This window comes from Copadichromis virginalis, linkage group LG19 (genome assembly GCF_057382275.1).
Source record: "Copadichromis virginalis isolate Kocher_CV1m ecotype Utaka linkage group LG19, C_Virginalis_male_GT1.1, whole genome shotgun sequence".
Taxonomy (NCBI): domain Eukaryota; kingdom Metazoa; phylum Chordata; class Actinopteri; order Cichliformes; family Cichlidae; genus Copadichromis; species Copadichromis virginalis.
In genome coordinates, this window is record NC_140636.1 from 32,630,855 (window position 1) to 32,887,076 (window position 256,222).

Consider the following 256,222-nt stretch of genomic DNA (forward strand, 5'->3'; position numbering starts at 1 on the left):
AAATACAAAACACATGCAAAATACAAAACACGTGCAAAATACAAAACACGTACAAAATACAAAACACGTGCAAAATACAAAACACGTGCAAAATCCAAAACACGTGCAAACCCCAAAACACGCGCAAACTCCAAAACACATGCAAAATCCAAAACACAACGGAAGTGCTCCAGGACGCTAGGGGCAGTGTTGAGCTTTTGTTACCTAGTAACTACACAAGCCAGGAAGTACCAATGACCGGATTTGGGGTCTGCAGCCTTAAAGGCCGCATTTTAAGGCCGATTATGTCACAGCGACACGACAAAGACTGTCCCAATTCAAAGGCTGCTCGAAATGCGGCCCTCAAATGCGTCCTTAATTTCCCTGAATTTTAAGGATGGGTCTGTGTAGCCTTCATGGCCCAACATATCCCAGACTTCATAGCGCGGCGGTGGTTTGGATAATTTTGCCGAAAAAAAACGGCGGAAGCGGAGCGGACGAAGAGTAAACTTCCAGAAGTAAGTACTGAATATTATGTCACTTATTTATGCGCAAATGTTTTTATAATGAAGAACATTAAAACATTACTGTTGGCAACATGTCGGGAAAGTTATGTGACATTAGCGACGTTTGTACTAACTTGGTTTTAAAGCCTTCACTTCAAAATATTCGCCGTTCAATAGCTGACTTTAATCTTACAGAGAATGTGATGATTTTATGCGTAATTAAAGTCAGTCATGTCAGTCAGCTGACGGTTCACTCCTTAAGCTGAAAGAAAGATGCTTTAATCACAGGAGTCACACATGTGTCCACTGTACCATCTGGGAACTCTTCTTGTTTAGCACTCGTAATGACACAAACACTAAATCCTCCTTCTCTGGTGCTGTTTTGTAGCAGTGTGTACACCTGAGACTGTCACCTGTCTGTCTGTCCTGCACTCTCTCTCTGTTTCTTTCTCTCTGATTGTGGAATAAAAGTATGAACATGTGTTTATAAGTCACACTTGTGTTTGAATCCTGCAGCTTATCACACATTTGATTTCTATGTGTGACACCTGCAAGTGTCCAGAGTGAGGACAGACTGAGGGACCCACTGCATTACATCATCTGTGAGGCTTTGCACCCCTGATGATCCACCAGGACAATCTCAGCAGTATGTGAGGAAGAGGAGGAGGAAGAGCCAGCAGCAGCTGACAGATGGAGAGAATAGACAGACTGTTCCCTGTTTGTGAAGGACTGCTAGAAAAGTTTAAAATAACTAATTGTCTGTCCTGAATCAGTCTTATTAGGTAATGTTCAAATAATTTTATCATTCCAGTGTTTCCAGTGTGGGAGAAAGTACTCAGGGCCTTCAAGTTACGCACTATGAAAGGCAGCAACAAGTTTAATGTTCAGAAACCTAAAGTCTGTATCAGCAGCAGAATGGAGCTAAAAACAAATGTTTGATTCAGTTCTATGAAGCTTTGAGTATTTTGGATCAGTAGCACTGCTGTGTTTGTTGCATCATATTGCTGTAATTGTTTATATGCTTTATATATTCTGAGGTAAGTTGATCTATAGTGTTACATCATATTCTATAAGGATGTTATGTGTTTGTATACTTTCTGCCCAGTTTGACCCATTTAGCAGACGTCAGCCTGTTTAAAGCTCTGATATCTATTCTGTATGACTTAAAGCAGTTATGACATGGTCTGATTTTCTCACCCAATAAAGGAATATTTAATACATCAGTCTACTCTTCATTTTATCAGAAACATATATATACTATTATATATTGTACATATATTTATTAGTTTCAGATGTAGCCATTCTTGTATTTTGCTTGTTTACATTATTGTATTTTGCACAACTCTGTTGCTTGTGAAGCTCGCACACAAGAATTTCACTCACATGTGCTGTACCAATGTACCTGCACATGTGATGTGACAATAAAAGTGATTTGATTTGAAACAGCTCACAGCTTGTACATTTTCTTTTTACACATGTATGCAAGCATTTGAGCCAAATTTAGTAATGCCAACATACTGAAGGAACAACATTTGTCTCTTATATATGATACACCTATATATGCACTGTCAATATACATTTTGAACCAGCTGCAGATGTCAGAGTAACAACTGACTGACCCCCACATAAAGTGCGTTACAGTAGTCCACAGGGGAAGAAATAAAAGCATGGATCACGGTTTCAAAGTGCTGCCTAGAAAGAAACGATTTCACTCTTGCCAGTCGCCTTAAATGATAAAAATGGACTGGTCCAACTTAAAACCAAGGGCAGTAACAACAGGTTTAAAATAAACCTCCAGGGGTTCCAAATGAAAAGAAGAGGACTCACAGGGGCCACTGGGTCCAAACACCAACAAATCTGTTTTCTTTTCATTCAAATTTAAAAAGTTTAGAGCCAACCAAGCTTTAATGTCATCTAGGCATGTCAAGAGAGGTTTTATTCAGATGCCATCCTTCGGCTTCAGTGGCAAATAAATTTGGCAGTCATTCCTATATACTTGTCTTTGAGTGAAGATTTAAGGTGGTAAGACATGTAAATAACTGCAACTTGAATCTGTACTGAAGCTCAGTATTTGACAAAGAGTTCATGTTCACTGCTGTAATACCTAATAATGACTAATATAATAACCATAATATTGTCCATATTATATTTACATTACCAAAGTGATATGACTTTAGTCTCATGAACAACATTAGCTAATTGTTATTTACTAGCTAATCTTAAATGACTGTTCAGTACAGAAATGAAGCCCAAAAATCATGTTTTACTGTCCTGTGGTCTCAGCCTCAGATACTTATCAAATCACACAAAGCTCTTGTAGAAACAAACAAACAAATGAAAAAAAATATGTTCTCCTTCATTTCTGTCAAAAAAAGTTGTATGACACGTTTCCAGCTGTTAGTATCATAGTTGCTAGGCAACCTGGGAAGCGCAACGGAGACTAGAGCCCATGTGTTTGCAACAAACTTGCCGTTTATTTTACAAATCGAGCTCAACACTGCCCCTAGCGTCCTGGAGCACTTCCGTTGTGATTTGGAGTTTGCATGTGTTTTGGATTTTGTACGTGTTTTGGATTTTGCATGTGTTTTGGATTTTGTATGTGTTTTGGATTTTGTACGTGTTTTGGATTTTGTACGTGTTTTGTATTTTGTACGTGTTTTGTATTTTGCATGTGTTTTGAATTTTGTACGTGTTTTGGATTTTGCACGTGTTTTGGATTTTGTACGTGTTTTGGATTTTGTATGTGTTTTGGAGTTTGCATGTGTTTTGGATTTTGCATGTGTTTTGAATTTTGTACGTGTTTTGAATTTTGTACGTGTTTTGGATTTTGTACGTGTTTTGGATTTTGTACGTGTTTTGAATTTTGTACGTGTTTTGAATTTTGTACGTGTTTTGGAGTTTGCACGTGTTTTGGATTTTGCACGTGTTTTGGATTTTGCACGTGTTTTGTATTTTGTACGTGTTTTGGAGCTTGTACGTGTCTTGGATTTTGTACGTGTTTTGGATTTTGCATGTGTTTTGGAGTTTGCATGTGTTTTGGATTTTGTATGTGTTGAGGAGTTTGTGCGTGCTATTTGGAATTTGTAAGTGTTTTGGAGTTTATACATGCTTTGTCTCTAGGGGCCACCGTACTGAGGTATCTCCTTAAAATGCCAAGATTTTATTGCCTCGAGCACAAAGCCAGCTACCAAAAGCCTCCCCCCTCCTTTTTTCAGAGCAGGCTGATTCTGTGTATATGGCTTAATTTCAGCCACCTGTAGAGTTTCCACATTTGCTTCACAGTCTACACTCTCAATTTATGTCTGTGTAACCCAGGACAGCTCAATCCCCTGGCTCTCTGCCCAGGTACACCCTATAGCTGCAGCTAATGAACCATAGCATTGGTGCCAAACTGTGGGGCGGGAACTAACAAGAGTATGGTCCAGATATGGTGAAGCCCATTCCCAGCGCTTGTGACCTCGGTGAGAGAAATCCTACGGGGCCAGTCTACACCCCTAACACGCTTGCTGCACTACCACAAACTCAATTACCCTCATCAGTCATCGGGTCCAAGCAGCAGGACTAACCCCCGTGCTACAGTCCAGTCACAAGACCCCAGCTTCTCCTCAGGTAAGGCTGTGCACACACACACACACACACGGCCTCAAACAAGAGACTCTGACATTACGTAGTGCTCTCTGCTCTCTTAAGCCCTTCGGCCACAAACATACCCTGTTATTCTTCTTTATCAGCTTATTAGAGGGGGGGATTCTGAGTGTAGAGGAGGTTATGGTTTTCAAATTAAAAAAAAGAAAGAGGAAAAGGACTGACAAATAAAGCATGATGTTGTGAAAAGAAGAATGCAACTGTGAGAGTGGTGTGAGCTGCTTTGGACAGAGGAGCAGAGAGTAGAGGATGGTGGGGGCCCTGTCACAGCCCCTCCAGGGTAATTGGCTCCAGATGTGAGGCAGCGTGGCCCCTGCGCCAGAAAGGCGTCAGGGCTGCATTAAAGGCTCAGCGCAGGGCTGATGGGATTGCAGTGACACAAACTAACCCCTGCTCCCAACCAAAAAAAACAGAATCCCACACTGCGCTGCTGACCACTGGGCCTCCATCGGCGCTCTTCCTTACTCCTCAACCTCTGGTCGTTACATGCCAAATTGACAAACCACTACAAAGCTTTTCCTTGTAAAACTTCCCTTGTTTATTTATAAAACCTCCTCTTTCACTCTTGACCTTGATTCCAGTCCTGAAAACATACGGCTCTGCTACAGAGGTGTATTGTGTCTCGAGGACTATATAGGGACTGCAATCTTGGAGTCAAGTTTATTTTTTTAGTCATTGTGTTGGCCCTTATTGTGAACTGGCAGGTGATGCGTGTGTCAGTCAGTTCTTCCCCTTTATTCGAGAAAGTGACGAGTTTGCTGCACACAGTGGTTTTCAGTTAATACACAGCTTTGGGGACTCCCCTGGTGAAAGGGCTGAAGGACATCGCTCATCTACAAATGCAGCACGGGCTTGTCTGAAGCACGCTAGCTGAAAAGCAGGAGCAGATGATGTTGTCAAACTGCACCATGTCACATATAAAGATCTCTAATCGTGTTTTTCTCCTGCTTTGAGGCCTTATTTAAGCAATATGATATTTAAAAAAATCATAAAGAAATAAGGAGTATAAATGGGTCACATTCTCCTATGACCAAAGCGTGTGCTCTTTCAGAAAGAGTGCTCAGAGTGAGGAATGCTCTTACTGTGACACAAAGAACATGTTTACTGATAGAGCATGGAAATTGATTAAAAGCAGAAAAGCGGCATGGAGTGAATGTAGATGGAGGGAACAGAGAGAATGGGAGGAAAGAGGAAAAAAATAAATAAATGGAGAGCACTTCATCAGTGATGACACTTGCGTATTGATGGCATCTCTTCTGAGTTGCAGGCCCCACCGTGACTAACAAGGACAGCCACTCATCATGCCAACCGGCATTTAAAAAGCTCATGTGAAGCACCTTTCAGCCAGGAATGCCTGTTGAACAAGATTATGCAGGCAAACAGAAAGCAGATGTTGTCCGCACTGAGATTTTCAGTTTCTGATGTCCACCACAACAGAAAATTCAATTTAATTTAATTTATAAAGACACGAAATCACAACAACAGTCACCTCAAGTTGCTTTGTGTTGTAAGGTAAAGACCCTACAATAACGCAGGGAAAACTCCAACAATGAGACGACTCCCTGTGACCGAGCACTTGGCAACAGCGGGAAGGAAAAACTCCTTCCTAACAGGAAATAAAGACGGAAACGGGTTCAGGAGGGGCAGCTGTCTGCCGTGACTGGGTGGGGTGAGGGGAGGGAGAGAGAAGACACACTGATAACAGTCTCCAGCCACCTGTAGAAACGTAGATAATACTTTCTGCATATCTAATCCAGTGGTTCCCAGCCTGTTTTCACACACAGGATGGGCAAAGTAGGCTGAAGGTCAAAGTGAGGACACCAGGTTCACCCTTCTCCTGATTTCCAACAACAGAAAATGATTTTCAAAGAACACAGCCGACGCCTCTTGAAACAATACAAAAGTGGCGGCTGCCAGCAGGAGCTTAATTCCGGCCCACCATCGCTCCTCTGCTGGCTCATTCCATCCTTTAACCCTGGGAGATGGTGCTGTCATACTGCTGGACATGGGCCCAGGGTGTGAGTGAGTTTAACTAAACAAAAACACTCCCACCTCTGGGCCCGAGGACTCGGGACCCAGTCAGATCTCCATTTAAAAAAAAACAAAAAAACCCAGCTCTGGTTTGAGTTAACATGCATTTTTCCAGCTCATTATAAACCTGGAAAAATATCTGAGCATGTGGTTATCTTCACCTAGTTAGGTTTTGATAAAACATAGGACGCCTGAGTTTCTGTGGAATGGTGCCGACCTGGACTGCTGTGGACACAGTCTGACACCAGGTGGCAATCTTGCTCTGCTTTTGCGTTCAGCATAGAGGTTTGTAAATGATCCCGTGCAGGAGAAGGTCAGGATTCTTAATTTGTTCCTATTTGTCAGAAACACTGTTGTTTTCCCACTTCATTTATAGCTCCTTTATCTGAGGACTTTCTCACTGGCATTTCTTTAAATTATTCCTTCAAGCCCAAAATTATTACAATTATTTGGAAAAAATGTACTTCAGTATTTTTTTCTGCTGTCATACTTCATTGCTTCTACCCCTCATGACAACCAAATATATATGTTCAGCTGTGGTGCCCTTTATTTCTGGGAGTGTCCTTAAGAGGGGTGGATTGAAGCACGGGGATATTCCCTGCATTACCGAACCTTGTTTTAAAAAAAGGAAAAAAGGGTGGCGTGAAAATCCTGCAGCCGCTGCTTTCTCGCAGGGATGGCGGGGGCCAGCCTGCCTAATTCCTCAGATTAAAAGCAGCAGTCGGGTGGCCGTAGGTTCCAGAGGCAGCATGAAGACAATCTAAACAGCATCATGATTAGAAACGTACAGAGCATGTGGCTTTCATTAGCTACAGGCTGAAAACCACAGTACAACTGAGGAGCGGGGCCTCAGCGTCAGCAGTGTGCCTGCCAATCAAACAAGCAGACATGTTTTGACTGATGAGCTTTCTAGAAAACCGATAAAGACATTTTAGTGGTTAAATAGAGCAAAACTGACATGTCATTACATAAACAATGTCTCTTTTATCAAGTGCTGGCAATTTGATACAATCTAACACATTTTAAATTAGGCCCACATGGCGTGCGCTATAATGAACCAACAAACTGATCACCGGTTTTATCACATTCACTGCAGTAGACGATGTAGCAGAAATAGTTTTACCTGATTTTAGAGTGCTCAAAGCTCAAAGACACTCAAAACAAATGCCCCAAAAAATAAATGTGATTCATAAAACCCACTGTGTTTACAAATACATATAGTGTCACATACAAAATTTAGGAAAGCAGTAAACTTCGATGTAGTCTTCATCAGGTGGTCAATAATTTACATAAAGTGCAAAAATCGCAAACACAGAACAAGTAGAAATGAAAAAACAAGCACATTAAAGTAAATTTACAGCTTTGTATCACAAACCCACACATCAGATTTGAAAAAAAAAGACAAGACTTGCCCTGAATTTGGTACAGTACAAAGGTCAGTGCGGTACAGGAGATGTAAACATTGAGCTGAGATTGGAAAGAACGTAAAAAAAAAAAACCAAATGTAGAATAATTTTATCATAAATAAATGCCTGGGGGCGATGCTGTTCCCTTTATTTATTCAACTTTCAGTTTGTTTGGTGCGCGCTTCATTTTCTTTGGTTTTGTTGTTGGTCTGGGGGAGGAGACCAGAAGGGGGCTAGGAGCTCTTTGCCCATGTGATGACGATAACACAGAAACTGATGACTCCCATAATCACGCCAAAGACCACGAGTAGTGCAGCCTGAAGGGGAGAGAGGAGAAAGAAAAGAAAAGAAAAAAATCGAAATAATTACCAGATTACCTCAAAATATAATGTATGCAACTTCATCGCCAGATCTTCTATTTACGGAAGAGCTCATTTACCCCAACAGAGTCGAAGGACCTGAGGGGCTGCCTGCTGATTTTGAGGTAGAAGATGCCCGGAAAGACAAATAAGAGGCAGCTGGATGTTGTTGATCCTGAGGAACAAACAGGAAAGGCTCATGATAGGAGATTTATAAACTGTTTGAGCAGGACTCCAGCCATCAATTATGTATAAGCAGATACTGCAGTTCTAGCCAGTACAATCAATAACTGTGGGCTACTGGGATATTGGCAGCTTATAATGCCTGTTCATATTTAAAAGGTTACAGGTAAGGAAATAAAAATATATCTATAATTTATGAACAATATAATATCTATTGATATACACCCCCCCCCCCCCCACTCCCATATGTTAAAAGTATTTTCAAAGTACCACATACCTACTACTCCAAACACATTTCTGATATCAGGCACAAAGATGGCGAGTATCAGCACCACACACAGGATGGTTAGAGTTGCAGCGATGTGGATCAGCCAAGAAAAGGCACGCCCCCCGAAAAGCATCAAAATTGCAGCTTTACGGGCCTGCAGCAAGCACACAGACACAGACAGTACCCATTCAAGCTGAAAGCACTCGAGTGTTATTGCAACTAAATGTCTTAAAGCAGAAAGAAGGAAAGTGAAGTAATCTGCTTTTCTGGCAGCTGTAACACAGTAACAGAGCCAGATGAATTTTCTAGGCGACAATAAATTTAAATTGATAAAGTGAAAGAGTAAAAAGGTGGAACTGAAAAATAAAACCATCTTGATCACAATAACAACATAAAAATGATCAACAAAGCCTTCAAGTATTTTCAGTTCAGTTCTTCAGTTTCACAGTTTGAGTAAAAAAAGAAAAAAGAAGAAGCACTAAACAAACCTGTGTGGAAAAAGCATCGTTATTATTATTATTATTATTATTATTATTATTATTATTATTATTATTATTATTATTATCATTATCATTATCATTATCATCATCATGATGATGATGATGATGATGAAGCAGGTCTACTCACAGGGAAGTGTATAAGTGGCACAGTCAGCAGCACAGACAGGAGGATGGCCAGTCGAACCGCTATCACCATGGTGTCCCGGGGCAAGTATGCATCATAACTGAGGAGCAGCTCGGATTCCACGTGAGCTAAAAGTTAGAAGATGAAAACAGAGATGGGACAATGCTTTCCTTTGAATGAAAGTGTCCCTGATGACTTACCGTAGAAGGTGAGGTAGCCAAACAGCGCAGAAATAAAGTACAGCAAGAAGCTGAGGCTGATGCCGATATTCGTGACCTTCTGCATCCTGGCTTTGGTAGGTCTGAAAGACAAAGCGATAATAATGCATTCACGTGACAAGCACCTATTATGGTCATTTCCAGCTCCATATTTTATTCATAGACTTAGAATATCTTTAAATGATACATAACAATTATAATTTATCTTATTATCCTATCCTGGGCCTTGGTGTAGCCCCTAAGTCAGGTCATTTAACCTCCTCTCCACATAGAAAGCAAACTGTAGGAAATGCATGTAGAGGAGCCTAAAGCCTGAGCTTCTGACTCACGCATCCTCTAACTACTTGAAACTTTGCCGTGTTTAATATAAGCAGCTGTTTTCTGTCATAACTGGATACATATGACAGAAAACAGGCAAAAATAGTAGAAATAAACGCGAAGCTGACCGATCCAGTTCGCAGTAGATCGGCAGGACAGCCGTGTGGCACAGAAAGGAGAAGGCCATGGTGGGGATGGCATAGGCACTCTGCAACACAAACACACACACACACACACACACACACACACACATCAGTCAGAGCACAGCCGTCATTAACAAATTAACAACCTACTCAGTTACACTGGAGGGAGGAGGTAGGTGGGTCAAGGTATGGTCCTCATAGTAGTAATTACTGCTTGGGCTGCTAAGAGTGAGGATGCAAATCGAAATGTGAGAACTTTCTGAACTTTTCTTCCACTAAATGCATCTTATACTACGTGCAAGTATACATCTATAGTGCCGTGTGAGCACATTATAGGAAACGGTCGAGAAAGTGTAAATCGGTGTCACGTGTCAGCTGCGTAGTGTGCTTGAGTTCCACATGTACAGGTTACACTTCACAGGTGAGAGTGTGACCTGTCAACACAGTGGAGCAGCTGCAGCAGATCTACGTTTAACAGCTTCTCACTGCCACCTCAAAGCCTCCGCGTGTTCAGTGCCGAGGAAAAACGCTGGTTTCCTATACGTACCTTACTAGAGATGACGAAGAGTTTTGGAGAACACTCTGAGTCAGAGGAATTTGATATCTGGAGAAACAAGGTGAAAAAGTGAGCCGGTTATTTCTAGAAAGAGATGAGTTCAGCAGTGCTGCTGCAAATAGTAAAGCTTAATTTCAAGCTTAAGGGAAACAAGTATTCTAATATAGCTCATAGCAGGTTTTTTGTATGGTCTGTTTAATTCCTAAAGGTCAGAGTTGATTTCCAGGATCAGGCAAGGTTATCTGGACTTCCTGTCCTTCAGGAACAGCATCAGTTACCATACACAGATCTGTGCAGCCTTCTCTGGTCCTCATCAGCCTGTGCAGACACAATCAGTAAGCTCAATCTCCTGGGCTTTCCTCTTAATCCCGTGCCCGTGACCTTCTGGACCATACTGCACCAGATCTGTGTTGTTTTCAAAAGAGTATTTATGTGCTGAAAGAAATGCTGTTCTTACCTTGAAGGCACCTGAAAGGGATGTTATATTGTGGGGCAGTGGGCAGGGGATGGACCATTTCTTGACCACGACCTACACGAGATAATAAATAAAGTCAAAAATGAAAACAAACAAACAGATGGACGTATGGAGGTTCGTGTCAGAGCTTACCACAACTGCAAAGTACAGCATGAATAAGAAGGCGAGACTACTAGTGTATCCCAGGAAGCCTGTAAGGACGGGAGAAAGATCTATCAAGAAGCAACCAAACAAGAAAAAAATAAATAACACGCTTGAGGATCGCTTAACGTACCAATTTTAGGCAACAATGACAGAGGTAGAACGACACAAAGTGTGATTATGATCAGAAGCAGCCTGCCATCCTCATACCAGGCATTTCTGGAAAATAAATAAATGAATGAATGAATAAAAACAGCAAGGGAGTGAACTATTACAGGTTAACACTGAATTAAGCCACGTTTTATTATCAGGTCAGGGATAGGAGAGAGTATTCTTCCATGCCTTAAGATGGGCCGGCTCTGGAAATTTGTCTCCATTTCGTGCTCAAATACAGAGCGACAGATTCATCATGTGGTATGAATTAAAGGCTTTAGCTCTTGCAAACCATAACAATTATGTAATTCACATGCAAACGTTGTGTCGCTCCATCAGATGAGACCACATTTCACTTGCTGGGTTTTTGGAGAGGGGGAATAATATTTTCCTTTGCCGAGGGCTAGCCTTGGCAGTTCATTCGAGATCGGGGAGTAAAATGAGGAGGGGGAGGGGGGTGGGGGCTTGGCGTTCGAGGTGACACATGTGGAAGGCATGCCGGCTCCACCGGGGTCGGTCGAGGTGGGTGCTGCCCGGCTCTCTGCTGCGGGTTGTATGCGGGGGTCGTGAGGGACTGGCTCCACCGCTCTTTATGGGGGCTTCCAGAGTCAAGCAGCACCTGCTCTGACAACATCAACACCCACTGACCCCTGTTTGGCAGTTTCACAGCTGTGGCGTTACCATAGGCGCTGATGGATTTGTCTCCGCATCTACACCGTTTCTACCCTGTAACTGGATGTCACCGAGACCTCTGCTCTGACCTGGACTCTCTCTGGTCCAATCAGGTCTGCTCCAAGCCAAGTTTACACAAAGTATTCGACCCAATCTTAATTAAGGCGAGGCCGGTTTATTTGCACATTACTTTTCAACAAGAAGCACTTTAAATTAAAGAAAAAAAAAAGCTCTCATTCCTGCAGACATTTTTGTAAAAAAAAAGAAAAAGGGATCTCTGGAGGCTGCAGGCTTACTGTAAAGTCACAGGATACCTAGAAGAACCATGAAATGTGGAACATTTCACGCTATAACGAGATGCAGGATAGCTCTCGGTTAAAGCCGGAGCACGACTGCCGATGAGTCAATCTCGAACATCAGCATAAATCTGGCCGCGCACAATCCCAGATCCACAGCTGTCCATGTCTTTGGCCTTGAATTTAAACGCGATGAGAGAAGCGGGACACACGCAGTCTGTTAGCAGCAGCGCAGAAAAGATTGAGCGTGACTTTGTTTTCGCTCTGCCGTATTATGATAAATGAGCCAGATAAAAGAAACGCGTTTTAATATAAAACAACTCATTTATTTGGGCTTTGATGGAATCGAATGTGCGCGTCTGTTAACATCTCAAAGCCGCTCATTAACAGAAATGTTTTGTTTCCCTCAGCAGTGAGCTGTAATTAGAATGGCAAAACTGATATCCCCTTGTATCAGTCTGATTCCGGGGAACATGTGTGAGAGATTTTGGGGGGTGGGGGTGAAAGGAGAGCGCTAATACAAAGCAGCTGTGTGTGGAAGATTCAGATGTTGACGGATAGGGCTGAGAGCAGCTACAACTCTTGCTTAAACCAGTGTGGCCAATAATAAAGTGATAGAAGTTACATTCTTTGCCAAGGACTTCTCTGCAGGCATGTCCACGCAGACCAATGAAAGGCACTGGCTGCTGCTGATAGGTGATGAATGGCTCTCGTATCGGGAATACATTTCCTGTGGGCATGCCTCACGCTACACGACAGACAGAGAAAACATTAGCAGTGTATTTTGGTTTAGCGAGGGAGCTTCCCCGACATTATTCATGCGCTTCTTATTGCCCGACTAATTCCAGTTTGTGTAGCTTTGTGGCGCACAAGTGTCAAATTTGACTTATTTAAAAAAGGCCAAAAGGTATAATCTACAACATCATGGGAACAGGAATGACTCATTCTTTATCTCAGTGCAGCTAATTCAAAAGAATGACTTTGTTCAACCCGCAGCTGTGACAGATTTTGAGCTGAATTTCTTTTTTGGCAAACGAGGGAGCTCACAGCGCTGGATATACCCACCCTGGGCTGTCTGCACTCAGGAGGCTGTTGATGGCTGCAGGAAGCTCCGACTTCAAGATGAACAAATAGGATGACATGGCTGAGAAGCGAGAGAACAGAAAGGGTTCAGAAATTGAGTGTTTATTAAAAAAAAGAAAGAAAAAAAAGCCCATAATCACACCAAGCTACTAAATCATAAAAACAGCAGATGAATGTGTGCTGTCACAAGTATTCATAAGCTGCTGTGTGAGGATGATGAGCGTTTTTCCAGTGTGAGGAAATAGCAGGGTGGAGGAGGAGGGGGGGGGGGGGGTTACTACGGCTCCAATGCAAACGGGTGGGGCAGGCAGCTCAAGGGGATCACCGGCAAAGCCCTTGGCATAGAGGAGCGGACATTATGCAGGACTTCCAACTGCTGGAGACCGCGAGTAGCAGCCATGACGAAGAAGTGCGAAGGGGGGAGGAATGCTAACAATAATGATCTCTGACGCTAATCCAGGTACTTCTCCCCCTTTCTCCACCTCACTAGGAAACAGGATACTTCCCTGTATGCACAGGCAACCAATCAGAGAGAGAGAGAGAGAGGGGGGGGGGGGGGGTGTCACTTTTTGTGAGTATTAGAAGCCCCAAAAACAAGAAAGCAAGCAAGAAAGGGGGAAGAGAGCATCATCAGAAGTGAGCACGTTTGGTATTCAGATGCAGTGTGTGGCCAGTTATAAAGGGAGATAATGTTAAGGGATTTAGATTTGTGAAGCCACGCTAGCCAGAGTTAGTTGGGCCCTTATTGCCTCGGAGGGCAGATCTTGCGCTTGCCGTTAAATAAGCCTGGCCTTAATCCCCCAGATCCTGTATTTGTTTATGAAAGAAAATTCCCCCAGCAACACTTCGGCCCACACAGACGCACGGACATTCCCTCTCTGAGAATAACTGCAGACATTTTATGTAAGCGCTCAAATCTGTCAATAAGATGTTACTCTGAGGCTGCGGGGTTTTTTTTAGCGGATTAATCAAAAACGTACCCTGGGAGAGTTCATCCGTCAACTTAAAGAAAGCATGAAAGTTTTTTTATATTATATGTATCGTTTTAAGCCACAGACAAATAAAGACATGCTGACAGAGATCACACACAGCAGACATGATGCAATGGTTTCGTTCGATGCAGCTGGTTACTGTAAGTATAACACCACATCTGTGGAAACTGCTGGTGGGACAGTATTTGCATCTTTAAAAAAAAAAGCAGGGAGGGGGAAAAAAAACCCTGAGTGAAGAGAAAGCGTTGCCAAGTGGTAAGAAAACGTATTAGAATAATAAGTACTTATGTAAACTTCAAGAAAAGTTGACCTAAACCTTCTGTGTGTGGTCAGCAAATAGCGGCAGAGTGTGCTCAACAAAGGCCAGAGCCACTTTCATTTCATTAAGGACAAGGGCCGAAGCCGGCTGTGAGAGCCCTGGGCTGGTCAGTAATTAAGGTCAATTGGCCCATCAGCCTTTGGCAGTGCAGATGAATGTTTACCCAGAGTGAGGCTAATTGCACTCTTATAAAAGGAGCCCGGGGTATAGACAGATGCATGCTGGAGTGCTGGCTCTCACACTCTCACACATATTGCCCCCATGCTGGGAAAACCGCACACATACCAGAGGGCACGGCAATAATCCACTCAGCCGTGCCACTAATGACTGCAGAGGAGCTATCACCTCAGCTCTCGACTGTCTGGGAAGCACGGTTTGTGGCTGAGGAATGACAGTAAGAGAAAGAGAGAGAGAGAAGTGAGGGGGTGGGGGAAATAAAGGGAGGGGTCCCATTAGGCTACTCCACACACAGACGGTGGGAGTGGGTTTACCATCAGCGATCAATTAGAGGAGAAGTCATGTTTCAGGCTCAGGGGAGGAGACAGCGGCTGCAGGGTCAGAGGTTATCAGGGAATCGAGATAATAGCCACACAGGAGGGTGGCTGTAAAACACCAGCCATTTGGGCACCAGCAGGAGGCGCTATCTACCTCCAAAATAAACTGACCATAGTCTGACCCTGCAGCACTCCTCACCCTCTTCACCACCCTTCTCCTATAAAAACCCACAAAAATCAGTTCCTGTCCAGCATGTCAGAAATGATGTATGTAACTGCACATTGAACCGGGGGCTCACTTACCACCGATATTTTGGATAAGAATAGCGATTCCAACCAGAACCTAAAAAGACAGTCAGTGTGAGCAAGTTCTCTGGTCACGGTGGAAAAACTTGTAAAAACTTTTTGGCAGGGCAAATGTGCAGCAATCCAAAAATCAACACTTACTTTTCCTGGTTTTTGTAAGGCTTTCCCTCCGAGGTCTTCATATGAATTGATACCTAAAGCCAAGAAGAAGAGGGAAAAAAAGAAGAATCAGACATGAAAACGATGTCAGGATGACTATCACATCACAAAATTCTTCATGGAAAAATGGGATTATCTGGTTTTTATCTCCTCTCTTTGCTCCTGTAAAATATTATTTAAACATCATCTGAAGTTTCTCACAATGAGGATGCAAATAATAAGTAAATGGAACGGGAAAAAAAATCAAGTGAGGGTGTTTAAATGTAACAACTCTGGATGAAGCCCCCTGGATACACCCACAGAGACGTGTTACCCTGCATCCCACCCACCTGTTTGGTCACAGAGCTTCAGCAGGAGGTGTATAGAGTACGCAGCCAGGCTGGACACCAGCACCAACAGGATACTGGAAAAAAACGTTTCTCATCATATCTTTACAAGCACGTATCAAATTGTAAAGCAAAAATAAACACTGGGAGACACAGTTTTAGATGCTCTATAGGAATTATAACAAACTAATCCAGATATCGTCTGGGATACCAGGGGTCAAGTCATGCATTTTTCTGCCTTACGCACCGAGAAGATTCTTACCAAAACCCAACTATTCCAGTGCTAGCCATGGCATAAGCTAGACCCAGTATGCCGCTGCCCATGATTGCATTCATCAGGTTAAACACAGAGGAGGCGAAGGAGGCACCTTTGGCTCTGGATAGCACAGCTCCCTGCACATATAACACACAATATAAATAGCATGAAGAAAAAGATGCAGCAGAAGAAATCTGATTATTTTTGTAAGAGCCTCAGGAAGATTACTCATGACAGTATTAAGAACAACTGGCTTGCCCTGATGATGGATGTCATGAAAAGAGCACAGCAGTGGCATGGAGGATCAGGGAATGGAAATGGGAATGGGTGGAGAGGGATTTGAGCTGCTGGCTGTGGGACAGCTGCCTGAGCTCAGGATAAGGGGAGCTGCCCAAACTGCTTGACCTCTCTAATGGGGGATATCCTGGACAGAACGAGTGGCAACTCTTGTGTCAGTGTCACAACAAGCTTAGATTGACCTTCAGGCTGTTGCAGTCCCCCCTGTTACAGTACTGAGAGACAGGAAGTGAACTAAGACCCCAAATGAATAAAAATACAAAGTAGCTGGAGTTTATTGTAAAGCATGGCACACTGAGGTAAAGCTTATCCCAGCTTGCACAGGGTACAATTCAACACAGTTGGAAGCAAAACAAGAAGAAATCAAACCACTGTGATGGATGTTTGGAGACAAAGTTAGAGAGCCAAAGCTGAGTTGGTTTGGACGTGCAGAGGAGGGAGAGTGGATATATTGGACAAGGAATGTTGAAGATGGAGCTGTCAGGCAGGAGAAAAGAGAAAGACCACACAGATTGTTGATGGATCTATTCAAGGAGATCATGCAGAGGGTTGGTGTGACAGAGGAAGATGCTAAGGATAGGCTGAGACCGAGGCAAATGATCTGCTGTGGTGACCCCTAAACAGAGTAGCCAAAGGAGGGAGAACATGTTGTTTTCAGTACTTTGCAAACATGTGTACGTCCAGATTGAGCCGCATGTTCACACCATGATGACAAAATTTATGGTAACCCTCACATACTCTCACTGAATCAACAACACACACCACACACTATGTCTTGCTTAGATTTGAACTGTAACTCTATATTGCTCACTGAAATCAGCCACATAAACTAACAAAATCAAGCTAGAAAGAGTCTCTCATTACCTTTAGACAGACAAGCTAAAACTTCTAAACTCTCTAAACATACATTACTGATGTTTTAAAAATGACTGTAACAGTCATTTTTAATATAATGCTGTAATACGGGTGAGGTCAAAAAGTTTTTGTCTGAAGTTAAAATTCTAAACACTTAAGTGGGCACTGAAATAGTCTCTGTGTCACAATAAAGTCTTTATCTGCATTATCAGTGCACTGTTTTAGCTTCAAGTAGCTTCAGCAAACAACATTAAATTAATCTAGTCTGACATCAAATCAAAGAATAAGTGGTTCAAAGGCTGAAATATGAATTTGGTTTGTTGTTGTTTTTCTCCCATTTCCCCCTGCACACTATTAAAATGGCACATTCTGAAGAGGTGCAGATGGAGACACTTTGGTTTCTGCAGAGTTTTTGCAGAATTCATCAGCAGCTTTGAGCAGTCTGTCAGCGTGTATGTGGACAACTGATTTAATATAACCACAACAACATCCTCAAATGAGGGACTGACAGTAGAATTGTCCATTTAACTGTGAAACCATGGTATGTAATTAAATCACGCTTCTCTTTCACACCAACCCTCTTCCTGTCCTTGACTACATCCATAGTCTCCTCTGAGGTCTTCCTCTTTCCCTTTTGCCTGGCAGCTCCATCTTCAATATCCTTGGTCTAATATAGCCACTATCCCTCCCTCCAAACAGTCCCGACTTTGTCCCTGTGATGTACTCCTTTCTAATCCTGTCCATCCTGGTCACTTGTCTCCAAGCACTCTCTTGTTCACCTCTCTTGTGCCCTGTCTGGTCCTTTGGATTTTTAACCAGTGAAATACTGAAATAATGCCAGTATATTAAAAAAAAAAATCATATATTTGTCTACTTCAATTTTGGACATAATTTACTAGCAAAAAAAAGACAAAGCCCAAAGGAAACAAAGTTAGAGATTAGCATGAGAGGGGGGAAAAAGAAGAAGAAAGAGAGGTTCTGGTGTTGGGTGTACTTTCACTGCAAGTGCTGACACAGGCAGAAAACAGATGAACAAGCAGTTCAAAACAAGCACGTGATATTTTTCCTGGACATTTTGACAGCCTGATTTACTGACAACACTACAAAAACCAGCCATTTTAACTGCTGTAATTCACAGTGTATTATTAAATTAAACAAAAAAAGTCACTGTTGATGTTTGACTTTTATTTTTTTAAATTTGGACCATTTAAAATATGTTTATTGAACTGTGATTTTAGATTTGTTGCAATTATTGCTACCCCTTCGCCAGATTTGAAGAAAAAAAAATCATTTGTCAAATGTCTCTTGGATAAATAAAGTTATATAAAACACATAAATTCTTCCTTGTGACAGAAACACATTTGTTTTCTGTCTCAGACTGTAGATTTTAGGTCAGCAAGTCATTCAGCGCAGTTTCACTTTTGGGTCTTCGCCTGTTGTTTTACCTGTAACAGAGGTGCAGTCTCTTCGGTGTCCTGGGCGGTGCGTTCACGGACCACGTCCACATCGTTGTTGATGCTCATTGTGGGTGGGGAACCGAAGCGGGAAACAAATTTATTAGTGTAAAAAAAAAAACCCTCGCAGATTGAGAGGAGACGGGGAGCCGCAGAGTTACGATACCATCTCAAACTCTCCTCCTCTAAACTTGTCAGCTGATCACTGTTGATGTTGAGTCACGTGCCTCTTATTTCCGTCGCGTTCTACACGTCAGAAATTACACCGTGCAATCAAAATGCGAGTCGCTGCTCGCTTGACCAATCACCGCTCGACGGTGGTCGACGTCTTATGACGTAGTTCAAGCATGCCTGTGATCGGAGGATGTTGAGGTGAGCTGTCTGGATCTGGTTTATCGTTAGTGGTTAATTGTATACTTTTGTTTTAAGCTTTGTTCTGATAATTTGAATGTTTTTTCTTTTCTGCCTGATTATTACGGCGTTATTATGTTCGTAGGTTTCTCGGCAGGATCTTTGTATCTGCACAAACTCAAAGGAGCCTGAATCCTGCCACTGTGCACCGCTGCTTTTGCTCTGCAGCGTATCCTTGCTTGGCTGTGAAGCCCATAATGGAGCCTAAACTGTACCGACCCCCTCCAGAGGTCCGGGGTATGACCTCTCTGGACAAAGACGCCTTCACACAGACTATTACAGTCCCTGCTCTACGGGTGCCCATTGGGGTCTTAAACAAAGTAGTGAAAAGCCTAAAAAAGTCGAGCATCCAGCGCCCTGGTGTGCCCAGGGTAGTTCAGGACAAAGAGCAGAGTAGCGACTTTCGCTTGGTCCTGTTGGACCCTCGCAGAGTCTCCTCGCCGAGCTCCTTCAGTGAGACTGAAGCTGAGGCTCTGAGGTCGTTCAGTGTCAGTGAGGAGCTCCACTACTATGAGCTGAAGCTGACCTATGACAACCTGAAGAGCGAAGAAGTGCTGGAGGCTGTGCTTCCCCAAGGTCAGGATGTGACCTCTGCGTTCAGTCGGGTGGGCCACATCGCACACATGAACCTGAGGGACCACCAGCTCACATACAAGAACCTCATAGGTGAGAGGCTGCTGCCTGGACAGCGGGAGGTTTTATTACAAACTGAAGTATCTACACGTCTTTCTGCTTATTTATTCACTTTATTTTTTTTAATGTGTCACCCAAACTTACCTGTGTCTTAAAATGTCAAAATGACAAGTACATCTGACTAAATACAGCTAACAGAAACAGTGGATCAGCTGGGATCACCCATCATTTCCAAATTTACAGTAAGGCTTCTTTTCTGTGCCTTCTCTTGCAGGTCAGGTGATCATGGACAAAAATCCTGGTGTCACCTGTGTGGTCAATAAGACGAACATAATCGATTCCACTTACCGCAACTTTAAGATGGAAGTGCTGGCTGGAGAGGAGAACATGGTCGCCAAAGTATGTGTAGTTCCACAGAGCCCTCTGTTTCACACTTGTTATTACATATGTTCAGTGCACAGGCTAATCGCTGTCCCGATCCCGATCCAGGTGAAAGAAAACGGGGTGACGTACGAGTTTGATTTCTCTCGCGTGTACTGGAACCCTCGGCTGAGCACAGAACACCAGCGGGTGGTGCAGCTCGTCAAGCGCGGCGACACTGTGTTTGACATCTTCGCTGGCGTCGGACCCTTCGCCATCCCAGCTGCTCGCTTAGGTGCCAGCATCTTAGCCAACGACCTCAACCCAGAGTCCTACCGATGGCTGCAGCATAACTGCAAACTCAACAAGGTGGAGAGCAAAGTCAGAGCCTTCAATCTGGACGGCAGGGCGTTCATCCGGGGACCTTTAAAGCAGGAGCTGCCTGTACTGATGAGGGGAACATCTGCCATTCATGTGGTGATGAACCTGCCTGCCTTAGCTCTGGACTTCCTGGATGCGTTCAGGGGCCTCCTGCACCACCAGGAGCCTCCTTGTGATGAGAACCTACCTACAGTGCACTGCTACGGCTTCTCCAAAGATGATGACCCTGACACAGATGTGGTGGAGAGAGCTTCCCGCAGCCTCGGATTCCCTCTGAAGAACCGATGCTCTGTGCATTTTGTGCGCAACGTGGCTCCTAACAAAGATATGATGTGTGTAAGGTTCACACTCCCTAAAGATATCCTCTTTGGAAGTGATGCTGAAGAGTCAGGTAAGGAATCACTCCTTCTTATGAGGTCTTTTCCAAAAGAAAAGGCTCAAACATCCCATAAATGTAGGAAGAAGAGGAATTGAAAATAAACAAGAGAAAAGCATGTTTCCTCAGTTTTCTGTCATAACATTTTAAGTTCCCACTTTACTTAGACATTACTTAGCCCATAGTGTGAATTTTGCATGCATGGGGATGATTTCTGTGACCATAATTTAGACACAATTAAAAGTAAAGCATGAATACCTGAACACTCTGCCCCCCTCTCACGGACAATAACCATATCCAACTTCTTAATAGCAATGAACTGGTCTGCATTGGTGCATCATATCTTTATTCTCTTCCCCCTCCTGCCCCCCCCCCCCCCCTCTTTCTTAAATAGATAACTATCATATCTGATATCATATCTCACAGTACAATAATACTGAATGGGTTGCATTGTTGTATTTTGTCATGTTTCTCAGGTCTTTGTCTGAATTTCTACGAACATTATTGCTAAGGATTGTCTTATTGCATTGGAGTCACACTGGGTTAAATATGTACACTTGGGTTTTAAGGGGTATTTATTATTTTCTTCTTTTTTTTGGGTTGTATGGAAGCCCCAAACGCAATTTCATTGTTCTTGACAATGACAATAAATAAATAAATACCTGTGTTTGCGCTGTTATATGTGCTGAAATTCCAGAGCTAATTTTCAACGTTGGCACAGAGATGGTTTCCATGATGCTTTTTTCTGTTTGTCTACAGAACAAATTGAAGAGCCAGCCTCAAAGAGACAGAAGTGTGAAGAAACTACAAATGCAACGTAAGGATAAATATCGACTTGGCACAATGAGGACCATGAGGATCAGCGTAGGAGCCGACTTTATTTTTTGCACTTAAATATTGTTTATTTGAAGAAGTCACGGCTCAGCTTTGTGACTAAGTCATTTGCATTTTCTTTTTTTAAATTCTGGCCTGCGTTTAATTTTAAAATAAATCTGCAAAATGATAGACAAAACCTCAGTGTTCATTGCCATTTATTTAAAAAATAAAGTTTGCACAAAATTTAAAAAGTTACATACAACATACATATAAGTCAGAGCACTCCCCACCCACAGCAGCGTAGTGGTAGTAGTGCAATATTTAAGGTCTTTTCAGTCACATTTCTAACTGGAGCAGCTTCTTCAGCCTCTCAGAGGGAACAGCCCGCTGAACGCGTCCTGGATGGCGCGATAACACGCCAAACCTGAGGTGTATCCTCCAGCTGTGTCCTGAGTCACGGCAGCCCGCACGTGATTCAGATACCTGAGAACAAATAGAAAGCTCTGCTGAGTAACGCAGGTTGGATATGTTAGAAATAATCTGCCTGGCCGGCACCCCGAAGGCTGCTTTTAAAGACTCTTCCTGCGAATGTAGCCTGAGTTTAAGTTTATTTTTGAAGGTTTTTTCCCTTCCTTCTCTCTGGTACCCTTTGGCCCTTTGATGAGATCAGCGAAGACGGACGTAGACATACACCGACAGTGGAACACCTTGTGCCTAAAAGTCTCTCCGACATGGCTCTATTAAAGTATTATAGCCGTTTTTATTTTTTCTAAGTGCTTACAGATGTATCCTGCCAAACCTCCTTTGCGGGGATCTTAAGCAAACGCGAACGTCACTGTTTATTTTCACAATTGTGCACGGGCAGAAAAAACAGTCACAGTGATAGCTGCCTCTCTACTTAAGTGCTCCGTCCCTTCCCAGTCGAGTAATTTCTCAAGTGTGTATTGTGCGCTTAAAAAGTGAGCTGTACTGTTTTCTCTTTCGTGTTACTACAAAGCAAAAAAAAGCAAAGGCCGCCAGCGATCCAGACAACACGTAGCCTTGCCCATCAATACTGCCCAAACCTCTCACGCCCCCCCGTCCTGTCATAGTCCTGGCAGAGGCGTCTAAAGCCCTCACACGAGTCTGGCTTTGTGGCCCCTGTTCCTGTGAGCTCGGGAAACTTCAAAGTGAAAAGTGAATCAAGAGCACAGACAGCACTCTGATTTCCATGCTCATTCAGGCTGCTTTACAGAGAAACCTAACACCTGCAGGGAGGCTCAGAGAGACTGACAGAGCCGAGGTGTATGTGAATGAGAGATGGATGAGGGGGGAAAAGGTGTTGGCGATAACACTCGCTGCATAGATCGGATTTTGCTTTCTGTTGTTCCTAAGAACCCAATAAAAACATTGAAAATGAAGGTGAAACATGCTTGGTAGCATGTCTGTGACATTAAAAACACAAATACCTCACAACAGAGTGAAAATAACAAGGAGGACAGCACAAAATGTCAACCAGACGGTGCACACAAAGACCACTAGAGAAACGGCACACAAGTTCAAAACAGGAGGCCCAGTGATTAATAATAACTTCATTAGGCCCAAGCTGCTGTAGCCTGTCCTTCAGAGCACTTGAGGGAGGTCTTCTCATATGGCTTCCTGCATCAGATGAGTGCTATCTATTGATTATATTGTACTGGGCCTTTTTAATGGTGAAAAAAGTGGGCTATTTACAGCCTGGCTAAGTCTGCTCTTCCTGCTAATCTAATCCCCAAGCTACTCATGTGGTCATTCCTTCCAAGAAAGCTGAGAGCTCTGTGTAACTTTATACCTGCCTGCCCCTAAGGAGGGAGAGAGGGAGAGAGCGCAGAAAGAGAACATGAAGGAGAGGGAGGAAGAGTGTAGTTGAGGGGGTTGGGAAGAGGAAGGAGGGGAGGATATGGGGGGAAATCACCTTTGGGTATCATCATCACAAACCCTCTTCTCTTAAACTAACCCTGCCTGCCCTCCGCTCACCCCTAACACCCGAGGTTAGTTCAGTTCTGCTCCATTAACTCGGCGGATAATATCCGCATCTTCCCATAAAGGCTAGATGTAAGTGAAGCTGAAAGATAAACTTCACATGACTGTACTTGACAGGACAGACCAGCAACAGAAGACGTGCAACAACAAGAATGCTTTTTTTTTTTTAGCCAAACACCAACTTACGAAAAAAAAAAAATTACTTGTGAAATAGACGCTTTGCTCCCCTCTGAACACTACTGCTACACTGTGTGCACCAATGCTCCTTCACCCCATCAGCTCCCCCCCCTCTCTCTCCGAGGACTGGACTGCCTTTTGTTTCGCAGGGCGCTGAAACCCAAGCCGTTTCGGCCGGTAACATCTTTCACTCTCCGGGCCCCACTGGAGCATTAGCTGCAACTCGATATGGGTCTTTTCAAAGCTTCGTATTATTGGGTAAATATGGGTCACTTTGGGCTCGCCCATTATGTCGCTAAGGGGGAGGCGGGAAAGGACGGGTGCAGGTGATGAAGACGACTGAATGACACAGTATGACACAGTGTGAGTGTTAGGACTGCAGTTGTCACAAGGGAATATGTAAAGGGGGGTCGGGTCGAGGTTTGACTCCAAGGAGTGATGTGTGTTATTTTCTCCAACAAAAGTATCATGACTTTAAGTAAACAATACTGTAATATTCCCCATATGGAAAACTCCCTCATATACAAGTCTAAGAGTATAATTTACATAAAAAGGTGGAGCTTTTGCAGATTTCTCACACAGCAAGATTACTTGATTTCTTTTAGCATTCACAAAAGCATAACAGCTGATAAGTGCTTGCATTATTTTTCAACCTCTGACTCTCACCATCTGCTGCTACCCTTTGCTTTAAGAAGCCATGTGCGGTTGGATCAAAACAGTTCCGAGTTAACAGTGTTTTTTTTCCACTTGGGTCTGGAGCTCTGAATACCTGGGCAATGTCTCCTGCTAATGCTAATAACCATCAGAGGCTTTCCTGACGGGACCCCGAAAAAGTATTCTCCACTCCTGCTGCCTGGAAAACACTGCAGAGCCCCATCTCTAATTCAAAGTGAAAAGATAAGTGGTGAAATGTTCCGGCGGGTTTCCGCGCGATTTCCAACTGAGAATGTGTGGCTCCTCTTTGCGTTTGGATCAGGGACGCCGCTCCCGAGCGAAGGGTGTTGGGGTTCTTCAGGGAAATGGCTGCGAAGCTGGGACCCTGAAGGGGAAAAACTACAGATACTACAAGGAGGTGCAGGCTGCGCTGGGCCTCTTGTCTAGACTCCATGTGTTGGCTAGAATTAGATTAAGAGGAGATGTGTGGAAGCCTGAGCTTGATGGAAAAGAAAAGAGGCCTGCAATGCCACAGTGACTATTTTGCCAAGCAGACACTTAATCAACATACAAACCACAAGGCGGACATGACAGAAGAGCAATCTGAATCAGCCTTAAACAATGCTCAGTGCAGACCACTCTGTGTGGTTTGGCTGCTTTCATACATTCTTGTTTACCATGCGGCAAGTTTAAGGAGCGAAACAGGCTCCTACATACATGAAATTCTCAAGTCTTGACTTCTTCCTACACTACTGACCTGAGAGCAGAGCTCAGACTGACACCTGTCTGATTTTACAGACCTATCGCTGATCCGGGGTCACCACTTGTTTTTACAGCACCAAAGATCAGACGCTTTCTGGATTTAGCCTGTCATCAACGTGAATCACGGCCCAAACAGGGTACAATGACTTTCAGGCTGCCCGGGAGATAAACTCTGTATTCAGCTGAACCGACACTGGAAGGGGGGGAAGGGGGGGAAAAAAGAAATAACATCTACAGATAAATCAATAAACTACCCCGTCTTGCTCCAAGGACTGGAGCCTCATTAGCTATGTTTCTTAAAGAGATGGAGCTTAAACTTTGTGTGTTGAATACACAAAGAGGGCAGCGGACAGGCTACTGCGTACTTCTAAAAGACAAGTCATGAGTCTGCAGGGCGACGGTGTGAATGTCCGGAAGTCTTCCTTTAGCGCTTTGCTCCGGCAGCAGCAGTTGAGGATTCCTGGCCTGGGAATGATGGGAGTTTGGGTGGGTAAGGGGGGGGGGGGGGGGTGTTGTACAGAACCACACACCTGCCAGATGATTTGTCATTATAGAGGGGTCAGCACTCAGCTGTCACCCCCTAATCACCCATCCAACCCCTCGAGTCACCACCCCCCCACCTCCACCTTCACCCACTAAACTCCACTCTCCAGTCCTCCCAAAACACCCCCTGCATTCCTCAGGCAGCTCCGGTTTCACTCACAGCACTGCTGCTCAATCTGCCCCTCCTTCCCTACACTCTGCCCTGAGAGAAAATGTACCCCTGTGAGAGACACACAGCACACTGAGCGCATTGTGTGGATGTGTGATGCGTGCTCATGCCCCCCGTGTACGCGTCTACGTGATTCACATGTGCTTGAATACATGTTTATCCAACGGCAGAGCTGTTTGTATCGATACCGAAAGCGAACCGTTGGAGCCGAGTTTTTAAACCAGAGGAGAATGTGTGAATTGGTCCAGGCTGTGGTCTACGAAACAAAACCCCCGCAGACAAGCCAAACACAGAGAACTCTCACAGGTATACTATATCTGTCAACAGCAGTCTTTCATCACTGTGGGTCATAGGTCACACTCTTTTCCATTGAATGCAGCTTCCTCTGGGACATGCAAGTGTGTGTGAGTGAGATCCTCGGCCATTATTCTATCCACCGTCTACCAGATTATCTCAAGTTGTGCTCCGTGAGTGTGTCTGAGGGGGGCTCAGTGCGGTTACGTCATATCCTCAGACGCATACAAACCTCTTATCCATTATCATGCGTCTTATCATCACCACTGATAGTCTCTGCATCCCACAAGAGAGGAGGAGAGGGAGGAGAGTATTGCTAACACTTACCTTCTTAAGGAGAGACCATGTTTAGAGTGTTAACAGAAGCTTTGGGTGACACTTGACATTAACGCTTATAGAAATACATTCTCGTGTGGAGTGACTGACAGCCTGTCCTCGAGAAGGCAGCTTGTTGCTATCAGTGATAATTAAGAGGTGCGCTTGTTTTCATTATGAAGGGCAGCATTGCTGAGGTGGCCACCATAAAAGCAGATAGTGCAACTTCTGCCCAAATTCAGCCACACTTCCTGGACTAAGCCATCACCTGTCACGACTCATCTTGAGCTCTTAGATCTTGGCCCTGCACCTCCTATATCCAACCTGATGGGGGCAATAGAGGCTGGCTGACTGGCTAGGCCGCCACCTTCACAATTAATTGCAGCAGCCTTGAGAAGTGTATAAGCATCACACACACACACACACACACACACACACACACACACACACACACACACACACACACACACACACACACCATCTTTCTTTTGTCTCCCGAGCTGCCACTTGATAACTTTGCCCCCTGGAAAGCTTAGAAGAAGAAAGAGGGAGAGGGGAGGATAATGACATGACATCAGTGTCATCGTTAACCAAATGGGGCTGTACACAATGGAAGCACATATGCTGACCAGTGAATGGCTGCTAGCACAAGACACACCCATACACAGAGCAAAAGGAGCCTTGACAGTTGGATGTAACATTCAGTGGATAGATCACTGATACACAGAGGAAGAAAAGCCTTTTCCCATGGGGGGTGCGGTCTCGTATGCAGTTATCAGTTACAAAAGACCCCGAGGCACTGGTAAAAAGGCAAAGAGGATTTCAATTAGGAAGAAAAACAAGAAAATAATAAAGAGGGAGAGACAGAAGGAAAAAAAGGAAAAGGAAAGGTACCACAGGAGGAGGGTTTAATTCATACGTCACAGTGGAGAAGTACCTCCTCCCCTGAGGTGTGTGTGGCAAGTCCCCACAGCTAAGCCCCACATGACAGGAGTTTGTTTTGTTTCTCCAGCTCTTAAGAGGGAAAAATGAGCCAGTTAATCCCCCTGTACATTACTGGACCCTTTGCCCCAGGGATGAAGAGCAGAGGAGAGGCGCAGAATTCCAGTCAGTCTGTGTGTATGCATAGTTATGAGCCCCATCAGACTCAAAATCAAAGCGTGCAACTCTAGACAGTGCATGGATGCAAACCACTACAGAGATCAGTGTGTTAAAATAGGCAGGAGACATCACCTCACCCTCCACTGGGTGTTGACCCTGCCGCCGCTAGGCTGTGATACAAATAAATCTGAAAGCAAGAGAGGCTGTTATCCTTGGAGTTCCCTGCTTGTTGTTGTCTCCTTTGCTGGCAGCGAGTAGCCTGACTGGGCCTGGCCTGGCTTGATCTCACAAGGAGACTGCTGGTCTGCCTCCAGAGGGGAAACAATAACACTAAAAGCAGGCCTCTTTCGAATGACCAGAATACACACTAGACAAACGGACCTCCCCCTTCGGTCGTTCTGTTACGCTCCCTCCGTTTCCGCCCGCTCTTTGGGTCAGAAATGACTCACCCGCAACTAAAAAGCTTCTAGTCAACTACAGTGCATGCTTATTTTGCCTCATACTTCAAGAGAAAATCAATATTTGCACAGATCTATGGGAGGGAAAACAATAGTGATGTGGCCTCCTCCAGCTCTGTCTGTTAATGGTCTGTTTACTGAGGCAGACAGGATAATGGTCTGGGTGTTGGCTGGTGGTGAATCAGACGGTGGCCACACTCCACTCAGTTTCTGATATAGTTAGTAACAAGAAGTGTACGCATCTGTGTGTGCAAGGAACTTGGACCCTAAGTAAGGTGGTGGATATGTGCTCTAAATAAAGATGGGGCATTCTGTTGACACAGACAGGTTTGCAAGTCAAATAGCTGGCCTCAGGCTCCCACACTTTTATACTCTCTTTTGGTTATGCAAATTTTAAATCTGTGTCTCATGGCTGCAGTCAAGCTATCAGATCTAAGCTGTAGAGACACTTGAACGGTCGTTGAAGCACTTCATTGAACTATATCGTTACTAGCAATGCTGGATCTAGTAACAAGACAATGGCACGTGCATTGACTGTGTCGTATAGGAGATCTCTGGGAAACCAGGTCCACCTTTATGTTATGGTGACAACTCCAAGGTATTTGAGAAACAGTCCCACTGTTATGCAAGAGCAAAATAAACCGTTTCCCATAAACGGTATTGTTTGGCAGCGTCAGAGAATATTGTAATTGGCACAGTGAGAGCAAAATATGGGCCTTGAGACATTATCTAATAGTAGTAAAAGTAGATCAAAGCCCACTGCTCTCAAAAGAGTTCATCTGAGGTCACACTCACTGGTGCCTCACTCTCCGGCTCATAACTTAAAGCATCAAAGCTGTGTTTGTGTGGGAGAGAGTGTGAGGGTCTATGACTATTTGTGGCCCAGCATACGAGAGTCTCTCCAAGGTGCCATCATTCTCCTCCTGTCAGTCTCAGCACCCTGACATCCTGGTGCTGCACCTCAGTCCCCCACGGTCAGTGACCTCTGACCCCACCCCCTGGCCCTTCCTGACCCATCAGATGGATATATGCCTTGCAGGGCTCAGAGAATCTGGGTTACATGGTAAAGCTATTCATGGCTGTTTCTACAGATTCCTCTGGAGCGCCTCGCCTCTGCATATTGAGAGAAAAAGAAAAATATCATGGCTGACTTGCACTTTCATCGCAGAGTGAGAAAGGAAAGCAGGGAAAGGAAAAGAATGATTTGTATGCAATGTAAACCTCATATTCTCTAATTTAGCGATGGCAGAAATGGATTCAAAAGCACTCAATGGACCATGTTTAGTGGTCCCTGCTAACTTCCAGAGCCAAATCCAGGGTCACTGCTTGTGCTCTTGGCCAGTGAGGCCAGAGCTGGAAAGATTGAGAGTTCAGACCTGGAGTCAGGCCAACCAAGCAGGGAGAGGCTAGAGAAGCTGGCTGCCGGTAACTGAGAGCTGTGATGGCACCATTGACTATCCTGGATATCTCACTCCCACCAAAGCACTTAACATGCAGTATAAGTCAACACACAAACAAACAAACAGATGCACACACTATTCAAATAAACACGCAGACGCCAAGGGATGGGTGGAAAGCTAAAGAACACAGGCAGAAGGAGAGCATCACTCAGAGAGCCATTAACCCCTGGCTTCCAACCAGAACAGTGAGCAGGCATCCTTTAAGTACATGTTAAACATAGCTAGTCTCTGTGTGTGTGCACAAGTGATTTATGTATTACTGCTCTGTGTCCAAGTGTATCTATGCAGTTACAAGAAAAGGCTCATGAACCCTGTGTAATTACCAGGATTTCTGCATTGATTACTCATAAAATGTGATCTGAGCTTCAGCTAAGAGACAGTTATGTACAAACACATTCTCAGCAAACAGCTATACTATTCATTTCTTTATTCAAACGAGGAGTAATAATTCACAGTCCCGGCTAGACACTTTAAAACCCGCCAAAAATCTATGTTCACTGTGTTTTTATTTAACCCCCCCCCCCCCCCCCAAAAAAACTGCAAGTTTTTGTTTTGTTTGGGGTTTTTTTTTTAGAGCAGCACAGACCACCCAGATACTCCACAGTACTCATGGGACAATGTACTGGTGTGACAAACATTAATCTGCTTTGAAAAAATAAAAATGCACCAAACTATTTCCGCACGTTGGAAGGAGCATCGAGTTTTATCTCTTTGTTACCTTGGAGTCTAAACCTTTTGCAATCACTGAGGGAAAAATGAATTCAAAACTGAATCACAAAAGTTTTAGAGGAGAACGTCAGGGCAGCAGCCAGGTTGGTAAACGCAACACGACAACGATGAACTTTGGCACACAAGCCAAGAAAAAAGAAAACGTGGTTAAACCTGAAGGGGGGGGTGGTCTGAGGAAGAATTCCTAGAAATGTTGATGAACTGAAACAGTTTTAGAGGGAGGAACGGTGCAAAATACGCTTGTGCTACAGGAAATTCCTGACAGAGGCTCCTAAGTGAGGTGTTACATGCTATTATGTTCAAAAGGTTTACTTACTTTTTATAACCCACACACTAAGTGATTACTTAATGTTTTCAGTAAACATATGAAAAGTATAACTCAAGTGTGACTTACAAGCTACTATTATCCATACATTCATATAGCGCTTTTTAAAATGGACTTTTAAGCAATTTATCTGCCAGAGTCAATTTAGAATCATGCGTGCCTGATGGATACTTTAGAAGTCTTAATAGATCACATATAAAGTCTGATTAGTCAACAAGCATAAGATTTGGATGAACTAGTGCAGGACTGTATTATCTACAGTGGCTAGCACAACAGTGACCCTGTAAAAGCTGGGGTACATCTAGTGTGTGTAGTGAATACTGCTCATGTATCATGGCTCTCTCTGTGTTACTGACGCGGTCATGCATATTAACTTCAAAGTGTCTAAATGACAAAATGCTCGGAGAAGCCACCAAAGCTACGTATCGCATGTCTGAAAAAGGCTTTGAGTGTTATTAGTTTAATCAAATTGTCTGTAATTGTGACTTTGGTGGGGATCGGGATACATTTTATTAGCTGCTAATTTAGAAATCCTGGCAATTTCAAAAGAGGCTCGAACTTCTTCCTGCAACTGTATGTCCATGAGAACATTGATCTACTTCAAACTTGAGTGTTCAGGAGACAAAACTGACTGATTGTCTTCGTTAATGAATGAAGGTCACAGCAAACTACCTAAGCCTATTTAACCCTTCAGACAGAGTGGTCCTTGGACTGCTTCCTTGTGCAGAGAAGTGCATCCCCAGGAGAGGAGCGCTAGACTAAACACTCCGTCCATTCAGCTGCTCCCCTTCTCCCCACCGACAAGAGACGGACGCCTGACAAGCACTCTCAGAGAAAAACCTCACTTTTTCCACCAATTATAGAAAGCAATGCGGAGTGGGGGAGGAGGCAAAACTTCAAAATATTATACACACTGGCATTTGGCGGAGCGCATTGAGCAACCTCTGTCAGAGAAAGATGGGCTAATTTCAGGGCACCCTGTGCCAACACAAACAACTGTTCTGGATTGCTTTCATTGTCAGCACTTGAGGTTTGAGTCACATTTTTTCAGCGCTCCACAGCCAATTTCTCTTTCCCCTATTTTTCCCCCCATATGATTTGTCCTTGTCCAAGATCCCAGTCAGTCTTTCATCGCCTGCACAGTCAGCGCTTAAAAAGTATTCTGGTAGAGAACAAACTCAGATCCAGATGCTCATCTACATACGCAAAACAAAAATATAATATTTTTTATTTTGGAACCCCCAGCATTTGCCTCCAAGAGCTCATGCACAAAAACTTATTGTAAGTGTAATGTAAACGTGTCTTTGAGGTGCTGTGTATTGTGATGTATCCATTTGTTTGAAGGTTATGGCTGTCAGCTGGCGGCAGGAGTTTAACAGCTACTACTCGAGTCCCACAGTGCTGTGTGCTGGGATTCATATCGCAGCCCTGTCAATGTAAACATCATATGTTACTGTTTGTGTCTCCAAAGCGGTATTTACTTTTACTTTGATTTTGTTTATTAAAGGCTTTTACTGTTCAACATAAAAGCAAGGAGCCATGGCAGGACATTTGGAGTACAGGCTGTAGCGTTACATTCACAGTCTACTCATAACTCTGACAGCTCACGCAAAGCTCAGGGTATGTGCCAGTCAAAGAGATGGGCAGCTCTATGCTGCCATTATAGAAAACCTCACACAGTGGGGGTCACATCCTCCGTGGCAAATCAAACACACCTATGCACGTCAGGACAGGAGCGTTTGTAGAGCGCGATATGTATATGTGAGCGGAGAGGGTAGATGCTGAGGTGGAAGCTGAATGGGCACTTTTGGAGGCACCTGAACATGCATCCTATAACCAGGCAGCTGTCTTTAATATAAGAGTCCACTTCAACTCATATTTATTCAGGTACAGCTGACAGAGAAGGAGACACGGTGAAAGAGGTGTGGCTTTTCTTTTTCCTGGCAGGCGTGCTGCGCTCCTGCGGTTTTTTTGGGGGGCAAAGGGACAAGACGAAAAAGACAGACACTCAGAAGGGGGGTGGGGGGTATGTGGTGCAGAAGAAAAGAGCAAGTTGACATAAAAAAGGCATGGCTCCACTCAGTCCTGTGTTGACTGGACATCCTGTGCAAAAGACGAGCCCTGGAGGCCCCGGGGCCACCAGGGAGGGGGGTGTGTGTGTATGAGCTCGATCCTCCAGTTTTACTTGATGGCTGTGTCCAAGACAAATTACCAGTGGAGCTGCTGTCACAGTGAGCCTTGACCAAGACAAACAGCCGTGTTTTAAAATAAGTACCTGCCCCCTTCACAGGCCCTTCTACCTCATCCACACTCAGGCACATCCACATCTCGTCACACATTAAAGCAAATTCCCTTCACAGGTCATAGGACTGGAGCTGTAGTCCAACGCTCTACACAGGGGACTCACTTTCCACTCTCTCAACGCTGTCTGCATTCTCTCTCTTGTGCACGCACACTTGTGAATATTTACCACATCGCAAGAGTTCCACTGTGGCCAAAAGGCCGGGACTCCAATAACAAAAGGTGAGTGTGTGTGACATAAAGCCTACAGCACATTTACGGGGCACCCTGTGGGCGTGTGTGTATACAGGCTTGATCGTCTATGTACATCGCAAAATCTCCAACTTAGCTGAATCACAAACTGCCAGCAGCGCAGAAATGTCAGCACTATTCCCTTCTTTTACTTAACAGCACATTGCATCTTGGGAGTTGTGGTTTGTCTGTAGGGGGCTGTCTGTGTCGCTGCCTGCAGCCTGCACCAAAGGGACTTGTGTTCTTCACTGAACTGAACAGAGCCTCATTTATCTCTGTGGCAGAGTCCTTCCTCTCCAGCATCGGTCCTCCTGGACCCCTGAACTGCTGACACTAGGGGAGGTGGGGCTGCTTTTCCTCCTTCCACTGAGCTCCAGCATGCAGCAAAAATTGTGAGATGTGTTTCATCTGCATATTGATTAGCCTGGCCAAAAGAAGTAGAACCTCAGCACTTCACTGAATACATAATGTAAACAAGCAGCAGTTTTTCAGCTTAAACTTTCCTGAAACGTTTCACCTTCAGCTTGTGCTTTTCCAGGTGATTGTGCAACAAAAGTCAATGGCAACTTTTTCCTGAACAAAAAAGGAACAATAAAACTAGAAATCCTTTATCCTAAACACGCTGACATTATACTTTAATATGCACGTCTCAGCCAAATTAAAGTTACTGCTAGAGTGAAGCACTGAGCTTGCCCCTGAAATTAAAAAGCTATAACCCCACTTTGCTTCTATCACCCAATAAACACAGGCCACCCTCAACGTGTGGGCAGGCTATAGTGCCAGCCAGTTGCAGTGCAGACGGCTGGGCGCTGGGTTGGCGGATAGATAGCTTACATTCGGTGAGGAGTGGACCAATGGCGTCGTGGATTGATTGGCCTAAAGGGGCCGTCGGGGGAAAGCACTTCCTGTGTGTTAATGGACGCTCCTGCAGATGCACTGTGGCGGCTTGTGGCAGGGTGATGGCTGTTATTCCCTTTCCCTCCTCCCTTCCCCACCCTCACTTTGCTTTCACTCTCCCAGTTAATCAGAAGAGAGTCAAGATTTTCCAAGCAGACCTCTCATCTGGCAGCTACTCGCTACACCTACAACAAAACCTTTTCAAACATAATAATTTAAATGAATTGCAAATACTTTTTCCTTCCCAAGATTTCCTGTAATTTCCTGTAACTGACATGGAACTATAAATTGATGGGATCATTCCTGAAAACATTTTTAATTCATTACTTCTATTTTAGAAACAATAATCCAGCAGTATTCTGTGTATAAACTGGTAATAAAGTCCTCTTGTATATTTGAACAATTTTGACTATGACATAACTTTATCTTTATTCATACCATACGGCCATATTGCTTAATGCTTTCCAGGAAATTTCTCAAGAACTTAAAGAAAATCCACATTTTCAGAGTTCTTGAGACTAAATGAGACTGAGTAAATAACTGTACCCGAGTCTGCCCAGCTGCTCCAGTTCAGGCACCGGGGGTCCATAGGTTTCAACTTGGAGGGGTCTGTAGTGGTAAAGAACATCCTCTATCTTGGTAACAGGCTGGAGAGACACCGTCTGTCGCTGAAAGAAAAACACAAAAGAGGCACGTCATTCAAGACGGGAAATAATCGTCATTGTCTCGGCGCATCGTGCAACCCTGGAAACTTTATGGCTATGGCGCAAACACACAAAAATTGTTTGGAATACGGTTAAAGTCAATCAGTCCGCAGCATTAGCACCCACTGGTTCTTGACAGACTGGTTTGGAAATAGAAGTTCTGTCTGACAACATTTTCACTTTCCCCCGACAACGGCGGTTTGGAGGAGAAACTGAGGCAGGACAATGACTGAACATGTTTTTAGCAGTCAAATAGTTTTGGAAACTGAACAGGACACACACAAAAAAAAAAAAAAAAAAAAAAAAAGGGATGAGAACATCGTTCAGGAAAATTGTGGTCGGCCGAAATGCAATTCCTGATAACAAAGCAAGTGTACTTTGGTTCAAAAATGGCTATTGGCTTGCTCCATAAAACCACCAAAGAGAAATCGGCTGATAATGTATAAATGTAGTGTGGAGGAAATGCTTTGTTTGTGGGTTGAGTTGTGATTATTTTAGCGTGGTTTCACCTAAAACTATGTCCGTCAAAGCTGCCTCCGACTGAAATATGTTCAAATTACAAACGCTTGTAAATCTTATAAAAGCTGTTTAATTTTTTTTTTTTAATCCAATCAATAATTACTCTGAGCTGAAATTTCAGTCAGACTATTCCAGTTCCTAATGCTCTTGACCGTGCAGATCGAGTAAGAAATACGAGACTTCTTCGGGATACTGCAGCATTGTTCGATTTGGGGCTCTGCCATCAAAGGGGAATTTCCACACAGCATCCGACCGCTATGTTTTCTCCAGCATTAAAGTAATGAGACTCATAAGACAAGCCTGATTCATGAAACAAACCTGGAATTAAAAAGGATGATGTTTAAACAAACATGAACTATTTTAGAGTGCAGCGAAGGACCTCAGAGACAAAGGAGAGATAAAAAGATAAGAGAGAAAGCCAAGAAGAAAAAAAAAAAAAGTAGTGGGGGGAGTATAAACAACAGAACACAGAGGGGAGTCGATGAAAACCAAACTAAACGAGTAACATGTGCCCTGCGGCCTCACACTGCCTGCCTTCACACATGCTTTGACCCATATGAGCGCAGACACGGGGGAAATAGAGCAACCAAAACCTGAGCTGGAAGTTACAAAAGCACCAAAGACATTAGATGACAACACATGCAGAGTTTCCTTCCAGGTCCCAATAAAGGTGCTTTCATATGTGCACTTTTCCCCCCATTAATCTGACAGCATCTGAACTGGTCCGCTTCATGTCTGAATGACAAACCTATCAGATTCAACAGTGCAAGTCTGAACTGCATGCAGTCACATTAACAGACAGGCATGCACAAGATTATGTCTTTTAGCTTAAGAAAGACGCAACCAAAAGAATTTGAGAATCTGTACATGCTTTTGGAGATGCAGCAGCCTCAACACAACTTTTACACAGAAATTCTGAATAAAGAGGTTTTTGATATTTCACCACCTCATCATCTTGGCACAGATAAACAGGATGTTGTCGCGCGCCTAAATGCTGAAAACGGACAACTCAGAGCAGCGCAGAACGATAAATGCAACCCTACTGAAAGATGTTCACCAAAAAGAAAAGTAGGAGAGATAAGTAACAACAGTTATTGAAATACAGAAAGACAGCAGATGAGTACAACATTGCATGAGAGCATTAAAATAAACTTCAGCTTTATTTATCTATTTTTCAAGATTCAAGAAGTTTGTCGTTTTGCATATTATTATTATACTTCTTCTTTTCATTATTATCATCATCATAATCATTATCACTATTATTATGCTATATCTCATCAGCATCATGTTTTCTAGGACAAAAATACTTGGCCACATTCACATTACACCTAAAGGATTTGCTCGGCCATGAAGCTCACACTCCAGTTTCTGTGCTGATGTTAATGGCAGAGGAGGTTTAAGCTCTGCATATACAGTGGGGCAAAAAAGTAATTAGTCAGCCACCGATTGTGCAAGTTCCCCCACCTAAAATGATGACAGAGGTCAGTAATTTGCACCAGAGGTACACTTCAACTGTGAGAGACAGAATGTGAAAAAAAAAAATCCATGAATCCACATGGTAGGATTTGTAAAGAATTTATTCGTAAATCAGGGTGGAAAATAAGTATTTGGTCAATAACAAAAATACAACTCAATACTTTGTAACATAACCTTTGTTGGCAATAACAGAGGTCAAACGTTTACTATAGGTCTTTACCAGGTTTGCACACACAGTAGCTGGTATTTTGGCCCATTCCTCCATGCAGATCTTCTCGAGAGCAGTGATGTTTTGGGGCTGTCGCCGAGCAACACGGACTTTCAACTCCCGCCACAGATTTTCTATGGGGTTGAGGTCTGGAGACTGGCTAGGCCACTCCAGGACTTTCAAATGCTTCTTACGGAGCCACTCCTTTGTTGCCCGGGCGGTGTGTTTTGGATCATTGTCATGTTGGAAGAGCCAGCCTCGTTTCATCTTCAAAGTTCTCACTGATGGAAGGAGGTTTTGGCTCAAAATCTCACGATACATGGCCCCATTCATTCTGTCCTTAACACGGATCAGTCGTCCTGTCCCCTTGGCAGAAAAACAGCCCCATAGCATGATGTTTCCACCCCCATGCTTCACAGTAGGTATGGTGTTCTTGGGATGCAACTCAGTATTCTTCTTCCTCCAAACACGACGAGTTGAGTTTATACCAAAAAGTTCTACTTTGGTTTCATCTGACCACATGACATTCTCCCAATCCTCTGCTGTATCATCCATGTGCTCTCTGGCAAACTTCAGACGGGCCTGGACATGCACTGGCTTCAGCAGCGGAACACGTCTGGCACTGCGGGATTTGATTCCCTGCCGTTGTAGTGTGTTACTGATGGTGACCTTTGTTACTTTGGTCCCAGCTCTCTGCAGGTCATTCACCAGGTCCCCCCGTGTGGTTCTGGGATCTTTGCTCACCGTTCTCATGATCATTTTGACCCCACGGGATGAGATCTTGCGTGGAGCCCCAGATCGAGGGAGATTATCAGTGGTCTTGTATGTCTTCCATTTTCTGATGATTGCTCCCACAGTTGATTTTTTCACACCAAGCTGCTTGCCTATTGTAGATTCACTCTTCCCAGTCTGGTGCAGGTCTACAATACTTTTCCTGGTGTCCTTCGAAAGCTCTTTGGTCTTGGCCATGGCGGAGTTTGGAGTCTGACTGTTTGAGGCTGTGGACAGGTGTCTTTTATACAGATGATGAGTTCAAACAGGTGCCATTCATACAGGTAACGAGTGGGGGACAGAAAAGCTTCTTGCAGAAGACGTTACAGGTCTGTGAGAGCCAGAGATTTTCCTTGTTTGAGGTGACCAAATACTTATTTTCCACCCTGATTTATGAATAAATTCTTTACAAATCCTACCATGTGAATTCATGGATTTTTTTTCACATTCTGTCTCTCACAGTTGAAGTGTACCTCTGGTGCAAATTACTGACCTCTGTCATCATTTTAAGTGGGGGAACTTGCACAATCGGTGGCTGACTAAATACTTTTTTGCCCCACTGTAGTTGCATATAGTTAGCACAGCATTGGCTTCTTTTTACGTACTTTTACACACATGTGGCAATGGGACTGAAAAAGGAAGAGGTGTGGACCAAGGCTTTTGTCTACGTAGTGTATTTTGCATTTTATTTTTTAAATTCCCTGCAACTTATTATAAAATACACTTCAAAAATAAATATATCTATCCTGACAATTATTTAACCACCATTCATTCACCTCCGACCACATTAGGCCAGCATCATTTTTCCCTTACGATCCATAAAATAATCCAGATATTGAATTCATTATGGGCTAACTTAATAAAATAAAAACAACCCCACCCCCCACCCCATATTACATTTACCTATAGGAAGTTAAACAGATGGATCTCATCTGTTTCACAAAATCATGCTTCCCAGAATAACTTTCAATTATTTTAACAGAACGAGTCTAAACCTGTTGCATTCAGCTGTGGTTTACACATGAAGGTGTGGGTGGCAACAGGGATAACGGCAGTTGCAGCACATTAAAAGCAATAAAACAGCAATAAATTTTTTAAAAGTGGGTTTTTCCACAGAAGAAATTATGAAAACTAAATATCAAATCACACCAAAACATTTCCTTATGATGTCACTGTCAGTTAAACGATATTTTTCTCTTCTTTCATCAAGGGATGCCAAAAAACTGCTGGGTATCTGTTCTTGGCCAGATTGTCAACTGTAAATTCCTAATATATGCAAGTAAATTAGAAAAAACAATATAATATATTTGCATTGCTAGTGTATAAACGCTGTTTCCTTTAAAGCACTAGGCACACACTTCTCCATGGTTTTCATTCAACCTTGTACCCTGAGGTACCAGTGCTCTGTTATACCATCCTATCCATTCATCCAACGCAGAGGAGCCCCACCACAGGCTAATGAAATCCAGACCAATGAACACAATCCCAGTCACTCTCACTCTCTTTTGCACTCTTTCAGACTGTTCATCCATCTTCTTTCAAACTTTCAGCACTGCTTAACTCCCCTACTGCGCACTCAATGAGATGCACTGGGACAAAGGGAAGGTGGAAGGAGAAGCAGAAGAAGAAAACTTCTCAGTGGTGGTGTGGTAAAGAAAGAGCAGCAAATTGGCAGTTGCAGATGGCTGAAGAGCAGTAAATCAGACCACCTTTTTTTTTTTTTTTTTTTTTTTTTTAAGTGGCAGACACAACAGACCCAGCCCCCATTCTGGGGAAATTTCTTCTACATTCCTCTGCAAGGGCACCTTGAAAACTGGCACAGATGCATCAGCACCCACAAAAGCAGCCTTTAAAGATGTCCACGCAAACATAGCGACTTCTAATTATATTTACAGAAATGTGTAAATGAATGACTTGTAGTACATACAAAATGCTTTGAAAGAGAAAAAAAAAACTGAATGAATGCCCATAATGTAGAGCTGTGACCCCTCAGGACTGATTTCTCCTACAGCTAATACCACTGCTGAGGCTTTAATCATGTGCACATCAAGTCAATGTGACTTAGAGTATGAATGCTGTTTTCTAAGTCCTTCAGTTAAAGACAACGAGAGAGCGAGAGAGAGCGAGAGACCCCCAGCCAGACCCAGCGGAGCAGAAATGGCTGAGGGACTAAGGGGCTATTGAAACAACGCCCCAGCAAGAGCCAAAATAAACATCTGGTTTTATCATTATGGAGGCCCATCCTCCTACCTATACAACACAGTGTATTACAAGTTTGAGCATGTAACTGGTTTTAAGGCTCATATAATACCCCTGTGGCATTAAAGTGAAACTCTGGAGGCCATCAATCTTAATAAAACCGCAGGGGAGGATGATTTGAGGAAATCACCGTCATGCCAACGGGAGTACTTCAACTTACCCTGAATTTGTACCTCAACATTATCCGGTTGTACCACAACCAATTCCAAGTAAAACTGTTGCAGGTGTCTATCCGTTAACTGATGCAGGTAACAGGTGTGCAGGCTGATATTGTGCTTTAACATTACACATAAGTATTTATTTAGCGGGAATTGTTTTTAGGGGGTAGTTTCATTAATGGACTTTACTAAAGTAGCTGTGTATGTTACAGAGCCTTTTCTGCCCCGTCTTCATTGAGTACATGAAAGAACACATGGAATACTGATTTGACTTGCAGACTTTAAAAGATGTACAAATGAACTTGCAAAACCATCACTGGGAACTTGTTCCTGTTTTTGACTGTGTAAACATTTGTGCGTTGACTATTTTATTGTTGCAATTTTAATATGTTTGTCTGATGTAGGTGTCGCTTGTAAATGACACATTGAGTCTCAGTGGAACTACCTGTACAAATAAAGGTAAAAAAATAATCCTAATTACTGACATCATAGAGACCCAAAAGTAGAAAAATTGCGCCTGAAACCTAAAAATATAGGTAAACATTAAAGTAACTTTATAGGACTCTCATAAAAGTCACATAACTTTGAAAGTACTAGAATGTGTCATTAAAGGATTCACAAAAAAATATGTTTTAATGGCATATTAAGCTATAATATTACTTGGCACTGACCATCAATGCTAAAGTATGATTAGAATAGGATTTAAAATGTGAGAACTGCGGTCAAACAAGGCTAAAGAAGAAGATCTTATACAGCGTTAACGATGCCAAACTTTAATCCAAAAGGCTCATTGGTCAACGGCTCAGATTGTGGGTCACAAGACCCCTCCACACACACACACACACACACACGGAACAATCGTCAGCACTCCCCGCCCATTCCACTCTCTCCCTTGACTTTGCAGCTCAGCAGGACACATCAAGGTTGCTGAGACTAACCTCTCCATCAGCACCTTCCCACAACATCCACGCACTCGCACACACAACCACATACACTCATGTGGTCCCCGAGGATTTGGGAAGCCACAGCTCCAAAGCCATCGAGGCACTCGGCGCTAATGCAAATCCTGATAATGAGAACAATGGAAAAGGGGGAACAGTGGTTGGTTTTGCAGAGGGGATAAAAAATAATAACCACAGTTCAGGGCCAGGCTAGTCCCAGCCCAACTCCAGTCCTCACTTCCACCTTCCGCACTGGTGCTGCCAGTGCTTCTGTATGGATAAAGAGCTTTGGGCTACCCAGCAGCCCACTAAGCAGCAAGTAGCAAGTGTAAAACTGCTTCTCATACAGTGCCTCAACTTGCCTTACAAGTTTAAATATAACTGCCTGACCAGTGGCAGCTGCCCCAGCGCAAAGCCCCTAAAGCTGACAACTTCTTTTTCCGCTGGGCTGGGCTGAAGCAGCTTGCCCAAGGGCTGCTGAGGCCAACCTAAACAGGGCCAAGCCGGGGCCAGGGGCAGAGGTGTGAATGCCCACATGTGCTGGTGCCAATCAGGGCTGACGGTTCTCCCTGAGGTGACCCCCCCACGCCAGCGCTTTCAACCCTGCGTGCCAGCAGTCCAATATAAAGGAAAAGGCCAAAGGACAGAGTTTGTGCACTCTCCCACATAAAACATGTCACCTTTGGTTTTTGAATGCTGCAAGGTCAACAATCTCAGTATAAACAACATAATTTACCTGCATCTGTAAAAATTTGTGAATAAGGGATATAAAGATAACACTGAAGAAGAGCGAGTGGGGGTTGCATTAAGTATAAAGCGACAAACTTGCAGGCAAAACAGGTTGGGCCAGTCTGCCAGAGCGAAGTAAAGCAGAGCCGGCACAGCGCTGACAAGTGCGTCTACTGCGCAGAGGTCACCCTAGAGGACAACTTAACCAAGTGAAACAGGCCTGAGCAAACAAGCTCACAGCATGTCTGTGTGTGTTTGTGTTTGCTTGTGTTTTCTGTGGTATTCAAATTCCACAGCCTAAGAGTAGAATGGACTACAGCCAGAGAGGACCCGAGGTTATTTCAGCCAGCTACACGTCAATGTTTAGGTATAAACTTTCCACCCACATTTAGCCGATTGTGTGTGTGAGTTCCACTTTTGTTTATGTGTGTTCTTGCCTCCTGCTTTCATTAGGTGCCCATGCCGGCCCCGTCAGGTATGTCAGCTGCTCTCCTGCCTGTGAGGAGGGGATTGGGCCCCAGCAGCGCAGGAACCTGGGACCTTTCATTTAAGATGGCGCTGAAAGCTGCCCCCAAGGTGGAAAGATTCCCCATCAGTCAAAATGCTTTCAGGAATGGGACACTGTAGCAGCTGGGGAAAAAAATAAAATAAAATTCCCAACTGCAAACACACACACACACACACACACACACACACACACACACACACACACACTGTTTCACCGGAAAATATAAGAAAATGTACAGGTACAAATAAAGCAAGCACGCAAGAGTACAATAAAATCAAAGTAGATGTCATTTGTATGCTAATTATTACCCTCTGATTTTGTCAGAGCAGGTGCCGAGCATTGTGACTCTTGTCATTAAGCTTGGCACTGAGGCTCGTTTTATGTGTCAGACTACAACAAGCAACCTGTTTAAACAGCGAATAGTCACCTCCCGCCCACACAGAGTGTTTCTTTTGATATCAGCAGACATCTATTTTAAAAGACACTTTATTCTTCAAAGGATGTTTACTCAGGTTGGCTAAGGAGGGGGTGTATTTATATGTGTGTGCGCATCCACACACGGGTAATGTGTGTCTCATGCTTCAATAGAGTCCCTACAAAGTAAAGGATTAGTGAGTGATTTCAGACCATTCCTAAGGCAAGACCAGGCCCATCCCACTTCAAAATCACACCTGGAATAAGACTACTTTCCCTGAGGATTGGTGAACTTCCTCAAACGTCCGCTCAACAGCAATGGTAGTGCATAACCAGAAACATCAGGGCCAAGGTTGGAGTCCCCTTCACGAACTCCGAGAAAATCACTCTGGCAAAGAACAGAGCCAGCATGGCTGAGATGTCTCCATGCGTGTTTCCAGTTGACAACATATCACAACTAGGTGCAATATTAGATCACGCTTTAAATAAAGTCCGGAACGACTAGGAAGCTGAGGAATAACTGGCATCCCCAATTTCCAGCCCAAAGACAGGCAGATATGTCATTCCTCTGGTGACGGCTCACTTTGGCCACGGATGAAACAGCTGGCTGAAATACCGTTAAGGTGACAGTATAGAGAGGGGGGTTGTGGGTACAGAGAGTCAGGGGCGCCGCACATTTGTGCTCCTGTGACTGGTGAACGTCACCTCGGCAAAAACATCCAAATGAAAAAAATCAAGAGGTCAAAAATGTGCTCCAAGCCCATTCATCACTGTCACATGAAACTGTTTCGTATTTGTCAGTGTATTTCACAAGCGATAACAGGACTTGTACTAATGAATACTTCATTGATTGATATTTCTAAGCAGTTTGGGAAAACTGTTAAAGTTTTCCAGGCCTAAAGCAAATACCTTTAAAATTGCTTTTTTAAATATAAGACTTTCTTCTCGTGATAGAAAAAAAGGGTCCAAGGAAACCGGAGCCATTTATGCTTGAAAATTACAAAAATGACTAATCATTATAACAGTACATGATATCACAGTAAAGAGATTGGCACATATTAGTCGTGCTTCAAAGCAAAATCATAGAAATGTGGCCCAGCTTTAAAAAAAAAGTGTGTTTTTATATTTGTCTCTCCTAATTTCTGCTGAAGAAAAACTGAAACCCTGTTTGGAGCGAGGGACCAGAACCTAGCAGATAAATGAATTCCAGCAATCTCCAGGAATCTGCCGCTCTGTGCTGAAACCCCACCAAGTTAAACAGAAGTCATTCTTATGGACTGAGGTGAAGGGAAATCCAAACCCACACGTTCCCCTGACTCAAGTCTCTCAAGTCCAACAGCAGATGCATGGGAAGAACTCTACTCCACCAACAAGAGCACAGGGATGGGAAGATGAGGAGAAATGGGGAGAAAGAAGCAAGGAAAAACATGCACAGAACAAGCCAAGAGCAACATAATCATGCAGTTTCTCTCTCCATCAGCAACTTTTAACTTCACGCTGTATATTAAGGAGGTGAAAGTGAGAGTACTGAATCCCCCCGTATAGCTCAGTTCAATACTTTGAGTGTTGCTTTATGAGATAGTCCTTTCTTCAAAAATAGAGTTCGGTTCTACCCAAGTATGTCAAAACCTTGCTTCAGCTTGAGCTGAGGTGAGTGCTAAGCAGATATCTCTCCCACGCACCACTGAACTGTGGGAAGACAACCATGCCTCATGAGGGTTGCTGTGAAAGGGGTGGGGATGATGACACAGCCTATCTCATCGCAGTAAAATGAAAATAAACGACTGAAAACCTGAGCTACAGCCAAATGGAAGGTCCCTCCAGACACGGTGCGTACAAAGCTGCAAGCTCAGAGTGGCCGAAACCCTGAGCCCACATGCTTTATCTCGCTCTCTGTGGGACCTACTGCACACCCAGAGGAATGTGATGACATGAATGAAGAGGTGAGGGCCTCTTCCCACACTGAAGAAGCACCAAACATGGAGGAACATCCTCCTTTTCAAAGCGTGGCCATGTATGACACACTATTGTCAACAAGCAATCCGTGTAAAGTTTTGACACTAATGACCTCAACAGTTCAGATTCACCTTAATCGCACTGAGCAGAGGCATGTCACTATGTGTATTAACTGCCTCTTAAAACTTGATTGATGCTCATTTTGCTCTCACTGTTTTGCTGCTTGTCTTAGATCTTTGCAACATAAGTTCAGAGCAGCAAAGTTTAGTCTGTTGGACGTATGCTAACAAGCAAACTTAGTCCAGGGGTTTGTATGAAAAGCAGTCGTTTTTGTGTGTGTGATGTGTTGCCCAACCACAGTGGAAAGAAAAAAAAGAATTAAAGCTGTTCTAAACAACCACAATTGTAAGCGAGGGAAAAAACCTTCCCAGATTATCGAACTCTCAGGATTTAAATGGGACCTATTGTGCTCCATCTAGAGCTCCATATTTTTATTCTTGAACTTCGCTGGAAAACCAGTCCATGATTTATAGCACAGAAATTATCCTTACTTAGCTCATGATACAACCCCTCCATTCATTGTCAGGCTGAAACGAGCACTTTTGGCTCCATCCTCCTCAAAAGCTGCTTTTCTTTGAATTAGCAGCTCCTTGATGACCATATAAGTCATATCACTTCCTGTGTGTGTAAATAACACACATTCAGGATGGAAAGAGAAGTAGAAAACTACAATATGACTGTTGCACTTACCATATGGATTCCAGTTGAAAACAGACTGGTGGGCTTCACAGCCTGTTTCTGCTGCTCTATCTGGGTCTCAAGCTGGGCAGCGCGAACTTTGTGTTGAGCGAGTAAAAGGGTGGCAGGAAGCTGAGACTGCTCCTGGAGACAAAAAACGTATATAGACTTTGTAAGTATTAATCTTAGTGTGTGAAATGTAACGCAGTAGTTCATTGAACATATCCCACCCATTGCTGGGTCACCATTGTGTGAATGTGTGTGTGAATGGGTGGATGACTGGATATGTAAAGCGCTTTGGGGTCCTTAGGGACTAGTAAAGCGCTATATAAATACAGGCCATTTACCATTTACCATTACCATGAGCATGGGCTGCTTTCAGGCCAGCTGCCACAAAACTTTAGTAAGTCGTATTAGCAAAACTGTGCCGCTGTCAGGGGACGCCGCTTCAAGTGCACTGCGCCGTCTTCACCTCCATTAAATGCAAGGTCGGACGTTTCAATTTCTTCAGTGGAGTATTGCCAAGCGCATAGATCTAAGAACACAAGCCTGGACACATTGTTCACTGTAGAGGTAGGACATTTTTGATGGGGTGAACTATAAAGGTGGGACAGTCTAGAGCTTTTGGCGCTATTTATCAATATTGTCAGTAACAGTTAAATCAGTTTCCATACTATGGGTCCTCTTCTGACCATAAGAACTGACACATTTTACTCAAATGAGTGAAATAAAATGGCAGACAACAAATGTGAATCCAGCGTAGAGTACATGTTGTATTAGAGAAGAACAATAATCTAGTGTGTTTCAACTTCCTACTGATGTGTTTTATTGATTAGTTAGCCACTCCGGGAAACGGCAACATGCAGTCTAAATGTATTTGTTGATGTAATGTATGTGAGTGTTCCCACATAAGAATAGCAAGCCTAGTGGCCACAGGGCCGTACAGATGTCAGAGCTCAGGAGAGCTCCCCTGGGGGGGGGTGAGAGCTGATCTCATCTGCCTACAGTCAACAGGCCCTGTGCCTTAAACAAACAAACACACAGCTTAGCCAGCTATCTGTGATGGTCCTTCAGCAGCCCGCTCTGCCGGAACAATAACTTTCAAAGCCTGCAGCTCAACACAATGGAGCCGATAGGCTTTGGAATCACAGAATGAGAACAATGCAACCTGCAGCACAATGACTGGTAATAAGCTCTTAATGATCTCACATCCACGAACCCTAGAGCCGAGCGCATGCACATCCGACATGGAACATCTGTCATAATGTGACTCGCTAATTGCATCACTAGATTTGTCATTACACATGCACACGGCCATGCAACGTGTGCATCTCACCAGTTCGTCCAGCAGAGCCTGTTTGTTCTTCCTCTTGGCCTGTAGTTGCCTCTGCTCCTCCTGCAGCACCTCCAGTCGCCGCTGCTCATTGCTCTGCTGTTCCTGCAACAGAAGCTCCTCCAGCTCTTCCTGCTCCCGTGTCTGAGGAGGAGAGAGAGTCGGCAAGTTGGAAGAACCTGTCGCTTTATTGACCACGCGGCAGATTCTACACAAGCTGTAGCACCGCCCTGTTGCACTTGATTCTACACTTTGCCCTCTTAGACAAACAGAGCAGCTGGCTTTAAAATAAAAAAGGCCAGTGTTTATCTTAAATACAAGTGTCATTATTAGGTATTATCCTTTTATAAGGGGGGAAAACCTTCAAAAGTACATACAAGCTTGGCCTTATTTCTCTGGATGACATCTCTGTTCTCTCTCTGGTACTGCTCCATCCTCAGCTTGGTGTTCTCCACGTCAACGTTGTTTGTCAGGTTATACACTGTGTGCAAAAGAACAGCCACTGTTGAACATATCAATCCATCACAACTCACACTGTGGACAGAACCACTGTCTCCAAGTCCACAATACCGTTAATTAAACCCACTATCTAAATCCTCCAAATCATTTAAAACTGTACTCGAAATAACGACAAATTTATTCAACTGAAATGTTGAAATCAACATGCATGTGATATCTTAAACCCAGGGACGATGTAAAGACGAGCTGAGGAGAAATTATTCATCATGACATTTTTCCCCCCTCATTGGGCCGTCGAACCAGCAGATCGCACAAAAAACAAGCAAATTTGATTATTTTATGTTGCCAGATTAATCTATAACAATATATACAATTTATTAACACATATATATTTCATAATACAAATTAACATAATAAAGACCCACTTATATACATGCTGTAGGTGTTGCTGCTAGAAAGAGACAATTTACAAGAAATCTGCCAAATTTAATTATATAGAAGTTTATCTGCATACAGACAGCTTTCATTTTAGCTTCTGCTCAATTTAGCTCCACCCTCGCTGTGTAAAATAAACCAGCGGTGGATGGGAGAAGCATTTAAACTGTTTAAACCTGCAGTTTTCTAATGTGAAAATAAAAGTTGAGAAAAAAACCTCACAAGGTGACTGGACTGATGGAAACAGCATCACTGGCCCAAATGGTATATCTATTTATTTATTTTAAGAAATACTCCATCAGTTTTATTTGTCTGTTTTAGATGGATTTTTACACTGTTTTGCAGCTCTTCTAATACATCCAAGCTACAAGTTTACACTGACCTGCCAGTGAAGACGTGTGAACATTGCAAGTTCTGTTTCCTAATCTGTGGCCCCGGCTGACACTAATGCCTGTAAAACATCCTCTTGTGCAGCCAGAGTCAAGGAGAAATCATTAAACTAGTCTCAGCATGAAGCTCCAAGCTCCTACCTATGTCCTCCACTTGCTCCAGATAATCGTTATATTCTCTCAGGCTGGGGAAGTCAAAATCTCTCTTGTTGTAACTGCAGAGAAACAAGAGAAGTGGTGATGCAAAAAAGTAAAACCTGGTGAGAGCAAATATGCACCGACATTAATAGCTTCCATTAAATCAACCATTTTATAATACCATGTCTGTATCCTGGCTAATAGGCGCACATTAGATGTCAATTAGGGGCTATTAAAGAACAGATAACAGGGAAGAGAGAGGAGGCAGGGAGGGGCTGAGAAGTAAAAATCTGGCAGAGAAAGAGCCTTCCCGTTTGAGCACCCCCGGGGAGATGCATTGTCTACAAAACAAACAGTGTAATGAGAAAGACAAAAGGTAGCTTAAGAAGTGGGAGGAGGCATGGGATGACATATAAACACCAAGAACCACACCCCTCACCCTCACAGTCCCCCTCACTCACATCTTCAGCACTTTCTTACGAATCTCCACCTCCTTATCTACTGTCGGGTCCTCGAAGAGCTGCACGCGGAAGTTGCTCTTCCTCAAAGGCGTGTCGCACTGCACGCAGTTGCTCGAGCCGCGAACGAACAGCATCTCAACGCAGTTCTCGCATCTGCAACAAAAACAGGCATTAAACAGCAAGCTGAACTGCATTTTTTCCCCAGAGGTGACCCTCCTTGGGCACCTCTGAGAGTCAGTAGTAAGCACGCTTGTGTGAGCGTATGTGGCAATTTCCCTCAGAATAAAGCAGATTTGTGTTTGTGTGGTTTTTTTTTAATCTCTGTAAACCATCAGACACAATGGGTGATAATGGGGAACATGAATATTTCCTCTGAGTGCTCAAAGATGGCTGGGATTATGATTGGAATGTCGATTAGACTGCCTCCCGCTCTCAGAGAGGAGGAAATTAGCCCGACACCCCATCAGCGGAGCGTCTGTCTGCACTGGAAAAACATTTACTTTATTGTTATTTCAACAGGCCTCAGTCATTTAGCCACGTTGCATAATATGATAAAATCCAGCTTGGTAACTCATGGCATAGTCTATCATTACAGGAAAGGACCGAGTCTTATGTAATTTGGGAAATGCATAGAGATGAACAACAGCAGTATCTTACTTAAGCTGAACTGTCATTTAAACTAAAGCTTTTAATAAATCTGAAATATTTTATACCTTTTTAAAAACGGATCCAAAAGTCATTCCAACCTTCCCCCACTTTCTTATTATTCCTGACATGGTGCCTAAATGAAAGGAGGCTGCAATGGAATAAACCACAATCTTAAACACTGTGGAAATCTAGGCTGTTACTGATCAAAGTATTTGCTATAAATCTGTTAAACGGCTACGTCTTTCCAAGGCAAAAATATGTAGCAGTACAGCAAAGTCATGATGAGTTTTTCAGGTGGCCTTTAGTTCCCCATATAAGCAACAATGAATCAGAGCTCTCCTCGGTGAAGAGCGTGCCTTTACACAAAAGGAAGAAACTATTTCAGGTTTTAAAAAAAAGAAAAAAAGAAACACAGGCCAAAACAGGAACTTTGTGCACCCTCACTGGAAACGCCATGGTAACCAATCAGCAGACCTACCTGAGGGCACAATTCTGTGCTTAGCCATCAATCACACCTTTATGCAGGTAGGCGTTTACCCATCAGTCACACTCAAGTGAGTAGTGGACACCGAAGACAATGGGAATGTTCCTTTATCTCCCCTGATGGGGTGGAGAGCCTGGATAAACGTTTGCACAGTACACTCTTTTAATTAGGTCTCTGTGGAGCTTTATTTCAACAGGAATCCACCTTCCTGCTTGTGACCACCTCAAAAAAGACATCTGGTTTCCAAATAGCACTATCTGCTTTTGAGCATTTACAGTTTTCATAATAAAGTATAACAAAGCTAAAGGGGGGGGAAAAAACCCGACTTTTCACCACACGTCACTGATGGTATGGTTGAGTCATTTCTTCCCAAAAGTCAAACACTGGGCATGAGGCACTGGTGTCAAGTCAAAAGTTCTCCAGGGATGGAGCTTATTAGAACAATCATGACTGAGCCATCCTGCAAGACATTTCACTTCATCAGCAGGATTTAAAGCAGAAAAAAAAGCAGTTAAAGGAGAAACTGCAGAGCCGTGGAGTTTGGCTGTTTATACCTAGCGTCACACATAAGGGTCAAACAAGCCCAACCTGCAGAGTTGTGACACCAAAGCTTTCAAAGCAGCTATACAACAAACTGACGAAGCACCACGGAGGACTGTCTTACAAGCAGTTCAGCTTGGCTTACAAGAAACAGCAATGTAAAAATGAAAGCTGAACGGCAGACAAACATCTGCGCCATCCAGTTGGTGCTTCGGAGTCTGAAGTGCAGCCTGGAAGAGGCAGATGTTCGCTGTGGCCTCAGGCTACAGGAGATCTATAGGCCTGGCCATATGGAGGTAGATTGAAGGATTCAGCTTGTTTCCACAGGCCCACAAAGAGCCCATTCATCAAAATGGGGCAAGGAGTGGGGTGTAGCTTAGCCCCCCGCCCCATAAATGGACCACACAACAGAACTCTCCAAAGGGGAAATCCTGTGTAACTCTAGAGCAAAGAGATGACCGTCTAAAAGGGAGGGAGGAGACTCTTAGAATCAATTTGCCAGCTTTGAGATTGTGAGCTTCTTTCATTTTGCGATCAAAGGAGGATCAAGATTTTTTTTTTTTTTTTTTTTAGCCAATTCTACGCTCAATTGCAAACATTTAAATGGACAGATCTTTAGCTACTTGCCATCTCTGAGTCTCAAGGCTGTTGTCGCTGACTGAGCACTCCTGACTCCTCCCTCTCTCACCTGTCCTGCTCGGAGCTCCAGGCTCCTATCTCTCCCATCTGCAGCTGTCAGCAGGTCAGGGAAAGGGGGTGGTAAGGGGAAGGTAAACAGGGCCCTGGCTCAGCAAAGAGACTCCTCTACCACCACTACCCCCACCATCTCTCAGTGACATTGCCTGCGTCTTTGCTGTGTCACTTTTGAATTAAAGTGCAAAAACAGAAAAGCAGGAGACAGCATGAGACCGAGCTTGTTTGCTTGTTACAGTGATCTCTATATTTTTGTTTCCATCTTAGACCAAGGGTCGATTCAAGACCAAGTAGAGATGGATTTGTGTAATGGCATTGTATGAAATCTAAACAATCTGCAAAACCTGCAGCATCACAATCAGAAAATGCCAAAGACCAACACTATGACTGCTTAAACTAAAAGCTTGCCCCAACCGCACATTTATAGTACTTTAAAGAAAAGCCAAGAACATGTCTGAACCTCACACTGGACGCTTTTTAAAAAAATAAAATAAAATCTGAACGATCCCCAAAACGACTTCTTGCATTGCTGCTGTAGATTATCCTGCAGCATACGATTATAATTGTAATGTTAGCATCACTGTGTCCACTTTCTAAACAGCACTGTGTGCCTCAGCTACAACTGTTTTTGCCTGCCTGTGCCCAGTGTCAAATGCCAAAGGACACGGACCCAGTGTCATTGTGCAAAGGTAATAAATAACCCACATCAAATGCCCCTGGTGACAAGGATACAAAATGTGCTGCGGTGGAGTTTAAATTTAGATGCATGGAGAAGCTAATAATGCAACTGCTGAAGGCTAGTCAGCGCAGACTGGACAGGCCACTCAAAGAAGAGACATTCTTACATTTATCTAAATGGAGTCCAAGTATTCTCAGCTGTTTATGATTCATCTAGTATATGTATCTCAGTAAGTCAATTAATCCTTTAATGGACAGTCACTGAAGAAAATGGCTTCACAGAGGCCTGGGTGATATCTTCAAATGACTTGTTTTGCGAAGAATTGGTTGTGTTGTATTAGCATTATCGCTCTGAATAACTGAACTGCTTTGTGCTCTCACTAGTGCTACTTTCTCCTGGTAAACAGGCCGGTGTTTATATATATCCCTCCTATACTTCATGAACATTTAAAGTGCTTTATGCTACCACACACACATGGCACTAGATTTTACATCTTTAAAGCATTTTACCTATCACATACACTCTCTCTCTCATACCAAGGACATGCAGACTGGAGACGCTGGGAATCAAATTGTTCTCTTCTGCTTATCCTTATCAAGGCTTCGGGGAGGCTGGAGCCCATCCCAGCTACCATAGGGTGAAAGGCAGGGTACACACAGGACAGGTCGACAATTGTGGGTCTCTACCTTCGGTTTTGTCTTCAGTAACTGAAAAGCATGCTCTACTGGTTTGAGATCAGGTGACTGACTTGGCCATTGAAGTATATCCAGTTTCTATGGCTTGAGAAACTCTTGGGTTGGCTTTGCAATAAGCTTTGGGTCATTATCCATTTGTACTTTGAAGAGCTCTTTGATCAGTATTACAGCATTTGGCTGAATGAGAGCAGAGAGTTTAGCTCTGTATGCTTCATTATTCATTGTGCTGCTTCTATCAGCAGTCACGTTGTCAAACACTAGTGACCAGGTTCCACTGGCAGACATACGTGTTCATCCCATAACACTGCCTCCACCATGCTTGACAGATGATGTGATATGCTTTAGATCAGGAGCTGTTTCACTCTTTCTCCATACTTTTCTCTTTAAATAATTCTGGTATATATTCATTCATCTTAGTTTCATTTATCCAAAGGCTTTTGTTTGTTTGCTTTTGTTAAGCCCCTTGGATTAAAGATGTATGTTGGTGCACAGAGTCAAAAACTATATAACCATCTAAAAACTAACCATGTGCATTAACCTCTTAGATTTTCTTTTTCTTATATAGTTTTTCTGAAGAGCGTTGTTGATTAAAAATGAGAAAATGGATAACTCTGAAACAGAGTTACAGATCTTGTAGCATTTCTGTAAGACTTGCTTCAAAAAAAAAAAAAAAGGGGGGGGGGGAGAAAAGAAAAGCCAAAAAGCATCAGTGATGAAAATACTAATATGGTTAGGGAGTGCAGCAGTTTCCAAGTGATGCATAAATTCACTGTCGCACCGGCTCTGAGGAACAGATCCAAGGTGACCCGGGCTAGGACATCTTTCCAAATTGCTTCATTGCAGAATCATTTTAATTTTCTGTGTGTAGTCCTGCATCCAGACAGAGGCAGTGAGTTATGAGCCCGCTGACCTGATGACAAAGCACGACCACTTCCTGATGGCACGGTCAATAAACAGATAGGGTCGAAAAAGATGTGCTCATCAAGCTACCACCGTCGCTGCATAATGCTCATGGAGAACATGTCCCCTTCATTTAAACGTCCATGTTTTTAAAGGGCGGACAAGGTTAAATGCTGAAAAATGCACAGTGAAGTTCGAAAAAGTATCTACATGATGCTGCTGCACAGAAGTAGCAGAATACGAACAAATGGAAACATGCTAACTTTTCATCCATTTCTGTATGTTATGCAAATAATAATCATAATCTTCTACTTCTTTCATATGATCCCTTTAGGGGTAGCCACAGTGAATCATCTACCTCCATCTCACCCTATTCTGTCCCTTTCATCCTCTGTCAAACCAACCCTCTGCATTTCCTCCATCACTGTGGCTTCTCTCTTTTCCTCCAGCAAGGTAGCTCCATCTTCAATATCCTTTAACCAACATATCCTCCCTCCAAACCATCTCATCATTGCCTCTTATAATAATAAAATACATTACTTTAGGTTTTGCATTATATTTTCCGTTTAATGCAAAAATGACAAATTCCAAATTAAGCCAGACCTGTGGCAGAGGTGCAGCCATTCAAATAAAAATGTAGCTTTTAGTTAGGTTGGCAGATTAACATGGAAAAACTTGCGCAGTCAAACTCGAATTTGATTTGCACCTTTGAGCTGGCCCTTTTCAAAAACCTCTGAATAATCCATATTCATTATGTGGTTCAAAACTCAGCACAGGGTGTTTATGCTCCTCATCATTAGTCACTTTTCCCCCTGCCATCCTAAACTTGCTGTACTTTACACACACACACAAAGACACAACTGCAGGGTCTGCTTTTCTACAGAGGTCTCTAAGCTGAGCTGCTTACAGCCAGTGTAGGTCATATGTAAACAATGGCCGCTATACTGTGTTTACCAGCAGTATTAGCCTAGCTTTGCAATTGTGTAGCTCTATCAGGAAACATAACCCACCTCTAAAGCACACTTTCTGTCTACAATGACACAGCTATTTAACACCAAGACTATAAATATGAGCTAGCCCAACAAACCGTCAGCATTCGAGGCTTATCAGTTTTGTTTACGTCCAAGTCCCCCAATTAAGACTAGAGATGTATGTGCGGAAACAGTTTTAAACGCTATATTATAGCTGCTTTTGGGGGGTGCTTTGTGTTTGCGTGTCGTTTCGAGCAGCCTGGAGCAGAAACGCCGCGATGTTGTGGAGGATTTGTGCTCTTTCCTTGTAGCTGTCAGGTGTGAATACTCACAGCGTGTGGCCGCAGACGTTCACCATCAGCTTCAGCGACGGGTTTCTGTATTTGGTTGTTTTACATCTCGGACAGCCCTGTTCGTCCATTTCTGTCTGCACCACACTAAAAAAAATAATGGCAATAATAAAAAGCACTTCAGAAACAAAACAAAACACGTCAATAACCTGCAGCTCTCCTGTCAGATTCCAAGCTGCGAACCACTGCGTTACACAAAATCAGGTCCGACAGGAAACGGCATTAATAAGATGTGTTCCTATTTAATGATTGCTTTTAGAGGCGAGGTGCAAATAGCTGCTGGCGCACATACATGCAAGGGTTGCTAGGGAGTCCCAGTGGAAGCGAGGTAAAATAAATTAAGTAAATAAATAACTTTAGCTAGTAGTAATAGTAGTAGTAATGGTAGTAATCGAGTAAATATAACAAAACAAAAAAAACTTGCATATGATCTTGTAAGTCTGAGCAGAAACATAATTAAAAACAAAAATCAACCCAGACATTGTTTCCCTGGGTTTCTGACATCATATCGTTTCTGGATGATTGTGAATTTGGGAAAACAACTCGTAAGTTACATTAAGTTAGTTTTATGAAATCATTGCGAGAAAACGTGAACTTCGTAGGAATTAGTTTGATATTTAAATATTTTTAGTTTTCATTCCTCCCAGTCCTTGAGCTATAATAGTTTATTGACTATATGTGGATGCTAGTAATTGTTAAGACGATCTGAGACTCTTTTACTATAAAAGATTCAATGAAAACATAATTTAAAGTTCAAATATCAGTAATGATGTGGTGTTGGACACCTGTTACGTGATGCTAGACAGATCACCTGATTTGGGAATGAGCTACTCTTGAGAGAAATTTGAGGTCTAGTCCTCATATGATATCTTTGAAGGGACGGGCTACATTTTCATAGGGGTGTGCTGTTTTTTTCTGACATTGCTTTGGTCGCGTATAGTATTCCGATCCAGTCTTTGGTGGGAGGGGTAGGCTACAACCTCGCAATAGCCACTTAAAGCAGGATCTGTGCTGAAACTTTATTACCTTCATTCCTGAAATAACAATAAAAACAAATTTAAAGTGTGAGTAAATCTGATATCTATTTTTTGTTAACATTTGTTACTTTAAAATTGTCAAAATAAATGTAAACTGGCTAAATAAAGTGAGTGACAGTATTCCCAGCATTACTTCCGTTTGGATTTCCATACATCGAGATGGAAATAAAACATTCTTTTATGTGCATACCTACAGACAAATGATCTCCTGACAATACAGACAACAAAGATATCCCGTTCCCACGATCACAAAAGCACTCACCTTGCACAGGTGAGCTACGTTAATCTACTGGAAGTTATATGACTGACAGCTGGAAACCAAACATTCGCGTCTGAATCCATGCTCGCTCCTCCCTTACGGGCCCTCGACGGCCAATAGCGAGGCGCTCCTGTAGATAGACCCCACCGTGTCTCCCTCCAGCTCCAGTCCCCGCAGAGTAAAAGTCACGTTGGAAGGAAAAGGGGAGAGAGATATCTACTTACAGCTGCTGTCAGATATCCGATCGCATTCGCATGGCGAGGAGGTAACCTGATCGAGCGGGGAGGAGTGACTTTACCAGGGAAGGCTTGAACCAAAAAAAAAAAAATGTCTTCTTCTTCTGCCGGAGAAGTCACAACAGCAAATGACATCAAGAGGGAAAATGTGAAGGAGGTGGATACGCGGGAGTGCATCAAGCTTGTGGCGCTGGACGCGGCGGAGTTGCCCATGGAGCGCACGACTCCCAGCACTGACGCGGTGCGCACTGAGCTGTTGGTGAATGCCGCTTCCTCTCTTGCTTTCTCCCCGGAGCAAGTGGCGTGTGTCTGCGAGGCACTGCAGCAGGGAGGCAATGTGGACCGGCTGGCCAGGTTCCTGTGGTCCCTGCCACAGAGTGACCTGCTACGGGGCAACGAAAGCATCCTGAAAGCTCAAGCCCTCGTAGCTTTCCATCAGGCTCGGTATCAGGAGCTGTACAGTATTTTGGAGAACCACAGTTTTAGTCCGTCCAACCACACCTTTCTGCAAGATCTGTGGTACAAAGCGCGGTACACCGAGGCGGAGAAGGCGCGGGGTAGACCCCTGGGCGCAGTGGACAAGTACCGAATCCGGAGAAAGTATCCTCTCCCCAGGACTATCTGGGACGGCGAGGAGACTGTTTATTGTTTCAAGGAGAGGTCGCGGAACGCACTGAAGGATCTGTATAATCAAAATAGGTACCCGTCTCCAGCGGAGAAAAGAAATCTCGCCAAGATAACCGGACTCTCCTTGACCCAGGTCAGCAACTGGTTCAAAAACAGGAGACAGAGAGACAGAAACCCGTCGGAAGCACAATCAAAAAGGTGAGGCAACAAAAGGAGCACGCCACAGACCTTTTCCCGTCACAGATCGCTCATCAAACGGCAATAAATTTTACTTCTGAAGATTATGTGCGTAAAAGGCCCTTTAATTAAAATGAACGCCGATTAACTTTACCAAGTATTTAAAAGTTGTTGTTTTTTTAATGGAAAAGCGGCTATATTATGCAGTTGGACCAAGTTCGACTGCTGACAATACCGAGTGTATTTCATAATCGTCTTGCCGGCCTCACAAATAAGAACGAACAATTTAAATCAATAACTATTCATAGTTCAGAAACACAAAAATTTATTTGTAAAAGGGGTTAGGAGCACGCTTTTAATGTTTTGAAATATGAAGCTGTTGCCATTCAGATCAAGTTTCAAGTGCGTTGGTGCTAAGAGGCATGGAAACCATAAGCAACAAAATACACACTTCAGCGATTAAACTATCAGACGCGGGGAGTGGGCAACTTTAATGAGACGGTTCAAAAGATGACTTGAAAGGTTAAAATCTTCTTATCTATTCGTGGTGTGTGTGCGTGTGTTTGAGCGCGCGCACGCACACACTTGGTGGTGCGCGTGTACTCAGTAGCACATAAATCATTTTCATGATCATGACTTCTTTTTTTTGCCCTCCCCTTCTTCCTTTTGGATCAAGAAAGGATCTCAGAGCTTCCATCAACTCCTGCGCTTCATTTCATAATCCCGCAGACAAACAGACTGACATGTGCACGCTATTCTTTCATGTTTCCCTCTGAGTGAACAAAGATGACGCACACCTGGTGGAGGTGACCCCTCTGTCTCTCTAACCACACACGCGCACGAACGCGCGCACACACAGAGGCATATACACACCATTGTAAGCTGTCTTAAAATCGCCAGTAAAAAAAATAATAATTTCAAAGTTTTTAAATCTTTATAAACCTTTGATTTCGTTCTCTTTTTTCCCCTGTTTTTTTTTTTAAACTTGTGACACCCTTTTATATTTTCCTGGAAGTGGTGGGTTTAGATGCGTGTGTGTTTGTGTGTGTGTGTCCCTTAGGGGGGAGTGGGGGTGTGAAGTGGTGCAGCTGTTTTAATCAGTCTTTTAAAAGGGGGCTAGTAAACAAAATGAGGCTGCTAATATAGCTGCTCCTATTCTTTCACTTTGTTATTCTTGGAAAATTAAAAATAAGAATTTTCATTGGAACGTCCCAAATCAGAGGCAAAACAAATAAATAAATACTTGAAGCCATTTGGCCTGTCAGAGCTGGCATTTTGTCACTCCAGAATTTATTGCGCCAAATGGTTGCACGGTTGTTGACGCTGCCTGGTTGTTGTCCATGCAGCTCTCCATGAGGTAAGAGGGCTACACAGACACAGCCTGCCTTCAAAGCTTTGTAATAACCCAGCAATAAATGTGAGTCTGTGTGCTCTGGCTTAAAAGCAAAATGTGGGTGGAAATGAAATGAATTCCATTATACGAGTTTATGGTCTAATTGTGTCGGTGTTTATAGTGTTCTTCCTTCCCAGAAACATATACAAATGGTACACAAATTTTCCCTTTTTATTTTCCTCTGTTTTGTTACACACCATTTGCCATCTTTCTCCCTCCTCTTTTGTTTTTCTACAGTGAATCAGATGGAAACCACAGCACAGAGGATGAGTCCAGTAAAGGCCAGGAGGAGCTGTCTCCTCGTCCTCTCTCCAATTCTTCAGATGGGGTGATAACCCACGGGAACCTTCCTATTCAGACGGGACCTCTGGACAGTGGGGTGGTCATCCAACAGATCGGGGACATCAAGATGCCTCCTGGATCCAGCAGTGGCGGTCTCTACAATGGAAGTCTAGTGACCAGTAACACGCCCTCTACTGTATTTCACAATGGTGGATCATCTTACCTCCACTCACCTGGAAACATCCTCTTCAACGGGCTCAATTTGGGCATCCAGCCCCTGGCATTTAATCCTCTGAGACCCTCTGGAGGGGTGCTGCTGGGGGGCTCTGGAGTGGACATGCAGATGCAGACAGGACAGGACAAAGGACTAGGGAATGCTGAGGAGTCCACCCTGCCATATGCATCTTACGCTGGCTGTGTGAATGGGTCAGAGGTGAAGCTGGAAGGGGTTCACACCATGGCTGCCCAGAATGGCGGCTCCTCTGTTCTGACATTCAGCTCCCCATCAGGCGCTCTGCAGCTGGGTGGCTACAGCCTGGTCCAGGTACCAAGTGGAGTCTCTGACAGCGATGGCAGCTCATTACTCAACAGCGACGTAGGTCTTCCTCCCCTGCAGCTTTCTTCTGCCTCCTCTTCTTCAACAATTACACAACAAGGTGGGTTCATGAAGTGATTTGCTGTCTAAGATGATTCAATTTTAATACTTTGATCTTCTTTTTTACCTTTAGAGGTTACGTGGTCATGTGTAGCTGAAATGTTCATGGAAGAGACTGAGTCAGAATGGACATGGATACAAATATAACTATGCTAAGAATAATTGTACTTTAACTATTCTCACTAAGGAAGCAACAATGTCTCATAAGGGAGATAAAAGATTTTTAGATAAAAATTAGAGCCATCTGCTGTTGATTTTAATAACAGACAGTTATATATGAATCAAACTGTCTTTATATACTTTTAAAGTCAACAAAAGTACAAAAACAGAATCCAATGTTGTATCAGAATGAAGATCTGAATTAAATCTATAGCACAGAAATCACAGCCTTATACCACCTTGCATTATAATACGTGATTGTTGCTCTTTCCCCTCCTTAAATGTCCCCAGTGGTTTGTCAACAGGTCTCTACTACACCCACCCAATATATCTGACCTGCTTTATTGGCTTGTCTGTGTTTGGGCCATAGCCCTAGGGGCTGATGGTGCACATAACACAGACCAGAAGAAATATAGAAGGGACACACACACACACACACACACACACACACACACACACACACACACGTATATATAGAAGTGGTGGTCCTTTTAAAACCCCAGAGATGGATAAAAACAAGTTCTGAAGTCACCATCACTCATCATCATTACGCTCTTGATCTCCAGAGCAGGGGAGGGGAAATATGTTGCAGACAATCAGAGGCCATGAAATGCACTAACAGGGAATAAGCCATTACAGCACTTACTTTGACATGAAGCAGAGAATGTAAACCAGGATGAATAATTAGAAGAAGAAGAAAAAAAAAAGAAAATTGCAGCTTTCTCTTGAGTTCTGGCAGCGTTATTCATTTGTTCTCTGGTGCAACTGCAGGGTCGATCTTAACGTCCTCAAAGTGTGTAAGACACACAACAGCAATTTTGCGGCCAAGGCCTGCTGTAAATGGAACGCATAATACTGCAAGAACCGAAGAGGGGATCAGGCAGCGGGAAGGGGATCTACTGCAGCCAAACTGGAGAAAGATATATGTATTGATCTATTGTTGTATCACCACAGGTACCATGGCTCTGAATAATGTAGCAGTGAGTTCCTCCAGTGGCGACTCATTCGAGCAGCAGGACAAATTGACCATGGCATCTTTGCACCACAGTACGGTTCTCTACAGCATGAGCAATAGCGGCCAGCCATCCATCAAGAAGGAGCCTCTGGAGGGAGGTGTTTATTCCTCGTACCATCACGGGCTCCACTTGGACCCCAGTGGTCAAATCAACTACTCCGGTTCAGAAGAGATTTCCTCCAGCCGAGGTCCCGCCTCAACCGCCGAGGTCACTGCCGTCAGCTCATCCAGCCCGGACTCAGAGGTCTACACCACCCTCACTGTCAGTACACCCCTGATGGCTCAAACAGAACCGAGCAACCACCACCTCCAGCCCACAGAGTACCTTGGGGGCCACGAGGTCCGAGGGGCACCGTCCTCACACCTGATGGGCCCCGGCATGAACAACAACTACATGAACCTTTCAGAGAGCAAGGTGGATGGCTCGGGTTCAGGAAGCATGAACGAAATGGTGCGGGCAATGTGTGGGGAGATGGAGGCTACGGAGGGAAAGGAGCTGGCCAAACTACAGACAGTGCAGATGGATGAGGACATGGCTGACCTTTAACCTCAAACCTCTCCCTTTTGCAGAAGCACTCAAGTCCGCCCAAGCAGTGATATGATGAATCTTTTTACTCCTTTTTGTGTGCGTGTGTGTGGGTTGTTTTTTTGTTTTGTTTTTTTTTTAAAAAACATTCATTTCCTTTTCAATGTTAAATTATTTGCATTCATTTGACTTTTACAATGCACTCAAGTCAGAGAGGAGCCTAGTAGGTGGGCTTTATCAGTTTATCACGAAATAATAATAATAAAAAAAAGCCTGTGACATGTTTTAAAAGCCCAGCTTCCTAAGACGAAACATTACGATGGTGATGTGCTAACAGAAGATGTTGCTGTAAGCGTTTAAGCCGTGTCTAAATGTGCATTTTTATAGACTGCACCTGCTACTTCCTGTTGAGTGGATTTGATCTGCAGAAGCAGGTGCTGGAAAGCCTAGAGTCATGTGACAAGGATGTTCCTCCAAACTAAATGCGTCATCTGGGTCAAACCAAAAAGGTCATGCTGTAGGGGGAACAGCAAGTGAGCCTCTATGATAATGGTCAGTTAAACAGCAACAGCTTTACTGAAGGACTGCACACGCGTTTATAAAGAGAATAGGTCACTAAACACACAAAGCTGCTGATTTGGGGGTGGGGGAGTGTCCTTCAGTAAGCACTTTAGATTGTCTACAAAAGCCTCACAAATCAGTACTAAAAAGTGCAGCTTTTTGTGCTTTAACTCATACCAAATGGGCTGGGAGGGTTCAAAAATGGGACAACATTTAAGACAAAATGTGCCTTTCTGCTACTTAACATACACAATGGCATTGGCCTGTTTGGGCATTTGCACTACCATAGTGACAATACAACGGATGTGTTTCAAACAGCCTTTGTGTTGAGGGTTTTGTCATGTGTGACACACCTCAACAAACGCACAACCCTCTCGGCAATGGCTCCTATTTCAAGCCTCATCATCAACCTGTGAGACCAGCATATGAACGATGATCAAAAAGGTCAGCTCGCACGCTGGACGTCACATGTTTTTTCTAATGCTGCAGCTAATAGTATGTCAACTTGATGTGGTGACACCGTGCTGTATCATCTTCCATTATGACCCGTCTCCATGATGTCAGTGATCACGAATTATATTTTTTCTGTAAAAACCAGGTGCAAACATCACGTATGCTTTCGAAAAGTATAAGGAACAAAGGGACAGAAGTTATGGACGTGACTAAGTGGACAAATTGTGTTTTTGTTTTTTAAATCGTCCCACTTTAAAAACAGAGAGAGATTGTGGTCATTTCTCTTTGCGTGGCATCATCGTGTTTGGGACACTTGTGCCTTGTACTTTTTTAATCTTTGTCTTGTGACTAACATAAAATGAAGCTCTGTTGTGGCTCGTGCGCTGCCACGCAGCTTCAGAGATTTCCCACTGTCACCGTCGCCGGGACATTAGTCGGGTATCAACTGAGGGAAAGACACAGGAGTGCAGAGCCCATTTGCTTTTCACAGCAGGAGTTCTCGCTTTCATACGTGACCGTAAGCGGGACATTTCAACCTCATGGCCAACTCGCACCATGCATATTTATCAGTGGATCTACATGCTAGTGGCCTCGTAACACTTTTCTTGAGGATCTGTGACATGATCCTCTCATTTGAGTGGGCATTTCAGTGAAAGTATCCTCAGTGCTTTAATGTCATAAACCAAAAACGAGTTGTGGGCAAAAGATAGTCTTTTTTGTGTCTTTGTTGCTTTTTGTTTTTTAATCTTAGTTTGAATTATATGTTTGTTATCTGAAATTATGTGAATGTATTTTTCTAAATCTCCATACTGCAATAAAAGTTTATATTTATAAAAACGGAAAACAGGCATTTTTAATTCTTTCTAGAAGATGACTAATAGCGTTATTTAATTCTCTTTCGTCACAGCATGTCTGAGATAAATGGAAGTTTATGATGGACAAAAAGAACATCTCATCTCAGTGTTTTGGAGTCCTGTGCAGCCAGATTGTGAGGATACGGGGTTGGGGAGGGGTGAACTGGCACACTTTAATCCAGCGAGCCTGGTGCAGCTCTCTGCAAACCTGCAGTGATCGTTTGCACATGCCTGGCAACCTGGAGTTCATTAGGTCTCCTTTTCTCATCTCAGTCTCTGTAATTCAAATAAACAGCAATGAGATTTCCAGAGGTAAAGCTCCTTTTGGGTGGGGGGTCTGCAGCTCCCCACAGCTCAGTCCAATCCAATGGTCTTTTCCCTGAGTGAAGGCCAAGTCCCCCACTCCCTAACTTCAACATATGGAAGAATGAATCTGAGGTGCTGTCACTCACAGACACAGAGTTGATCCAGAAAAGAGCCGAGGCTCTTCTCAAGGCTTGAGGGGATTCGCTGTGAATTCATGAATCACAAGCCAATACTTGTTCGCGCAATGGGCACCTGACCAAACCAGCAGTGGAGAGATAAGATGGAGACAAAGTTTGACAAATGAATGAACAGCAGGGGATTTTTATTTTCTGCAGTGTGTGTCTGTGCTGGATTATAGGAGTCGTCCTTGCTCGGGGAATCCTGGCTACGGGAGTTATATATGATCTAGCTGATGACCTAAATAAACAGAGGCTGTTTGTCTGTGCTCACTGTTGAGTCACAGAGAGGGGGAGAAGAAAAATGGCAGGGACTATCGGGAAAGGGAGAGAGAAGCAGGCAACCTGGATAAAGTTACCTGTGCACAGGTGACCTCGTTGCCATGGGCAGTGGATTAGCTGATTGTTAGGTATCAGGTAGCTCCTCCTGTAATATTGAAGAGGGTGAAAACAGCTTTGTTGGAGCCCAGAACAATATCCCATTTCCAGCAGGATCCCATAGTCTGTGGATCTCACGGGGAGGGGAGAGGAGGGTGGAGAGGGGGAACAGAAAACTCCAAATTCCACCTTTGTGTATTGTGCCTATGAATTCAGCAGAAAAGGAAAATAAGCGCTGCCACAAAGACGGCGTGTTTGGATTTCTACAGCAGAATGTTTAAAGATTTCATAAATAAAATGCTTTTTTATGGGCAAAAACAAAGAAAAAAAACCCCAGGACATCCCCAACGCCAAACCAAACAGTGCAGTGGATCATTTTGTCCACAATTTCAAACACGCAACGTGAAACATACTCAGGCGAGCAGTTAAAAAGGAGGGAACTCCCCCAGAACTCTGGCCTTATTAAAAACACTGACCTCTGATCTTTCAGATGGTTTCAAAGCTGACATTTAATGCGGCGCAGCAGACTGCAAGCCATATGTAACATGACCTGGGGAGCACGGTACTCCGCTGCTCCACGTCCCACTAATGAGAGGGCAGGGGTCAGCGGGTACCAGCCTGCCCTGTACAGACCCACCATACAGGCCGAGCCCCGGTCCTGGCACAAACAGTCTGCTGGCTCCAGCCGGGCTGTGGAAAGTATGTGGCAGTGTTTGAACTATGGAGGGGAAATAATGACCTTGTAGAGTTTTCTTTTACCTCCTAAGTTGTTGTTTGGCAGAGTGTGAGGTATGCACACATGTCTGCTGCATCACCCAGTGTGGCAAGAGATGGGGTGGGGGGATGCAAACAGCATGATTCACTGCTTTGTTCTGGAGCACAAGGACAGAAAACATAACTCATGAGGACAGCTTTAAGTGTGCATGTGTGAGTCTGAGTGTTTGTGTGATGCACTCACATTCTCTCTCTCTCTCTCTCTCACAAACACACACACACACACGCACACACACACACACACACACACACACACGCACACACACACACACGCACACACACTCAGGGGCAGCAGCTGGGAGGCAGCATCAAGTGCACACCACAGTGGTCAAAGGTATTTCCCAAAGAGAAAAAAACACCACTTTGTAACAGGAGCTGCGCACATGAGGACTGAAGTGACCAATGCAGACCATAAGGCGCACCCGCACACCTGCCACACAACTGCGCGACTCCTAATACCCAAATACCAGCTCATCCTCCATCCTCTCAGGGTTTTACATTTGGACTCGGATGCGAAGTATTGTCATGGCGCCCCCTCCCTGCCAGAAGGCACACATGGCTCCCCGGCACATCACGTTGAAATTGTTCCCTTTTTAAATTTTTTGTTTTGTTTGTTTGTTTATGGATTGGTCTGCCGATCTCGTTTGTTTATCCATCCAAGAAAAGAGTTTCTCTAAAACATGGGCATGTGCTCCTCCACATGCCCGGAGCGTGTTTACCGAGCAGAGCGCAGTAAAAGCCAAGGCCGTAATTGCATATTTGTGGAGGTGGTCCTCTGAGGAAATGCGTAATGATTTTGATGAGGAGGGGCGGGTGGGTGAGTGGTGATGGTGGCAGTGGTGGAGGGGGTCTAACCCCAGTACACTTGTACCAGGTCTAATTTTCCAACATGACAGGAAACTCTGTTAAGCTGATAATTGCAGCTCCAATTTCATTTAACTCACTCATGTCAACAGTTGTGTTTTGTTTTGAGAGAAGGAGCTGCCTTTTTTTTAAACTGCCATCCACATAACCGGATAAACCTCTTTTACTCCTAATCGAAGAGACATTTAGAGCATCTTGAATGGGCAAATCTCCGAGGCAACGAAAGGGTTTACTTATATTTACTTATATTTATTAATCTGTTGCCCAATGTGGAGTCAGTCATATGTGAGCTGCCATATGAAACTAAGAAATACCAGGCGTCACTCATAACCGGAATCCACCTATGCGTTGTTGATTTGGGATTTTTTTCCCTTTAAATAAATAAATGATTCATGTTAAATACATGTTGTTGGAGTGACATTTTCCTTTAAGGGGAAAAAACCCCACAATGCTCAAACACCATGGAGACTAAATCTGACATTTTTCACTCAATTTAAACAGCATCGGCTTTGTTCCAGTCCATACAGCTGAAATAGCACTTTGGATTTAGACAGACTGAAAACCATCTGTTAAGTGAGCCAGTGCTCGTTTCAATTTTCCTCTATATTTGAGGGGAAAAAATTAACCCTACAATAGGAAACTTACCCCCCACCACCCCTCTCTTTTGTCTTTTTGACGATGACATTTTTATGAAGTGTTTTCACTGTTTTGAGTTGTCGCGCACTGAAATTGAGTAAAAGTGCGACATTTCACCTATTTTTTTAAAATCAATATTGCACAAAATGCTCTGGTGTATGCTGCTGTCAAAGGGCTAATTAGTCCAAATAAGGAGTTGGAAGAGCATAATTCAGAGAGCTCAGATCAATGGCCTCCTTTACGCATAAACCCCAGATTAATGAGAGAAGGGGGGAGAGGGGAAAAAAAGTTTATTTAATTTTTTTCTGTGAAATCGGTGCTGGATTTCAGCAGCACACAGGAAGGGAGTCGGGGTTTATAAGTTAATAAAGGACGAATGAGACAGCGTGGGGACAAAAAGAAAAAAAGTACAGAATGAGGAATCCCTGCTCCCTGGAACGAATAGGCCTAACGACTGATAGCCTATCCGAGTACTGCATTAACTCCTTGTCGGGGTATGAGCAGACCAGCACTGGCCGTGGCAGAGGGGGAGAGTCCACATCTTGAAATAATCTCGCCCCCCGGGCTGCTCGGGTTAAAGGAGGAGGCGCGGCGCAATGTGGTAGAAATATTAGAGAAACCCGAGAGCCGCTCATCAGACAGCTCATTTACTGAAGCACTGAGGGTTTTACACAGCCCGAGTGCTGCTTACACCCCAGCCTAGTCCCGTGTCCACCTACCTCAGAGGGTTTTTTTGTTTGTTTTTTGCATAGGGTATCCGCTTTTACTCTTGTTCCACATTATAAATCCCACAGCATTAGTTACATTTGAATCAAATTGAGGTTTTGGGCTTTTAACTGCGCATGTGTGAGAAAAGTGGACATTTGAATGTTTTCTGTTTTTTTAAAACAATAATATATACTTTTTTTTCCCAGTAGCTATAATTTGAGCTTGGTGAGACAGCGGTCCATCCAAGAGGAAAGTGCTTCAAATTAATGAACACACGCTAAACAATTCGTTTCAAATTTCATAAATTATTTGTTTTTCTGCAGTGTTTCCATTTAATATACTACACAAATTAAATTCTCGTCTTTATGACCTCGAAAATGAGATGCTGCATTTCAAGGGCCTGTCCTTTCAGCGAGTTCAAATAGCAGCATAGCACTGAAGCGATCACGTGGATGTTTAACCCGCAGTTTTGAATTCATTTTCTGTTTTTATTATTTAATAGCCTGGACATTCGCCCATATTCCCGAATATTGAGACGTTTTGTTTTTCACACGTTTGCCCGTAAAATCTTACAGCGTGATTTACAGCCTTGCTCCAGAGTCTTTAGAAGTGCATTTTACTGAGTTTGACAGCACTAAAACGAGTTCAAAGCATTAAATCTTTATCACAAAAATATGCCTTAGCGAGATCTAAGGTCTTCAAAAACAAAAACGTTTTCTGTGAAATTGTTTTTGGTTAAATTTTGTATATATTATAATTCAATCCCGCCCCATATAACATATTGAAAGGGGGGTTTAAGTTTCAGACTCTGGTGTAGATAAAGAAATGTGATCTATATGGCTCAAACCAACAACTGCACCACCGAGGACCAGTGTCGCAGTGAACTCATTTACTAATGGATTGGTTTAGAGTTTCACCCCGCAGAAAACACTGGAGCCAGTGCGGTGCCCGTCTAATCCTTGAAATATAAATGTATAGGCTGCAGACTGAATGGGGTCTCTCCAGAAACCCAGTGATAAAAAGGAGAATGAAGCAAAAGAGTGGCATCTTTTATTTGTCCGGATGGGCTATAATATTAATATTAAGACTCACGTGGATCAGCAAAATGTTTGTCACCAGCAGGATGGATTTTATTTTATTTCAGTTTTATAAAGTGTGTATTAAGTGTTTATGTGTTATTATTATTCGTGAGGATGTTTGGCAAATTGCAAAGGTCCACTATGATATTTTAACAACCTCTCTCTCTTTCCCTCTTACTCTCACACACACGCACACACACACACACACACACACACGCTTAAGTGGCTGTTTTCCTACTGGTGGTCTATGGGCCGTAACACGTTTGGCAGGTAGTGTTGGTTCCTCGCATAAAAGAAGTTCGTAATGGCGCATAATGGACCCAGCTATCTGAGGAACTTATTAAATTATATCACCTCATAAAATAAACGGCTTTTGTTAATTAATAGGCTATCAAAGGTGAGGGTGAAGCAAAAATGTCCAGCCTGCATGTAATTATGGTGTCCACAACACACAGTGATGGTAAATCGAAGAAAAAAAACAGAAAGCAAAAGAAAAACAAAGACTTGGGATTGGTTAAAACAACATAAATTTCAGCAAAAAATAAAAAAAATCTTCTGGGTTTCTACCTAAAACTATTTGTTTATAAAAGCAGACTACAATCTCTGTTTTAATCGAGCATAAATCTGTCTTCAAAAACCAAAAGCTCTGTGTTTTTGTGGGTTCACCCTCCACTGACTATGATTACTGATAACGTGTGGAGGGAGAGCATTCTGTGGTTTGGTTTTTTTGTCCCACGCGGGAAGGTCTGCCGTCCATAGTCACCGTTTAAAGAAGATGTAGCCTCCATTCAGAACACGTTAATGCGACTTTTAAGAGGTCTGTAATAATTGATTAGTGTTTAGGTGCTGCTCTGCTCCCTCGGATGAAGCGGGAGAGGGACTGTGGGGGCGGGAGGTGGGAGCGCTCCTATTTCAGCCCCTGACGCACTGCCTCTGGGGAGGAAACGGAGCTGCAAACTCAGTCCTGCTCTGCTGTACAGGGTCTGCAGAGGGAGAGCCAATCACCGAAACGCAGAGGCTCCCTTTAAGCCTGACATATCTCCAACAGGAACAAATTGTCCCAACAATCAACATCCCAATCTGCTGCGCGCATCAGGGGCTGGAGTGGAGTGGATAGCTTCTAGGCCCGTGCAGCGCGGTCGGATTGCGCTGGATTGCACCGCGAGGACTCACAATTAAACGAATATAAACAAAGTCAACGACAGCTACCGCTTCTTTTTGGATAACAGCGCAGAGGACTGAGCCCCGGACATCATGTCTATATTACCGTCCTTCGGGTTTACACAGGAGCAAGTGGCGTGCGTTTGCGAGGTGCTGCAGCAGGGTGGAAACCTGGAGAGGCTCGGCCGCTTCCTGTGGTCGCTGCCCGCTTGTGATCACCTCCACAAGAACGAGAGCGTCCTCAAAGCCAAGGCGGTGGTGGCCTTCCATCGGGGGAACTTCAGAGAGCTTTATAAGATCCTGGAGAGCCACCAGTTTTCTCCGCACAACCATCCGAAGCTGCAGCAGCTCTGGCTCAAGGCGCACTACGTGGAGGCGGAGAAACTGCGGGGCCGGCCGCTCGGAGCTGTAGGGAAGTACCGGGTACGGAGGAAATTCCCGCTGCCCCGCACGATATGGGACGGTGAGGAGACAAGCTACTGCTTTAAGGAGAAATCCAGGGGGGTGCTGAGAGAGTGGTACACGCACAACCCATACCCGTCCCCGCGGGAAAAGAGGGAGCTGGCCGAGGCCACAGGACTGACCACCACGCAGGTCAGCAACTGGTTCAAAAACAGACGGCAGAGAGACAGAGCCGCAGAGGCGAAGGAGAGGTACGTGAAACTGTCACAGCCTCGCTGCTGTCTCACTCCATGGCAGAAAGCGTTTAGTGTTTTTTTTAAAAACATGTTTCAAGAGCAAATAATTCTTTGGTAAAAATGCTTTTTGTAAGTGGCTTCAAGCAGCGAGAATATAAATGAATCAGTGACAGCGCTCTGACAGCGTGGCCCTGAAGTAATCCTGAAGTAAAGAGAAAAATATAAATCCTTCTCATGCGAAACACCTCATTCAAATCGTCCACGCACTGAGTATTTTAGGACGTGTTCACGTTTCCACATCAGATCTGTCCTGATAACAGTGAAGGTGTTAAACAGCAGCGAGATGTTGTCAAACGCTGAACTCACTTCAAAAACGCCTGACTTGTCTCGACTCGAATTGCAATCCAAAACAATTTGAAATCCATCAACGTGACTTCTTTTTTAAAATTTCTTTACAAAAAAAAATCATAATAAAATAATATGGACACTTTTTTGAGACCATGGAAATTTGAAATATGTTAGGCTGTGAGGTTAAATTAGGTTACATGGGGATATAAATGCGTCTAACACACGACTTTTACTTTAAACAGATCAGCAAATGTAGATAATATGCGGTGAAATTAAAAATCAGGAAAAGAATAAGAAGGCGAACAATAATAATGTTTTTTAATCATTTCTCTCTCACAAAGGACAAATTTCGTTGTTAGCAAAAACGCTGCGGTTTGTGCGCAATATCCATCCACGTTTACAAACTAATAAAGACGTTTCCTCAAGGCCCGCCTCGCTGATATAATGTCATCTACTAAACTGAGAGCATTTTTCTCTAAATTTCCCCGTTGTTGTCATTTCCAGGGAGAACAGCGAAAATAACAACGCAGGCGGCAACAAACAGAACCAGCTGTCCCCTCTAGACGGAGGAAAGTCTCTCATGTCCAGCTCGGAGGACGAGTTTTCTCCACCTCAGAGCCCCGACCAGAACTCAGCGCTTTTGCTTCAGGGCAACATGAGCCACCCCGGGGCCTCCGCTTACCCCATGTCCGGACTGGGGGCCCCACAGCCGGTGCACGGCATGCACGGACACCCACACCAACTGCAGGACTCTTTGTTGGGACCTCTAACCTCCAGTCTTGTGGATTTGGGCTCTTAAAGAGGCTGTCAGACGATCAGATTCGACAAAAGAAAACAGGAAAAAAAAGAAAAAGACTGATAAGTGTATCAGATTAAATACATGTATGAAATAACACTATAGTAGCCTATCTTATAATATAGACTGACTTGTCTGTCGTTAAATTTGGTTAGAACTAAATTCCTTAAGGCGCTTAACCCATATACCCCCTCCACGACAGGAGCTTTTCTGATCTCCTGCACATGGAAACACACAAACAGGACCTTTCTGAAACTCTTAACGAAACACTTAACTGGACTGCCCGTTTGCTTAATTTATGATATTTTGTTAAAGATAACAAACAAAAAAAAATATAGCGACCTCCTGCTATGGAAACTAAGAGGTAACGTTTTCATTAGAGTCATGGTAATTAGTTTCCAATAAAACAAAACTAATTAATTTGTCTCTGTGTTATTTGTGTATTTAGCGAGGGGCAAAAAAAAAAAAAGGGGGGGGGGGCTGGTACTGCCTTTTATAAATCCAAGCAAACCAAAGGAAGCACGCCATTAATAGGACAGATTTCTATTATCTTTCTTTTTTTCTTTTTGGGGGGACTTGAATGAGCCCGTCCTCTGACAACTGCACAACAACTAAACAAATCTCCAAATCTGCACGGGTGGGATTTGAATCGGAAATTATTATAAGTCGCCTTTTTTTCCTTCCAGCACGGATGAAATCCTGTTCTACTGGTTCTCAGCTTTTCAACAATAAACCGAGAGTCATGACGGGAAATTTAATTCAACACTAATATGAGTCAACATCAGCAGCTGTCTGTCATGAGGCTTGTGTATACGCAGGAACCAGCTTTGACTCTTTTGAAAATCGCTTCTGCTCCATCATACATGTTTTGGCTACAGGAGGAAGGGTTTTTTTCTTCCTTTTTTTTGCGTAATTTTTTTTATTTATTTATTTTTTTTAGCCCAGTTGCTGCGGATCATTGGCTTTTTGTTGCCGTGTTTTCTTTGCTCTCTCTGAGAGTTTGCTCTGTCGGTTCCGGGCCATGAGAAAGTGCCACCGTTCAACCTTTACCAGCCTCTTTTTTTTTCAGAAAAAATATGAGCAAACATCCCATATGCGAAAAAAATAGCTTAAAGTTTATAGTGACTTATGGCATCCAAAAGAAAACAAAACCAAATACATGGACTTTAGCATTAAGCAAACAGCTGTAACCACTGAAAACAATCAGAGCATTAACAGACACACCTACTCTCACAGAGGTCAACAGAAGTAATAATAATAATAATAATAATAATAATAATAATAATAATAATAAGGTGGTCTGAGAGCAGGAATCTGGTGAGGACAGCTCTCTTGCCCCCCACCCCCTCTGTGCTCTCTCTGGGCTCATGTCAGGGTAAATTGTTTTGAGCAGAGAGCACCGAGGATTTCCTGAGCATAATCTGAAACAGTCGCCGCTTGCATTACTGCCTGATTGCGAAGATTGCAGAGCTGCAGGGCTGCAGCTCCCACTCTCAGTGAAGGAAACCTTGAGGTATTCTCCATCCCAGAGGCCTCACTGGTACGACTCCTCTCAGCATTTCATTTCTGCTAAGACGTCACAGCTCGCCGTGGCTGTGTGTGAGAGATTTATCCCGCTGGGCCTTTACAGACCCGCAGCAAGGCTGGTTGTTAGGGGGGAGATTTTTTGTCATTATTCTTTTTGCATTTTGAACTAATTATGTGATATGAAAGTCAGTGGTGGAGAAAGTAATCTGTTGGCAGCGGTGTAAGAATCTAACAGTACTCACAAAAGTACCAAGAGTTCAACTACTAATGGGTAAATGTGTGGAGTTGTACTTTAATGTTGCTGGCTGCCTGAAATTCTTTTAATATTAACTAACATATACACTGGTTGTGTGATCCATGATGCTGTATGAGTATTTAATTTCTTTTTTCTAATCCTGAGCTGTTCGGTCATTAAAATGTAGAGTGATGGAGACATAATGCAGGGAAAAACTGGGCTTGATGCTTTTCTCTGTAACATTAAATATTTATGACTGAGCGGGAAAATATTAAGTCTTTATACAGAAATTTGTGTTAAAAGACATTAAATGTAGTTCACAAGAACAGTGAGAATGTAAGTAGTGATTTGTTTTCTTAATGCAGAGAAAACGATTCCTTATGTAAATATATAAGAAGCGTTTACAATGCAGAGTTTTAATTTGTAAAATCTGATTAAGAAAGACTTTTATTTTGGCATTGCAGCCTTCTGTAGCAAAGAGACGATTAGATTTATTGAAAACAAGTTCTGGCAGTAGTTTCAACTGTAGTAATAACGTAAAATCTGCATTTATTATTACAGTACACAACCAAGTCTCTCACAGGATTGCCTGTGTTTACCATGCAGCAGAGGTCAGCAGAGAGCAGAGGTCCTCCGCATCATGTATATTTCTGCCCGCAGCACGTGACCTTCACTCTTGGCACACAGAGTGGCTAAATATTCACAAATTAACAAACAGGTGATCACAAAGCCAGCAAAGAGACTACCTGTTAATCTAATGACAACATGTCCGGCAGAGGACAGACACAGCAAGGACTACACAGGCTCTGTGCCACATGACAGAGAGAGGCTATCAGAGTCACCTTCAGGATGTGCAAGAGACTAAAATCGATGCGGCACGGAAACTCTGACAGCGCTTTTAATCACGCTCGAATCCCTCGCTTCCGAATCAGGACGGACAAAGTCTGCGATCATAAATCAGCGTGCTGTATCAGCCCGGTGTTTGCTCTCATCGGCCGGTGTAACAAGTGCAAGTGGAGGGCGTGCTCCGGCCTATAGACTGGATGACAAAAGCTGGAGGTAACGTCAGCCTCGAGCAGCCCAGTGCCAGTAACAACAGCTGCTGATGGCAAACAGAGTCCGAGTCATCAAAGGGGTATTTCATTTGTCATAGGCATAAGTGGCAGTGGCTCTAAATCAACAGCAGGAAGGGCCCTGACGTGTGCAAATAAACACGGAGAGTGGCCCACATGAGCCCGCCTCAGCTGGGTTAATGTTTTCTCTGGCATCCGAGTCAGCGAGCTCCTTGTATAAGGAGAAAATCCGAAGCCGAGCCGCCTCTGCACGGTCTGGTGCCTGCAGGTACGGGAGAGAGCCGGGTGTGAGACCATCCCAGGTATCTATAACCACATAGGCTGTATGAGGGGTGTGTGTCAGAGGAGGGGAGAGGTGCGGGGACGGGAGGGAGAGAGGGGTGGTGGGGTTAGGCGGGTGATGAGGGACAAAAGGATCTTTTCAGGTCTGCCTCAGAGGGGCGGAGGTGGTGGTGTGGAAGGTGGGGGGAGGTAGGGAGATTTTCTTACCAATGATGCATGGATCTGACAATGTTCCTGCCCGGCCGAAGCCAGAGGCAGATACAGGCTCTGTGTGTGTGTGTGTGTGTGTGTGTGTGTGTGTGTGTGTGTGTGTGTGTGTGTGTGTGTGTGTGTGTGTGTGTGTGTGTGTGTGTGTGTTTTTCTGAGAAAATAAAACTGACTAAAGCAAAACTCATGCTGTATGCAGACAGCAAGGGGTCTGCTATATTTCCAGAACACTACCCTGCCAGAAAAAAATGTTAATTATCTTGATGTAGGGGGCTGCGAGCCAAAGACAGCTTCCACACACAAGAGTAGGAAGCTGCTCAGGAAGCTTCTATGTGACAGAGCTGAAAGAAATATTTATCTCTTTCTTCCCAGTCGTGTGAGTGATGCATGACCCAGGACTCAGACGCGAGGAGGAGGATCTGCAGATGATCCTGTACTATTAGGGTGTTAAATAGCATGTTGTGTGTCAAATGAAGGACAGCATCATATACATTACCCGATGAACAGAGGGGGGAAATTCTCTAATGTGTTAAAGGGAGAGAGAAAAAAGGAGAAGACAAGACAAGACGTGCATTTATGAAAAAAGGATTTGAATTTTTTTATAATTTGACCAGAAGGCAGAGGCTCGTATAACTTCTCCCCTTCCTGAGACAAAACCCAGCTCTGGTTGCTCAGAATCAGATATCTGTATTTTTGGAGCTCGGGGAGAAAGGTGATAGTCGCATTAGCCTCATACTTTTGATCAGAAAAGTGACTTCAGTCTGGAGTGTTTTTGGTCCACTCCTGTGAGCACTTACTGGCTTTGTTAATGTAATTTTCAGAGCTTAAAAAGGGCTGATGGAAGGTATGGATGTTTTGTGAAGGAAAGAGAAAGAATAAAAATGAGGGAAGAGCATGTTTCAGTAGGGGGAAGTTGTAAACAAATATCCTTCTTAAGTAACGTGTGATTGCTTTCTTGCTGGATGGTGAAAGTTCAGTTGAAATCTACAAATGTAAAGGTTGCTGTCTTTTTATACACTGTGTCCATTAAAACCACCTTATCCAATAATTTACATAAATCTGCCCTCTTCTCTGTTTTAAACCTTTTAAACCTGAAAAATCATTTTCCTAAAGAGCTGCATGCTGTTAATCACCAGCCAGCGCTATTCAAACAGGCACAAAAGGCCATACATGAACTTTTTGCGTGTGGAGGATGAGTCAAAACACACTATAATACAAAACCACAGTGACGCTCACTTGTTAGTAAGATCAGTTCACTGATGCTTCCATGGCTTCTTTATGTATAGACGAATGAAAATGTTAATTTACACATGTCTTCATTTTTACAGCAGAAGTTTCTAAGCAGTAGCAGCAGTATAAGTCTTGACCACGACCGCTTTATTCAAACAGAAAAAATTTCAAAATAAAAAAAATGAACTTGGATGTCTAAAGGAGGCTGGCACAATTTTTGTGTATTTTGAGACTCCAGCATGTCTGTGAAATTGACTTAAGAACGTTTCTTATCTACATGTCTAAGTTTGTAAACAAATCCTGTGACAAAACATTAAGTTATTAAATTTGGTCTGTGGGTCTAAATCCAGCAGTTTATTCATCTGAGTGATTCCCTACAAAGGCATGCGAGGAGAGACATGGGGAAATTAACCACCCGCTACCTGAGCTCTTCTTTGGGATTCATTTTTAGTTTCTCCTAGCTTAAGGATTAACTAGACCTGGTAAGTATAACAATTAAGCATAATGTTCTAACAGAAAGTATTTTTTAAAGTATTTTACACCATAACACAATAAAGTCATAATTGTTTAACTGGTATTAAACAAGTTAGTTAAGTATTAAAAACTCTATGCCATGTAACTTTATGTATGTAGCCACACACTGGATAAGCGATCAGTATATGTGTAGAGCTAAAAGCAATGAAAACTGTTTCAGTGGCACCAGAAAAAAGGTCAAATATGGGGGGATCTGTGGGGAGATTTGGAATCTTGAGAAAAATATCACAGATACTAAGCTGAAACATTATTTCTCCAAATGACCATATGAATGAAACGTTTCCCAAACCTTTAAAACACAAATTTGGAAGACGTCAGGTGGAAGAGATGCTGGAGATCGCTTGACAATTCTTTCTCCGTGCCATTAAAGCCACCAACAGTTGGCAAGTATTGTTGCCAAAGCAACAAAGATTGTGAAAAAGCTGAATAGCAGTAGAAGACAGACTAACACATTGCTCTTTCTTGTCTATTTGATGATTTGTTAACCAAACCAAAAAGTACATTTACTGACTCAAACAACCACATGTTACAAATATACCTAAAAGCAGCTCAGTTAATGTTACACCCTCGGGCATCAAGAGACACTAGCATCTGTCTCTGTGGTTCAAAACATAAATCAGCCTTCATGGCATCTCTGAAGGTGCCAGACATAACTAGAGGCATAATGACTGGGATCACTGTTTTTTCATAGGATTTATTTCGCAATAATAATCCTGCTAGTGACTGTTATCACTCTGCTGTGTGTTCTTCTGCTTTTATGCCCAGCCAAGACTGGTCCACAGGTCTCAAAGACACATCTCTGCTTCGGGTTCAAGAGGTTTTTAGGGAGGGGCACGGGTGGCAGACACAACAAGAGGAAGTGGTATGGGATATGGGATAATGAAATCTACCTCACGCTCCCAAGAGGCATCGCCTCACCTATCCTGGGGCTCACAAATAGCTCAAGTAACCAGTCGCCGCAACTCCACACACATGATCCACACACCCACTGTGCCCAAACCACACTGCAGCTACCCTCCACCAGGACCCTGCAGCTATATGCAGTTTGTACTTTATTTGTTTGCTGAAGCTGGAGTGACAGCAGCCTGAATCTGAGCTGCCATCTTGCTCCCCCTCGCTCTTCATCTTCATACTGGAAAGTGGGATGAAATACCCTTCTTGGTTCCACACAGAAAGAGAAAAAAAGAAGAAGAAGGAAAAAAGAAAAAGAAAAAAAACATTCAGGAAATGAAAGTTGTAACACGATCCTCTGTGTGCCAAACGTCTCCCTGAGCAGGGACAAAAGGCCCAGAGAAAAGCTGCTGGGACTATTTTAGCCTGCAGATGACAGAGGAAGAGGGAGGGTGTCTTAGGGAAACATGGATGGATAAAGACAGAAAAACAGACAATGGAATATTTAGATTAGCAAGAAATTAAAAATCAGGAGGATGTAGGGGTAATGAATTCAAATTACTACAAGAAGAAGATGAAGAGGAGGATTTGAGGAGAGGGAGCTGACGTGATGAACTCCTCCGTGCAGAAAGTGGTGTGCTCCTGCAGCCCACTGCGCACAGAGTCCCACATCCCACAGATATGCAAGCACCAAGCAAAATAAACTTCCCATTCCGGCCCTGCAGTATGTTTTCTAGTGGGCCTCTCCTGAGAGAAAGTCTTTATGACTCCCCTTTTGGTGCTTATAGTCCAAAAGAGTGAGTCTACACGAGGGGCAAAGGGAAAACTGAAGATGTTTGATGTTCAACAACAAAGTGGGGAAAAACAAATTCGGATATTCGTGTAGTCAGAGGTGGAAAACAGGCTGTTTCATTCTGCTCGCCACTGATGTGCCAGGGCTGATCACCGGGACACTCTGGCAGCAGGGGGAGGCGAAATGCCCCACTGGTCTTCTCACCGCTGACTGGTGCATTTGCAGCATGGTGTCAGCGGCCGGTGGTAATTACCGGGCTCTCTTTGAGTTACCGCTACACCAGTGTGCCACTGGCTTTGGTATGCCAGCTAAGCTCTGTTATTAGGCTCAGAGCTGCCACTGGACAGTAGGCACTACTTCAGCAGACACACACACATGCACACACCCACACACACACACACACACACAGTCTGTCTATGTATCTCTTCTGTCTGCATAAATGAGAGATTGTTTTACTACCTCCAAAGTACAGGCTGAAGTGCTAGATTAGTAGGATCTTTGTCACATGTGGGGAGCATGTTTGGTTTATGCGGCAGCTAAATTATGCACAGAACAGTTGTCATCGCACATCCAACAGAATCAGTGAAGTGTCTAATTTAAGGCCCCGTTTGCTAGAAACATTTCACCCTTAAAAAATCCCTCTCATCATCCCTCTGATGCCTGCTGTAGAAGCAGCAGCTACACATCATTTAGTAAAACAACTAAACTTTTCCCGAAGCTTCAAAAGCTGCATCAGTTGTTGATGATTTCAGCTAGATTTTTGTGCGATAAGCTTCGAGAAGCCTCTTATGAAAACTGGATAAAATGTCCTAAAAATATGAGCTGCTTTGACTATATTCCATATGAGTTAATTCCTTTATAAATAAGAGGGTTTTACAACAGCAGAATGCCAAATGATTTTAAAGAAGTGATGCTTAAAGAAGCACTAACTTATTGGTGCTCTGTTAAGCAGTGTTAGTAAAGTGGAAGTGTAAAAGTTAAAGACGAGCTGGTAATTGGGCAGATATTTTAGCGCGGCGTCAATCAGAGGTGGATGATGCACACGTTCACAGCAACACAAGAATCCAGGAAGCAAAGTTCTCCTACAGCATTTGGCTGTAGGAGAACTTTTCACTACATTTTCACCAGTCTAAAATTAGCCCCACACAAAGAACAACCTTCCACTTTCTTTGAGCTTTGAGGAGATGCGAGACTCCCTGCTTCACTCTCTGCCTCTCAGAGTTTGGCAGGTTTATAACTACGACCCAAGAGCACGGCTGAGAAAGGCCCAAGTTGCTGAACTTAAACTTGGCGACAGCTGCAGAAACTGGAGAGCAGATAGTTTAAATATAGACCCTTTAAAATCCCAACTGGTGCCCTCACTCTGTGTGCCTCAACACTTTCTTACACATGTACATTCACACCCTCCACTCAGCAATGCTGTACACTCATTTACACTTCAGGCCAAAACCTGAAGCTACACTTTGTCTCTTTGTTTGTTTGTTTGCATAAAGGAGGAGATTAAAAAGATCTTTGGTGTCCTTGATATGGTTTATTCTCTATGTCAGAAAAGGGGCACGAGAGGCTTTAAACATGATAATATTTAAAGTAAAAACATGGTAACACTTACCCTGCAAACACAGTGTATAGTCTGTGTTATCTCGGGCTGACGAGTGGAACTGTTTACTTTCTCTTCTTTGAAATAAAAGCAACTTTTTTCTCTCTTTGAGGCCTTTTGTTGTACATGCTTTAATGTGTACTGCAGTTGAACAGAACAGATGTCTGCAAAGCCTAGTTTTGGTGCGCATGCGCGGTTTCCTCTCCATTATGGTTCTTATGCACCATCTTGTGGCCGCAGGGAAATACTGCAAACAGTCTGCATATTACACACACCCACTAACGGTGACTTGATGCTTTTTTTTGTTTTTTGACTGAACTATTGTGAGTCAGCTTTGAGTTTTTTTTATTTATTCGTCTTTTTCTCTTTTCTTTTCTTTTTTTTTATTTAGCTGAAAGTAACTAAATTCGTTTCAACCAGGCAAACATACAGTTACAAAAGCTGGCGATTTTATGAAGGCTCGAATAAGGATTTTTGTTTTTCTTAAGTGAGTGCATTTAAAATTCGGGGGGTTATTTTGTTTGTTTGTTTTTGTCTTATAAAAATAAAAGCGATATATCAATATAGCCAAGACAAAAATATCATGAAATGTAAAAGGTTTTATATTAATTATCTGGTTTAATCTGACAGGCCATTTGTGAGTCGCACATGAACTTGTATTTAAACGTTGAAGCATGAGCCACAGAACAGAACTGTAAAATAGAGATGTCATTATTTGGTCGCTGTCGCCATCTGGTGGCCATAAACTGAACTTCTCTGACCAACTGACCAATTTGAAATCCATCTTTCCTTGAAAGTTGAAGTGAAGGTTAAAAACAGCCATGCACCAGAGATGTAGCACCCAGTCTAAGTATATTAAGTACGGACAGATGTAATGTTGAGGGCTACTGATTACTGGCTTATACTTGGCTTAAAACAGATCCTACGCTTCTTTTTGTTACTCGGCTGCATAATGTCAGAAGACCAAACATTAGCCCATGATGTGTAATGAGTCATTATAGCTGAATCCTGTTATTAACTGTATGTCAACAAGAACTGTTTTACAAATAGGAAAACTGGGCTTTACACCCCACACTCTCATCAGTGCTACAGGCCACCTCAGTGTGAACTACATATATTTAAGTAGGATAGTTATAATTAGAGCTATTTGTGTTTATTAGGGCTATTTTGTTATATTTTGTAACTCTTTCTTTATTGTATTTTTTAAGTTACTTTAGTTATTTACTGTACTTACTGTCTTGGAGCATCTGTGGCCACATTATTGGCTCTGGTTAATAACTGAGTATTCTGACTGTGTGTTTTGTGCAGAATAATTACTGTAGTTTTAAATATATGCACCACTGACACAGTGTAAAGCGAGGTGGATCCCTTAACTTGTAGCGTGGATAACAATAATGATAAATATTATAATAATATTATCATCCATAGCTGTGTCCTACTCTTGTTTCACCAAACAATGAAAGTGTAATATTAACCAGTAATTTCACTGGGTTCACTTTTTTCTGCTTTCAATGTAAAAAGAAAAAAAAAAGGGGGGGGTGTTTTTTTGCCCTGGGGCTACTTACTGAGTCAAACAAAAAACAACATTTGAAGAAATATTTGAATCCCTGCTCCAATTAATTTCCCCCAAGGGACCACATGAGGGATTGGGACTGTTGTGGAGGGCTGGACCAAAAAGCCTTTAAAGAGATTAAATAAATATTCAGCAGATTTCAGTTTAGCTTACTGGTGGGCCCTCAATAACAGTCCCAGTTTCTCATGTTGCCCTTTGAGGGAATTCATTGTCCACCCCTGCTCTACAGTGTCACCAGAGTAATGGACTCTTCTTGGCTCCTTAAACGCTGCCCAGCCTCTCTCAGAGCCACAGCCACGTGCTTGAAGGCCGTCTGACCTCCACCCACAAACAGCAGCTCCACCTCCAGGAGAGTAAGCATAGCGATGGGATAGACGGCGTGTTTTCTGCTCATGCAGTCATCTTATTTCTATTCCCAGCATCTCCGAAAACAAAAACCACTTATAATAACCGGTCTCCAATATCGGTCTCCAAAGTGAGCAGCGACGTTTGAGATTGGCTGATTGATCCAAGCGCGCTTCGGAGGCTGAACAGATGATTAGAAGCAAAAACGAAACGTGTCCAATCAATGTGTGTTAAACTTACAGCGCTGTAACCTACAACCTGCAAAGAACGGCTGATCAATGAGTGCTCGACCTATACAGAAGGTCCTTAAAATTGGTGCAGTTATGATGCTACTGTGTGGTGGATTTGGAGACTTTTTCTGAGTTCCGAGGCTATTACAGACACCCTGCATTCGATCCAAAGAACTAATTTACCGAGAATCACTGGAAATTAGTCCAAACAAGACCTTTGTTTCAAACTTAAACTTCAAACTATAAATGTGTGTCTCTACAGCAGCTGCAGCCCATAAGAGGGTACAGTCGGCATGTAAAGTTTTTGTAGCGTTGTCTGAAGCTCTTTTTGAAAGGATTTTCTTTTGTTGTGAATAATGATATCATCCCCCAACAATATCATCTGTATCAAAGAGGTGGATAATTACAGAACGAGTGATTGATGAGGTGGTTGGAGAGTGTACTGCAGGTGCAGAGCCTCGTCTCTGTCCGTGGTGCTGAAAGTCTCCTGCAGCACTTCCCTTTCGATTCGGTGGCTGAGCACATCCATTCACAGGAAATCAGCTCTTATCATTTAAATCTGATTGAGTATATTTGACTTTAAATTTGGCATTTGCAGAAATAAATATGCGTTAGGTCAACAACGGGCTTTAAAATCAAATCAGGACAGCTTCTACTGAAGACACTGGTGCCCAGCTCAGTAGTATTATGGATCTCTTGACACCTGCAATAACAAATGTGATGCTCTTTAATATTAATTGGCTATCAGCTGCAAATGTGATCGCTCGGAACGATTTGAAATTAAGAAAACTAGACTGGATGAAAAGATCTGGCATTTCTTCCGTTTAGATTGCGTGAAGAAAAGATACCGTGATACCTGCATGGGCACATGGTTTAGAAAAAAACAAAACATAATCATACAGACAGCATATAAAGCATGTATGCACTTCCATTTGTGTTTTCAGATCCTGTTTTCATTCAGGACTACTTGAAGCAATTGGAATATGCTTTAAAGTAGTGAATCCGCATGATTTTCAATATTTGGGAATTTATTTATTTATTACGTTTTATGTAAGGAGATGAAATAAAAGGGGGGGAATAAACCCTGTAAGTTTAACCACCTTTGTGAAAGGAAAAAACACAAAAACTTAACTGGATTGAGTATTTTCATCCCCACCAGCGACACCTTTTTGCTGTAGTAAAACACCACCGCCAGGGGGCGTCACTGGCACGCACTTTTCCATTTTCAGTACCCTTTGAAGACGATTGTGCTGTGAAGCCCCCACAGAGTGAAACATCTCCACAGCGCGCAAACACATTGTTTGCCATTGTTTGAAAAGAAAACCTCTCAGATGGGAAGAAAAACACCTTAACAAGCAAACACAAATAAGTGGAAGTAGTTACATTCCCAAGGTTGGAAAGAACTTGGGGAAAGGAACGGCTTTAAATGAATTATTTGGATACAAATTCATGGCCTTTTGCACAATGAGCCGACAGAAAAAAACGCCCGCTTTCCTCAACCAAATAAACTATTTTTGATGGCGATTTTTTTTAAAGATCGCGCAGTGAAACCTTGTAAACAACAAGCAAGATGAATTTTTTGTTTGTTTGTTTTGGGGGGTTTTGTTTTGTATTTTTTTAAGTTGCTGGGGTGCGGTTTTTGATAGAAAAACGAAGAGGGCGGAGGACAAAAGCCCCGCTGAAAAGGGCACATTTCCCCTGCTGAGTGACCTCGACCAATTCAGGAGATGTGCTGACAAGGAAAATATTCAGTTTATGCCACAAGTCCAATACCGGTGAATCAAAATTATTATTATTATTATTAATATTTAGAAATAGTTAATTAATACCCTGCAGCACGCTTCGTGCATAGTGACCCCTTTTACACAGATATATACACTGGTAATATCACTGGGTTACAATTACTATTTGTGTGTGTGTGTGTGTGTGTGTGTGTGTGTGTGTGTGTGTGTGTGTGTGTGTGTGTGTGTGTGTGTGTGTGTGTGTGTGTGTGTGTGTGTGTGTGTCAAGATACTGGAGATAGGCAAACCGCCTATCTCCAAATTTGGTGATTCTGGAAAAAAAAGATTGTGGTTAACGGAAGGGTGAAATGCTTTAACCAATTTTGGATCAAGTGGAAAATAGAGTCTAATAAAAACAACAGAAATAATTTTCTGAGCAGATGAAAGCTGACTTTTTGTTGCAAAATGATCAAATGATACACCCACAGCAGTAAAATGCAAAACGAAACGCAAATATTTCCGCACACTGCATACTTTTCATTCTCAAGCTTTAAATAGCTGGTACTTTGCTGGTAATACTTTTTCTTAAGTACTGGAGTATTTCGTTGTTTGTTATCTGTACTTTTACTTAAGTAAAGGATCTGTATACGTCACACAAAACTACACGTTAATTAATACATCTTTGGCGAAGCCTGCGGTGCAAATGAAACCAAGGAGCAGAACAGTCATTTCGCATCATGCAAACTGTATTGTATTAGATTGTACAGGTGTACCTATTAGCCGAGTTCCCTCATGGCATAATAATCAGAATCTACGATGATGCCAAATGCAGCGGAATAAAAAGTACATTCACCGCCAAAAAGAAGCAGAGAAGAAGGAAGATTACCTCAAAATTGTGCAGGATTTAAGTGGTCTACTTTTATTTCCATTGCTGGAAACTCCAGAGCTCCTCACAGTGTAAAAATCAGCATATTCCAAATTTATGGCACATATTTTAATGCATCAGTGGAACAATGTGCTAAACTCCGAGGATCCAATCAATGCCTTACATTCACAGACAGCCTGTGGGTATTGCTTGGATGCAGCAGGTGTCCAGATGTACTCCAGCAAACTATCAGGATGTTTCTTTTTCTGTCTAAGCCTACAGAGCTCTACCAGGAATATCACCTCTGCCAACCCGTTCTCACTCCCAAAGCGTAACATTTTACGCTAGGTGACAAATCGTCGCGTTAGCTTTATTGTGTTATCAAGACGCTAAACGGGCTTTAATCAAACACCAGCTTCAGGGGATACTCCAGGTAAAAGACCCTCCGTGCAGATGCTCTCGTGGGTATGATATTTATTTTATCACCTGATGGAAACATTAATTTGCATTTCGTATAGATCTGAGTGGGGGGAAATGTGGGCATGCATAATAAAACGTAATATGATGGGTTTTCGGACAGTGAAGGAGACAAAATTTGGATCTTTCACAAATTTAAGGTGAAAAACTCAAAACAAACATTTTCTGCACCTGGAACGCACATTTTTGTGCGTTTTTGTTTTTTGTTCTTTTACCCAGGTGTTAAGCGTTCCTGCCTCATCCATCACAGTTTGGTACACCGTGAGAGGAGACTGTTGAGCATCTTGCGTTTTATGCCTGAAGGAAAACACGAATGAAATTCAATTTACGGTATCAACCAAAGGAAACGTCCAGGACGCATTTACGTATATACATACAATTATAATAAGTAAGCTATAATGGGGATCCAATTCAATCACACACAGCTTTGATATGTAGTCCTGCTTATAGATAAACAATGCTGCACTCCAGAGTGTCTGCACGGAAGGACGCTGATAGATTCAATCACAGTAAACACACATAACCAAGGCTGCTGCCTGCCCTTCATCACATATCACACCCACAGCTCAAAGAGTCTCCGCGCCACTTATCCTTAACTTGTTAAAAAATATTTTAAAGCTGAAGCATCGGTAAATATTCTTCTCTGACAAATACAAGTTTTCTAAGTTAAACGTCACTTTGCTTCATTTAGCAAAAAAAAAAAACTTCGTTAAATTGCTTAATTCAGAACTTCATCGCAGAATAATCACCGCACTGCGTCTATGTGCGGGCTAGTCACAAATAAAGACAATAAAATAGTGATTACATCCTATTAATAGGCCAAGCCATGAGTTCACCCCGTAGAGAGCGAGGACACACACACACACACACGCACGCACGCACGCACGCAAGCACGCACGCACACACAGGAGAAGTTGTGATTCTGCGCCCCAGACCCTCCTCGCGGAGTCTTTTCTTTGGATAGCGACCCGCGGTCGCTTCTCCTCACAAAACAGCGGCAGGACCCCTTTTGTCTGCGCTGGAACCCCAGACCCATCATTAGCACTGATTACCGCTGACCAGTTTGACAACCTTATTGACTGCGAGAAAGACTTTTTTCATGTAGTCCCCCCTTGTCCTTATTCTTAATAGAAACGGAAATATTTAGCTATTTTGTCCTCCTAGATTGAAAAAGGAGCAAAAAAATAAATCAAAAGAAGCACCCTGAACCCCCATTTAGTACCCTTCACTTGTTCGCTCTCTCCAATTCACCATACACGTTTGGCTTCTGTTTTGTTCAAGCTGAAAGGCTTTTGTGTGCTTCATAAGTTACAGTAGCCTAATTAATGGCAAATAGGAGGAAACCAGGTGGTTGCCCCATCAGCTGGAAAGGCTGACATTGTGGTTTAGTCTGGATTTTCTCACTGTGCTCACATCCCGCTTCTGTTTGCAGGGCAACACAAAGGCAGCAGAGGCTATGCAGATAAAATAAAATAAAATAAAATAGTTAAAAAGTTTTTTTGTAGCTGAAGGGTTGCCGAACATGAAATTAGGATTCAGTTGCGCGCGCGCACACACACACACACACATCTAACTTACAAACTATATAGCTGTTGTCCAAACACATATATGTCAAGATAACATGATGCACGTGTGTATCACCGTGTTAAATTCATCGTCGCTGTCTGTTTATGTTAATTACTAGACTGCTTTGCCTCATGTACGGTCTGATTCTCGATGTCTTGGGAAAATGGACACTTGCACGATTTAAGAAGCCTGTTCCTGCGCCGTCTGTGCAGCGTAAAGCCGAGGTCCACAATCTGTGCTGTGTTTTGATCTCCATGGTCTCTCCCGCAGATCATCCGGGTTAGTGAGCCGGCCTTTCCGTGACCTCTCGCTGTCACCCTGCATTACAGGACGCAAAGCATGTCGGCCAATTAGGCCTCACTCTGAAACGTGTTAAGGAGTCGAGCATCGAGGTATCAAAACGAATATCACTAGAACGTTTGTCTTAGCGAAAAAATCCAAGATTATTATATAACAGCATATGAATGTTCATATTTTTACAGCTTTATTAACACTTTGTTTTTTCTCCTCTTACTCTATCCACACGACAATCCAAGAAATAAGACTGAACTTTAAACTCTCTTGAATCAACAATTATTTTTATTAAGTTATCTTTACGGGGTTTTTTTCTTTTTACTGAAACACATGTTCACTAAAGCGCGCATGCTCAACGGGTTTACCTGTGTAGAAGGTAAGTATTAAAAACACCAAGCAAATGAATATGAAATTCGAAGAGACAGAGCAGATCGTTTTAAATAGGCAAATAAACATTATTTATAAAACTTTAAAGTAAAAATATCACAGTTCTTTTCAACATGAAATACCCACAGAGAACAGCAGGTTAGGCGCGTGTGATGTCTTCATCCCTTTTTCCTTTTTTTCCTTTTACTTATTTTTTCTTCTTCTTTTTTTAACGTTTCATCTCGAAGCGTTGGCTTATTAGTCCGTGAAATGTGTTTCGTCCAAGTGTTAAGTTCAGTTATCCGCACGTGGGTAAAACGCAAACAAAAGTATAGGCCTAAAAGGATAAGGACGGGCAGTCCGCAGCAGATCACAGATCCCTTTATGTTTTGGCAGCCGTCAAATATTAGTTTGTGTGTGTATGTATGTGTATGTGTGTGTATGTTCTTTTATTTTTTTATCTCAACGCAGGCACTATGACTTGTTTATTGGATTGTCTTTCACTCGTATCCCCTTTTAATTCATTAACACCCTCGATCTGCCCGTCAGATGTCACATTCACTGTCGCTGGAGGTGATAGAGATGGCCGAGGCGGCTGCTTTGCTGGACAGACTGGCCTCGGGACTGGAGGAGTTCCCCAGGCGGTCCACGGTGCCATCCTCGTCCGCCAGGGAGCGAACCGAGCCGCCGGACAGGACCTGCTGCTGGAGCCTGAGCAGAGGAAGGAGAGACATGACAATAAAAGCCCGTCTGTTTCGAGGATCATCAAAATTATTGTCTATAAGTATATAATATATACAGAACATATATAATATATTGTCTACATCGATTATTTACAAAATGGATTTTTTTATTAGATTAAAAAAAATAAAAAATCCTAAACAAACATACAGAAGAAGAAAAATGTCTACTTTTGCTTAAACAAAACAAAACAAAAATATTAAATGGAATCTGTGAAATCTGACTTTTTTCTTAGTGAATTTATAATTGATACATTTTTACCACGTACCACAGGGAGACAGCAAATATATTATTTGGATAACTGTTGGATATGGGACAATTTCAAATGTCATTCTCAGTAGTAAATGTCTAGCTTACACAAGGCTTTATGAAACATAACCTTATGTAAGTCGACCGACCATCTAACAGGCAGATAGAGCCGGTGAAAATAGTTCTTTGAAAGCACAACGTGACATCAGTTAAACTGCATGTAAAAGCAATTAGATTTATGTTGTTTGTGTTATTATTACTGCTAATAATAGTACCAGGAGAATACTGGAGTCACTGTTAATAATACCATTAATGTAGTTGCAGGGTCGACTTAATTTCAGTCGGAATATTACACTTAAATAATACAAATGTTTATTCAGAGTCCAAATAATTCATTGCTGACAGGAGAAAACGGAGAAACCCGTTGCCATTTTTTGGTTGTGCTGGTTGGCCATTTTCTGCGATTCAACACAGACACTGAAAGCGGCGTTTATTACAAAAGAAGAAGAAGAAAATCGGGATTACGGTATACTTTTGACTTTAATATGATTTGATGTCAGAGCTGATTGCCTCCAAAGAGGCACGTATACTAAACTGAAAGTAGGGCAAATCACTTGATGGGCAGTAATGGAGTGTGGGTATGTTTCGTTTCTGACGCGTTCGCGTAAATTAGGATTGTGGCGGTGACGGTTATGCACGGAGCTCACCTGTTCTTCGCGGCCGCCGCTCTGTCTCTTTGTCTGCGATTTTTGAACCAGTTTCCTACTTGTGTGGGTGTAAGTCCAGTAGCCTGTGCAAGCTCCCTCTTTTTGCTGGGATTCGGATAGGGATCCTGCAAATACCACTCTCTTAACAAGTGCCGGGTTCTCTCCTTGAAGCAGTGGGTTTTCTGCTCTCCATCCCAGATGGTTCTGGGCAGGGGAAACTTCTTCCGCACCCTGTATTTGTCCACCGGTCCCAGCGGGCGGCCCCGCAGCTTCTCAGCCTCCTGGTAGTGCGCTTCGAGCCACAGCGCCTGCAGCTTCGTATGCGACTCTTTGGTGAACTTGTGGTTCTCCAGGATATGGTAGAGTTCACGGAAATTGCCAGTGTGGAACGCGACGACAGCCCGGGCCCTGAGCACTGACTCGTTCTTGTTGAGGACCTCGCAGGCCGCTGGCGCGACGGGCAGCGACCAGAGGAAGCGGCCCAGGCGCTCGACATCCCCGCTCTCCTCCAGAGTCTCGCAGACCCCGGCGACCTGCTGGGGGCTGAAATTCAAGATGGGCAACTGAAACATGGAGGCTTCTCCCGTGTTTCCCTCTCCCCCTCCTTTCTCCTCTCTCTCTCTCTCTCTCTCTCTCCTCCGCGCCGAGTCCTCTGCTTCTTCTTCCCGTGCGCCGAGGCAATCCAAGACAACCCAGAAAACAAGGCAATCCCAAAGTTATCGAACCAATCGTCTGACCAGCCGTGAAAAAACGCACACGCCAAAAACGCCACAGAGGAGGGACAATGCTGCGTGGGGGCCGGCTACCGCATCCTCTGGGCTTGGCAAACTTGGCAGGCAAAGGGCTGAAGGTGCAAGGGGAAAAATTAAAGCCACTGCGGCGGTGTAGTCTATTTTTCAAGGTATGCTGGGATTGAATGTACGAAAGAATTAAAGCCCGAGCTGAGATGTATTTTTAAGGAGGGGGGAGAGAAAAAGACAGTCAAGCCCCCTCCGATGATTTCCTATTGGACTTGGCAGATTGGCTGCCCGGTTGCCATGGATGCACGTCAATCACTGTCAAGTTCAGCCAATCAGGCGGAAAGGAGCACTCAGCACCACCCTTTTCAAAAATAATATAAACATTTTGACCTTTTCTGCTTGGCGTCTTCAAACGTTTAGCTGCCTCTCCGTGCTCTCCTCCGCCTTTGTGCGCGGCGGGCGTCGTTAAAGGAAGAGTCCTATATAGTGAAGTGCCCGAGCAGACAGACACGCTCAGTCTCCCTTTATGAAACAGGCTTTACGCAGCGAAATGACACATCCCCGATGACTATAGGCTGCCCCGTCCTGCCCTGCCCTGAGGTAATAAATAAATAAACAAATAAATAAATAACAACAGATAATATTAGACGGCGTGGAAGCTAAATTCGACACATCACATTTGTAGTTGTGTTTAGCATGGCCTGCTAGGCTGCCATGCTTTCTGTGATGTACCCTCCGTCATAAGTCGGCCCATCGTACGCCTGTAAGAATCTTATAAAGCGCTACTGTAAGCGCCACTATACCGTATTTTAAATGCTTGTTTTGCCTTTTAAAATATATATTTTTGTCCTTTCGCACGTCTAATATAAAATTATGCCACAGTGCAAGTGCACAAATATAAATAAAGTGTGATTGTCGGTATTTATTAAAGCATTTCAACAGGACCTCAAATCTGCAGCCAACCTTGAACAGCTGCAAAATCTTTATTAACAATAATCATAATAAAATATTATCAGGTGTCGCCGGTGAAGCGCGCTCTTTTATATAACCCGTGAACAAATGCTCCTTTTTTCTTTTCTTTCTTTTCTTCCAAATGGCTAAATGTTTGCTGTTGTTTAACAGTCGTAAGTGTGATGACAGCCTTTAGGTACCTTTATTCAGTTTTGTGTTGCTGTTGTTGGTTTTGTTGTTATTTTTTCCTCTCTCTTTTTTAATTTACAGTAGCCTCCATCAGCGCGCACGCGTTTGCGTCCGTCCAGCTCGTGATAGCTGTAAAACAAAGCAGGGAGAGAAATATTTGTGTATATAGGATTATCATGGCCCCGCCAGGCGACTCGGTTTTAGTATCAGACACATTCCGTTTTGTGCACAGGCTGATTTAGTAAATAAGAGGGCGGATAGATAGCGCAGATGGTTTGAAGTGTCAGGTCAGATTATTTCATGGCTGGATACAGTAGTAAAGTTCATTCTGACGGAAAAGCCTGATATCGTTTTCACAGATACCCCCCACCCCCTCCCTCTCTCTTTCTCTCCCTCTCTCTGTCGTGCACGTGCGCGCACGCACCACACGCTCGATCCAAATCCCCTTCGGGATGTTTTTGCATGAATTATAGACTCTTGATGTGGGGTTATGAAATGCCTTCTGTACAAGAAGCTGTTCAGTCTTTGGCTGTTTCATTTTATATCAAATAATAATAATAATGAGCACAATCAGTTAATTTGTCAAAAATATGCACCACGTTATCTTTCAAAAATTGCGCACGCAATTTGAGCAATGTACAGACTGGGACTATTTAACTTGTATTTGACCGGGGTCGCCACTCATTCACCCATACTACAACACCAATGGCAGTAAATAAAGAATAAGACCGCAATCGGAAGAAGCAGTGGAAATAAATTGTGAGGGCGACTGACAAGGTGCTGGCTTGAAATATTTAGCTGCCTGTAAATATTTCATTCCTGCAGGCTTCCCGACTCACCCTAAATTTACAAGGACTGCAATGCTTTCTCCAGGAAGCGTGCATCAATAAAAAATAAACCTGATTTAGATCTCTTAAATGGAGAACTGGAAATAACTATTGTACCTCATCCTGTGTAAACAACACGTCTACCTTATAGGCATGTTTTTAAAGATTTATATAATTTTTTTAAGAAAAAGTTGGGTTTTTTTCATAGTGACATTCACTATATGAGCAGGCTTATTGCGCTAATAAACAGGCGTTTGTGCATATTTATCTCGCGTAAAGGCTCACAAATGTAACATTTCCTTTTATTTAGCCAGTTGTTTCTGCTACTTCGTGAACCTGTGATTATACCTTATCCAACACCGCCACAGGTTGGCAATGCAATCCTAAATATCGACTGCTGAGCGTTTGACGCCCAAAGTGTACAGCAATGCGTAAAGGCCTATGACACCATGTCAGAAGGATAGGCCTCCTGACACCAATATCTCCGCACATGCAGCGTAGGGACACAGTGGACGTCATTCAAACGCATCTGTTTTCTTTCTTTTGTCTGTTTGTTTCACCAATCCCAAAGCCTCTCTTCAGTCCTCAGTTACACACACACACGAACGCACAAACTTCAGGCTATTTCAGCTTTCTATATATTAGAGTTGGCAAATCCCTCTTGTTAATGCGGTGCAAGCAAAGGCAGCTGTAGATACACGCTTTCAGACTGAAGGGATAGCCCGCGGGTTATAACCGCCAAACGATTCAGTCTGACCTATTGGATAGTTTTGTAAAGAGTGATAATTGCAGTTACTAAAAATTAATTGTTCTATAATAACATGCACTGATATTCTTGCTGTGGCGATACCACCATTATTGCATATTGTGTGAATCGGTTTAAGCATTTCTATATGTGAATGTGCTGTTTAAACGTTTAAGTGAGATATTATTTGCAAAATATTTTACATATAAGAGTGTTGTAGCTTTTTTCTGTAAACGGCACTTGCAGTGACAGCAGACAGACTAAATGTGGACATATTGTTCAAACTGCACTGACTTTTCTGTTTTTTTTTTTCAGCTGTTCATCATCTGTCTGTGAAAGGATGCTTCATTAAAGGTGAACATTTTCACAGTGCAGTGTGAGCCTACTTCTTTTCACTAAAAGAAAAGGGGGTGGGGGCTTTTAAGATGCTTTTTCCAAAAACAGTTATTATGCAATGGTTTTACATGTCAGGGCCACCTGAGATCAAATTGAGCTTTTTGTGGCCTATAAACTGAAATGAGTGTGAAAACTTGTTATTTTGTACCTTCTCCACATCTTCTTACTCAAATCCTCAAATGAGAGACTTGGTTCGAGAAGACTGAAAACAATGTGGTGAGGTATAGGATGAGTCAAGCAAATTAGAGTAGCACCTAGTAATAAAATTCAGCTGTGACCTAAATTGAATGACTACAAATTTAATTCGGAAAGTTGCAAATAAAACTTGTCCACTGAGACTTTTAACAGGGTTGACTGTTATCTTTTCAACCCGCACATTTTTATGAAATAAAATAAAACCACAGTAACCGATTGGAAACCTTTATCATTCTGCACACACTAAAAAATACAACAGTAACCTACTGTAATGAAGAATAATGGAGGCTTTGTAGCACTTTATCCACAGTGGCTCATTATAAAGCTGCTATGGCCGTAATTTCAAGAGATTCACTACATTAAAGAGTTTGAGAATATCACTGGCAAAGAGAAACAGCTTGATATATGCATGTTACTCGAGGTGGGTGGCAGCTCCATGACAAACAAGAGCATAAAGAGCACTGCAAGGTGGAGCGATGAATGAGGTGTTTACGATCAGAGATGAGTACATTTACTTTGTGTCATCACTTGCATGTAGCTGGGTCGTAGCTTGCCCTGGGCAGAGGGAGGGAAGGAGTGGGGAATAGTTAGATGCGAACAGGCTGGAAATGACCCAGATTCCCTGGGATCACTGGAGCAGACAAGACACTACAAAAGCCTGTCACCAAGAGCCATCCTGCCACTATCCCATACAGACAGTACCTTTCTCTTTCCATCTGCTCATCATGTCCACAAGCCTGCTGAGATGTAAGCAAACATGTGCACAGGTACACCAAAAATGTTCGTGCCTGCTAAACAAACAAATGCCGGTCTGCATCTGAAATGCATAATATCACCTTTACTTTAAATATGCTCTGATTAGTCTCGCATGGAAACGGCACATTTTAAATCACTAAAACAGCATCAATTGAGAAACCAGAAGGCATTGAGGGAAAGCACTGCCACACAATGATAATGTACACAGCTAATTGCCCGGGCGGGAAGCCGCTTCTGCTTGGCAAAGATGAAGGATGCAAACATTAGTGTGTAGGTTCACAGGCTGCAGTGTTTCTCTCTGCTCGTGACAGACTGTTTTAACTTAGAGTCAGCTGTCCCAGCACAGGATTAACTTTCCAATTAAGACATCATGTCACCAACACAACCAATATACCTGAATGTATTGGGACTTAAAGAGACATCACTTCACTCATATGTTTGCCGTGCAATGCCTGTCTACAATGACAGGAGGGTTAAGCCAAAGCTCTCAGAGTTGTGTTTTCAAACCCGTTTGCCCCCGGGGCGGCAGTAGCTCTTGACGCTGTGTTTAATCTCTGGATTTGTGGTAACAGAGAAGACTTCTTATCCACTGACCCATTGGCCCTGAGTGTATGTAATCCACTGCCTTTCAGTCACACAGCCCAGCTGAAATGAACAGAGGAGAGCCACAATGCTGCAGCAGCAGCCAGTGTTGGAGGCTGTGTACACACACACACACAGACACACGGCCTCGTCTGTCCTGACACACATATAGCTCTCCCATGCTTTTGTTCCACAGGGCATCTACTACAGAGCTCAGCCATAATACTCTTATTATAACCAATGCACATGACATTTGACCTTATACCCACTAATGCTAGCTTACTCTAGCACACGCTATAGAATAAATATTCCACAATGCCATAAAGTCAGAGCGTAGACATGACAGCAGCAAGGAGTATTTGTGTGAGTGTTTCAATGCTACGTGAAGAGTCATTTTACCAACAAAACAGTTCATCATGTCACACAGAGGCCAAACAAACACCTTGGTCCAATCGATTTTCTGTTGTGTAAATCTCTGTAGGATTACAAAAGGTTGTACCAACTGTCTGCGGCCTATAGATGTAACTTTATTAAATCCCCCTATTGTCCTGCAGCATAAAATTGAGATCCCATTTACAAGGTTTTTCCAGAACCTTAATATTTCATTCCCACAGTGCGTCGGAAAATCGAAACGTTTTCCCCTTCCTCCTGTCACGAATGTAGGGGAAACACGATTTTTTTGTCGCAAACAAACAATGCAGTGAGGTACAGTGAGAGCGAACATCTAATCTTTGGCAGAAAGCCATCAGAAATACCTTGAAACCTACCCTCCACCCCCCCTTTTTTTCTCAAAAACACATTTGCGGAGCATGCTATAGAGTGCATGCAATTGTTACATCCATTCCACTCTTGAATGCAGTCAATTTCTGACTAGATAAAGGGCTAAATGAAACTAGGGAGAGCGCACAGTGCACACCGCACCGCTTTATATAACCCGCGTTTGTGAGTGTTTGTGTAAGAGGGAGAGTAATAGAGGGCAGAAATTGCAAATGAACAAATGCATGCGTCGCCTATAGCACTCGCATAACTAAATGATTGTGTGTTTGAGGCAGCAGCTAAAATGCCAACCTGGTAATTATGAGCAGTAAAGCCTGCGTGTACACGCGCTTAAGAACAACATGCATGAAACTGAACACAGCAGTAAGTGACTTTCCATATACATAGCATGCATTAAACTGGCATCCAGTGGTATGCTTTCAATCACTCCCTTGTTTTCTGACACACTGAACTGCAGCCATCAAGTCTAACAGTGAATGAAAGTAAACTGGCCAAATTGTAGTGTTTTCTAAGGTCCAAGGGGCATCGCAAGGGTCCAGTCGTCAAACCTGAGTACTGTATGAGAAGATATTATCAAATAAAAAAGCCTTTTCACTGAATGTACTGCATTGATGTAGCTACAGACAAACCGTCAAGACAGGTGGGTTGGCTGAAAGCTTGGTCTTTAGACCTTCCTCTGCAGCCACCCACACACTCTTTCTCCCTTTATCTATTTTATTCAATAACAAACTTTACAATACTCCAGGCTTGGAACAGGGAAAAAAAGAGCACTCTGTTTTTACATCTCAATGATCACAAATTAGCCTATTATTTAATACTATTATGAGGACGCTATATTCTAACTGAGACTGTAAAACCATTATTCTGAGCATTATATGAGGGACATTTCTATAAAAAACAAGCTTCTAAAAATAGTTTTCTAATTATTTTTGTCTCTAAAGGCGTCCAACAAACCTCCTCCTTGGCTCCTGTTGTCTGATAAGGGTCCCCAAGGGTCCTCTCGCTCCTTTCTTTGGTTGGTGGGGATGGTGGTCACCCTCTCAAAAAAAATAAGAAAAGTAAAATAAATAAAAAAACTCTGTCCATGTCATAGGATCTTGACGACACCCAGAGGTGACAGGAGTCAAAACTCATCACACTCAGGAGGACCTCTGGCGCTAGGGAGCTACATGATGCGTGAGTCAGGGCAGAGGTCACAACGCCGCAGCCATGCCGCCTGGGCCTCACCTCCACTTCACATTGTCTAAGAGCTTCTGCTCCTCCAAGTCAAAATACACACACACACACACACACACACACACACACACACACACACACACACACACACACACACACACACACACACACACTGTCAATATACTTTGCTCTTTTGTCTGCACTATCACAGCTTTTTCAGAAGTGACCTTTACACATATCTCTTTAGGATGCGTGCGACTTAATGTGTTGTATGCGAGTAGAAAATGTGCTTTTATTAAAAATATCCGCTTCATTCTTGTACAAACATGGCGTGCCGGATTGCCTTCATACATTTATTTGTTTGCCTTCTCATAATGACTACCTACACACATCCAGGCACTGAGAGAAAACTCAGGAGAATGAATCATACTGAGCTCCATGCAGTGGCTTCACCCTGAGGTTACAATTGCTTTGTAGTAAAGGGTACACTCGTTACTACGATGATCAAAAAGACATCTTTAATTTGATTAGTTTCTATAAAACACAATTGTTTCTTTGACACAGTATTTATCAGTGCCAATCGTAGAAGAGCAGCAATCTGTGAAGCTTGCTTCAGAAAAAAGAGATTCAGCATATAATGTGGCACAATTGCACTCACGGTCTCTTAGAAAGTGAGATGTTCTCATTGGCTAAGGTTATTATTTTCTAATCAATTCACCATGTAAATGAAATATAAAATAATAGCAGCAATTATCAAACAGGCTGGTTTATTATAAAAATGATACATACTGCTTAGAGATTTGAATGAAAGTGCATATTTTAAAGTTGGAATGTCCATTAAGCCTGCACTGGATCAAAGCGTGGATGCAATAATCTGCCTTCTAAAGAGTCCAGGAGTTGTCTGCAGTACAAGAGGCAGTGACCAGGGATATCCTGGATTTCCAGACTCTTAATATCTGTCAGCTGTGCTTTATTGATGGCTTATGTCAAATGCCATTCTGACAGAGCTCATTAGGATGAAGGGGATCATCTAGGTAGAGGCAGGAGAAGGCAGAGCTGGCGAGCTGCCTGATCACTGTGTGCACAAAGCTCACCGCACTACCTAGAGGGTGATGTCTCTGACAGAAGTTAGCTGACAGGGCTGCATGTGTGTGTGTGTGTGTTAGCGAGTGAGAGATGCAGTGAGGTGGGTGAGGGGGAGCACTGGGGTGCAAAAAGAAAGTATATGTGTATGTGTTGATGTCATTGCCTGGGTTACCGGGTGTCACTGAGCAGGTCCCTGTTTGCTTGATGCCAGGCCTCCAAACATAACTGACAGGCTGAGAGTCATCTCGCTTTCGCCACTCACAAATACTCAAATATTTATCCATGTACAGCCCTCTCAGTGCACTGCATGGCATCAGCAGTCTTGTGCTACAAGGACAAGGCCCTGTGGAGACTTCAGAGACCTTGAGAAAATGAGTCAAATAATTTCCTCACTGGTTCCCGCTCTTGTCCGCTCCACAGTAAATATAACAGCCTCCAATAGTCTTTAAAAAAGAGACTAAGATTACTTTTTATTTGCAGGTGAGCCGTCGCTCTTATTATGCTTCTCATATCAGAAAAAGCACATTTTACGCATCCCCATTCAGTGATTACTCTTTAATAGGCAGCAGCCTGTGTCTAATACTACCCTAAACAGCTGAATCCATATTTGCTATGGCCAGCAGCATTGCTGATGAGCTCAGACTGTTATGTGACATCTTAATATAATGATTAAAAATGCATGTTAGGAGGCCAAGCAGAGGGGTGCTCTGGGTGCTCCTGCCAGGGAAGATTAAATCATATACTTAACAGGCATGCAGGGGATTCGGGTCAATGTAAATGAGCGAACTGTAAAACATAAAATTCAGCGGTGGGTTTTCTAACAAGCAAAGTGATAAGATCAGAAAGAAGAGGACGATGATCAATAAAAAGTCTGGCTGTTAGCCTGCGCACGGTGAGCTCTAGTGACAGTGATATAGCAGTGCTAATTCATATCACTGGTGTCTGTTCAAGAAAAGAATTCCACATTTTAAGTCGGATAAAGATTGGATTCATTAGAGGAGGGATACAAATGCTCTTTTTTAAACTCAATGCATTTGTTACGTAACTGTCAAAGAATGTGCCACGAGTTTATTTGAGGTCTCGTCAGCATCCAAATGGTTTGGCACGCTGCAGCACATCAGCTCTGACAGAGGCTGAGCCAGTAAAAGTCGAGACAGCGTTAATGCCATCTTATCTCTGAAGTTGTTTGTAGCCTGACCAAAAGCAATGCTGGGCCCGCTAATCCCATCAGCCAAAACACATGTCAATACAAGACCCGAGCTGAGCTGAGCTGCACGGATCGATAACCTTTGCTCTTTCATTGCCAGCACATGTGATCATACACAGGTAGACACACAAACAGACCCTAAATTTAAAAAGAGGATTGCAGCCATTCATTTAAACTTGAACACTAAGTGCAACCTGTTAAATTCCAGAAATATGAATTTACAGTGAAAACTGTCATAGTTATTTAGTCAACGAGGGAAAATTATGTTAAATCACACATTTTGTGTTGTTATTTAAAAAGTACAATTAAAGTATAATTGATTGAATATTTATGTAATTATTTTTTACAGTAATATTTATTGTATTATTAATACATTTAATGCTGGCCTTATTACATGCCCACATTTAACAAAATAAAACCCACACTGATAAGACATAATTGAGCAAATAGTTGCGATGGTTACTTAATGTTGCAATTTTTGATCTGTTCATTTTATAATAAAACATTCCAAACGAGCATTTCACTGAGTCATCCAGTTCATTCAGCAGGCTAATTTAAAAAAATATAATCACCAAATTTACTAAAGTATTTGATCACATGGCAAAAATTACTTTTCACTGCTTTCACTCAGTTATTTTGATAATGTAAGCTATAGAGGTATTTTACCATCCAATGTAAAGCCTATATCTCGTTCCTGGCAATTAGTCAGCCTCCAACATATAAAGCGATGCTATTGTATACAGTATCTTTGCTTTTTTTTTCTTGCTTTTTTTTGATACCTTGGTGGGTTCCTGAGAGTTTTTAGCATCACCATTTACAATGTTCCAAATGCTTTTAGAAACACTGACTGTCATGGCCTTGTGCTGAATAATACAGCTTTAGAGAGAGCAAGGGAATTTTCCTCAGGGCACAGGTGTGCTCTGATAGTCTCATAAGCCCCCGGCAGCACAAAGAAAGATAGCTGCTTTCTTGGTGAAAAGGAATATGGAGGCACAAGGTGGAGAAACAGATCAACAATGGCTTCTTCGTTTGGGTGTATTTGGTTTTGACCTTCAGACAGAGCTTCAAATAAATGCAACACCGAGGGGGAAATCAAAAATCCCGATGACCCTGAATCTCTACACCCTACGCGGGCCTGGAATGAATATGTGATGTTGAAAGATGTAACACATTTTCAAAAAAGCAGAGAGACGACGTGTGCGGGTAAGGCCTCTCCAGAACTGGCAGCACCAGCAGCCGCAGTCACTTCTTTTCATGTATTCATACACTTGAACACAGAAGTGCTGCCAACATAAACCTATAAATGACGATTTAAAAAAGCATAAGCATCGTTCCAGTAATGCGTACCTAAATGTACACGTGCTAATTGTCTTAACTAATCTTTTGGATAAGCTTAAATTGCTCACGACAGTATAGATAAAGACATGTATTCTACATTTCAGTCTTTTCCACCGTGCTCATAACTTCTGTCTGCAGATGTGGCTGGATGGGACTGAGATGCTCGACGAGCAGTGATGGAGTTGACAAAGTAAGTAGTCAGACTGCTAAGTCAGGCATTCAGGAGAAAGGCAAGACACTTATGGAATGAGAGGTGAAGCTGAGGGAAGTGTTTGCTCAGGAAAATTCAATGGATCTGTCAAACAGGGGAAAAAAGCAATAAAAAAACTGTAATATGGGTTTGAGAAGAGAATATAGATCTGTATAAGGGAGAAGGTGATAGCTTCATGCATACATACACAGCAAATATCTTAAGAGTGTGCTTGGGAGAAATATCAGCATTTCAAATGGCAAATCTCCCAAGCAGGGATGCCTACAGGGAGGTGGGGGCTCAGAGAAATCCTGCCTGTCCTTGTGTGTCACTTACCAGCCACAGGAAAAGACTTTTTTTTTTTTTTTGCTGATAGCGCAAAGTGTCTCCATGAGGCTAATGCTTTATGTCAGATTCTATACTAACTGGCACATTAGAAAGAGAGGATCCACCTTTACTTTCCCCCATAAAAGCATTTTCCTTTTGCTACAACACTCAACCGCAGTAAGGGTTTTTTTTTAAAGTATCGACACAGTTGAGAAGCTGATGACTAGGTTCTTAGTAGGTAGTAGAAGGGTATTGTAAAATCCTCTGCCATTCACCCTGTTTTGTGTATTTTCTCTCCGTTTTATTATCTGCACTTCAGCAATGAGGAGAGCTAGACAAGTGAATTGATGGGAGGGTGGAGTGGGGTAGAGGGTTTGGGAGGCGGTGTGGGGGGTGGAGGGGGTGGAGGGGAGACGAGGTAAGGAAGAAAAACAAAACAAAAACAGACAAGGAGTGCCAGGCTCTGGAAACTGGCATGCTGCAGTTGTATGTCAGTCACCTAGCAACAAGTCCTCCCCATCACTTACCCCCCACTTCCCCATCTCCTGCTGCGCTCTCTAATTCAACAAATCTGCTGAGAATGTATGGTTGCTCCTCTAACAAAACGTATTCTGTGCTGGCGGCTAAGGATGTGGGCCTCCACTGAACACACCACTCAGCTGCCCATTGACCACCGGGGCCTTTCTCTGCACACACTAAGGAGTGAGGGACAAAGACCCTGAAAGCAGGGGCAGCTCCACAGAGAAAACATTTGCTTGTAATTGTGTTTGACTGCATAATGAAAATGATGTTCTTTTTTAATTTGGGCTTGTTAAGGCCACAACTATTTTCCTCTGGTCACCTGATTATTATAAAGAACCAAACCCTCACTTGCCCTATTGGGCGCAGAGGGGGGAAATATTGAAAACGGTCCAAAGACCTCCCCACTCTTTACTTTAACCCCTCTTGTGTTTCGAGTGTTCACTGGTAAAAACATAAATATGTAGACTCTGTTCATTACAGGATGGGAGCGTATGCTAGAATGAGTTCCCCCTTTTCTTTTTTTCCCTTCCTTCTAGAGAAAGGATAATAACAGCGAGGCACACATAGGTGCGCACACATACACAAATGGGAGCGCAGCCATGCTTGCCCTGAGTTGTGAAGCTTTGAGAAGGTTAGCATTCCTGGTCCTACTTCAGTAAAACAGACCATTAGTGGGAGCATCGGGGTAGCACCCAAAAGAGTGCTTCAATGGACACATTCACATCCAGTGATTATTTGCACTTTTTAGCCCCCAATTTCCTGTTTTATTTATGTGTGCGTTTCCACATTCATTTGGCTTTCCTCTTTTTCTGCTCACTACTCTCGTGTGGCAAAGGTGAGGAGCATTCAGGTGAATGTTCAGGCTCAGATAGAGAACATTTACAACAGCTTTTGGTTTAATTATTGTTTATGAAGGCTGCTCCTATATTTCTGTATTTTGTTAAAATAAATAAATTATTTGAACACTATTATGCCCTTTTTTTCGCCTGGCCGTGTTACATATGATTTATGTCAGAGAATCTTACGCATCTTTGAATCCCTGAAGGTTTCCATTCAGCCTCCCTATGGACATTTATTCAGTGATTTAATTGATTCGAGCCAGGGTCTTGTATTCACAGTCATCCCCAGGAAACTCCTTGGTAAAGCATGAGTCTTCTAAGAGGTCACAGGTAAGAAAAATAAAGGGCTGACCTCTGCTCACTGATATTCAAGCATATATACTAGTTTTCTGCCCTGCAGGCCTGACTGCCACGTTGGCTCGGGTGACCGTGATGGTGGCCTTCCTAACAAACTGCAACACCCTCTCAGGTCGCACCTTTCTGCAAGTGCAACCTCAGAGTCATCTCTGTTATTGAATCTCACAGCATTTATAGAATTAGGTGGATTATGAGAACATCCTCCAGTATGCTTTCATAATCCCTCCAGGCACAGCTAACGATTAACTTGGTTTTCACTGCTCTCCTGATTATTTTCACGTATATGATCAAAGATTTGAACTAGAAAATTCATTATTAAAACTAATGCAGCCTAATGCACCAACACTGCTATTAATTGTGTCTTCAGTCGGTGCACTAATATCAGTGAGGCTATACTAATTACTAAAAGCATCTTTCAGTAAAACACAATAATTGTCCCCTCAGTTTCAACAACAACTGAACATTACAAGCTTTAAAGTACTGCGGCACTTTCATCTTACACTGTGACATACATAAATACACATTACACATAAAAAGGAGAAATGCTAAATGACCAACAAATCAAAGTGCTTTATTATATCCTGTAAATGTACTATTACCATAAAGCAGTCCACCTCAATGAGTGCTGAATTACACTGAATTGCTTTTTGGAGCTAGCAGTATTAAAAGGATTGCCATACTGGCATAGAATACAGCAAATTTAATCTATGCAATGTGCAGATTTGTCGCTTGGCAGAACATCAATATTCAACACATTTAATCATTTTAATTTTGGTCATTTTTCAAGTAATAATGCTAAATATTACTCTAGGTCTCGATTCTAAAATGTGAGCATTTCCTTTTATATCAGTGTAGTTAAACAATTTAAAGTTTTAGCCAGGTAAAACAAGCAATCCGAACAAATCACCCCATTCCTTAAAATTAATATCAGGGGCTTTTTGTGCTTCCTTTTTTTAAGAATGACATTTTAGGGATTATCCATGCAGATAACTGCCAGATTAAATGATCCTGAAAATAAGCGTTAAACTAGACAACACCTAAGCCTAATTCTGATCAAATGATGAGATAAATTTCCTCCTCAAGGTGGAAGCCCTTTGAGATTCAAAGCAAATCTCCTCTGTCCTCCTAACTTGTTGTTGGGACCGAGCAGGTGTAAAGACTGAATAGTCTGAGGGGTCAGATGGGACTGACTTACGTCGAAGGATCCTGTCAGCCTGGAGTGGCTAGAGGGTCTGCGGTAACACCCCTCCCACTGAAGATTAACAAGTTTCAGCGCCACATTGACGAGGCTCTGCTTCATTTATTGTTTTTTCCCCCCTAAGTGTCAACAAGTGAGCATGTCTGTCTGTGTGTATTTTCAGGACTTTCACCATAAGGACCCCACCTTTGACACCAATTAAAGAGATTATGTCTTAAGATGAGAGGAAAGCTATAGTTGTGTGTTACGGCAAGTGATTGCTTTTGACAAGGTCAAAGGGTACCGTGCAACAGTGCGTGACCCCAACAGGGCGGAGATGGGAGCAAAGAAAAAGAGAATAATTACTTTTTTAGACACTGAGACGTATTAATGTAACAGTGACAAATACTTGGCCTGGAAAGTATGAACAGCAGTATGCTATAGGGGCAATAAAAAACAGTAATGAACTCTTTCTGAGGGCTTATAGCAGCAGCTCTCTTCTCAAATAGCCTTTACACATCAGCATAAGAAGACTAGAATTGCAAAAATGATTAGTTTTATTTCAGAAAGAATGGCAGTAACTTTATACATCTTTATCATAATTTGGTTTAGCTTCAAATAATGCTCCAGAGTGCAGAATATCACACCCTGCACCCTGAAGAAAATTGATCAAATTGTGCTGGCACGGGTTTTGAAGCAGCAGGTAGACTAATGCATTTGCTGTAGCAGCTGAAAATGTGTCATGTACTCCTCACGTAGATATGAAAACTCATCTGGTATCTTATTCATACCAGGCGTGCAAAAATGACCATCATGTAACAGAAACTGTAAATAGCATTGTCACACTGCTTTTCCATTTGCCAAAGAAATCAGTGAAGTACAAATGAAGCTAAACTTGACTTGCTATGAATAAAAGAGGCAGCTCTGATTCTCCAAAGACAACAGATAGGGCTGATGAGCGTGACATGATGGATCCACTTTAATAGATTATTTAACCTCTGTCATGCGTTTGTGTTTTTTTTACCTTTCTTATTGCAGTCACTAACGCTTTTTTGTATTTAAAAAATGTGCTTAATGTTTTGTTTTGCTTAATTTCTATCTAAAGTTTTCTTATTATGATTATGCAATTTCTCCCAGAGGTTTTACGACAGCCTTAAAGTGTGGAAAATGAACATCATCATTAATAAACTAGCTTAAATAATCGATAAGACGCGGATGTTCATTGTATTTGCGTGGGCTGTTAATTTTTATGACTTCCACGGAATCATTTTTGTTATTTAAGAAAGTAGTATTCTTATTATTGATCAGAAATAAAAAGCTTTCGGGATATTTTATTATGAAAAACATTTTTTAGCTAGGTTATTTATTTATTTAGTACCTTTTAAATGAATGAAAATAAATTATAAAACTGTAGGACATTATTATAAAATGATGGTAACACTTTATAAAAATATATATGATATAGTTCCAAGTCTGTAATGGCGTATTTATTTTACAGCTGTCTAGTTTTTCGAAGGGTGACAACGACGATAAGATGTTAGAAAAATGTAGCCCAACCATCTAATTTCTTCTTTAAATATGCAACAGAGGAAATCAACTATATAAGCTTGACAAGCAAAAGAAAAAAATCATTGTTGTGTAATTAACTTTTAAAGAGTCTTAAAGTCACAGCACCTCGAGGAGCTGTGTGCTGCAAAGCCTGTGTGCTAGCTAAGATCATTTCAGAGAGTTTTTAATAGTTTCCGATGTCCTACCTTGATGTGGAGGGCAGGTTCATCCTGACTCAAGTTTTGAGCCAACGGGAGGAAACTCATCGGCCTCCTCCTCCCCGTCTGTACTCCCCCCACCTCCTCCTTCTTCTTGTTGTTGTGTGTTTTCATGTTAATTGGCAGCAGTTGAACTGTGAGCCGTAAATCAAGAAGTGCACAGTGTATTAATGAGTCGGACCACCCAGGAAATCTATTTTCTCCGAACTTTCTTAGCGGACAATAAGAGGATACTCGAGTCTGCCATGCTCCGAAAACTATGAATGAACATTCACAAGAGCAGTGCTCCCCTGCTGCCACGTTTCAGCTAATGGCTGCTATAAGTATTTCCTAAAAAAAAAAAAAAAAAAAAGTGAAGAATTGCAAACAATAACAAATCATTTGTGGAGGGGGGTTATATGTATTTTTACACTTGAGCTTGGAATCAATTAAAAGACCTTCATTTCTGAGAAAAAGTTCTTTATAACTCTGTTAAAGGTTTGAGCATTTTGCAGATCATTTCACCCATAATAACTTTTTTTCTAATATAGAGGAGGAGTTATTAATGCCAAAATTTTGCAGAAAAGTCAACTTATGGCAGGCTTTATGCAAAAAAGAAGGAAAGACATTTCCCATTACAAGTCCTTTTTAAAAATCCACCTAAAAAAGAAAAAAAAAATCTTACTATAAATAAATGTTTTTTTCTCCATAAGAGTGGATCCTCAGAACTGAAAGCAGTACTATAATTGTCTTCCATTATTAAACCCCACAAAGCTAGACCATTGGCTACTAAAATACCAAGGTTAGTCTTGATTAAATGTCTTTCCAGGGCACAAAAAGCATGTTTTACATAAAACATCCTTCAAGGGGATTAAAGTATGATGTTGGAAAAAATATATATAAAATATTGCTGATGGCAAGGCCAAGCATCCCATTTCTCAAATGAAAGGTATCAAAGAGATTAAAGAAAAACCATTACAAATCAACATACCACTAATATGCCTGCATCTGCCCTATTACCCCCTCCCTTTCCTCCCCCTCCCCAATTCAAGTCACAGCAGCAAGAAAAAGCTGCAACTTTAATCTTTACTCAAAGTACATTTTTAAGATTTCACATGAATGGTTATTAGTGCATATGCAGTACTTTACCATTTTCCGTTTTGGTGACAGGCATTCATTGTAAAACACAAGTTTCAGAGTCTTTTAGAAGCAGCTTACAGGCTAAGGGCTGTTTGACAAAAGGGCTCTTTCTGTTGGTCTCTTACATAAAAACAGCCTGTGAAGGTGAATATTAACTATAGGTTGATTCTACCCTTACAGTTTACTTGAAGCTTTTCTGATCTTTTAACGTTAACCATTATCAGAGCAAACAAGTCCAGTTAATTCAGCTGGTATAAATGCTTCCACACAACCAGCTGCATCAAGGCTTCCCTCTTCTTTCCTCTGCTGAGCAAGGAAATCCTCCTGCAGGCTGAATGCCCCTTACTGGCGACTTTTGTTCTCTCACACTTACCCCACACACTCCAAATGTAACATCCTTCTTGCTGAGAGAGAGAGAAAAAAACTATTTCCTCTCACACCTGTTGATGAATTGTGTTAGTGTACAAGGCTCAGACCGAGCTGTAACACGTGTCCTTATACAAACTGCACATGCCCAAAATAGTAGTTTCCTCACATGGGTAGTGGTGAATAGGGAAACCCTTTTCACAAAAACAGCAAAGAGGCTTGAGGCCAAATTACAGTAATCGTCATTGACAAACAGAAAATAATTCCCAGTTTGGGCAGGAAAGTCATAAGATGCCTCAATAACCTTAGCAGAGGGGGAAAAAGAAGCTGTTTGTGCTTTGTGGGTGAATGGTGCTGAATCCTTGCAGTCTCATTATGCTAAGAATATAGAAGAACAATATAGGAAGCCAGCTTTTTTCAAGTGCGTCTTCATGGTAGCTGCAGTTTTCACAATTTCAGAAAAAATATATGATATAAACCTGGAGGAATGGCTTTTACAAACACACCGCAGCTGTGTGTGTTCAAGTAAACTACTTAGATACCATGGAGCACGAGTAATATCAACTTTTCTTCTGGGCAAAAGACAAGGAAATCTGAGAAAGCTTCTTGTCTAATTAAAAAAGAAAAAACTGTTTTTCTTGCTTGTTTTTTAAAAAAACAGTATTAAGCTTTATCTTGGTATGATGATGATATAGCAGCTACAAATGACACACTGAAGAAAAAGAAATAAAAGTAAAGGCAATGTTTTGTTTTTTTCTAGGAAATTAATGAAATGTATAGGCTCCTTCTCTTTATGATGCTGTTGCCAATTCCAACTAAAAGAGTACTGAAAAGAACACACGGTATGAAACTACAACTATGCTGTGACCTTACTATTCAGGAAAAAAAATCATACTGACATACATGCAGTCATCAGTTATAGAAAACTATATAGGCTGAAACCAGTATGGGCTATTCAGCTATTTCATATTCAGCATTTGGATCATCTTTTGTTCTCTCACCATGAAGCTGATTAATCTTAACAAATAGAGAGAATTTCTCCATCATCTGCTTTCAAAGGCAGGAGTTGGAGCTCTCGCTAAATAAACTTTATGTGTTTGGGTTTTTTTTGGCCTGTCCCGTTTGGCTCTTTTGCCCTCAGAATTGTTGTCTAAAGGCAAAGAAAGATGCCCAACGGATTTACTTTACCAAACTGACCATCCCAGCCTTGCCGTAATGGTCCATTTGATTCACCTTTTATTGTTTATTTTATTTTCACTTACTGAATACGGGACAGACTTGACTGGGGGAAAGAAGGGGAGAAAGAAAGAGGGAAAGAGAAACAGCTGAGAAGAGGGACGGGGGAGAAGGGCAAAAGACAAAAACCAACAGAACGGGCAGAGAAAAAAAAATGCATATGTGATTTTTGAAAGAAAGTGCACCGTTTTTTGTTACCAAAAAATAAAAAAATAAAAATCTGATGATAATGTGGATTCAACTGGGCTTTTTAAAATTTTAAAACCTAAAAAGCCATAGAAACTGTGTGGGAGTGATATCAATTCATCCAATAGCTAAATAAGAAATAAAATAAAACTATTCAGATCATTGATAAGTTAGGCAGCAAAAGTCTTAAATGCTTACTTTGAAAACATGTACGTTTGTCGCCAGGCTGCTCAGCTCCTGACCTCTTCCATTCTCGTGTCTGCTTATTTAGTGAAAAAAAAGCTTTGTGTTACGTATTCATGTTTCTTCAGAAAAAGAAGAGCAGCAAGGTGAGAGATGATGCTCAATAAACCGGGGGCGCGTAACCACTCGTGTGTCACATAACATAACTCTGTGCTGACGTAGGACATACTGCTACAGACGCTTACAATGGTTTACAACAGAACACAACACACGATGGAGAGCAACAGTTCAAGGTTTTAATTATGGACACAGATTCAGACAGAACATTATGTGACTGTGATTTGTTCCTATCAGATCTTCAGGCCTTGATTTTGAGCAGAAGATACAACATAGTTCAATAAAGTACAGTACAGCTTTAAGCTTTGGATTTAAGTGCTGATCCATAGGCTGTGTTGGTTAAATGATCTGTGGTCGTACAAGCAGGAACAGAAGTGCTTGGGTCCGTCGCTCAGGAAAGATTCAGCCTTTAAATCAGCAACTTAGCTCAGCACCACTGTTGGTTGAGGTGAAGTTTAATGATGGACCAAGAAAAAATGAGAAGCACAAACCCTAGCAAGGTTAGGTAGAGGAAATATGCTTTATTAAAACAAACCTCCACAAATCAAAATATGCAAAATAGTCTGCGATGGCGGACCTCGCTGAGCTGTTGCACCTGATTGCTTTAAAGGAAGCATGCCCCCAACAGGAGCACAGAGTATTGCAAAATATGTTGACTACTCCCAGTCAGCCGTGTTTAACATTTGGACCAAGCAGAAACTAAATTGAAAGGCTATAAAATATATATCTGGAAATTTCACACATATAAAAGATGTAAGCGCAAACAAACAGATTCTCCTCTACTCGTTTATGCTACGGGGTCACGTTAGCTAAAGTTCCAGAGGAGATGGCAAGCTTTACCTCTACAGTAAATGCACAGATGGACAATTACATTTTGGACATTTTTCTCATTTCCCTGAGCAAAAAGCCTTAAAGCTTTTCATCAGGAAAGGCATAACGGCTCAATAACACGGCCAGCAAACAGTCCAGATCTCAACTTCAGTAAAAATTCAAGGTGGAAATTGAAGAATAGTGAATTTGCCCACCCACCATAAAACCCTGAATGGCTGCAACAAAGTTCAATTTCCGGGATTCAATTTTTTTTCACCCCAACATCAAATTAATCTACTTGCTCACCATTTCTCACCATTTTAGACAAAGCTGAATGGCTAAACCAACATGCTGGATTTCCTTCTTGAAAGACTTGTATAATCATTTCCATTGTTTCAACTGACAGCTCTCTTGTTAGAGCCATGCTTCCTTTCATTACATCAAGCGCAACAACTCACTGTGGTCTGCAAACACTCTCTTTTAACTGCAGACTATTTTGCAGATTTAGATTTGTCTATATTTGTTTTAGATAAAAAAGATTAAAAGATGTTCCGACTGTTTTTCGTTTACTGGATTTGGGGAAAAATGTGTCATTAACTAAAATAACTAAATTTATTCAGAGTAAATTTCATGCATCAAGAATGTTCAGTTATTGATCAAAAAAGGAACAGTTTTGTGATTTGTTTAGTCGTTAATAGTAAAAACAGTCAAGTGAGCATCTTCTAAGTGTGTTGATTGCATCATTTTTGCCAGGGGTTGTACAGCTCATGTGATTCCTCTCTATCAGCAACATGTATTTAGGGCTTTAAAACATAAAGCCCCTATAAACGCCTGTTAACATTCAACATGAAGGCAATTTCAAAATCACCTTCGCTGAATACACTGTTGGCATAGAAACAGTGACTTGTCAACACTGGTCCAGTGGAAAAGCTGCAAGAGTTGACCCTGCTGCTTTGTAGACTTACAGTGAATATTACTGCTGTGACTCCATTTACTGGCCTGGTTCCTTTAAAAATGGGATTTACTACTTCTAGTCCATGATGTAAAGGGGGGAAAAAATCCTGACTAAGCTAATCAGAAACAAAACTTGTATGCAAAGGCAAAAGCACCAAAAATAAACCATTTAGCAGCAAACTAATAGGAGTTTTACAGTTTAGTAGCTGCAACTAGGGGCAATACTTCAAGAGCCAGATACAGTTGTGGTCAGAAGTTTACACAGACTCATCAGAGGGATGAATGTTATGGTAATTTTGTGCTTTAATGGTTTCCTTGAGCTGTTGTTTTTCCAGGTCGAATAACTGTACAGCATATATCTTTAGTGACTTTAAAAAACAAGAATTGGGTGTACAAGTTTGACACCAGGTGTATCTCTCTAATACACCTGCGGTCAAAATTTCACATATAGGTTCAAATATATAAGCACATTTGCAGTAATATTTGGTTAAATATTCCTTAGCAAGCTGCACCTTGATCAGATGGTTTTTGTAGCCATCAACAAGCTTCTGGCATAATCCGGGCAGGATATTTGACCACTCCTCTTGGCAGAAATAGCAGAGTTTATTTAAATTCGTTAGTTTTCGGAGACGGAGCTGGATTTAGGCATAGTACAGAAATTTTCATCAATTGGGTGAGCCTGGAATTTGGAAAGGCCATTCCAGAAACTAGGCTGCTAATGCTAGGCTGCTTTATCCATTACAAAACCAGTTTTGATATATTTCTGGGATCACTGACCTGTTGGAACACTACACTGTCTACCTGTTGAGTTGAAGTTGAAAAATTTGAAGGTAGTACTGCTTGCTTCATTATTCCATCAACTCTGCACAATGTTCCAGCACCACTGGCATCAAAACAGCACCAGAGCATGATGCTATCACTTATATGCTTGATAGCTGGTACAGAGTTTTTATGGTTGAAAGCCTCACCTTTACTCCTATAAACATTTACCTGGTGATTTATACAAATAGCTCAATTTTCATCTTATCTGATCACAAAAATTTCCTCCAGAAGGCGTTTGGCTTTTTCACGTGGGCAGCTACAAATTAGAGTTTAGCTTGAAGGTTTTGGAGCAGGAGCTTCTTTCTTGGTCAGCACCCTTTCAGTACAGGTGATGTAAAACGCGGTTCACTGTAGACAGTGATGCTGGTGTTTCCACATATTTCAATTCATGACAGGCTTGAGCTTTGTTGGTTCCTTCGTTGTTCCTGAAGGTCCTAACCAATTTATTCTCATCTGAGGGTGATTGATTGAATTTTCCTCCAAACCTTGGCTGGTTTGTGTCAGTGACATATGTGAATAACTTGTACTTATATAAAACTATTTAATTGATGATCCTGGAATCGCCAGTTGTTTAGAAATAGCTCCAAGAGACCTTCCCAACATATGTAAATTCTCTATTTTAGATCTTCACAGAGTTGCTTGGACGTTCTCACTGCTCTGAATTATGATCAATCCGATGAGTGCTGTCAAACAAATCATTTTATGTTGGCAAAGAGAAAGAACCAGCTCTAGTCGATTCTGAATACTAAAGAAAGGCATCACAGAATTTTCAGCACCAGTTATTAAAGATGGGTGTATGTATATATTTGAGCCTCTTTGTTTACAATTTGACTGTATGTGAATTAGAGAAAGTCCAAAATAATTTCAGACTTGTGCACGCAATCCTTATTTTGTTAAAGTCATTAAAGAAGTATGCTGTACAGTCATTTCACCCTGGAAAAAATGGTTGCAATAAATCAATCACCACCTCTGCACCTCTATAAACTGGCAGGACATATATTTATATATACCTTTATAGCCTTATTCATATTACTCAGTTTTGTCTTAAAACTTATGTTTTCTAGAAAAGAAGACAAAACTAAACCACTTCAGGTGTTTCCCTTAGTCTGGCTGGCCCTGATGATGCTGTCTTTTATAATTTCATTAAAACCTGTGAACTGAATTTCACAGGTTCATACAGCTCAACTGCCTTTATCTGAGCCTTAGGCCTCTGAAGTGTCCTTGCATACCTGCAATGTCTGTTTTGTAGAAAATGTTCCTGTAGTGTGATAACAGAGAACTCAATAATAGAGTTTGAATGACAGCTTTTTTTTCATGATTTGCAGACTACAAGAGTAAAACAGTCATCACACACACCTTTAACACGTTACTAAATCGGTTTTGTGTGGATTTCTTTTCCAGCTATGTTGTTAAAATAGTTGGTCCGTAGACATATTAAGTTAAAACCCCTCCATAATAACTTATGAATTTCCATCTTTGTCTTATACTGTATTTAAAATTATACTTACATAACAGTTTGAAAAGACTGGACGCTGAACACGCCGGGAGTGAAACGATGAATGACTACTTGTGTTTTGGAGATGTAAACCACATTAAATAAATTATTTAGTGAGGGTGGATAATTACAGTGATCGACAAATGCGTGGCAACTAATGCTTGCTTGACATGTTCTGATTAGCCCTCATTTTAGCTGAAACCACGGAAGAGGAGGATGACTGGGTCCTGGGGGAGGAGAAGAGCAGGATGAAGATGAGGTGAAGTTTATAGACACGGATGAAGTGAAGTGACGACATGCAAGAGGGATGACTCAATCACCCACTGGCTGCATGCTACCAGAGGTCAGACAGCATGCAGAGGAGATGGGGAAAATGTATGAAAAAGAGACTAAATCCTTGTGACATTATCTGTTTCTTTCTTCTTCTTCTTTTAAGCAATTAATCATTGAGGACCCACTGAGACAGCATGATGACAAGAACCGCATGCTCAGATTTCTATCTTACTGCAGCTCAATGACAGATAGGAGAGCATGCTGGATATGAGAAAATCTCCAGTCAGGTACAAAAAGAACAAATGTTTGATATGAATCATGCTGACATATTTTCACAGTAAAGAGCAGTTGGGTCTTACACACATGGAGTGTGGCTGGTATGGATTGACACAAGACTGATGGAAGTTCAGGACAAGCTATTATATTTGCTCCTGTCAGGTCTATAATTTTGCTCCCCATATCTGAAAGTTTCCATTCCATGTTGGTCTATTTGAAGATGCATGGTTTGCTTCTGTGAGACAAGCCCACTACCTGATACACTCATTTTGCATAAATCATCACATCTAAAGAGGAACAGACATCAGCAAAGAAACAAGGACATCCATGGTTGCAACACCACTAAGGCGAAGATGGCTCATTAGGGCCTGTCCCAAGTCTCCACTCATTTCATTTCATTGTTCCCTCATGCTCACGGTCAAATGCCATCAATTGTTGCACTTCACTTGCCTGCCAATCAAACACATTTTTCCAAGCTGTTGGAGTCTTCCAGTCCTGCAGCCAACCAACCATGCCAAGGCAGGTGTCTATCTCATTGGACACGAGCCCATGTGGGCTCTTGAAATGCAACATTTTCCTTCTAAAATCAGAAGAGGTCCCCAAGTTTGCCGTTTTTGATCGTTGGCATTGAAAATGCTGCCTGTGGAGGACATTTTTACAAATTCCCAATTTAAAACATTAGATTAAAAAAAGTAAGTTGCATTACATCAGTGTAACTTTGATTAGATGCAGGTATGGTAATACTGTAAAGTCAGCATGGCATGTAGTCTACAAGACTGTGGAGCTCTCCTTCTGCTGCTTTTTTTAATCTAAATAAATAAAATGTGTTTCACTTACCAAAATACACTGTCTGCATCCTTCAAGTTTAGCAAAATTGTTAAACACAAGCGGCCTTCCTCTTCACTGCCTTTGTTGCCGTGCGGCTGCTGCCAACTGCATGTTGGAGGCTGGGCATGTGTATCCTTATGTAAGTGCACAAACTGATACAGAGCATGACGCCAAAGAGAAGAGTCACTTTCACCTATACATAAAGCAAATACGCATCCAAGTCATGGTCATTTTTTTGCTCAAAATCAGCAAAAATGTTGACAAATCAACCAACTAGGCATCTTTTGCAAGGTTCGAGATGTCTCAGTCATTTTGCTAATCCCTTGTAGCTGTGAAACAACTAGTCAGCCACTTGCCAGACGAGTTATTCTGAGACAGGTTTTTTTTTTCCCCCCTCCCCTTCCACACAATGAAATATGAATAGAAGTGGTGGGGATAGTTGGCAGCTGTCAACAAATTCCACAGCTTCCCGCCACCATCGATCAATCAGTCCCATATCTGAAGCACAACTGTGCTAACCCGTTGGCTAGAACTGACATTAATCCTAAACCTTCCAGTCAGCGCGAGGGAATAACAGGATATAAGGTGGTGGGAGCGAATGCTGATACAGGCACTAAAGAGGAAAGGTGCCAATGCTAATGAGTGTATCTGTGGCTCTTTAACGAGCCCGATTTGATGTCCTAATTTACAATGAGCTGTGTCTCAGGGGCGCAGGATAATGAGCAGGACCGGGATTCCCAAGACAGAGGCTTGTGTAACCCATCTCATGCAGGGGACAGTCACTCCCACAGAGTGAGTAAGAGACAGACAGTAGCACAGAGAGCAGGAAGGACATATTCCATGTCTGTAGGAGAGAGGAGGGTGTGAGAGAGGTGGGTGCATGTCATCCCTGCCTGATATGATTGTTTGTACACACCAATCATTGAATCGCTGCGTCCAAGTGAGAAAAGCTTGTGTTCTCTGTGACAAACTGACCTCGGGCAACAAGAGCACTCACAGAAAGAGGAAATGGAGAAGGAAAGCATGGCGGGTGGGGGAGAAGCAGCGGGTTTGGAGAACAGATACCAAATATTGTAGACTGTGATAAAACAATACTCTATTTTCTCACTTTCCTTTCTGTGCTTAAATTACACAAAATTTTGCATTGAAATTTTTATACTGAGCAGCCCTGGGAAAAAAGAAGAAAAAGTCTGATTCTAGTGCACTCTGAAGCAAATTAACAAATGTGGAGCTCAGTGACCTCAGTGCAGAGACCATGCACACACAGTATGCAGTGCGCCCTACCACCCCCACCTCTTACTGCTGCGTCTGCATGGCTGCATTAGTCAAGCTCTGATGGGTTTTTCCGCCATGAGAAGCAGAGCATGACATGCGCTCAACAATGGCAGGCAGATGACGAGCCAGCTCCATTTGATGATGGCCTCTGTCGCAGCGGCCGCTTTTTTTGATGTGGAGGAATACAAGGGCAGCGTGATTCATTATGGGTGCACAGGTGGCCCGAGATCTAATGAGTCACATTTTGTGCAGTTCAAACGGCTCTCTGAGAGGAATGCACATGCTTAAAAACAAGTGCGTATCAGAGCTCTCGTTGCCACTTTTGCTGCAGAGGTATCAGCTGCTTTTCCTCATGTCGGGAGGACAGATTTCATTCTACAAATTTAAAAGGAGCACCACAATAAGCTTCTGCAACCCTACCAATAACCTGCAGTGTCTATTGCTGATATTTGGATTATACATCTGCTCCTAGTTTCTAGTTAAACCTTTAAACCTCCCAGCATTAAATTCTGCTTAAAAACATTTTAAAAATACAATCACTGAATAAACACGGTTTTTAATCAATCAGATTTCAGAGAACTGTGCATCACAGTTTTAAGTGTTTCTGCTGGCCTCTCTAATCAGTCTTGGTTATTAACACTGCCCCCCTCTGGCTAGTTGGCACTCTGACTAGGACATTGTTTTGCATTGTACTGTACTTTCTAAAGGATCTAATTTATCTATGGCACTGGAAAAGTCTAGAAATTAGAAATCATATTCTGTCTTTCTCATAACAATCATTTAGACAAAATATTAATAGTTCTTCCTTCTATGGATATTATTTGGGAAGCATGTTCTACCTTGTTTAAGCATGCTAGTCAATTCATCACAGGAGCCACAACAATCCAAATTGTGCCTGATCTATTAACTGCTTGCCACTGAGCACCATTTGAACGTTTGACCTTCTAGCACAGCTCCTGACATTATGTTGACATTTAAAGTAATCCCTCCCGCAGTTCTTAATCCCAGTTGTCGTGGACTGGCCTGGCCATTCTCTGAGATCAAGCCCCTCATAGTACATGCTGCTCTCACCACACCCCGGCAGAAAAGGCGTTGAGAAAGGAACAACTTTGACACTGCCAGTCTGCGACATCCTTGTGCTTCGGAGATCACAGCTCAAAGCATGTAGCAATACACAAACTGAGGCATTAAGTTGAATGTACACTGTCATTACACTTTGACAGAGCTAAGGATTAGATTTTCCTAAAATAAATAAATACCAGGCAATATTCAGAGAATCCAGATTAACAACACATACAGCTGTTGTGAAGGCATCTCACATCTGGATGAGGAAAACACTGGGTTTCATGGACACACAGAAAAAAGAAAAAAAAATGATGAACTCATCTGATTTTCTTTTATTAAGCATGTTGTTCCCGATTTTTCCTGTAACCCTTCACTTTCACAGCTGAGACAGCTTTTAATAAAATGTTTGGCGTTACATAATCTAACTGCAGAGAACGTGTCATTCGGACAACAGGCCCCGCAGGTAAAAGTGATTAAATGAGAGGTACAAGATGACAACCCATTTATTTAGTAATACATTCTGCAAACTAGAAATTTTATTCAAACTTCAAAGGCTAAAAAATGAAAGAAAGGAGGGAGGGAGATAGGTGGGGGGGGGGGGGGGATTTGAGTAGCAGGGAGAAAAAATGCATCTATTCACAAGCAAGGAATGCAATTTGTTCAATCGACAACACAAATAGAACAATTTCGTTCAGGGAGCAAAGCTTTTTTTTCCTTTTCTTTTTTTTTTTAAACACATTTCTTTTTTTTCCCGCCATTCCTTTGGAGCTAGAACATAATACAAAATATACAGTTATTGAACTTTGTAAAATCACTCACAGAGGCCTCTGAGAAGCATTTGAATCAACACTGACAATACTTAACTACAGCACTCTAAAGCTATTCTTGAATGTAATCATAAATAGAGCAGACATTAATGTATGTATGCACATTTTGAATGCTTACGAGGTTACCATGTTAAAACACTTGCATTTGTTGAAAGTATGACATCATCTGCAGTGGAAATTAAATAAGCTTTCATGACACAGATTTGATACAGTAACATGGAGAGAAGAAAAACCAAACAAACCCGCAAAGGTTGAAAAGTTCTAACTGGTGACAACCTGGCAAAGTCACTTTGCTGATAGCTTAAGTACCTTAAAATGGACAGATTTCATTTTCTGAGAGTGTAATGTTAGCAGCATTACTTCTCCTCGTAGTGTTTTGTTGGACAAGTACTTTAGGGGGGCAATGTGAGTTTGGGTAAGGCAAATCGGTGAGCTTATTTATGAGCTGAGAAAAAAAAAAAGAAAAGAGAGAGAAAAAAAAGGTCGAAGCGAGGCTCAGCACGTCCTGTAAGGGGACGAATAAACCACCACCACTAAGGGTCACACAGTAAACGCCACAACTGAGGTACATAAATATGCACAAGAGGGCGCAAGCTTTTAAAATCTCTTCAGCTTCTGCCAGGTAATCCTCTGTACAAGAATATACAGGATGCATTCCAGGCAACGAAAGTAACTCTGTAAATAGCTCTATAATCTTTTTTTTTTTTAATACAATAACAATTTTCTGAAAAGAAGAAAACAAAAGCTGATTATATAGAGGATCAGTGCATATGACTCGTCATGTATAGTCACACTTATTTTCTCACACACCTCACATGTTTAAAACCCTGAACTCAATACAATTACAGATTTGAGCTAAGTGAGCATCACACAAGTGCACGAGAAGCTGAAATTACACGGGTGAGTGTTTGAGGGCATTGGCTGGGGTTGAGGGGGAGCTTTACAGGACAAGGCCGATAGTGTTCCTACTTACTAAAACAGGTTGTCTTTTCCAGTAGTTTCTTCAATCGTTACTCTTATTTGTTAACATCAGCACAATTCAGGCAAATACTGTACATGAGTATAACCTTATACCAATCAAACAGACCAGTGTTAAAGTAATGGGCTCTAGGGAAAAAAAAACAATAAGGAAAGGCTCTAATTAAAAGTAACTGCTGAACTAAAGACAAAAACAGTTACTATTGAGATCACGAGGTATTTAAGGTAATGGAAAAATAAAAAACAATATATGCTTGGAATAATTTTTGTTCAGGTTTTGGGGGAAATAACAGGGGTGCAATGGAAATTTGCAATCACTGAAAACATGCACATGAGGACAAATTATAGACGGGCCACTCTTAGTATCTCACAACATTTCAGCTACAGCTATTCTGAATATTGAAAGGTGCATTTCTACTGTAGGAAGTGGATAACAAGCAAAATTTAAGGAAGGGCCACGACATTAGCTTTAAATTATTCATGTGAAAACACAGGGGCATGAGTTTTGTCAACTGTCTCAACATACAAAGAAAAATGTTTGTTCATCGCTAGGCTTGAAGAGAAAATTACCAAAGTTAGAAATACCTACCAGGATTGCAACAAGCAGGTGGGTGCTGACAGTTGTTAGGTAAGAGACACTTAGTGCACTTAAAAAAAATACAAGCTATGCAGAGCAAAATAAATAGCTTACAGATTAAATATGAGCTGCTCCACACAAAAAAAAAATAAAAAAATAAAAATCAAATCCACTGAATAAATTGAAGTATTTTCAACTGAGTACAGCAGGTTTACAAGTATTACGGTATCATACTAGCAGAAATACAACTCTTAATTTTAAAACCAAAAAGATGGAAATGAAACATTTTTACTCTGCTGTTTGTCTTTTGTTGCAACTTGATTTTAATAAAGGGAAAGAACATTCAGTGAAACCACATCTTCATGCAAACACACAGATTTCCTACTTGAGTTAGCTGCCACTTCAGCAAATCTTTTGATGGTTGTCATACTTTTGTAGGATTACTGGTTAAAGGTACACTATGGAGTCTCTCAGTAAACGTACATTCAACACGTCTTAGCAAATTCATTTTTGCTTTAAGGCCTATCAAACTTTTTCATAAAATCATATTTTCCTAGGCTTCATTCCCTAAAATCATCATCTGGTTTTGGAGTATTTTAATGGTTCTTTGGCACTCTAAAAGGCCCTTCACATGTGCGACAGCATCACAGCTGCACTCGGATATTGTTGTTTGCACAATTCCCTACGCGACAGGCAAAATGCAGCGAAGGAAAACTTGCCTGTTCCACACGATAAAAACAAAACACAAAAAAACCCCCTGCAGAATTACAGGGTGTGCAGCGATCAGCGAAACACAAATTTCAGGCCATTCACTTGGCCACAAGCATAAACGAATGCAAATTTCTATGTGAAAGGGCCATTATGTCACATTACTATGACACCACTTGTTGATATACAAATTACTGCCCCCTGCAGTCAGCAAAAGTGCATTTCACATCACCTCAAGGACATTTCTTGCACTTTTTTCCCCTCTAAAGTGTGCACTTGCAGTGCGAGGACCTGCTTATAGATTTCTTTTCAACCAATGATCATAAACTCCACAGAGCACCTTTAAAAAGCAACCAACCAAAACTAAGAAAAATAAACTACAGTTAGTCCAATAAGTAAATATTTATAGCTAGTTTTACTTGTGAAGCGGGCTTTGTAAAACCTCGGGGTTCTTTGGCATTATTTGCCACATTAAGCACATTAGAAAGTAGCTTAGGATTATTATCAAAGTTAGTCTTTTTCCCACTCTTAATAATTAGCCAAATCTAAATGTACTGAAATGGTTAGGATTGTCATCATGATAAATCAAGGAGTATAAATTTAGTACATAATTACTTTGTATTTCATATATTTGGAACCATTCAGTATTAATCACAGGAACACCAAATGGATTAAATGGAAAACTTGGTCAAACACAAACATTTAACCAACCACCTGAAGACAAACAAGAAGAAAAAAAAAAAACCTAGCTCAAGCAATGATTTATTCCTTAAAAATTTAAGCTGAAAATATATACACACATACATAGGTTTCCAACAATGCAACACACACACACAAAATGCCAGAAAATAAATTTGAAATAAAACTATTTCTCTTCGAGAAATATATCAACTATGTGTGTTAAATACAGATTTATTCAGCGACTATCTTTACAGGGAAGTGGAGCGAGGGTGTTAACCCACAGATCTAACACAATAGCAGCAAACTGTATTGTGCTGTGCCTTGCAGTGTCGTGGTGAGAGTTTTTAACTGGAGAAGAAACTAATGGGAATAAAAAAGGTGCCGCACAACAAGAAAGCTTCGTTAGCAGATTTGTTCTTGTTCTGAATGCCCAAAAGAAAGCCTCGTAAGTTTTAGAGCCAGCAGTTTCTTCTATTTTCAAATTGCCAATGCAAAATTTTGTTCAGTGCTTAAACTGTTCACAACAAACAGATCTTAATCAGATGTAAAATGAAGAAGCTCAAACATATTTGCAACACATACAAAAACTGCATCTAATGGGGGGCTTGGCATAGGCTGACTAAAGCTGAAGGTGTAATTTAAAAAGAAAAGAAACAAATATGGCACCCACAGTGGTCACTGGTATTCATCTACATTTACAAATTGATATTTAAATATGACACGATGGGATGTGTAAACCTGAATAACCTCCAAACATTTCAACTGAATTACTAGTTTCATCTCAGGTTCTGATAGATACATTTTAAAATCAAACAGGGTAAGATGTAAACTCTGTTGTCCAATGGTGTTTGGGATTAGAAATAATGAAGCCTGTGTTGAGCTGATATGAAACACTGGCTGGGGAAAAAAGGGGGCTGAAAACAAGTAAGGGGAGAGCACTTCTTTTAAACTCCAGCCTAGTTTGACCAAAACACCATGCCAAATTGAAATCTGAGCTGCACATCCAAATCTGCATTTTACCAACACATGTGCACACAAACACCCAAGCACGCTTGCAAGTATCTACAGACAAACACGTTAACATGGGACCCATCAGATACCTCTCAAAATTGAAGAAAAATAAAATTCCACTTCATACTTGATTGAGAAACACCTTGCCATTATTATTTGAGCATGTACAGAAAACTACTTACAAAAGTAAAATATAATTAAAACAAAAACAAAAAAAAAGCACAGGGGAAAATAATTAGGACTCAAATGGTTTGATATAGAGCTTACTGTGCTGTCAACTATACAATTTACCCGTTTCTTAAAAGGAGCATAGACTAATTGGAGGAGGAGGAAAAAAAAGAAGAAAAAAAAGAGAGAAATAAAAGCGCAGAGACATTGTGCCTGGAGGACAAGCGATAATATTCACTGAATAGACATTTGTTAGAATTCCAGAAGAGCAGGAAAAGGCAGATAGTGCATAAAAGGTTCTCTTTTTCCATTTCTTTCATTTTTTAACTTAAAATCAAGCTGCATTAAATACAGGCTGTTTGTACAGGACAATTGCACTTCACAAAAACAGAAATATACAAATACACACAAGGAAATGTGAATCAAATTAATTACAGCAAAAACAAAAAAAAAAACAGAAAGGGAAAAAAAAGGTGGGGGGAATCTTACTACTGAAGCCGATTATTTAACAAAATGGAAGAAAACTTTGTGGACTCACTTGTTATGGATTACTTTAGAGGAGAATATTTAGGTGGGTGAACATAAAGGGGAGACAAGACAGCGGGGATCCTGAACTCCAGAGTGGACCGGTGCTGCACTGTTCCAGGTTTGTGTGCATGCATCTCCTCTTCCTCCTCCCATGAAATTCCCTTCTTAGAAACCAAAAGCTCAGAGTGACGGAGAGTGACTGCTGAGCTGAGCTGCTGTGGGTCTTGAGAGGATGGTGGTTTGTAAACTCTATGCTGTGTTAGTGGTAGGAGGTTGTGTTACCACATGTCGTCTGTGGATGCAGAGTCCTTGATAAGAGAGGAGAGGACGGAAAAACCCTTCAGACTCTGGCTTTACATCCATCAGAACTCCATAAGACCAAGAGTGCATAGAGATATGTAAAAATTGATGCCAATATAATTACAGTGAAATAAAAGATATGTAAAAAGTATCAAGTACATAAAATAACAATATAAAATCTTCACAGAAAATTCATTACTGATATGGCTGACAAGTGTCATATGTGATTTTGGTTTATAAGGCCAGCTTGTTGTCCTGTTGTTGTTATGGGTCAAGTTAAACTTCAACTGAGGAAGATTCACTTTACAACATCACAATACTGATGCAAATTATGGAACTTCTAAGAATCCTAATCAAAGTTTAAAACTAATCTAAAATCAAAGCTAGGACTTCATTTATGAATGTCTTCTTCGCTAATGGAAGTAACATCTGCCAAATTTAGTGAGCAACACTGCCATTAAACGAATCTCAATCATGAAAGATGATAAGCTCTAATGTTAGTTTCTACTCTGCTGGTTTTCCCATTTATCACAGGTGATGGCTATAGTGTAGCCTTCCACATTTTATACCACTAGCTCCATTTCTTATTTGCGATACGATTAAAACATTCTTCCACTATGCATTCATACAATATACTTTTGTCCCCCTTGCAGTATGTATGTGAGTGGCGTGGGCTGCAGCATTGCGCAATACACACAAGCCGCTGCGCTGCACCACATAATGAGTGCAACAAGTGTGGAAAGCTCTATGCATCTAAGATAAGAAACAAGGGCAGTCTGCTAAAACATCTACTGAAAGTACATAAGATACGAACGAAACACAGCACACTGACTGTGAGGATCAAAGTGTTTTGTAATGTAAAATGGGTTCGACATCCCTTAACTAAAGTGGGCCAGACCAGTGAAACTCCTCTTTCTATCAGTATAACAACATGTAACGCATTTAATCCCTGAGAAGTCTTAATATGAGGAAAAGAAGCGCACCTTCAACAGTAAGCTTCAGTTTTGCTACATAACAAATGTGTAAAATTACAGAAAAATGTATGCTAGCTCAGTGCCTAGACAGGAGATATTTCTACAGTAGGTAGTGAAAAGCAAATACTTTTCTGTCATTTAATTGTTTATCTATTACTTTGACAGAAAAGGCTTTAAAACTTATGAAAATACACTTGAGTTTAAAATCGATGCACTCCTTCACACTTTTCAAAAAAATCTCATTCAGTGGGTCAGATTAGAGACCATCTGGGCCCTATGTTTTGACACCCCTACTCTAGTGCCTAGCGTACTCTAGTGTGCCTGTGTTTTGATTGCCCAATTGTATGGTTCAAATGTTTTCACTAAAATTAGTTAGAGCAACGGTCCCCAACCTTTTTTGCGCCACGGACCGGTTTATGTCCGACAATATTTTCACGGACCGGCCTTTAAGGTGTCGCGGAAAAATATAACAAAATAAAACTGGTACCGGTACCGAAAAAAAAGAAGATTTATTCATAACACACGTGAAAAGACCCAGGAAAACTTAGTTAAAAGATAAAAACGATAACAAAGTAACGCTGAAAACCGATAAAAACCCTGAAAACCATACATTTCACACCTGAGCCTCAACTCTCGCGGCCCGGTACCAAACGACTCACGGACCGGTACCGGTCCGAGGCCCGGGGGTTGGGGACCGCCGAGTTAGAGTACAGGTAAAGTACTTGGTCACAATACCGATAAGAGTACCATTAAAATATTTATCCATTCACATTTCTGATATTGCAATATTTTAAGTAATCTACTACGAAAAACTAGAGTACTGCATTGCAGTTATGAAGCAGTCTGCCACTTCATAGATGAGTTTTTGTTGTTCCTAAACGCTCTCACTTTTTAATAATACGACTAATAGTTGATCGTGAATTATATAACTAGGAAGAAGTTTCACAAACTGACTTGTTGTAACGATGTCATCCTATTACAGTACTACATTTGAATATAATGACCTCTTCAGAACGATCCATTAGGTTTTGCAAGGTCAAAGGGACCTTGAACTTTGAAAAAATCTAAATGTTTTTCTTTCACTTCAAGAGAAATCTGACCAAGTTCCTACAGGGGGGAAAAATATGTACAATACACACACTTTTGTTTATAACATGTAGAGATTTGATTTTTCTTTAAACTTTTATTTTTAAATGTTTAAACTTAAGGGTTAATTATTAGATTTTACACATTTCTTTATTGATATGATGCACTAAGAATATATTGTGACTACTGTATTAAATAAGTCTGTTATGCCGTTATATTTTTGTCAATATTACTAATGGCGGCTTTCTGATATGGTTTTATCTTAGCAAAACCACACAAAATTGGGTAATTATGTGAGCCATACAGAAATTTTTCTGAAAATGAGAAAAATGCCTCGAGGATGCCAAAAGCAGTACAAGATGTCTCAAATTAGATTTCCCCTGCTATTTAAAATGCCATTATTATTATTATTACAGTTAGTGTTTACAAAAATTACCCACATGATCTAGCTCTGACATATAGCTCGTCTGCCATCATCCTCCCTGCTGTGCACCACAATATAGTAATAATAAAAAATAAATGAATAAATAAAACAAGTGCAGATTTGGATTCAAAGAAACTAACAGCAGTAGTTAAATGCGATAATTTCGTATCCGGATACAGTCATTAGCATTACAATAGAACATAGCTACCAGCTGACAGCTAAAAGTCCACATCAGCCTCCGATGACAATTTTGTAAAAAAAAAAAAAAAAAAAAAAAAAAAAAAAAAAAAAAAAGAACATACTTCATCCACCTCCTTTGTGCCTTCCATGTTTTGCAAAGTACACTGCAAAACATACAAGAAAAAAGTTTCCACTAAAAGTTGGAAACACCAGACTTGTTTCATAACTTGAAGCACTGTTGAATACAACCAGGCTATGAAGGTACTTGAGGAAGAGATGCTAACAGCTCATAATTTGTGACCGAAAAGTAAACAAATGACTCAACCGTGCATCACTGGAGCACCCTCTAATTTGCACTCTATATGACGGGAAGAGCAAAATGATGGATGGAATTCACTGATTAGGGTTTCTCAATGAAAAAGCAGGGCTTTAAGAAGCTGACTAAAAAGCTCAACCAATTCAACTCAAGTCAATTATATGGCAATATTATTCAGCCTCCTAAAGGGTTTCAAGGTTAAGTTACTTTAGTTATTGTGCAAGTGTTAAGCAGTTTTGTTATTGCTTTTACTAACGATATCCATGGCAACTCATCTGCTAGTCATTTAAAACAAGAGAAAAATATTTGACTCATCAACTAGTCCACTTTAAATGGACAAAGGTAAACATTGCCCAAACAATTATTTCTCATGTATGTTAGGAACTACATGAAACTTTAATTCATAGTCCTATAAAACCACATTTCAAATGTGTCTTACATGTGTTGCACTTTGGAAACATCGACAGATAACATTTTTGAACTCGCAATTTCCAGTGTACACTAATAAAATAATAAAAATACACTATCTGAATTTGATGTGTATTTATGTAGTCATGCAAATCCTTGATGTTGCATAAAATTTTCATAAAAACCACCACATAGGGTGCGTCCTATGAGATATTTTTTATATATCTCCATTGTTGCACCATGATCCTGGATCCTGCTGCAACAATAAAAACACTCTTCTGTATTTTTTTTCCCTATATTGTCAAGGATATTATTACAAACTTCCTTACCATCCTTACTCTCTAACATGACTACTAGCAGGTTCAATTAAAAGGCCCTAATGGAACACTCAACTCCTCAAACTTTGTTATATTTTATTTTGCTATAGTTTATAATATTAGAATGTTCAATTGCAGATCTTAGTCTTCATAAAGGTTGACATCAAACAGTGACAATTTTCAGTCAAATCATAGTTAGCCTGTATATGAAAACTTAAGAGACGGGATTTTTTTTTTTTTGAGAGCTTCAAACTGATGGCTGTTGAACAAAAAAATAAATGTTTTAAAAAAAACACTGAATATTAGCAGTTTGGATCACGACCACAAGGATGACTTAAACAAAGAACATAAGCTACATGAGCTATAATAAAAAATCTCTCTAGATAAGAAATTTATCTTAAAAAAAAAAAAAAAAAGTCAGTGTGAATATCAGAAACAAATTCAATACATGAAAGCATAAAAATAAAAAAATAAATCAGGAGGCTGTTTGCATGCAGTTAACTGATTGTCATCTTCAAGAAACTAGTTTGAGATTATTTGAGCTTTTTCACATGATACGTTATCTTGCTGGCTACACTACCGTCATTAAAGCGGTGGACATCAGTAAAAATGCTAAACTGGCTGTGGTGTTTAAACAATGCTCGGGTTCATCTTAAGGCACCCAAAAGGTGCCAAATAAATATCCCCAAACCATTATGTCAACAGCAGCAGCCTGAATCGTTGATACAAAGCAGGAGAGATCCCTGCTTTCGTGTTTTTTTTAAATTGCTGAATTCTCACCTACCATCTGATTATTGCAACATTGTTGCAGGAGAATCATCAGACCAGACAACGTTTTTGTCCAGTTTTGGTGAGCCTGTGTGAGTTAAAGCTTCAGTTACCCATTCTTAACTGACTTGAGTGGCACATGGTGTGGTCTTTAGGTCTTCAACAGCAGTATGCGGTCATACTGCTGTTGAAAACCTGCGCCATGGTTTGAGGTGCCACCTTTGTCCTAAGTGGGGGTTTTTTTGAGTTGCTGTTACCTTCTTATCAGTTCATTCTCCTCTGATTTCTGGCATCGACAATGCATTTTCACCGAGAGAAACTGGTGCGCATATTTTCTCTCTGACCATTCTCTGTAAACTTTGAAGATGATTGTGTGGGAAGATGACAGTAGATCTGCAATTTCATAAATGCTCAGTTGCAGCCATGCGACTGATTAGACATTTACATTAACAGGTGTACCTAATAAAGTGGCTGACAGTGCATATTTTCCTTTAAGACATAATAAATTACCTTCCACGTAAGCCTATATGACTTTATTATATTTAGAAGTGTGAAATAATGTGTTATAGTTACTGCTGAAGTTTAGTATCACTGTATTTTTTCCCATCAGATTTGGCAGTGTCACAGTATGAACCTGGCACAGGTTTCCAAAGAGTCACTTAGTCCATAGGTTCATCATGTCTCTATTTTCTCACTGTTCTGTAGTGACAGAGGTTTATTCAGGTGCTAGCAGACCATTTTGCTACCAGCCAGCTAACCCTACCCAGCATGCCATTTGGCAGTGTAATTATGTAAATGTATAATCATTGTGTTATAAAATGATGGGGCAGTTAACCTGGTCCACTCTCAATCCATTCTATGCAGCACTCTTTATGACCAATCATATTAAATTTTGCAGTGCTACAGTAGTTTAGCTGCATCTCAACAATTGATCAGTATAGGCATACATGAAAAAAGACAAGATATTAAAATGGGTATAATTACAATTTTACAATCTATCAAACAAATCTAACAACACACAGCAACATTAGAGTTGCTTAACACAAGGAGTGACGGTCTTTGGAAGGCCAGGACAGACCTCAGATTTTATCTTCATCAACTTTGTCCCCCTTGGAACATTACTGGCGGTATCCCTTGTTTCTCTTCTCTGAAATGACTGGTTTCTGTCATATTTCAGGCCTATTTCTAAAATGACGTGGAACCTGTTCTAATGATTGTTAAACCACATCTTTATCGATAAATATTGAGGTGCGAAAACTCGTAATTGAGGGTACCCGGGGGGTGGGGGGTAATTTTGTAAATAATCTAAGTTAACTTCACATCTTCCTCCCTGAGTTTTGAATACATCTGTATACAACTGCAATGATAACAAGTTGTGAAGATCTTAGCACCAATAGCACCAAAGGTGATCTATTCCCTTAAAAAAAAGCTTGAACGAACAAAGTGTAGAATGTCACTTTAAGTTGACTGTAACAGTTTCTAAGAAGCCTAGTGCCCTCTGAACACAGAAATCTTTGTGTAAACTGGTTGGAAAAACAAATCTCAATTTAATCAATTAGCAAAAGTGAGTCAAAAGGTTTGAGGGTTGGTTTTTTTTGAAGAAATTACCAGTGAAAGTAAATTAAGTAATTAACAAACCTTCCTTACACAAACATGAAATACAGGAACCAGAGGACAAGTTTTACTGTCAAGGACAAGATGATGTGCACTAATACGTGTAGCTGACTCAATGAGCCTATTTGATAAAAGGCACAATATCTGAGTGGACAGGGGCAAAAGCTCTGAGTCCTGTTTGTATGAAAAGGACTTATGAGGAATGTTCATTTTGAATCAGTTTGAAGAGGACCATTTTTATGCCACACTTATTAGTGACTTCTTTTTTAGTTCAGTTGCATTAATTGGTGAAATTAGCTCATGGTTTTAGTTAAGATAAACATTGATGACAATTGTCTGAACTGCTTGAGTCAATCCATATTTTTTTCTCCCCTGACTGCATTTTGAAAAAGATCTCTTGGCAATATCATTGTTTTACCTTTCTGAATATTTATAGCATGCATGGGATTAGTACAAGTGTGCTTAAAGAAAACAAAAGCATGCATACTTCAAAGAAAGCACATCTGCAGGAAGTTAAAGCAAAATACTTACTGTGTCATCACTTCGATACGGGATAAGTTTGTTGTACACTGCTTCAATAACACTTCGTCTGAGGGGGAAGGCAAAAAAAAATCAATGCTAGTTTTCATTCAAAATGAAAAAATATATACATATGACACCCAGTGTCACAATAGCATAGTTTCCATTCTAACCACAAATATCACTTACTTGCTCGCCAGCTCCCCACCAGGAGGAAGGTTAGGGATGCTCTCAGATGCTAACGTCCGCATCACATGGACCAAATCCGGGACACCTTCATCCCCATGCTTTTTGATTATCTCTGTTGGAAAACACAATTTGATTAGATTACAGCTCTGTTTAAACAACACCAGAATACTTCTAAAAATACACAATTGATATGAGCAATTAAAATATTATATATCCATGTGTACAAGGAGGATAACAAACTAACAAGATTAATATTGTCCAATTTAGACCAAATCACAGCTGTTTAAGTGTGAATATATGTAAAATAAAAGCTTTGTCATAGTAATACTTCTTCCCTGATGTAACACAGAGGCCACAAAACGGTCATCCCAACTAAATAAAATATTGCTAACTTTGATGCTTATTTTTAATAGTAAGCGTAGAAAAAAATTTAATAAGCCTACTTTCATCTATTACATTCAGCCTAAGCTTTGCACAAAATATAAATATAATATAATATAAATTATGTTTGTCTCTGCCTTCTGCTGTTAATGACATTACTAGGGTATCAACCACAAAAGACAATCATCTTTTATTATTACTGGCCCTGGACTTTATGAGCATCTTATAGGAATTCACAGTCAATTTTGTTTAAGGAGCAAATGTAACAGCTATGTAAGTAACTCTTCAGAAATACAAAGTTACGTCATGTTAAGATATACAGTGGGGCAAAAAAGTATTTAGTCAGCCACCGATTGTGCAAGTTCCCCCACCTAAAATGATGACAGAGGTCAGTAATTTGCACCAGAGGTACACTTCAACTGTGAGAGACAGAATGTGAAAAAAAAAAAAATCCATGAATCCACATGGTAGGATTTGTAAAGAATTTATTCGTAAATCAGGGTGGAAAATAAGTATTTGGTCAATAACAAAAATACAACTCAATACTTTGTAACATAACCTTTGTTGGCAATAACAGAGGTCAAATGTTTACTATAGGTCTTTACCAGGTTTGCACACACAGTAGCTGGTATTTTGGCCCATTCCTCCATGCAGATCTTCTCGAGAGCAGTGATGTTTTGGGGCTGTCGCCGAGCAACACGGACTTTCAACTCCCGCCACAGATTTTCTATGGGGTTGAGGTCTGGAGACTGGCTAGGCCACTCCAGGACTTTCAAATGCTTCTTACGGAGCCACTCCTTTGTTGCCCGGGCGGTGTGTTTTGGATCATTGTCATGTTGGAAGACCCAGCCTCGTTTCAGCTTCAAAGTTCTCACTGATGGAAGGAGGTTTTGGCTCAAAATCTCACGATACATGGCCCCATTCATTCTGTCCTTAACACGGATCAGTCGTCCTGTCCCTTAGCAGAAAAACAGCCCCATAGCATGATGTTTCCACCCCCATGCTTCACAGTAGGTATGGTGTTCTTGGGATGCAACTCAGTATTCTTCTTCCTCCACCTTCAAACAGGTGCCATTCATACAGGTAACGAGTGGGGGACAGAAAAGCTTCTTACAGAAGACGTTACAGGTCTGTGAGAGCCAGAGATTTTCCTTGTTTGAGGTGACCAAATACTTATTTTCCACCCTAATTTACGAATAAATTCTTTACAAATCCTACCATGTGAATTCATGGATTTTTTTTCACATTCTTTTTTGCCCCACTGTATTAATTAGAAATATAACAACTGGCAACCAGACAAGTTCATTCTACCATCTAAAACTGAAAGGCTATCATTAAAATTTGGTAACATGGGCAGTAACGATATTTACTTTGGAGTTTGTTTTGCTTTAAGCGCATCTAAAATTTCTCTACATGCAGCTGCTAAGCCACAAGACAACACAGAAAAGCAGGGGAGGCAACAAAGACAGATAAAACAGGAGGTGAAACAAAAAAGATAAAGACATCTATCCTTTTTTGTTCCTCTTTAGCTGAGTGGTTAGTCAGGTTGAGAAGAACTAAGCCCTGTGTAAATAATGTATAAAGCTGTTGTAACTATGCTAGCGAGTACAAAACTTTACCGGGATTTCTTATATGACCCAAAGCAGCTTCTTTTCACAGAACCTTTAGGCAGTAGCCCGGAAAGTGAAGAAGAAATAAGTACAAGGCATTTTCCTAAAATCCAGGTTTTATTATTATTATTATTATTATTATTATTATTATTATTATTATTATTATAATACCGTTCCTGCGCGATGAATGGGACGCAACAACAGGTATAACCTCAACCAGCAATTGCTACTTTTCTTTTTTTTTTTAATTCTACAAAATAGTAATGAAGCATTAACTGATGCTCAAACAGAACAACATAAGCCCAGGCAGGAATCATGCCAACAGGTGCTACACCAATGGTGATGGTGTAGCTGGCAGCACTTGCCTGTTTTTTACCTTTACTTGCCACTGGGATACTACATTGGTGGACTGGGACCAAATTTGAATCTCGACTGCAATTTCACCGACAGTGACAACAAAATAACTGGATAAACTGACTATTCTTTTGCATTTGTTTTCACTGCAAAACTCATCTTTTTTTATTGTCTTTGTTATAAATCAGACGCTCCTATTTAATTTGTGGCTGTGCATTTTTAACCCCTGTCTAAAAGCTCAAGGTTATTACTGAGTTTATAGTCAAGGCAACACAATGAGAGCCCTCAGTCAACAATCTATTTCAAAGTTAGTAAAAGTCCCAAGGTTTCCATAGTTGATCCTATGGCTGGATTACCGTTTCCTGCAGGTGCTTTGCACTACAGGTATTTTAGAATTCCTCCCCTGGTATGTTTTAAGTATCAGGCAACAGTCTCCCTGTTGCCAACCAAGGCCACTGCCACCTTTGACTCTGTTCGACCCCATCTGCACACACAAACACCCCGTAGTGGATGCAAAAAGACAGGGACTGATAGTTGCCCTTTTGATATCATCTTTATGGACACCATAAATCACTTACTAAACTATTATCAGATGAACCTCCACCACTTCCAACTTTTCAAAAATGCATTTGTTTCTCCATAGTGTAGTGGTTAAAGCATTTGCTTAACATGCAAAATATCTTCAGTTGAAAACCAGGCTGTTAATTTAAATCTTGCCTGGGAAAAACTTACTTTACCTGTCAGCAACACCCTTCATGAAGTTTCACACCCTGTTTTACACTTAAAAGTTTTTTGGGGGGGTTTTGGTTTTGTTTTTTTAATCTAAAGGTTGAATACTTCCAGAACATTAGGGGGTAAAAAGGAAATGATGATCACTGGCAGCATTTGAGAGACTTGACATCACTAGTAAGATATTGTTTTATTGATACATGTGCAGGATGCGCAAATAAACTTAAGATGTCAATGGCAGTCTCACTGTAATCAATGAATTTGAAGTCCTTCATTTGGTGTTTCAATGCTTCATTATACAGTATGATTCAAATATCTACCTTAAATATATCAGATATTTAAGACCCAATCTACAGACATTACAAACAAAACACTTCCCGTTTTTGCTCTTTGATTTTGCATTTTTCATTGCCTCTAAATATAAGTAAGATATATGAGCATTTGTAAACTTGATGTTTTACTCTATAATAATGTCAACCAAAAGTGCTTTTACTACCTTCTACTCTGGCCTCCAGATATTTGTCCAGCTCAGCTTCTCGTTTCACTGCTTCTGAAGATACCTTTGGGGCCCCAGGAAAGCAGACTAGCACAACACTCATATTGTCCCGGCTTCCCTGCAAAGAAATCAAAGATAACAAACAAGAATTTATGTAAATCAACCATTGTACCAAACAGTTCAACAAAGTGTCAGAAGAGGGTTTGTTGATGGTATACCTTGTACAAGCAGGTGTCAACAATTTCATTGCTGACTTTTTCAAGATCATCCGTAACCTCTAGCCTTGACCTCACAAAGTCACACAGTTCTTCATTGGCCATGACATCCCAGATGCCATCACAAGCTAATATAATGAATTCATCTTCCCCCTCGCTTCTCTCTATTGCATAAACTTCAGGCTCCGGAGAAACAAGCTGCTCTGTCGGGCCTTTTCCATGCACGCATTTGTAGTCGAAGTCTCCCAGAGCACGGGACACTGCTAGGGACCCATTAACTCGCTGGATCATGACTGAGCCACCGGCGTTCTGGATCCTTTCCTTTTCCAGTGGGTTGCTAGGTTTGTGATCCTGTGTGAAGAAGTGCACAGTGCCACCCCGGCTGAGGAGCCCACGCGAGTCGCCGCAGTTGATGAAGTAGATATGGCTTGGAGAAATCATTACCCCCACTGCAGTGGAGCCACTTCTGTCCACACCGTGCTTCTTCTCGGAGATGGTTCGCATGTGTTCGTCAATCTGCAAGAACCCAGTGCGGATACCATTCTTCACGCTGTCCACACAGGGGTCATCCTGAAGAGCACTCTGGAAGTCTGAGTTGCTGGTGATGTGCTCCAGCAGGTGCTCACAGCAGTACTTGGCCACCTGAGAGCCAGCATGCCCATCATAAACAGCGAAGAATGACCACAGGTCGAGACCATGAGACAGACCAATTACCGCTGTGTGTGCATCCTCCATCTCAACCCTCCAACCCTGCATGCTGCTCAGCCCATACCTCAGGTTGTTACCTTCACCATGGGAATTATACTTTTCCATCTTTGGTTTGTCCAGAAATGCACCCATTGTGTCCCTTTAAAAGCCTGTAACACAAAAGAAATGACAAATTCGTTGATTAAGAAAGTGCAGTCCAATCAAAGCCCCAATTTGGAAACTAAAACAATACATGTTGTCTAATTATGACAATGTGAAAACATAAAACGAGTACAAATCTGACAAATTTTCTGAAAAATAGTTTTCTAAGAAATAACCAGAAAGAGGCACCAATTCTATCAATAAACTAACAGCACGTCTTAGATCCATTTGTGGCAAAAGATTAACATCTTGGAGTTGAGTTCAGCCCCTACTAGTCTAAAAATAGTAGACTTGTGTGCACATTTTGGCCACACATTAGGAACACTGCTGGTGTGGATCAGACTGAAACGCCCTCAGGCCAGTGGCTGTCTAGAGTTTACCAATAAATGTAACGAAACGTTTTAAGTTATTTACTTTCATTTTGATAGTCCACTAAACCACTGTGACCTCCGCAATGCAGACCACTTCACCATACTAGCTACCTGGGGTAGTAAAGAGTTGCAGCTACACGCCTGTAGCGCTAGCCCCAGCTAGCAGACTCGATAACCATCACAAGACATAAAATCGGTCAAAACCAACTCTAACGCTGTAATGAACTACTTTACACCATAGTCACGTTTATTAAGGCTCAATAATGCTGCTGGGTTTAGTGAGAAACTTTGCTCTGCAGCCAGTACCGACTACAACTGAAATAAACAAACAGCCTAGCCTACTTACGGGCCTTGACCCTTGTCCCTCACAGCTAACTGACAGGCCTCCCTCCCTGCCGTGGTGCGCTAATATAATATTGAGGCAGGCAAAGCCCTTGGCCTTGCTAATTGCTACATGCTAACACAGCTAAGAACTACGGCTGCCCAATGTTCCTCAACAGCTGCTGGCTACAAAGTAAACATTTAATGACTTACCAAATACCAAAATACTAGTCGACACCAGCGGAAGATACAACAGGGACGATGACCGACTGGCCGCAGTTCGCACCAGAGAGGGTACACCGACGAAACTAGGGGGTATACGGCGGTTTAGCTAAGGTAGCTAGCCAGTTAGCAGCGAGCAATCGTCACTCAAGATTCGGTGCATATAAATTGTGTAGGTGCGGAGATCCCTCTTTGCGTACGTCCGTGATGCATTACATTATCTCAGCTGGCGAGAATATTCAAACGGATTTTCTCGTGGCTTTTTGGGGGGTGGCCGGTGGTTTATGCGGCCAAGCCAGGGGAAGGGAAGCTGAAACGTCTGCCCCAGCCTCTCCACTTGACAGCCTGACAACTTGCTAGCTAACGTTAGCCTGAGCGGCACGGAGCGACGGAGACAGGACCCGGATGTTGCAGGTTGCGCATTCGAAAACATGACATCATTCCTAAAGATCTGTGGCTGGCTGCTCCAGCTGCTACATAGAAACATGCTCGCAAAGCATGTATACCACAACACGGGCTTCCAAATCTGATATAAACAAGCCCGTACAAAATGACAATTAATTCAGTGCAATCCTGCAAACGTGCTGCATAAGTGCTTCTGTCAAAATATGTCGTTATTGCACAAATTCCTGCTTCTTGTGCAATTTCAGTCTGTAGAAGGGAAATGTGGCACAGTTAATGTTGACCATTGCTTGATTTTTGTTTTTATTAATTTTAATTTATTTTATTTTACCCCCCTCCCCCGCCATGTTCTCCGGCGCCACCAATAGGTCGAATTATAGGTGTGTTTATGCACTTGAATCGCTTGCTTTATTTATTTATTTATTTATTTATTTAATTATAATAATTTACAACTGGAAGGTTTCCACCACATTCCTACAGCAAATTATAAACAATTATAAAGGTTAACATGCATGCATAAATTGTTATGTTTAGCTGTTAAGTATAATTCGTGAGGTCTGTCCAAAAAGTTAGGTTACAATATATGTAATCATAAAAATGAGTGAAATCTTTTTCTTATTTGATTTGTTGTTCCAAAGAATTTTCGAGGAAATTTATAACCTATAATATGTGCAACCACAAAACAAATGAGTTCTACTTTTCAGATGATTCCTGTGAAAAAGTTTATTTTTCATTGACATTTAGCAATCATTTAGATGTACATGTTTCTGGGATTATATATTACATAATATTTTATCTGCAATTCATTATTTTGTTTTATATGTAGTATCTAAAACGTAAGAACCGAAACTTTATGGCAACTGGCATCTACAAACAAAACATTCCCATAAAACTTCCCACGATAGTTTTATTTTGCTGCTGTAGAAACATAAACTAGTCTGATTCACAGAGTGTTTCTTTGAGGTCAGTCACTGTCATACTGTATTTTTTACAGAAGCGGGTTTCCTAAAAAGCTGACAAGTTTTTGCTGGGTATATTTGTAACAGAGGATCTTTAGGCCAAGTCTCATAAAAGTTAAATGAGATGACACAGAGGTTGTGTGTGGCATTGCTCGCTCTTCTGTAACAGGCTTTCAAACCCAGTATCCAAAAGCCTGTGGGTAGAAGATGACCACCATCTGCACCATTTTTACTGTGGACAGTTAGGGGAGGACTTTCTCTAATAGATTGAATTGACTTTGCTGTCCCAACAGGAAGTCTTTTCAATATATCATAACACAATACCAATATTTACTTTGTTTGTTTGCTTTTTTTTATTACTGAGTTCCTTGTTATATTATAATCAGCTTTTTAAATGTCATTTGTTATTTTATTTTCTGATTTTTGTTTTTTAAGCTCATTCATTTTATATTGTTTGACATTTTTATTTTCATGTAAATTTATATTCTTGAGTATTTTACCTTATAGCTATTTTTGTTTTGTCATGTTGTATTATGTCATACTGAGCTATTCTATTTAATTTAAGCAATTCTGTCTTAGGTTACAGCTGCTCTAGCATAATTTCCCTTCTGGGATGAATACTGTAGTATCTTATCTTAAATGCCCTTTAACCTTGCTGAGTTGCTAGACTCCCTTATCATCGCTGTAGCTTTAATGGTTGACAGTTCTTTAAATGAGCATGGTATTCACATGGATGCAGGGGTCTCGAAAATTAAGATGTAATCAAGAGGAACTGAGCAATACATGAATCAATGTAACATGTCATGATCCATTTACTCTGAAGGGTCTGTTTGGTAAAAATGAGATATTATTTAAAGAAAAATTAAAAGATATGTTATGAAAATGAGTTAAAATGTATTACATTTACACTAGACATCCATGAGCCAAAATGTGTCCAGTGTGCTAAGCAATCAAAATTAAGTGCCTTGTGTCTAACTGCACTCGGCCAGTAAAATAACCACCACATGCATGTTTTTCAGTTTGGAGTGTTTCTAAACCCATTAAATCCAACATGAAAATAACACTGTCCTCAGTTAGTTAAACTAGTCAAGATCACAGTTTTTATACTATGCAAATCCGTCCTGCATCAGGCTTGCATAAACCAATGACCGGGGGGATATAGGTTATTTTAATAATAATAACAGATAATAGATGGATATAGGTTACTTTAAAATGAAATACAACATGCAAAACTGCATATCGCTAATGCCTCATACTGGGAAAACGTGTGTTTGCTTGTATTACTGAAATATATCCCCTCATCTTACTTACTGCCATACTATACTTACATATCTTACTGTCTTGGAGCAACTGTGACCACATAATTTCCTCAGGGATTAGTAAAGTATTGTGAGTCTGATTCTGTTCCATTAAATCCTCTCTCATCTAAACTCAGGGCTGGGTTTGGGGGTTTTTTGTTTGTTTTTCTTGGAGACTCGCAGGGTTCTGCAGGACACTGTGTAACAGCTGTGGTTCAAGTTCGTTATTGCAAAAGATAACTGTTATACTGTTATGCAACCTGGAGAAGAGCGATAGATAGGAAGAAGCACGTTTATTTCTGAAGATTTAATTTTGAAAATAAAGCGGAAGTGACGTAGACATCCTTTAACTTAGTTTTGGTTGTAGCTATGGGGTTAGGGTTACTGCTTCATTATTGCAAACATTTTAAGAGATACTTATTATTCTTAACATCTTAACAGATACTCTGACCTGTAACTATCGTAAAATGCTTCGACCGTAAGTAGACACCGTTCGCACATGCGTGGTACCGATCGGATTTCCGGTACGGATCGGGTAGTGACAAGCCACTTTAAAAGTATACGCGTGTACTGTAGCCCACTTGCTTCCACCAAATGGACTGCTGGATTGTGTCTGCTCTCAGCTGGTTTATACCAGTTTATTTACTCATCCATTTACTCTGCTTCCTTTTCGCGGATGCAGACTTCACTCTCCTCTGGGCAAGTCTAGCGGGGCACAAGCCAGGTGAGTCAAACGAAACACACCACATGTTGTCTTCACCTTCTTGTTTATAACGAAGGGAATCCGTCCTATGAGGGGACAAGCACGGGTAACCTCTCTGTTTGTGATTGATCGGTTGAACTGTCAAAGAACAATAAGTTGATTTTATAAGGCTTCGTCTTCAACTCAGATTGACCTCTGAACTCTTTAACGGCAAAACGTCATTTGTGTTTAGAAGATAATGTGTGCCATGCTAACTTTACTCTGATGTGAGCCTCAGCAGAACACACAGCTTCTTATATTATATAGACATGTAATCATACAACAAATTCCGTATAATGTTACAATATGCACTTAATAATTTCTCTGTATGAATGTCAAAAGTCTTCCATTTTAGTGCACTGGAACATTTTCTGAACAGTGACCACAGGTAGTCAACAAAAGTACTAAAGGCAAAACTATCCAAGAGTTCAAGAGTCTTCTGTGAAAAAGATAAAATAAGTAATAATAATTTTGGTGAAAGTAAGAGCATACAATAAGAGTGCCGTATTCAGTTAAAACAAAATCAGGCAATCTTTATGACTCCTCTGTTGCTAACTGCTAAGTGTCGTAAAAGAAATTCGCCTTGTTGACTGTTGTGGTTTGTGTCAACCAGAGAGGAAGCTGAAAGGGCTGGTGGTGTGGATCACTGGAGCATCCAGTGGTATTGGAGAAGAGCTGGCCTACCAGCTGGCAAAGTGCGGCTCACGTCTCATCCTGTCTGCCCGCCGTGAGGATGAGCTACACAGAGTGAAACGCCATTGCTTAGGTAAGATAAATTAAAATGATGTTGTTATGTATTCAACATCCGTGTTTTAACTTTTTACCTTTTCAGTCAGTTCGGTTGCAACTGGGCATTAGCTTGATTTCAGTTCAGTGTTACTTGCTTGTGATCAGCTGAATCATTTTTATTCTTTTATTTTCAAGAGACCTCCAACCTTAAGGATGACGATGTTCTTGTTCTTCCCCTTGATTTGCTGGAGAGGACATCACACGAGGAAAGAACAAAAACAGTTATTCGCTACTTTGGGAATGTAAGGCTTAGTTCTTAGTTTCATTACCACATTAATATTTCCTGACGCCTGCAACTTATTTAAAAGATGCTGGTTTTAAACCAGGAATCAAACAATGACCCAATTAAAATTCTATTTCACCAGATTGTAGATTGATAACTTTTCAAGTCACGTCATCTTTCTGCACTTTTTTTATCCTATCTTATTTTTTCATCCCTCATCAGATTGATATACTCATTAACAATGGCGGTCGAAGTCAGCGCTCTCTGTTCTTGGAAACCAGCGTGGATGTGTGCCAGGCCTTGATGGAGCTCAACTTCTTAGGTACGGTCTCTCTAACCAAGCAGGTGCTGCCTCACATGACGCAGCGAGGCAGGGGGAGCATCGTGACTGTCAGCAGCCTAGTCGGCCTCGCCGGGGCGCCTCTTGCAACAGGATACTGTGCCACCAAGCATGCTCTTCAGGTGATGCGATTTCTCATGACTCTGTGGTTTGAATTTAACTCATTTAATGTAATTGAATGTTTCTGCATCTCGTCTAAACTTAGCATTAGTTATATATGGGGAACAAAGGAAGGGGAAAAAAACTATTACCGGTCCCAACTGGGTAAGTGGTGTTGCTGTATTTTCCACAGGGTTTTTTCAATGCCCTTCGACCTGAGCTGACTGATTATCCCAAGATACTAATTAGCATGGTGTGCCCAGGGCCAGTCCAATCACAGATTATCAGCAACGTCTTCACAGAGGAGCTAAACAAGGTAATGCATTTTATTTGCTGTTGCGATTTCACATTTGTGACATAAGTGCTTTTTGAGAACGTTTGCTTTCAGTAACCATTTTTCCTTCCATTACGTAAAGCCTGTGGCATCAGTTGGAAGCCAGGAACACAAAATGCCAACAAGTCGCTGTGTGCATTTAATGCTAGTGGGAATCGCCAATGGTGTCAAGGAGATGTGGATTGCACAGCAGCCCTTCCTCCTGTTTTACTACGCCTGGCAGTATGCTCCTACGTTTGCCTGGTTCATCACAGACCTGCTGGGAAGGAAGAGAGTTCAAAATTTTAAAGCTGGTGTGGTACGTACATAATATGCACAGGGTGTATGTAAAAGATGGGTGTAGCCACCAAGACAGCATGCCTTGGCCTCTGGACTCGGAATTCTGAAGGCATCATGTTGATTTTTTTTTTTTTTTTTGCGCCAAAAGTGAACATATTTAGATCAGAGGGTGAGGATATTGGCTCAAGTTAGCAACATGCTAATTAGTGATAAATAGCAGACTAATAAAACTAATGCACAAACTGACAGGCTGTACATAATAGCAGGGGATGTTAAGCAGCACAGACCCAGTTAAGAGGTCCAGTTCAGCTCCCCGTGTCTGTAAACCTGTCAGTCAAAGCATTCAAACCCCCAAATTTCAGCTTGATAAACAGGCAGAGCAAAACATGTTATGAGGGGAAACGGGCTATAGAGACTTTGCTGTAGATGTGTTTTTTCATGGCTGAGCTTGGTTATTGGGTACATAAAAGGTTGATGAGGCCATTGCATGTCATCCATTAGTTTCTGGAGTCTGCACTCAAGCATTTTTGATGCAACCATGTTTTATTATATTTATATATAAATTAATATAAAGCACAAAATCTAAAACTTGTGTCTTATATTGTAGGGTAAAGACCACACAATAATAGATCCTATCTTCTTGCCCTGGTTATGCAGTTGAGCCTTATTTGTGTCCTTTTCACTCCCTGTCATTTAAGTGTGTGAGAATTTTAAAAATGTCTATAGCTCATACATAGAGTCCAGACCTGCTTTAATTCTTCATGGCATAGATTTAACAAGGTGCTGGAAACATTCCTCAGAGATTTTGGTCCATAGTCACATGACAGCACCACACAGTTACTACACATTTATTGGCTACACATCCATGAGGTGACTCTCTGGAGTCCACCAAATCTCAAAAGTGCTCTATTGGGTTAGGATTCAATGACTGCAGAGGTTGTTTGAGTACAGTGAACCCCGTGTCATGTTCAAGAAACCAGTTTGCGTTGATTTGAGCTTTATGTCTCAGGTTATCCTGCTTCAAGCAGCTGTCTGAAGATGCGGTGATAAAAGGGTAATACTCAATTGATCCCAAGCAACCCAAATATCCATCCTTTTATTTTCTTTACACCAAATTCTGACCTTACCATCCAAAGGTAGCAACAGAAGTTGAACCTCATCAGACACGGCAACATTTTTCCAGAGTTCTGTTGTGCAACTTTGGTGAGCTTGTCTGAATTGTAGCCTCAGTTTCCTGTTCTAAGCTGACAAGAAATGGCACCCGGTGTGGTCTCCCTATTGTGTCAATGGGGCATTTTCACCCGAGGAACTGTAGCTCACTGCATATTTTCTCTTTTTCAAACAGTTTCTGAAATACGCTTACCAGCTACATTCATACATCTGCTGCATTCAAAGTTACTCTAATCACTTTTCTGCCTCATTCTAATGGTCTGTTTGAACCTCAGCAGGTCATCTGAATCTTCTTTACTTGCCTAAACTCATTGAGTTTGCTACCTTGTGATTGGATGGTTAGATATTTATGTTACTGATCAGCTGACTAAAGTGGCCAGTGAGTGTAATTATGTCAGTATTTAACGGAGAGGGAGGAGAATGCATATAAATTGCACACTGGACCTTAAATATAAAGAGGTTAATTTACAGAAAGGTCATTTTGCAGCTGGGTGGCCGTTGCTTCAGAAGGATCATTTTGAAACAGAAAGAGCCTAAAAAAACATGAATAGCATAACAGTGAAATCCCTGCCTATAAAGCTCGTCATCTTGTGACCACCTTGAAAAAAATTTTTTTTAAGATGTACAAATATTAACAGCATGTCTATTTGGACGTTTTCCTTTAAATTATTTTGATTTGATTCAGGGAAGTAGAAAATCAGTGCTGACAGCCACACTCTTCCTTTTGCAGGATGCAGACTCTGCATACTTCACTAAACCAAAGACCTCCTGAAAGCTGCGTCCTCAGGAAGAAACACTTCAATGTGTTCCTAAAGTTGGACTTTGGATTTTTTTTTTCCATCCAGAAGGAAGAATTCAAGGACATGACTGTTTAAAAGCTCAGTTTAAAAGCTCTTCTTGTCTCAGACGTAGTTAGTCTGTTTTTCCCCTGGGTTTTTTTTTTTTTTTTTTTTTGGCCTAAAGAATGATTACAGATTTGAATGACCTTTTGGATGACTAATAAAGTTTACTTTAAATTTTCTTTTGGGCCAGGTTGTTTAATGAAACATTAAACTGCTGTTTGATGAGCGATTTTTTTTTTTTTTTTTTTTTTTTTTTTTTTTTTATTGTAAGCATATGAAAGAGTAGAGGACTTAGAAAATTTACACTTCCTTTAAAGGGACAAGTAAAATTATCAACACAACATCACACCAAACACTATGCAGATACAGCAAGACCCAATCCAATGCACGTCTTCATAGAAGCTTAAAAATCCTTGTGAGGTTATTCTTTCACAAATCTTCTTGTAGGAGTCTTTGGAATCACGCTTGGGCACTCATACTCAGACTTCACCTGAATAACCAACCGTCTAATGAAATAACGTTCTTAATAGCCTACCAGTTTTGTCCAGGCCCTGGAATCACAATTTTAATGTGATGAGACTAAGTCTCAATTTTAGCTGTTTCTAAATCATGGTGAATTTACTGACAGTCACCTGTTTGTGTTTCATGCACTTTGCAGCTTCAGTTTTAATTATATATATTTTTAACATGTTTCTGAGACACAGAAAAACAACAACCACTATGTAAGTTTCAAAGACTTTTGAAATTGGTGTAAATTCTTGACCCTTATTCTTCATAACCTCTGAAATTCTTTGTGGCAAGCTTGATATCAACTTCCTTCCTATTGGTGTCAAGATTGACTCATAGTTTAAAAAAAAAAAAAAAAAAGGCCTCAAAGACTAGCTTCTTACAATGACCAGGGAGCAATTTGATGACACTTTGGTGCATTTTCAAGCATGATGGAAAACCATGTCTCTAGGCTAAAGTAATATTTAAATGGTTCAAATATCATCAAATTAACATTTTGGATCCATACACAAGAAATATGATACATTTGGTCTTTTGGGGTAAAAAGTGGGAACCCACAAGTTAATCAGCTTTGAACTCTAACAAGGCAGGAATGGATCCCAATCAGTCGAGAAACCACAGAGTGTTTTAAAAATTATGAAGAAGAAGAATAAAGACTTTAAATATCGCTCTCTAGGTTTAAATTTGAAAATACTAGAGAGGAAGTGATTACACAAGTGGTTACACTTTAACCACCTCTCATTATAGGTTGCCGTGTAGTTACTTAAATCATAAGTTTGTTGGTTGTGCATGTGTGTTGTTTTACAAGGAATGGAGTCCTGCACTGTATCTGCACTGAGCTGCTTCATAGCATTTTGTTTACTTGTCTGTTTAATTGGCTTCATTTTCGCGGATGCAGACTTCACTCTGCTTTGGGCAAGTCTGACAGGGCAAAGGCCAGGTGAGTGAAACAACCATCCCCCAGAACTGTGAGAAGTTTCTTATTAATAAAGAAGGGGCTCAGATTTGTGATCAAATGTGTATCTGCAACTGTTGGGGACAGTAAAAATAAAAAATGTTAATCAGCAAAGGCTAAGTAAGGCAAATTTTGGAAGAGATGATACATTTTTCTCTTATCAATTATTCACAAATGTTTTCGTATCAGGGAGCAGTGGCAGTCACAGGAGGCCTCTTCAGAGCCTGTTGCTGTTACTAAGTGCAAAGTTATCCTAAAGGGAAAGCACAGACTGTCTGTCAGCCAAGGGTTTGTTCTAAACAGAAACACATTTACTTAATAAAACAATCTTTGATAGCAATGCGGTGATTTTTGTGAAGCTGAAATGTGATACCTTAAAGAGGGAAGTTGTGCCCAAGGATCACTGTTAAGGACAACAGCTACAGAGAGCTAAATTAGACTGAAAACCTGCACTGAGACCTGAAGTGTGAATTCATTCTGTACTGTGCTGTACTGAAGGGGATAAAACCAGGATTATACTGTACCATTATAACTAGGCCTGCCATGTTAATGTGTAAGCAGGAGTTTGATGTTGTAGCTAGTCAAATATAGGTCAAACTTTAACTATTTTTATGCTGTTAGATAGTTTTGTAAGGAGCACTTTAGTCTTCACCATAATTAGAAAGTAAAGCATGATGCATAGAGTATCATTAAAACTTACAGGAATCTGGCCTCTTGTACTTGAGTGTAACCAGTGGTTTCCAACTTGTTTTAAACTTTCTTTATTTCCATTCATGAAGACATCTCTTGATTTGACAGCTTAGCAATGATACACCTATCTCTTCGAGAGTTCTCTTGACTTGTTTAGATGTTACTGAAGGGAAAAAAAGGAAAGGATACTGTGACCAGCCACTTTAGTTTTCATCTGTGGTCTTTCAGGCCTTTTTGGTATTTTTGAGATGGCCATCCTTCCATGCACACCCTGGAAAATTTCAAATCAACAGTTAACCTAACCCCACTAATTGCATGTTTTTGACTTGTGGAGGGAAGCTTCAGTACCTGGAGAGAACCCATGCAAACATGGGCAGAACATGCAAACTCCACACAGAAAGGCCCCCACCAGATGGTGGAGTGAAACTTTATTTCCTTTTTACCGATGTACCAGATTATGGATTTGGCTGCTCCTTAGGTTTTTGCTATCTCTCTGAAAGTTTATAAAGACCAAAGAACTGTAGCAGGAAATGTTGACTGTTGTGGTTTGTGTCAACCAGAGAGGAAGCTGAAAGGGTTGGTGGTGTGGATCACTGGAGCATCCAGCGGTATTGGAGAAGAGCTGGCCTACCAGCTGGCAAAGTGCGGCTCACGTCTCATCCTGTCTGCCCGGCGTGAGGATGAGCTACACAGAGTGAAACGCCATTGCTTAGGTAAGATAAATTGTTTTAAATTGTCAAATTATATCAAAGTAAAGTGGATTCCAGCCAAAAGAAACCCACTTAATGTGAAGGAACACTTAAGCTTGGGTACATGGACGTATATGGAGTATAACACATTAATAACATACTAGGTTTCCATATGATGTCAGTTATAGTTTGTTCAGTTTTACTCAAAAGTGACTAAATGAATGCTTTTTGTCCTTTATTCTTTAAGAGACCTCTGAACTTAAGGATGAGGATATTCTTGTTCTTCCACTTGATTTGCTGGAGAGGAGGTCACATGAGACAAAAACAAAAACTGTGATTGGGTACTTTGGACACGTAAGCTCACTGCAGTTGCTCATAGTTTCATGAATTTTTTTGTTGTTGCATTAACAACTCATCTATAACATTCAAATACTGGGTTTGATTTACATAATAGAGACCACCTTTGTCTTATTTTAAAGACATCCTTTAATGGATGGTTAGTTTCACTTCACTTTGTGGATGTAGTTTATTTTTTCATTATTCAAGTCATTTTCTAAGAACCTGTGACAGTGTGTAAATTCAAGACTTTTTACTTTAACAAGGTGTAGAAAACCTGGATATGTATGCCATACATGAAAAAGGGCTAAGGTAAAATATAGCAAAACGTATTTCCAGCTTTTACTGCAAAACCTTCCTTTTGTAGCACATGCAGAAGTCAGTTTGGAACCAGCATCCAAAATCTGTATCCTTCAGCATTAATGGTGTGCTGTCACAGATATGCTTGTTACCTATGCTGTGTACACCAATGCAGCCCCAGATGCTGACCTTTGGACTTGGTTCTCACAGTAAGCTTGGTTGTCTGTCTCCTTTTCTAGCCCGAACCATGTGTGGCACCCACGATTTCCAGGAACTATTTCAAATTTGGATTGATCAAACTGCAGTTTTAAATCCCCCTGTTAGCTGTGACATGTTCCACCACTTTTAAAGCCTAACACTGTTGTGCCCCTTTTACAAAAGCAGATCTACTGAGATGTATTCCAGCAGTCATCATCTGATCAGAGCCTTTTAACTGTTATTTTAAATCCACATGCACCATCTCTTCTGAGGTTGTAAACTCTCAGATAGCTACTCTGTTTTAAATGTCTGCTGAAAACAATGTTTTTTCTCCATAAACATTCACCCTTACAATTGTGATAGTTTTGATGAGACATGTGTCCTCTATTCAATAATAATAAAAAGACTAAAGCTTCCACTGAAACTAAACTAAAACTAAACATTTTCGCACAAAAAAAACTAAACTGAAACAACAAAATCCACTCTGAAAACTAACTGAATCAAAATAAAAACAAATTAGAAAGTACAAAACTATAGGTAACTGAAATAAATGAGATTTCAGATGTTCTTTTCTATCCCTCATCAGATTGATATCCTCATTAACAATGGCGGTCGAAGTCAGCGCTCTCTGTTCTTGGAAACCAGCGTGGATGTGTGCCAGGCCTTGATGGAGCTCAACTTCTTCGGTACGGTCTCTCTAACCAAGCAGGTGCTGCCTCACATGACGCAGCGAGGCAGGGGGAGCATCGTGACTGTCAGCAGCCTCTTTGGCCTTACCGCTGCGCCTCTTGCAACAGGTGCCTCTGCTAGCAAGCATGCACTTCAGGTGATGAGATTTCAGAAAGGAGATTATGACCATTTTATTTCTCTTAATTCTTTTCAACTAAATGTATTAGTTGTTGGCTTGTGGGAACAGATCTGGATCTCTGCTGTATTATCCACAGGGTTTCTTTAATTCCCTTCGAACTGAGCTGACTGACTATCCAAAAATACTAATTAGCACAGTGTGTCCAGGGCCCGTCCAATCACAAATCGCCAAAAATGCCTTTACAGCAGAAATAAACAAGGTATTTTTTTTAGTTGATATGCCTAATATAACCATTTCAAAGCTATGTTTTAAGTAACAAGTTTTCCTCTCATTACTTCAAGCCTCCACCCACAGTTGGACATCTGAAGAGGATGCCAACAGATCGCTGTGTGCGTTTAATGCTAGTGGGAATTTCCAATGGTGTCAAGGAGATGTGGATCTCTCAGCAGCCCATGCTCCTGCTTTACTACACCTGGCAGTATGCGCCCACATTCGCCTGGTCCGTGTCCGACAGGTTGGGCAGAAAATGGGTGCAGAATTTCAAAGCTGGTCGGGTAGGTACAGAAAGTTTTTATGGTGCAAAATTCCCTTGTAGATATATTATTTACACATTAGTGTAGGTCTGAGAAATTCAAACATCACCATATTTTTACCAAATACTCTGATCAATATGAGTATATATTTGGGCTTTATGAGTTAGTAAAAATCTTTTTTCATAATATTTGTTTTACACATTTTGACTTGGTCAGGAGCATGCAGGTGAACATGCAGCTTTTTTCCACTTTACTTGGGGCACATCAGATGCTGCCCTTTCTTTCTGCAACATTTGTGCTGCTGCAGTATTCTGCAAGGTTAGCTGTGCTAGATTAGACCTGAGACTGGTGGGTTCTCACTGTGAACAGGCTGAAAATACTTGAATAAAGTTGAACTATGTGTGTAGCGCTGTCTCTTAACAGCTGGGAGGCTCTAGCTTCTACTGACCTTGGTTGAGTCTAATAAGAAGAAGGCAGTGGCTAGGGTATGACAGTGAGCATGACTCCTTCCCCCTGGTGCTGACTGGATAACTGACTGACCAGTGTGTCTGGTGGCCTCTGCTGGACAGTGACAGCTGAGGGCCATGCAGAAAGGTCATGCCACTACTGGCTAGCCATTGTGGATTCACTTGCTTGGGATGAAGGAGGATCATTTTGGGACCAAAAGAAAAAGAGGAAACACTATAAAGACTTACAGAATCTAAACATTCCTCTACAGTGAAATAGTTGGGCAATGTAAGGGGCATGCTTGTGACCAATAAAGTATCTCAAGATTTACAGATGTTAACATGATATATATTCAGACAATTTTCAACCTTGAATAAAATAATTTTTCATTTTTGGTGCAAATCAAGTGCTGACAGTTAGCATCTTCTTTTGTAGGATGCAGACTCGGCGAACTTGACTAAACCGAAGACCTCCTGAAAATCACATCCTCAAGGGGAAATTGCATTCCTAATGTTGGACTTTGTATTTTTTTTCTCCTTTTTTCAAAATTTCTGCTTTCATGTCATGTCACCTTGGGATGGCTGTTGCGGGCGATAAACTGGCGATGTATAAATGAAATTGAATTGAGTCTTGAAGTAAATATTTAGAGACATAACTGGTTTGAAAGCTCCGTGCCCTCTTCCTATCTTAAATGAAATGTTTGTAACCAATAATCAACTTGTGGTACACAGCCTTGAAGAATGGACAACAAGCTATAAAGACTATATTAAGAATGGCAATGTTTCTGCAACGACCCTTTAAATGCCTACAAAAATTGAGTTATGTTCAGTTTTCTCTATCCCGGCAAGTTTGTTTAATGAAAAACAGCTTTTGACAAGCTATTTTTATTGTAAGTATATACAGCTACACATATAAAAATTAACAATATGTACAAGAAACTGTGGACAGATTCATTCTAGATTGTAAACAAGTGAATTGTAAACAAAACAACAGCACTAAACACCATACGTGTACAGCGAGACATCCCCAAGGCACATCCTTGATATCCTTTAACAAAGCAATAAAATCCTCATTCCTTTTTGTGGAAAAGTGAGGGAGGATGGGAAGGGGGATCACATGAACATTAAAAAGTCGAATTAAACCAGAGGTATTTATTAGTCGTCTCCTGGAGAGGAGGGGTCTTAATTTATTCACCTTTTGTTTCAGCACAAACATTAATAAACACAAATGTCTGTGCTTTGGTGGCGATGCCACTGCTCCATCTCTCAAATTAATGTGAAGAATTAAGTTGGTTCCCATGCCGACTTGACACTTCACAAACTCTGAGTCAACAATTTAAAATGTAAAACTCCTGATTTAAGATTTCTCTTGACTTTGCTACAGTTCAAACATGAATTTCTGTGGTACTCCCACCTGAAAGATGGAACCACAGCTCAGAGGCAAGGAAAGTGAAGTGGGGCAGATGAGTAAATAGGGTATCCTAGAGGCGGATCGGCTGCCTGAACCGTTAGGTTTCTTAGCATGAAGGGGTGGGCCTGAATGCTGTACCGCTCCTCATCATCATTAGTAGCATACAGAAGCTCCCAGGAGAGGTTTGCCCACTGGCCTCTCACCCCTTCTCCATTGAGACGGCCCACCTGTACAAGCTGCTCCTGAAGGGTCAGCACTCGCCCTGTGTAGGTACCCTGCACACAAGGACAGTCAAAATGTTACAAACTAACTAGTGGAACAAACTAAGCTGAACACATGGATTTATGAGAACCTTAAATTTTATGTCAACTGGATAATATACTGTAATTATAATTGTATATTTTGTAGCTTAGGTGTAAATGAGGCTTCGTTATGTCTTATTACCATTGTGAGATCATGTCCTAGTGAGAATAGAAAGGGTTTTTCCTGAAGAACGCTGTCATGCCAGCCTTTCTCTGTCACCAGGCCGATGTACCAGTCCCTTTCATATTCCTCCAGAGTGCTGAACAACTCTTCAGGGGACTCCATTGGCCCCAGGCTTGCTTGATCAAACAACAGCTTGAAACTGAACCTGAGGGCAAACAAAAGCATAAGGCAGAACTCTTATGGATGCTCTGGCTCAAATAAGTCTGGCTGATTATAGTAATCACAATCTAGAGGTCCTAACTGGCAATTTTACCTGAAAGCCTGAAGTGTGAGCTGGTAAAGTTCTTTACTTGAAGACAGCCACTCAAGTCCTTCTGTCCACGGTACATCTCCACAATACAGCCTGTACACATAACTAGGACTGGTGAAGGCAGACTCTGCCCCCAGTGAGATGAGACACGAAAGTGCAACATGAATATGCAGTTCCTTCAAAGCTTCATCTTCCTTGAGGGCTTTGGTCATGTCCTCTGAGGTTGCACCCTGCACAGCAGGCCCAAAGCGTCCCAAGGTAAATCGAAACCAATCCTCAGGAAATAAAGGCCTGAGAGACAGCAAGCGGGATGGTAGTAATGGTGCTGTCCTCCACCCTTTTGGTAGGTTGAATACCTCAGACTGGGGGCAGCTGAAGTTCAGATGTGGGAGAGAGCCAGACCTTTCACCGAATACCTCTGAGTTATGGCCTTTATCCACAGCTGGCATCCCAATACCCAGTCCCAGAGGCTGCAGTGGCTGCAGTGCAGAGAGGGCCATGTTTTCAAAAAGACTGTCCATCTCCACGGAGCCCGGCAGAGAGGCCCCCATCTGCAGGGTGGCGTGTCCAGACTGGGCTTCTGCAGTCACTAATGCAACTGTCCGTCTGGCTGGTTGAGGGCCAAATAAGTCATCCTCATCTGACCAGTCACCAAAGGAGGTCAAACTGGAGCTGTCCTGTCTGAACCTTATAGAAGACACATTGGACTCCACCATGACAGCCTCAGGTGGTTGGTTAGAAGTTGTCTGGGCTAACTGTGAAGACTGGGATTTCATCCCACCAACCGCTGACACTTCTTCACTGCTCCATAAAAATCCTTTATGTTTCTGCACACAATATCGCAGGAGCAACCAGATCAGAGCCTTCATGAAGTCATCCTGAAGTTTCCTCAAGTTGTCATGAGAGTCAATGATACCAGACAGCACATTTCGGGCATCAGAGTAGACCCGTACTGCAAGTGCAGCACACGGGGTGAGGGCATTGCCCCAATGCAGATTGAAGCCCTGGGTGAAGCCGAGCCGCTCAGGGCGTTCAAAAGCAGCTTCAAAAACCTCATCCACCCTCCGTGCCTCCACCGTGTGGCAAGACGTCTCCTGCAGCTCCAGGCCCTGTAACAAACACACCCCACCTTATGTAATCTTTTAGATTCTTACATAGATTATTAATAGACAATCAGAGGGATACAGTACCTTAATGTTGACAGTGCAGTAGCCATATCCCCTCTCCAAGATCATTATCCAAACCATGCGGTCCTGAAAGCGGCCAAGAAAATGAGAGCCTGGGGCTAATGAACCTGAAAATGGAGAGCGACTCATCAGTTATCCATACATCCAACATGTAAGGAGATGTGACTATGAGCACAGAACATAAAACATGTAGCACACATATGGGAGTCTTTCATTTTGTATCAGCTGTGCATCCCTCTGCTGACTACATGGATAACGTAGTTACTGGATGGATAAATCTCTTCTTGTCCCCAGCTTTCCATTAGTCCCTAAAACTTTGCTCTTTTTGTACAAAGGTGGATTTTCATTTTCTGAGACAGAAGACAGACGTTTAATTCAACACAGATGAACAGCAGCAGCAAGGTGAAAGGAAGCTTTTGTTTTAACCTGACTAGTGCTCGCTTGGCTCAAGGATAATGTCATGTCCCATGCTGACATCTTAGAATAGTCCCAGCCGCTACCTCATGATGTGAAGTGACACACTGGGCAGATTTCTTTCCTGCTCACTGCACCACGGCCCCCAGTGTGAGCAAAGCAAAAGAACACTACAAACTGCCACCGTTTGACTGTGAGCTTCAGCCTAACAAGCAACTTTTCTGAATTATACATCACAGCCACAGCTTCCCTAGCTCAGAAAAAACAATAAGACTGACTGATTACATCACCTTGGTTTTATTCAGTCTTAAATCATCAGTCCATAAAAAACAAGTCCCTACTTGCATGTTCCCCCCTCCCTCTCTTTCCCCCACCTGATTGGGAAGAGAACAAAACCCGAGCAGCAGCTCAGTTTAGCCTCGGTGTATTACGCAGTTAATGGTGTGGAAATATTTGGATGTAATGAATAGAGACCCAAGCTTTTTTTTTTTTTTTTTTTTTTTTCCAGGGTCACTTCACAGAAAGCTCAACTGGATCACGTAAGTTCACATTACTGCCCGTAGTCCAAAAAGTCTGCTCACAACAGAATCCCTCTTACTGTGTAACCGTATGAAATGATGCTTCACTGCTTTCAGATCTGCATACAGTCCCCATTTGACCCATACAAGAGTTCAGTTGCTGCAATTACAGCCCACGTCAAAACACACTGTTGTAAAAAACATATATATATACTTTTTTTCTATATAAGGTGACCTCTGTTTACCGAGAGCTGTAAAAAGAAAAACTTAATGGAGAAAAATACTGTGTGTATTGTAAGTTAAGCAAAACCAACTTTTAAGACAGATTTAAATTTAGATACTGTGACTGATTAGTTAATAATTAACAGGTTTCAGGTGCTTCATAAAGGAAGTGAACACTATTAGCTGTCCAATTTAGATGCCATGACGGGTTTTGTCATTATCTTAATTAGGGCTGTTCGACATAACGTTATACATCGGATGACGATATAAAAACGTCTATCGTTTCATTTTACGCTATCGTTTATTGTGTGGTGTCGCAAAATAAACGTTTATGGCAATATTTTTTCATGGTTTTGATGGTCACTGTAGTGGCTATATTAATTTCTTACAGTTCTCTCTTTCTCTTATATTTAATATAACCACACTACGGACGGACAAGCGCCTGTTTTTATGTGTTGTCATTAGTAACAAAGACGGTAAAACCACTGCGTGTCCGCTTGTTTATTTTCCACATAAACCTTTCACAATAAAGCTCAAGATCCTGTTGAGACTTTTCAAAATAAACTGAATCACATAAAAGAGTATGCAGAATATTAACGGATGAGAAGCAAAAAAGAGCCGTAAGGTGCTAAAAAATAAACCTTAGACTCAAATGTTAGAACAGGCTTTTCCCCGCAGCACGTCATGTAATAAATACTCACAAAGCAAACGGCGGCCTTTACAACTTATGTCAAAAAATATATAGTTTCATGTATCGCCAGCTGGAAACACTTCACGCAAGTCGAGCTGCCCGAGATTCACAGAATTTACTGAAAATGTTAAATTTTTGTGATTTATATCGTTATCGGACGATAGATGTCTTAATATCGGGATATGAGATTTTGGTCATATCGCACAGCCCTAATCTTAATGCTACAATTGTATTTTTCTAACACATAGATTTTGTATCAGCGGCTTATTTATTAAGAAAAGAAAAAAAAATTTCAGGCACGAACAACTAACCCAGTGACCCTCTTGCAAAGGCCGTCCTCAGAGCACAGGCAAGACTTCCACTCATTTGCTGGTAGAAGACAGAATCCGGGCAGGGACAGGCAGTGCCCACGGGTCCTGGCCAGCTTCGCTGAGGCCTGGGAAACCCCACAAGGAAGATGGGCAGAGTGAACAGGGGCAGCAAAGGGGCAGAGAGCAGGGCAGAGACGATCACCACAGCCAGGACCAGAGGGCATAGGGAGGCGTTCAGAGCCAGGAGAGTTCCAGCCGACTGACGGCGCTGCTTCTTCTCTGTCCAAGATGTCACCAACACAATCAGGGTGAATTTCAGCTTGGCTAGAAACTGGGTTACTCTGTCAAACAGGAGGCCCACCTGTAGCCAAAAGACAACAGCAAACATGAAGCGAAATCTTACATGTCCAATATGCAGGCATTAAATTTATGGCTGTGTGGCTATTTTAACTCTCTTTCCCAAAAGGGCAAAAGCTGATGACCTCCCCCTCTACCCTTAATGAGTTCTGACACCTCAGTATATCAATAAAGATATGATTTGATGAGCATCAGATTAGTTTCAGGGTTTTTCAAGGGTAGCTGCACAGGCAGAGATCCACCCTCACTAATTTCTGATGCACACCCAGTGATTTTGTTTCACACACAGGCCTGAAATATGACAGAAAGCACTCAGTTCAAAAAAGTGCTTCAAATGTTAGTCCTAGTAGGCTTTCAATGGGAAATTAGTTAATATATATATTTTATGAGGTGTCAGAGGAACATTTCATGTAATCAGTACAAAAACAATGTCAAAAAAAACTGAGGATAACATGTCAAATGAATCAATCTGCAACAGCAGGGGTTAGAACACTTAAGTCCTCCGGCATTAAACTTTGTAAAGTTAATTGCAGGTTAATGCAGAAGCCGCAAAGCATGGTCCCAATACCTCTTCTTACCGGTTGTGGGTTCAGGGGACCCTGGTTTACTTTTTTTTTTTTTTTGGAACAAAGCGCTCCAGCTTCTATTCAGCTTTTTTTACTTTGGAAAACCCTGCCAGGAACTACTGCCCCGGACAACACAGCTTCTAGGGCTTAGGGTCAGCAGGACACACAAACCTTAGCACTGCGTTAAAGGTGAGTCTTCAGGGGAACTTCAAAACAGAGCTAATGCTCCATTACATCAAAGGGAGCTCGTTGAGGCTGTTTGTGCATATGATCAGGATCCCTCCTGAGTGTCTTGCTTTGGAGGTTTACCAGGCACACTAAGCACTTTCCAAGATGCAGACCATAGGGAAAACACAGAACTTACCAGAGCTATGGATATATATAGCCTGATAGTGTATATTCTTAATTCTCCAGGAGGAGGTAGAAAACACTGTTGACGAAAAAGATGTCCAAAATACCCTGCTTGGCCATTCATTATCAAAGCTAGTAACATGTTGAGAGCTGATTTGAAATGAGGCACTTGCATTTGGAAGCTGCTGCTTCTATCCCTGATCTCTAATGTTATTTTCTTCTCAATATCAACAGCCGACAACAAAACAAGCCACACTGAGTTATTCAACTCAGGGCAAGTAGAAAAATACAAAGATGCCCCAATCTGGATAGTAAAGAGTTATTTGCGCTGGTCAAAGCACAGATAATTGTGACATTTTTCACTGTTTTATATTTAAGGGTCAGATTTTAAAGCGTGCACTGAAGAACTTATGGTGGGTGAAAACTTTGACCTCACCAGAAGAAGCTGAACTCCGGTACCTAAGTCATCCCACCCTGGCAGCACATTGTTTCCAGCTGCAAGCCGCACCAAGATCACCACCACCATTTGGAGCAGAGCATCTTCTGAACTCTGCCATCCCTGCATAACAACAATAATAAAGAGAAGCTGTTAAAATCAAGCAAGAGGCGCTCACTGATTAATACATTTTTATTTTCATTTTGATAAAAGGAAAGGATAAATAACTGTCAAGAGGACCCGTTTTTCCAGTGTCACCCTTTTCAGTCTTCTTTTGACAAAGATCTGTTATTTAGGTTGTTGCCCAGTTTAAAATCTCCCCAAAATTGCTTTACAAGTTTTTATTATTTTGACTGTGAGCAAGCATAAATGTTAAGTATACCACTCTAAAGGCTCGAGTAAATCCCATGCTCAGGGAAACCGTGTGGAGCAGCTGCAGAGACTTATCCATAGCCAGGAAAGCAATCATTGCAAATGGAAACACTGTGAAGTAAAACACACACAGATCAAACACATTCAAATACAGTTATTCTCACACTTGAGAAAACTGTTAACACTGGACAAAAGGTGACTTCCAATATGTATTATAAAAACCTCAAAACCTCACCCAGGTAAATAAGGACTCTTCTGATTGCAGCAGCAATGTACAGTCCTCTGTTTCTCTGTTTAAAAATGTGCACATTGGACATCCCTTTAGGGTACAGGGGATTGAGGAACACCCCTCCAAATACATAGGCCCCTTGGATCTCTCTGAGAGCCCAGCAGAGGCAGAACAGTATGAGGAGGAGGTAACTGACAGGAGCCTGGGGTCCTGTAATCAGGCTGCGGGACTGAGCTGATCCGATGAAGTGATGCAAAACGCCTGCCTCTGCCATTGCCACCAGTAGCAAGCTCAAATATAGCAGTACTTCCCTGCAGCCTAGATTCCAGCCAAAGGAAGTTGGAGGAGGAGGTGACGGCCCCCCTCTGAGCAATTCGCGGTCCCCAAAGGCTGACCTGGAACCTCTGCAGAGTGTGCCAACCTGGCTGAGATCCAGACTCAAGAGAAATCCCATAGCAGTGGAGAGGAGAACCACACCAAGTGTTGATGGGATGAAGTAATTACATACAGCTACGCCAGCGGATACACCAAACATCAACAGCAGCCTGTGAGACAGTACACACACACAGACACACACAAAAAAATTAGGGCTGATGATAAACAGGGTAATAAAACACTGCCAGTGGAACCATTTAATCTGATTCATCCATCCGTCCATTCTCGTGCGCTTATCCTTATCAGGATCGTGGAGGCGGCTGAAGCCTAGCCTAGCTATCATAGGGAGAGAGGCGTGGCACACCCTGGACAGGTTGCCAGTCTGATATAGGGCTAACACAGAGAGACAGATAGTCATTTCACACTCCCATTCACACCTATGGGCAATTTAGAAATGTTATCTAGTTTTACCTTCTGAGTTACTATAATTTCTTTTGTTTTGCTTCGTTTTCTTTTGGATGCTCCCTTCAGGGGTCAAAACAGCAGATGATCTGCCACCATTTCATCCAGTTCTTAGCATCTTTTATTGTCACACCAACACTCAGCACAAATGCATACCTCATCTTACAATACTGAAATGCTAAACAGAGTTTGTCCACTTTAATCTCAGGATATAGAATGACCCACATGACTTTTTTACAATATTATTGTTTCAAAAGTGAAAACAAATGATATACAGTTGTGGTCAAAAGTTTACATACACTTGTAAAGAATATAATATAATGGCTCTACCGAGTGTCCCGTTATTTCTAAAACTCTGATTTTTCTCTGATAGAGTGATTGGAACAGATACTTCTTTGTCACAAAAAACATTCATGAAGTTTGGTTCTTTAATGACTTTATTATGGGTTAACAGAAAAAAGTGATCACATCTGCTGGGTCAAAAATATACATACAGCAGTGCTAATATTTGGTTACATGTCCCTTAGCCATTTTTGCTTCAATTAGGCGCTTTTGGTAGCCATCCACAAGCTTCTGGTTGAATCTTTGACCACTCCTCTTGACAGAATTGGTGCAGTTCAGTTAAATTTGATGGCTTTCTGACATGGACTTGTTTCTTCAGCATTGTCCACGTTTTCAATGGGGTTTAAGTCAGGACTTTGAGAAGGCCATTCTAAAACCCTTATTCTAGCCTGATTTAGCCATTCCTTTACCACTTTTGATGTGTGTTTGGGGCAGAGGTGGGACCAAGTCATTGTTTTGCAAGTCTCAAGTAAGTCTCAAGTCTTTATCCTCAAGTCTCAAGTCAAGTCTCAAGTAATGTCAGGCAAGTCAGAGTCGAGTCTCAAGTCACTGGTGTAAAAGTCCAAGTAAAGTCACAAGTCTGAAATTTTGAATTTCAAGTCCTTTCGAGTCTTTAAAAAAAAAAAAAAAAAAAAAAAAAGCATGTTGCAGTTATATGCTAAATGTAAATATTAGACCATGTAATTTTTAAATCTGTGTTTTTCTCAACACATGACAAAATAGTGAACTTAGAAAATATACACAAATTGTGAAATTGCACCTCTTTAAAATGCAGCTCAATTAAACCTAGCTCCAAGAATAATTTTCACCGACGGTTCTGAGATAAGCTGCATGTTATTCTTGGATGCGGTTGTAGGACCGGCTTTAAAATCGCATGACAAAAATATCATACATAAATAAATGATTTTTTTTTTTTAAATATCATTTTTAAAAAAAAACTGCATCACCAACGTAGCCTGGAAAACATTTGCTAGTTAGATAAAGTCAGCTATCTCATCGTAGCATATTTATATGCATATTTATTAGGGCTGCCACAAACGATTATTTTGATAGTCGACTAGTCACCGATTATTTTTGCGATTAGTCGACTAATCAGATCATCATCCATTGGACGTACAGCGTACAGCTTATTGCACCAGCAGCATCTGCTCTTATATAACTATCATTAGCTTACAGCTTTAAGTGTTTAAGGTATGTGCTAACTAAAAATAAAGACAAGATGATAGTTTATTAAACTTCACCGAAACAATCTGCAAATTTCATTAAAATTTAATAAACTCCTTGCTATCTAAAATATAACAGGACACCGGAGTAAATTCTGGAGCATCTCACACTTCTGATAATCAGTTGTCTGCTTGACGTTTATTCAGCTGTGTAAAAACTATAACTTTGATCTCAGCCAAACCGATTTACTCAGGAACAAAAAACACTGAAAAAAGCCAAAAAATAACATTTTAAGTTATCTAAGTGACTTATATGTTTAACCTGAGTAGCGAAAGACGGCGGTGGGTTTGAAAACGATTTGCCGGGAGTCCGGTGCTCTCACGGCGCTAGTGAGCCTAGCCCCCGGCTAGCTATCGAGCTAGTGGGTAACAGATGTCTCCGAAAACGTCGGAGCGCTTTTGAAAATATGTGGTGTCTTGATAAACTGAGCAGATATTTGAGGTTTACACAGCTACATTCTCGCCTGAAAATATGTTAAACGTTTATTTTGTGACCCAGAAACAATAATAAGAGTAATATTAAAACTAACTAGCTGCCGCCATTGTTGGAAACTGAGCAGGGCCGCGCTATGAATTCTGAGACACAGCTGCTTCTTCTTCGGGGTTTAACGGCAGCTGGCATCCTTGTACATGCAGTGCTGCCATCTTCTGTTTCAGTCCGTTATTACACTCTTAAATCCTACTACTTATTCCTGCGTCTTTTGTGATCTTACAAAGCTTCAAACGACGCGTCGACTATTAAATCAGTCATTGACGATTTTGATAGTCGACGTAATCGTGACTAGTCGACTAATCGTGGCAGCCCTAATATTTATAATTATACGCTTCTTGGAGTGAGCGCATACACTCGTGAAGTTTACTAACTTCCGGTCACTGCAACAAGCCCAGGTACAGTTTACCGACGGATGGGTACAGGACCTTGAAATGCACCGTGTAGAAAGTAAAGACCATCGTACATATCATAAGTTTACCAGTCTCACAAATCGTCGTCATAAATACACATTCGTTAACCGTTTATTAATAGGACCTTTGAGCTCAATGGTAATTAATTAGCAGTGGAAATAATTTCTGGTTACAGAAATGTAGCAGTGACAATAAGACTGTATGCTGTAATCGTACTGGGCAATTAGTGATACAAAACAACTGTTTTATCCTGTGAATAAAAGTATATGTTTTTGTCAATGTACCATAATAACAGAAGCGAAACGCAATATTGTGTCAGGACAATTCAATATTTATGCACAATAAATAAAGGAGCATAGCGCAACAATTTCTGTTCAGCGCCAGACTTGCTTGTAACCTATATCACCAATTATGTTAAGAAAAATGACGTATTAACTACTACAGCAGACTGACCTTTGTGGAAATGCTTGGAGCAGACTAACCTGTGAGCTGGAGGGTTCTGGGACGTTATATTTGGTCTTTGAATGGCTGCAATCCAGGCCATCCGTCGCCTCTTTGTTACTTCGGAAACATGGCTTGAACAATTTCTCTTCAACGACGTAATCCGATAACAACCGATCTCTTTACCCGTCGGCTTCCCGTGGCTGTCATGCGACCGGCTATTGCAGTTAATAATACAACAGCTTCTTGCCATTTTTGTGTTTCTTTTTATCGCTGTGTGACTGATTTCAATTGAAAGCCTGCGTGCGCTAGTACCGCTTGCCACGAGTTCCCAGAATCCTTTGCGGTTCTACCCGTGAATGACGTCACATTTTCAATCTCTATATAATATGCATGTTAAATTTTATATTTGGGGTAAAATATCAAGTCTTTTCAAGTAAACCGGTTCAAGTCCAATTCAAGTCCCAAGTCATTGGTGTAAAAGTCCAAGTCAAGTCACAAGTCTTAGAACATTTTTTCAAGTCAAGTCTAAAGTCATAAAATTAATGACTCGAGTCTGACTCGAGTCCAAGTCATGTGACTCGAGTCCACACCTCTGGTTTGGGGTCATTTTCATGTTGGAACACCCAACTGCGCCCAAGACCCAACCTTCATGCTGATGATTTTAGGTTATGTTGAAGAATGTGAAGGTAATCCTCCTTCTTCATTGTCCCATTTACTCTCTGTAAATCACCAGTTCCATTGGCAGCAAAACAGCCCCACAGCATAATACTCCCACCACCATGCTTGATTGTAGGCACGGTGTTCTTGGGGTCAAAGGCCTCACCTTTTCTCCTCCAAACATACCGCTGGGCATTGTGGCCAAAAAGCTCGATTTTTGTTTTTTGACCACAGAACTTTCCTCCAGAAGGTCTTATCTTTGTCCATGTGATCAGCAGCAAACTTCAGTCGAGCCTTAAGGTGCCGCTTTTGGAGCAAGGGCTTCCTTCTTGCACGGCAGCCTCTCAGTCCATGGAGATGCAAAACACGTTTAACTGTGGACAATAACACCTGTGTTCCAGCAGCTTCTAATTCTTGGCAGATCTGCCTTTTGGTGATTCTTGGTTGACTCTTCATCCTCCTGACCAATTTTCTCTCAGCAGCAGGTGATAGCTTGCGTTCTCTTCCTGATCTTGGCAGTGACGAAACAGTGCCATGCACTTTATACTTACAAACAATTGTTTGCACTGTTGCTCTTGGGACATGTAGCTGCTTTGAAATGGCCCCAAGTGACTTTCCTGACTTGTTCAAGTCAATAATTCGCTTTTTCAGATCCATGCTGAGCTCCTTTGACTTTCCCATTGTAGCATTTGTGGGCGTTAGTATCCAATGAGCCCTATTTAACCTGTCTAAGAGAAGTCACCAGCTGTAGTCACTCATAATCACTCACAAGAAGTTAAGAGGCCATGCTATGAAGCTCAGTTCACTGACAACTTTCTAAGTCACCAAAATTGCTAATTCATGTTGCTGTATGTATATTTTTGACCCAGCAGATGTGATCACTTTTTTCTGTTAACCCATAATAAAGTCATTAAAGAACCAAACTTCATGAATGTTTTTTGTGACAAAGAAGTATCTGTTCCAATCACTCTATCAGAGAAAAATCAGAGTTTTAGAAATAACGGGACACTCAGTAGATCCATTATGTTATATTCTTTACAAGTGTACAGTTGTGTAAACTTTTGACCACAACTGTAATTTTTCAATTGTAGTTTGATGTCAGCTAATCGTTTCAGTGGTACCTGAGGTTGCTGGACATGGGTGAGCCTCCTAAGCCAAACACAAGAGTCTGCTCCATGCCCCAGAGGAGCAGAGCATCCAGGGGAGGCAGGATACCAAACGCCCACAGCAGAGGTAGAAAGAGGAACAGCACGTGGAGAACCTGGCTGGCCAGATGGAGTTCAGGGACAGCATCAGAGTACCTATAATCACAGCAACATGTCAGAATTATTATGACAGAAAACACAAAGTACTTTAATAAAATCATTAATTTTGTCACTCACCTATCAGCCAAATCCACAGCGATGAAAATAAAAATGTAAAGAGGCCGCGTGAGTGGGGTTATCTCATAAGTATCCTGTGCCTGAAAAGTGGCTGTCTCTGTAGCTGTATTTACAATGAGAGAATATTCAGCTATACACAGCGTCACCCAACTCAGGACGAAGACCACCAGAGATGCACCAATACTGCCATAAAGAGCAGTGAGTCTGCCAAGGAACACATACCATGTCCCAAAGCCACAGAGCACCCCAGCTAGCACTGTATGCAGCACCACATTAAGCCCAAAACGCTTTCCAGGAGCAATGAATCGAACAGTCTCTGTGCTGACACAGTGGGTAAATTCCACTTCTTCTTCATCAACAAGGATGTTGGATGCACCAAGTCTCTCCACTGTGCCGCTCCTCCGTGCAGCATACAGCGCCAGGGCCTGGACACCCGCCGCAGCCCCACACATAAGTATACCAGAGAGCACCGCAGCATGGAGCTCCTGAAGCAGCTGCAACTGACTGAGCAGGGTCCCGAAGCCCCCAAAAAGCCATGGTGTCAAGAACAACACTGCTTGATTGACATATACATAAGGTGGGGCACAGTAGCCCAACTTGAAGCGTGGACCCCCCAACACAGTTTGGGGGAAGCGCTTCCAGAAGAACTCCTGCTTGTACTCATTAAGAAGGGGCACATCTGGCCCCATTCTGACCATTCCCAAAAGGGTGGTAGGTCATCTCCACACACCTGAAGGAGAGTTTCCATTCATCATCATCATCATCTCAGAAACAGTGAAGCACCCTGCAATGGAGGAACAATTAATGAACAAAGTTTAGATGCACTAATAAGACAAAGAAACCATACAATAGGAGCTCCATCCTGTGCTTTTTTGTAGTCTCATTACACAAATTAGAGCTAAATAAGCCACAACAAATATATTTTTCACAGTGAAGTACATTCATCATCATTATTTGAGAATACCTTCCTCCAGCTCAGGTAAATGTTACTCCTTACAACCACACTATTATTATAATTTTTAAAGCTGTTTATCTACAACAGCACATCAATGGGTCACATTTTCCATCAGGGGAAACTCAATTTTAAGACACCACGTAAAATCACCGCTTAATAATGTGCAGCACAAAAAGGAATGGCAAACAAGAGCCACAGCTAGTCAGTTGCCAGGAAAACAAAACACAGCAACAGTAGCTTGTGGGTGCGCTTACGTGGGCTAACCTGCTAAGCTAGCAGGGATAATCATAAGTCTCGCTTCACAAAATTAAACCAGGTAAAAGAACACTGAGCACTGGGCATAGTTTTTGTCCCTTTATTTCAGCTAGCTCTATTACTGTTAGCTAACGAAGGCACCAAGTATTTTCATCTTGACTATGTGCTAGATTACTATTATTAACAGGTGAATAACAGCTGGTTGGCCACAATGTGAGATACACTTACCGTTAACAGCCGAATAGCCAACTGCAGACAGTTTTGTCTTTTTTAGTATTTGAAGATGTAATAAGGTAATATTATGGAGAAACGGGCGGAAATTGCCAACATTACCGTTAGCTACCAGCTAACCATTAGAAAGCCAGGCAACATCGGCATGATACACAGCCAGATTCTAACCAATGAGAGTTGAGGAAAGAAGAGCGCGGCGCCTCTGATTGGCTTAAACCGTACAATCCCCGCCCATTCAACTCAAGGGCTCTGCCACATACCATGGACGGTCTGTGCCACACACACAACTATTAATACAAAAAGGAACATATTTTTGAAAAGAGTTTTCACTTTAAGGGGAATATTTATTCACCACACATCGTTGAAAAAAACCGACTTCTATAAGCCGACAGACACTTATAATAATATGCACACTTGGAAAAACATCTGTAATGTTTAAAAAAGCTTTAATTACAGGTATCAGAAAGTTCAACACGGTCTAAATTCTCTTAGGCTCTTTCTTGTAATTTACAAATCCTGGTGCATTTTACTTTATATAGTAACCATTGTATAGTATTTTAGCTTTTCTTGGCACAGTATCTTCCTATTTATTTATTTATTTTTTCCATTTTTGTTTTTCCAGAATATTTCTAATTCATATTTTATTTGTGTCCCTTGTATTGTGGTAACGAGTGATTTTCCCCAGTGTGGGATTAAATAGTCTCTATATCTGTTTTAGTCTTCAGGAACAGTTCTCCGGGCTTCTTTGAGGATATTGTTCCATTCTCTGTCAAGAAGATCCCACAGTAGTTCAGTAATGTTGAGTTGCGCACTCTGTGGAGGCCAGCCCATGACTGATAGTGATCCACTGTGTGTTCTTTTATCTGGGTATCCTTTATTGCATTGGCAGGGAGTTTAGAATCATTGTCATAATGAAAAATGAAGCTTTTGCCAATGAGATGTTTTCCAGGTGGTAGAACTGATGGTACTTTTCTGGGTTCATAACTCCATCAATTTTGACAAGATCATTACCATGATCACTTGCAGCCCCAAACCATGACATACTCCAAAAAGACCCGTTGTCACTGATCGTCAGCCTTTTCTCTGTTTTCCCTCTTCCCTATGAATGGCTTCTTGACAGCCACCCTTCCACTGAGACCATTTCTGACGAGGCTTCAGTAAACAGTAGATGGATCAACTGAAGGGACAGATGTAGATTTCTTAAAGAAATTACTATCAAATACTGTTCATCTGCTGTGGATAGATTTTAAGGTGTGCTACTTCTTCTGCCCTCCATTGGTTCAGTTTCCTCAAATTACAAGCTATGTACACCATCCTAAAATATCTCACATTTTGGAAAATTTTTTTTTTTTTTGCATGTTATCTTTGGCATTTTTCATTTAGCTAAAGCCAAATTATGTATTTTTGCTACAGGCTGCTGGCAACAAAGTGCCTAAAGATACAATTTCAAAAGGATTCTTTGCCAAGTTGTCTGTAATACTTATAGACTTGTTCATCCCTTGAGTTAGGTGCCTGTTTTATGGTTGAATGATTCATAGGTCAGTTTTAAATGACTTTAAAAAATGAAACATTCCTCTGAAAATGGCCAGGTACAAGGACTGGACTGAAAATGACTGAAAAAGCAGTCATTGTCCAAAGAATAACTTTAAAAATGACAAGATAGTCTGGTTTCTTGGAAGCAAAATATAAAGAAATTAGGGGTGGCTTAAGACTTCCACTCATTACTGTAGATCAACAATTTATTATTATTATTATTTATTTTTTTACTATTTAATTTGTAAAAATGTGTACACACACACACACACACACACACACACACGTAGGAAAATATTTAGTATACACATCCAGAAATGCATACACTATTATATATTGTACATATATTTATTAGTTTCAGGTTGGCCATTCTTGTATTTTGCTCATTTGTGTTGTTGTGTTTGCACATCTCTGTTGCTTGTGGGGCTCGCACACAAGAATTTCACTCGCATGTGCTGTGCCAGTGTGCCTGCACATGTGATGTGACAATAAAAGTGATTTGATTTTGATTTGATTTGATTAAGAATAGAAGTTCTCATTGTGAAAATGATATAATTACAACTATTGTATATCACCTCACTTATTTTGTGAAAACACTAACCAGCTTCATTTAGACCTTGTATAATTAAGTTCAGACATATACATTAAAACTTAACTTAAAAAAAAATACAGATACCACTCTTATAAAACAAAGGGGTTTACCATTCTAACCTGCTTTTCACTGAACAATGGAAAGACCATCCTTCTTTGCAATTATAATGACATCAAATGGCGCATCCCATGGGTTTGTTTATCTTCTTTATCCAAAACAATTTTTCAACTTGGCACTTGCCAGGATCTTTAAATGCCGTTTCTAAAGCGCTTAGTCGACCCTAATAACTGAGAAGGGATTAAGAATATTAATATTGCATTCTAAATCCTTGTTATCGTGTTCTTAACACAAAAAGAGCAAATCCAAGCAAGTGTTTTATTTCAATATAATGAAAGTGATTGTGGCAAAGTGTCTACTTAGAAAGAAGCGGGGCAAAAAGGGAGGATCATGAAGCGATCACTAAAAAGGCCAAGATACAAACACAAAGAAAAATAACAATCGGGGTCAAAAGAGATTAAATTGTTGTTGTTGTTGCTCAATGGGGCTCAGGGGATAAGGGTGGGCAGGAGGTCATGTTTCCTTGTCATCTTAAAAAGCGATTTCTATTCCACATAGGACACAATAAACCATAATAACAGAAAAAAACTCATCAATAACGGCAACATGTCCACAATCCTCCCATAGCGCCGCGTATTTAAAATCATTGCTGTGTTTTTGTCAAAGCCCTCTGGTGAAGAATATCCACTTGAATTAACACTTAAGTCATTAAAGGAGAAACACATTGCAAATTGTATGAAATATGAAAGGCTGATACCAAATTACCCAAAAGCAAACCATCTGACAAAGCTCCGAAAATTGATTCCTGATAAATTTGCAAGAAAATTATGCATTCGTTCTCTTGTTTGGTTGTTCTGTTAACTTGTTTTTGCCATTTCGCAATACACTTTGCGTGATTGAAATAATGTTATTAATGACACACAAGTTCAATAATGTTATAAACGACACATGATTCCTGAAATGGAAAGCAATTAAGATTTAATGCCTCTGTGATGCGGGCTCTTATCCAAAATGTCTGCACAAAATAAAAGCAGTTTCCTTTTCATTCTGACTGTCACTCTCACTCCATTCTTTTCTCTCCTCTTGCCAGTCACGATTTATTCCACAGGAAACAAATTACAGGCAAATCACAAGCGACAGCAATAGCTCAATGACAGATTTCAAGAGAAGCAATATGTCAAGATAGAGGATGTATTTGTAAGGATAAAATGAACTTGGGCCATAATATGCACCTTTTGAGAACAAAATAATTTTCCTTGATGACTTGCAGTTGGTCGTCAATTGCAAGTTCATTTTTTCCAAAAGCAATTTCAACTCAAGTGATGATGTTGATGAAATTGTAGCCCCTATCAAAGCACTTCTAAAAGTTAATACAGGTTGGCGAATGTGTAATGCATGTGGAGTGTAACGTCGGTCATCCATTACACATGCGGCGCATTTTCGACAAGCACTGCACAACGTGCGGCGTTAACCTCCGCATCAAACTTCAATCCGCGTCGTCACCCCTCTAACCTCCCCTCCAACACTTGAACCTGAGTAGATAGCTGTGAAAACGCGGTCCATTCAGCAATTATTCACAGAGTCTTGGACTAATGGTGCTCTGAATGCACAGACACAGCAAATGTAGGGAGTTAGTGGACCAGCAGTAATGGCCCCATGCAGAGCATGCGTTTTTCTGTGTGTGTGTGTGTGTAGCGAGGTTTTTGGGGGGAAGGGGGCAGGCATCATCTATAACAGATTCACAACAAGCTCAAACATGTCTAATTCTGAATCCAGATTACAACTGCAGAGGACAGCTCACTCCCCCCTTCTCCACCCCTCACTCTCACTCTCTGCGTCTCTTCTTCTCCTTCTTCTCCCTCTCGGTCACTCCTGCCTTCATATAAGGCAGATGAAAACATAACCTGTCACATTCCATCCCATTAAACCAGCAACAAACCATGTGGTCTACTCACATGGAGGAGCTAGGAAAGGCAGCGAGATAGACAGAGGGAGCAGTGCATCTGGGTTCGCACAGAAGTGATGAATTATTCACAATCTTTATGATAATGTCGTTTTAATGTAAGAAACACTGAAAGATATGCAGATATGAGACACGCCGTGCAAAGTGGCATGCTCACTATAAGCTTACACCACGCACGACAGGAATTAGAAATATATTTATAACCATCCATACTGCGCATACTGTACTCAAATATAAAATGTGTAATTATCCTCTGCAGTACCTAACGCATTAGAGCACTCACACTGAGCCCCCAAATCTCTCCTGTGCTTTTTTTTTTTTCAAGAGAAGTACATCAGCTGCCATTTGATGTCAGGCAGAGCAGGGTAATGAGTGCACTCACTTGTGCAGTCATTAGCCCCGCTTAATGCTGGGAATTAACACAAATTAAGTGAAGTTAAGTACATGCATTAGGGGAGCTTGTTTGGGGAGAGCTTTTCACTTTTTCTGCGTAGAGCTGGCTTATTTCTGGGATGTTGAGCAAAAAGGCTGCACGGAAAGAGAGACACAAAAGTGAAGTGCAAACATCCTCCTTCAGCTTACAGCATACAGGTCAAAACTCACTGACTGATTAGCAGTGTTAATGGAGCTCTAAGGACACCTAGTGGTCATGTTAACACCACCAATGCATAATCTCTGCAGCGAACACTGTCTTTTAAACTGGCGATTTCATAATTATATTCCTCTGTGTAATTTTGCACAAATTTTGTTATAAAACCTCAAGTTGCTATGTTGATCTAATGTATGATAGTCAGCAGAGCAACTGTGAAAGCAATGAAGCTTTTTATTTAAATGTTTCCCGTTGCAGTAAGGAGTTTTTACTTCACATATTTATGCCTTATGTGGCTTATTCAGACTGGTGTTTTTGTTGACTGTGGCACCACTAGATTATGCCAACAGGAAAACAGGAAGAATATATTTTAATGCTCCACTGAGCTAACATCATAAACACAAAGTGGAGTGGGTTCATTACAACACAGGAGATTTGCACGTTAGAGACGAAACTGCTGTGGGCTTTTCGAAAAGAGGCTAACATGATGAAACTGACAATCTCTGAAATCCATTTGGACCGTATTCAAGATTATATCTTTATCTGAGCGACTGCAGATTATTGTCCACAGAGAGGTGTGCTAAAGCTGGATTATCCACTTGTTGGGGATGCATTTGACCCGATGGACGCGGCATGCCAGCCTCACACGCCCTTACATCTGTGTGTTTTTTCTACTTGTTTGCAAAAGATGAGATGGCATTCAAAATGACACCAAAACCTCTCATCCTCAGATTACCATGGTTAGTGATCCGCATATAAAAAAAATGAAGTCTCAATCATTATATATGCATTTGAGAGGAAGGCACGACATGTGCCCCCCCCAAAAAACGGCCTAATTTACATCAGAGGCAGTTCAGTTTAAAGTGCTGCTTGTATTAACTAATAGTAATTTATTAAAACATACAAAAATCCCACGATTTAGATACACATAGATTATTGTTGTCATTAATTTCACACCAGGACATAAAAACACACAACAGCAATGGCCGCCATATGTGTTCACCTCGTGTTCCACCTCTTCTGATTCCTACTGGGGTGGAAGTCTACCGCCATTTGGGAATCTGGAATACAACAAGTGTAAACAAACTTTTAGTTTACTCTGAGTTCTTTTTAAAAGTTTTCCATCAGGAAAAATAAGGAGAAAAAAAAATCAGATATACACTGTTTTTTTTCTTTTACCAACCTGCTGTCTTGTTCTTGTTGTCTGTTCCCAGCAGTGGTCGGAATGTTGCTTCCTGTTCTTCGGTTGTGTCTGAAGTAAATATCAGTTTGGCCACTTCGAGCGACGTTACTGTGTTTGTGCTTCTTACCTGGGTGGGGAGTTAATACAGGCGTAATATTAGATATCACTGAAACGTCTATCATTCTTACTGCGACAGAGCACAAAGGAGAACAGCTAATCTCTATATAACAAGTTACATATGGCAGCTGAAAACAAGGCATTTTTACATCAAGAAGAAAAAGAAACCCAATTCCAAGACGTTAGGAAACTGTGTAAAACTAAAAACCGATTACAACAATTTACAAACCCCATAAACCAATAATTTTATTTACCGCAGAACACAGTAAATATCTCAAATGTTTAACCCTTGTATGGTGTTCGGGTCTGTGAGACCCGTGTTCAGTTTTTTCCAAAAGAAAAATTAAACAATTAATTATTTTTTCACGTGTAAATGTGTTGTGTCTTTCCACTCACTCCACTTGATTATAACTGATTTATTTATAACATTTTATATAAAAGAAAAACGAGAAGCACATTAATTCATAAATGTGATCTAACAAAGGGAAAAAATTAACCATGTTTGCTGTTCATATGTCTTGTAATTGGGATGAAGTAAACATCTGTTGAGTAATTTAACATAAAATTGTTTGATAGTGTTAATTTGGAAAGCCAAAACTCTAGCGGGTCCACCAGACCCATGAACACTGGCTGAGTAACAAAAATACGAACACCACACAAGGGTTAAACTGAGAAAATTAAAAATTTTAAGGAAAAATGTTTTCAAATTTTGAAGGTGATAGGAGCAACACCTCTGACAAAAGATAATTGGTAGAAAGGCGATGAAAGGCTGGAAAAAGTAAGTGGTACTGAGAAAAAACAGATGGAGGAACATTTTGCAACAGTTTTCTACAAAAAAACTCAACACAAAATTAAGAAGACTTTTAATATCTCATCGTCTACTGTACATAATATCAACAAAAAATTCTGAAATTCCAGAGAAATCTCTGTGCGCAACAGATAAGACTGAAAATATTGGATGTCTGTGATCTTCGGGCCCTCGGGTAGCACTGCATTAAAAACGGACATGATTATATCATGGAAATCACTGCATGGGCTTAGGAATCCTTCCTGAAATCATTGACTGTGAACACAGTTCACTCCGCCATCCGCAAATGCAGATCCAAGCTCTATCACACAAACAAGAATCCATTTGTGAACATGAGCCGTCTTCTCTGGGCCGAAGCTCTTTTAAAATGAACCGAGGCAAATTATAAAACTGTTCTGTGGTCAGAGGAATCCAAATTTTGCATTCTTTTTAGAAAGCAAGGATGAAAAATCCTCCAGAGTAAGGAGAGGAAAGACAATCAACACTCAGTTCAAAAGCCTCCATACCGGTTTTAGAGCAACATATGCACCTATCCAGACATCTTTTCAGCAAGACAATGCTAAACCACATACTGAACCTATTACAACAGCACAGCGTCATAGTAGAAGAATGTAGTGCTGAACTAGCCAGCCTGCTGTCCAGACGTTTCACCAATCGAAAAGATCTGGTGCACCATAAAACCAAAAATCAAACAGCTCAGCAGATCCAGGACTATTCAGCAATATATTTGTCTCCCAAATGTCAAGCAAGTGATGTAGACATCAGTTCCCAGATGTTTATAGACTGTTGTTAAAAGAAGACCGACTGCTACACAGTGGTAAACATGGACCTGTCCCAACATTTTTAAATTGTGTTGCTGCCATCAAATTGAAGAGAATCTTTTTCTTGAATGGTACATTTTCTTATTTTAAAACTCTGATGTGTTTTCTGTGATCACATTTTATTCTATTTAGACTTTACACAGCATCCCAACTTTTTTGGATTTGGGTTTGTATGTTATACTCACATTTGTATGTGTAATGGTCTTCGTCTATGTTATTTTGCAGGACATTGTGCCCGTGCATCACATTCTGCGGCCCTCCACTTACACTCATTACTCTTAGAGTGGGGTTGTGGGGCACGAGCAGTCCAGGAAGGTTAACTTCACTTGTAGGAAGGAGAGCTCCGGGATGATGGGAGTATGGCTTTAAAAAACAAGGAGGGAATAAGGAAAATGGACATAATTCTCCAGGACAGAACTGATGTGAAGCATAACATGCAAACATGATCTATTAAGTGCATCTAAGTTCCTCACTAGTATATGTATTCTAACATAAAACATTTTTTCTCCACTTTTCTATCTCTGCTGCTGTCCACGGTCCATGCAATGTGTCCACTACACCCTACACACTTGCCAGGGGACTGGGGATTAGATTGCTTGCTGTTCCACATATGTAAGCATCTTATAGGCCAACAGTAATTACTACGCATAAATAACAACATTTACATTCAAGCAAAGCAGCTACAGGCACAGATTGAAAGTGACAACTCAGATGGCATTCATGAGAGTCAACAGAGGGAGGGCTGCATTTGTGTTTTTAATGAGAAAACCCAGGATCTCTGCTCATTTCCATACTTACGTCTAACAAGCAGAGGGGGGTCGTGTTGACCTGGCTAATAGGGGGTAAATCCACTGGTGCATTATCGGCCGGGCACATTTCATCTAATCAGCAGGATGATGCTAGCAGGCTTAGACCGCTTTTAATTCAGTGCTGCGGGAGAATTACTGTCCCGGTTTCTCATTACATGAACATTAAATCAGTCATGCTAATATCAGTCATACTATTCAGGGTGGCTGTGGTTTGGATGTTGGCATTTTGACTCTTCCAGCTGGACTACATCTTTCATGATAAGGCCCATTATGCTATTTTGCATACACAGTGTCTTCATTTGTACATTTGTAATTCAGTCAGAATTAAAATTCAACTAAAGTACAGTAGGAGAGGATAGGGGTTCGTATCTCAGCTATACGCTAACCTTACATGTATTTGTTAAAATTTCCAAAGACTGAGGTCAAGAGTGTTTCCCACCTCTCTTAGAAACAAAACAGAGGGAAATTGGAGTTTTGCTGGCTCAAAGCAAGAGTTAAAATGTATCTTAAACATAATCTTTGGAAGAAAAAATTACTGTGTAACATTTAACAGGTGTGACGACCCTACGCATTGGATCGAGCATGCATTTGTACAGTTCTCACTGATGAATCAGCATTGAGGAGTTCCACCCTGGTTCTTTCCTCCAGAGTGATGTCCACACCATCCAGGACCTGCAGCTGGGGCAGGCGAAGCACCACTGCTGGTCTGTGGACAGAATTGCGTGCCACCTGAAAAACAAAACAAAACAAAACAAAAAGACAAACAAATGTTTGGTTAAACAGTCTGGCTATCAACCACTCCTCAGAAATATTAATTCTGGAGATGAGCCCAGTCTGCTTTGAGGCATCTGGGATAAATATGATGCTATGTGGCTCCCAGTGTATTTACCATGTTCCCAGCAGCTATTCCAGTGACCCAGCTGACAGCAGCACATAGGTCCCTTCCCAGCTGAGGGCACCCTGTATGCCAGGCTATACACCCAGCCTGTACAGCCACAGAACTGCCTGTTCCTGCAGGACACTTCTGCTTTGATGAGGTTGTGAGTGCATGCCAATGGATGTCCATTGAAAAAGGAGGAGACAGATTTTGGCTAGGGAACATAGCTAAAGGATCTCATGCGGTCAACAGCAGGAGGTATTGTCTCCAGGGTGGCTGTTGGCCTCTACCCCCTGGCAGGATTAACCCCACTACCACCACCACCCCCACCGCATGGGAACAGAAGGGGGATGAGATCGAGCAGTAAAGAGGCTACCGCAGCTGAGCATTACCCAGTGGACAATAGACAGGCCCTGGGCTGCAGGCACTGCTAAGGCCTGCATGAGCTCCAGATGGGTGATGTAACAGGGCCAATAGCACACAGCCATTTGGTCAACGAATTTGTCTCTGATGCCAGCCAGTTTGAGGCACAGCAGACGGTCCATCGTGTAATCACTTAATTTGGAACCTCAGAATTACCCTGTGTTAGCGTATCGGATTGTGAAAATGAGAACTCGGCGTGCTTTTGATCATTTGTTCAAGAGATCGTGAGTTCAAGATATGTTCTGTGACTGACAGCAAGTGGATGCAAATAAAGACAGAACCCACCCAATGGACAAACTGCCTATAAAACTTGTTAATACTCACAGGATTGCCAACAACAGAGAGCTCCTTCAGTGAGGGAAGAGTTTCTAATTTGTCAAGCTCTGCGATGTCCTGCAAAGAAGTAGAGAGGCAAAGATTATTTCAAAGTTCTTTTTTACTCATAACCCCTCATTTAGCTGTTCCTTGCTATGTGTTGATAACAGAGGCATTTGCATCAGGGCTGAACCTTTCATAATTTTGGTGTGGGCAGGATGGAAGCAGCTGATGGGAGAGATTACATGTGTGAGCCCTCATTAATCTCATGAGAGACTTTGGGCACGCAACAGGCCATGGGGATGTTTTCTCTCATTCCCAGCTTTATACTCGGACTTGGCTGTGATTCAAAGACGCCCCCACTGTGAGGAATAACGCTCTGGATGATTGCTTTATTTCTATGTCTTAATTGAATGCGTGAAAACATTAAGGAAGTGATGGGAAGAAGGAACCGGCAACAAAAGTGCAAATCACTCGCTCTGTGTGAGGAGATGCAGCCCGAGAAGCTGATTACACGTTGTCCTGATTGTTCCCCTGATTCTTTATACACACGGCCGTGACCTTCAATCAAACTTGATTCTCCTTAATGCGACCCCTTGCATGCCACAGTGGGTAGTAATGACTCACTATACTTCAAGTCTTACTTTGCAAATGCAGGGAAAAGTAATACTGCTGCACAGTGAACAAAATACATCTGACACATGTGAACCAATCAGTAAAAGTTGGTAGTAAATCGCAAAACTGCACAAAAGATGGCTGTGACCTCGGCGGTGACCTCAAGAAATCACGGCGTTCTGAGTTATTCATGCAGTTTAATTGAATATGCCGTTTCATTAAAATTGTGAATATAAACATTTTTTTAAAATCTAGCATGCGAGGAGGCTGCTACTACTACCTCTGCTGAAGCTGAATACCTGCAGCTTGTTCATGTCGAGGGAGAGCTTGCGAAGCTCAATCAGAGGATCGAGATGGTTCAGCTCCCGGATCCGGTTCTGTGCCAGGTGCAGCTCTAGGAGGAGAGCCTGGGCTGCGAAAGAGTTCTTGGTCAGAGTTTTAATCCGGTTTCTGTTCAACACAAGCTCTCTGAGTTGGTGAAGCCCTTCCAAGCCTTCCACTTGGTTTATCTCATTGCCTGTTGAGAGACCAAACTTTAGAAAATCAAAACGAACAGACATCCCAAACAGTACCCTAATATTTCTATATACTAACTACTAGAGTAAATTGCACACCCTGAAGAATATAAAAGGCAGAATTTTAGGCCCATATAAACACTTCTTGGGTATTTCTTGCTTGACTCGGCTGTAAACAGTGCTGAAATTACAAACCAATCTTCCAAAGGTTTCTAAGAAAGAAAAGTAGGGTTGGCTTTGTGGGACAAATCACCCCAGCAAAGCAAAACTCAATCAAAAGCCATCAAAAGCTGTTGAAAAGAAAGTCAATCATTCTTTTCTTTGCGTCTCATCCCCCACCTGGCCTTAGGTCTATTGGGGAGACTTTGCTCTTTGCGCTTGCCTTTTCACAGCCTCTGTGTAGTGCACTTTTAAACGGCTTGCAGAGAAAAGGGTGGCAACGTCAACCATACATACCTTCAAGGAAGAGTGCTTTAAGATTGGTGAGCCTGCTGAGCTGCAGATTGGCCATATTGGAGATGCCATTGTGACTCAAATGAAGCACCTCCAGGCTTCCCATCAGTGGCTCCAGGCTGCCAGTGGGCCCAGTATCCCTTAAACGCAGTTAGAGAAAGGCCGTTTGAAATCTCGGTGGTTAAACGAGCACCTCGTTGTCCCTCCCGCTGCCACGTCTAACTGGTCAGACCTCACAGGTGCAGACCACATCAAGGCAATCACAGTCTGGCTAAACAAATGGATGGCTCTCACAGCACTACATTGTGTAGTGGTTCTGCACAACAAATATTTCATCTAATGTTTATATTAATCTACAGACTAAATAGGTTTTAATTGTTTAGTTTATTGTAGTCTTTACCTCAAAGGAAATGCCCCATTTTAAATGCTTACTTTTTTTATATATTAAAAAAGAATTTCTCTGACTGAAACTCTGACTACAAATAAATTCATCATAGTTTGCCAGCAGCTTCTGTTAAATTTAAGGCAGCTCACACATTGGCTGGTCAGTGCTGCCCCCTCATGGTTAGACTGCACAAAACTCTATTGAAATACTTTTAAAAGAAGCTTGTTTTTGCACAAAACCCATAAATAAAACTACACTAGATTACCTGCTGGCTTTAGATGTGCTCTGTTGGCTGTAGCCACTGGAGTGCACTTTGCTGTATAGTATCTGTCTGCTTGTCAGATGAGTCTGAGTCTTCTGCCTGGGCAGAATTGACTCTATGTGGTTATAGTTGAGACACAGAGCCTGTAAACAATACAACATAAATAATTTATTTGAACATGATGCATTTCCAGCCAGTGTATTACAGTGTACTGGCATTTGGTGCACTGTGTACTTTGATGTTGGGCAGGTGGATGAGGCCTGAGAAGGATGTGAGGTTGCTATGGTCTAAGTTGATGCAGCGCACATTACGGAAGAGTTCTGGTGGAGACAGATCAACTATCCTGTGAGAAAAAAATATATTTTTAAGGCTTTATCTTTCTTTATAATCTGTTTTATTACAACACTGTTATTACCTAATGGAACAGGCCTGAAGGTTTAGGTGTGTGATTTCTGTGTAGTTTGAGTGGCCCAGCTTCTCTGCCACTGTGTCGGTGGTCAGTCTTCCCATAAACATATTCTTTGCGCTCTCACACTCACTTGCTTCCTAGAGAAAACAGCAGAAAAGAAGAGCAATTACAAAATACTGGAAACAACCGCTGTAATATGACTTTTTAAGCTCATACCACTGCAATTCCATCCAGAGCTTTGAGGAAGGGGAGATGAAACACTACATATATTCGATAGTTTTCCAGTTTCTCCACTAAAGGGTTCCCACAGAGATCCAGGATTAGGAGGTTTGTCAATCCCTGAAAAGCAAAATGGTCACATAAGCTCACATAGTAAAATGAATTTAAATTAAATTCTACTCTACTTATTTCACCTTCTCATCCATTTTTAAATGTTAACTAGATGCTCACTTTCAGACAGTAGATGTCTCTTGATGTAGAGATCTGGTTGCTGCCGATGTAAAGTTCAAGGAGAGACCGAAGTCTCTGGATGCCATGAAGAGAAGCAATACAGTTGTTCTCAGCTGACAGAAAAGACAAGCTGGACAGCCCGTCGAGAGTTGAGACGTCCAGACTGGTTAGCCGATTCCCATCTACACTCAGTTTATTTAGGCAATGGAGTCGTGTGAGGCCTGAGGAAACAGTGACCAAATACAGACATGGAAACAATGACGGCACTGTGTGATTTCTCCTTGGGAAGCGGAGAGTGCGACTGACCACTGAGTGTGCAAATACTGTTGTTGTTTAGGGACAGTTCTTCCAGCTTCAGGCAGTTGTCCAGACCCTCGACTTTTGAGATCTCGTTATCATTAAAGGAGGCCCAGCGCAGGTTCACCAGCTTACTTAGATTGATCATCTTGGAAATCCTCTTGTTGTCAAGGTTCAGGGTGGTGATCTGGTCAGCAATTTGGTAGACACAAAAGGTAACGAAGATCAACATCATCCCACCTAGTACCGCTCCTAAAAACGTCTTTACTGAGAAGCCCACATGCTGAAGCTCACTTTTGCAGTCCAGTCTTGGTCCAGTTCTTTACCAAGACCCCAGGGTGATGGACTCAAATGATACAGGAGCTGGGCTGTTGACAGCAGACTAAGAGTGCGGGGACGGTCACTCTTGGTACGCGAGTGTGCCAGAAGAGACGCCTACGAGCAGTGTCAACGAGTCTGATTGAATTACCATACTTCACTTAAAACATTTACTTTAATCCATCAATTTTGGATTTGTTCATTTAAACAACGTCTCTTTACATAGATCAGCTCAACCAAATAAAATCTAGTATATAAGAAGGAATATTGACAAAATCTTCACCTGGTTAATTTTGGACCCAGCTGCCATCTGAACAGCTTCAGCAGCCTCCTCCTCTGCTACCAGCACATCATCCAGGTGTGTGAGGTTCATGAGATGGCCTAGTATGGTCATTCTGACTGCCTCGGGCTGGAAGAAGGGAAACATCTTCACTCAGTCACTTCTACAATTTGAGGCCACTTTCAGTGGTATAGTTTGAAACATAGACTCAGATTCATATTTTTAACATATATATTCTGAGCATATACATAGTATTACTATTGCTGAGGTTCAACCTTGAATATTTCGAGTTATTTTTTCTATTTGATCACAGCACACACCCTGTTCCAAGGATTGTATCGGGTGTCCAGTTTCAGCAGAGCAGGTGTGTGTTTTCTGAGCACAGCTGTATCCTCTCTGACCTTGGTCAGCTTGTTCCAGCGCACATCGAGTTGTTTGAGCTGTCCCAGCCCCCGCAGACCTTCCAGAGTCACCAGGTGGTTAAAGCTAGCGTCCAAAAACTCAAGATTTGGCTGTAGTTTAGGTAAGAGAGCAGGTGAGAGTTCCACTTTATGGCTATGCAGCCACTATTCAGTTTCACAAATAATAGAGAGGGACATCATAAAAGAAGCATTCTTTGACTTAAACACACTCTTAAGTATTATCTTAACATTATTTTGTATTACCATGTGAGAAATGTCATCAAGGTGCGTGAACTCATTGAAGCTGACAGTAAGATGCCTTAGAGCCGTGAGGCTGGAAATCTCCTTTATGTTGCTCAGGCTGTTGCCATGAAGGTTAAGCACCTGGAGATTCAATGCAACAATGATGGTTCAAACTGAAACGAAACTGCTTCATATTCAACCTCTTATTTAAAACGGCAGAGCACTTACTGTGATTTGACTGAGGACATTGGCTCGGGCAACACTAAGCAGAATTTTATCATCCAAGCTCAATAACTTGGGCTGAGGTTTAAGAACAGGTTCCCTGTTGAGGACTTCTTTGTCCAGAGCAACATCATTGGAAGGATCTCTGTCTGTGCTATGGCTCAGCAGTGTAGGTTTGTCTTTGTCCTAGACAAGGCAAATCAAAATGTTTACAACATGTACTGCCAACAGATGCATTTTTTTAACTTGCTTTTTTAAATTAATATTATAATTAATAAATATGACGTCTAGATAGATAGGTGGGGAGCAACCAACACATACTCATCATAATTCATGCACAGAAACATAACCTGCACAAACAATTGCACTTTCATGTTTCTAAACTCTTAGTTTAGTTTAGTTTCCCACATGAAAACAAACCCATCAAATCAAGGGATGTAGCGCGAAAACTGCAGCTCAGCTGTCTGATCTCCAACCTCAATAAAAAATGTCCTTCATCTATTTAGAGGCTTCCAACCGATGCAGCTAACTCTTAGAAATGATGACGGCGGATTTAGATCTGTCACAGGCAGCAGATGAATAACCTGGTCTGTACAGACAAAAGTAAACACATTACATGTCAATAATTGAAGATCCAAAAGTCAAACTCCAGATCTGCCCTCATTTTTTCTGAATAGGAACTTTAAGTGCTTGATCTATGGCATCCAATTCACGATGAATGCATTGAAGGTAAGCTGAGGTTCAGTACCTTGCCCACGAAAAACATGGGCATCACCAAATTTGTGATTACTAAATAACCTGCACTTCCTAAATCACAGGGATTGAAACTGAGATTTAGGCATGTTATCGCTTTAAATAATGCAGCAATTTTTCAATATCTAAATATTAAAAGATGAAGAAACACCGCCACAGAGAACAATTGTGTTTCGTCTGTGACAGTCAAAGGAATGTATGCAATAATTTACCTGAGTGATGTATTCATAATATATGATGTACTCGGGCAGGACAAGCTCGTGGTCAAACACAAACCACTGCCTTCGGCGGGGACTGGACTCAAGATCAGTGTGTGTTTTCTTGGAGCCAGGTCTTTCTGAATGAAAAGGACACAGAGATGTAAAAATAATTGGGAGTGAAGAAATAAGCAACAACAATTACAAAAAAGGCAACTGCTGTTGTTCCTTTTAATTCAGTGAATACCTTCACTCATTGCAGATCTGTGCTTTGTCTCCACACTGCGATACACAGAGTAAACTCCAGGATAATTGCTTCTGTCCACTGGTTCTCCATCTCGGATGGGCATGCTTCTACCCACGAACACTTTGGAAACATTGACCTGACCTACAAGCAAAAGAGCATTAGCAGTTTAGCTTCTAAAAAAACAGCATAAAAACATAATGAAATGAATGAAATCTGTAAAATGACCTCACCGTGCCTGAAGGGAATCGTATCCATGCTGTGTTTAGTGTGACCTTGGCTGGTCTGGCGAAGTGTGTACTCAATTCTGGACTGCTCGTTCAAACTCAGGCTATTGGAAAAAGGTATAGCACCCTCTTTTCCCATGGCCTAATTTAGAGAGTCATCGCGTAAAAAAGTGAAAGCGTGAGAATAACACAAGTCAAGCATATTCTTCTGTAACCCTAATGTGGTTACCTCTCCATACAGACACAAATCAGGCACACATAAAGTTTCACACAAATATAAATTTCCCTCATTTTAGTATTCATTGCAATCTGCTCCATAAATGAGCGTGATAATTTCTTTTTGCACATATCGTTTACTGCACTGTGTACAAGTGTGCAGGCGTTGAGTGATAAACTGTCTAATGTGTGGCTAATTAGCTTCAATTACTCCCCTAATTGTTAGTAGAATAAATGTGTGTGATAGGAGCTTGTGCATCCTTTCTGGTAGCACACATACCTTCTGCTGCTCTGTTGTTTTGAAGCCTTCCTGGAGAATCTGCAAAGTTTCATCCTTCTCACATTTTTCAGGGTCAACTATGTAGAATAAATACTCCAGCTGACGTCTGTAATTCCTGCTTAGAAAGAGTAGAGTTACAGTATGAAGCTTAACATAGTCGTTAAAATCTGCTCATCATCTGTTTCGTGCCTTACTGGGAAGATAAATCTTCGCTGGCTAGCAAACGGTGAATCTTGTCCTCAAAGCAAAGTCTCAGTGCACTATTGTGGATGCGGATAACTCTATTCACCCTAATATCAGTGATGCCATACGTTTTGTAGTCTGATGGAGAGAAGCGGGAAAGTAGGAGGTCACAACAAGAAGTAAACCTGTCGGTCAGAGCAAAAGAGAAAAGAAGGAGAGTATATTTCCCATTTGTTACTGTGAATTGCATAGTGGTTACAGTTACAGTGGATGATACTGAACAGTAAAAGTACCAAGGATCTGTGGAGCAGCCCTCCTCCAAACGGATATTTCCAACACTTTCTAGCTCCATCAGTAGAAACTGCACCGTATACTCCATCCTATTTGTGGCTCGGGCCAAATCACGCTCGTACCAGATGTGAATCCTGAATATAAGATTAGGAACATCAATTTTTCAGATTAAAAGTTTCAGTTTAGCTCTGTGCTGTCCCCTAAGAGATCAATTTACATACAGGGAGTGCAGAATTATTAGGCAAATGAGTATTTTGTCCACATCATCCTCTTCATGCATGTTGTCTTACTCCAAGCTGTATAGGCTCGAAAGCCTACTACCAATTAAGCATATTAGGTGATGTGCATCTCTGTAATGAGAAGGGGTGTGGTCTAATGACATCAACACCCTATATCAGGTGTGCATAATTATTAGGCAACGTCCTTTCCTTTGGCAAAATGGGTCAAAAGAAGGACTTGACAGGCTCAGAAAAGTCAAAAATAGTGAGATAGCTTGCAGAGGGATGCAGCAGTCTCAAAATTGCAAAGCTTCTGAAGCGTGATCATCGAACAATCAAGCGTTTCATTCAAAATAGTCAACAGGGTCACAAGAAGCGTGTGGAAAAACCAAGGTGCAAAATAACTGCCCATGAACTGAGAAAAGTCAAGCGTGCAGCTGCCAAGATGCCACTTGCCACCAGTTTGGCCATATTTCAGAGCTGCAACATCACTGGAGTGCCCAAAAGCACAAGGTGTGCAATACTCAGAGACATGGCCAAGGTAAGAAAGGCTGAAAGACGACCACCACTGAACAAGACACACAAGCTGAAACGTCAAGACTGGGCCAAGAAATATCTCAAGACTGGTTTTTCTAAGGTTTTATGGACTGATGAAATGAGAGTGAGTCTTGATGGGCCAGATGGATGGGCCCGTGGCTGGATTGGTAAAGGGCAGAGAGCTCCAGTCCGACTCAGACGCCAGCAAGGTGGAGGTGGAGTACTGGTTTGGGCTGGTATCATCAAAGATGAGCTTGTGGGGCCTTTTCGGGTTGAGGATGGAGTCAAGCTCAACTCCCAGTCCTACTGCCAGTTTCTGGAAGACACCTTCTTCAAGCAGTGGTACAGGAAGAAGTCTGCATCCTTCAAGAAAAACATGATTTTCATGCAGGACAATGCTCCATCACACGCGTCCAAGTACTCCACAGCGTGGCTGGCAAGAAAGGGTATAAAAGAAGAAAAACTAATGACATGGCCTCCTTGTTCACCTGATCTGAACCCCATTGAGAACCTGTGGTCCATCATCAAATGTGAGATTTACAAGGAGGGAAAACAGTACACCTCTCTGAACAGTGTCTGGGAGGCTGTGGTTGCTGCTGCACGCAATGTTGATGGTGAACAGATCAAAACACTGACAGAATCCATGGATGGCAGGCTTTTGAGTGTCCTTGCAAAGAAAGGTGCTATATTGGTCGCTGATTTGTTTTTGTTTTGTTTTTGAATGTCAGAAATGTATATTTGTGAATGTGGAGATGTTATATTGGTGTCACTGGTAAAAATAAATCATTGAAATGGGTATATATTTGTTTTTTGTTAAGTTGCCTAATAATTATGCACAGTAATAGTCACCTGCACACACAGATATCCCCCTAAAATAGCTAAAACTAAAAACAAACTAAAAACTACTTCCAGAAACATTCAGCTTTGATATTAATGAGTTTTTTGGGTTCATTGAGAACATGGTTGTTGTTCAATAATAACATTATTCCTCAAAAACACAACTTGCCTAATAATTCTGCACTCCCTGTACACTGTCTCTGTATCTCATCAAAAATGCAAACTCACTCATCTAGCCTCCTGGTCCATAGTTTGAGTCGTTTCCTCAGCGCTTCAATCTTAGCGTGTACTTTGTGCTCCGTGGCTGGATCCTGACTTATGCCACTGATTGATTCATTTCTTTCTGTTAAGCCTTCATCCAGGTGTGGTGGCCCTTCTTCTACGCTTTCTGACAGGCAGGTAGGTTTCTTGCAAACAACTGGCCCCACGGAGAGCTCACGTTCGAGCTAGAAATGCATCCAAATTATAATCGTTCTGTGCACACAAACACCTGAAGCTTTTTAGAGCTGCTACAAAAAGACATTTTATGGAGAGTACATACAAATTTAAGGGCACGAGTGAGAGTCTTGATGCATTCTTCAGGTGACTGCGATAGAGTTTTCTTCCTCTCTATCAGACTGAGCCGGGTCTCTGCTAGTTTCCTCTGAGCTGTGCGTACACGCATATTGTAGTACATCATTTTTTTCATCACTGCAGACTAAAAGAAAAATGAAAAAAAAAAAACCTCTTATTTCAGGCTAAAACAAAATAACAGATGCATCAAATATAACTGTTAAATATCTTTGTAAAAAACAAAAATATCAAATGTGGCAGATTAAAGAAAGAAAAAAAAAAGAAAAACAAGAAAACAAAATACATCCACTAAAAACATATAGCTTATTTTTATAGAAACCTAGAAGAAATACCATAAGGCAGGGGTGTCAAACATAAGGCACAGGGGCCAGAATCAGCCCACCAAAGACTACAAACTTGCCCACTAAATGGCTCTGGAAATGTGAAGGACATACATTTTAGAATTTTATCTGTATTTTTAAAAGTTTTGGAGCTTTTAATACAGATAAACACCAAATCAAATAAATAATACACAAAAAACAGAAAGCTCCTGTTTTTTACCACTATAGAAATTTAGGCGTTTTTTAAAATATATTACTAATATTTAGGTATTTATTCACAGACAAAGAAAAAAAAAACATTCTGTCAATTAACAATTTTTTATTTTATTTTATACCAAACTTTTTCTGTAATTTTACAAATTTATTTCAAACAATTTAAACCCAAAGCAGCATAAAAAAAAAGCTTGGATCTTATCAGTACCTCAGCTGCTTCCTTGATTTGCTTGCTGGAGACGTCGTAGATGTCGAGTCGCTGGAGGCTTGGCACGTGGTAAAGAATGTGCGTGTCATAGTTACAAAGGAGACACACCGGGTTTGGGGTTGACGTGGGGTCTTTCAATGCTAACTCACTCAGACGGGGCAGTCGGGCAAGCTGGCTCAACTCCTGTTACAGGAAAAGATTCAAGACTCAAGGTCAATTTTAAGGCTCTTATAATGGGCAGGCCTCAGCTTACATCAACAATCCCATTTGTTCACATCCAGCTCCCAGATCTCTCCGATCCTACTGGCAGAGATCTCTTACACATCCCAAGGTCATGTTTCAAACAAAAAGGTGACAGAGCCTTTGCAGCCGCTGCTCCACGTTTGTGAAATCAATTACTGCATGACATAAAAAGACCCCCCCCCATCTCTGCTTTTAAGTCTAGGCTCAAAACCACCTTATTCTCTGACCTTTCCCGTCCACTAAGCTCCCCTCTGCTTGTTGTCGTTATGTGTCTGCACATTTGTTGTTAGCCCTTTGATCTGTACTCTGTCTTCAATTTTTACTTTTTTATTTGATGTTTGTAATTACATGTGGATGCATGTATATAGGATTACTCATTTGTACAAAACCTGGTCAATGAAAGCTATGTTTACATGTGATTTCTAAATAAATATTATTTACTTACTAGGACAGCAAAGTTTCTGCATATCCTAAGTACGTTTACCCTAAAGGACACTTTTTTTTTTTGTTCTCAACAGAAACAGAAAATTTAAAGTATTTTAAACAAAAACAATGACACTGCATATATTCCCCCCCCACTATAAGATAAATTACATTTCCAGAAGTCACTGCAATATTAGTAATTATAAAGAAACTATCATGATCGCTGCATACTGAAATGGATGTTTCAACACATCATCTTGACGATAGCACTTCTATTCTTTTCTACATTACCTACACTTAAGAAGAGCTAAAAAAAAAAAGATGTCACATTGTATTGACATGGTGGCGAGATTTTTTTCTTGATCCTGTAGTTACGGTGGGGTCTTTAGAGTGAATGGTGATAATCGTGTTTTTTATAACAAGCCGGGTGCAGAGGAAAAGGTGGAGATCTCAGGTGTTACGTCAATCAGAGAAGGAAACAAAAAAAACTTTTCTGCGTTTCTTAACAAAACGACCTTGAACAACAATGATCAGAGTCATCTGAATGAGCCAACAGGTACACCATTAAATGTATAATATAAAAGTGCCGATTTGAAAAACAAAACAAAACAGGAAAACCTATGTAGTCTTTTAGGAATGTATATCACTAAACATATAATGGCAGAAATCAAAATTATACTGCCTAATACCTTATTGACGGTCTTATTGAGACAGCATATTGTTGTAATGATTGAAAATCCGAAAAGACCCAGACCTCAACGTTTCACAAGAATTCAGGAATGCCCTTTGTCAAGCTACAGATTTGAATAAGATAATAAGCTGGTTTAGGGCTAAAGGTGTAACTAACACAAACCTGCACATTAAAAAAAATACTCTTAGGCATACTCCTAAGATATATTATTTAAATAAATGCATTCATGAATGTATATCATTGAATGAGGAATGGGGGGGAAAAAATGAAATTATGGCGCACAATGCCTCAATAAAGGTCTTGTGTTGCACGCCTGTTGTTGAAATGATTGAAAATGTGAACTAGCCGAGACCCCGGCATTCTCCCAAGAATTTAGAAATGCCCTTTTGTCAGACCAAGGATTTTAATAAGATTTTACAAAATAAGTAAGAAAAGTTTTTAGAGAAAGTATTTCAAAAGCATGTTTTCATTTTTAATCTTACCTTAAAGGAGCTGATCTTGTTTCCAGACAGATTGAGTTTCTGAAGGTTGACATTAGGATCAAGGCTGTGCCCTTAGAAGAAATTAAAAATTATTTGATTGCCATCATTATTTTTCACATAGCTCGCCGAATCTCCATCAAACTGAACACAAATTACTCTGAGAACATACCGATCTTTTCAATAATGTTGTCAGCAAGGTTTAGTTCTTTAAGGTCTAGAAGTGTGTCCAAGCCCTTTAAGAGAAAACAACAACAACAACCACATGTGGAGACTAAGTTAAGCCTTTCTGAAGGTCTTTCAAAGTTAACTTTGGAAATTGGCCGATTTTTCAGTCCAGTCATTATACCCGATCATTTTCAGACCAATGTTTGTTTGTTTAGCCACTCATCACTGACCCATGAGTCGTTCAAGTATTTGAAAAAAGCACCTACCTCATGGGATGAACCAGTGTTGTCTCTAAGCACTTTTTAAATTGGTTCTTTACAAAAAAAGAGAAAACCAGACAAGTGGAGGGAAAAAGGGAGACCTCAAAAAACTATCTACACCATCTGAAATTGATGGAATTATTTAGGCAGAAATGTACCATCAGCCTTTGAGCCACCATTCAATACCATCTGGAAAGTATCTGATTGACAACTGCTTCATTTTCCAGCAATGATCCCAAACACATTGCCAATGCAGTAAAGGTCTACCTTGTCATGCTAAGATGGTCATATCAAATATTGACTTTCAAGCTTTTCAGAATTCTACAAACTCTGTTTTTGACATATATTATCATATATGTTTGCATGTTTCAATAAATTGCTGCACCTGCTGTATTTCCCATTTTCCTAGCAAAATATAAAGAAATGAGTGGTGGCCCACAACTTTTGCACAGTACTATGTGTAAAAGAGCAGTTTTGTTCTGCTAAATAATTAAAAATCTTGCATTACAAACACAGAAAAGCAAAGGAGATACAACTCTAACCTTAATCTTAGTTATGCAGTTGTTATTGATCCACAGCACCTCTAGGTGGACCTGCAAGTCCAGATTCTTTATTTCACTGATTTTGTTCTCATAAAGGTACAGTTTCTCCAGCTGCAGGCAGTTCTGTAGTCCAGATATTTCCTGCAATAAAGAGAAAGTAGATTGTTTGATGCATGTGGCACAAAACATACATGCTTAAATGTGCATGCGACACCTGTTTATATCAGTCCTCATATAGTTCATATTTCTTTCACGGTTTTCAGACTTTTTGGGACAAAAAAAATCAGTGTATCCATGCACCTCCTCCTTTTTCAATCCAGCTCATTCACAGTTATCACCCTGCCTGCAGGAACACCTGCAGGTGTGTCTTTGTCAGCTGGGGATAATTATGCTTAACACACACGATTCAATGGTGGTGTGAACTAATATTTCATATTTTATAGGTGAAAGAGACCCATTACTAAAGAATCTTCACTTGCATCCACATGGCAAAATATCTAAAGGACAGGAATGATTCAAGCTATCACCAGTTGTTGTTACCAGCATTTATTAGCATAGCGAACACACCGTCAGATGGCACTGGACTATCCAGAGCTCCTGAAGCAGAGGACAGCACTCAAGCCCATCAATGTGCTCTATGTTCTGGCCTATTATGGTAAGCTGGGACAGCCTTGGGAAGAAGGAAAGGCCAATCATGCGGGGGAAACCAGAGAAGAACATCTCCAGTGATGTGATGTTGCTTCCCTCTTGTGCAATTTTTTCATAGGGGACTCCATTAGCCATGCACTGTTAATTAAAAACAGTAAAGAATGAAGTAAATAGGAGAAACCCGCACTGATTTTTTTATACGTATTCAAAACTGAATATTTATGTGATAGTTACCAGTTTTTTGATCACTTCCTCTTCACTGCGGTTCTTTTGCTTCTCATTTGACAACATATCTCTGCAATTAATTAAAAATATGTTGCTGAAAATATCCTGCCTTATTTTTACTGAGAGAAAACGAATGGACAAGTTAAAGTAGAGCGTTAGTACAGGTAAACCTACCTGTAATAACTGAGGTCAGCAAGTAAGAGTACGAAGTCACCACACATCAGCGCTAGCTGTGCTAGCTTCTAACGTTGTGCTTGTAAATAGTAAGTACGACAGGAGACCGTTTAAATATCAATCGGCTAAATTTAGTGTACATCTAAATCAAAATTATTTTCCATGGAGAACTGAACAGCAGCAAACCTCGCTGGTTGCTTTAGCCAGTGTTAGCCATCAGTCTGTATCCAGGCAAGAGCGTCTGGTTGCTAAGACAGACTGCAACTTTTTGAGGTCCTGCTCATATTAAAAGCGGCCGCATGAGGGCGCCATATGGCAAGGGACATTTTTTTAAACATCAAACCATAAAATGCACACAACTATTTCTCCTTTTAAAACATTACCATGGGATACATGAGGAATTTTTGCCACTTTTGAAAAACTAAAAACATATTCTTTTCGCATTATTAAAAAAACATCTTTATTATTCTCCTCTTTAGGCCATGTGTCCAGTTTTAATAAGCTAACTGTCGCTATTTTCACAAACCAATGCTAAGCACTGGTTTGACTGAATCCTCTGACCTCATTTATAGGCACCTTTTTGATCTTTGACTGTGTCCCAAATAAAGTGGTGCCAACCGTAAGGGCTCGCGGACACTATGACGTCAGCGTCGGAGCAGTGAACTAAAACAATCAACCTCACTCCTTCTCCTTCTCCTCTCGCTCTCGACTGCACCGCCTCATCTGTGGCGTCCACAAACCCCGGTCTCAGCTGACAGACGCCAGCCAGGAGCCGCACTATTGTTGTTGTTGTTGTTGCGCGGTTTTCTCCGTCACACATCCTAGCGCAAACGATTACGGCAGAGAGAGAAGCGGCAGCAGCTTTGTGTAGCTAGTATAATATCATCTGTCCGACGACAGGAAAAAGGCATGTCTGCGCAGCCCGGTGAGGAGCTAGGCTCGGAGGGGAAGTGGTTTGGGGATGACTATGAGAGGAACGGCCTGTTTGGTAACACACAGAGCCGCTTCGGCGAGCTGCGCGAAGAATTGAAGCCGAGAGGCGGCGACGCGTTGGGCGACCTGGATCAACAATTTCATCCTTTCCAGGACGACGGGAAAAGGCCTCCCGTTGCTATGGAAACTGCATCTACAGGTAAAGCTTGCACTTATTGCCCTTAAATGCTTAAATATGTGACAGTTTATAATCAGTCTAGCCACGTTACGTGTCTTCTTTTTCAGAAGGTAACAGGACGATGTTACGGTGTGAATAAATACAGTGTGAGGGACGCAGGCGAGAGCATTTATCAGAGAATTAGCGTTACGACAGACGGCTTGTCTGTAAGCCCGGGATAAAACTTCCGAGCTCGAAAACAAAAACAAAGCCAAGAGGAAGCAACTTCAGTGATGCCGTAGGGGAAAAAATGGCAGACATATTTCCAAACTAAACGCGGCAACAGCCCTTTATAGTTATGAAACGTCATATAGCTCATGACCGAGTGGTTTTCCGCTCAGGAGACAAGAATCTGCTTGGATGAAGGCAATACCAAATAGCCTGTTGAACTCTGAATGGCCTGTTCATTACCATAACTACTGTATCATCTCGTACATGTGGGCTAGGTCTACATCTATATTAGAAATATTTGCTTGTTGAGAAGGTGAGGCTACAAATTACAGGCCTTAGCTTACAAAGCCAGTGTCTGGATAGAAAGAGAACAGCTTAATCCCTAAGCATAAGATTTCATTAGTCCAGTAACAAAACTAAAAATACAAAAAAGAATGGGTAACAGAGAGGACACGTTTATAACATAGATGAATAAACATGAAAGAACCTAATATAATGATAATAATAATAATAAGAAGAAGAACTCACGAACTAGATGAGTTTGGAAAGGTTTTGGGAACTTTAGGGGAGTTGTTGTCTGTCTTTTATATTTATGCGCGAGAGAGGGGTTACATGATGCATCCCAGTTTTTGTGTGCACCTCCGTGGATAGTGTCAGTGATGTCATCACATTGCTGGATGCTGGACTTTGTGATAAGATTAAGGCAGACCTTGGTTCTGGATCCGTCATCATTCTCCTTAGCACTGCTCATCTCAAGCTGCTATTTTTAATCCTTAACAGTGTTCACTGTTCACTTGGCGAGCAAAACTAGAGCCCTGCACTTTTATTCACCAATCCACTGAAAAATTCATGAGCTTGTGCTTTAAAAAAAAGAAGAAAAAAAAGAGCTGCCCAGTTTTTCTTCCTTGCTGCTCAGGTTTTTCACATTTCACTTGCTGCTGCTTCTGCAGCAGCTGCTCCAAAACAGAAAAGAAAACATCTAGCCACTGGTAAATCCTTTAAGGACAACAGCATAGCTGAATGCTTAAATTGGACTTAAATCCTTTGATGCACGGAGTTGTCCATGACAGTATCCAAATCTGAATTGTGCAGTAGGAAAACCGCTTGGAAAATTGACATAAAACACACAGAAACGCTGCTGAAGCGTTTAAAGCAAGTCAGTGTGACATTTTAAACTGGCTTGTCAGCATTTGTCCTCGTGTTCTAGAAGACGTAAACAGAGCACTTGCTCTACTTTTTGGCATTCTGTGCCAGACAGGCTCAAACATGGGTAGGTGCATGCAGACAAACACACACACACACACACACACTTTGTTTTGGTTCCTAAAAGAGGAAAAGAATAGCTTTGTGCTGTTCCTCGGACTCCCATTGAGCCGTATCCATACCAGTGAAGTAATCCACTTTGTCAGTTATGTTCTTGGTGGGAACAGTGCAGATCTCATCACATCTAGCAGGGCAGAGAGGACGTTTCACTCTTATGTAGTCATGTTATCGTCCAGTCTGATCTTTGTCAAAGACATTCACTCCTAAAAGTCCACTCATGCTTTTCTTTTTCTCTTCTCTGCGTTGCTGAAAAAATAGTTTTGAGGTTGGAATTTTTTTGGCTTTGAACAAAATGAGATTGGAAACCATATCTTTCTGCAGATAATCAATCCATGTCTGTTCTAAATCATGTTCACAGCTCTGATGTACCCACAGACCCCGATAATGCTGATTTCAGCCATATTAAATCACCACAGGGCAGAACCTTATCCTCGGATCGGATAACCTCTTTGATCTAAAAGTTTCCCATCCTATAAAAGTTTCAAGAGTCACGAGAAAAGGAAGGAGCGGAAGGAGCTCTGACCAGCTCTGATGTGCTGCGAGAACACAACAGTTGGGTTTGGTTGTTCTGTAGCAGATGGTGTTTCTGATAGCTTGGGCCTGAATTCTGCCAGTGAAGAAAAAAACTGAGCACATAAGATACACAAACAGTGACACTGCCTTTACTTTTTCATAACTCCTCCTGGTGCATCATTTTATCACAACCTGAAAAAGCATATCGGTCATAAGAAACTTTCTACTCCAATCCAGTGGCTGATGGGTGGATTAGACTCACGTTTTTCTCCTTTTAGCACAGATCAGTGACAAGGATGAGACAGCATATGTCTGGCTGGGACTTTTCCATATCTTTGAGATAGAAAAAGCACTTAGTGGACTGCATAAGCCAGCACAGTGCTTTTAGCCGTGAGAGCTGTTCCCAAGGGGAGGGGGGAGGGGGTAAGCAGTACAAGGTCTTTTCAGAGCAGATGATAAAGATGCAAGATAAAATAAGAAAGAAGGGGGCTTAATGGTTAGAGAGGTGAAGCTGTGATGACAAGGCTGGTGTTTCAAAAGGCTGGCGTGATGGGAAAGAGTAAAAATATGATAGACAACACTTTCCTTTAAGGTTAACTTTAACTTGGTATCTTATGGTCAGGAGTGTTTCTGCTGTTGCATGAGCCTTACATATCTTAATAATAGTTCATCTGTCCACCTTTTCTTCAGCAATCTTGATAACTCAGTCAAACTTGGTGGATGCAATGCTGAAGAGCCGAGCGAGTGCGTTGATGAACCTGAGGTTCAGTGCATAATTGCCCATATTCTGGCTGCAAGTTGCTGTCTGTTACCCATGCTTCCTGTATATTGACTGCTGACTACTCCATTCTGTGTGTAGGAGTGGCATCCACAATCGCCACGCTCTCCACGGCAATGTTTATATTCAATTAATGCATCCTTATGCCAGTCCTCTTTTCACAACCATAATTTTTAGCTTGTCTGTGTGTGACACGTTTAGGAGACATCTGTAAATTGTAGCTTTAAAGAATTAACCTGGGTTGCAGTCCTTCTGAGTTGGCACTAGTTTTAATAATGTGTAATCTGGATTTACAGTCTCCTGGACCTGTTACCTAATGCTGAGGCATATAAGGACAAATAAAGGTGTGGTAGACCAAACTCAAGAAGCTCTTTTGAAGAGGGACCATATAAAAGCATTAGTGCGCTCATTATATCAATAAGTCAACATTTTAGATCCCATGTGTTCACCCGGAAGGCAATTCAAAGCCAACATGTGAAACATGATGCCATGTATCTGATCTTACCAGCTCTCTAGCGCTGAGCAGAGAGTCCTGAGTAATCCCTGGGCATAGTGCGAAAGTGCTCTCGGGATTAGAATTACTATCAACAAAGGCACTCACAACGAGCATTGACCATTAGTTTTTTTTTGTGTGTGGGCGTGTAAATTATGGTAGTCTTTGTCAGCTTGCCTTCCTACCTGCATCCACACTTTTAAAAGCGAATTGCTGTTTAAAAGTCACGCTAAATTGACCCGATGAGAGCGGTGTGCAGACGCTCGGTCTGGATCCTCCCACATTCTCTCTATTCATCCATAAAGCTTCATCCAAGCAGGAAAGATAGAATCAATACACTGGAAGACAAGCACTGTATAACAGCTACATTCTAAATGGGGATAGATTTTATTTAAACTGCCTCTAAATGGATTTATTTTTGACAGAGGCTGCTGGAACAATAAAAATTGTCCTGGTGGCCTTAAGTGATTTTTTTTTAAACAGTGGTGGATTCACCAAACATTTCTTACAGTAATTGTATGCCCTTGTCATTTCGGATCAATGCAGCAGAGCACTTGAATCCATCTGCCCAGCTGCTCTCCTATCGACCTCAGCTCTCAGTATAGGCTGTTTTTGTGCTCCCCTTTTTTTCTTTTTCTTTACCATCATTAAAATGTGGTACTCAGTGATTGGTATTCATCTGCTTGTACATGAACTTAAATGTAATAGCCAGAGCTTTTAGAGCCAGAGACCATTACAACTTTAACTTCATTTAAACACTGATATACAAAAGACTCAATTTAGAAATCTATTATTATACCAGCTACCAGGAAATCATAGTGAACCCTAGAGTTATAATTTCAATCATCCACATCAATCACAAAAGGCAAATACTTAACTTTCTTCATAAAATACCACCAGTTAGTTAAATAAATTTACCAGCATGTAAACCACTTGTGCTCTGCTAACACACTTACAAAACCCAATAAAGGGAAACAGAAGAATAAAAACAAGTGAATAATATGCACTTCCATGTACTTTTGGCTTATTTAAATGTTTTGTGATTTTGACACATGCACATGTCTTTGGATATAGTCCATGTTTAGCATGTTTTTGTGCAGTTTTTGTCTTTCCGGTAAAGAAAGGACAACTTGTAGGAAGTTCAAGCCCCAAATGCACAGATGGGTTGAAAGAAGAGCACTGTAATAGAGCCATTTCCACAAGGTCATATGGTGAAAGAGAACACCTGAAAAGTAACACCATTGCTCATTGGGTCATGGGTGGAGTAATGGATTCCTAACAGAGCTGTGAAGTCAGAGATGCCTAAAGGAGAAGCTCAAATACACTATATGTTTTTGAAGAACTGCACTTTTGGGGGGGTTGGGATTTTACTTCCGTACACCACAACACTTGAACTCAAACAATAAAGATTATTTTAAGTGTAGACTGTCAGCTATAATTCAAAAGTATTGCCTTAACTGACGTTTGATACACAGTCCCCAATATTTAGAAGTTCAAAATGAATGGAACAAACTAAAAATTTTAACTGTAAAGATTGTTATTTATGCTTGGATAAAACTCTTTTTCAGTAAATGACTGGCTGGTGTCACATCACCACATGTTGTGTTTCCTCCCTTGATAAGCTTGTCGCTCTGCCTTAAGTTTGGTCTTCGGTAACTAAAAAACATTCTGTTGGGTTGAGATGAGGTGACTTGGTCAATGAAGAATATCTCATTTAGGGGTGGGCGATATAAACGATATACGATAGAAACTATATAAATTTGGCCAACGATAGAGATTTTGACTATACCGCTCTACCGCGATAGCGCATGTTGATGATGTCATCAAGCTGCACCTGTTTTGGTCAAAAGCATCGCAGCGGCTACAACCATTATCATCGGCAAATTGTGCCGCACCACAGTCATAGCAAAGAGATGAAGCACTTTTGAAATATGGGGAAAGCCAAAAACTGCGCTTCCTCCACTTCCGTAACATTGATTCATTAATGTTGAATTCTCTCGCAGCTGTTCTATTCCCATGTTGTTGCAGTATATTAATAACTAACCTCGTATTATGGATGAATAATCTCAGTTGTTCTCCTGACTGAAGTTTGGCCCATGTATAGCATCCTGCTATGCGATTGCATTTGTGCCTGACCACCAGAATCCCTCACGTTAACTTTTATCGAGTGGGAAAAAAAGTTGGCGTTCATCCTCCAGCTTCACTGTGCTAATGTTATGCTAACATAGCTGTGTCGCTAGCAATCACGTAGCACAACATTATATACCAGGTAGTCCAACTTCAGTAACCCTGCAAACGTCACTGCTGTTTAGTTTTCTGTCTTCATTTATGTTGGAAGTTGTAGCAGAGCTGTACGTTTTAATTAGTTTCAAAAATCTCTCAGAACATGGTATGAAATGTTTAGGTGGAAACTAGCGAGCTAACTTCCTGTTAACTTGTAACTTCGTTGAATGTATTAAATTCTGTTTTCATCGATGCCTGGATGTTAAACTTAATTGTTACACCTGGTAAAGCAGCAACGCTGATCATTTTATTAAAGATGAAAGAATTTAGACCGTTTTTAACTCTCAGTGTTCGTTTGACTTAGGGACCTGAAGCCCAGATTACTCCGCGAAGCTCCTCACTACGGCAGCCTTAATGCTCTGACAATCCATCAAGCAGTGCTGCTTACCAAAGTTTTTAAGTGCCTTATAGTGTGGAAAATACATTATACAGAAGAAAAGAATATATCGCAATATATATCATTACTGCACATGCTTCAAATTATACCGCGATATGCTTTGGGTATTTATCCATCTGAACTGTGAAGAGCTGTCAGATCAGTTTTGCAGCATTAGGCTGAATTTGAGCAGAGAGCACAGCCCTACACACTTCATAATTCATCCTACTGCCTCTTATCAGCAGTCACGTCATCAATAAACATTAGTGACCCGGTTACACTGGCAGCCATACATGTCCATACCATAACATTATCTCCACCATGACAGATGGTATGCTCCAGATTATGGGCTGTCTCTCAGTTTTTTCCATACAATTCTGCTCCCATTATTAAGGTAGAAGTTAATCTTGGTTCCATCTGAAAACAAATTCTCTCTCTTTTAGGTGTTTTCTTGCAAACTCTAATCTGGCCTCCTTCTTCTTGAGTATAACCAGTTTTCATCTTGTTGTATACGATTTGTATTTGCATTCATTTGCATCCACATCTCTTTGGACCTCATATTGAGAGTTCCAGTGATGCCAAATATAAGTTCCTGCTTAATTTGACAATTGTAATTCCTAAGCAGTTAATCCAGTACTTTAGTTAAAGCACTTGAATTACAGGTGAAACCCCATCTCCAATCACCTCTTGATTTAGTTTTTAAATCTCAAATCCTGTGGGCCGTACAGAGGCATAAATTCCCCCCAAAAAGTCATCATCCAAAGGCTTATGAAACTAACTGTATGACTGGGACTATTGAGGGTCTCTGTGTGCTCGGACAGTGCAGACAGACAGACTTATGCCAGAATGTCAGTCCAGCTTGTTCTACGGATCATGGAATCAGCAGCATGCCTTTTGACTCTTTCCTGCACTGCTGCCTGCAAGGAGTGAGGCACCATGATGCTCGAGTCTGTAGGCATGCTTTGTGGGGGGGAAAAGCGACATTTCTTTTTGCATCTCCTCATTTTCAAAGTTTCTTTTTTAATGCTTTTTCGTTTTTATTGCACACTGAATGACTGCCATATAGGCGGCTCAGTGCACCTTTATTTCCAGTGCTAATATATTCATGTTGCAACTCCAAACCCTTTTGATATCTGTGCTCACATTTGTGTGTTGCCTGATAATTAGGAGCCCATGCCTTGGTGTAGCACAGATTGTCAGGCTGCATTAGTTTCAGAGCTGCACTGGCTGCACAGAGGACAACAAAGGGACTGCCCATTCACAGCACTGCGCCATCCTTTCAGTGACATGATTATGTTGTGTGAGCTGAGAATTCCTCTGTTGTCTTTTCCAATCCTGTCCCAACTGCAGTAAGGCATTCGTTTCAGCCTTATGGGTTTTTTTCCCATTGTCTGGGTGCTATATCAGATCAGCAGATTCAAAATGCCCTCAATCTCCACCAAGTTTGTCAAGCGGCTGCTCAGAGCAGCTGCTCTCATGGCGGTTAAAGACAGAAATCGTGCCTCTTAATTGTTGAACGTGCTGTTGAACTGTATTTCCTGTGTTGTTATGTAAAAATGCTTGATATAGATGGAAGCAGTGGGGGTGTTGCCTACAATCAACAGGAGCATGAGCAGTTCCCAGTTTGGGAGATGACCTTGCTTCACAGTTTTTAGTGGCTTTAAGTGCTTCCCACTGCACAGCATTTGTACAGTGAATCAGTGAGTGTTAAGATTATGATGCTGTTGCCTGTGGGACGATTGATGGGACCTATACCATAGTAGTGGACTAAGAGGATTACATGTTGCTTCACTTTAGCAGTACATCAAGGGCATTCATGTTACTGAGCTGAATATGGCTCAACAGCAACCTATTGAAAAACGTGTTGACCTGCTTTGCTTTCCTTCCGTGCCACATCACGCTTTCCCCTGTATCTCAGTTTGTGTGTGTAGTGTTTATGTCCCTGTACTGCGGTATGATCTATTGTTAATGACTGAGGAAGCAGCAGTTGGAAGGACAGCCGAAGGAAAGGGTGGCGGGGCTTTTCAGAGGAAGCAAAGGGAGGGACGGGACGTCCTGACCTGTTGGGTCTTCTGTCAGTCAGTCTGCATCCTCCAGAGCTAACCCGAAGGCTGCTATTTAAAATCTTACCCCCTCATCCAGCCCAGCAGCTGGATCCAGCCTATTTATAGCCTCACCGCTGCCCTGGGAGAAGCAAGGCTGGAGAGCAGGGGGGAGGAGCTGGATTTGTGGAAGCATAAACTCTGATTTGTACACAGCATAATACAAATATTAACATTATATGGTATATAGTTTGTATTTTTGTGGGACTACTGTGATTGCTGATGTTCATTTTATACACATGTTGCACAACTAAAACTGGTATAGGGTGAACAGATTCCAACAAACTAAATGTGGGGCAAAGAGTAGGCATGTGTGGGACAAAGTGGAACAATACTAAAAAAGGGTAGGCTGAAACTGAAGAAATACACAAACTATCCAGACATGTTTGGTTAGGGATGTACCCATAGACCTGCAGATGTGTCTCTTTCAGCCATGTTTACTTTTATAAAGTAGAACCAATAAAAATGTCGGACATTGTCTCAATATGTGTGACAGGAGGATGAGATAAAAATGTTGCAGTTTTATATGAAGTGGGACTCTTTGTCAACTTAGACTGGGAAGTTTGACATGAATTCTTCAGTTGATCCAAATTTATTAAAAGTTTTGCCCCGTCCCCTGCCCTTCCCTGAGCCTGGTTCTGCTGGAGGGGAAAAAAAGGATCTTCTTCCTTCCTACTGCCACCACGTGCTGCTAATAGTAGGACATTTGATTGTTGGTCTTCGTCCTACCTTAAGGCAACTGTTGTCATTTGGCGCTATAAAAATAAAACTGAATTGAAATTAAAGTCAGGAAATGGAAATACTTGACTTGACCTTTGCTCCTGATCCTTAATGTTCTGACATTCCTTCCTGTTTTATGTGACATTATGTGTCATTGTTATGGGTGTTTATTAAAACCATATTAAATTAAATTATTAAAAAAATATTTAAAACATTTATGGAATATTAAAATACGTGAAAAACATCATGGTTGTGGGAAGCCAACAAGCCACTGCTTTAGCACTGGGAGTATCCTATCAGTAAGCAAACTTCATTACAATATAAACTAAAACACCGCATTAATGAAGCATGGACATTCAAATTTATAAAGTGAGTCAACTCCAACTACAGCTCATGTCTGACTTGAACTGACTCACCTGCTTAAGCAGTAGAAATAGAGGACAGGACTACACTCCTGTAATGGGAGGCTAAAATACTAAATTAAATAATCCTAATATAAGCAGAAGTTGCCCGTCAGGACATACCTCTGTATTGTTACTGCTTATCCATATCTTCATGGATCAGTCTTAATATACATTACAGTGACTAGAAGCAACTGATGAAAACCTTTCAGCTTACCACACAAGTGGATAAATCAGCCCAGTCCACAAAGGGACACACAGCACAGTCCAGAAAGACGGCAGGGAGTAGTCCTCACACCTGCCAGCAATCACCTGTTTACCACTTCAGTTTGCATTATGTGAGACTGGTTATTTTCCTGCCTGGTCCTCACCGTTCCTGTGCTGCATCATTAGCATGTGTGCATAAGCTCATTTTGATGACACTATTTTGTGAAGATGGAGAACTGGTGATTACAGAGTAGAAATGTGATTACAGAATACCCTTTGCTGGCATGATTTAGAACAGACTTTGGCTCCGACACTGTGTTTTTTGGGGGAGCCTGAACAATCCCCCTTTGTCCCTCGTCGGGTACAAGTACGCTCTGTTACCGCATCCCTCCTGATCTGCACAGACAGGCACCCAGTCTGACTGTGCTGCTTTCACAGCCCCTCTTTTTGGTAGCAGATCCAGCTGAAGCGCAGCCTTGTTTAACTGGATGTTTTCATTAATCAGACTGCTCAGGCACAGGCTGGTTTGATTCTGTGTGACACTTATCTGTCACCTAAGTTTCATGCCTCTCTCTCGCTCTTGCTTTCTGTCTGTCTGGTTGTTTTTGTAGATGATCCCATGTCTGGCCTGTTCAGGAAGCCTATGAATGATGATGGTGATGTCTACACTTCCCTGCTGTCCAATCAGACCTTCACAACGGGCCAGGAAGCCTCCTACCTGTCTGACGACCTGAAGCCCTCTAGCCACGCTTCAGGTTCTTCTTCCTTGGATCACTTCTCAAGTGACACCTACAGCTTCAGCTCCAAGATGACTTCCAGCCAAGCTAGTGATGCAGCAAAATCTCTGCTGGGCTCAGATAAGACAGAATCCTACAACTACATGGACATCAGCCACGGCGACGAGCGCCCTGACCAGCAACAGGGGGCTCTGCACAACCTGCTGGACAAAGGCTCAGCTGGACATGACTTATTGGGCAGCTACATTGATAAGAATCCCAGAAGAGATGAGGATGATGAGGATGAAGAAAATCTAGGTCCGGCACTGGGCTCGCATTCTTTCCCCTATGTTGAGGAGCCATCTGATGAGGAGCTGGGAGACTACCGTTCCTACCGAAACCTAGGCGACACGCCACAGACGGCCAGCCCGGTGAAGATCACTTTGACCGAGTCCCAGCCAACAACTACTAAGGCAGAGCCGCCGCCACACCCCCCCTCAGTCAATGCGTCTGAACGTGAAAGCGTCCTCAGTGTGGGCATACAGGGGGTCCCCACTGTCACGCTGTCAGAGCCAGAGGACGACAGCCCAGCCTCCACTCCCAGTGCTTCACCAACAAGTAGGCAAAGCACATAGTCACACACAAACACCTTTCACCTGTGCACTACATGGAAAAAAGTCTGTAGCTTGGTATATCAGCATCAATACACACACACACACACACACACACATTAGAATTACAGGTTAAGTTTTTTCTCTGTGGCTGGGGTGTGCAAATTACCATATTAATAGGAGAAAATGCTAACATTTAGCACTTGTAGACAGACTTTATTTGCTAAAAGAAAAGAGTTTTATTTATTCTTTCAAAAGTTATGTAATCTAGCTTTAAGTCATGTATGCACATACTGTGTGTCCAGATTTGCAAGGAAGACACTAATGCCTTCTTTTCTCTGGATTTTTTTGTGAGCAGAAAAAGATTTCCCCTCTCATGACATATTCAAGTCTGATGCAGTTTCCAAAAGCAGCCCAGGCACAAAGGGCAGTGGCAGGGACCATGATGGCAGCAGCGCAGAGTCTGGGGACTCTGAGATTGAGCTGGTGTCTGAGGAACCTCCTAAGGCCAGTAGCAACCCATTTGCCCAGCCACCTAAAAGCAAGGGCATGTTCAGCCAGCCTAACAACCCCTTTGACAGTCCCCCAGTTGCCAAGGGTGGTTTAGGCCTCGCTGGCAGTCACGCTCCACCCACAGCTTACAGCATACTGAGGGAAGAGAGGGAGGCAGAGCTTGACAGTGATCTCTTCATTGAGTCTGCGTCCGAAGAAAGCCCAAAGAGAGAGCAAGGCTTCAGTGGCCCCAAACAGGGAGTCAGCCCTCCCTCCCCCCTGGTTCCCACCACTGTCCCTCCCCGCAGTACCACTGAGGGGGCGCCCGTTGAGCCCCTGGTTTCAGAAAAGATCAAGAGCCCAGTGAAAAAGGAGGAGGATCGCCCTAGCAAACCAAAGCCCCCAACTGCGGCCGTGCCTCCCGAGGTGCGATCAGAAAAGCCCCACCAGGAAGACATGCACAAAATCACCAGCGAGGGCAAAGGAGACCTGGGAAAGCCTATTGCATCAACTTTCCTGGAGGGCTTTGATAAACAAAAAGGTGAGTCCTAAAACTGTTGCTGTTATATCTTCTTAGGTTTACACACAAACTTATAACTTATTTGTGATCTTTTATTTGTTGCTGTGCTCCCATCTTAAATACTAGCTGTCAGCTCATGGAACAAGTACTAATTTATCTGCTGGTGTTTATCATAGAAGCTACTTAATGGACTGCGTGTTTTGGCAATGATTTGTTGACAAGGCCGTGAAATAGCTGCTCAGTGTTTATCTCTGTACAAGGAGTGGGTGGGAAGGCTTGTGTTGCACTAGCCCCACAATTGGTTCCCCCTGGTGGTGTATAGAAGGAAAAACAGAGAAAGGATATGGTGCTTTAAAATGCAAGGCAACTGAAAATCAGCTACAGTTTCAGGCCTGTGACTCTAATGATGCAAATGATAAGAATTACAAATGTGCAGGAGGGGGTGGAGGGCTTCCAGCATCTTGACAACATCTGGCTTCACACATCAGCCTTCAGCCCCCTGAGATTAGATAAGTCAGACATGCCACTCACAGTGAGCAGTTAATGCTGGATAGCCTGCACCTTTTGATCTCAGCAGGGCTATTTTGATTTCTATTGGCTGTTCTGGCTGTCAGTGTAAACAGCGGGTTTACATAATCCTGTGATGTCAAAACTGGGGCACTCTCTTACTTAAGAGCTTTGAAGGAATCCTCTTGAATCCCCCATGTTTGTAGAGCAAATAAAATAACCTCTGATTTAGATTTTTTTTTGTCTGCGTTGGTTCCTCTGTGGCCTCTAAGAAAGCATGGGTTGTACCGACACCCTGGTTGAATCAGGTGAATAGCTGCATGTTTAAAATGTAAACTGACACATTTCATAACAGCTGAATGCATTTGTTTTACTTTGTTTACTGAGGCTAGAAGAAGGTTCTGGAAATGCTAGTAAAAAGCAGGTCAGGTCTTTTTTTATCTCCACCACTAGAGGGCATAGTGCACCTTTGTTATGTTAGGCTGTGTTGAAGGGGAGAAGATTTTGTTTGCATCAGTCCATGCACTTCCATACCAGTTGCCATAGCAACAGCGATGGGGGACCAGGTTAGCTTTTTCATTTCCTCTCCATGGGTATTGGCATGAAGGCCCGTCAAGCTTGTAGAGGAAGCAGAAGGTGTGAGGTGTGGCTGTCAGCGGGTGGAGGGGAGGAGGACTGAGGGGACAGGACTGGCAGCTTTGATGGGATTGAAAACTGGTATTAGCACATTGTTTTCTGTTCAACGTTGACACCACACAATGACTGTGCTCTTTAAGTTGCATTTTTACACATCCAACTTTGCTTTTTTCTGTCACATTTTCCAGCTTCATTTGCATTACAAATGTGTTCTGGAGAGGAAACCATAACACACAAACATCCCGAAGGCACTAAGCAAGGAGCATTGTGCTGTAAATGCACAGTGTCTCTTGTTATGAATTATTAAGAACAAGCACTTTGCCTCTTCATTTGCCAGTGAGTCATATTGGAAAAGGCTATTTTAATCTATGGCTACAATCATAAATTGTGTCATGTGCAAATAGAGAATAACGAATCTGGATGGTTGCCATATTTTTCAATGCTCATAAAATATTCCATTGCATCCTGTCTGGTGTGCAGCATGACATCAGACTATAGAATTCCCTTTTTTCTTCTTTATTTAAGGCTGCACAGCATGTGGTATGTGCTATATTTAATGCGCATATTGCAAATGATTCAAATACATATGATGCCACACTGGAGCTACGACAAAAGCAGCTTTCTAAACACCACGTGACCCTGCATCCACCTAATCCTTCCGTTGCTTTTACCCCCACTATTACAAATTAGATGCTCTGTTAGGACTTTTATTGTGAAAGGAAAGAAGCTTCGATTGTCACCACCCCCCAAAATCCCCGGGCTCTTAATCATTGCATGGATGATTTGCTGCAGCAGAAACTGTGGTGTGGTGTTTACAATTTACCCCCCTCCGCTCCATTCCCTCCACACAGACAGGCACATACGCACTTTCCCTTCTCCTTCTGTTTCTAGCCAGCACCGCTCCACAAGCATCAGTCTTTGTGCTCCGTGCGCCGGCAGCACCTTGGAAACCTTTCCTCCCTCCCTCCCTTCCTCCCTCTCTGTCGTCTCAGCCTCTCTCTCGCATCCTTTTTCGACTATTCATGCCTTTCTGGGATGAGTGAGTGAGTCGGTGCGACCGAAGAGCTAGGCAAAGAAGAAAACGGAGAGCAGAAAGAGAAAATCAAGAGAGAGAGAGAACAGGGACAGAAACTGATCACCAGCATGCAGGGAGCTGCAGACGTGACCAAGAAGGAATGCTCCTGGAGCAGTTGGAAAGGCCAGGGTACTGACGTGTTTACTGTGATTTGCTCATTTATTGTCTGTGCATACGTTGTGGCCGTGGAGGGGTAACATGGTTATTTCTGCATGTAGGTTAAACATTCATGTGTGTCACCCTTGCATGTGTGGTTTGCATGTTACATATTAGCTGTAAGCGTACGGGATTCAAACTGTGCCGTTTGCTGTTCCACCTTTCTCACGGACACGCCCTTATGACGGATCGTTTCTTGTTTCATGTCTGTGCATCTCACAAAAAAAAAGGAAAACAAAGGGAGGGGGAGGGGGGTGAGAGACGCTGCTTGGTGTTTTGGAAAATAACTGTATCCTCATCAGTGTGCTGGGAGCCATCTGTTTTGGGTGCATGGTAATATGGATGCTAGTGTCATGAACCAAGGCATATTGCTGTAATCACCCTCCCCGCTTTGCGACTGTGTAGGGAAGCTGGTTTATTATGGCGGATGCTCTGTTTTGTGTAACGAGGCAGTCACAGCATCCGAATGGCACTGACAGACTGTCTCCATGGTAACCAGGGCGCACCCAGTCCCATTACATCAGCCCTTTCTCTCTGGCCGCCATGGCACCTTGCAGAGACTGGGCCGGAGAAGAGCATCCTCCGGCCGTCTGTGCCAACAGCAAGGAAGAGCTTACAGAGGGGGCCGAGAGAGAAAATGGCGTCTTTTCCTCCACGCCGATTGTGGTTCATTATCTGTCGTCTTTTTAGGTCTAGTTAAGCCATAGAAACATGACAGACTGGTCTGTTTATTGTATCACAGCAGAGACCATAACAGTATCTGATTCAGGATGACAAAAACATCCTATTTGTTATTAATGTGCTGAGTCATTATACATTTAATTTGATCTACATCGATACCCCAGGCTGTGTAACATTATAGCCTGATGCGAACGATACACAGCATCAATATCGCATCAAATTAAGTCACCGCAGTCAGCACAACAAAGGATGAAAGTGAGCTGATTTATCTTCTCCTTTTAAATGCCTGTGCATCATCATTTTGAAGCTGTAGGCATTTTTGTGTAGTCATTCTCATTGCCATACAAAATACTGATTCACTGCCACCAAACTAATCAGGGTTGATCAAACTATGATGTAGGCTTGTCCAGGGGTGAGTCATGGATACATGATGTAATCAAAATAATAAAAAATGACAGGTATACAAAACAGCTTATGGGTTTTCTATTGCACACTGTTGGCCAAAATATATTCTCTCCACTGCGGATGCTTTTCTATCTGCTGCCACCTGGAGAATTTAACTTTATAAAGTCACAGAGTTTTTAAAATTAAGAACACTAGTGGCAGCTCTAAAACCAACTGTCAAGACTGTATTAGCTTTTCAAATATTATAATAATCTTTTTTTAATCTTACACTGGGCCTCAGTGCAGCCCCTTAGCTCACCTTTCAAGCCAACTTCCTTGTGATTGAATGCCCCTCACAGTTCGAAGGTTTGGACAGCAGATGTGTGGGGTTTGATATGACTCTGACATGACCACATCAGAAAGATCCCATCCCCTGTTTTTCTCATCATAAGAGTAGAAAAAAAATATCTAAAACTGAGAGTCAGCGCAATCTGAAGTCTGAGCTATTAGTTCAAACCTCACTCTTTGATATGTTGGTCTTGTTTGATATGAACACAGTGCATATATATATATATATATACATATATGGGTGTGGGTGTGTCTGCTTTCAGATAGTTTTAACAGTCTTAAGTTGTCATTGAGCTGTGTTAATATAGCATTAATATATTTATTTAACCAATATTAGAGAATAATAATGACCATGATGAGGTACCATCCCCAAGTCCAAATCACAGTGGCCGTGGTCCAAATCTTTCCCGACTCTCGGCTGTGAAAGATGGTTGCAACAGAAGTCTTGTTGCATGTTTTTTCCATCTGGCTGATGGCTCATTTCAGGCCACCAGGATGTCTTCAGTGATTTAATGAGGTCAGGCTAAACTAGTTCCACTACAGAAAAAGGGGGATGGGAAATCAAATTATTGGCACTGGTGTTAATCATTTTCTGTTTTGTTCTTTTTTGCTCAGTGTTTGTGTTCAATATCAGAGCAAATAATTATATCATCAGACTGGGCTGTCAGGCAGCATTTGTGCTTCCTGTGTACATTCAATCAGCTTCCCCCCGTCATCGCTGTACTTGGGATTTACATCGTGCTATCATACCTAAGGGTTTCCTTTATATGAATATCAGACTAAGCTGTTAAACAGGCTTTTGGTGAATGGGCTGCACTTGTGGTTCTACAGACCACTTAAAGTTTCTCATTCACCCATTCAAAAAAAAATGTGTAGGAGCCGAAGCTTTAGCATCTTAAGAGACACAATGTCTTTTGATCAATATGAATTCAAACACTAATTTTGCTCGTGATGTGGTTGTTAACTGTCGACTTATAATGTATAAGCCTTTTAAACACTCACTTCTCTTCATTATACACTGACACAGCCTTGTCCACCCATAAGCCTTCTATTTAACCTGCTATTGTCCTTTTGTGCTCCACAATAAAGGGAGTGGCTGTTCATATGTCGGGTGCAAAGACACATTATGTGCCGATGTCTCCCCAGATTCGGAGAAAATGAATCTCTCTCTGTTCCCAAAGGAACGTTCTTTCCCCTCCCTTCCTGTCTCTCCATCTCTCACTGAACGGTGGGGAGAAAATGGAGCATGGTAACTATGGTAACTGCATCAGGCAGGTGCTCAGCAGCGCCATGCCACCAAAGCGTTTTAATGGAGCAGTCTAGGAAGATTATTAGCTGTCGTAAGTCAAATCGTGCAGTTTTAAGCCTTTTGGTTCTTCCACTCTGATGTGCTGACTTTTAAATTAGTGGCTGGTTGACGTTCTTTGTCTCATCTCAGCTAGTCTGCGCTTAAAGTCTGAGCATAAAAGCACTCCAACAGAGAACGAGTGTGTGTTTGCATGTGTGTGTGTGTGTGTGTGCTGGATTGCAATGTGGTTCTTTGGCAACCGCACCCCATACACGTCCCTCTCCATCCCTCAGCCCCCATTCCTGCTCAGGCGAATGCTGATTTGCTGGTGTGGCTGTAGCCCCTCCCCTCCTGTGCAGGGGGGGGGGGGGGGGGGGACTCCCCTTTCACCGCTCTCCTTTTGTCCGTGGATAAAGCAACTGCCTCTTTCCCTGTTCAGCCATGGGAGCCGCAGGTCAGTACTCGCTTCTGCTGCAGCTAAAGCTTTTCAGTCTGCGTGCCATCTGTGCGGCGCATCACAGACCTCAGTCGCTGTTGCCTTGTCAACACCTGTCACCCGAGCAGAAATGTCTGTTGTTGATTTGTCTGCGCTACCTGTGCCTGCCCGTGTGTGTGTGTGTCTTTGTGTGTATTGAATGTGAGCATCTCCGTTCAAATCAGTAGCCACATGGAGAGCCGTGCCAGCAACAATGGATCGAATGGGGAGTGGTCCATGTGCAGCTGCTGTGACAATGAATGAGTCTTTGATTTCACAGTGGTGGTGTTGTTTGGGCTAGGTCTTGAGCATTTTTGTAATGTATTTTAGTTACTAAGAAGACAAGACATGCTGTTTCACAGTGTGGGAACAGTGTGTGACGGAGCTGAGACTCACTCAGTGACAATCGTTGTTCTTTCACATCCAGGTTTAGCCTCCCTCTTTGGCATCTACAGATGCCTTTTAGTGGAGAGTAAAGATGGCCGTCATCACTATGCTGCTCACAGCTAAAATTAGAGCGAGCAGGCAGGCAGGCGGACAGCACAGAGGAAGACACCCAAGAAACCCCAGCAGCGATCTTCTGTTCTTCGTGGGCACAATACCTTACATTAAACAGTTCTCCCTGCATGTCATCAAGGATTTAATGGCGTCCGTACTATAGTGGTTCTGTCTGGCTCGCAGTGGTAGCGGTGTGCTTGCAGTGGAGGGGCAGCCGGTTCAGCAGAGGTGAAAGGAGCAGCCGACAGTTCTCATGGAAACAAGCCCATGTTTCCAGCCGACTGCCAGAGGAGGACCCGTCGGCTGCTGGAGCTGTAATGGTACACTGAGCTAATCCTCAGTTATCACTTTGCTTTGCTAGTGGCTTTAAATTACAGGGCCCACCACCCAAAGAAGAACAGAAGGAAACCAGTGCAGCAAGACACATGACAGCCTGGCGGTATGTGTATATCCAAAATATTTCTTCCTGTATGAGGGAGCGTGCTTCACAGGAATCATTATGTTTTGCTGCATTAATGAGATCCTGATGCATCGTCATCCTTCATCATGATCCAGAGCTGCTGCTCTGACCAGATCACATTGAGCCATAATCTGTGAACTGCTGATAGTGCTTCTATTTCTGCTGCTGCGTTCAATGAGCTATATGTCAATCATTAATTCTGCACTGTGAGCAGGCAGTGCAGGTGTATCTGGAGTGTAACGTGCCCGATGGTATGTATGTTTGTATACGTATGAGACCCAACCAGATGCTCCTGATTTTAAGCACACGTCAGGTATAACAATGAAGCCCTCCGGCCTGGAGTGTCGCAACACAGATTGAAGCACTTGTTCAACTAGTCAGAGTCAGTTATTACCTTTGGAAAGGTCGCTCTATATATAGAGGTAAAGAAACTTAACCGGCACACCGTCACTGGGACACCTTCATTCTGCCTAACCTAATGAAAAGCTGGGTTATGAAGCTGGGTTAAAACAAGATAACGTGACAGCTCTCTGAGGACCCTGGGTTGTGAACAGCTTCCAGTAATTTGACCCAAATGTGTGGTGTGTAGACCGCTGCAGTCTAATCCAGTTTGTGAAACGTACATCTGTGGATACCAATTGAACCTAAAGAATGCTGGTTATGGATCCTAACACAGTTTACCTTTGTTCTGTCCTTCCCTCCCCAGCGATTGATCTGCTCTACTGGAGGAATGTGAAGCAGTCAGGGGCCGTGTTTAGCAGCGTGCTTCTGCTCCTCTTCTCCCTGACCCAGTTCAGTGTGGTCAGTGTCGGAGCTTACTTAGCCCTGGCTGCCCTCTCGGCCACCATCAGCTTCAGGATCTACAAGTCTGTACTGCAGGCTGTGCAGAAGACAGATGAGGGACATCCTTTCAAGTGAGTGGAAACAGTTGAAGAAAATGACCAGTTTGCATTAAACAGTCAGTGACATTCACATAATGGATGGCTGTGGACATGTATCACTTTTGTCTGCGCTCGTATATGTTACCAGGGCCTACCTGGAGATGGAAGTCGCTCTGTCTCAGGACCAGATTAGTAAATATGCTGACAAAATCCTGCTCTACACCAACACCTGTATGAAGGAGCTCCGCAGGCTGTTCCTTGTACAAGATCTGGTTGACTCTTTGAAGGTTTGCATCACATTTAAAAGAAGATCACTGTTTGCTTTTTAGCCCTGCTGAGAAGTCTGCTAGCTCTAACTTTAACTACACTTTGTTTCAGTTTGCTGTTCTGATGTGGCTCCTGACCTACGTAGGCGCTCTCTTCAACGGCCTGACACTGCTCATCCTAGGTGAGCTCATCCTGACTTTCAGGCACTGCTGTTGACTCACTCACACTCCATCTGAAGCCTAATAATCATCAGAATACAGAGCCTTATATATTGGGAACTAAACAGAAGTATGACATGTCAGTCACCATGAGAGAGCACCAAATGCATTTATTGGAGGCATGTACTGCTCTATTTCATGTATGTGTTTGCTTTTCCAGTTTACCTTAGATAAGGGAAGTGGTTGGGGTGTGCTTGGCCTCCTGTTGAAACAACTTTTTTCCTGTTTTTAACATATTTCCACTTCAGGTCAGAGTACTTTAACCATTATTTTTCTGTGCCTCTGCAGCTGTGGTCTCCATGTTCACCTTGCCTGTGGTCTATGAGAAACATCAGGTAGGAATGCACATCAACTCAAGTCAGCTAAGGTTTGGAAAAAACATTGCTCAACTTCTAAAAAGTCTTTTTTTTTGTTTTTAGGCACAAATTGATCAGTACGTGGGACTAATACGGACCCAGGTCAACTCTGTGGTGGGCAAGTGAGTGGCTGCCATTCAGTTATTTTATTTGAGGAACTTTTTTGCCAAAGAAAGGGGGGGGGGGGGGAAGTTTACAACTTACCAACTTTCATGTTTGTCTACTGCAAACAAATGAAGGAGAAGTACCTGCCATTTTCAGTGGTCACAGTCAGACTTCTCCAAAGTTGCTCAGTGTCCAGTATATAAGTGAACTTCTACTGGGCATCTTTCATATATTTATGCAACTCAGTGGTTCTCAAACTGTGGCATGGGCAAATGAGGAAAAACAAATATAGGTTTGCTGATGCTATTGCACATTTTATTTAACTAAAATTATCAGATACTATTGTTAATGATAAAAATATCAAAACTGTGGGATGTGAAAATACTAATTCTAACTGCTTAGCAAATTTACCTATTCTCCAGCCACTTTTGAAGAAATGAAAAGCCACAGATGTTTGCATTATGCCCAGGGTGTTTCTTTAAATAAACTCATCAACACCCCTCAAAAATCAAGGAGTTTTTAGGTTTGTAACTGCTTTTCATACCTAAATATGCACTTCCTGGACGCAGGTTGCTAATTTTAGTCAGACTCTACTTGCCGGGTCCATTGACTACCATAAAAAGAGAACACACAAAGTCATGCCCTCCTTAAATTAAAAAAAAAGAAAAAGAAAATCCAGCGTAAACATCTTGCTGTTAACATAAAAATTAAATTCCTGTTTTCTCTGTCAAGGATCCAGGCAAAGATCCCTGGAGCCAAGAGGAAGGAGGAGTAGACCCACGTGTCTCACCGAGAAGCTGACAGTCCAGTCCAGCTCGGAGTCAGGCCCACCGTTAAAGAGCCTGGTCGTCATCTGTGGGGCGTAGTGCTATGTCATCTTGGTGTTCTCTAAAAGCATCCACTGGAGAAGCCTTCACCTTGTCTATAGCAGTCTAATCACTAACACACACACAAACAGTCACACATATGCACATAATCCTGTTTCTAGGTAGACAAGTACACAACTCGAAGACAAAAAAAGAAACTGACTTTTTTTGTGTTGCTTATTATGAAGTGCATGAAGTCGAGCCTTGGGTAAATAATATTTGATATCTTTTGTGCAGTTTTTAAAAGTCACGCTACATTTTTTGCTTTGCAGTGCTTACCACAAACTGTACGGTTTGGCACAAAATGGCTAAACGCCCACAGACGTGCTCTGCTGCCAATGTTGAATACCGCTTCATGTTTCTGAGTTAGCAGATGGGGCTTCTCTCAGTATATGTCAATATATATAAATATCCAAAATGATTTCCTTTTGGTGTTTCCAAGCACAATAATTTAACGATATGCGTCTTAGATGTGGTAATTGTAGGGTTTTTGCTTTTGTATAACCATAAGGAACAATACCCACGCTCATATTTTAGGTACTATTGTACAACTTATGAAGACAAGGAGTATCTGGTGATATTTAGCTTGTTTGAATAACTGTCCAACTTTGTACTATGTTCAACTATACTCTGTAGTTCTTTAGACCCTGGACTCTTTAACTATTTGCACTCACAGTATGTATTTAATTACAAGAATAAGAAAAATAAATGTACCTTGGTGTAAAACTTCTCCAAAGCCACTTTACTGATGAGTTGACGTTCATAAGATGAAGTCGTGTTTCTGTGTGACACAACAGCTAAGTTTAAGGTGCTAACACTTAGAATGAGAGACTTGGAATGACGAGCTATAAATATAGGCCAATACATTCTGGCACCACCACACCTCTAATAGTAGGAGACAGGTGTGTGTCTGTGTGTGTGTGCTGACAAATTTAACTTCACTCTTGAGTCACAATCAGAAGACTGACAAGCTTCATCTGTTGCAGACAACTATTTTTAATGACCAACTGCAGAAACACAAGGCAAAGAGGCTGAATCTTATCAATGAACTTCAGCAGCCACCAAGTTAAACAGGAAGGAGGATTTTCCTGTTAGGATGAAAGCTACAACAAAAATTGGACGTGAAACTTGGGTGGGGGGAAAAAAAAAAAAACCTCCTCCGAACAACAGTTAAAGTAAAATTGAAGTTAACCAAATCACAATGCAACACTTAAACAATCATTTTTAGTTGTTGAGCACAGTTACAGGGTGTAGCTGGTAGAGAACGGCTCTGGCGTTTCCACCTCTCGGCTCCACGATGTCCATCCTCAGAGAAGGATCCACCTGCAGGATAAATACATATTTTAAAGCACAAGGACCTAAATGTGCCTAAGCAGAGCAGATGATCAAATGAATAAATAAAAGTGCACTGATCTGCTCATTACCTGGTTCCATTTTCCCAGTTTTTCAAACAACTGGGGAGCAATGGCTTCCCTTGGCGGAGACTTCGTGAACAGTCTGCACAATAAAAACAGTAATAACTTAAAAATTCAGCATTTTTACTGTTTTTTCAAAAAAAAAACATTTTTGTTGTCCACCAAAGACATTTTGGCCTTCCCTAAAGAAAGACCATCAGGAAAAAGCTCCCAGTCCTCTGGTAGAGCAGGGGTTGTCAAACTTTTAGGGGCCAGGGACCCCTTACAGGGGTAAAATTGTTCCAAGTACCCCCTTCTAATCCCCATGCTCAGACTGCCTTTTGTACTCCTAGATTATGTAGGAATAATTTATATTTTAAATTTTTCAATATAAATACTCAATCTGTTTCAAAGAGCTATGAACTTCATAGAAAATAAACAAAACAAAATTTAAATAAACGTGAACACTTTTAAACTCCGGGCAAATTCAAGATGTATTTAAACTCAGAGCATTTTTTTTTAAATAAATCGGAAAGCTTTCAAAAAAAATAAACAGTGAAAACACTGGAACAATTTAAATGAACCCATTTTGTTTCATGAGCAGTTTAAAGACTATTTAATTGGTTAAATTTTAACACAATGAACATATTTCCCTTATTAAAATTATTTGCAGAAAAATGAAAAATCTAGCAATTTTGCCTTATCTGGCTTTATTTCACACAGTCAATCCAGTCATCAACAACAATTATTCCCTAACTCAGTGAGAAGGATGAGCGCGTCTCTCACTACACAGTTTCTCTATTCTTGTAAGGATGGATAACAAACAGACTCGAAGATCATCTTCCACTTATAAACGAGCTCTGTACTTCACAGTCAAAGTTGAAAATGATGATTTACAGAGGTAAGTGGCAGGAAAGGGGAGCAATATTTGCATACCCTCAGGAGCCAGTTTGGGATGCCACCCTGTCATCTGAAACCAAATGTGCACTGAGGCACACTGAACTTTTTCTGAAGTTGTTATCAGGTTCACCATTAATTTTTTCTGATGCATGTTACCTTTTCACTGAAAAAAATTACTTTGTTTTATCTTTAAACTCTGGGTAATTTTTTATGTGATGCCGCTATAGCTTAGCTGGCTTAATTGCTTGATTTGCTATCACTTGAAGACACACAACACATTTGGGTTTTCCATCGTCATTCTTGATGAAGTCAAACTCGAGGTAACTGTCATACTTTCTCATTTTAGCTGATCTGGCTTTTGCGTTATTTGATGAAGCTTTGAGGATAAAGAGCACCCACAGGGCGAGTGGGTAATTGTATATATACGTATATATATATATATACGTATATATATATATATATATATATACATATACATATATATATATATATATACATATACACATATATATATATATATATACACATATATACATATATATATATATATATATACACATATATACATATATATATATATATATATATATATATATATATATATATATATATATATATATATATATATATATATATATATATATACATATATATACATATATATATATATATATATACATATATATATATATATATACATATATATATATACATATATATACATATATATACATATATATATATATATATATATATATATATATATATATATATATATATATATATATATATATATATATATATATATACATACATATACATATATACATATATATATATATACATACATATACATATATACATATATATATATACATACATATACATATATACATATATATATATATATATATATATATATATATATATATATATACACATACACACACACGTATATATATATATATATATATATATATATATATATATATATATATATACATATATATATATACACATATACATATATATACATACACATATACATACACATATACATATACACATATATATATATATATATATATATATATATATATATATATATATATATATATATATATATATATATATATATATATACACACACCTCAATTGTGCATGTTGACCCCTCAAAGACCTGAGCCAGGAACAACCCCAGTATGTATCTATATCAGACCTGATGAGGCGGTCCCGACAGTCCTCCTGCAGCTGGCTGATCCTGTCAGTCCCCAGATGCAGAGTGCCATTGGGGCCTTCGCACACCAGGTGGTTTATAGCCATTCGTAGAGCATTTATCTGAAAACAAAGAATCAATCAAGTGCCACATCATTTAAACAAACAAGTGAAGTACTACCATCCACACACACCACCAGTGTTGGGGAGTAACGGAATACATGTACCGCCGTTACGTATTTAGAATACAAAATATGAGTAACTGTATTCCGTTACAGTTACCGTTTAAAAAGGTGGTATTCAGAATACAGTTACTTTGTTGAAATAAATGGATTACACTGCGGTACTTTCCTGTTTCATTTTGTCGCGGGTCAGGACTGTTTGGGTTTTGTTTGACAGCTACGTTCTTTCGTTCCAGGCGGCAGCGTTACGGTTGCCATGGTTACAGGGCGACGCTCTCTCTCTCTCTCTGCGACTGTGTGTTTCCTGGGTGAGAGAGCGCCTTTTCGTTGTTGTGCTAAGCTAACAGGCAGAATGCTACAAGCATAGCTCTAAAGAATGTAGCATCATGGGCAGTATAGTCCGTGTTGCAGGAGAATGCACTGCCATACACCTTATGTGTCTGTGAGCGCGAGGAGGGAGAAAAAGGCGAGTGGAAAGGTACGAGTTGCCGTCGAGGAAAAACGGGAGCTGGAAGCATGTAAATATAATAATAACCACTGCAGCCAAGAAGAGAGCCTGACGAGCCCAGTTGTAAGTAAGCTATTAAGACTCGACTGTATACCGTGTTCGTGTTTTCCTCCGAAAACAATAAGTTCCGTTGGAGCAGTCTTTCAACGCCTCTCTCTGTCTCTCGCAAGAAAAATTGACCCACACAACAAAGTAAAGCTATTTTTCGGCTACGAGCCGACAGGGACCCCGCCGTATTAGTCAGAGGTCCCTTTACTACAGTTTGGAGTCGCGGACCTTCAGTAATAGTAATAAATCACACAGCAATAGTACATTCACGTTGTTGTAAAAAGCATGATAATATATTAAGTAATCCAAAGTATTCAGAATACGTTACTCTCATTGAGTAACGTAACGGAATACGTTACAGAATACATTTTGGGGCATGCATTCTGTATTCTGTAATGGAATACATTTTAAAAGTAACCTTCCCAACACTGCACACCACTGCCAGTATCACAAAGCATAGCTACAAACTGTATAAAAAGTAGTTTAGAACTCTATTTTCAAGCTTCAACATTAGCACTAATGACAGAAATGACCACATCTGGATCACATTTGGATGAAAGGGTGGAGAGCTAATGTATTAGCAAATGTTAGCAAACTGCATGAGTAAAGTGCACACATACTTACACATAATGGTTAGCGTTACCAGATTAATAAAATACTAAAATTTCCCCAACAGCGAAGCACACACAGCAAGCCGTTCTTAATATTTGGAGAACTGAAAAACTCTTATTATGCCTGCCATGTAGGAACCTTCCTAAATGACACTGACTATTCAAACATGCACAAAGATTTCTATTCAGAATCCTTTGAGTGGCTGTTTTGATGATTTTACACAACGGTCTCTGAGGTTAAATTTACCTCAGTGATGTCGTCAACATCAATCTTCACATCAAAGGACAGTTCGATGTCATGTTCAGGCAGGATGGCCTCCTGTTTCTGACTGTTGAAGCCTAAGCCACAGAGTGCCCCAGTGTAGCAGGTTCTCTCTTCATCAGTGCTAAAAATAAATATGTTAGGTAAATAAGAATGTGAGTTTCTGTACATATATGTGCAGCGGTAATGCACATTTAACCAACCGTAGCTCCATGATGGGAGTGAAGAGCATCATTACAAGTGCAGGCAGTCCAGGGATGTCTGGCAAAATGGAGGTGTCTTTCAGCAGAATACGGGTACCTGCAACACAAACACACCCTTAAAGCTCTACATAAGATAAGACCCATTGCCAAGATCAAAACAATGCTCTCATAATCTGACCTGGAAAAAGTCATCTATGGCTTTGTTTTCTCTAGGCTAGATTAAAGCAAACCCTTCTATTTGGTAAAAATAAAAAAGTTAGTCTGTCACCTTCAGCTAGCTCAAAATGCTTTTAGTGCATTATTTTATTGATCACCTCTAAAGGAGACCAGGGCCCAAAACAGAAATACTGAATTTTTGAGTCAAATTACAGCCTCAGATGCTTTTGGCTGTTCCAAAGTCGAGGTTGAACTCTAGAGGTGATGGTGCTTTTACCATTAAAGCGCCTCTGCATTTGAACCACCTCGTTATGTCATCCTTTCTGTGTAAATTTAATATTCTGCCTTGCTTATATTTCAAAGTCACAAATATTATGATTAAAGCTGAATTTAGAGCTCAAGCTTCTTGATGCAACTCCCCAATTTATAGTCTTGGGAACAGGACTAGGAGGACACTACCCTTGTAATATTTTGTTTATCTGGTACCTGTGGAGCTGACTGACACAGTCCCAGCCACCAGCATCTTCTGATGTCTGCAATGTGGGTTTTCATTCAGAGCCAAGGAGTTGATGCTGTTCTTCTCTATACATACAGTCCTACAGGAGGATACAGTGATCATCGGCAGAGGGAGGGTGGTTGTAGGTACATATTCTTGTTTTGCTTTGTTTTGTTTTTTAAATCTCTGTAGTGCTTACTTGTAGAGCGTGTTGCTCCTCAAGCTGTGGAAGCTCATCATATGAGGACTGGTTGGTCCATGCAGACGAACCTGCAGTGTCAGAGGGAATAGCAATCAGACATAACATGATGCATTCACTGATCACAGTGATGCAAAACTGTGTCGTCACTGTTCTGGCTGTCACATTGAATGGGTGTGCCTCTGAATGAACACAAACACATGAACTGAGCCACTGAAATGGCTCCCTCTTCTGGATAAACTGACAGCAGCAAACAGTAAAAAAGGCGGTGGCATCCATCACACATTCAACACCAAAGACTCAGTGTTATTCAAAACCCACCATTAGCTATAGATATTGTCTTTCTAACAATTCACTCAAAACCTTAAAGATCTTCAACCATTCTAGTTTTACTAGACTAGGATGCTTTCATGAGAAATTACCAGCACTGCACAGGCATCACAGGAACACGAAGGTGACAATTAACTACTTTTGGGGCATTTGTATTCCATTTTTAGTCTTGGTTTCAGAATTGTTAAAGCCCTGTTTACTAAGCATGCTGTAACATATTTTCTGATTCCTTCTTAGAAGCATCTAAATGTGCAAAACTTTGCCTGGATTGTTTCGTACTTTTGTCCTGGAATAGGACTGGGGTTGCTTGGAAAAGTGGGTAAGCAGGCTGTCGATGAGCTCCTTCTCCTCTTTTTTGCGGTTGCTCCAGGTGTTGCTTACAGAGTTGGGCACATATGTACCTTCCTCCATGTCCTTGTACAGAGACATCAGCACCTCATGGTTTTGCTGCAAGAGCACAAAAACATTCAATACTTTGACTGAGAAAAGCACAAAATGCTTCAGATCTATTCATACAGAACTTTTTGTCTCAATGCATCTCAGTCTGCCTGCAGCACATGCAGCAAACCTGAGGCCAGACATCTCAAATAGTTTGTCTTTAAAATTCTAGCTTTCATTTTTACTTCAATTAGCTAAAGTATTTTTTCAATACAAGTTTTGTTTTAAGTTCAGTTTAAAAAACTGAAATAACTTCATCTTAAGCTGCTAAGAGAACTAGTATTTCTTTCTGCTTATTGTGTCACCTTGGAGTCAAAGCTCTCTTCAGCCTTCACAGCATGTCCTTCTTCCACCAGCAAGTCTACCACGCTGGTGTTTGCTGTCTCAGAGTGGATGAGCAGATCCACACGCATCACACCATAGAGGATGGAGTACAGGGACACGATGAGAGATTGGCCCTTCACTAGATTGATGAAGCGGTTGCGGGCGCGGCTGCTCCACTGGTTCCCCAGAATGATGGACTGATTTGAAGGACGCATACCAGTGACCTGGAACTCCTGAGCCTGATATGATAAGCAGTTTATCTGTTACTATTAATCTGGTGTGCATTTTATCTGCTGACTGATTGTGGCATTTATGATGTTGCTACCTGGAAAGGATGAGACAGCAGATCAGACGGCAGCTCTCTGAGGCTGCTGCAGGAAACGATCTCATTGTTGCCATAGTCCAAAAAGAAGACCTGCAGAAAGATGAGACGCCTGGGTGATAAATTTGCAAAAATTACCATGTTCAAAAAATGTTCTCTGGTTTTAGAGACCAAGGAGGAACTACATCCAATTTCATGAAGCACTGAAATACCAGGACCCAGATCTATTTGAAGATTTCAAGTTGAGCAAGTTGCAGTTCTTAATAAAAAAATTACAAACAAACAACATCTACATTTTTTTCTGAGACATATATATATACATATAAAATATTTAAATGTTAAGGCTAAAATGTTATGAGTTTAGAAGTGATATATATATAGATATATATATATAATGAACCGTTCGATACAGTGCTTTCAGTTCGGTACGCATATGTATCGAACAATACAACATTTTTAATTTATTTTATCAACTTTTCTTCTGACGATGCTGTCTGTGTTGAGCGCTCAGTGGATCTGCGTTCGACTACTCCGCCTAGGCTGCACTGTCGAGCGCAGATCCACTGAGCGCAGCACAAGCTAGTGAGACAGAAGCTAAGCTTGTTGCAACATGGCAACTGCCTCAACGCTACCTGAAATTGAACCTCCCCCACCCTCATTCAGATCTGGCCTTTGAAACTATCTTGGTTTTCATGTGACGTATGACCCTGATGGTAAGCACGTCATGTACAAAAGTAAAACAGTATGTCGGATGTGCCACGCAAAGCTCAATTGGTGGGAACTAGTGCATTAGAGCAGTTAGCCTGTTAACGCCGTCCAGCCCCATGCACGGGGCGATCCGCGGTAACTCGTTAATGGAGATTTGCGTTAATGTCATTTTAACGAAATTAACGCCGACAGCACTAGTGGGAACAAAATTAATATGACTGCAGATTTATGCCGACATCATCCTAGTGGAAGCAGACAAAAACAACAAGCACGCATGCTACAAACTTTACCCGAGTCATTTAGACAGCCGTTAGCACATGATTCTCCTTATGGGACCTGATATGTTTAATATGCTGTTGAGAATATAGCCCAGAAGAAGCGTATAGTATAGCTTTTATTTTGGAAAGAGCCATTTCTCTGTAATAAACTCTCTTTTCCAAAGATGAGGGATTCCTCGATCAGATAGATTTTTTTTATTTTTTTATTACTTTGTTGTTTCAGCAACATTACATTTAAAAACTGTACGTTTGAGTTAAAATATATATGTATAATTTTAATAAATGACAAATTAAAAAGACATGAACATTTTTTTGTATCGAAAAAATATCAAACCGTGACACCAAAGTATCGAAGCGAACCGTGAATTTTGTGTATCGTTGCACCCCTAATAAGTATATTTACTTAGGAAAATGAAGAAAGTTTAATTGTATTTCGGTAACTGCAAGTACTGTGTTTTTATCTTTTTTCAATAAAAATATTTGCAAAAAAAAAAAAAAAAAAGAGTTCAAATGGAAAAATTACAGCTAGACCTTCAAACCAATAAGCTCAACTCTTTCCCCTCAGATGCCTGTTTGAGTGTGCATCAGAAGTCAGTGAGGGTGATCTCAGCCTACACAGCTCACCCTTGTAAAAAACTGTGACCTGATCTAATGGTCAAACATATATACTGAGGTTTCAAAACTCATCATTAAGGGTACTGGGGAGATTGTCAAATGCCATCTTCATGGGTGAACTTCTGTCTGGACTTTAAAAAGGTACAGAATCCTAACTACGACAGGCTAATCACAAGTAAAAAAGATAGAAAAATAGAAGTAAAACTTGCAGAGAAAAGTTACAGAGAAAATAAACGGGTGTCCTAAATTTTGAGCAGCAGGCTGCAGAGTGTAAGTAATATTTACCTCCACTGTGTTGCCACGCATGTGTAGGATCTTGGCACGGTAGTACATGTTCTGCTCATTGAACTCAGAGTAGGGAGCCAGGCACAGCAGGTTGGGGTAGAGCGACACAGTTAAAGGATGCAGCGTGCATGTGTTAATATCTGCTGTCATTTGGCGCTGTTTTTCCAAGCTGGCTTCATCTGCTTGGAACCCCCAGAAATGACCAACCTCCACCACCTACAGCAGATTTCAGAGACGATACATCCATTAATATTTATTCAAATAAAGAAAGTCGGGTATTTAGTAGGGGAAATAAAAACAGAATAGAAGACTAACTTTTGTGATGTTCACCACAAACAAGCGATTGGGGGGTAGCTTGGCGGGGTCGATGGTGCTGCTGACCACTCCCACTGGGCAGACAGACTGGCTCTGGAAGTCAACATTCACGCTGCACAGAAACAGAGATTTTAGGTGATGCTTCGCTGTCACCACTGACTACACACTGGCATGTGTGTACTTATAGCCATTTTACTGTGATGAGTTAAACTGAGTCAGCATCTCATTTTAAAGAGTAAACAGATGTCTGCTATGTGTTCACCAAAATAAAACATTTTAAGAACAAGCAAACGTACAATTTTATTCAGAATTTACCAGCAATAACAACAGCTGAACATTATATTTTATGGAAAAAAAACACAAATTATGAGGAGAAGCTAAAACTGTATTTTATCAAAATATGTCAGCATTCTTACAATTAAATAAATGTGTCACCCTACAGCCCAGCAGGGGTAGGAAGAAGCTGGCACTGCTTTGCCTAAAACCTCCACTCTGAGTCCAATGATTGCTGGCAAGAGGCATGCAGAGTGCTAGGATGTCAGATTACATTAAGGTTTAGGGCCAAGGCACTGACCACTGCAGCCTGTTATGTAGGGGTTAGATTTGCCAGAAACACTGAGTCCTCAAATGACAGACACAGCCACAACTTAGTGGTTAAGATGACATTTTGTCCTTGCCGAACATGTTCAAGATTTCAGCTCATGACTTAGATTTTTCTCAGAGAGACAACTACATTTGGCATCTGAAATATGCGAAACTCGGCGTACCGTGAATATTTCATGTGAGTTATGTGTCTGTTCCCAGCACAGTTTTCTATTTGTTCAATGGGGTAGACTGACAGCTCCATTGCAGGGCTCTGATGGGCCAGCAGGAGGGCAAGAGACACTTCAGGTAGCACACCAGAGTCCTGGGATGTCCTGTAGAACTCCACATATGCTCTGAGTGCACACACACACACACACACACACACACACACACACACACACACACAAAGTGAGATTAAAACTAAGTGCACAAAGGTTCAAGCAGACAAAGTACTGAGTGATGATGTTTGACTTGCCACAGTAGCCTCTAGTACCTGGAGCTATCAAAGGAAATGGCTTTGACCTGTCCACAGAGGCGGAACAGGCACTGCAGCTGCTTGTAATACAGGAAACTGTACGGTGGAAGGTTCCTCAACTAAAAACAACAGTTTGATGATACAATTAGAAAAACAAAACTGACAATTTAATTGCCTATAAACCAAATTATAATTTGGACAAAAATAAAAAGTCTGGGTCCGAAAAGTGAATGCTTAATTGCCTTAAACCTTTCTAAAGGCTAGCAGCAGTGACAACCTCTTCTAAGTTTGTGGTGAAGCGGCCCTTATTTCTTCACTTTGTGATTATTTTCCTAATGAACCTGGGCTCAGTTGATAGTTTCAGGTCAAACGGAATAATAATAATATTTTTAATGCTTTTGAGAGCATTATGGCCAATTTGTGAATTCAAGTATGGAATGGAGCTTGGTCTGTTGCAAAAGCAGCAAAATTGGCTTCAGATTCCAGCTAGACAAGCAAATATAAATGTGTAGAGCAGGCAAACACAGAGACACTATTGGCTACAAATTTTTGTGGAGACGTGACTACAAACAAGATCACTTGATCTGTATTTAAGACAATTTAATTGGATAAGTGGAAGAAATCGATGGATGGATAGATACTTTATGCACTTTTAATTAAAAACTGTCCATCAAACATCTTTAAAAACTTTAAGGACATGCAAGCAAGCTGCGAAAAGGGAGTGAGATAAATTTGTCGTTCTTAGACATTTACGAGAAAAGTAAAGCCTGTTTTAGGTAAATCATCAGCCAGCTTGAATTGTACATGAAGTCTAATAATGATAACAACAACCAATTGCTTATTAACAAGTTTATAAATAATTCTTATTATGTTAATAACGTAATGTGCTATGTTAACATGAAGTAAAGTGTAGCTGAGCCAAGCTGCAGATGAGGTAATAATACCATCACTGTCGTTCTGGGGTTGAAGCCACTCAGCTCTCTGGAAGCCAGGGCTTCATCTATATCCACCTGGAGAAAGTAGTTTGGGTAGTACGCACCAGCAATGACCACCTAAGAAGCAGTGAGTCACAATTTACATCAAACTGACAGTCAAATATACTCAGACATGCAAAACAACCCAAAGCTCCTTACATTGTCACACTATGATGTTTAAGACAATTTATAAACATCCCACAGTTTTCAGCAAAGACTAACCTGAAGAATGAATGCCTGCTTGCGTGCACTGGTGTAGTCTGAGAACTGGCTTTCCTCTGCTACATTCATGTTGAATTGGGACACACGCTTCTTCAGCTCCTCATACAGCTCTGCAACCTGGTCAGCAATTTCAGCAAGCAAGTATTTATACTTTCTTTAAACTGCATGTCCAACAGCTAGAAAACATTGTAAGGACTATAAATTTTAATACCTAATTTGCAAAAGACATCATGGGGTTACCCATGACCTCACAAAAGGAATCAAATTTAAATTAACTTAGCGCAAAAAGTAAGGCAATTTGTGTTTTGTTGTTTATTGCTTTGTTGTAACAAAGCTTCCTGGCAACACTGTTGGAAAGCCTGTTAATTTCCCCTGAAACTGTGGCTCATTTGCTTACTTTCTGTGCCAAGTTTGTATCAGCTTAAAATACACTGCAATTATCACTTAACACCTGCTATTTAATGCACTCAGGTCACGCCTTCTCCTGAAATGTTATTCTCTGAACACATGCGACTTTGATCTCTGTACCTCTCTGATCCTCTTGATCTGAATGAAGTTCTCCTTTCCCCAGTCCAGTTCATCCTAAGAAGAAAAGGCAGCAAATACATTTAATTTTTGCCAAAAACACAAAACAAACAGACAAAAAAAACAAAAACATTGTTATAATGTTGTGTTAAGTTTAATTCACTCTTAGAATTTGAATACCTCAACACTTTTATGGGAGGCTAAAAATTCTAAGTAGGTACCCTGATCATTTCTATAATACCTAGATCTTTCTGGCCTCAGCAAACAACAACCAGGCTATAACAACAATAACAGCAGCTACTAAGAACTGTTATGTGAGGTCTTTGACATGAAAAACAGGGCACAGAATATATTGCAAAGACACAGGATAAATCTTGTTTTGAGTGACAACTTCACAGAGTCAGCTAGAAGTTAAACTGTAAAGAAGATGATTCTACAGCAGGATAATGATCCAAAAAATAGACCTCAAAAGTCACCAGGTGAATAACTTTTTTACTAGAGACAATTGCTGTACGAACACACAAAGTGCTGGCAGGTTGATGGGGATGGTTCATAAAAAGCCCTCCCACATAGTGCGTGGGTTTTGTTTCTATGGCAACATCATCTAGACAACATATCACCAATCTGACCAGTGTTGTATGATAGACTATCCTTGCCCCTTTCCTATTTATTCCCTATTTCTTATTCCTAGACTTTAATCCCTGTGACGCTGACATGGATAGTCAGGTTGGAGAGACATGGTCAGAAGAAGCTGCTCCTCCATTTTTTGGCTACCCATTTAATGTGATTTGTTGCCTTAAAAACTGATAACAGCAATGGCACCAGCACCTATTATTGTCTATATTTTATAGAGAATTAGCCTTGGAAAATCACTTGCCACAGGATCCAAAATCCTGAAACCAGGAAGGAAGATAGTTGTACATTTTCTTTGTTTCAAATACTGTAGTAATATCTCCATTAGCTCTAATAATACCCTTTTAGTTGTCTGAGTGAAAAAGTGAATTGCTGAAACAATTACACTACTTCTATTCTTTCAGAATCTCTTGGTATAGTTTGCCTCCTAAGAGGCTTTATGATGTCAGAAAACGTCTCGAGCAGGTCTGACTGTGAGTTAAAGTGAGTGACAATCAGCACTTATTGATCTTCTTTCATTGGCAAGTAGTTTGTACAAAGCTTTCTGGTGTGCTTGGGGTCATTATCCTGGTAGGGTGGCTCACATCGCTGAAGGTTAGAGTAATTTAGTTCATAGTATACCTTTGGGTGCCTCAGCTGTCCTTTCTTCTTGGCTGAGTGCCATGCCTAATATAAAGAAACGAGAGAGAATAGAGCAACCACACATGAAAATCCACTCAAAATCAAAACCTGCTGGAGATATGTAAAAAATTCTTTACCTTGAAGGCATTTAGGAAAGCTATGGAATCACTTGGTGTGCCACAGGTAAAAGCCAGCTTGCTCCTGGAGTTACACATGATACAAAAAAATAATAATTACAAAACACACAACCCATATCTGCTTTTGACCTGATTCTAATGTAAACATGTTACAATTAGACACGTGACCAATATAAGTATACACTGGAAGAAAAATTACTGACGATCTAAACTAAAAAATCCCAAACTGGAGGTGAACAGTGGAGTGATGTGACATTATTTTTTCATACTTTTTCATTTTTGCTGGAATGTGAGCATTTTTCTGAATGCATCAGATATTACGCTGCACTAAACATGTAAAGGTGCGTCAAAAGCTCTAGTTTAAATCAAGTTACTTTACTACGTAATGCATGAAATGCAGCCACAGTGTTGGTACACAAAATCTAATGTGACATCATGAGTCTGTAAATCAGTGCACCTGCTGGATCAGACTCACCTATGGCCAGCAATCTGCTGCATGGACGGTATCGCAAAGAAGCTCTTCAGAGAGTGAGAGGCAGCTGAGAATGAGAGAGTATGTTGTGCAAAAGTAATCCGAAAAACATGTTACACATTTAGGCTGTAAAGCTATGTCTCTAGAAAACATGACGTAAACAACAGATACCACCAAGTACCATGATAGACTAACCAATGATGAGGCACTCATCCAGGCAACCAAAGACGTGGCCCAGGACAATCATCTTCCCCAGGTACAGGTCTAAAGGCAAGTGAGCCAGCACTCGGCCCAGGAACGTCAGCTCACCATCTTCATTTTGACCTCTGCTTTCACTTTTCACAGACAGCGCACCCATCTGCAGTGTGACAGACAGCATACTCTATGCACACAACTAATGAACTTCTAAACTCATAACATTTTAGCTTTAACATATGCGTATATACACACACACACACACACACACACACACACACACACACACACACACACACACACTAGGGGTGCAACGATACTCGTATCGATATTGAACCGTTCGATACAGTGCTTTCGGTTCGGTACGCATATGTATCGAACAATACAACATTTTTAATTTATTTTATCAACTTTTCTTCTGACGATGCTGTCTGTGTTGAGAGCTCAGTGAATCTGCGTTCGACTACTCCGCTTGGCTGCACTGTCTAGCACAGATCCACTGAGCGCAGCGCAAGTTAGCAAGACAGAAGCTAAGCTCTGGTTGCAACATGGCAAATTGAACCTCCCCCACCCTCATTCAGATCTGGCGTTTGGAACTATTTTGGTCTTCATGTGACGTATGACCCTGAAGGTAAGCGCGTCATGGACAAAAGTAAAACAGTATGTTGGATGTGTCACGCAATGCTCAATTACATGGGTGGGAACTACTGCGTTAGCACAGTTAGCTCGTTAACGTGTTGACGCCGTCTGGCCCCACGCACTGGGCGATCCGTGGTAGCACGTTAACGGAGATTTGCCGTGTTGTGGCGTTAACGTCATTTCAGATTAACGCTGACAGCACTAGTGGGAACAAAATTAATATGACTGCACATTTACGCCGACATCATCCTAGTGCAAAGACAAAAACAACAAGCACGCATGCTACAAACTTTACCCGAGTCATTTAGACAGCCGTTAGCACATGATTCTCCTTATGGGGACCTGATATGTTTAATATGCTGCTGAGAATATAGCCCAGAAGAAGCATATAGTATAGCTTTTATTTTGGAAAGAGCCATTTCTCTGTAACAAACTCTCTTTTCCAAAGATGAGGGATTCCTCAATCAGATAGATTTATTATTTTTTCCCTTTGTTGTTTCAGCAACATTACATTTAAAAACTGTACGTTTGAGTTAAAATATATATTTATAATTTTAATAAATGATAAATTAAAAAGGCATGAACATTTTTTTTAATCGAAAAAATATTGAAACGTGACACCAAAGTATCGAAGCGAACCGTGAATTTTGTGTATCGTTGCACCCCTAGTATATACATACAGGGAGTGCAGAATTATTAGGCAAGTTGTATTTTTGAGGAATAATTTTATTATTGAACAACAACCATGTTCTCAATGAACCCAAAAAACTCATTAATATCAAAGCTGAATGTTTCTGGAAGTAGTTTTTAGTTTGTTTTTAGTTTTAGCTATTTTAGGGGGGTATCTGTGTGTGCAGGTGACTATTACTGTGCATAATTATTAGGCAACTTAACAAAAAACAAATATATACCCATTTCAATTATTTATTTTTACCAGTGAAACCAATATAACATCTCCACATTCACAAATATACATTTCTGACATTCAAAAACAAATCCGCGACCAATATAGCCACCTTTCTAAAATGGTAAATGGCCTGCATTTGTATAGCGCTTTTCTAGTCCATAGGACCCCAAAGCGCTTTACACTACATTCAGTCATCCACCCATTCACACACACATTCACACACTGACGATGGCAAGCTACATTGTAGCCACAGCTGCCCTGGGGCGCACTGACAGAGGCGAGGCTGCCGGACAAAGGCGCCACCGGGCCCTCTGACCAACACCACCAACCTTTCTTTGCAAGGACACTCAAAAGCCTGCCATCCATGGATTCTGTCAGTGTTTTGATCTGTTCACCATCAACATTGCGTGCAGCAGCAACCACAGCCTCCCAGACACTGTTCAGAGAGGTGTACTGTTTTCCCTCCATGTAAATCTCACATTTGATGATGGACCACAGGTTCTCAATGGGGTTCAGATCAGGTGAACAAGGAGGCCATGTCATTAGTTTTTCTTCTTTTATACCCTTTCTTGCAGCCACGCTGTGGAGTACTTGGACGCGTGTGATGGAGCATTGTCCTGCATGAAAATCATGTTTTTCTTGAAGGATGCAGACTTCTTCCTGTACCACTGCTTGAAGAAGGTGTCTTCCAGAAACTGGCAGTAGGACTGGTAGTTGAGCTTGACTCCATCCTCAACCCGAAAAGGCCCCACAAGCTCATCTTTGATGATACCAGCCCAAACCAGTACTCCACCTCCACCTTGCTGGCGTCTGAGTCGGACTGGAGCTCTCTGCCCTTTACCAATCCAGCCACGGGCCCATCCATCTGGCCCATCAAGACTCACTCTCATTTCATCAGTCCATAAAACCTTAGAAAAACCAGTCTTGAGATATTTCTTGGCCCAGTCTTGACGTTTCAGCTTGTGTGTCTTGTTCAGTGGTGGTCGTCTTTCAGCCTTTCTTACCTTGTCCATGTCTCTGAGTATTGCACACCTTGTGCTTTTGGGCACTCCAGTGATGTTGCAGCTCTGAAATATGGCCAAACTGGTGGCAAGTGGCATCTTGGCAGCTGCACGCTTGACTTTTCTCAGTTCATGGGCAGTTATTTTGCGCCTTGGTTTTTCCACACGCTTCTTGCAACCCTGTTGGGTATCTTGAAAGAAATGCTTGATTGTTCAGAAGCTTTGCAATTTTGAGACTGCTGCATCCCTCTGCAAGATATCTCACTATTTTTGACTTTTCTGAGCCTGTCAAGTCCTTCTTTTGACCCATTTTGCCGAAGGAAAGGACGTTGCCTAATAATTCTGCACTCCCTGTACATACACATATATATCTCTATCTATCTATCTATATACATACATATATACATACATACATACATACATACATACATACATACACACAAACATACACACAAATCTTTTAATCATAAATCAGCAGTCCCCAACTTTTTTTGCGCCACGGACCGGTTTATGCCCGACAATATTTTCATGGACCGACCTTTAAGGTGTCGCGGATAAATACAACAAAATAAAACTAGTACCGGTACGGGAAAAAAAGAAGATTTATTCATAACACACGTGAAGAGACACAGGAAAACCGAGTTAACGATAAAAACGATAACAAAATAACGCTGAAAACTGATAAAAACCCTGAAAACCATACATTTCACACCTGAGCCTCAACTCTCGCGGCCCGGTACCAAACGACTCACTGACCGGTACCGGTCCGAGGCCCGGGGATTGGGGACCGTTGTCATAAATCATTTAATAAAAACAGCCATGTTATGCTTTTTGGAGTTTTTCTTCATTACTTCATTCTAGCATGTGTTCTTTTTATACACATCCTCCCTTAGGAAGTAAAGCAGTTTGTCAACAACTTGGAAGGTCGGTAGTGCAATCCACAGCTCTTCCTTTTCCTTTTCTACCACAGGAAATTTATTTTGAGTGTCTTCATAGTTTTATTTTTGAAATACACCAATTTTTATACACTGCAGGAAAAACGAAAATAAATATTATACTGCAAATTTGCAAAAAAGTACCATATGCATCAAAATAAACTATTTCCAGCAGTGCAATATGAGTCCTAAGCATCCCAGAAACGACACAGAAAGTCATAAAGTCAAACATAACTTTTAAAAAGACCAGTATAGGCCCTGAGGCCCTGATGGTAAAAAAGACTACATTTCTGCGAAAATGACGTCACTTCCGGTTTCGGGCAGGTAATGGCGGACATGCTAAAGTTCGCGCTGACGTCTATTCCAACGTAGGAAGTGTTACGAACAGCTGATCGGATCAGCAAAGCGTTTTACTGGAATATTATGTTTTTGTTCCTGCAAGCGCTTTTTATGCAGTTTTTGCAAAGCTTTATGTGGAAGGAAACCGTGACCTAGGACAAGCTGATGGCATAAGATGTAAGTACAACTCCTCCAGTTTCATATGCAAAAAAAATTATTGCGCTAGCTTACGTGGTTGCAGAGCTACCGGGATTTAAAAATAGTTACGTAAAAGAGAGCGTGCCCGCTCCGACCGGCTCTAAAGGGTTAAACTGTCAGCAAGGAATTTGCATTTGCACTGTTACATTTTTATATAACTTTGTCTAGTGTCAATTATATCGTCAGTTATATCGTTACCGCAAATTTTCAAATGTATATCGTGATAAATATTTTTGGTCATATCGCCCTGCTCTAATTGTAGGGTCTTTGACTTACAATATAAAGCGCCTTGAGGGGGCTGTTGTGATTTGGTGCTATATAACTGAATTGATAAAACTGAACTGAACTGAAAAAAGTGTGCATTATGGTGAAAAAATGAATTTGATTTAAAAGGTGATTCCAGTGCTCAGTTATACAAAAATAACTATGTAGTCATTTACCAAGAGGTAAAATTAAATACTTAACAAATGCTATTAAATCAGAAATACTAAAATAAAAAGATAACATGCACATTTTCATTCCCTTAGCCTAACACACGACATCATTAATATTCGACATGGCCCTATTGTGCTCTCATGCTACATAAACTATGTGAACACTGGCTGACGCAAAGCTCCTCTCAGAGAACTCAAGGTCTAATCCTCAGACAGAGCTGGCGGTCAGCTGCCCGTCCAAATACATAACAATCACCATTACAGCTACACATTTGCCTGCACTTGACTAAACAATAATGCCTCTCTCAGAACACAATCATCAAGTTACACTCTCTACCTCTTTGAGTTGCAGCACAGTCCTAACTATGTCAGAGAGGTTGGGAGGTGAGAGTGCTGTGGAGAGGAGGGAGCGGGGATCTCCCATGTCCAGCAGCTTCACTTTCAACAAGACAGTGGAGAGCGGAGCAAGCTGAGGAAATGGAAAATAGTAGAGCACAGATCGGTTTTCAGAAGTAAGGTCTGAACTGCATTAAAAACTGGTCACTGGCACAGTCCCTTACCAGCATCTCGGGAATCATGTAGTCTGGGATTTCCTTTTTCCAAAACTCTTTGGTAACAAGTCTGTAACAGTAGCCCTTTGACACTCGACCTGCCCGACCTGTCAGGAAACAAACATTGAGTTAAAGGCAGAAGTGATAGTAAGCACTTAAAAGGTCTAAAATGGTCGTACCTCTGCGTTGGTTGCAGCTGGTTTTGGAGGCCCAGGTGAGATGCAGAGACTCGTAATGGGTATCCAGGTCACACACCAATTGGCGAACCAGGCAGAAGTCAATAACTGTCATTAAAAAAAATGCTAATACAAATTAACTTAAAATAAATACATAAATAGATCTCAGAGAACAAACCACTTAAAACCACATGGGAGCACGATGTGGGCAGTTCTCTTGTAAGTCATGAGTGGAAATCACATTGAGCAAAAACCTTTTCACATAAGCTGAATATTTTTTACATCAACTATTTTACACCAGAGCACCATAGGAGAAATGATTCAACGCAAATCTTTGCTCTAGGTGCAAGACAGACAAAGCGACCTAATTCATGTAATATGGAAATAAACATTAACTAACACATGTTGTCAAATTTTAGGAGATGACATAGTGCAGTTATTTGTTTTTCTATATTTATTCATTGTTGTTTACCTTACTAATTGTATTGTTCTCTCTGATGTTGGCAGCGACACGACCATTAATTTTGATATGGCCTTTGTCTGGTAGTAGGTGCAGGTGGGACTGCTACTTGGGAATTATTTCTTGTATCTTGCTCTTATTTTCTGTCTTATTTAACTTCCTTTTTTCCTTACAACATTATTGATATCTGTATGCCTTAATTCTCAGTTTCTTGTAAATAAATGATGAAAGAAGAGTGACAATAGATGAAGTCAAATTTTTAAAAATTTAAAACTGAAAAAACCCCACCATATTTGACATCTGGAACAGTCACTGAACTCTCTGCAATGTTGGTGGAAAGGATCACCTGTGAGGATTAGAAGATAATTGGTATAGCAGGTACGGACAGCACATGCAAAAAGTTACGATCAACAGCTTTTACCTTCCTGTATCCAGGAACAGGAAAGAGGAACACGCCGTTCTGCTCCTCCAGTGTCACTGAGGAGTGAAGAGGATAAACCTGCAATCTGAAAAAAGCAGCATGCTCAGTTTGAACTTAATGTTAAAGTACTACTCATTTACCTTTACTGATCTGCTACTTCTGCACCTTCCCCACTATCTACAGAGATTGGATACTTTCTACCACTGTGTATCACGTTCATTGTGCATCTTCACTTTGTGTTTCACTATGGGAGATACAACCTACTCCCAGATTGTGTCAACCCTGAGCCAGAGATGACTGTGCAGCATCCAGCCTGCGAAAATGCACAAACATGTGTGGCATAGCTTAGTTTGCTGCTGCACAAATATTCTGGACCGACATACCTCTGAACAAAGCTCAGAAGGTCAAGGTAACTTTATTTATACCCATAGGCAAGGTAAATTTGCTTTACAGAAAAATGATAGCATTTGGCATCCCTTAAAAAACACACATACCTAATAAAGATATAAACCTCACTGTAGCACATATAAAGTAATTTAATATTTCGAATCAAAAACAAAAACAGTTCTTATTTAAATCAGTGACAGCAACGGGGACAAAGCTATTTTCATAACGCTTTGTCCTGCATCTCGGAAATAGAAACCTTCGTCCCGAGGAAAGAAGCTGAAATTTACCCCTTAGAGCAGTGGTTCCCAAACTTTTTTCGCTGGGCCCCCCTTTGTTTTACAGAAAAATGTTCGCGCACACACACACGTACGCACTAACACATCCTCCAACCACACACGCCCATATTTTGCTCAATTGCGGTTTATTTCACACCTCAAACATTTAGTGAACAATTAAGCAAATACAAGTAATCTGCAGGTAGTAATAAAATAAACTACTAACTCTTTTACGCTACGTCCGCACCTACACGGGTATTTTTGAAAACGCAGCTGTTTCGTCCACACGTAAACAACGTTTCAAATCACCGAAAACTGAGATTTTTTAAAATCCTTTTTTGCGTTTACGTGTGGACGAGGAATACAGAGTTCGTCACGCAAAGTCAAAGGTATGTGCCTTTTTTCATGTCAGCTGTGCGCCACGTTATTGTTTACATGAGAGGAATTGCAGAATGGCAGATAGAAACAAAATACTGTTAATCTGACTATCTTCAGGTTTTACACGCAGTTACTGTCCGTCCATTTACAAAGGCAGAGGCGTCACGGTGTCATTATTTTACGTGTAGTTGTTTTTTCCTGTGTAATAATATTCAACATTGCTGTCAATACATTTAAAAAAAAAAAAAAAAGCCTCTCTGTGCAAAATCCCTCGCTCACCTGGAGACCGCTGGAAGCACTGTGAGAATCATGTTCTTTGATTTCTCCAGTGCCTTCAACACTATTCTTCCCTCGGTTCTGAAGGACAAGCTGGTGAACTCTGGAGTGGACCATCACCTCACTACCTGGATTTTGGACTACCTCACCGACCGACCACAGTATGTGAGGACTCAGGGCTGTGTGTCGGACAGGGTCGTCTGCAGTACGGGGGCCCCACAGGGAACGGTTCTGGCTCAGTTCCTCTTCACCATCTACACTGCAGACTTCTCCCACAATTCCACCCAGTGCTTCCTGCAGAAGTTCTCTGATGACTCTGCAATAGTCGGCCTCATCACTGATGGGGACGACAAGGAGTACAGAGGACTGACTCAAGACTTTGTGGACTGGTGCCAGCTGAACTACCTCCAGATCAACGCCAGTAAAACCAAGGAACTGGTGGTAGACTTCCGCAGGCACAAGCATTCTCCACTGCAACCACTGAACATCCAAGGTATGGACATTGAGGCTGTGGACAGCTACAGGTACCTTGGTGTTCATCTGAACAATAGACTGGACTGGACTCATAACTCAGACGCCCTCTACAGGAAAGGGCAGAGCAGGCTGTACCTGCTGCGGAGACTCAGGTCGTTTGGGGTGGAGGGCCCACTCCTGAAGACCTTCTATGACTCTGTGGTGGCTTCTGCTATCTTTTATGGTGTGGTCTGCTGGGGCGGCAGCATCTCTGCTGGGGACAGGAAGAGACTGAACAGGGTGATCCGAAGGGCCAGCTCTGTTCTAGGATGCCCTCTGGACCCAGTGGAGGTGGTGAGTGACAGGAGAACGGCGGCTAAGCTGTCATCCCTGTTGGACAACGTCTCCCACCCCATGCAGCAGACTGTGACAGCACTGAGCAGCTCCTTCAGTGGGAGACTGCGGCACCCACGGTGTGGGACGGAGAGATTTCGCAGGTCTTTCCTCCCCACTGCTGTCAGACTCCACAACAAAGACTTTAACTGAACAAACACACACATCCACACATGTGCAATAACACTAAGTGCAATAATCTTTTCTGGCATCGTTGTATTTTTACTCAGTTGTATATAGCATTCGTATTCTATTTTTATCTTATTGTATATTTTTATTCTATTTTATTCTACTGTATATAGTATATTATTTTATTCTATTCTGTACAGCTGTGTACTGTATTTATTCTTATTGTATTCTAATTTTTGCGTCATAACTTTTGCACTGTCCACTTCCTGCTGTGACAAAACAAATTTCCCACGTGTGGGACTAATAAAGGTTATCTTATCTTATCTTAAAATGGGTTCAAAAACATAAACAGCTGTGGGAGACTGTTTGTCCGTGATTTGAACCGGGGGATTAAATCGTGGCAGGATCAGCCTGATATTATTTGTATCCCGCTGTAACTTTACTGTATAAAGAGCTAACATCTCCAACATGTCAGGAGTAGTTAGTAGTTGGTCATTACAACAAGTGTTTGTGAACTAAAAATCAAGAATGTGGGATACTGTTTGTCTGTGATTTGAAGAGCCCAGCGCTGCTCCCAATGAAGGGAAAACCAATTCTGCAGGGAGACCTACCTCCGCACTTGTGCAGGTGAAGCCAAAGAAAAGATTTGCTTCATCATATTTTCTAGTCTTTGGCTTGGAAGGAAGTTGGTTTGGAAACATATTCAGCGATGCTTCATCTCCTGCTTTGCGTTTGTGTGGGCGCCCGTGCTAGCTTATTTTATTATTTTACATTTACAATTTTTTTCCCTGGGGACCCTGTGACGCCCCATTGAAGAGCCGTAGGCTGTGGATCTCTTAAGATCTCACTGTTGGGTTTGTAAGGCCATGTTACTCCTAAATTTCTATCTTGTTCAAAGAGAAGATATAAAACAAAGTTCTAAGCTAATCGACCTTAGTGTTCTCCTTTTTAAAAAGAATCGATAAGAGAATCGATAAAGAATCGAATCGTTAAACAGAATCAAAACTAGAATCGGAATCGTGAAAATCTTATCAATACCCATCCCTAGCGACCACTAATATTATCGGGACCCTGGCTCTTGTTCACATTAACTGTATGAAAGGCCTTTTTGACATCGCTGAGTTCAATGATAAAGTGCTGAGTATCTCTCAGTTTCTGTTTCAGTTCCAAAATATCCTCGCTAAAATCAGAAGAACTAAAACGAGCATAAAACATACTTAAAGCATTTGCAAAATCTCTGTCTGGATTAAAACCATCTAAAATGACCTGACTACTGCTCTGGGGATTTTGAAACCCTGCTATGGTTTTCATACAAGTCCAGGCAGACCCAAAATTTTTTGCAGCAAATTTGCTTTCAAGAAGGTTTTTGTAGCTCTGTTTTGCTTTCAAGATCTCGATTTTCAGTTCCTTGGTGGCTGTCTGAAAATCAGTAACAGCCCCCTCTTTAAAGGCCTGTCTCTTTTTACTTAAACAGGATTTGACGCTTTTAGTGACCCATGGCTTATTGTTATCAAATCAAATCAAATCAAATCACTTTTTATTGTCACATCACATGTGCAGGCACACTGGCACAGCACATGCGAGTGAAATTCTTGTGTGCGAGCCCCACAAGCAACAGAGATGTGCAAACACAACAACACAAACGAGCAAAATACAAGAATGGCCAACCTGAAACTAATAAATATATGTACAATATATAATAGTGTATGCATTTCTGGATGTGTATACTAAATATTTTCCTACGTGTGTGTGTGTGTGTGTGTGTGTGTGTGTGTGTGTGTGTTACTATTTAATTTTTACAAATTGCCATACCAGGTGGTGATGCATCCAGTGAGGATGCTCTCAATGGCACAGTGATAGAAGGTCCTGAGGATGCGGGGGCTCATGCCAAATCTTTTCAGTCTCCTGAGAAAGAAGAGGCGCTGCTGCGCCTTCTTCACTGTTTTGTTTATGTGTACTGACCACGTAAGATCCTCAGCCAGGTGTACGCCAAGGAACCGGAAGCTGCTCACTCTCTCCACAGCAGCGCCGTTGATGGTGATGGGGGTGTGTACTTCTCTGCACCTCCGGAAGTCCACTATCAACTCCTTTGTCTTTGCGACGTTGAGGGTGAGATGGTTGTCTTGACACCAGTGGGTCAGGGCGCTGACCTCCTCCCTGTAAGCCGTCTCATCACCGTTGGTGATAAGACCCACCACTGTAGTGTCATCCGCAAACTTCACAATGATGTTGGAGCTGTTAGTGGCTGTGCAGTCGTAGGTGTAGAGTGAGTACAGGAGAGGGCTCAGTACACACCCCTGTGGAGCACCAGTGTTCAGTGTGATGGGGGATGAGGTGATGCTGCCCAGTCTGACCACCTGGCGTCTGTCAGACAGGAAGCTAAGGATCCAGCTGCAGAGGGAGCTGCTCAGTCCTAGATCCTGCAGTTTCCTGTCCAGCTTCGAGGGAACGATGGTATTGAATGCTGAGCTGTAATCTACAAACAGCATCCTCACATACGTGTCTCTCTTCTCCAGGTGTGACAGGGCAGTGTGTAGTGTCAGGGCTATGGCATCATCAGTGGACCTGTTGTGGCGGTATGCAAACTGTAGAGGGTCCAGTGAGTCGGGTAGTGCAGAGCAGATGAAGTCCCTGACCAGCTTCTCGAAGCATTTGCTTACGATGGGGGTCAGGGCTACAGGTCGCCAGTCGTTCAATGAGGAGATGGTGGAGGATTTGGGTACAGGGACGATGGTGGCCATTTTGAAGCAGGCTGGGACTACAGACAGAGAGAGGGAAAGGTTGAAGATGTGCGTGAACACTCCAGCCAGCTGAGCCGCGCATGACCTGAGGACGCGGCCGGGAATCCCGTCCGGACCAGTAGCTTTGCGTGCGTTCACCTTCCTGAAGCACTTCCGCACATCCTCCTCAGACACAGTGTGCGCACTGACGTCATCCGCGGTGCGCACACTGTCCGGTCTCATGGTGTTCGCTGTGTCGAATCTAGCGTAGAATACGTTTAGATCCTCACACAGAGAGGCCGTGGTCTGCGGTGTGCTGGTTTTCCCTCTAAAGTCTGTGATCGTGTTTGGTCCCTGCCACATACTCCGAGGGTTGTCAAACTGTTGTTCCACCCTGTCCCTGTACTCACGTTTGGCTGCTTTGATCGTCTTCCGGAGTTGGTAATGTGCGTGTTTGTAGTCCGATGTGTTCGCGTATACTTTAACGCGCTTACGGGGTATAATCATATCTTTACAAAATACTGCATAAGAGTTAGTAACGTCCACCAAAGCGTCAAGATCATCTCCACAAGACTGAATAAAAACTTCCCAATCTGTACACTTAAAACATTCCTGCAAGGTAAGCACAGATTCTTCTGACCATATGTCAACATCCTTAGTCTTTGTCTTCTCTCGTCTTAAGACAGTTTTATATATGGGCAGAAGATGCACACAGTTATGGTCAGAAGATCCCAGAGGAGGAGGCGGGAGGGATTTATAAGCATTCTTCACCGATCCGTAACAAAGGTCCAACATTTTATCCCGTCTGGTAGGACAGGATACATATTGATACAGATTGCCCAAAGTTGATTTAAGAGAGACATGGTTAAAGTCCCCCATTATAAAGTTTGGGGCATCAGGAGAGAGCGTCTGCAGCTTCTGCACTACAGGTTGAGGCGGGGTAAGCCCTCGCGTGAATGTAAACTACGGTAATAAAAAGTTGTGGAAACTCACGAGGGAGATAAAAAAAAAAAAAAAAAAAAAGAGCGCAGTGACACGGATAAAAGTTCAACATCTGGTGTACAAATACACTCTCTAACAGTCACAGCGCTACAGTAACGTTTGTTGCTACAAGCATACTCCTCCTCCTTGGGATTTCCCTGTTACCCATGCATCCCGATCCCGGCGAAAAGGAGCTCCAAAACCGTCAATTGAAAAATCTGTGTCCTGGTCCAGCTCTGTCAGCCATGTCTCGGAAAAAGCCATTACACAGCTGTCCCTGAAGTCTTTCTGGAACCTGACGTTTCCCTGGAGTTCATCCAGCTTGTTCCTAAGAGACTGAACATTTCCAAGGCAGGGTAAACCGACTGACCTCCTCAGATGCAAATTTACACCTCCATGTCTCCCTCTTTTCTTCTTCCTCTTCTCACTTGTTCTGTTAGAGAGTCTATGTATAAAATCCGGCATACATGAGGTGAGGTCCTTACCATCATACGGTAAGTTAAGTTGTAACAGCTTGTCGCAGGAGTAAACAATCCTCAGCTGACTCACAGCAGGGCTCGCAAAATCGCTAGCCCGACGTCCCGGAGCTAGCGATATCTTCGGTCGGGCGACCAAAATCTATCTCAGCCCCGCCCGTCGGGCTATATGATAACCCGACGGGCGGGGCTGAGATAGATTTCATCATCGGAAACAAGCCAGCACAGTAGAAATCCGCCCGTCGGGCTATATGATAACCCAACTTCTCACTGTTGTGGAGCGTGTGTCACTTTGTAAGAAAACTGTCACTTCCTTCAATCAAAACACATGCCAGCAATAGAAACGAAAAGAAAAAAAACTTAAAAACTTAGGATGCCAAGCTCTCACTCACTGCCGGTCACATGCGCCCTGATGGACCTTTCAGGTGTGTCCTATTAGAGCACTTCGCTTTCGCACTGCAGGCCTACTTGTTGTTCCTAGAGTATTTAAAAGTAGAATGGGAGGCAGAGCCTTCAGTTTTCAGGCCCCTCTTCTGTGGAACCAGCTTCCAGTTTGGATTCAGGAGACAGACACTATCTCTACTTTCAAGATTAGGCTTAAAACTTTCCTTTTTGCTAAAGCATATAGTTAGGGCTGGACCAGGTGACCCTGAATCCTCCCTTAGTTATGCTGCAATAGATGTAGGCTGCTGGGGATTCCCATGATGCATTGAGTTTTTCCTTTCCAGTCACCTTTCTCACTCACTATGTGTTAACAGACCTCTCTGCATTGAATCATATCTGTTATTAACCTCTGTCTCTCTTCCACAGCATGTCTTTTATCCTGTCTTCCTTCTCTCACCCCAACCGGTCGCAGCAGATGGCCCCGCCCCTCCCTGAGCCTGGTTCTGCTGGAGGTTTCTTCCTGTTAAAAGGGAGTTTTTCCTTCCCACTGTCGCCAAAGTGCTTGCTCATAGGGGGTCATATGATTGTTGGGTTTTTCTCTTTATCTACTGTACAATATAAAACGCCTTGAGGCGACTTTTGTTGTGATTTGGCGCTATATAAATAAAACTGAATTGAATTGAACTGTAACTCCCTAACTTGCTTGACTGGGTTAGTCCAAACGGCAGAGCAGGAAGCACAAGTAAGAGAAACTTCAGCCCCACTACTTCACTAAGCTCAAAGGGTTTGAGAGAGGGGGCATTGATAGACAACTCTTCTAATGGAACCAGTGGTCTACAGTCTGTGAGCTTATGATGCAAGCCCCTCATGAAACAACATACCAGAAGGTGCTGTCCAGCAGGTTTATCAGTAAACCCCACACTGCATGCTGAAACAGCAAGGAGGAAGCCCTTTTATTCTAAATCGTCTTAGTGGTGCTCAGAGGGAGGCCTGCAGCATTCTTTCCTTTCATGGGTATGCCTGGCTAACCCTAGGGAGGATCAGGTTGAGAAGCAGGAAAGCGTGGAAGCATATGCATGTACAGTGACGCGTTTGCATCATGAGAGGGCGAAAACAGCAGGCACTGAGATATACGATACAAATCAGCCTTATCTCAGCCACCTTATCTCAGTTCCAAGTCCTGCAGGTGAAATCTCCAAACAGTTGGATCCCCTTAGACAAAAGATGCCCTCCTCGTTCAGAATTCCTGTTGCGAGTTGACTAAAGGGACAACAATCTGGTGTTGCTGAACACAGTTGTTTCTTTGGCTAGCCCGTGAAGCTGTGGTGAAAGAGCACTGCCCTGGCAGCTGAAATAAGTAATTATCCATGTAGTTTTCACTAAACATGTTACCCACAGAGAAATGGCCAAAAAAAAAATGTTGTATTGCTAAGCAGATGCATCGCATTGCTTGCAGCTTGAGCACATTTATGTGAGCCGCAGCGAGCCTCTGGGAGCAAACAACAGTCACTAACCTGCCATTATAGTAGTCGCACCCCACAGCGTCGTATGTAGACAGTGGTGTGTCTGTGTTAAGGAGTTTACTGACAGTACTGCATACTTGTATATCCTTTAATAACAAAATGTAGTGAGGCAATCTGTCTTATGCGGCACATGTATGTTTGAGGAAACAGAAAACAACCTGTAGTATGACCTGTACAGTGATGGTAGACATTACATTAAGCAACTCTGATCACGTGTACAATTCTCAGCAGGTAAATGCATTTGCTCACCTTTTGTGAACCAGCTTGGTCAAGGCCTCCTGCATGTAGCTTATCTCATGTATGCCAGGGAGGAAAACCAAAACACTTCCTCTCTCTGACAAAGTCATGCCTCCCTCTTTCTTGGCCTTGCTGCTCACACAAAAATACATGTATGCATATTCAGTTAACAAACAATTAAATCCTTGCCTATTTACATGTTCAAGCAGTTCTAAAAGTTACAATACTTTGGCCTTACCTGGAATTTTTGCCCTCCATTTCATCAAAGCTCTGGATGAGACTGATGGCAAGACTGTACATATCTGCTGTGATGTATGGGTCGCCTGGATGTGCTGATTCAGTCTAAAACAGACACAAAATTCAGATACAATAGATTTGGCTTCAAGGCAGAGAACTGTACCAGCAGCAACCATTTACTCTCTCAACTACCTACCCTATGCGGAGACAGGTGGTGGAGGTCATCCAGGTAGAAATCTTCAGTGGCATAGGATGCCCCTTCCACTTCAAACACATAGGCTGGGTTCAGTTTGCCACGAATAGGAGTGGCAAAGTAGTCAGCAAACTGCTTGCAGTTAATGGTGGCTGACATAAGGATTATCTAAAACAAAGACAGACTCTTGTGAGTGAGAGTACAAGTGACTAAGCATGAGGAAGACGAAGGAAGTTTTTTAGCCGGACCCAACAGTTACCTTGATGTGGTAAGAGTTGGAACGGAGGAGTTTTCTCAAAACTAGCAGGAGAAAGTCCATTTCTGATGTGCGCTCATGAACCTTGGACAAACGCAGAGTTGTTAAAAGGTTACATTTTGAACATTCAAGAATCACTCATTAAATAATAGGATTAAATTATTCTTAAGCTTATAACAGTACCTTTTGTGGCAGAAAACTAGAAATGACTTTGGATTAAAGTATTATAAATGGTAGACAAAGACAAAGAAGAGTTGTTGCAAGAGCTGAACACTGGCATTTACTCTCCAAGTCTGATCATTTTTAGGACTGAACGCCAGTGAAGAACACTCCAACATGCTGGTCCAAAGTCTCACACAATTTTCAACTTGATTTAGATTTGGAGGCTGTGAGGCCACATCACTTTGATACTTATCAAATCATTCAGTCATCCCTTGCACCCTATGGGTGGGGGGCATTGTCCTGGAAGAATCCACTCTCATCACAATAGAAATGTTCTGGCACTATGAACAACTTGATATTGATTTGTAGTCACCCTTTATTCTAGTGACACAAGTGTCCAAGGCAATTAACTGCAGGGACCAAGTGGTAAGGTACTTTTTTTTTGACTATTTCACCTGTCATCAGATTTAATATTTGTACTTCCCCCAAAATAACTAAAAAAAGTAAATAAACACAAATTCCCCCTTTTTTTGGCAGTAGCTAACAGAGAAACATATAAACATGAAAAATTTGACATCTGGTTTATGCACCTCATCCACAAAAATGTGGGAGAATTCAGTGAGGGACTTGGCCTGAACCAGTTTTTGCAGCAGCACTCCTGTAGTCATGTAGATTAGTCGGGTATGCTCAGTTGCCATCTTCTCCAGGCCAATCTGAACAAATATATACAGGAGTTGCATTCACAAACTTGTCAATTAAATACATATTTGCATTTTCATAAAAATCCACAGGGAACGTAGTTGATTTGTTGTTTGCTAACTGGAAAAGTCTATAAAGGCACCTTCATGACAGGGCCTAAAATCTCTGGAAGGCATCCATTTGTTCTCGTCTTTTGCTTTTTCAGGTTTTTTCTTACTTTTATTAACCTTCATTTATACAGGTAGTTCCATTGAGACTCAATGTCTCATTTACAAGAGAGACCTGTTCCAGACAAACATTAAAATTACAACAATAAATTAAAGCTGCAAGCAGCGTTATGAGGGCCCTCGCACCCCCGGCGCGTCGAGCCACGCCCAACACCTAAAACCAGCACGTCCGATCTGATGTCACATTGATGGAATTCATGCATTTAACCACCAGTTAACATTTCATTTGGTTCAACCATGATTATAGTCGTCCCACTAGGTGGCGCTCTAACCATTATAGACAAAGGGCATAACAAACATTTCCGAGCTCGAGTCTCATCACGCCTGCGACCTTTGGGAGAGATTGGACTTTGTGTCTTTGAGTGACAGCATATTACTGCTTTTTGGCGAGTGATTGAAACTCCACGTGCCGCCATGACCACCCCGTTTCCTTGAACGTAAAAAGCTTCGCAATTTAACATCACAAAGGTCTTTAGATTCCTCACACTGGAGATTGGTTCAATATGATGAAATCCCTTGGAGGAGTTCGTCAAAGTATGAAGCCTGAAAAGAGGGGAAAATGCCGCCAAAATTACACATTGATTTTAAAATGGCTGACTTCCTGTTGGATTTGGGATATTGCTCCAAGAGACTTTTTTGTACATCCAGATATTTTCCATAAGCTTACCAGGTTTCAGACTCATAGATGAAACACAGAGCTGGGGCTGATGTTTTGAAATTTTGTAGGGGGCGCTGTGGAGCAATTTCGCGCTATTCAATGAAAATGATCACATGACAACAAAGCCTACATCCATTTGGAGGTGTGTGCCAAATTTCAAGCCTCTATAAACTTTCCAAGCCCCTCAAAAGCCACTTCATCTTTCATGGTGAACCGCGTTGCCACCAGGGTGCGCCGTTCAGTTTAAAGTCACAATTTTTGCACTGAAGCATCACGAGGGACTGATGTTGATATTCATCGCTTTTGAGGTGGCCACGATGAACCTGTGAAAATCAGTACAACAAAATTAAAGCCATGACATTTCCTGTTGCCACTAGGTGCCGCTGTCCGTATTTCCGACAATGGGCACATCAATCTGTTCAGGGCGGGTCTGACATCATGCCTGTAAAGTCTGGTACTGATCAGACTGGATTTCATTGAGTTATACTAATTTGTTTCTTCATGGCGTGACATCAAAGTTCGCCATGCTGCTGGGGTCACACCCTTTTGCAAAAAGTCACAGTTTTCACTGTAACCCAAGACCAACTCCTTAAGGCTTTCCTGGAGAAATTTGAGGCTGCAGATGTCACCCATCACTATACTGTACCCCAAAGTGTAAAACATGACATTTCCTGTTCCCACTAGGTGGCGCTGTCCTTGATGTCAAATATGGCAGTTGAAATATGTTCAGGGGTGGAGCCTTATCATATGTGTTCACTTTGGTCAAGGTCAGAAAATGTATGACAAAATGAGAGGCAATAAGATTTTCATGGCGAGTCATCGAAATTCGCCATGGCGCCACGGCCTCATAGTATTGTGAAAACTCAAAAGCTCCGCAATTTAACATGGCACAAGGGTGTAGTTGACACTGACCAAATATGAAGGTTATGAAATCAAACCCCAAGGAGGAGTTCGCAAAAGTTCGAGGCATGGAAATGGCAAAATTAGAGCCAAAATGTCACCTTCTCTTCCAAATGGCGGACTTCCTGTTGGGTTTGCGTCAATGGGCCCACAGACTTTTTTGTTCGTCTTGGCATGATACATATGTGTGCCAAATTTCATACATGTAGCTCAAACGATGTGGTCGTAGGGCTGCATTTAACAAGGCATAGGTGGCGCTCTAGAGCCATTTCCCAGTGCTCATATGTAAAACCATTAAAATACAAAATTTTTCACCAGACCTGGCATGTGTGCAAAATTTCATGAGTTTTTGAGCATGTTTAGGCCCTCAAAAAGGCCCTTGTTTCGCCTGAATAATAATAATAATAATAATTAAAGCTGCAAGCAGCGTTATGAGGGCCCTCGCACCCCCGGCGTGTCGAGCCATGCCCAACACCTGAAACCAGCACCTCCGATCTGATGTCACATTGATGGAATTCATGCATTTAACCACCAGTTAACATTTCATTTGGTTCAACCATGAGTATAGTCGTCCCACTAGGTGGCGCTCTAACCATTATAGACAGAGGGCATAACAAACATTTCCGAGCTCGAGTCTCATCACGCCTGCGACCTTTGGGAGAGATTGGACTTTGTGTCTTTGAGTGACAGCATATTACTGCTTTTTGGCGAGTGATTGAAACTCCACGTGCCGCCATGACCACCCCGTTTCCTTGAACGTAAAAAGCTTCGCAATTTAACATCACAAAGGTCTTTAGATTCCACACACTGGAGAATGGTTCAATATGATGAAATCCCTTGGAGGAGTTCGTCAAAGTATGAAGCCTGAAAAGAGGGGAAAATGCCGCCAAAATTACACATTAATTTTAAAATGGCTGACTTCCTGTTGGATTTGGGATATTGCTCCAAGAGACTTTTTTGTACATCTTGATACTTTCCATAAGCTTACCAGGTTTCAGACTCATAGATGAAACACAGAGCAGGGGCTGATGTTTTGAAATTTTGTAGGGGGCGCTGTGGAGCAATTTCGCGCTATTCAATGAAAATGATCACATGACAACAAAGCCTACATCCATTTGGAGGTGTGTGCCAAATTTCAAGCCTCTATAAACTTTCCAAGCCCCTCAAAAGCCACTTCATCTTTCATGGTGAACCGCGTTGCCACCAGGGTGCGCCGTTCAGTTTAAAGTCACAATTTTTGCACTGAAGCATCACGAGGGACTGATGTTGATATTCACCGCTTTTGAGGTGGCCACGATGAACCTGTGAACATCAGTACAACAAAATTAAAGCCATGACATTTCCTGTTGCCACTAGGTGGCGCTGTCCGTATTTCCGACAATGGGCACATCAATCTGTTCAGGGCGGGTCTGACATCATGCCTGTAAAGTCTGGTACTGATCAGACTGGATTTCATTGAGTTATACTAATTTGTTTCTTCATGGCGTGACATCAAAGTTCGCCATGCTGCTGGGGTCACACCCTTTCGCGAAAACTCACAGTTTTCACTGTAACCCAAGACCAACTCCTTAAGGCTTTCCTGGAGAAATTTGAGGCTTCAGATGTCACCCTTCACTATACTGTACCCCAAAGTGTAAAACATGACATTTCCTGTTCCCACTAGGTGGCGCTGTCCTTGATGTCAAATATGGCAGTTGAAATATGTTCAGGGGTGGAGCCTTATCATATGTGTGCTCTTTGGTCCAGATCGGAACATGTATGACAAAATGAGAGGCAATAAGATTTTCATGGCGAGTCATCGAAATTCGCCATGGCGCCACGGCCTCATAGTATTGTGAAAACTCAAAAGCTCCGCAATTTAACATGGCACAAGGGTGTAGTTGACACTGACCAAATATGAAGGTTATGAAATGAAACCCCAAGGAGGAGTTCGCAAAAGTTCGAGGCATGGAAATGGCAAAATTAGAGCCAAAATGTCACCTTCTCTTCCAAATGGCGGACTTCCTGTTGGGTTTGCGTCAATGGGCCCACAGACTTTTTTGTTCGTCTTGGCATGATACATATGTGTGCCAAATTTCATACATGTAGCTCAAACGATGTGGTCGTAGGGCTGCATTTAACAAGGCATAGGTGGCGCTCTAGAGCCATTTCCCAGTGCTCATATGTAAAACCATTAAAATACAAAATTTTTCACCAGACCTGGCATGTGTGCAAAATTTCATGAGTTTTTGAGCATGTTTAGGCCCTCAAAAAGGCCCTTGTTTCGCCTGAATAATAATAATAATAATAATAATTAAAGCTGCAAGCAGCGTTATGAGGGCCCTCGCACCCCCGGCACGTCGAGCCACTGCCAACCCCTCAAACCGGCACGTCCGATGTGATGTCACATTGATGGATTTCATGCTTTTAATCACCAGCTAACATTTCATCTTATTCAACCAGGATTATAGTCATGCCACTAGGTGGCGCTCTAACCATTATTGACAAATAGCATAACAAACATTTCCAAGCTCGAGTCTCATCACACCTGCGACCTTTGGGAGAGATTGGACATTGTGTTTTTTAGTGACAGCAGATTACTGCTTTTTGCGAGTGATTGAAACTCCACGTGCCGCCATGACCACCCCGTTTCCCTGAACGTAAAAGCCTTCGCAATTTAACATCACAAAGGTCTTTAGATTCTACACCCTGAAGAATGCTTCAATATGATGAAATCCCTTGGAGGAGTTCGTCAAAGTATGAGGCCTGAAAAGGGGGGAAAATGTCATCAAAATTACACATTAATTTTAAAATGGCTGACTTCCTGTTGGATTTGGGATATTGCTCCAAGAGACTTTTTTGTACATCTTGATATCTTACACAAGCTTACCAAGTGTCAGACTCATAGATGAAACACAGAGCAGGGGCTGATGTTTTGAAATATTGTAGGGGGCGCTGTGGAGCCATTTCGCGCTATTCAATGAAAATGATCACATGACAACAAAGCCTACATCCATTTGGAGGTGTGTGCCAAATTTCAAGCCTCTATAAACTTTCCAAGCCCCTCAAAAGCCACTTCATCTTTCATGGTGAACCGCGTTACCACCAGGGTGCGCCGTTCAGTTTAAAGTCACAATTTTTGCACTGAAGCATCACGAGGGACTGATGTTGATATTCACCGCTTTTGAGGTGGCCACGATGAACCTGTGAAAATCAGTACAACAAAATTAAAGCCATGACATTTCCTGTTGCCACTAGGTGGCGCTGTCCGTATTTCCGACAATGGGCACATCAATCTGTTCAGGGCGGGTCTGACATCATGCCTGTAAAGTCTGGTACTGATCAGACTGGATTTCATTGAGTTATACTAATTTGTTTCTTCATGGCGTGACATCAAAGTTCGCCATGCTGCTGGGGTCACACCCTTTCATGAAAAGTCACAGTTTTCACTGTAACCCAAGACCAACTCCTTAAGGCTTTCCTGGAGAAATTTGAGGCTGCAGATGTCACCCATCACAATACTGTACCCCAAAGTGTAAAACATGACATTTCCTGTTCCCACTAGGTGGCGCTGTACCTGGTGTCAAATATGGCAGTTGAAATATGTTCAGGGGTGGAGCCTTATCATATGTGTTCACTTTGGTCAAGGTCAGAAAATGTATGACAAAATGAGAGGCAATAAGATTTTCATGGCGAGTCATCGAAATTCGCCATGGCGCCACGGCCTCATAGTATTGTGAAAACTCAAAAGCTCCGCAATTTAACATGGCACAAGGGTGTAGTTGACACTGACCAAATATGAAGGTTATGAAATCAAACCCCAAGGAGGAGTTCGCAAAAGTTCGAGGCATGGAAATGGCAAAATTTGAGCCAAAATGTCACCTTCTCTTCCAAATGGCGGACTTCCTGTTGGGTTTGCGTCAATGGGCCCACAGACTTTTTTGTTCGTCTTGGCATGATACATATGTGTGCCAAATTTCATACATGTAGCTCAAACGATGTGGTCGTAGGGCTGCATTTAACAAGGCATAGGTGGCGCTCTAGAGCCATTTCCCAGTGCTCATATGTAAAACCATTAAAATACAAAATTTTTCACCAAACCTGGCATGTGTGCAAAATTTCATGAGTTTTTGAGCATGTTTAGGCCCTCAAAAAGGCCCTTGTTTCGCCTGAATAATAATAATAATAATAATAATAATAATAATAATAATAATAATAATAATAATAAGAAACGGAGCAGATACAATAGGGCCTTCGCACTCTCGGTGCTCGGGCCCTAATAATAAGAAACGGAGCAGATACAATAGGGCCTTCGCACTCTCGGTGCTCGGGCCCTAATAATAATAATAAGAAACGGAGCAGATACAATAGGGCCTTCGCACTCTCGGTGCTCGGGCCCTAAAGAAACAACAGCTTAATTTGTGTAATGTACACAGTCATATCAAAGACAAGAACAACTTCCCAGTGATGATTTCACAAAAACGTTTGTATGTCTTTCGAAGTCTGCAAGTAAAATCAATTGAGAGAGACTCAAATCCATCTGTAATGTATTCCATGACGATGGGGCAGAAAAAGAAGAATGCCTTTTACCCAAGCTCTATATGAACTGATGAAACTTGAAAAATCCTGTCATCTGCAAATACCAACTTGCAGATAATCTTTTTATACCATCTGCAATTTGATTTCTTTAGAATTTAAGGTTTTGTACTGTTTTGCTGCATTATAGCACAACTTGGATTTATTGAGCTCCAAAAAACACAACAAGGAACAGCAGAGGCCACAGAGGAAGTACACTTCCTCTGCTGTAGCTTTAGGCTTAAACTTTTACAGGGTTTTAAAAACTGATGTCTGCAATGCCAAAATGACTATTTGTGGTTCTGACTGGAGAAAACATCAGTGAACCTCAACAAAATCGATTGCGTATCCATGTTACACTTTTTGCTTTGCCAACTTGCAGCTAAACAAATATATAGATATAACTCTCCCCTATTTTAATGTTATAATGGAAATTATACCATAATGTTTAGTTTCTGTTGCATAAGCTAAGAATTTTTTCTCCTTCTAAAACTGACTATTTATCATTGCTCCCACTGTCAGTGACATCATCCTTAACTCCAGAGGTCTGCATCAAGCGGAGGAGACAACGGTTATTATTAGACACACAGTTTCAAAGCTCTGCACAACACAGTCAGACATCCTAGCAACAAAGCATACAAGAGCTTGTTAACACATGCATGCAAACACTCTGAAGTTGTGAGAAAGATAATAATGAATGCTCTTTGTCTAAAGTTTGAATCAATATGGGTCATTGTATCTTGGTTTTCTACTACTGCTACATGATCGAAGAGCAGTGTATGCAGTTTAAGAAAATCACATTCTATCCTAATACTGCACCAACCTGATATCCCACCAGACTACCCAGGGTACACTTCCGCTGTTTGGCAACCCATCGAGCAATACTGGTGGCTCCAATTTTACGTGGTTGGGTGACTACAATGTTGCATGAGGCATTTTTCTCATTGTAATAGTCCAGAATGTACTGTGGCAGCTGGGTGGTCTTGCCACTGCCTGTGGCTCCTTGAATGATCACTACAGAGTTGTTTTCTATGAGGGAAATCAGCTGGAAACAACCGCAAACAGACACACACATAAAAAACACAAAAGGACACGTGCACAGTTAAAAAGAAAGGCATTTGATAAAAAAAAAAAGGAAGGACATTTAGCTACTAACCCATATCATCGAAAAAACAAATGAAATTTGGAGAAAAAGTTATGAAATTGTTGGGCAGATGGATGTGGTAAGCTGATTTATGGCCTAAATTTTAGACTTTATAATCTGCATTAAGAAAGTCCAGCTTAAATGACAGCATTATCTCCTAAAACACACACACACACACTACTCTGTATTAGTCAACAAATAATAATAGACTAGGGAATTTGAAGTTAGCTGTTGTCCATCAGCATCAAATAACTTTGTTGTAATGTTCATCTTGAGCAAACAGCAAAATCTTAAGTGCTCAAGTGTCCTGGGGACATAAAAAAATTTTCAGTAAAAATGACGAACAGAACCTCGGGATAATGAAAGTGCACTACAGGACCATCAAGCTAAGTCAATCTCTTACCTCCTGTCTGTTTTTGGCTATGGGCAAGTCTGGATACTCATAGCTTGTGAGTGGAGGAGGATTAGCATAACCTAGTGAAAAGAAAAGTTGCAGGAGTAAAAGGAAAAATAAAGTTTTAAACTGATTAAGAATTAAGCTTTCTGTATATCCCAAAATACACAACCTAGGCTCAGAAAGGCTATGACAAAATTAGTACTTACGCACTGCAGGTTCTGGTTTTTGCAGCCTCTCTCCATCAGAGATCACAGGTTTTGGGCTGCCATGCTCAAGAATCTTTGCTGGACTGTAAGAAAACCAAATCTGAGAATTACAAACAAATCTAATGTAGTAACACCAAAACTGTACAAGATACGATTAGCTGTTTTGGACTAAAAGACTTTAACGTTTAAGCTTTCAGTTTCGACCTTTATACCGCAATTTCCTCACAACGCAAAGACAAATATATGTACTGGTAAAAACAAGACAAGTTGGAAGCCAGGATTTATCAAAATTATCAATATTATATGAAAATCAGTTTCCTTTGAGTGTAAGAATTAATTTCAGATCATTACAGGAACTGTGAGGTTGAATATAATGCTAGATGTTGTAGCATTTTTCTCAACATCAACAAAGATAAAAAACAAAATGAACAGGAAAATGCTCCCCTTCTTTATACGTGGTAATCCATGTACAAAACCCAATTTTTTTTTTAAAGAAAAAAGCTTAAGTATGGCAATAAAAGAAAAAAAGGGGGCTGTATAACCAAACATAAGTCAACATCAGTTAGTCACAGTTAAACTCACAGATTCATAAACCTTTTGAAATATTTTTTGTTTTTAAACATACATTTTCTAGAAGAAAGTTTCACATTTTTTCCTCTGCATATTTCACTTCTTAATGCAATTTCTAACTAAGTTTTTGCATCCTCTCTAATTTCCCTCTGTCAGCTTGACCAGGCCCACAGCGCTGCAGCCTGAGGAGCATTCCCGGTTGTGTGTGTGTTTATGCATGTGTGCCTCCTGCACTCTTAGCGAGGAGAGGATTTTATCACAACAGCAGACAAAAACCCTGACAGTACTAGGAGCTCAAATGCACACCCACGACTTGTGCGCACACACGCACCCTCGTCCTCTCTCTTTCTCTCCAATGCACACGTTTCGTGCAAGCTACAAAGCAGCTGACCCTACAACAAAAGCTGCACACTGCACAGAGGAGAGTGGGGTGAAAGGAGAAGAGAAGTGACAGCTCTTAGTCAGTTATCCGTGTGCGTGTGACTAACTCTCCTGGAAAAAGTCTGCATGACAGGCGCAGTGAGAGGACAGGACAAAAAACTACAAGACAAAAACATTTGCAACAACAAAGCAAGGGAAGGATTGCTGCCGGACGTAGTCAACAGTGAGAGGAGTAAAGTTTGCACAGGCAGATCCATGGAGACAAGACGCTGGAGGCTCTACTCTGTGAAAAGCTCTTCTTTGCCCAATTTCTAAAAAGCTCAGACAAGAGTCAGCAGTGCTGTTTCACCAGTAAGTACATTTCTTTCTTTTCTTATTCATCCAGATATTATTGTGATAACAATTTTTTTTTAATTTTTAAAATCTGATTTGCAGCTTACTAAGCGAAAACCCTTAAGGTTTTCTGTATGGCTGACCTCTGACCCCACAGGCAGTTTAATCCATCTGAATCCCAGGTGGAAACTCAGCTGATCTATCAGCTTGAATAAAAGGGCCAAATACGCACACCTGGGACATCAGCCTTGAAATCAAAGTAGCCATCAGGCAGGGATCAAAGGACAGAATAGCTATGGGATGATCATTTTTCAATGTCAAGCTTAAATTCTGAATTATTAAAACGTCACAAAGAGTCACAGACTAGATTTCAGTTATAAACTAGATTTACCACATAAAATTAATAAAACATTCTAATCAAATAATTTTCATTCAACCTGAATAGTCAAACCCATTTCAGTACAACTGCAAGATTTTTGACAATTAGCAAATTAGCATTTCCATTTTCAAGAAAAATTCCTCTGGTTAGCGGTTAATTTTGACTTGAAATACACATTTTGGGAGGTGATAACTTGGGTCACAGTTAAGGAAAGTCTGTTATCTTAAAAGAAATGGATCCTGGTTTTTTTGTTTGTTTGTTTTTTTGGGGGGGGGGGGGGGGATTTAAATAGCAAAAGAATTATTTTATATTACAGCATGTTAAATCCCCAGAAAGTTTTGGGGGTTTTTTTGTTTTTTAAATGTAATCACAGTGTATTACATTTTCCTTTAAGGGAAGACCAAAACCTCTTTGGTACCCACAAACATTTTTAATAAAGAGGGAAAAAACCCATTATTTTTTTCTAAAGGTTTTCAGAGAAGAGTTTTAATTTCCCTGGCTTACCTCAGTGTTTTTTCCTCATCTGCCTGACTTAAGCAGTTCCTCACTTGCTGTTATGCCGTCCTGTCATTTGCAGGTGCAACCGTTATAGAAATTTGTTTTAAGCAACGTCTATTCCAGTAATTCAGATGATTATTATGATTCTGTTGTGTTGTGAAAATCCTGTCTTGATGCTAAAGATAACTAATTATTCTAATGTCTTCAGCTTTTAAAGACAGCGTGCTGTGAATGCCATGCCTCTGTTCAGCTGGATGAAATGGTCGCATGAGACAAGAGTGCAGGCTCAGGATGAAACACCATCTCTGAAAATCTCAGGGGGGTTACCCAGCCGCATGCTGATCACAGAGCTCCTGTGGCATGTGGAAGAGCGCGAGCGGCTGGCGAGAGAACTGGAGCGTGAGCATAGGATGGCTCACAGCGCTCTGGGTCTCCACTGGTTTCAAAAGTACCCCAGGTTGCGGACCCTCATCCCCTCATCAGAACTACAACAGCTGGAGTTCTTGTGTGCCCAGATCCCATCTATCCAAGCAGCCACCGTCCTCTCCAGGTGTTTAGTAGTACCCATGCCTTCTTCTGTCCTCACATTAGTAAGCTGTCAACAGATACTAGCTGCTACTGCATCAACAGGGCCTGACAGCAGGCAAAGCAGAGAAGACCCAAAGGGAAAGGGAGCTAGGGCGAGCTGCCAAGGAAGCCATTATGTGTTATTGTCACAGACACAGGCGATACAGGGTGTTAACATGTGAAGGTGAAGGACGCCCTGTAAGGGTGAGTGAAGCCAGGCTGCCGGGGTTGCCACTCGTCTGTTAGCCAGTATGGAAAAATAGCTGTTAGACATGGTTGAGCAATGAGCACTGTGACCTACTTACATATTCCCCATAAAACTCTCTACCAGTTCACTACTGTGTGCTTACATAACATCTTAGCCAAGAAAAACATATTTAATAAGATGTGTTATTATGCTTTTATCATTTACAAAAATCTTCGCTGTTGTCCCAGATATGTCATTTTTTGAAACTGTGAGAGAAAACAGATAAAAGCACACAGGTCCAACATTTTAGGTGAAGCACAGAAACTTCACATTAGCAGGCTGACACCATGCTGATGGAAATATTATTTCTTAGTTTGTAGATACTCAACTCCTCTGCTTGCATCTTATGGGACTGACATGGTTGTACATTTGTAGACCATCATCTACATGCTGTAGCCTTGTACTGCCAACAAAGGACAGTGTCAGTTCTAGTAGTTGCCACTTGAGTATGGCTCAAAACGGAAGTCATTCCCTAAAGCAGGGGTGTCGCACTCCAGGCCTCGAGGGCCGGTGTCCTGCAGGTTTTAGATCTCACCCTGGGTCAACACACCTGAATCAAATGATTAGTTCATTACCAGGCTTCTGGAGAACTTCAAGACATGCTGAGGAGGTCATTTAGCCATTTAAATCAGCTGTGTTGGATCAAGGACACATCTAAAACCTGCAGGACACCGGCCCTCGAAGCCTGGAGTTCGACACCTGTGTCCTAAAGGCTCCCATTTAAATTTAACTTAGCAACATTATAAAGCATCTACAGCTAGTTTCCCCCTTATAAGTCCTCTGAGTGGGCTGAATTTGTTTATAACCAACTGGATAACCAAGTTAGGAGTGTGGTCTCAATAATTGACAGGTTGGGCAACTAGAGCTGGAATCTGTTAGGGCTCATCCACTACTGAAGGTTATTAAACTGATCCTCTTCAACATCTTTGTGCTGTTATTACCTTGTGCCTTTGTTAATGTACAGACCCTCCCAGCAGTGAGTGCTAAAGTTTTATGAGTATTTACAAAGATGGCGCAGTGACAAGATTGCTTGTTAGAGTGACTCTGATAGAGTGACTCTGATTTTTTCCGACTGACTCTATTGCATATGCATTTCTGAGAGTTCCTTTCTCAAGGCACAAAATATAGGGAAGTGAATATTTACATCACAAGCAAACCCGCAACTCTGAGAGCCATTTACACCTGCTATTTTGACCTGTTTAGTAAATCTGGCACTTAATTTGTTAATAAGCACTAATTAGTCAATATGTATGTATTTTCACTGAATCTGTACAGTTTATGAACCCTTGTTAACCTTAGTTAGCTAAGGTTAGTAAGCATGGAGGTAAATTCTGGCTCCATGCTAATGTTAAGGCAATAAAATGTGAAATCTAAACCTCTGGGTGAGGGCACAATCACTACACGGCTGCTGCTATGAAGACAAAAGTCATAATATAGAAATAACATCTCTGTCAAAGCTTTTCAAAACTTGAGTAGATTTCATGTCCACTGTCTCTAATGTAAGAGGTCAAACTTTACCACCAACCCCTTCAGCAGAAAGAATAATAACCAGATAGGAGTGTGTGACTATTTCATAAACTACAGTGATACTGTGTTTTTAGGAACAGAGACATATTTCAACGTGGCTTAGTGTGACTGATTTTCAAGTCAGAGACGAGAGGACAGAGCGCAAAGGAAACAAGAAGGAATAAATGATGAGGAAATGAGAAAAACCTCTCCAAGAACTGTTTAATTAACTATAATGTTGTATGTTTCCACAGGTTTCGTGAGGTGCTTGCCACTAACAACATACGACCCTGGGAGCTGGCATCTGTGTTTAAGCAAATACTAAAGGACTTCCTGAGCCAAAGGGGATATGATGAAGAGGATGACCTCTCAGTGCAGCCGGTGCAGTTCCAACCCATGGAGGCTTGGACCAGCCGGTACAAAATGAAGCAGGGGTTTGTCACACCCACTGTCCCCAACTGTGGCGACCATCCAAGGGAAGAGATCCCAACGGTCTCTGGATACGTGGATCGGGTCATGCGCCACTCTGGTTCATTCACAGCACACAGGGACTGGGACCTTCCATATTATTATCCAGTACCTCTCAGGTCCAAAGGTGCTTACAGCACCACACTGTGAAAGGACAACTCTTTAACCATCTGCAACCATCAGCATGGAGACCAAATCGCAATATGCGTCTTAGATATAGACATTTCACTAGCTTTACCAAAATAGCACTAGGCTAGGTGTTATATGTACTCAAATGTTTAATGGCAATAACTAATTCTTATCCCTACTTCACAGCCTGAGTTGTTTAGTTACTCCTTATTCTAAACCTTCAATTGAACAGCTGGAGATGCATTTCAGAGATGTCAAGAACCTGGAGTGATTTTAATAGTAAAAGCACTAGATGCCTTTTTGGCTTTTGGCTAAGTGACAAACTGACTGAGTTGGTCAATTTGTGGTAGCTCATTAAGAGCTCAAAATGTCCAGCTTTTGGAGTGAATACATGTGTAAAAACATGACTGGCTCACATATAGTTAATGCAAAGATGTAAACACTCCACGTTACCTTATCTAACACAAGTCAGTCAACTTTCCTGTTATTGCTGGCCAAAACCTCTTGGGGTGGCAAACATTTTATATGCAGGAAAAACCCTGGAAATCTGAGTGAGCACTCTTTAATGTAAATGTTTCAGACTGAAAAATAAAAAAACATTGAGCTAAACATTTTATATAGATTAGGCAGAACTCATCTTGATTTGTGTAGGACTTGTTTTTGTTCTTGTGTATCAGTGTTTAACTTCCTTTCGGAGTCCTAAATCCCTTGACAAACAGCAGCTATTGTTCTGTGCTACAGTTAAGACACCCTTCAGGAAGAAGTGTAGCAATGCACTATTTGATGGTCATTAAACTCAATCAACCAACTTGAAAAACAGATCAACGTGTAAATGGTAATAAATAGTATGATTTCCATTTAGCTTATCAATATACTATTGGACAAAAAATATTATTAAGTTGTTGCCTTGACTAAAGAACGTCCTTTATAAATAAAAACAAACAAACATTAAAATAAGATTTACTATAATTCAGTTTGCATTAGTGAAGGCCTCAGTCGGATCAACACTGATAATCTAACCATTAATTTTTGATAATTCACAGGTAATGAAAACCTTAAAATAAAGAAAAACATGCAAAGACAAAATGATATTTTTCACTTGTCTGTTTTAGATGACCTGCATCAAACAACATGGTAAGAAAATGTGGGGACTTATGCAGTCCATCTTTGGGACTGTTTATCAGACACACATCAACAGCATCCACCCTTATAATATTAGGTCAGTGGTGGGGAACTCCAGGCCTCAAGGGCCGGTGTCCGGCAGGTTTGAGATATCACCCTGGGTCAATACACCTGAATCAAAACTAGTTCATTACCAGGCTTCTCGAGAACTTAAAAGACATCTCGGGCAACTCATCGTGTACCTGGAGTCAAGTGTTTTGACCAATTCAATATAACTATATATATTTTTAGACACAAGTTGTAACGGCCGCCAATTTTCTTTGTACGAGTTTATTATATGGCGTGCCGCGGGGAAAAGTCTGTTCTAACATTTAAGTCTAAGGTTTATTTTGAGAACCTGAGGGCTCTTTTTTGCTTCTCATCTGTAAACTCTCTCACGTGATTCTTGCATAGGTGGTAGAAGAGGTTTGTCATGCTTACGTCTGTGGTGGGGACCTGTTTGTGGTATTATTTGCAGAGTACAGATTTCTGGTCCATGTCAGACTTTTCATAACCAAACTATCTCCATGCTAGAGAGTTAGCCCCTTGTTTAGGAATAAGATCCTCAATTAGTTTTGACTGGTCCTTCCGTTTGGGGCTACCTGTTCTGCCTCATTTTTACTGTCCATGCTGGTATTCTCTGTGCCTGCATGGTCTTCCAAATTCAGTTGAGGAGGCAAGTTGGCCATTTAAATCAGCTATGTTGGATCAAGGACACATCTAAGACCTGCAGGACACCGGCCCTTGAGGCCTGGAGTTCCCCCACCCCTGTATTAGGGGATCTAGTGTAAGATTTTAAGAGGAATCTGGTAGCTTTGGTAGAGTAGTGATGGGATTTCCGGCTCTTTTTAGAGAACCGGCTCTTTCGGTTCAGCTCACTAAAAAGAGCCGGCTCTTTCGGCTCCGAACCGGCTCTTCAGGTTGTTTTGTTGCTTTAATTAATTTATTATTAACAATAATATAAAATTATGCACAAAAGGAATTACTAATGTAAAAAAAAAGTGGTTTTATTCATATATGTTTATATATAAATATATGCGGTGGCCCCTAGAGACAAAACACGTACAAACTCCAAAAAGCACATACAAACTCCAAAACTCATTTCTAGCATTTCTAGCATAAGTGATCTAGGTAGCTCTGAACTTCCAAAACAGAGCTACCTAGATCACTTAAATTACACAATTGAAAGCATGAAAGCATATGTGTATTGTTTGTGTATTTATACACAAGCATTCATATAGAGTCAAATAAAATTTTAAAAAAGTTCATTTACCCGTTACTACCACACACCAAATCCGGTCGTTGGTACTTGCTGGCTTGTGTAGCCACTAGGTAACAAAAGTTCAACACTGCGCCCAGCATCCTGGAGCACTTCTGTTGTCTTTTGTACGTGTTTTCAGTTTTTATGTGCTTCTGAGTTTTTACGTGTTTTGGAGTTTGTACATGTTTTTACGTGTTTTGGAGTTTTTATGTGTTTTGGAGTTTGTACATGCTTCAGGGTTCGTACGTGATTTGAAGTTTGTACATGCTTTGTCTCTAGGGGCCACCGTAAATATACTTTTATTTATTCACGCCACATAAAATGTAATAAATAAATCATATAATACAAAAACCTACTAGTTACAGTTCAACTTTTAACTATTTAAATTTTCAGCTTTTTCCTTTTAAACCAATTTAAAGTGAAACAACACAAAACACTGCAAATCACAACACAATTAAATATAAATTATAATATGAAAACAAAAATAAGATGCACATTCTCTGTCATATGGGCCTGTATGTATAAACTTTCTGAATCCTTTATCATCTGCAACTGAAAATAGTTGTGGATGATTACTATACCTTTCTAATGTGATGTTGTTGTCCCTGGCTCTCTTTCTCTCTCTGTTCCTGTGCTACTGAGTGCAACTACCGCCCCTCTTCCAAGCATAAAGCACAAGGCTCGCATGCTGAGTGAAGCCGAAAAAAGTGTGAGAGAGAGGGTGAGAGAAAGAAAATAAAACCCCACGGCTCGCGATAAGGAGCCGGCTCGCGTCGTTCACGTCAAAGACCCGGCTCTAAGAGCCATTTCGTTCGCGACTGACCCATCACTATGGTAGAGCAAATATTTGTTACATTTCTTAAAACAGTGTGCATTTGCTTGGATTCTACCGGAGTTTTTACCCTTATCTCAATTTGAATACTTAAAAAAAAGACCACTGGCAGTGTAAAAACAAAGGTTAAAATACATTCAGATTCGAGGTTTTAGGAAAACCATACAAAAACGTGCAGCTGTATGGATGAAACCATTAAAATATCCCCCCGTTTGTTTTCTACAGCTCCGGAATAATTTGTGTTAATTTTGGTCGTTACGCATTTACCCATTACGGTGACATTTAAGCATGCCTACAATGTGATTTCTTCTATTTGAACTTCACTTTCCAATACTTGCTGCCAAGCTGAGACATGATGTATATGTCCGCCAACGACTTAAAACACTTGATAAGTTAAAAAACAATTTAACGGTATCACTTTGAGCAGCTAAATCTAGCAACAACAACAAAACCATACGCCATTAATTTTTCTAAAATATTTAAGTGTCTAACACCTGAATGCAAAGCTAGACCATGCTAGCATGCTACTTAGCTTAAGGTCAACCACGTTTACGCTAACTAAACCATCATACCTGCTCTCTTTCGACGATTGTTCATCGTCTGACTTCCTCTCAGCCACTTCTTCTGTGAGTTTAATGTTCGCAAACCTGTTCCCTGAAGTGAACCAGTCCGATATTTGTTCAGCGGTAAATATTTTCTTCATTTTGCGCCAGTAATTGTATTTTTTTTTCCACTTCGCTGTGATAGCGGGTAACACGAAGACGAAAACACGTGAGGCAGGCGCAGCTCTAAGGTCTCCCACTGGCGGTTGGAATAAAAATGGCAAGTCTACCTGTCTCTCTGTCTGTTTTTTAAATGAACCTTATAAACAAGTTATCAGCACCCACAGAAGATACACCACGAACAGGGTAACCAAAATTGTTATAGTTAATACTGTACTAGTCATAGTATTATTGTTAATTTTTCTGCTCTTGGTTTGTTTTTACATGACTAACAAATGAAAGCATTTTAGTTAACTGTAATACCTTTGGTATGTGGAACTAGGCAAGAAGATAATTATTGTATACGATTTGTCACAATAATGATAGCAACCAAATAAAATATTTCTATATTAAAGAACAAAATCAGAGAAATTACTATCAATTATGACTTACCTGTTTAGGTGATCTCCACTATCTATTTTTTAAACCACTGAAAGCTAATTCGCTTGGATGTTTTATATCTAAAGACATACTTGACAGCTTAAAATCAGATTTATGTTTGTGCACTGTCTCATGTAAAATGCCAAACAAATTTCTTAAACAGATGTAAGCATTTGTGTTAACTTAATATTTAGCATAGTGATTTCTAAGGTGTGGGCTTGGATGTCCCACTGGGGCATGAATTTAGTGAAGTAATCAGAACTCATAGAACAAATCCAAATGACTTAAGTTACCAGGTATTCTGTCCCATATTTTCTGTCATTAGTGAGTAAACAGGTAGAAAGGAGCAGTAACTATCAGGTAGGAA

General features: G+C 41.5%; 14 protein-coding genes and 1 long non-coding RNA gene across 29 annotated transcripts; 8 read left to right on the forward strand and 7 right to left on the reverse strand.

The window, feature by feature from the left end:
* Positions 1 to 112: 112 nt before the first annotated feature.
* On the forward strand, positions 113 to 1,930 carry LOC146686535 (uncharacterized). Its single transcript, XR_014916906.1, has 2 exons — positions 113 to 497; positions 1,002 to 1,930. It is a non-coding gene; the product is annotated as an uncharacterized LOC146686535 (long non-coding RNA).
* A 5,190-nt stretch (positions 1,931 to 7,120) lies between these two features.
* slc38a6 (solute carrier family 38 member 6) lies at positions 7,121 to 18,704 on the reverse strand. Of its 2 annotated transcripts, XM_085441644.1 has the most exons (16): positions 18,506 to 18,704; positions 15,915 to 16,045; positions 15,656 to 15,729; positions 15,309 to 15,361; positions 15,165 to 15,204; positions 13,039 to 13,117; positions 10,986 to 11,071; positions 10,844 to 10,902; positions 10,694 to 10,765; positions 10,228 to 10,284; positions 9,666 to 9,745; positions 9,202 to 9,302; positions 9,005 to 9,129; positions 8,387 to 8,531; positions 8,007 to 8,101; positions 7,121 to 7,884 (listed from the first exon to the last, which is right to left on the reverse strand). In XM_085441644.1, the coding sequence occupies exons 1-16, from the start codon at positions 18,581 to 18,583 to the stop codon at positions 7,801 to 7,803; spliced, it is 1,359 nt and encodes a 452-aa protein (XP_085297770.1). In that variant the 5' UTR covers positions 18,584 to 18,704; the 3' UTR covers positions 7,121 to 7,800. The 2 variants fall into 2 exon arrangements, with proteins under 2 accessions (XP_085297770.1, XP_085297771.1); XM_085441645.1 differs by lacking the exon at positions 15,915 to 16,045.
* A 132-nt stretch (positions 18,705 to 18,836) lies between these two features.
* trmt5 (tRNA methyltransferase 5) lies at positions 18,837 to 21,681 on the forward strand. Its single transcript, XM_085440914.1, has 5 exons — positions 18,837 to 18,886; positions 19,011 to 19,591; positions 19,833 to 19,957; positions 20,048 to 20,690; positions 21,435 to 21,681. Exons 1-5 carry the CDS (start codon positions 18,879 to 18,881, stop codon positions 21,494 to 21,496), a joined length of 1,419 nt encoding a protein of 472 aa, XP_085297040.1. The 5' UTR covers positions 18,837 to 18,878; the 3' UTR covers positions 21,497 to 21,681.
* An 8-nt stretch (positions 21,682 to 21,689) lies between these two features.
* mnat1 (MNAT1 component of CDK activating kinase) lies at positions 21,690 to 55,956 on the reverse strand. 2 transcript variants are annotated; one of them, XM_085440922.1, is made up of 9 exons: positions 55,764 to 55,956; positions 54,447 to 54,551; positions 48,505 to 48,657; positions 48,047 to 48,120; positions 47,000 to 47,103; positions 46,626 to 46,766; positions 45,302 to 45,433; positions 34,455 to 34,576; positions 21,690 to 21,974 (listed from the first exon to the last, which is right to left on the reverse strand). In XM_085440922.1, the coding sequence occupies exons 2-9, from the start codon at positions 54,533 to 54,535 to the stop codon at positions 21,854 to 21,856; spliced, it is 936 nt and encodes a 311-aa protein (XP_085297048.1). In that variant the 5' UTR covers positions 54,536 to 54,551; positions 55,764 to 55,956; the 3' UTR covers positions 21,690 to 21,853. The 2 variants fall into 2 exon arrangements, with proteins under 2 accessions (XP_085297048.1, XP_085297049.1); XM_085440923.1 differs by lacking the exons at positions 21,690 to 21,974; positions 55,764 to 55,956 and adding an exon at positions 29,964 to 33,435 and having other exon boundaries at positions 54,447 to 54,669.
* An 11-nt stretch (positions 55,957 to 55,967) lies between these two features.
* On the forward strand, positions 55,968 to 62,682 carry six4a (SIX homeobox 4a). The gene is made up of 3 exons (XM_085440913.1): positions 55,968 to 56,821; positions 58,431 to 59,131; positions 60,244 to 62,682. Exons 1-3 carry the CDS (start codon positions 56,088 to 56,090, stop codon positions 60,849 to 60,851), a joined length of 2,043 nt encoding a protein of 680 aa, XP_085297039.1. The 5' UTR covers positions 55,968 to 56,087; the 3' UTR covers positions 60,852 to 62,682.
* ppm1aa (protein phosphatase, Mg2+/Mn2+ dependent, 1Aa) lies at positions 59,151 to 133,734 on the reverse strand. 9 transcript variants are annotated; one of them, XM_085440915.1, is made up of 7 exons: positions 133,326 to 133,734; positions 131,575 to 132,428; positions 131,357 to 131,474; positions 127,787 to 127,898; positions 127,610 to 127,667; positions 95,178 to 95,262; positions 89,959 to 90,074 (listed from the first exon to the last, which is right to left on the reverse strand). In XM_085440915.1, the coding sequence occupies exons 2-7, from the start codon at positions 132,409 to 132,411 to the stop codon at positions 90,016 to 90,018; spliced, it is 1,269 nt and encodes a 422-aa protein (XP_085297041.1). In that variant the 5' UTR covers positions 132,412 to 132,428; positions 133,326 to 133,734; the 3' UTR covers positions 89,959 to 90,015. The 9 variants fall into 9 exon arrangements, 7 of the variants coding, with proteins under 7 accessions (XP_085297046.1, XP_085297041.1, XP_085297042.1 ...); XR_014916659.1 differs by lacking the exon at positions 89,959 to 90,074 and adding an exon at positions 95,373 to 95,482 and having other exon boundaries at positions 95,241 to 95,262; XR_014916660.1 differs by lacking the exons at positions 89,959 to 90,074; positions 95,178 to 95,262 and adding exons at positions 108,982 to 110,813; positions 110,872 to 111,723.
* LOC146686541 (homeobox protein six1b) lies at positions 68,569 to 70,649 on the forward strand. The gene is made up of 2 exons (XM_085441326.1): positions 68,569 to 69,433; positions 70,271 to 70,649. Exons 1-2 carry the CDS (start codon positions 68,874 to 68,876, stop codon positions 70,563 to 70,565), a joined length of 855 nt encoding a protein of 284 aa, XP_085297452.1. The 5' UTR covers positions 68,569 to 68,873; the 3' UTR covers positions 70,566 to 70,649.
* Positions 86,266 to 89,474, reverse strand: LOC146686542 (homeobox protein SIX6). Its single transcript, XM_085440924.1, has 2 exons — positions 88,066 to 89,474; positions 86,266 to 87,079 (listed from the first exon to the last, which is right to left on the reverse strand). Exons 1-2 carry the CDS (start codon positions 88,635 to 88,637, stop codon positions 86,914 to 86,916), a joined length of 738 nt encoding a protein of 245 aa, XP_085297050.1. The 5' UTR covers positions 88,638 to 89,474; the 3' UTR covers positions 86,266 to 86,913.
* Positions 133,735 to 136,331: 2,597 nt separating the features above from the next.
* Positions 136,332 to 140,990, forward strand: dhrs7 (dehydrogenase/reductase (SDR family) member 7). The gene is made up of 7 exons (XM_085440671.1): positions 136,332 to 136,717; positions 137,349 to 137,501; positions 137,660 to 137,766; positions 137,970 to 138,209; positions 138,380 to 138,502; positions 138,603 to 138,818; positions 140,700 to 140,990. Exons 1-7 carry the CDS (start codon positions 136,588 to 136,590, stop codon positions 140,739 to 140,741), a joined length of 1,011 nt encoding a protein of 336 aa, XP_085296797.1. The 5' UTR covers positions 136,332 to 136,587; the 3' UTR covers positions 140,742 to 140,990.
* A 73-nt stretch (positions 140,991 to 141,063) lies between these two features.
* On the forward strand, positions 141,064 to 148,302 carry LOC146686544 (dehydrogenase/reductase SDR family member 7-like). Its single transcript, XM_085440670.1, has 7 exons — positions 141,064 to 142,258; positions 143,524 to 143,676; positions 143,900 to 144,006; positions 145,073 to 145,312; positions 145,431 to 145,553; positions 145,636 to 145,848; positions 146,710 to 148,302. The coding sequence occupies exons 1-7, from the start codon at positions 142,108 to 142,110 to the stop codon at positions 146,749 to 146,751; spliced, it is 1,029 nt and encodes a 342-aa protein (XP_085296796.1). The 5' UTR covers positions 141,064 to 142,107; the 3' UTR covers positions 146,752 to 148,302.
* pcnx4 (pecanex 4) lies at positions 147,143 to 161,480 on the reverse strand. 2 transcript variants are annotated; one of them, XM_085440669.1, is made up of 11 exons: positions 161,301 to 161,480; positions 160,085 to 160,646; positions 159,602 to 159,781; positions 154,081 to 154,619; positions 153,856 to 153,956; positions 153,474 to 153,596; positions 151,764 to 152,124; positions 149,611 to 149,714; positions 148,424 to 149,529; positions 148,129 to 148,315; positions 147,143 to 147,959 (listed from the first exon to the last, which is right to left on the reverse strand). In XM_085440669.1, the coding sequence occupies exons 2-11, from the start codon at positions 160,558 to 160,560 to the stop codon at positions 147,708 to 147,710; spliced, it is 3,429 nt and encodes a 1,142-aa protein (XP_085296795.1). In that variant the 5' UTR covers positions 160,561 to 160,646; positions 161,301 to 161,480; the 3' UTR covers positions 147,143 to 147,707. The 2 variants fall into 2 exon arrangements, with proteins under 2 accessions (XP_085296795.1, XP_085296794.1); XM_085440668.1 differs by having other exon boundaries at positions 159,863 to 160,646.
* A 5,409-nt stretch (positions 161,481 to 166,889) lies between these two features.
* lrrc9 (leucine rich repeat containing 9) lies at positions 166,890 to 185,958 on the reverse strand. 4 transcript variants are annotated; one of them, XM_085441235.1, is made up of 34 exons: positions 185,577 to 185,958; positions 185,391 to 185,469; positions 185,226 to 185,286; positions 184,911 to 185,129; positions 184,344 to 184,484; positions 183,546 to 183,609; positions 183,377 to 183,447; positions 181,538 to 181,720; positions 180,765 to 180,920; positions 180,452 to 180,669; positions 178,634 to 178,765; positions 178,352 to 178,525; positions 178,158 to 178,275; positions 177,668 to 177,803; positions 177,438 to 177,578; positions 177,206 to 177,330; positions 176,247 to 176,426; positions 176,040 to 176,159; positions 175,695 to 175,886; positions 175,378 to 175,503; positions 175,071 to 175,211; positions 174,786 to 174,963; positions 174,480 to 174,700; positions 174,246 to 174,368; positions 174,036 to 174,166; positions 173,855 to 173,963; positions 173,624 to 173,763; positions 172,977 to 173,113; positions 172,305 to 172,522; positions 171,400 to 171,468; positions 170,370 to 170,504; positions 169,152 to 169,329; positions 167,221 to 167,347; positions 166,890 to 167,098 (listed from the first exon to the last, which is right to left on the reverse strand). In XM_085441235.1, the coding sequence occupies exons 2-34, from the start codon at positions 185,435 to 185,437 to the stop codon at positions 167,065 to 167,067; spliced, it is 4,545 nt and encodes a 1,514-aa protein (XP_085297361.1). In that variant the 5' UTR covers positions 185,438 to 185,469; positions 185,577 to 185,958; the 3' UTR covers positions 166,890 to 167,064. The 4 variants fall into 4 exon arrangements, with proteins under 4 accessions (XP_085297361.1, XP_085297364.1, XP_085297362.1 ...); XM_085441238.1 differs by having other exon boundaries at positions 170,379 to 170,504; positions 178,158 to 178,272; positions 185,391 to 185,958; XM_085441236.1 differs by having other exon boundaries at positions 178,158 to 178,272; positions 185,391 to 185,958.
* A 144-nt stretch (positions 185,959 to 186,102) lies between these two features.
* On the forward strand, positions 186,103 to 208,177 carry rtn1a (reticulon 1a). The gene is made up of 9 exons (XM_085441240.1): positions 186,103 to 186,522; positions 196,519 to 197,241; positions 197,593 to 198,267; positions 205,461 to 205,668; positions 205,784 to 205,922; positions 206,014 to 206,083; positions 206,409 to 206,455; positions 206,540 to 206,598; positions 207,314 to 208,177. Exons 1-9 carry the CDS (start codon positions 186,300 to 186,302, stop codon positions 207,354 to 207,356), a joined length of 2,187 nt encoding a protein of 728 aa, XP_085297366.1. The 5' UTR covers positions 186,103 to 186,299; the 3' UTR covers positions 207,357 to 208,177.
* A 246-nt stretch (positions 208,178 to 208,423) lies between these two features.
* Positions 208,424 to 255,618, reverse strand: tdrd9 (tudor domain containing 9). Its single transcript, XM_085441239.1, has 35 exons — positions 255,286 to 255,618; positions 246,382 to 246,464; positions 246,182 to 246,252; positions 245,458 to 245,679; positions 238,187 to 238,309; positions 237,438 to 237,518; positions 237,182 to 237,346; positions 236,987 to 237,090; positions 236,761 to 236,880; positions 228,137 to 228,221; positions 228,004 to 228,061; positions 227,259 to 227,363; positions 227,089 to 227,186; positions 226,866 to 226,997; positions 222,076 to 222,238; positions 221,884 to 221,947; positions 221,409 to 221,472; positions 221,272 to 221,316; positions 220,021 to 220,074; positions 219,493 to 219,609; positions 219,241 to 219,348; positions 218,315 to 218,415; positions 218,004 to 218,174; positions 217,237 to 217,348; positions 216,922 to 217,137; positions 215,039 to 215,128; positions 214,695 to 214,952; positions 214,231 to 214,398; positions 213,622 to 213,692; positions 213,413 to 213,522; positions 212,771 to 212,867; positions 212,553 to 212,691; positions 210,961 to 211,079; positions 208,872 to 208,944; positions 208,424 to 208,770 (listed from the first exon to the last, which is right to left on the reverse strand). Exons 1-35 carry the CDS (start codon positions 255,414 to 255,416, stop codon positions 208,672 to 208,674), a joined length of 4,017 nt encoding a protein of 1,338 aa, XP_085297365.1. The 5' UTR covers positions 255,417 to 255,618; the 3' UTR covers positions 208,424 to 208,671.
* Positions 247,328 to 252,433, forward strand: rd3l (RD3 like). Its single transcript, XM_085441241.1, has 3 exons — positions 247,328 to 247,683; positions 248,751 to 249,092; positions 251,117 to 252,433. Exons 2-3 carry the CDS (start codon positions 248,779 to 248,781, stop codon positions 251,478 to 251,480), a joined length of 678 nt encoding a protein of 225 aa, XP_085297367.1. The 5' UTR covers positions 247,328 to 247,683; positions 248,751 to 248,778; the 3' UTR covers positions 251,481 to 252,433.
* Positions 255,619 to 256,222: the final 604 nt, after the last annotated feature.

Coding starts and splice junctions, on each gene's coding strand:
- slc38a6 (XM_085441644.1), bottom strand. CDS start 18,583: ATGAGCATCAACAACGATGTGGACGTGGTCCGTGAACGCACCGCCCAG. Junction 16,046..18,505: donor AGACTGCACCTCTGTTACAG/GTAAAACAACAG, acceptor TTATATGTGCAG/GGAGCTGTGCTATCCAGAGC. Junction 13,118..15,164: donor TCTTATCCAAAATATCGGTG/GTAAGTGAGCCC, acceptor CTCGCTTCTCAG/CCATGTCATCCTATTTGTTC.
- trmt5 (XM_085440914.1), top strand. Junction 19,958..20,047: donor AGGAGAACATGGTCGCCAAA/GTATGTGTAGTT, acceptor ATCCCGATCCAG/GTGAAAGAAAACGGGGTGAC. Junction 20,691..21,434: donor AAGTGATGCTGAAGAGTCAG/GTAAGGAATCAC, acceptor GTTTGTCTACAG/AACAAATTGAAGAGCCAGCC.
- mnat1 (XM_085440922.1), bottom strand. CDS start 54,535: ATGGACGAACAGGGCTGTCCGAGATGTAAAACAACCAAATACAGAAAC. Junction 46,767..46,999: donor AGAGAAATAAGGCCAAGCTT/GTATGTACTTTT, acceptor TCTCCTCCTCAG/ACACGGGAGCAGGAAGAGCT. Junction 21,975..34,454: donor GAGCAGCTGGGCAGACTCGG/GTACAGTTATTT, acceptor ATTTGTTCTCAG/GTATCTGAATCACGTGCGGG.
- six4a (XM_085440913.1), top strand. CDS start 56,088: ATGTCTTCTTCTTCTGCCGGAGAAGTCACAACAGCAAATGACATCAAG. Junction 56,822..58,430: donor TCGGAAGCACAATCAAAAAG/GTGAGGCAACAA, acceptor GTTTTTCTACAG/TGAATCAGATGGAAACCACA. Junction 59,132..60,243: donor TTCAACAATTACACAACAAG/GTGGGTTCATGA, acceptor GTATCACCACAG/GTACCATGGCTCTGAATAAT.
- LOC146686541 (XM_085441326.1), top strand. CDS start 68,874: ATGTCTATATTACCGTCCTTCGGGTTTACACAGGAGCAAGTGGCGTGC. Junction 69,434..70,270: donor GCCGCAGAGGCGAAGGAGAG/GTACGTGAAACT, acceptor TGTCATTTCCAG/GGAGAACAGCGAAAATAACA.
- LOC146686542 (XM_085440924.1), bottom strand. CDS start 88,637: ATGTTTCAGTTGCCCATCTTGAATTTCAGCCCCCAGCAGGTCGCCGGG. Junction 87,080..88,065: donor GCGGCGGCCGCGAAGAACAG/GTGAGCTCCGTG, acceptor TCCTCTGCTCAG/GCTCCAGCAGCAGGTCCTGT.
- ppm1aa (XM_085440915.1), bottom strand. CDS start 132,411: ATGGGTGCATTTCTGGACAAACCAAAGATGGAAAAGTATAATTCCCAT. Junction 127,899..131,356: donor TCTGGAGGCCAGAGTAGAAG/GTAGTAAAAGCA, acceptor GTTTTCCAACAG/AGATAATCAAAAAGCATGGG. Junction 90,075..95,177: donor CAACAGGAGCCAAGGAGGAG/GTTTGTTGGACG, acceptor TTTGTTTTACAG/CTATCACGAGCTGGACGGAC.
- dhrs7 (XM_085440671.1), top strand. CDS start 136,588: ATGGACTGCTGGATTGTGTCTGCTCTCAGCTGGTTTATACCAGTTTAT. Junction 136,718..137,348: donor TCTAGCGGGGCACAAGCCAG/GTGAGTCAAACG, acceptor TGTGTCAACCAG/AGAGGAAGCTGAAAGGGCTG. Junction 137,767..137,969: donor TTATTCGCTACTTTGGGAAT/GTAAGGCTTAGT, acceptor ATCCCTCATCAG/ATTGATATACTCATTAACAA.
- LOC146686544 (XM_085440670.1), top strand. CDS start 142,108: ATGTGTGTTGTTTTACAAGGAATGGAGTCCTGCACTGTATCTGCACTG. Junction 145,554..145,635: donor TTACAGCAGAAATAAACAAG/GTATTTTTTTTA, acceptor CATTACTTCAAG/CCTCCACCCACAGTTGGACA. Junction 145,849..146,709: donor AGAATTTCAAAGCTGGTCGG/GTAGGTACAGAA, acceptor CTTCTTTTGTAG/GATGCAGACTCGGCGAACTT.
- pcnx4 (XM_085440668.1), bottom strand. CDS start 160,560: ATGGTCAGAATGGGGCCAGATGTGCCCCTTCTTAATGAGTACAAGCAG. Junction 159,782..159,862: donor GCTGTGGATTTGGCTGATAG/GTGAGTGACAAA, acceptor CTGTGATTATAG/GTACTCTGATGCTGTCCCTG. Junction 149,530..149,610: donor ACTGCACTGTCAACATTAAG/GTACTGTATCCC, acceptor TGTTTGTTACAG/GGCCTGGAGCTGCAGGAGAC.
- lrrc9 (XM_085441235.1), bottom strand. CDS start 185,437: ATGTGTGGTGACTTCGTACTCTTACTTGCTGACCTCAGTTATTACAG. Junction 169,330..170,369: donor CTGATTCATCAGTGAGAACT/GTACAAATGCAT, acceptor TGTTTTTTAAAG/CCATACTCCCATCATCCCGG. Junction 167,348..169,151: donor AGACCATTACACATACAAAT/GTGAGTATAACA, acceptor CTCCCCACCCAG/GTAAGAAGCACAAACACAGT.
- rtn1a (XM_085441240.1), top strand. CDS start 186,300: ATGTCTGCGCAGCCCGGTGAGGAGCTAGGCTCGGAGGGGAAGTGGTTT. Junction 198,268..205,460: donor GGGCTTTGATAAACAAAAAG/GTGAGTCCTAAA, acceptor TTCCCTCCCCAG/CGATTGATCTGCTCTACTGG. Junction 206,599..207,313: donor GTCAACTCTGTGGTGGGCAA/GTGAGTGGCTGC, acceptor TTCTCTGTCAAG/GATCCAGGCAAAGATCCCTG.
- rd3l (XM_085441241.1), top strand. CDS start 248,779: ATGCCTCTGTTCAGCTGGATGAAATGGTCGCATGAGACAAGAGTGCAG. Junction 249,093..251,116: donor GCAGCCACCGTCCTCTCCAG/GTGTTTAGTAGT, acceptor ATGTTTCCACAG/GTTTCGTGAGGTGCTTGCCA.
- tdrd9 (XM_085441239.1), bottom strand. CDS start 255,416: ATGAAGAAAATATTTACCGCTGAACAAATATCGGACTGGTTCACTTCA. Junction 246,465..255,285: donor CAATCGTCGAAAGAGAGCAG/GTATGATGGTTT, acceptor GTTTTCTTACAG/TCCAGCAAAGATTCTTGAGC. Junction 237,091..237,181: donor ACCACCTGTCTCCGCATAGG/GTAGGTAGTTGA, acceptor TGTCTGTTTTAG/ACTGAATCAGCACATCCAGG.